The 288,358-nt window shown below is 41.6% G+C and overlaps 1 protein-coding gene and 1 pseudogene across 1 annotated transcript; one reads left to right on the plus strand and one right to left on the minus strand.

Annotated features, from left to right (window-relative positions):
• Positions 1-1,426: 1,426 nt before the first annotated feature.
• Positions 1,427-199,901, minus strand: Pappa2 (pappalysin 2). Its single transcript, XM_051148331.1, has 22 exons — positions 198,989-199,901; positions 176,883-177,954; positions 119,182-119,327; positions 107,562-107,855; positions 105,593-105,785; positions 101,926-102,047; positions 99,024-99,513; positions 96,013-96,141; positions 90,325-90,416; positions 86,282-86,475; positions 84,098-84,244; positions 64,301-64,436; positions 63,908-64,115; positions 42,836-43,007; positions 39,182-39,359; positions 37,812-38,025; positions 20,425-20,593; positions 18,818-18,953; positions 17,437-17,546; positions 6,182-6,253; positions 2,085-2,222; positions 1,427-1,432 (listed from the first exon to the last, which is right to left on the minus strand). Exons 1-22 carry the CDS (start codon positions 199,899-199,901, stop codon positions 1,427-1,429), a joined length of 5,331 nt encoding a protein of 1,776 aa, XP_051004288.1.
• Positions 199,902-248,676: 48,775 nt separating this feature from the next.
• LOC127191011 (migration and invasion enhancer 1-like) lies at positions 248,677-249,029 on the plus strand (annotated as a pseudogene).
• The last annotated feature ends 39,329 nt before the right edge of the window (positions 249,030-288,358 follow it).

A 288,358-nucleotide genomic window follows, 5' to 3' on the forward strand; every position in this document is an offset into this window, starting at 1 on the left:
CTCTTCTTGTTTTGTTGTTTTCTGCTGCTTTAAGGAATGTGGGCATCACTGCAGCCCTGGGCACTCACACCTTTTAAACAAACTATCTTTATATTTACAGCTCCACTGAGAGTGAGGCTTTAGCTACCCGCAGTGGAGCCTCACATGATCAAACAGGAAGAACTGAAACACACACACACACTCACATGCACACATATACACATGTGTATGTACACATGCACACGCCTCATCAGATCCTAGAAAACAGGAAAAGAGCAGTCTAACTAGGCATGCAACATTTCTAGCAAAGGAGCTGGCATGACTCCTCTCAGACAGGCTAACCTGTCTCTCCCTCCTCTGAGGGTCTCTTTTTTGTGTCTGTACGAAGGCATTTTGTTCTCTCAAGTAAAACACAGCCCTCTAACTTGTGCTTGCTAGTCAGATTTCAGCTACTTTCTACCCCTTCACAGTAGCATGATATACTTTTATGCTTCATTCCTTAGCAAGGAGAAAAATAGTGAATAAAAATTCAATTTTTAATGCCACTATTTTCTACCTCATGAACTACATATTGGCCCATGCGTCCCTTGGAGTTAAAGCACTAGGCAGCGCCTGCGACTGATCAAGAAGTACAGAATAACAAGCACGGTTAACAGGAGGACCATCTGGAATATAAATAATAAAGGAGAAGAAGAGCAAAGTCCAAGACAACAGAGGAGAAGGAATCCAAGGAACGGAGTGGCAGATGGAATGAATTAGTGATGGACACATACTTGGTCTTCGCTATTGAAGGTGTAAAAGCAGCCTCACTGCCCACCTGTGTTTTAGTCATGCAGCCACTGTGGTGAGGCTACATTTGTCCCCAGGGTCTTGTTTTTCCACTCCCAATTCCCTCTTATATAAATTCCTATAGAGAGTACATTTAGGGTAGTGACAGATAAAAGCATCTCACCAGCTACTTTACTTTTTAAAATCACAAATATATTTACATTCAGACACAGAGTGCTAGGTTTACAGAGAAATGGAATATCATGACATCTTTGCTGTTTGAGACAGGAGAAAATATTTCACCCTGTCAGAAAGAGAGAAATATGGGCCTTTAAAACTCTGGAAAGACTAACATGCCTTTTAAACACTTCTCTTTATAACCTTGTATAAAGGTTAATACTTCCAGGTTATTCTTGGACAGATTTGCTTTAAATAGCTCACTTAGAATTTATGTTTATTATTTCTGGTCTGTTGGGCTGTCACGGGGAGTGACTATTAACTTTCTATATATAAAATCTTTAATGAATTAAATTATTTATTACATTAATTGTTTTCCTTCTTACCTTAAGCTTAAAGATAACCCAGATGTTTGGATTTTCCCTTAAAGGTCTGACTACCTAGATTTTGTGCTATTTTTGTTACCCTTGACATGTCCTGTATTTTCCAATCATTCTGAGGGCTATACCTAAAGAGAAAATAGAATCAGATCAATAGTGAGAAAAATGATAAAATAAGAAGAGCCTCACATTTTCTGCTTTTGCTTGCACTTGCTTGAGTGGTTGTTTTAAAAATAGAGGCATCCTGCCTTCTACCCCAACATGAACGAACCAAAGTTTTGGGGTGTTTTTGTTTTTGTTTTAAGACAACTATTATTTTAAAGCAATCCAGCCCTTGCTGGCTTATAAGCATTGTAGTCAACATTTTCTGCCAGAAAAAAAAATTTTTTTTGAGTGATTTCTTCATTTGCTTTGGAACTCCTGGGACATCTTTTTACCCTGAGACATGTGCTAAATAGGAGGTCTACAATCACCTGCCCATAAATGAACTAGCCTTACCCCGTGCTTCCTACATGTAGCTGAAGACCACCTGAAGGAAAATTATCTGGGGGTACTTTGTCAAAAGCAAACTCTTGGATTTCATGCCAAGTATGACATAAGATAAAGAGAAACGGAACCCTGAGTGTCCGTTTTAAAGCAGTCACCCTGTGTAAACCTAAACATGCTTTCAAAACAAACTCCTACATGAGCCCACTGCCTAGGAAGTGTCTGAAGATGAGGCATGGCCATACATCCTGCCTGTTGCTCAGCCGATGAGGCAGGACTGTACATCCTGCCTACTGCACAGCGTAGGCCTCCTCTTTCAGTGCAATTAGCTGTGGTGATGCTGGGGCACACCGCTTGGACTAAAACAGCAGCAGCAGCAGCAACAGCAGCAGCAGCAAAAATGAAGTCAAGAAGGCCAAATGCAAGAAGTAACTAGAAAAAGTAGAATTTGAAAATGAGAAAACGTGGACTACAGATCTTCTGCAGTGCCCGTGTGTTCTAAGGAAGACAGCAGGAATACAAGTCATAAGAAGATGGAGTCACTTTGACAGTTTTTGCTTCATAGTTGGCTGGTTGGTTTAGAGAAATTTCTGAAGGGTGCCCCTTATATGAGAGCACCGGATGGTAGAGAATGGATGGCAGGAGTGTTGTGGTCCAGGGGAGAGGATGTGAATGAGATGTCGATAAGTTACATTGTTGCCATACTCAAACGCGGATAAGTTACATTGTTGCCATACTCCTCAGGCTTGAGGCAGGGAGGCTATGGGATGAGGTCATTAGGAGCAATAATGCATGGCGCACATGTATACAAGGCAGCTTCGCTTCAGGAGACATTTCAGACTAATACTCAGTACTGGGTTGGAGAACAGAGTCCTGTCTAGATTACGGGGTCACAGAGTATTTAATTTCAGTACAGATTATACAGCGTACTTTGCAAAAATTTCTCACCTAGCAGGCCCTCAGTTTCTTCCCTCTGGGACTGTTTACCCTCCATCTGCCTTTGATACTAACAATGTTTAGCTTCTTCCAGTAAAGCATTAAAAATGGGCCAAGTTGCGACAGGAACTTGCCAGTTTCACCATCTCTTTTTCCCCTTGTTCCCATCTCCCTCTCTGCATCTCTCACTCCGTGTGTCTCCAGGGCCATTCTCCATCCTCATCTGTGCCTTTCACTTTCCCTTCCTAAGGGGATGGATCACTCTACCATTCTCTACTTTCACCCCTCCCTATAAATGTACTTTCTTCTCCCTTGCCTTTGTTGAAAGATCAGAAGCAAATAGCCAGCTGTTCAAGCCTCCCTTAAGCCAGAGAACCTAGAAGGAACAGCAAAGATTATTTGTAGTAGTATAGGATAATCCAAGTATAAATAATGTTGTGTAGAACTACTTCTGAGGCTGAGATGGCTTCATCAGTGAATCACTGTGTACACATAAGCACATGAGCTCAGATCTCTAGCATCCAAAAGAGCCATGTGTGGCAGCATGCACCTGTAATCCCAGCACCTAGGAGGCAGAGCGAGTGAGGAGGACACCAGAAGATGGTTAGCCAGACAGTCTAATCAATTAACATGAGGTGTACTGATTCTGTCTCCAAATGAAAGATGGAAAGTTATTGAGGAGGACATTCAATATTAATCTCTGTCCTACACATCTGCATGTGTACCCTGATGCACATGAGTACAATATAACACACACACACACACACACACACACACACACACACACACACACACACGGAGGGTGGAGGGAGGGAGGGAGGAAAGTGGAATTATCTCTGGGCAAAGAAAGCTTCATCTTGGGGAAGGCCAGACTATTAACCTTCTCATCTCCTTCCGGGAATTGGGATGGTACTTCTTAGGCTTACACAGTGGTCTCTAGAATCCCCTGTTGGTTAAGATACAGATCACTGCCCCTGTGCAGTTTCTGAAGCACTGGGTGTACAGTGGACTTAAAAAGATGCATTCTGCAGAGCCTCCAGGTGATGACACTAGTCAAGGGCCACACAGAAACACTGGCATGTCAGAGGGTCTGTGGCCCATGACAGCAGTGGGTGAGGGGAAGCAGCAAGAGAGAAGAGAGTTTTGCTTCTCATCACGTCCTCAGAGAGAATGTAGCTACCTAGGAGACTCTGGATAACAGTGCATCCCAGAGGCTATGCTGAGGTCCAGGTCAGGGGAAAGGACAGGCATGGAAAGCGCTGTAGTGCAACCTTCTAGAAAGCACTGAAGCCAGCCCCCAGCCCTGACATCCACACTCATCCATGCGATGATGCATAGAAACAGCAGAAGGGAGCTCTCAGGATCTGTTTGATCCCCGTCCAGATCCCTCAGCCCTCTGTCTGTTTATCTCCCTCTTTCCCTGGCCTCCTCTCTCCCCATCACCCCCTGCCCAGTGGATGATTCACTGCCTCCCCTTGCTTCCCCACCCCACCCCACCACCATCTGTTTTTCTAATGATGGCAGAAGATGAGCTGTTCTGTTGGCCTTGCACCATAATACAGCACACTGCACACTAGCATTAGCCCTCGTGGATCCTCAGAATGCTGTTTTATGGGTGTCTTTTCCCCACCACATTTTCTCTTTTCTCTTAAACCCCACCCTTTGCCTTTCTCTGGTCTCATGTGGATCCCAATTTCCCAGAACTAGATCAAGAGGCTCTGAGATACAAGACAGAGGATTAACATGCATGCCTGCATGCAGGTTGGCTGTGTTTGAAGGGACTGTTGGAAACCAATGGCAGTTAAAGGCGCTCTCTTTAGCACACTCCAAGGAGCCAAAAATATCTGGGCAGTGCTGCAAAGTGCCTTATTGACTTCCAAAGAGAGGCTTGGATGAATAAGTCTGCAGTGACTTATGGGGAGTGGAGAAAGCCCTAAGTGAGTGAAGTCCTGAGCATATGTGTGCTGTTGACATGGGTATGGGCACTGAGAGGGTGGCAAAGCCTTCCGGGAGGACCAAGTATGAGTGTTGACTGTGTAAAGAAAATGGGAACCCTAGCTGTCTCCTCCCTGATATCCTTGACCTGCTGACTGCTAGCCTACAGAGACTGTTTGCCACTGAGATTAGCTAAACCTGCCCCCTTGATCCAGCCATGTAGCATAAACCCAGCCTCCTTGCTCAGCCGCAATAGCCCTACCTCTCTGCTGAACTCTATATGAAAAACACACAGAGCTTCTCTAGATGTTGCAGTTCTCCATAAGAGATCCTAGCCCATCTGATTCCAATTTTTCTGTGCATCCATGTGTCTGTCTGTCTGTCTGTCTGTCTGTCTGTCTGTCTGTCTTTTCTTCACTCTTTCTCCATCTCAGCCAGGACCATCCCATGAGCCATGCGGGGACAGGGCAGTGCCTGAACTAGACTATTTGCATTTGCTCCTGGCTGGTCCCAGGATTGGAGGGCTTACATAAATAAGCCATGTGTGCATCGCCCTTCTCAGTGTCATTCTCTCTAGGCGATGCTCTGACTCATTTTAGACTCTCTTTTTTTTTTAGGTTAAAGAAGTCACTGTACCAGAAATGACAGAGGAAGCCACTGTGGAGGGAGGAAGACAGAATTTTTTCTTTACATAGTAAGGGTTTAGGTCAGGCCACTCAATAGTGTAATATAGATCTACTTATAAGTTTGCATAGAAATCTGAATGACTTCTCAGTGGATACAAAGGAGGGAAAACCACAGAGCAGTGGCCACAGAGTCACGTGAGCAGCACGATGACCAGAGAATGTCTGCTCGGGGATTATACCTGTTATTCAAGTCCAACCAATCATGGCCAGAACATCCAGATATTCTCATTTTGTGAAAAAACAGCTTCATATAGAGACCTTTTAGATTTATTTTAATTTGAAGTATATATATGTATGGCATTATACATATGAATTTCAATTAAGCCAAGGCGCCTACCTACTATATCCCTGGAGGGATACTATATCAGGAGGTTGAGGCAGAAGGATTATCACAAGGGCTCACCTAGGCTATAGTGGCTGCAGTGTAATACCCTGTCTGCATAAGCACACGTGCATGTGTGTACGCACACACACACACACACACACACACACACACACACACACACACACATACACTCACACTCATGCCAAAGTTGGTTTTAGGCACTTTGCTGGCTGAACAAAATCGTCTATAGTAAAATTCTCATTTAATTACTTCCAGCCAAGGCATAGTTACAGAATCCTGAAGCCATAAATAATTCTGGCTTACCTTTTAAGTGACTGAAGATTTTTACTAAAATAAAACTGAATTCAGAAGTCCTGTAAATTTTGGGGTAATTACAGTTAAGAAGCTAAATGAAGGAAAGAGGGATCAGAAGAATTAGGGCCTTGAATTGGAGGGACTCATATTATTCAAGGCTCTTTACATGACCAGAGGGAATCAAGCCCACGTACCTCACATGACGGGATGCAGTGGATCAGGGAGGGTTCTGGGTGCCACTGACGCCTGCCAGTACACACGATGCTCTGAAGAGGAAATAAAGGAAACAGAGACCTTAGGTCTATGGTAGCAAGTGTTAGTCCCATCCTTGCCCCACCAGCCAGCCCCAGTACTGTGAAGGCAAGAGCCTCACTGTGTGCCTGGCAAGCACCTGGCTTTTTCTATAGAAACAGCTAACCTTCTGGGTAGTGAGTGTGAAGGCTCAACCTCTCAAAGTAGAAACCTTGTAACATTTTCATCTTCCGTCTCCAGAGTACCACAATTTTCACAGTGCTGTAAGCATCCTAACACTGACCACAGAACAAAGAATCGCCTCATGCCTTGCCTGTCACCAGGGCCTTGCTCAAACTGTGGATACTGTTGCATTTACTTTCCCACTCTGCCTTGCTGAACTGCCTAGGCCAGTCTCCCAAATTGCTCCTCCACAGAAAAATCTCTTTGATCTTCTGAGTCCTGCTATGCTGTGTGGTAGCTCACCACAATGGCCTCTGTCTCCAACAAAGCCATTGAGATCACCATGGATGATTCCAGGCTGGCTGGCCAGATAGCAGGTAAGCCTCTGTCTTTTTAACTGACATTGGGGCCACTTGGTTTATATCTCCTACTCAATTTTAGTCTTTTTAGATTTCTGTGAAGGCTAGGAGGTCTGCTGTCATGTTCCAAACAGTCTGCCTTCATAGTATCTTTGGGTGCAAAAGATGAACACATTGCTTGCTGATTATACAAATTTATAAGCTTTTTTTTTTAAGTTTAAATTGCCTAAGTCGAATCTCTTAAATAAAATGGCCCTGAGGCTGAGATACAATTGCCTGTCAGCTTGAATTGGTTTCATAGGTGAGACCCAGACCTTGCTTTTCCTAGAGCTACTAGGTCCCTTGCTGAGATGTGTAAACTCACAGACAAGTTTATCTTGCTGGCCTGACTGCTGCCAAGATAGTAAACATACAATCAGACTTCACTTTTTTCCCCCTACAGACAGTAGGCTTCCTGTCAGAGAAGACAATCTCGCAGACAAGTTTCTATAAAAGCCAACAACAACCTCACACTATCATGTGGCTATCACTGACCAAAACCTCACTTTTTACTATTCCTCTATTTAAAAAAAAATTGGTTTTCAACGGCTTCTCTCAGTAATCAACCATCATGGTAAATCAATGGATGTTTCCAGATGAAAGAGAAATAGAAAGTTAGGTTATATATGTTGCAAAAGTCTAAGGAGGTGATTTAAGATGTGTAAATACAAGTTGTGAAGATCTGAGGGAGTGATTTAAGGTATGTGAAAAATGAGAGTTAAAGATGAGACATATGATGCCAAGATATCAAAAATTCAAGGCTTAACATTAATAAATGGAGTTCTGATAAGCTATTAATCTAGCCTTGGTAAAGCAATGGCTACTATTATTGTCACAGGCTCAAAATTGCAAATTTTTTGGTGGTTTTCTAAATATAGACTTTAAAGTGCTTCCTCGTTGTGCTGAAAAACAGTCTCTAGCCAATCTGTATCTGTCCACACCTCTGGACAGAGGAAAGCGCATGCTTGCTTTTACGCCAGAACCATCTTTTGCCTTCTCAAGCTCTTCTTGACTTTTATTCTCTTTTCTGCCATGAAATTTCTGTCCTATTACAAAGGAACATTTATGCTTCTATTACAATGATAACTTCTCAGGCTTCATTTTGTTGCAGCTCAAAGGCATAAGTCTATTCCAGCTGATTGCTGACACTTGTTAACTACTTTTGTACGATGATTTCAGTGCAGACTACAGGCAGTGACCAAGCTAATACTTTCTGTCTCTAATCTAAATCTATCCCAGCAGATTTACTCATCTGACAGATACCATCCAGGAATCAACGGTGGCCCTGCAAATGTGCCAATCCCAAACCCCAGGTGGTCCTGCAAAACCAGCAAGCCCTGGACTTGCTGAAAGCTGATGTAAACCAGTCCCTGGTGTTAACCAGATCAGCCAGTGTGGTCAATCCCTGTCTCTTCAGGTTGGGTCAGCAAACCAATTGCTTCTGAGGAACTTTCCACAAGTCTCCTGTCTTTGCCTGGTGCCCCTCCCACTCCCTGCCTTCCTGGGCCACCATGATATCCCTCTCCACCCTCAACTGCAGCTACAGAAGAGAGAAGTCCCAGTTTATCACCAAAAAAAGGCTGGCATCTTAGATCTCAGGCAGTACAGATACCCAGAATAGCTCAAGCTGGACTCTAGAAGGACTTCTGGAGGTTAGATAAAGCCAGGGTAACTCAGTGATTTGTAAAATGAAATCCTAGCTGCCAAAAGATGTCATTCCCTTTCCTCTGGAAAAGGAGGCCATATGGTTCTCCTAGCAGCCTATCAGAGTTTGTGTTAGCCTCCAGGTGCCTCCAGTCCCTATCCACAAATGCTTCTTATACATTCCAAAGCTCCTGTGTTAGTCACCTGGCCCTTGTCACCTCTCACAGTCCTCCTTCACTATGCTATCTCCAAAGCTGTTCCAGACCTCTGCTCTTTACAGAAGCAAAGTTTTGTCACCCTGCCCCAACGATGGATCTGTCTATCCTTTCTTCCCTTGCAGATGGTCTTGGCAAATCCAGTCTGCTTCTCACTCTATCTGTTCTGAACCCTTCCAGAGGACTCTGGCTATTCTCTTTCTCTCATCCACAATAAAAGCTCCCTGCTCAACCACGGTATGGCCATTTTGGTAGGTTCTTTACTGCACCCCTCACATAAACCTTTCGCTTTTACAACTTCCCTAAAAGAGAAATAAACCAAACAAAGCTTCACACATGTTTGATATTTACAGATCAATATTGTAGTATGTACTATGAGATGGAGGCGTGGCTTCAGTTATCATTATAATAAAATTGAATTATTGGACAAATGTAAGATACAGACAGAAGTGTTCAATTCAGCCTGAGTTACTTTTCCCACCTGCAGGTGGCATAAGCTGACCCATTTATGTATAAACAGTAAGCAGCCTTCATTCGTTCTTAGTAGAGGTTGTGAGTTTTGTTATTTGAAGTATCATATTTGCTTATTGCCTCCAGATAGCAGTGATACAAAAATACTAACACACACTCTTGTAAAGTGCATGGTTCCATCTTATTCCTTCTTTTGGCATCTGGCCAGTCACTCCAATCAGACAAAAATTAAAAAAAAAAAACAGAAACAAAAACAAAAAGCTCACTTACTACAAGCCATATTCCCCTGAGAGCAAGAGGATTTGCTGCTAAACAGACCTAGTGCTGCCCTTGAAATGGTCAACATCTTTCAGGGAATGACAATTTCCCTGCCTAAGGGATGCGCAGCCTTGACTACTCTTACAGTCCAGAAAACCTGAACTTGTAGGAATATTCGGAACAGACTGGATCATATTCCCTTATACTCTTCCTCAGCTGTTATAAATGCAGGGAATTTGTTCTTCTAACATTCCCAAATTTCTGCAATATATTATATTTAAAAAGATAAAGAAATAAAATCTCTCTCTACTTCCAAGTCTGTTCTTCTTACATTCATTTCTCCTATTATTCTCAATCTATTTTTATAGTTTTGTATTTTCATATAATTTAAATTTACTATAAGGTGCTCTCATGATGGAAGATATAGAAGGATATATAAATATATAAAAGGATGCAGAACTCCTCCCTCTCTCCCCCTAATTGACTGGCTTCTTCCTTCCTATTTCTAGCTTTTTGTTTTCACCAGATATATCCTGTACACGTACACGTACAGTCATATGGTGTGTTATTTCCTCATACTGTTTATAAAATGCTATAATCCCTTTTAAATTTTGGATTATAATTGTGTTTAGCATTCTTTTGCAAATGGTGTTAACTGTACTCTGTTTATTTTATAGTTTCTAGGATGCTGCACTCTCTTGAATGCATAGTACTCCATTGCTTGGGTGTACCTTTAAATTAGTTAACTCACCCCATATGTGTAGTCAGTTCTGTTATTCTCATTCCTTTTGCTATAACTAAGTATATGTAAAATCCTTTCATATATGCAAATGTAAGACAAATTCATCGTAGCAAGATTGACAATATTCCCTGATTTTTAAATGTTAATTCAGTTTTCAGAGTAGTTCAGACTGGCATACTTCCTTAATCTGTATAAGTTGCTAAAAGTGAGTAGTACGTCTGTTGTACCCATCCCAGGTGCCAAATCCTTGAGGAAATGGCCTGGTCTTCCTGTTCCAGTCACTGCATAAGCACTGACCAGCTGCTAAATGAAATAGTGGGCCCCTGATCTTCTGAATCTTCTGGCCTGCAAAAGTCATCCATCCCCTTATCTATAAAGATATGCTTATGTTATATGAACAGAGCTACTGGTCATTGATTAAAAATGGTAATTGCAGATGTTTTTCAAAACTATGCATATTTGAAATGCAAGCAGGAGAAAAACAATGAGTCAAACAGGTAAGTAATAGCTGCTGGGTGAAGCAAATTTGATTTTCTTATTTTCTGGAATACTTTTGGAAAATTTCAAATGTGCATTTTATATAGATGGATAATCTATGCAGAGTAATATAGAAATTTTATTTCTTCTGCCCAGTTTTACTAATCTTTTAAAATCTTGTTTTCAGAATACAAATTAATACAGACCACCCCTCCCAAACACAACTATCCGTTCTTTCTCTCTATTGGCAACATCTGTTCAGAATTTACTATTATTTCTATGCATTATCATGCATTACAATTTTTGCTCTTAACTCTTATTCTCTTAACAGCCTATGCTATCTACTTCTCAGATGAACTGATGGTTAACGATGATGCGCTAAGGATTTGGCTCTAGCTTCCCAAAAGGAGAAAGCTCTAAGGTTTAAGTTAAAAAAAAAAAAAAAAGTTGATAATTTTCCTCTGGCTTGGGACATCTTAAAACTAAGGAAATAAAAGAAGAGGAAAAAAGAAAGCAGGAAAAGAAAAGGGAAGGAGACAGGGAGACAGGGAGATCTGCATGGAACCATAAAGGCATCTTACAGTGTTCATAAAGCTGTATGAATGCCATCGCCTGGTGGCTTCTTCTTAAACATTACAAGATGAACACTTTACCAACATTAGGCTACAACAGAAAATTGCCCGTTTTTTCTTCTTGTGTTTTATTTTTAAATCAAACAGTTAACTGACAACATGTACTACTAATCATATCAGGCCGAAGATTCTGCCACTGCCCAGGTTTGTGACAATTTCTCATTGCTACATATGTACATGGCCCTGGACACAGCTAACGCTGTTCTGCGCATTGCTTCTATGACACATCATTGTACCATCAAGAGACAATCCAGAGGCAGTGAGTGATTCAAGCAGACCGTTACAGATGCGGCTTGAGACTGTGGTATGAAGTGCCAGGGGCCTGGCATTGCACTTAGCAGTTGTCCAATGCTTATAAAGTGTCACCTATTTGGAAGCCAACATATAAGAATGGGACAGGAAGACCAGGCCATTTTCTCACGGATTTAGCATCTAGGATGGGTACGGCAGACGTACTGCCCACTTTTAGCAATTTACACAGATTAAGGAGCTAGCTATGCCAGTTTAAACTACTCTGAAAACTGAATTGACATTTAAAAATCAATGAGCAAAGCCAATCACGCGATCATAAATTTGTTTTGCATTTACATACATGGAAGGACTTTGCATGTACTTAGTTATAGCAAAACGGAGGAGAGTAGCAGAGTTGCCTGTTCATCTGGGCTAGGTTAAGTAATGAGCAGCAGAGAGCGCAGGATGGGAGGGTATGACTATAGGCTCTGCACATTAAGACTTCCGGCCCCCCACCCCCACCTCTCATTTGCTCTAAACTATTTTGTTTACTAAAAGAACTACTAGTCCTTTCAGGATTAATTTGGGAAAGCAAGTCAAAATGAGAATGATAGTCTTTGAGGTCACAGGGCTATTGAAAAGCTGGGGATCTGACAAGGGTTGCCTGGGATCTTATGGGTCCCATGTGGTTTGGGGAAAGTCTCACTCATTTGCTCCTGACTAACTCATAATTATGGTAGTACTTTAAAAAATAGAAGGGGAAGCGTTCTTTGGTCTCTGAAGTAGGAATTTGTGAGACAAAATAATGCGGGATTGAGAGGCGATGATAGACGTCCTGGGCATTGGAAGCAATCACTTTGCTTTCCTGCAGCCACCATGTTCATTCTACAGTCATAGAGAAAGTGACAGTTGGATGATGGGTGAGATGTCTACCTGCTTTGATAACCTTTTGTGTTTGGTATGAAGTTAGGATTAGAATGAAAAATGAAACAAAAAGAAAAACCAAGAAAAGAAAACATGGAGACTTGAAAATAGCAAAGTACTTGTAGTCGGATGAGTTTGTCCCACACTCTCAAGCAGCTTGGAGACTCTGGACTATTGGGAAGTAAAGGCAGCTGTAAGGAAACAGCAGGCAGAAGGTCATGTCTGGGTGCTGGGCATGAACTATGGCATTAATACTGACTCAGCACCATGCCTCTCTTGTTAGATATCACTGCTTGGTTACCATGTCAAAGATCCAGAATGCCCATCTGGGAATTTAAACTCTGATCTGCTGCCTTCTGTAGGAAATATGTTCTTGTAAAAGTTAAATGTAATTGTGTGTGATTGTGTGCTTATGTACACGTGCATGCGATTATTCCATCCTTATATGGAGGCAAAGCATGTGGAACTCTGATTTCGAGGCCAGCATGGTCTACAGAGTGAGTTCCAGGTCAGCCAAAGCTATACAGTGAAACTCTGTCTTGAAAATTCAAACAAAAAGAACAAAAAAAGAAAAGAAATTGTTTCCTTAGTCAAAAGTGGTGCAACGGGAAATCTTGAGGAGACACTCTCTAGTTATCCAATGATATCCAAACATTTATCTACACACACACACACACACACACACACACACACACACACCATGGAACAATATTATTTTGTTCCATGGAACTAGGTGGTGCAAGCTGTACAGACATGGAGGGTATTTTAAAAGGGTAATATTTATCTAAATAAATTAAAATAGCATTTAAATGTAACAAACATGTACTGGAAACTGTGCTGGGTGTTTCATATGTGTTTTTCTTTAACTTTTATAAAAGCACTGCAAGATAGATAGTATTTCCTTCCCTTTGAAGGGGAATATACAGAGGCTTCTGAGAGCCAACCACCTTATTCTTTCTCTTTGGATGTCAGATGTTCTTGGAGGTATTTTTCATCAAAACCTCAGACAACCTAAGTCTTAAGAAATAATTCTTTTAATAAAGTATATAGCATTCTAAAACCCAGGCATCATTTGCAAGAATAAAATGCAATCTGCCCTCTAGAGAAGGGAAAATAAATGACAGACATCTGAAAGCATATTTCACTGCTCTGTAAAAAGCAAAACAAAACACCAAATTCTGTCACAAAGAAATAAAAGTATTGTTATAGGGAAATATCTCTCTTTAAATGATCTTTTTAGACGTCATGATAAGGGAAGGAAATATCCAATGGGTGTTTCCCATGGTTGACAAGAATGACTTATTTTCTGTTTGGTAGGAAAACTATCCCAAGCAGAGACGTAGAAGGAAGACACTGCTGTGAGTGTGGTAATATGGGGGGGCTGTCATACAACTTGGAGTCAAGATCATTGCTTAAACATTTTACACACTTCTTCACAAATGTGAAATTTTGGAGAGATTAGCTAACAATGTATATGTAAAATAAGGATAATAGAATCTCTCTGAGCTCATTCATTTGTAATGTGATTCAATATATATAATATATAATGTGTTTACACATATAATTACATTATATGTAATGATATATGCTTTGACTCATGTATATGAATAGCAATGGATATACATGAGCATTTGGAGACAATAAAATATGACTTAAATAGAAGTGATCACTCTTGTTACAAAGAATGAAGTCATTTGAAGCAGAATTGGAAAAGAATACAATTTAGCTCTTTTCTCTGTAGTCTTGTTAGATGCAAAATGATTTGTTATATGATAAACAGAAGTGAGTTCCATGAAAGAGGCAAGAATTATTTACTAAACAAATGAACTCTACTCAAAGTAGGTGTTCTTAAACTCTAAATATTTATGATGCAATTATCTTATTTGTAAGTGCAATGATTTATTACACTTGAGGTGTTTGGTGGAATTGCTAGGATATATGTGATAAATATTCTTATGCATTCTAAGGCATCCCAGCCTTTAGGAGAATACAATATTTGCATTTTAAAAAATATACTGCCCAAGTGACTTAAAAGGACACCCAAACTAAAGACTGGGTACAGCACAGAACAACCCCAAGACATTCAATTTGGGTTACAGGGTTTTATTCAGAATATAGAGTTTTTATCTAAGTAATTGTTTAGATTTATGAGGTATTTCTTCTTATTTATGAAGACAAGGTTAGATTTTGTACCCCTAGTGAACCTCTGAGTGCCAGAAAATGACAGAATCCATGAGCTTATCAGTGGCTGGAACATAGTCTCGTCATAGATGTCTCCAGGGATGATATACCAATCACCTCATCCTTCTCATTAGATCCATTGACCTTTATAATTTATATTTTACAATACAGCTTGAGTTTCCTAAATGCATAGCACTCTTAACTGCTTTGTAAGCAATGCTGCCTAATGTAGCATTAATAGAAGAATTGATAATCAATAAAGACCCTTGGTAATACCTTGTTTTGCCTCGTGGTGATATTTTACTATTCACTATTGGATTGCTGTTTCATTTGATTTTATTTTGGTGTGAAGAATACTGATTTGGAATACAGAAACACATAAAATATTGTTATGTTTTCAACTTGTCAAATTCTGACTACTGTGTTATTTTTCAAGAATAAATTAGTCTTATAAGTTAAAAATAAATTAGTCTTATAATACACACTTTTAAAATTATCTCATTTTCCCCCTTAAGTTGTTAGAAGGAGCTAATTTACTTTATTTTGTTTTCCATAGCAATATACACTCATGGCAAGAGCTCCCCTAACTGCAACTTGGCCTCCTGCTGCCCCTCCCCCAACACTATGACTGGCCACATATCTGCTCATCCTAAAGAGGAAGGAAGTGTCACTAAGGATGATAAGAGGTGGGCATAAGTAAGGTAAGTTTCCTTGCTTGAAAACTGATTGAGAAAGATTCCTAGGGACTGGTTGATTTACAGTCTTCCCATAGGGTTCACCTTTGGTTCTGAGATAATCCATGGAAATGCATGATTCCCACGCAGTTACATGAAGAATTAGAGAGCCAGAACAATGAACATGTGGCCTGAGACTATACAGCTGGTGACTAGCAGAATTCAGGTGTGTATAAAAAAAAATTTCAGGATGGATAACTCAGTGGATAAAAATGTTTTTTGCTCTTATAGAGGACCAGAATTCAGTTCCCAGCACCCACATCAGACAGCTCACAACCACCTGTATGTCTAGTTCCAGGGCATCCAATGCTGCCCTCTGGACCCTCTGGGCACTCTTACACAGGTAGCACATATACACACATATTCACATGAATGCAAATCAAATCTTTAAAATGGAACGTGTTTTAAACACCGAGACTATATAGTGCTTTCCCGATGCCTCAATATCACATCTGGACAATTTGTGTCAAAAACTACAAATTTACAAGTAATTGTGTAACACATTGTTTTTGAATGTCAAATTAGTACATTTTACATAAAAATAAAAACGGACCCAAATAGCAGCCCTGTAGTTAACAGTAAATATCACCTCAGGGCCCAAGCTAGTGAGGTAAAGGAAAAAATAGAGAATTATTTATGAACAAGATGTGTAGATCTAGAGGTCCATGCATTAGTGAATTTATAGAAAGAGGCTAGCAAGGATGTAATTGAACAGTCTAATAAAGGGGTCCTGTCTCATCTCACCCCCATTCTAAGAAGCCACAACTCACACACACAAAAAATAATGCCCATTTTAGTTCTTGAGTTTTCTTTGCTTTGCTTTTATTCACTTTGCAAATATCTATTGTACACTCAGCATTTCCTAGGCACTGCTCTGGGGACTGAAGTATGTATCAATGTAGCATAAAGAGACATTATCCCTCATTTCATTATAGTTATAGAAATAGTAAGTAAATATATATAATGTCTGCTAGTAAGGCCCAAGGAGGAAAAAAAAAAAAAAAGGAATGTACCAGTAAAATAAGCTAAAATTTTAGCCAGAAGAGACAAAGATAGGACTTTATAACAATTGAGTCCAACTGTGAAAGAAGTAGAGGTACAAAGGGTGCAGATATCGGGAGAACATTGTGGCCAGAAGGAACCAGCAAGGCAGCTGTCCTGAGATGCAGGTCAGTATGTCCTCAGAAGCTAGGCAAGAGGAGGCCACAGTCAAAAAATTAGTCATCTAAGAAAAGTGAGAGAGAGAGAGCCAGGAAAGTGAAGGAAAGAAGGTGTCAATCGGCCTGTACAGGTCTTAGAAGGATCAGACGATGGATGTGGAAATGGATGAACATTCTAATGGGGTGTTATCTGGAGCATCTGCACCCTGAGAGCTAGAGTGCTCCAGAACTGGGAAGGGCCTGCAACGTGAGCCTCAGGGGACAGTCTTTGAAGATGGCGAAGGTTTTGTACAGTTGGTATTAGTCTCACGTGTTGTGGATTCTAGAGACAAAACCTGGTTTGGAAGAGGCTCTGAGGAGAGAGAGGGAGGAGAGCTTTCCTCACACGGAGACTGAGATAGAAAGACTAGTGACAGAAAGAGAGTCTGTTGAGCCTTCTGGAGGGCGGAGATGTCAAGGGAGGCCTAGAGAAGAGACCAGAGACAGAACAGAGTTTGCTTATGGATTTAAAGAGCAGAGTACCTGGGGTGGGGTTTGAGGGTTCAGAAAGAGGGGGAAACATGGCAAAGTAAATCCTGTTCTCACCTGTTTGCTTCCCTCCTTCTCTCCTTGTGCGGTTTACTTGGACCTTTTCTAATCTAGCTTTTCTCTTTCCTCCTTCTATCTTTACATATTCCATCAGTTTACCTTATTGTCTCCTGTCTTGTTCTCATTATTTTCTTCCCTGCTGTTTATGTCTCTGGGCTTTCTTTCTATCTTACCCTTTAAATGGCCTTTTTAAAAATTTCCTCAGCCACTTTTCTCCTTTTCTTACTTGATAGTTTGTCTTTGACCATGGGAGTCCTCCACGTGGCTGTCTGATACCAGGATATTTGGAGAGCCTCTAAGCTCTCCCAGCGAATGTCCTACAGTTGGGTATTGGTCAGCAGCCTTACGTCCACAACACACAAAACTGACTCTTTCCTCACCTGGACTTTGACAGGTACCATCCAGTGCTCCAGAGTGTCAGTAGTCACATTCTCTGGTAGTATCACAGGGTCACTAGGAGGGGTTACACACAGTGGGGAACACACTGCACCTAAAGGAACAGAAATGTGTAGCAGAGACATGAATTTTCCAGTCTTTTTCAGTGCTTGCATTCTACATTATAGTCCATAGCGTCATGGTAGTTATAGACAGGGCTGACATCTACCTCCTTTGCACCTGTAGGAATACTGTTATGTGAGCTGAGCAAGAGCCAGTGTGGCAAGTTAACTCTTTGCCTTTGGAAAGTGCCACCTCCTCTGCCTGGTAGTACATCCTTTCCTTAGGAATTGATGTTACACTGAGTCATTCAACAATGAAAAGATCGATTCCTTGCTTAGCAGACCCCCACATCCTCAAATCATGATTCCAGCTAATCCTTTAAATATATTTAATATTATTCTGATTTCCCAATAATATATTTATTGCACCTGTTACCTTGGAGCTTAAAGAGCTGGGGCAGGAGCAGGGGGAGGGGTGCTGAGATTACTAAGTTTCCACTGGGCCTATCCTATCCTCTCAGTTGGCACACTGAAGATTGTTACATGAAGAACCAAGAAACTTATTTAAGTAAATTCTTAGGGTTCTCTATTCCTTCATCTACAAGTTATACAATCTCTGACTTTCTTTTAAATTTTCATTGTCCATATTTTTAGATAAATAATGTTTTTAAGCTCCATCACTTGTAAGAGCCAAAATATATGTATAATATTTTATGTAGAAATCAGCAGTTTTGAGGTGAGAATGTCTATGAAATACCACTGAAGAGACATCTGAGCTTGCTGATCATCCCAGCCTGAGCATAAGACATCATAGCACAGATACTTGGAACACAGTGAAGAATCAATTCAAAAATGATTGAGTTTTGCAATTAACTCGTACTGTTCACATTTACATCATGTGGGTTAGACTGCCCTAAGAAATTTTCAGGTCTGTGTAACTCAGAGTTTCGACACAATGTCATACGGTTTCCCACAAGTTACAACTCTTTTCTTCGATGCGTAGGGTCAGTTTGGGTAAAGTTGAATTAACCTTACTCTAAGTCAGCTCGGATCGCAAACAACTTTAACTGCAATTATTTGAGTAAGCGCTTGCCCACAGGTTCTAGAACGAGCTTCTCTGTACAGAAAGACTGAAAACTGACAGGAGTGAGTGCTGTCTCAGGCCATCCTTTCTGCAACAACAAAGGTAATACAGGAGCCCAGCATCACTGGGGCATGGCTGTTCATTATTTTCTCTCCTTTCAGAGCTACACACCCAGCCACAGAAGAATGCACTCTCAGTCCCAAAGCTAAGCGGCTGACACAAGCAGAGGCCCATTCTTACCGATCCCGTATCCCTGTTTACATTGGTACTCCACAGAATTGAGCTCCGAAGCGAGTGGCGGGCATTCCCCTTGCAGGTTTTCACACAACTTGAACTCCTGGGACCACAGCCCCTCCTCAGTGCAAAGGATGGGAACCTAGGACATTGCAGACAGAGAGCACCGCTCTTGTTATTGTGTTAACTTCGTTGTGAAAGGGAGAAAGTGCTCTGACTAAATGACTCTCCTTTCACTTCTGGAACATGGGCTAAACAATGATTAGAACAATAAGCAGTGTTAGAAAAGACAAAAGAAGTAAGAGAAAGAAGAAAAGAAAAGGAAGGAAGGAATACAGGAAGAAAGGAAGGAGGAAGAAACAAATGGGAATCTGAAGACAACTTCTTGCTGCTTCCATGTGAAGGAATCATAAACAATATTTTCCATTCACGAAACTAACCACCATCATCTTCTCCTTCAGCTACTAGGATATAATAAACTACTGACCAGAGCTGTGTGCTTGATGCTACTTGGGAAATTTCCTCCCATATGATGTTGTTTTGCCCTGGTATATGCATATAATCACACAAATGTTGCTTGTAGAAAACTCTGAGTTTTTTTTCAAGGTGGGTTCTGTGTGGTGAAAGTAATTAATAATTTTCCTAAAGGGATGTTTTTGTCTTTCTACTAAAATGCACACATTATTGCTGCTTTTAATCCTATTTTAAGTCTATTCCCTTTCTCCTCATGTCTGCTGCCTGGTATAACTCTTGACTCATCCTACGCCCCTCCCCCAAACAATCAAAGTATACTCTACCTGGATGGAACACAGAGGACAGTAAAAACCATAAACCGCAGAGAGGAAGTACAGACCCACCAATAACTCTGCCTTTGCCTAATGAACTCCATCCTATCCTAGCCAGTTGGTTCACACCGGCATGTCTGATGATATTGGATCTGATTTTGTGGTCCATTCATTTCACATCTGTTCTGCAGTGTGTATCTTGAAGTACTTGACACTAAGTTAAAGACATATCAAGGGAAGGCCATTGATCTTTGCCTCCAAGGTCTACTTGACTTCCTGTCTCATGTATGTGTGTGTGGTACTTGAAAAGCATCTAAAACAAAACTGAGCTTTAGTCATACAATCATGATAAGGCTGTGGATTTAAGTTCAGACTTGGGCCAGCATCCTAAGGAGGGTAATAGTTAAACAGCACTTCAATATGCCTTGCTCAACAATCCATGTTTTTGTTTGGAACTTTGTTCTACTACAAAAAAATCACAACTCCTGCATTCCTACCCATGTTAGGTCAGTACATGCTTGAGTGTTGACTGCTTTACCAAATCAGGATCCTAGAATAGTTTGAAATGAACCCTGGTGCCCTACTCATTGGTTTCTTCTCCTTATCTCAAAGAAAACTCTGAATTTGGAAGGGAATGCTCTAAAACACTAACACTATTAGCAACTCTCTATGGAATGACATAAATGAATCTCATTAGAGCCTAGCCGCATGAGGACCTGCCTGCTGGGTTTTTCAACTCACTTCTTCTTAGTAGTCATGTCCTGGCCATGGTCATATAGAGGAGAGAACACAGTCTCATGTAAATGAAATTCATAGGGTCTGCCTTACCCTTTCCTTTTCCTGGTTACAGTTGAGTACACACCGGCTGCCCAGCTTGAAGCCATCAGTACATTCGTACATGCCTTCAAAAACAGGAGGAGGAGGCTTACAAACCACCGGGACGCAGCTCCCTTGTTCCCAGGTTCCATCATCCAGGCATTGTATCTTTAGGAATTTGCTAATAAGATATGAAAACAAACAGTCCATTAAGAAAAGACTGAGCCCTTAGAGATAAGTGACAATAATTAGCAAAGGCCAGTGACATGGCTCAGTGGGCCAAGGTACCAAACTTGATGACCTCAGTTGAACACTGGAACCTATATGCTCAAAAGAGAGAGCTGATTATCAACATTGTTCTTTGACCCCCATACATGTCATGTCATATGTATGAGACAACACACACACACACACACAAATGAAATAAGAAGAGTAGGGCAATTGGTTCTATATAGCCAAATGTCCCGTTGTGGGTCGTGAAGTTGAACCTAGTGGTGTTTGTGGATTAGCAGTGGTAGGAGGTGCTGTATATTTGACTGGCTACTCCTAAGAGCATTGATGAATAGCACAGTAACTAGACTGTTTATGGGCAAAGTTTAATGTCTATGCACACTGGGAGATGCCATATACTTCATAGTACAGCAGAGTTGTCACACACTCAGGGGACAGGTCAGATATAATCTGAAGATCTCCCATTCTGTAGTGATGTGTTTGATGAAATTGTTAGCAGTCATTGCTTCTTTGAGGAGAAAGAGTTTGGCAATGTATTATTCTGAAACAGAGGCTTTCCTGACCATCAAGAGACAATTTCTTCACTCTTCACTATCTCTGCTTTGTTTGTTTACATGTTCATTTTTCCCTGGAATAGGCTCATGCCTTTTCCCAGATCCTTGAGCAGGCACGACTCAATGCTCTCCTGGAAGATCTGCCCCTCCACCTCAGGCCCAGACATGGCCCCTGACCAGAGACTGTGTTTCAGATGGATGGGAATCAAAAGCACTGGGGTTCCTGTTGCTGCAAATTCCATTCCACTCCCCTCTGACTCACAGCAATGGGAAGGTGCTTTCCAGTTTGGCTATTTTAACATATCTACTTCTGATTCACAAAACTTGTGGTTACAGATAAGCTTGTAATTCAAAATAGAAATAATCTTTTGGTCACTGGCTCTCTCCGTCACATAGATGGTGGCTTTAAATTGGCATCTGCTTTCTTTGTGTGTGTGTGTGTGGGTGAGAGAGAGAGAGAGAGAGAGAGAGAGAGAGAGAGAGAGAGACAGACAGACAGACAGACAGACAGACAGACAGACAGACAGACAGAGACAGAGAGACACAGAGAGAGAGACAGACAGACACACACACACACACACACACACAGAGAGAGAGAGAGAGAGAGAGAGAGAGAGAGAGAGAGAGAGAGAGACATGCATGTGCATACATGCATTTTTGTGTTTTGAGACAGGGTCTTTTGTAATCCAAGCTGGCCTCTGAGTAGATAAAGGTGACACTGAACTCCTGAGTCCGCTTACTAACACTTACTAGGATTACATCCTTGTGCCACATACCGAGAACATGAAAATGACATTTTCTAGTGTCATAAGCTCATTTTGACATTAAGATATGTACACATTCCATATTTTTTTTTAACTAACAATTGTGCAGTGCCTTCTGTGTGCTCACAATATTCTTTCATTTTTATCAGAGAAACAAGGATAGTTCTGATACATGAATGTAAAAATCAGTTTCCCCCCACTCGGTTGGAAACTCACAGAAGGTAGCAGCTGTGTCATTTTCCTGTTGTCAATTTTTAGGAATCCTACTCTAGGAACTAAATAAATGCTTGGTTTTTAAATCACTGAATTGCAATGAAGACCATCAGATACACTGCAAGACATGATAAACAAATCTACCAACTCGGCGTAACTCTCAGAAAAAAACTCTCATTTTAGGCCCACTTTACAGATAAAGAAATGCACTGTGATGCTAACTTCCTTTCCCAAGACCTTACACTGCAAATGCATTTGCTTTTAAACAATTTGAACAATGTATTTTAGTGATATCTCCTTAGAAGGTGGTGTGCTACACACGGATCTTAGGAGCATACATTAGCTGTGTTCATGGTGGAACTCTGCAAATGAGAGAGTGTGCTATGGTAGTAGTTAGTATGTGAATTCTTTCCCACAACAATGGTGATACTTAAAAATGGCTACCAAAATTGTTTTCTAGCAAAAGATTTGCAGCTCACTTTACTGTAATGAGACTCCTATTTATACCCTCTTAAAGTCAAGTTGGGTGTCTTTTTTTAAACTTTTTCGTTGCCCTGTAGAGTTTGAATCCTCCAGGGGAGTCCCTTCTTTCTCCCACCTCCCACAGTTGAGACCCTTCCCACATCTCTGGCGAACTGACATTTCTCAAATGCAAAGAGCCAGCAACACCACTGACACCAAGAGGGAAGTAAGGTTGGACAATCAATCCTTGTATGTCAGCGTGGTTACAAAGGAAAACCCGGACTTGGCCAGAATGATATTTTTACTTCATGTGGTATTTTTCTCTGAATTGGTTGAAATAGTTCAACCTCCCTCTCCTTGCCCAGAGTGAGGAATGAGTCAAGAATGTCGAGTTCATGTGTTTCCTTGCCAGTTTAATAACCTCAGAGGTGAGACTAGACAGAATAAACTTGGATTGGCCGGAGGGAGTTTGGGTGTTTGGGGTAGTACCCACACAGTGAGACAGGACCTGTGCTGCAAACCAGGATCAACACGAAGAGGGGGACTAATGTGTGGTAGAAAGAGAAGCAGCACAGTTGAGACTGAGGTCCCCAGGCTGGGCATGTATTAGGGGAGGCACTCCTATTTCTTAGGCAATTTGGTTCTTTTGTAAGAATCCCTACACTTCTCCCAGCATCATGGAGTCTCCTCTGTCGTGGTTTCTGTTCCTTTGGAGAATAGATGGTTTTACATGACTGCATTAGTTCCTTTCTCTCCAAGCACCTGACAAAAAGTAATGTCAAAAAAGGAGGAGGAGTCTGCCTGGCAGTTGAGAGAAATTCAGTCTGTGGTGGCAGAAAAGGCAAGGACATATGACAAACACTGTCCATGGCAGCAGGAGGATATTTGATCACATTGCCCAAGATCAGGAAGTAGAGAAAGGAAAATGCTGGCGTTCAGCTGGCTTTCTCCTTTTCTTCTTTTTATTCAGTCCCGACCCGACTCCATACCATGGGATGGTGTCAATCACATTTGGGGAGTGTCTTTCCCTCAGTACTTTTTTCCTCAACTAAACTTCTCTAGAAACACTTGCAGATGTGTGCAAAGCTGCGCCTCACTAATGTGCTATGTAGTTTTTCGTGTAATAACGTCAAGCACAGAGATTAACCATTACAATAGCCCTCTCCTGGGTCTTTGCTTATTTTTCAGCAGCTGTACCTTGCCATCAGATGACAATGTTTAGGCCTCACCCCCAGACTGCTTTCAAAGCATCCAGCCATTTCCTCATGGCCTGGTAGTTGGGGGATGCTTGAATCTGCTGACCACGCCTCGTGTAGAGTAACAGTTAATGGCCCTGGTCTTCAGAGTCCTGGTATGGATCCTGTGGGCCATGGGACCTTTCTGGCTATTTTCTTGCATTCCAAAGACACCACGATTATATTAGAAAATCAGAGTGCCTTGGATTATTTCTAGCTCAAAGAAACTTGGTTTCTTTTTCAGGCCTATCTGAGAGGAACTGGAGCCTAAAACATCTTACCTACTTTGCTTTATTCAGTTACTATTATAGACAAGATGATTGTCCCTTCTGCAACTCCCCAGTTTGTGGCAAAACCTTAATCCTCAGTGTGATTCCATTAGGCACTGGAGGGATAATCCAGTCTTAAGATGGCACCCTCATCATGGCACTAGAGTCCTGAAATGAAGTGGGCACAAAAGCTTGCCTACCTTGTCTACTCTCTTACATATGAGAACATGGCAAAAAGAACATTTGCAAACAAGAAAGAGTGTTCTCAGAGAAGAGATCGACCTATGCTGTCATTGAGAACTGTGAGGAATGAGTGCCAGTCAGTTGTTTAAGCCATTCAGGCTACTGTTACTCTTACCGCAACTCTTAAGACCAAGACACATTGGTGGCATGATCTTGACCTCCCACTTGTGATAGCTGCCTTTTCATTTCTGCTGATTTGGCAGTGTTACTATTATAGGACAATTCATGAAAAAATGGGTTTATTCCTATTTACACATATTCAGACAGTATGTGTAAATCAGGAGCCAAGAGACTCTTTGAAGCCACGCTGTGAAGGGATCCACATTTCAAGGCATGATGGCAGTGAGCAGTGAACCAATCCATACAGATCCTCCCCAAGACAGAGTACAAAACTTCTTCCAAATTCCATTCCACTGCCTTTTGTGTAACACATTCTACTCAAATCTACCCACTCTCTGTATTTTCTTCATCCATTGGGGTAAGGGAAGTTAAAAGTGTTGCCTTTTATAGGAAACCAATACTAGTGACCAAGTAGGTGACTTTTCCAAGTCACCAGCTACAGCCAGAGTAGAGTCTGAAGTATTCAACACCCCAACCATTAGACAAATGGGTTTCCGGTGAAATCTGTAACCTTACCTGAGTCAAGGAGGAGTTATTTAAAAAAAAAACCTAGATTGTCGGGCATACTGAACCAAATCTCCCGGGATTGGCCTAAGACTCTATCGTCCTTCTATCCCTACTTTCCCTCTCTGCCTCCACCCCTTTGATTCCTGCAGTGTTTGGGATCAAACCCAAACCTTCTGTATGTTAAGCAATTATTCTATTATAGACCTAGATCTCAGCATCTGGATGGTATATGTTTTTAAATCTGTCCATAGTTTTTGTAAGCAATGAGGTTGGCAAACTCCTACAATTTATCCTCCTTCCTATACTAAAAGTAAGTCATAATTACAAGAAAAAGAAAGTAAGAGCATTCACCTAACAAGCCTTCAGCCATTCCTTCTGGGCTCTGCTGAGCATCCAGCTTTTTGGCAAGGGTTGTGAGCCGGGTGAGCTTGCTCTCTAATTCCCTACTTTGTAAATGGCATCATGAGGATCTGGGGTTAGGCTAAGGTTTGTATTTATTTTCTTTCTAACTCCTCCAGACAAATCACCACAATTTCCAAGTTGAAAGGTGCCTTTTTCCAATTTCCAGAGCTCGTGGTACCCACCTACTGTTGAAAACCCAGCTGTGCCTTTTCTCCTCCTTACAGTCCTGCCAGAAAGAAAGATCTTGTAATCAAAACTTGGCTTCATGTTTGATTGATGGTGCTCAAGGCAAGCATGAGTCTACCCCATTTTTCTATCACTGCTGAAGACTTTTCAAAAGTCATATTTATGTTCCCTCGGAGAAAAATAAGAGTATGGTTTCTGGGTCCAAGAGAACTATCATGTCTTTGCCAATCAAGGGCATCTGGTGTCTACAGTGGGGAGTCTCTCAGGAATAATAACATTTATGGATAAAGACGCTGAAGAACGAAGAGCTAGTCTTGGTGTAGAAGAATACTTATCAATATAAGGTTACCTTCAAATCTCACCTACGTGGCGTGGACTATTAGTCCTTAGTGGGTTCTACCTCTCTGCATGTACTCCGCCTCAGACATCCTCAGCACAGTGAATGACATCACCATCTACCTCATGGCTCCAACTCGAAACACAGGAGACACTGCTGATTACACTCTCTCAATCTTACATTTCCCCCAACCCCATCTGGTCTCACATAATCCATCAGTATGCCCTGTGAGTTCCTCCTTGCAGGTATCCCTGGAATTCATCCCAGGGTCTCAGCATCTCTGGAGCCACAGATTTACTTTGACAAAGCCATTCTCTTGCTTTCCAGCTAAATGTCTACTCTTCTGTACCCTTTTTCATATTCAGCCAGCAAGTACCGACTAGAAGAAATTTTCAAAAAAAAAAAAAAAAGTAAATAAATCACATGGTAACATTTCCTTTGTAGAGCATTTCATTTGTTTCTGGTCACAAAACAAAATATTTAATTAATTAAAGCCCAAATTCTTTATATTAGCCCAGAAAATCCTACATTACACAACTCCATTTTCTTCTATACCATTCACCACCATAGTCATGTTCTTTAAGTGGTCTTCACCTACTCTGGGATGAGAATTGCAAGTGCAGCACAAGATCTTTCTTGCCACAGAGACTCCGGTGCCATCTTCCTGATTGAAGTGCTATTCTCTTAATTGGGCCCTTCTCTCTCTTCCTATGCAAGAATACTTTCTTATCACCAAGAGAGCCCTCTGTCACCACTATATATTCTTAACAGACAGCATCCTTGTCACCTCCACAGGTTACATGCTCTTTAATTATCTTGCTATTTGTTTTCTATTTGCTTATTATTATACTTGCTTCTGTTATGCATGTTTACTCCTGCCTGGGCCTTAATACCATATTTTCAGTAACCAGCATTATGTCTGGTTCATATTACGCATCAATAGTTTTTTGTTCAGTGGACGTGTGAATGTTTACATTATAGCTGAGATACTATTCGACAGTCTAATAAGTTGCTTGGTGTCATCACAATGTATGTGATGTGAATGTAGTGTGATACCCTGACACTAATGCCCGTATCACAGTATGGAAGTACCTATAGTCCCGCAAAGGAGCAGAAAAGGAACTAACTCCTTACTTGCACATTTGCTGCTGTCATCCTATGCTAAATATGAAATGTAAGGGGGAGCGGGAGGGGGAGGCAATCACATTGTTGCTTTTATACAGAGAAATAATCTGATGTATTAATTCCTTAAGTTTTTTATGACACATGTTCAGTTTCTGAGCTGAATTACATGCGTCCTTACTTCCCACAGTATGGTACCTAGAATAGCGCTATTAGGATTAGAGTCTGAGAGCTAGTTAGTAATGAATCCAAGAATACACCTCAGGCTGACTCAGGAACAATCTAATTTGAAGTTCTCCACGTTGTCTCCATGTAGCTTAAAGCTGAAGAAGGGAAGATCTGGGCTACCTCAAAAGACACAGCTTTCCTCCACCCCACCCAAAAGACAACCATCAACACTTCCAACCTCCACGCCAGTTTTCACTTTAACAAACTGCAGACGTGGCTTCTCAAGCCAATATCAAAAAACGGCAGACTTCAGTGTGACTAGCCATCAGCCAATCATGGCTGCTTCACACTGTGTAATATCAGACCTCCAGATGTCCTGTCCCAGACAAGAAATAGAATCAGCAGTATAACCCTCTTAGATATATTGGCTTTGGTAAGCGTGTTTTCTCTGAGGAAGAAACAAACAAAAGTGTCCCTTATATAAAACACTCGTAGGTAAAGTGGAGCCTCTGTCAACATGAAGAGGCCTGCTTACGCCTAGATGCGTGTGGACTGTTTATTCTGGGTCAATGCCGGGCTCCATGCCTCTATCTTTGCACTCTCTGTAATAGCTTAGGTACCCAGGCTGGCAGGTACAGAAATGCCCTCTCCCTAGCCCTGACCTTCTCAGGCTTGTAGCTCCTTCTTCATCCCTTTCACTCCATCACCTACAGCATTTCTAACTTTTAAGTTCAACAGGACTTACTTAATCTCTTTTCTTATGTTTCTGGCTCATCCTTTGCTACATCTGATGGAATTTTTCATGTAGAATACACGTGAGTTACTTCCCAAAACCTGAGATGTTTCATGCGACTTAAACCTAAATGCACAGAATTATTACAGTTATTCAGATTCTTAATACCCACTCCCATTGGTGCAATGTTTGAAGACTGGAAACCACACTGAAAGGCAAGGAGGAACTAGACCTGAAACACATTTAGTGCTAACCTCTGGCCTTTACCATTTTGCAGCATCTAACTACATTTCTGCTTTCACATCCACTGGACAGTTTTCACACACACACACACACACACACACACACACACACACGCACGCACATACACACACAGATATGCACATACACATGCACACATGTACATATTTGCTACATTATGTCCCACGGCTTGGAAATAAGTATGGTAATAATGCCAGTATACTAAATTACAGGAGCCCTAACTTATTCAGTGTTCTATTGCTGTGAAGAGACACAATGACCAAGGCAACTCTTATAAATGGAAGCCTTTAATTAGGAACTTTCTTACAGTTTCAGAGGCTTAGTCCATTATTATCATGGTAGAGAACATGTTAGCATGTAGACTGGCATCGAACCATTGTCTGAGACCTTTATATTCTGGTCTGCAGGAAGAGAGACAGGAAGGAGGGAGAGAAGGGGAGAGGGAGAGAGAGAGAGGAGGGAGAGAACTGTAGAGCCCATTGTCCCACACTTAAGCCTTGGGAAACATGGCAGAAAAGGGGATGAGAAGATTGTAGGAACTAGATCAGAGGATTTTCCATGAGAACATGTCTCCCAGTAACATCAGAAGCTATACCCACAAAATCTCACCAATGTGACTGCTAAAACATGGGTGGGAAAAAAACCCCGAGATCAATGAAAATGCCAATCTGGATGGAGAAGACCCATCAGGTCTCGACCCTACACAAAGACCTGTGGGAAATGGAGGAAGACTGGGAATGCTAAAGGTTCTTTCCCAGGGAAGAACACATCAGTTAGGTGCCCAGTGCCAAATGGTCAATCCTGAAACATATATAAGTAGCATTATAGGTCTGAACAGTTTCCATTCAGAGGTGTGGTGTGGTGTGGTGTGGTGTGGGGTGTGTGTGTGTGTGTGTGTGTGTGTGTGTGTGTGTGTGTACACATAGATATAGATAAACATCTTTCTCTTTCCTCCTGTAGTAGGAAGAGGTCAACTAATGAGGAGAGCCTGAAGTGAGTCCAAAAGGACAAAATTTCTTTCAGAAAAGATATAAAAACTGTATCTACTCATTTTAGAGGACATTTTACCTCATTTGTTATACATTATTTTTCCTCCCTGCTCCCCCCCCCTATGTCTTTTTAGCTCTGCTTCCCACAGGTCTATCAGTCCCACTATAGATAGGCTAACAGTAATGACCCACAGGTGCTTTCAGTCTATGTCACACCATTGTCTGGGGCTAAACCTAATGAGCCACTTTCTGCCACTGTTGCTCCTGCAGAGAGCAAAGGGCTTTCTACAATCCCTTGTCTAGAAGCCATAGCAACAATTAAATCTCAGTCCACTCATGTGTGATAAAAGCATCTGGGAAGCCATAGGCATCTGTGGATTGGAAAGTGCACAGACAAGCCTACACATACCATTCTGCTGGTGTATCATGCCTTGATATGGGTAAGAAGAGAGATGCTAGTCAACCCTTTCCATGTCAGACTTTCCCATGTAGAAAGCAAGTGGTGGACATTACAGTCACAGTGACCTTCAGGACATAGTTAGTGCCTACACTGGATGATCATTACCAGTGAGTACAACATATTGGCTCAAAACAGAGGCTATGGAATCAGATGACTATTGTTAAAATTGCATCTTTGGCTCCGAATAAGCCTCCGACTTGAAACAAATTACTTTACTGCTCTTGTTCTTGGTTTTGCTATTTGAAAAAAAAAATGGAGATGATCAAACATTGCTCATATTATTATAAGAAACCATGTAACATGATGAATAGTATCTGCTCACTAAGTGGCTGACTAGATTAGCAAGTACTGATGACCTAAGTGTGTGCATATGTGTGGGATGTTAACACTGCTTTCAGTATTCTAGCCATACTTAATTCTTCATATTACTGTCCCACCCAGAATCCCCTGGGGACCATTCATGAATCAGTCTGGCCTGCCCTGACCCCATTGTTAAAGAACAAGGCAAGGTCACTACCAGAACGATCATCCACCCAGCTAAAGTAAGAATCAAGAGAGGCCAGAACACAGTGAGGACAAGCCAAAGGCAGACGAGAAACAACGCTGGGGTAAGAGGTTGTGTGTTGCCGAAAGTCTGATGGCTTTATCTGTTAAAAGTAAGCATTGTTTATACTTAATTTTTACAGTAAGATGCTCCACTGTTTAGGACTTAAGGTCACAGGGACATTTATGAGACGAGCAAGTGTTGTTCTAAGTAAAAGCCCGTGCGCCAACTGCCAGGCCCATGAAGCCTGAAGCAGAAGTTGGCCTGTGCCCAGGTGTGTATTTGAGAGGCCAAAGCTTGCAGCAGAGGCTCAGTCACTTTGAAGCCAAAAGAAGCTGTAATAAATTAGTTTAAGGCTCACATGATACTACAATGGCAAGAGAATTGAGAATTCCAAGGATAAACTTTGAATGTATTTACTATAAACACTAATTATAAAGCCAGACAGAGTCTTAATGGAAAGAAAACAAATTTCTATTTCTTACAGATGCATGAGTGAACATAGAGATTACACTGTTGTTCTTACTTTGGCAAGTTACAGATAAAACACACACACACACACACACATACATACACACACATACTTGGTTATAACCTATTCATGTGTGTTTACAATGTTTGTGTCATAGGACTTATACACCAGTTATATTACTGTTTAAAAATTATAAATCCAATGTATTTAAATAATTTTAATGTTGTTTCACTTCACATGGCAATTTATTAGTCAAGCCTTCCTATCCCATCCCATAGTAGAGTAAAATTCATTGAAATCCAAGCTATTGTTCAGAAAGGTGTGGAGAGTCAGATAAAAATCAAGGTGGGCTCTCCATGACAGGCCCTGGCCCTTCTTCCAAGCCAGACTGACATTACATGTCTATGCTAATTTTGATGTCAGACCAGCATTCTAATTGCTATTTTATTTCTCCTTACTTTATCCCATGTTTAATTTTATTGGTTCATGGTCTACTTTCATGTCACCTCGGTGAAGTGGGACAGTATGAAGCATAAAAAGAAGGTTCTGGTTAAAGAAAGGAAGTGTATATTTTGTAGTTCAACAAACTTTGTTTTGGTGTGTGTTTCTTTCATAGATAGGGAAATGAACCTTTCCCCATCTGGCTACTGAAGAACTGTCTCTTGAATGACAATTCCAATATTTTTTGTTTCTAAGCTGTTATTCTGGGATATAGAAACTAGAAGGAAGAGATTAGCCAGTGATTTTAAAAAAAAAACTGTATTTGAGAATATTCCTTTTTAAAATAGTATTCCTATTTAACACACCAGCAGGGTATCTTACTCAGAAATAGTTACTGTGTTAGGAGAAACTAGTATGTAGGTGGTTGGAGCAATGACAATGATGATGATAAGTTATAGAAATAATGGTGCTAGTGAAGAAGACTGTCATGGTGGCATCAGTAATGACAGCAGTGATGATGGTGGTGACGGTGCTGATAATGGCGGAGTCAGTGGTAGCAGTGGTGATAGTGATGGCAGTGAAGCTGGTGGTAGTAATGATGACAATAGATGGCATTGCCAAGCTGAGGAAATATAACTAGCAGCTGTGTTCAGCTGTGTGTGTGTGTGTGTGTGTGTGTGTGTGTGTGTGTGTGTGTGTAATCATTTAATCTTTACAATACTTGCCAATGCTCCTATTATCTCTATCTTTTGAATTACACCAGTGACAGTCTACTCTAATAATGGCAGAGTAGGAACTTGTCTAAGTGAAAAGGCTAATAAGCAGGCAGAGTTGCCATTTGAGTTTAAATCTCACCAGCCCCACACTCTTTGTAATTAACTACTGAGCCGTGAGATAAAACTTGACTACAGAAACATCTTTTAGTAGTTTTGAGCCAATCTTTAGCACTTTTAGGCTTCTCTCAAACCTATATAAACCTATATAGATTTATATAAATCTAAAAAGGAAAAAATCCTAGAATTCTGCTTTCAAATACAATCTAGATCCAGTACTGTGAGTTGTAAATGAAAAAAAAAATGATTGACCAAACCCAGCTAACAATGAGTATAAACTTTAACAGTTCATTCCAACTAATTCACTCAGACTCTGGGAATTACTGTGAGAAGACTACCTCAAGTATGCCCTACTAAATTAATGAGGTATGGTATTTTGTTTATAATAATCACTGCATCTTTGTATTAACAAATTATCCATTATTTTTCTCAATGATAGTATAGCAAAGTCTTATCACTTCTTATTCTATCAACACAGGAAATAAAATGTGAACTTTTAGCACTAGAAATTATCTAAGGTTTATTATACAAATGTGCAAAAAGAGGGTGAAAAAATGATACTTTTTGCTCATATACAAAAGTGTTATTAGCCTAGAGCTTTTGATGCTAGGATGGCTTCAATGTCATGAGGCTTCAATGTCATGAGGCCATTTATTAGCAGAATGACCACAAGTAACACTATATCTATATCTATATCTATATATATCTTTGAGTTATATATTATAATATATATTCATAGACTTCTATGTATATACATACATATACACATATATATCAATTTATATACTACTGTAACAAAAGTTGTTGTACTAGTATTTCATTAATAATAAATTATTGCCATGAGAAATATATGGAGAGATAAAGCCAGAACTTTTAGCACTCATAGCACATAGCAAGGCATCACTATCTCATCCAAACAATAGAAAAATACCCTGGACTTGGGCTGCCTAATTCTCTGCTATATCAAGCAGTCATCCTTTGTATGTAGAGATAGGTCAGTACATAGAGAGTTTCCACCTCTCTCAGGCTGTTCCCACAAGTCAGTCTGGACCAAGCCCCATTGAAGGTATTCATTACTCAGTAGTAAGCAATTCCAGTGTGAAGCCTACAGACTCGATCTTCAATTGTGTCTACAACAGTTTGTGTGGGCCTTGGAAAGGTTGATGCCATGAGAAGAACTCACACAGGATGGCTATTTACAACTCCTTTGAGAAGATCTGACTTTTATACTACCTTGTGGATGGCATGGTGATGAGCAGATTATAGGAAAGACTATCAAGTAAAGTTAGAAGGCCAGAGTAATTTAGAATCAAATTAATTAGGGCCCCTAATGAGGTTAAGCTAACCTTTACACATAAAAATAACATGTAATGAGATAAAAAGCATTAGAGTAAAAGATAATAGAGAATATAACATGGTCTTTCGATAAAATATAAGTCAAACACATTTATCTTAGCTTCATTGGATGTCAGGTTAATGAAGTAGCAGGGTGGTGATTAATGGTGGTATATATGCAGAAGAAATGGCAGATGAAGATGAAAAGAGCTTAAAGTTCTGTGGATTATCCACTGTGAAGGGGTCATAAGTCCTAAAACTTTGTAATCTTTACTGGTTTAGGGGGGGTTAATATTCTATATTTTCTCTATTATCTTTCAAATTAATAACAGACAAAATAATATGTTAAAAATCTTCCACATAAAAGGATAATAAAAGACTGTTTTAAAAGATAGGTTGCTTTCTACTCATTTATTGCCAAAATTCCATGGCGGATGTTGTCCTTACAGGGACAAAGTTTCTCCTGAACTAGTTAGTACATGATGGACATCAAATAAACACAGGGAACTTTTTAAAATGCTAGTGCCTGGATCACAGCCCCAGAAGTTCTGGTATGTAGATATGCTTTGACTTAGAGTGGAGGCAAATCTTAATAAACCCATTGTCAACACTATAGGGCAAAAATTCTATAACACGCTTGGTAAGAGCTGTTGGTTGTCTGACTAGAACACAAAGGCCACTGTACACTTCTGAGTACTTGGCATGCTTCAGAGTCTGCCAGCAACACAAGGCGGAGAGATGGGCAGATCTGGAATGAATTGTTACAGACTCTCCATTGCATAGTTAGGAATATTGGATATAGATGGAATATTCCAATGGCTGCGTTCCTAGGTATTTGGCTTGCAAAACCCTTGTAACTATTAAGGGAACATTTTATAGTGGAAGGTATGGGTATGGGACTCATCAATGCATGATCATAATCAAGGCTATGGGCTGCAAAAGCTTCAACCCTGGCTAGTGTGTAGATCAAACAAGGAAAGACAGGACTGGGGAGACAGCTAAGTGGTTAAGAGCACTTACTGCTCTTACGGAAGACCCTGGTTTGGTTCCCTGCACCCACAGTGGGTGATTCACAGTCTACTGTAACTCCAGTTCTAGAGGATCTGAGTCTTTTATGACATCTATATCTGTGGACAACTGCATAAAACTCATGTAGCCTCTCATACATACACATACGTAAAATAAATAAATCACACTGAGAGAGAAAGAGGGGGGAAGAGAAGAGAGAGTAAAGAGAGAAAAAATGGCTGCTGGAGAATCAGACAGAGGGAAGGAACCCAGGGGAAAGTGAGAAGATACAGAGAGGAAGAAGAAGTATTGCGGCAGGGGGTCAATATAGCTAATGACAAGGGGTTTCAGGAAACACGGTGTGGGCGCCCTAATAAGTAGCCTGCTAATCTTTCTGAAGTGTTTAACTTTGTTTGTTTGTTGTAATTTGTGGTTCTTAAAAATTGTTTGGCTTTCTGTTTTACTTTGCTTCCCCTGTTGTAGAATTAACGTAATGTAGCTCAGGCTGCCCTTGCACTTGCTATGTAGCTAAGGATAGCTTTGAACTCCTGATCACCCAGCATCCACCTCCCAACTGCTGAGACTTTCAGGGGTGTGCCGCTACATAGGGCTTTTGGCTCTGTCTGTGAGGGGTGGTTGCCTGGGTCTGTCTTTATTGTTAGCCTAGAGTGTGGCCCAGTGCAGACTGAATGAGATGAAGCTACAGCTGGGAGTTCAGAAGCCAGACCCAGCACTCAGGGTTCCTTTCTCCTGCACCAACAAATGTCAGGAAATTGAGAAGGGAATACAGCTGCAATGTTTTATAGTTGCTCCCTTCTCTTACATAAACAGGGGGAGGAAGTCCCCCTCAGGAACAGTCGCAGGGGAGGGGAGTAAGGGGAAAATGGGAGGGAGGGAAGAATGGGGGGATACAAGGGATGGGATAACCATTGAGATGTAACAAGAATAAATTAATAAAAAATTAAAAAAAAAAAGAGAGAGAGATTAGCCCTCAGTCAGGGTAGCTAACACCTATTCGCTCCATGCTTGGGAGATGGTGGCAGGAGGGAGGATTGCTCTGAATTCAAAACTAGCCTGGGCTACAGAGTAAGACTCTGGCTCAGAAACTCTAAGTAAGATAAATACATAATAAATAAGAAGAATCACCCAGCATAGCACACATACTGATCATCGTAACTTATAGAATACTTTCAGCATGTTGTCCAACTTGCATAACGCAAACAGTTAAGTAGAGGTGATTACGCCCTTTGCCATTGTGACTACAGAAGCAAAGCCACGTGCATTTACTGGATCCCTTATTGCCATGCAAATAAGTTGCCGCCCTAGCCCTCAGGCAGCTGTGCCCCCTACAGCCAGATGTGCCCCCTACAGCCAGATACATGTACACACTGCCTCATAGCACTACCTAACATCACCTTGCACTTGTTTTCTTGGGATTGCCTTCCCAGCCTGCTTTTCTGTTTCTTCTCTTCTGAAGTGTATGTCCTAAGAAAAAAAATTTAAAGCCCCATCTGTCCAGCTCTGGGCTTTTTCCACACAAGTAAAACCAAGAGGACGTAGTTCACTGCGTAAACACAAGTGGCAAGCGACAGTGATTTACAGTCAACTTGCAAACTTCTGATTACCGATCCGTCGCCTGCTATATAAACAGGTGTAAACTAAGATTTAATCAGTTTACACAGCACGGTAAATAATTTAATCTCTTCTTAGCATGGTGCTTGCAAATGTAAAAGTTTAAGACCAAACTGATGGTGACATTCTGATGCAAGCGTCCAGATTCTCAGCCAGAAGAGTTGCGTCCACAAATGGCTCTCAAGTGCCGCTGCCCAGGGACAGGAATGTGGGGAGGAGGCAGACAATCCAGAATCTCCCATGGAAGCTTGATTTTTCCCAACATAAAGCTTAGCTGTGAGCTCAGAGAACTGGCTGTCACCTTTCTATCCTTAACCCTTCCATGCTAAAATGTTCTGTTCTCTCTTCTCCACCCGACATTGTCAGTCAGCTCTCCGCCCTGACCTCATGACCAAGTACTTTGCCCTGCCACTCTCCTACCACCCTGCCACATAAAGTTTGTGAAAGAAAAAGCAAAAGGACAAAGACGGACATGGAGATAGATAAAGATGTCGCATTCTGCTTAAAAATAGCTATTAAGTCTTGTTTAATACCTATTCATTCAAAAAACCCTTTCATCAGCTCTGTCACGTGGTTGTTATTAGCACCTCATTTTCTGGCTAAGAAAACTAATTCCTTAGGAAACCCATAGTGTTACAAAAAGGAAATGTCATAACTAGCCCCAAAGTTGGATAAAGACATCCCCTCCTAAATGTGCATTAAGCATCCACTGGAGATATTTCATGATCAAAACACAGCACATGAAAAAAACTTAATTAAAAAATAAATACTGTCTTCAAATTTTTTTAAAGTTAATTAAATTCCACATTTGATAGTCTTCTGCTCCCATTATGAAATGTTTGTGTGTATCTCTTTGTTCAGTGGCCAAGGAAGAGTATTGTTATGATTATTGTTGTATAGAACTGTGCCATTCTAGTTCTAATGCATGTAGTCACACTGTATTGTGTTACTTGTGGGAAATGCTCTCTTACCTTATGATATGTCTACTGTTCCTTTGACTGAATAATCTAATAGATATACTGTAAAAGTAATTGATATTGTATTTATATTTTAAACATATTGGCAAAACCAGAATTCTATGAAATTAGACCTAGCCAACAGCAAATAAAAACTGTCAACAACAACAAAAAAAGAAAACTGAGGCAGAGTGTGGGCATTCCTGTCGAATGGCCTGTGGCTCACAGCCTGGGGCAGCTTCCTCAGAACTGAGGAAGTGGTAGGGCAGAAGGGTGCCCAGAGATGAGCATCCATTGGCCGGCTCAGGGAGTTCATGATGGAACCTGATTGGTCGCCCAAACCTTTATAACCTGCTGTCTTTTCCGGAATAAATGAGCTGTTTTCCCTAGGTTTATTTTCACTCCCGGTATTCATGTGGTGACTCCGCACCACTCGCCCCCTCGGCCTAAACCCCCTTCCTTTTCCCATGGGCTGGACCCTCAGGAGGAGGAGCAACAGCAGAGAAAGAAATATTCCACACACTACACATGTAATTAAACACCCTTGGGTTCAGCCAGGATCATCTCTGAGAACCTCAGATTTGAGATACGCTAAGAAGATTTTGCTGGCTAAATGCTATTCAGAAGGCTCAGCATTTTAACTCTAAGGAAAAAAACAACAATTAAATCAGTCCCTCCCTGCGAAGCCCTTGCACAAAACTATGGAATCTCTCATGGGAGACAATGCCTTTATAGGAAACACATGGACTCCTGTCTGTCATAACCAGAGCATCTGTATGTATAGGTATCATGAAGTTATACAGAAAAACAAGCATAATAAACAAAGATCATCCCAGAAAGACATGATCTGCAGTTTGCCAAGAGGGAGCAGGATTACCATGTGAGGCCAGGAAACCATGGGACCAAACACATGAACACTTACTTCCGGCCTTGACTTCCTGTACTCTCCTTCACGTAGTAGCCCGGTTTGCACTCATATCTGCAAGTGGTGCCCACATCATGGTTGGCTTCCAGGCAGTGTGGCCGGAGTAAGTTAGCGTTGGGAATAACTGGAGGGGCTTTACATTCCAATTTGCAGTAGGCTTCAGGGAGAGACCAGAGTCCATCTTCAAGACAGGTCAGCCACGGGTTCAGTCCTGACTCCAGGAAAGACAAGCACATGGTGCTCAGAACAGAGAGCACATGGACAGAATGATGGCATGAGGAACAAAGGCTCTATGAGCATACTGGCTCTCTGTAAGTCCCATTATTCTGTGTTGAGCAGCGTCTGTAAAATCTCCCATCAAATGCCGGTCCTATATGTTCTTATTCTACAGCTTTCATTGAGGCCTCGCACACCATAGAATCACAAAAAGATCCCCTCGTCTCAATGGAAGAAGAGCCAGCAATCAAACCATTGCCTCCTTCCCACCTATAATAATAGTAATATGGATGGTATTAAAATAATGACAGTTGGCATATAATGGTGATTATACACCAGGCACTATTCTAAATGTTCTACATATGTGAACGTGTGTAAGTCCCAAACAGCAAACAACCCTATCAAATAGATTGTGGTTATGCTCTACTCAATAGATGAGGAAATGGGGTTTGCCCATGCTTATAAAAGCAGGCTCAGGGTCTAAGCTAGGTGGTTTGGATATAGAGTTTTGAACTCCAATACTATACTATGTGGTTCTCTGTAATTTGGTTTTTCCCAGTATAAACCAGGGCATTAGCATCGCTAGCCTGCCAACCTACTAAACCACATCTCTGAATAAGGCTAAGGGAGCCGCATATGCAATGAATCATTGTGTGGACACACTGAAGGCTGAGAAGTGTATCTACAGAGCAAAGTGTGGTAGATGGGTAGAGCCTGGTCCAAGCACCTCTTCATCTCAAGTAGTCACAAACTTAGGGATATGTTGTGCAACTGTGTTCTCCTTATCTACAAAATAAAGCAAAACAAACCTAATGCAGAATGTCCATGGGTATTAAAACCTAATAACATGTGCCTCACATGTTAATATTATCAGGAAAATTGTGCTGACCAGTTTTATTCTAAGAATACATATAAAAACAAAAAAGACTAAGGTTCATTCATAATTAACCTAATAATACTATATAATAATCCAGGATACCACTACACATGTTCAGGAACAAAGAATGGTGATATCTGAGAGGATTTAGTATTATCAGAAAACAGCAAGTTGGAAGCATATACTGGTGGGGAGAAAGTACAAAGGCACTCCCCTCAAGAGTGAGGGAAAGAGGGGGCATTCACAGTCAGGTCCCTGGGTGGCAAGACAGTACCTTGGAGCGTGGCTGGTGGGACACATGAGATGGAACAGCGTTTCAGATAGCTGGTGCCCTCCAAACATGAGAAGTTTGTATAATTCGCCAAAGACGAGTCTGGGATGCCACAGTCAAGGGGCTTGCAGTTCACATCCTTGTCCCAGCGGCCAGAGGAACAAGTGAGGAAAACCGCTTTCTAGAAACAGAGAATTTACTTCTGTCAGAGTCACGTAGAATGGCTATCAGAATCACTTCTGGCTTTGGAAGAGTCCCAGGGGTCAAGTGTGCCTTAGTCCTTTCCTGTGACTCCCTGTTTGGCTCCACCTTTGGGGGAATACTGACGGAGGAAGCCAGTTTGTACTAGGAGATCTAGGCCACTGCTCTTCCAAGCCACGTCTTCAGGCTGTCCTTTCCTGGCTCTGACCTCTCTATTTTCAGCCTCTGTCCTACTTGTTCCAGGCCCAGGATCTCACACCTCCTATTGGTACGTGAAGTTCTGCTCTGGGACCCAGGGGCAGACTGGAGAAGACAGGAGAAAAGGTCATGCTGGGATCTTATTCTCCCGGTTCTCTCCTGAAGTAATGGCTGCAGGCTGACTAGCCTGTGACTATCTATTTTCTCTGCTCTGTCCTCTTTTCACATCCCATGCGATCTGCTGCTCCACAGAGCCAACCTTCCAGGATTAAAAGTGAGCGCAGAGCCCTATTACCCTGGCCTATTGCACATTGCTCAGCACTTCTTTATATCTGGCCCACATTGTTTTGCCAAGTCTGTTTATAAACTTTTCTCAAATAACCTACCTTGGAAGAAGGTGCTATGAATTCAACTAGACTGGGCTAGAGAGTGAGATCCTCTCTCAAAAGCCCAAAGTAAAATAAATAAGAAATAAAAAGTAACACCTACCGTAGCATATGTACTGAACTTCATAACTGATAAAAAAAAATATGTTCAGTATATTTTCTAGCTTCCACACTCAAAACAATCCTTTCCGCTGTGGACACAAACACTAAGACACGTGGATGTTGACTACATTGCTCACTATCATGCAAATAAGTTACATGTCGTCTACTTCTTGCTGATACCATTATTAATAAGCACATTGATAATGCTACTAAAATTATGACCTCTGTCAAGAACAATAAATAGTATTTAAGAGAATTAATACCTACATGGTATTGCTAGCCAACCAATGGTAAGTGGTAAGTGGGAGTGAGTCTAGCCATGTTCCCAAACTTGCTATTTCAGTAGGTAGGCCTAAAGCACACTGCCATTATGTAAATGAGATTATATGCTTGGAGTACCCAGAAGGCCCTGGTCCTGCACTAAACAGGATGCCTTCCAGGGGCTAAAAGTCTATCAGTGGAGGAAATCACTGAAGCAGAGGCTGAGAAAGCAAAAGGAAAAAGGCAAGGAAGCAAAAAGGAAGCTGGCAGATGCTAACAATATATTTTAATTTGATCTAAAATAGTCCTTACAGCCTTCTATAATGAGTAGAGAGAATACACCATAAAGAATGTGTTAGAAATAAGAAAAGTGAGAAACATTCTAGAAGAAAGCCATAACTCTAGGAAGGTCAAGGCCTATCATATGATATTATGTGAGAGTGGAAGGAAGCACCCAAGGAGGCTGGAAGAAGAATGGCCACTCTCAGGAAGGAGGGCCTCAACATGGGGACTGAACTTGAAAGATCATCAGGACTTCTGAGGAGCTCAGGGAGGTGGGAGAAAAAGGCATCTGGCTAGATATGAAATGCTCAGGCGTAGTGACTATGAAACTCATGGCTTATTTGGAAAAACAAGTATCTGGCAATGGGGCTAAAGATCAAAGGCAGACAGAAGAGTCTCTGTGGTAAAATTACAGTCATCCCATCAGGAGACCACATTGGCACATGAGCCAGAGGTCCACCGACTGCTGAAGGCACCTATCACCCCTGACACTACATGTTGGCTCTGTGCTTTTCTTCTGCTTCCCAGTGTGTCCCTGTTGCCAGCCAGAAGGATCCAAGTCAAAGCCAGACACATTTTTCTATTTAGCTTCAGTTCTCATGTCAACAGAAAGCAAATATCCCCACTGTCTTGTGATCACGAGGCGGGATTGTACAATTTCCTGCATGGGGCCAGCGTCGGGTGACAGTGGCTGGTCAGCTGCAGGGCGCCATTGCTTACTCTATCATGTGTTTGGCAAATGTGAACCCCCATGCTCCTTCCAACCAGGCTTCTCTCACACTTAGCACAGTTAGGAGGCCTGGTTCAAACTGCAGCAAGCCGCTAATCATTTAAAGACTGTCTCTAAACTCCTTGTGTTAATGCCTGGCTTGTCAGGGAATTGTCCACTTTGTTTTAAATTTGTCCCACTTTAAAGCCTGACAAACATAGACTTTCTTTTCTGATCTTCTCAACCTACGACACACATGTATTTATGACACACATGTATTTAGCCCCTGACTAGTTGAATTATTTCTACATTGTTTGCAGCATGAAGTACCTTTGCCTAAGTCAGGAAGAGGAGATAAAAGATCTTTCTAGATCTAGATTAAAGCTAATGCTGTCATGAAACCTTCTCAAATTCATCTTGCCTTTAAATTCTGACCCTATCTAAGCAAGTGAAACCCTTCCACAGGTTCACAAACTGTTAAGTCAAAATGGAAACATTTTCATTTCTCAAACCATTAATGTCTGAATAGCAATCTCCTAGCAGGATCACGCATATTTCTGACTCCTCAAGCGTAACTGCAGTGTACCTCGTATATACTTCCACTTCCTCATAATGTGGTCCTGCCTCCCAGTGGTTCATTTGTGCTTAAAACTCCCCTGCTGAGTATTGTAAGCTTTGGCAAGGGGAGCAGGGAAACCAGGCATTTAGTTAGGACTAGTTTTCATGTTATTAATATAAGACTTACTAATGAGGGTGCCCAATGCCTATCATTCTACTAGAAGCTTTTAAATAATGTTCATCAACCATTGTAATAACTCAACAAGCTCAATATTTCTCTTTGGAATATTTACAAATGTGAAAACAAGCTTCATGGAATTGTTTTATTTTGTTTGTCCTTCACTGTTGTATACCTAAAAGAAAACAGAGACAACAATTTTGCCTAGATCTGCCTCTTTAATTCTCTTCTTCACTAATATATTCTACCCCAGGCCACCCCAAATCCCGAAAAATCGTGCAGTAAAATTTGGGATGGGACATATAAAAATGGTGAAAATTTAGTGCCACAATACAACCCCTGTCTTGGCTGAAGATTTAATGTTTTAAAGTACAACTTGGTTATGTTCCTCCAACAGTTTTGAAAGGGGATCAGGAGAGCACAAGGCTTACAGTGAACCTCAGGCAAGTTGACAGCAATATATTTTTTCTGTGACTTATGAGCAAGTCTGCTTCGAGAGAATCTTGTGTGTGAAGAAGACAAGTTGAGGGAACACCAAATAAGAATTCATCTCTCCTGAACATACAGTGAATAAACTAACACCCAAGGGAATCAGAGTTTCATATGTTTGAACACCTTGGATTGCTGTTCTGCCATGGTTTCCCGTTGCTTTCATGGAGATCTCGGTTTTTGCTCTCAGTGATTTAAGAACACCCACTCTTCCCAGTCTAACCAGAGAGAAGAGGATAAATTGCTTCCTGCCCCAGGATCTTGTTCCTTCTGATCACCAGCTTCTGACTCACCTGCAAGGTCCTGAAGAACTTTCCACTGCTGCTCTGAAGCACAAACCCTCTCTGACAAGTGACAGCACACTTCATGTGACTTGGGCCACTCGAGGTACAATTTACCATGTCTGTGTGATCAAGTAGCAATGGCGTACATCTTTCCTCTTCTCCACATGGTTGTTGGGCACAGCTGGGAGTGACAGAAACAGAAGCATCACAAGACAAGCTTAAACAACAGCAATATATGTCTCTGGACACTACCCCTAAACCTTAGAAAGTTTTTCTTCATGGTTGAAAGGGCATTTATCACTTGTTCTGTCTCTCAGAACTATGAGCCATGGTAAAAGCAAACCATGGCAGCTAGCTGCTGGCCTTCCAGGAGAGTCAATGTTGATGTGATGAAGTAGGAAATGGGTTCTCAATGTTCTAGATAATCTCAGAAACAACGACATTGAGAAATGATGCTCAAACATTAAACAACAGTATTTCTAGGTCCCAACAATTGGTATAGCCCCAGGACAAGCTGCCAGGAGAACCTAGAGGTCCTTGGATTCATCAGGCATTGGCCTTTTAGATAACTGATCATAAGGATGTCCTGGTGTGTCTGTATGAAGTTGGTGAATGGCTGAGATCATAGACTTGTTGACATGAACATATCTCAGCTCCCGGTACATACCACTGAAAGGAGCACAGGCTAAGGGAACCGGACAGTATGAGTTGAACCCCTATCACATGCCCGACATTGTGCCAGGGATTTCCAGAGATATTTCCTTAGCAGAGGATTATTTCTTGGACCGGTAGGATTATAAGCAGCCTGAGAGATACATAAACTCCTCCAAGGTTCAAGGAGATTCAGCCTGGGCTATAATAGCAGCAGCGATGCCATGGAGAGCGAGGCAAGAAGAGTGTAGCACCCACCACAGTGGAAGCACAGAGATTAGCTAAGGCATTTCCACCAGACTTCAGTCCTGGATCCACCATTTAATACCTGCATGATATGGCGTGAGTTATTCACACCCTAGTGTTTCAGATCCTCCCCTCAGAGGAGAGCATTTATAGGTTGCACACTTACAAAACTGATACCGTTCCCAGGTTAGCCCCTTTGCTGTCCTGCTGTCAAAGGTCCAATCTCATCTCAATATCTGTTTCTTATTAGACTCCATTCTTTTTTTTTTTTAATTATTTTTCTCACTTCGACACTTTTCTTGAGTTTAACGAGATTTCTAAAAGGCCTTCTCTCTCCAAGAAGCAACTCTCCACCCACTTATTTTTTTCCTTCAAATCTCAAAAAGTGGAAATATAAAAATAACTCCCTTCAAATAATTAATTCATTTGATCTTGGTATATATGAATTTTCTTGTTCTTAAATCACTTGATTAATTTACTCATCCATTTACCCACAAGACAATTATTACCCAATTGTGTCCTTAATCTCACAACTGTAGTATGAAGTTCTTGAAGAGAAATACTTCTTCCATCACAATTTTAAATCACCATATACTTGGCTATAGTGAACATGATAAAAGCTTGCTTAATTAAATTTGTTCCTATTTCAGATAGCAAAGCTACCCAGTGTTATTAACATGGAAAATATGTTCACTAACATGAGAAAATCACCTAACAATGATTCAACCATCCTGTGCCAATCATTCATTCACTGATAAACACAGAGCACAATAGGCCCAGAGATCTTAGCGGAACTGATGCCATGTTATAGGAATGGCCTAGCCAGTATGTAGACCCCAATTGCTTTGCTTCTCACTAGCTGAGATTGCTAACAACAGAGTTTCAACCAGGACATGGGTTTTAAGCCTAAAACTCAAAGAACAGTGAGGCTCAGGGCTGCATGATTTAAGCAAGTTCTCCATGGAGCCACAAGCAGGCAATACATTTCTATTTGACTTGGAGAGTCTCCATGTGTGTTGTGTGGTGACATTGTCTTACAACAAAAGGACATAGTCTTTGCAAGACATTGAGCTGAGCACTGGTGGTATAGCAAAGACTGTGCCCTTAAAGAACCCAGTCTAGTGAGAGAGAATTGTACCACCTCTTCTTCCTCTTGATGTCCTTGTCAGTGATGGTAATCACTAGAGAAAGTAGATATCACTCATCATCAGTGATGCATTCTGCTTGCCCTTGGTTTGTATTAGTTGTCAATGACTTTATCAGACAATTGGAGAACAATTTAAGAATGTAGAAAATGAAATGCCATCAAAATGTGCATCGGTCCTATAATGATTGAGAGTTGGTCTAGAAAGCAGTAGCCTCTAAATAGTGGGTTTGACTTGACTTGGATAAATGGCTGTCCCTGATGCATGGGGCTTAAACACTATTCCAGGGACAGTCTCCTTTCTTCTGTGCATGCCTGAGAGGTAGAGAGTGGAAAAGGTGGAGATACATGATGGAGTTGGATCTTTTTGCTGTCTTATACCACCATGGTTATTCCCTATGACGATATCACATCCATGCAGCCCAATGAGAAGAGGAGAAATGTAACCCGAGGAAAGCAGGATCATTAATGAATAAATGTGAATTTCCCAAATCCAATGCTGATCAGAAGGTCTGCAATATAAGAAATGAGTCTGTCTCTGACTCTTTACTCTTTACATCTGGATAAGGGAATCAAAACTTGACTGTCCTTTGGGTGAGATCAGTATACTTCCTTCATAATGCCAAAGAACTACAAATTCATAAATGCTGCATATTATCCATCACCAAGCCACTGCATCTCCTTTAGTGTGTTCTGAGCAGGAAGGCCTAGTAAAAGGTCATTAAATCTGGTTTACATGTCAACTGATTGCCAAGGGGCTTGCATGAAGGAGCACATGCTGCTTTTGGTGACTTTATCCAATCAATCCACATCACTATGAAGGATCAGCACATGCTGAGACAGGACAGAGAGTGAGCACTGTGCATGAGCCTCCTTCCATTGATATGTCTAGAACCACATGTATTGCTGGTGTTGTGAGCATCTTTCTAGCACCAGGAGTGTAGCCAGCATTGGTAACGGAGCAGAACTCAAGACAGGGAGTGCACAAGAGGGAAAGGTGTCATGAAGTAAGACCATGACTAGAGAGGAGAGAGAGAGAGACAGAGACAGAGACAGACAGACAGACAGACAGAGAGACACACAGACAGACAGACAGAGACAGACAGAAAAAGAAGAGACAAACACAGACATAGACAAAGAGAGACACAGAGAGACAGAGAGAGAGAGACAGAGTCAGAGACAGAGGCAGACAGAGAGACAGAGACAGACAAAGACAGACAGACACAGACACAGACAGAGACAGACCGACAGAGACAGACAGACAGACAGACAGACAGACAGACAGAGACAGAGACAGAGAGAACACAAAACTAAACCTGTTTATGGAGTGAGAAATGGTTTTGTGGCAGCTGCTGCAAATTCTTTCACTAGCTTATATTTCCATTTACTTCCTTTTAGAGGAATTTGTTTTATGAGGACGGTGTTTGTCAGGTCGTTAGCTTCTGATGGCATCTGGTACCAATTGTGGGCTTCTCTCCCTTGCACCCTAATCCCAAATCCTCTTTGGCATCTCTCTTCCACTACAAACATTGCCTCCTGAGTGACTGTGTTGTGTACCGCTATCATTGCACCTTGTGATGTTCTCCTTTCTCCTAATGTGACCTCAGTTCTTGTAGCATGAAGACAGGGCTAATAACACAAATAGTTCGTCTCAAAAGCTTTTTTCTGTTGACTGCTGGAAAAGGTTAATGAAGGTGGCAAAAGTGATGCTTTGCAATGTAGTGAGGGTGAGAGGGGAAGAAAAGATATTTATCTTGGGTTGGAATACAAGGAAACTAAAGTTGTTTGGAGACTGGCTAGAGGCCACACATGGAGTCAGGGAAATCCTCATCTCCTAGGCCTCCCTGCTGGGCCAGCTTAGACCATGAGGCCTAGGCATGAGGTGGCTTTCCTGCTGTGTTCTCCTCAAGTCAGCAAAGAGCAGTGTTGGCTGCCTGAACTAGAGTTCCTTACCAGAGGAAAGACATGCAGAATACTATTAGATCATTTAAACTGGCAACTCAAGGGGGCAGTGTTTGTCCAGATGCTGTCAGCAAAACGCCATGTGTTTCCCCTTTGGTAACGTCTCCTTTTTCTCCTACCTGCTTTTTCCGATATCTCTCTATACCTCATCAGAGTGTCTTCTGAGATCCATCCAATGTAGCTTACAGAATTGTAAGCCAAAGGATTGAATTGTTCATGATTGACTTTCAGGTCCTTAGAAATCACAGCACGGATGTGTTCGCCTGCTCATATTCTAGCTTTATTATATTTTCTGTCTCTCTGTTTTCTGAGAAGTCTCTGCCCTCTTTCTTTTGGTTCTGATTCTAAAAACTACATGCTGAAGGAACTTAAACTGTGCCATTAAAGTCAGGAATCCCTGCTAAAAAGCAGTTTAAGCCCAAGCTCTCCTTTTCATATATGGAATTAACTCCCAATTCCTCCATATTCGGTCCTAACAGTCTCCTGCTGTATGGTTTCTCCTCAGGTGAGACAGAACATGCAGATGGTGCCCAGAAGTGAGAAGCTCCACTACATGATTCTGTGGAAGATTGGTCCTCTGCTCTATGAGGAAGGCTCTCAACAGTAGCTGTGTCGCAGACTCACTTAAATACCCTTTAAGGCATGCATCTTTCCAGATCTTATCACCTGAGGGATTTTTATACTATCAGTGGTGGGATGACAGAATTGGTGATACCTTTAAGTTTCAAACACTTGTTTGGCTTCTGAGCCAGTGTCTTACTCTGTTCCCCAGGTTGGACTTGACTTCGTCTTTATTACCCTCCTGCCTCCTCAGATCCAGCTGGAATTACAAGCATGCACCAGCATGAGCAGTTGGTTTCAGAGATTTTACTACTCACCAGGAATGAATCCTAGCCCACTAAAGGTCTGGATACATATAGCCTGACAGAAATATCAGTTCCAGAGTCCAAGACTACATGAGAGCAAAACTCCTTCCAGAAGGAGAAATATATTTCATTGCTGAATCATTATATTTTAATATATTAAATCTAAATTATCACATGGAACTCACGGGCTAGGCCAAAAGCATATTCTCCAGTTCTGACAAAAATTTAAATACATTTAAAGAAGGAAAATAAATCATGTGCTACTTATGAATTGACGGCTCCTTCAGAGACAATTTTATCATTACATTGATTTGACCTTCACGATTGAATAAGATTTGAAAGGGCTAAATAAATGTGCTGGGAAGTTATTTCTAAGGCTTTATAGATAGAACACAGGGAAATGGAGCAACGTTAATGCATGTGGGAAATCATGATTTTTCCTGTCACTATCAACTGGGAACACCACTCACTATGTCTGAATCTCTTCCACTCTTCCACCAGCAGATTTAGAGAAATGTGATCAACACCTGTCTCTGACAATGACATTAGAAAGAAGCTCTTCAATGGTTAAGTGACAAACAGCTCGAGGGTGAGACCAGATGACAGACATCATTTTCGGCAGATAGAGTAGCCAGACCCACTGACAAGCTGGCTATGAGCTGTCCCCATAGGATGCCAAAGCAGATACCTCTTGTTAATTTTTCTGTTCTTGACACTGCAGGCATGTTGGCCTTATTTCCAGGCTGATCCACACTGTAAAAGTGAGGCAGTCTCTGATAAATGAGGAACTTGTGACAATCTACGGTTGCCACACACCATTGGTCTGATGTCCTACTGAGGCTCTGGCTCACCTTGGAAGAGTCACTGAGAATTAGTTCTGAGACTCTGGTTCTCTAATATTGGGTTAAGGAATGTTTGTGTGCTAACTGTGCGAAGACATAATATACTATAGAAGAACTAGACTTTGCTAAAAGTGAAATACGGCTGAAAGATAAATCAACCCAAATCCTTCACTGTAGATGGGGAAATAGAACTCAAAAGAAATGGGTTGATATTCCTCCAGAGCACCCCGCAGCCTTAATATCATGCTGAGAGAACAAAGAAGCATTTAGTTAATATTTGTCCAAACTCAAATTTAGGGTGATATCAGCTCATGTATTTTCCTAAAGCCAATATTCTACCGTCACTGAAGCATCCAGAAGATTCGGAGCACAACGTCTCTATCTTCCTAGAATCAATGTTGGGAGAAACTGTCTGGCATCTGCTTCCCACTCTTGAAGAAAGAGCCTCAAATGGTAGAAAACTCAGAGAACTCAGTAGACACTACTACTTTCTGGGCTGCAGGCTTGGTTTGCCCTGCTGACACCTATGACCTTGGATAAATCTCTTAACTATTCTGGCTTTTTGTCTGCAAGTTTGTAAAATAACAGGGTTGAAATAGGTCCTACCAAAGGCACTGCCAGCTTTAGCATGGTATTTAATTTCACAGATGAGGTGATGGTGGTATTGGGGTGGGAGTCCAGAAAACTCAAAAACAGACAGGATGTGGTGGGGAATGCAAGAAAGGGTTTGTCATGATCGTTCTTGCCCAAAAGAAATCCTGTGCATTAGTCCTACTTTTTAAGTTCTTTAGTTAAGTAACCTGTTGCAATGCCTTTATCCAAGATGTGTTGCTATTGCCTAAACAGTAATCCCAATGCACTCTCTACAGAAGCTCACGTAAGGTCGAATACTAATAGAGTATAGTGTACTAATACTGATAGGGGATCAGATGCCCCTCCACTCTGCTTTATTGATTCTTATTGAAATAAGAGGGCGTGGGCTAAGAAGGGATATATGCATGGGATTTGGCATCAGTCAGCAGTGGGGTGTATAGAAAGGATTGGTGGGGATAGAGTCTTCATTAATCTTCCCACTACCAACCAGCCAAAGGGAACAAAAGCAGCCATCCTCAGAAAGCATGTGAGTTCACAACCTATGTCTTTCTCACCTGTAGCTTCATTCGTTTGCATGAATAGGAACCAGGTTAAAATGCAGAGCATATTTCTAACAGCCTTCGCCAGTCAACTTCTGCTAGTCTGAAGTGTTCTCCAGAAAGGGTCGTACCAAATGAAAAGAGGAAATTGCTTAAAATTCTTGGTTCCTGAGTAAAATAGCAATCCTGGTACTAGTCCTAGTTATTCCCTCATAATACAGGGCGGGGGGGATGACTAATTACTACACCCAGTAGGCCTCTCCCATCCTTGCATTCTGAGAAAGTGAAGTTTGTCTGTGATCCTTTCTTTAAGTCTCCACACTAACTTTGGATCGCCATTTACTCCACTGGTCCCGCCAGGCCGAGTCATCGCTTCCTAGAATGTGACCTATTTGTAAGATTAGAAGTAGACTCCGGTGGCCCCAACACTTGGTAATTCATTTTATTCATTTCTAATTCTGGGCACAGATTTTACCATGTCTGGCTGTAACACCAGAAGTCCCATCCAAATGCCCCTGTCCTTCTAAAAAGAAACAGATTTGCCTCACACAGCCAAAAGCACTCCCTTTCAAAAGCCCTGTCTCACCAAGTTTCAAACTTCATGATTTTTATGTAGATTATAAAATATGTAGAATACCAAAGAAAGAGTCAAAATAATCTAATTACTGACTAACAAGCAGAGACTGCTTGCCAGCACCTGCCCAGAGAGGCAGAAGCACCCATCTGAAGTGGCCATGGGGTTTCCAACTATGTGCCCTAACAATTTCCAAAGGCTGCAGCTCTCTCCACATGGGGCATTTCCCAATGAGGAATGATTTACTGGAGTTCTGAAAGAGGCTGTTTTGTTGGTGCCTTCCCTGCCCACAAGTTGCCCTTGGATTGCAATTAAACTATAAACCGAGGAGTGACAATCATCCAGCTGTATTCACAGGCTGATGAGCCTTGGGAATTGTGACACATGTGAAACTAAGTGAGGAACGGCTACTGACCATGTCACTACTAAAAATGAAGCTACAGACAAGAAGCTCCAAGCAGCTTAGCTTGGCTGTGACCCTTGTACAAGCTAGGGGCAAATGGAGGCCTACCACCCTGAATAGGTCCTCAGCTCACAAGACACACAGTAGGAAACACATGCTGAACCCTTCGGGACTCTTGCTTTCCCACTTTCACACTTTCTAGCTTCTACAAGAGAAGCTTCCGATGTAACAATCCCAGAACCTGATGCTCTTTTATTGACGTCTTGTTTGTATTATTAATTTCTGTGGTTTCCGTTTTCTCGTTAGAACTATTGGGCCTTGCAATGTTAATAACTCACTTGCCTGTGGAGGAAAGAAAGAATGGCATGCCCTGAAATCATGTCGTGACGCTAGACAATGCAGCCCTTCTAAAACTCTACACTTTAGACTTGCTGCTACGTCAGTGTTCAGACGTCCTATACCTCTGTGGCTATGCTGAGCACACAACCACACAGGGCCACGGGATCATTCCAACCAGAGCTTATGCACAAATGTGTCAACAGTGTCTGCCTACTTGGCAGGCTGGGAAGTTAAATTCTGGAAATATTGCCTTGCTTTTATTCTCTGTGCTTTTCACAGCTGCCATGAAAATAAACCACGTTAACAAGACTAGTGCGAAGTAATGTGCTGGGGACATTTTCAAGTCATCCCCCTTTTTTCACACTTTTTAAATTCTTTCTCCTGCTGTAAATTGTATGGATGCCTACACTGAATGCTATTTCAGCAGGGTGCTGGTCAATATTTTGCATTAGCAAGGTCCACAGGAGAATCCATGTTATATAAAACATACTCTCTTCTGATATATTGTTGTTTTCCATTTTAAAGAGACCTTTGCAGATTGTCAGAACTTCATGAAAATACTTCCTATTGGCAGATGCTCAGACGCCATGATAAGCCACTACAGACATTGTTGCAAGGCCACTGCTTTGAAATTGGGCTTTTCTTGGTGTTTGGCTCCAGCCTTGGCCTCCCTGTCCTACAAGATACTTGTTACTCAGATCCTAGATTTCCATTGAAAATTGCCTCCTAAATTATCCTTAGAACATACCCCACTAAGAATAATCTCCTATTTTAATAAAAGATATTAAAAATAGTTCTATATAAATGCATGCTAAGAAGCTCCCAAGTGAGAATCATGCATATGGCTTGTTACTTTTTTCTATATAGTTCCATTAGAAAATAAAGCCCCAAAAAGACTCAAGTACCTCCCTGTGGCTCCCAGTGCAGACTGTTGCCCACCCCGCCACTTTTCATTGTCCAGGGGACTCAGACTCTTCTCTTGTGGGTTCTCATCCTTCCCTCTTACTTTATGGGCAAATCATTCTGGGAAAAGAAAGTTGGGCAAGAAATCTAGGGAACAATTGAGCGGATATAATTCTTTCCTTGCTCAAAAGAAACTGGGCAGGAAGAAAAACAAATTCAACGTTAATTTGCTAAACTGCTTTGGGGAAGAAGATAATCAAATGAGTAGAAATGTAATACATATTTTATTTCTATAGTGCCTTTCCCAGCAGTAAAGGAGATCATTTCCCATCACCCGCGAGCACTAAAAGGGAAGCCTCTGCTAAAACTAAAAGATGAAGAGCCAAGGAATAAGCAAACAATTTAGCTTTAGCCCCCAAGCAAGGGGAGGGGCGGGGGAAGGGAAGCCTCCGTGCCATGCAGCTGTCACCAGGAAGGGAATCTGCAGTTTCTGTGTCGATGAGCAAAGAAATGGCAGGCAGAGTGAAGTATTGGGCTCTGATCTGTGTTGAGTGGGAAGGGCATTTCAAATCTTGGCTCTAAGTGTTTGAGAGACTATAGGATCTGAGAGAGAGAGAGAGAGAGCAGCAAATATTGTCCCAGGGAACAATGAAGCACGCAGCGGGATGACAGGGAATGAGTTAGGATGATCCTGTTAAGACCAGAACCTGACTAGAGTGGGAACAGAATGTGAAGGTATTGAGCTCAGCTTTGGCTGGCCGGCCATGGATTAGGACTCTGAGGCCTTATGACTAAGGCACTGTTCTACCAGGAACTATTACTTAGCCAAGAAGAAATATTTCTACACCTGAGTCCCTACATCTCCTAAGTAGAAAACACAATCACTTCCTCTAACAATTCTCTGGGTATCATTGAAGTCATAGAAGCAAGGTCTTTGAGAAAACTCCTTCAGCTTCTTCTGTGTCCTTTTCTTCCCATCCCATGTCTGGGATGCTTTCTCCATAAAAAGGGGACAATGACATGTAGATAATTCTTATGTGGCTTACATTATTGCAATCAGTAATACCTCCATGGCTGTGCTGAGCACAAAAATGGTCTACCTTTTGTGTCACAATCACAGGGATGCACCCAAAAAGATCCTAAAAGGCTGGGCAACTGGTGAGTGAACTTGAGAGAGTGGTACCTGTGTGTCCAGAGTCCGAGAGTACAAACAGGACACTGCGTTATTTAACAGTAGGTTGTCTCCTTATCTCCTTGATTATTTATTTATTTTACAGACCTCATGAGATGATAGCCCAAAGGTACAAGACTACACAAAGATAAAGAAAAGGGCTCATGTAGTATATGTGTACGTAGACTAGGAAGTCTCTAGTGGGCTCCTGAGGCAATAAACCCAAATCAAATATATATTATTCCCTCATTAGTCTTTTCTCAAGAAACTGTAGAATGTTCAGCCTTAAATAGGATTTACATACCACACAGGACTACAGTGGAGAAGCTATCCAATGCTCTTCTCTGGCCTCCCATCATGCACACAGGCACACGCAACCACCCATACACATTGACAAATACTGCACACCCAGAGGTACCATACTCACACATGTATACCCACCCACACATATACATTCACACACAATCAATTAATTGCAAAATTTTAAAAGAATAAGCATAAACTACAGCAGTGAGTGATGGTCTGTGGCAATGTGGGTTCATCAGTTGGAAAAAAACGGACTGTTCTGAAGATGGCAGTGGATAAAGGTGACCATTGTGACTGCGTGAAGGGTAGGGATATACTGGAGATCTTCGTACATTCCTTTCAACTTTGTTGTGAACCAAAAGCTAATCTAAAATAATATCCTTTAATATTAACAATGCTCTTCTAGAAGGCACAATTATTTAAATGGTTAAATCATTTTGAAATTAGTTTTCTAGTTCAATGCACATTACATTAACCTTTTCAGAAAGATTGCTTTGCATAAGTGTGAAACACTCTCATTCATCATAATGAAAAGAGTAAAAACAATGATATAATTTAGACAATAACAAAAAACTTTTCTATGTTGGGATTTTTATATAACTTCATTATTTTCCAGGAAAAAAATATGCCCTATACCATTAATTCAATTTCACTTTGATGAATATGTTAACACTTTCTTTTGAGCCATAGAGAAGGTGGCTTTGGAGCAGGTAGAAAGATATGGAGAAATGAGCTTGTAAATAAATTCTGAACAGGGGCCATTAATAAACTTATGAGACAACAGAGAGAAACACACCAATGAGTGGGATGCTTAAACCATGCACCTACCTACCAGCAACTAGGGAATTTGTCCAGCAGGCGCTTTTCCCTGCATCACTCTTCCAAAATGATTACTTTTTTCTTCCTGCATGCTAATTCCTCACATAGCCCTCTGGCCTAGACAGTCCCACAAGCTAAAAGAGCATGGCTATCACATGTGGCTCTGTCAGGATGCTCAACACTTAACATACTTGTAATTCTGGCACCTATGAGTACACTTGCCTAGCTCAGGTTAACTGCGTGTTGCTCCCGCCTTCTGGATCCATACATGTGTAGGCATCTCAGCATGAGGACTCTTGGGACTAGTGACTTTCTTCTAAACCACCTAACAAGAAGCCACTTCTGTTATTATGGCAGTATGGTTGGAATTCTTCTGACCCCGTGTGTGTGTGTGTGTGTGTGTGTGTGTGTGTGTGTGTGTGTGTGTGTGTGTGTGTGAGTGATGTTCAGGTGTGCACACCTGTGTGTGCACATGGTCAAGGAAGAGGTAACTTTAGTTGTCTTCCTTTATCTCTTTTGCCAACTGCCTTAAGACAGATTCTTTCAGTGAACCAGAAGCTCTCCGTGTTGTCTACCCTGGCTGTCCAAGAAGCTCTCGAGGGCCTCCTCCAGTGTTTCTACCCACAGTGCTGAAGTTGCGGGCACACGAATTCAGACCAGACTTTTTACATAGGTGATGGAAATTCAAACTCAGGCCCTCATGATGACAAGGTAAGCTCTCTCACACACTGAACCATTCCCCAAAACCTTTACCAAAACACTTACTGACAGATTGTCTCACTAGGTATGAGATGCCCTGTGTGGAAGTGGAAGCAGCCAGAAGCCAAGGAGGCCCCTTTCCGAGAGTGTGTTTTAGAACCAACTGCCAACTATATGAAACTTTGCTATCACTTACCTCTGTTAAGTGTTCTGATGTGAACCTAGTTCTGGCTGAGACCTCATCCTAGCCTCAAAGACAAATGAGCTAGGCATAGTCTAGACATCTATCTTGGAAAGAGGGTGGCAGCTTTCTTGAAAATTAGTAGAAAGAACTGGTCATTCTTTCCAGTAAAGCTTTCCACATTAAAAATGACTTACATAGATGTTAGTCTCAGCTTTGCTGATCTGAAGTAAGTGGTCTTTGTATCACATATACTTCAGTTTCTTAATGGAAAAATGATGTTTGGCACATTGTGACACCTGAAATATTTTGGAAGATGAGTACTCTATTTCTTTATATGCACGCACATGTATACACATGAATATCACCAGAGTGCTCACCATAAAAATATTTCAGTTTACAGACTGATTCACATTAAGCTTTTCAGGGAGTTTCTGAAATGAAGCAACAGTATTCTTCTAATTGGAATATGGCAATAGACATACACACATATATGTATTCATCATGGCAGGCCAAACTATTACACAAAACAATATTTCATTTAATAAAATAATAAAAAGAATTAAAAAAAATCTATCCATCACTGATCTGTCTATCATACACACACACACACACACACACACACACACACACACACACACACACACACAATTTATATTATATTCTGGGTAGACATGAAATAGAAGAAATAACTCAGGTTGCACATGCATAGTCATTAGAAAAATAAATACCTGATTCAATTTTACATTAAAATACTTGGTCTTGACAGGTGATGATATAAAGGAAATTTCATTTTGGTAGTATCTATTATTTGTTTTCCATTTCATCCAGAATGTGTAGTTTAAATACTGAATAAGATAATGAAGTTTTAATGTTTTATACATGCCTTGGACTTACATTGAAAACATTAAAAGACTAAAATATACATTTTTACTTAGTGCAAGCTACTTAGAGGTTGCATTGAAAATGGTCATCATAGTCAAGCAACGAACTTACAGGAAATTTTATCCTATTTGAAAGGTAGAATGATTTTGTATGTGTGTGTGCATGTGGTGTGTATGTGTGTGTGTTTGATGAGACTTTCTTTCCCAACTATTACTGTGTCAACACCCAGTTGTGAACCCTGGCTTCATTGCCCTACTTTGTGGTACCAGACCTGGGCTGTGAATAGTCTCTTTTGATAGAAAGAATAGCATGGCATCTCAACCATGTTCATAGCGGCCTTGTTCATAATAGCCAGAACATGAAAATAGCATAAGTGTCCCTCAGTAGAAGAATGGATAAAGAAATGGTGGTACATTTACACTATGGAATACTACTCAGCTATTAAAAACAAGGAACTCCTGAAATTTGTGGACAAATAGATTGAACTAGAAATGATCATAATGAGTGAGTTAAGCCAGAAGCAGAAGGACTCAAATGGTTTATACTCACTTATATCTGGACACTAGCCCAAGGAACATGTCCCATGAAAGTCTTCACTTACTAGGAAAGTGGGACAGAGGGGAAGACATCCTATTGGGACTCTAGGTGAGAGAATCATGGGAGAATGAGGAAATAGAAGGATCCAGAGGGTCCTAGAAACCTACAAGAAGAACATTATGACAGGCGCATCTGGGACCAGGGGTTCTGCTCAAACTATGGCACCAGCCAAGGACAATATATACAGTAAACTTCGAACCCCTATCCAGATCTAGCCAATGGACAAGATATTCTCCACTGTTGAGTGGAGAATGGGGACTGACTTACACACGAACTCTGGTGCCCCATATTTGATCATGTCCCCTGGATGGAGAAGCCTGATGACACTCAGAGGAAGGATAGCAGGCTACCAAGAAGAGACTTGATACCCTATGAGCAGATACAGGGGGAAGGCGTCCCCCTCAGTCACAGACATAGGGGAGGGGAGTAGGGGGAAAGTGGGGGGGAGGGAGGAATGGGAGATACAAGGGATGGGATAATAATTGAGACGTAATATTAATAAATTAATAAAATATTATATATATAACAAAAAAGAATAGCATGGCGTTTTCTTCATCAGAGAACACAGAAACATATTGCAGGATCAAAGGACTTACCTCTTCTCTACTCTATGACACCCTCACTCTAATCCCACTTCACTCAGTGGTTAGCAATGTGTGGGACAGCAGCGAGTGCTCATCACACAGTAAGTTATAGCAGTACTTTTCACACCTCAGCTAGCTTCCCTACAGCAGTCCACAGACCCAATTAAGTTTTCACACTTTAGAGGGGTGACCTTCCAGAATTTCAAAAGGATCTTGATGGTATCTTTCCAACAAGTCTTAATATGTCCTCAGGTTGCCGTTTGGTAACAAGCTACCCTCCCCAACACTCACATGCAATGTAGGGGAGTTCCTGGTGGCCAGACCCATCCTGTAGAATTTTAGCCAGCTTCTCTAAAGCCATTGTACTCAGGCTCTATCTTCTGCCATGAGAAGCAAATCTCAGCTTTGAGTGAGGACCTTTTTCCATACTTGTTCCTTCCTTGGATACTCTGGCACCAGTCACAAAATAATCATTGTTCCATTTATCCAGAGTTCTCTTTATCCCTCAGGAGTTAGTTACTATGTTAAACTCCCTGTTTTAATTACTGCATCCTCACTTGACCTTAACTGACACAGAATGACACCAGTAATGTCACAGGAAGACAGATTCACAGAGACTCCACTTAGGAATCAGTTTGGTTGTTCTTCTAGGCTCCAGTGCCATGCTGAGCACCTTGTTAGTGGGAATACAATGTAGCTTGAATGATAATGTCCCACATAGGTTCATATATTTGAACACTTGGTTCCATTATGGTGACACTGCTTGGGGAGATTAAGGAGGTATGGCTTTGTTGGAGGAAATATGCCACTTGGGATAGGCTTTAAGAGTTTTAAAACTCAGACCACTTGCAGACCATTCTTTTATTTCATGCTTATGGTTCAAGATGTGAGATTCAAGCATCCTGCTCTTGTTACCATAACTACCACTTGCTGCTATACTCCCAATACACTGTCACAGACTCTTAGCCCCTGGAACTATAAGCCAAAGTAAACCCCTCCTTTGTTAAGTTGTCTTGCCCATGGTGTTTTGTCATGCAAAAACCAAGTAACTAATATATATTCTATGGCATGAAATGGCATCATAGTAAGCCAAGCCTTCACTATGATAAAACACCAACTCAAACCAGTGTTTTGAGAACCTAAATGGATGCTGTATGTAGGAATCCTAGGCACCTGTGACCAGGCACATCACAACAACCAAAGAAAAGAGGGCACGGTGAACTCAGAAGGAGAACCCTCTTCCCTGTGTGCTCAGAAAATATGGTGCTAGCTGAAAAAGGATAAATATTAACAAAATCCAGATGTGATTTTACAATTCATGTGTTGAGAATAGATATATCAAGAAGAGTCAACAGATTTGGTACCCATTCTAAGAGGACAATGGCAGAAAATAAAGGTAAGAAATGGTGAAGCAAACTTTATGTACACTGCTCCAACTTGGTGTCATCATGTCCTCCTACAAAACCTATCTACATTGCCTTCAGATATGTGCCAAGATAACATACTGTCCCGGATTCCTGCTGAAATATAACAATACAGAAAAATGTGAACCTCTGATTGATATCACAAACCAAAACTAGAATCATCTGAAGTTACCACCTGATTACAGAATAAGCTAGAACTAAATTTACAACCCTCATTAGTAGTCAAAGCATATGCTTCTTGGTTGTCGGTGGTTGTTTTTTCCCCTTAGAGTAGACCTGTATTAAAAACTATACTAAAGGAAAGTAACAGACCCTTCATCTTTCCTTTGTGTTTTCCTCCTTGCTGAAAGATATGAAGAGGGCTAAGTATACAGCTGAGCAGCAGATCCCTGGCCTAAAGACCAGATGACTGATCACTACTTTCTGTAGATCAGATTTCTATTCTCTGCCCATCATCCTCATCAACACTGTCCTCTATTTTCTAAGCTCAAAACTCCAGGTAGAGAAGTTCAAAAGCATCAGAGCAAGTAGAAGTGCTGAGCCACTGGCTGAAGCTTTTGCATGCTGGGGATAAATGGTCTAAAGGCAAAAATTCTATAGCATCCTGAAGGCTGCTAGAAACTTAAGTTCAGTAGATGATTTTTTCAGAATAAAATCTTGGCATGCTTTGACATGGTACTACTGTCTTTGTAAACAGTACAATGAAGCAATGAGCCCTGGGCTTATTGGCAGTGAAGATAAAGAAAGGTTGAAAATGAAAGAGAGACAAATATTTATCAAACAAATGCAAACAAAATGAAAACAGGATGGAAATTTTAATTCCAGACAAAGTAGGCTTCAAAGCCAAAAGCAGAAGAAGCAAAAGGTCTGGCAGGAGGTAGGAGCTTAACAAAGACCAAACACTCATCATAAGCCACACACCTAATTGTGAAACATCAAATTAGAGAGTGCTAACATTGCTGGAAAGTCAAGGAAGAACAGAAAGAACCACAGTTGTTTGGAAGATTTGTACTAACTTCTCACCTAATGTCGGACATGCACAGAGAAACCTAGGCAAGTTGAAGGGAGAGTACAGGGATGAAGTAAGAGAAACTGTCAGGACCTTCAATGCTGTCATCGGCACTGGACGTATGTTTTACCCTTAGAAGTTTATCACTGGGGAGCCTATGGATATGCCATCATATGTGGTCAAAGGGGTTGCAGTAAATTTCTCTACTGTATCCATGTTACTGAAAGAACAAAAACCACACTATAGAAGTAGCATGCTCAACAGCAATTTCTGTCTATTGATAAATTCTAGCTATGTTCACCTTGTGACTTTCCAAAGTCCTGGTCTTCAGCATTTGACTCCATTCACATAGACAGCAAATTGGTGATAAATTGCCCGTATATGAACAAAAAGATGGGTTTGTTTCACAGTCATTGACACAGTCCTAAGACTGTTGGCGTCCATCTGATTTCCATGAATGTGACAGGTTAACTGTGACTTTTCTCTAAAGTATATAGAGCTGGAAATAGTGTGCGGACAAGAATGGTCTGAGTACTTATTTGCTGTTTATGGCCCATACAAAGATGGTTATAGCTGAGCTTCAAGACTTATGATCTCCTGATAGGTAGAGTAAGCAGGAATCATCAGAAACTGTGCAGCCAGCCATCCTAAGGTGAATGAGACTAGGTGACATCAAAGCCAACAAATTCTCCATCTCCACTCCTTTGCATTTTCCTTTCTTCTCTCTTTCCTTTCTTTCTTCTTTTCCTTCTAAAGCTTTGCACTATCTAAACCATTCCCAATACTTTAATTCTTCATTGTACTCACAGAAGATTTTACTTCAAGCCAGAATCATGTAAACAACTTTATAGTGAAGTCTTTTTGTTTTTATAACTTGGATGACTAGAAGACATGACAGACTTACATGGCCCAATCCTAATATCTTGATGTCTTCTCCCAGCTTTGTCTATGACCTTGACCTCTACTCTAAATAAACAAAACTATTCACCCAGAAGAAAATCCAAAGTGGTCCATATGCCTTAATTTCAAATATTAATTCTTAATTCATATGCATATAGGTTTATATATGCATATACATCATATATGCATAGATAGATACATAGATGATAAATAGATAGATAGGTAGATAGATAGATAGATTGATAGGTATGAGAAAGAGTGTGTGTGTCTCATGTAGCCCAGGTTGGCCTTGAACTTAGTGAGCATCTGACAGAATTATTAATGGCCCTTCTGCCTCTACTTTCCCACTGATGGGATTCCAGGCCTGATGCCAGTTATGTACAGTGCTAGGGATAAAACTTGGACGAAATGGTGCTAGACCAGGAAAACTCCAATCTCTCCTGTTGATCCTTTAAGAATGTAACAAGCACACACTTTGCTTTCCAATGATGTTTCTTAATTTAACTCCACTACATCTTTTGAAATCAGATTCTCAGGGCTAAACTTGGGTTATTTTTTTTGGATGAATTCAATTTTTTCCTGTATTGTTGGTATTTCAATAGATGCAAGGGGGGATTTTACTTTGTACAAAGAAATAAATACTTAATGTCACTATTGAGCCAGACTTAGGATTTTTGGCTTTCAACTGAGATTCTATGCATCAATCAAACTAAAAGAAGTTATAATGCTTTAGGAGAGACAAGTTAAGGGTCATTAATAGTTAAATATAAAATGGATAACATATCTTATATTACCAGACATCTGTCAGCTCTCCCTTATCCATGTAAGTATTAATGGAATTTGGGTCATAAGGCATAAAAAGGAAGCAGCAAAAACTCCCTTTCACAATACCTAGAATTTGAGCATTTCAGGTTATAAGGTATCTACACATGCAATAATGATTGATGTAATATGGCCACCAAAGACTTCTGTCTTATAAGTGAATGAGTGTTCACATTTAAAATATTTTCATGATAAAAATACATGAGGTATCCTGTGTATAAAAATGTACTATATTGTACTGATCTGCTGGCTGCGAAGGAAAAGCCAATTTTCATGGCTCCTGTCAGTCACATGTGGTTTGGAAATGTTTATGCATTCCAGATGTACTCAGTGTAAACTGGAGAATCATATCCTATTTCCACTGGCTTGCATGCACGCATATAAAACTTGTTTTTCTCACAGTGCCACATGAAAATACATGAGGAACTAGCAGCAGTGGTCATAATTAATTAACTTCCTTCTTGAACTTTCATGGCTATGATGCTGAGGGCAGCTCTGATCCTTCATGTTTACAGAGCCTGTGACTTCTGCTTTGTTGCCTTTCTTGTTCAATTCTGCTCCATGGACCATTGAAAACAACCACCATGCAACATAAGTTTCTTATACCTACTATGTGTCGGGCCCTCTGCTAGACCTAACAAATACAGAGCAGGGCTTCCATTGCTGGGAGCCCAGAATTCAACATGAACAAACACTACACAGTGTGCTGGCCACTTGGGTACAATTGACCTATAGAAACAACGAAGAAGTGTGACAGAGCCCACAGGAGAGGCGCCCTAAGGATGAAGTTTGAAATGACAAGAACTGAGCAGCATTCATAACAGTAGGATAATTATGTGCACAGACTCATTGAGAACACATGATTCAAGGACCTGAAAGAAATGCTGTGTGGCTTAAGGCCAGACATAGAGACAATATAGAAAATAACTTGAAAATCCATGAAGAAGAGGTGATTATTATGGAAGACCATAATATTTTACTACTATACATTTTGTGTTAAGATTTGAAGATATCTTCTAAGAAGTATAGAAGCCATGTATAAACTGGCTAATGATACAATGTCCAATATCCAGACTGTGTCTGGCTATGATGTTCTCCTTCCTGACACGGCACAATTCCTGGCATCTAGTTAATTCTCAATTAACACAAGCTGCAAACAAGACATTTTGTAGATGTCCCCAGGGATCTGTGTTTTTATAAAAACCCTCTCTTTGATCACTGGTTTGACTTGTTGACTCATTTCTGGTGTATCAAATATGTCAGAAGTAGTGGGCTGCCACTCCCACCGTCGTTATAAAATGATTGCGATTGTGACTTCCCTCTGGGGAAATTCCTCAAGTTACTCATCATCTTTGGGCCTCTTTTTCTGTTGGATCATTAGCTACCATGTCTAAGACACCCAGTTTATGGAGAGTCTTACATGTAGCAAACTGAGTTGCATTTATGTTTGCCCACTGTTTACTCCTATTGGGTATAGTCCACTTATGTGAGATTGCCCATTGTTCACTCCTACTGGGTGTAATCATACTTATGTGAGATTGCCCACTGTTCACTCTTTCTGGGTGTAGCCCTTCTATGACTACCAGACACCACAGTGACAGACTTAAAATTGAATACCCCAATTTCCTTTGAACCTCCATGTAACCGCTGCCTTGGCCAACAGCTCAGTCACACCTTCCTAAGGGACCTCTCTTAGATGTATCTAGATTTATCAACCATAGGATTCATGCTATGTCAAAATGTTGGATCATTACATTTTAGTATGGCTTGTTATTCATCAGTAGAAAGGCAATATATCCTACTAGTATTTCTACTCTTGCATCTGTCTCAAGGAAGGTTTCTAGTATACCTGGCATGGGTGTGGGGTAGGGTTCCTGTACTAGATAATGAAGCATTGCTTGGAACCCCAGCTTTTGTGATTAAGTTCTGGATAACCTAGCATGTGGTCTTGCCTCCCTCTCTGAGGAAATGCATCTGCTTTCCTTTGGTTCCACTAATCTAGTAGACTACTGATAGACTTGTTCATCCCAATTGCTCATCCCTACCTTCAAAAGTAGGTACAGGGGTGCTCTGATGTATAACCCTTCTTCTAGCTGCTGCTAAGAATCCAGGGACTGTCATCTGTTTAGATGATGACAATCATGAATGTCCACAGAAAGGCACTTGTAGCTAATATATTCCCAATGTCCATATGTGGCCCTATTATTGTATGACATGCCTTAGCAAGTAATTCTTAAATTTCCTCTATACACTGTCCAGGTGGGAACAAGTAGATAAATATAGATTGCTTAGGGAACATTGAGTTTTTGGCTCAAATTTTTGGCAGTTTATATAACAGCGTTTGTTTGAAGTCAGTAACTTTATATGTAAAAAAGATGTTAAGATCTTGTAAAGATGTGAAATATTTACAAAAATACTATACGCAACTAAGGAAAGAAAAAATATCTTAAAAACCTAATTTTGACATCTATGAGTTATTCTTTGATTCTCAGGACTTTTTGGTAGTTCTTAAATCCAGTTAATGTGTAAGTAACCACTGTGTATCCCCCAAGAGCCCAAAGAATAGCAGTATGTTATAGTCACAAGGATAGTGGGAGAAAGGCGGAACATGAGCTCTGTACCTCTGTCCCTGATTATTCTGCTCTGAGATACAATTACTGGAAGCTGAAGAACTGGTGTGGGAGGACGTCCTTAGAGCCACTGCTGAGATGCCCACCAGCGGGGATGAAAATTTCAGCAGCGCAGAGGAGGTATGGTGGGGGCAGACATCCGCCTGATGGTTCACATTGATAACCAGTGGATTATGTTGACACGACAGTTCATAGGTTCCTGAGGAGAAATAAGGTAATTACTACTACTCACAGTCATTTAGTTAGAGCCTTGCAGTGTCTGTCCTCTATATCACTTTGTGACACACAAAAGACCACAAACACTTTCAGAGGTCCACATCAAATTGACCCCTGTGTCTACTGGAATAGCTGCTAGTGACTCTAAAGAAACAATTCTCAACTCACCAAGAGAGTGGTTACTTCCTCTGACATCAACCAGGTAGAGAGTCACTGTTGACTGCTGCTGCTTCCCAGGGACCAGGCCATCAGATGCCAAGAAAAGGAAAATTGCCACAGCAACTCCGGGCTTATCGAAACCCGCCTAGGTATAAGCACATACAGTATGAGCCATTGTTTCTGTAGACAACCAAGGTATGTGTCCATCTTCTCTCTGCCATTCTAGAGTCACTCTTTAAAAGAACTTTGTTCTTCTTTGCAATGGGAAACACCCCATGGTAAACAAAGCAGGACCTAAGGTGACAGCCCACATCAAAATGAGATGAATAGATGGCCGATGGTAGATGCTAAGCACCCGTTCTCAAAACTGCTTAGTGCCACTGTGTATTAAAGGTTGAGGGATAAAAGGACACCCAGTAGCCGCTGCTAAGGATTCGGATTCAATGCCTGTTTTCGACACTGGACTTATTTAATATAGCAATTGGACTATTGTTTTACTTCCAATACTTTAGCATGACTTCTAATTTATATTGAAAATAGCCGCAAGATTTCCCTGCTGCTCATAGATGTTACATTCTTATTATCAGGACCTTACAAAGTTTGATGTCCATTAAAAAAAAAAATAATTTGTTTTAATTTTTCAGATTATAGTATAATTATATCAATTCCAATCCCCCCATCTTTGTTTGCCCTCTAAACATTCTCACCTACTCTCCCTTGCTGCTTTTCAAATTCATGGCCTCTTTTTTTCATTAACTGATGGCACATATGCTCACGCATACTACAGATTCTATAATAGTCACTGGTGTGTGTGTGCGTGTGTGCGTGTGTGTGTGTGTGTGTGTGTGTGTGTGTAACCATCTCAGTCTGTATAAGGTGACTTGTATGTGTATCTGCAGGGATGAACGCTGTGGCTTTTCTTGGGTTCTGAACACGATGTGGTTCCAGTATAGAGCATAGCACGTCTGTTTGGTAGGGACCTCCTCTGAAGTGGGGAGAAGAGTAAAACGTGTTTTCCATTTTTAACAAGAATTCTTTCTTGTCCACAGACTGGGATTTCCTGAGTCCTGGCAGCATGCTTACAGGGTTCATTTACACTACTGGCTTAATTAACGCGATTTTACGATTTTCAGTGGTCAAAGCAACACAGCTCTCCTTTCCACCTTTGCGGGGAAGTCCAGCCATACTCTCTTTACACAATGTCTCCCCTACTCTCTTTTCATTTCCCTTCTTTGAAGTAATAAACATTCCTTCATAACTTCAAAAAACATCCAGGCCCATAGGTTACAGATTCTAAAATGAAGTCCTCTATGCCTCGATGGCCAGGGGCTAGAAATAAAAGGCATCCCAAGTCTAGCTCAAAGCTATTGACTCTAGCAGCAAATGCCTTCAAAGCTTCCTGGGAACTCCCCATAGCTCCTTCCTTTCCATGTACCACAACAGAGACCTGAGAATGGAAGACGGCTCTTTTCCTAAGCCAGAAATAAGAGTCCAAAGAGAAGGCCTCAGAACTGAAGAGTGTGGTGGCTTGAGCAAAACACAAGGCCTCTCAGTCTTCCACTCATCCCAGAGTAGGTAGCAGAGGTAGGATTTATAGTAGGTGTGAGGTCGTCTGTCCTGAGGGTCCATACCCGAACCTCCTAATGCAGTTTGCACCTCCTAACAACACAGACTGTCTGTGGCAGTGTGAATACCAAATCACTCTGAACCCTCCAGCCTCTCCTGTGGCAGTGCCTGGGTCGTGCTTTATAGGGAGAGGTTACCACAGGCCTTCCAGGCCATAAGAGAAGCAGGAAAACCACCAGTGACACTTATAAAGGGCACACTGTTGGTTTACACAAAGCAGAGAGAGCAGATTCCATCAGGTTATCCTGACACTTGGGCATTTCCTCTCACAGGAAAGATAGGGAAAATTTGATTCTCAAGTGAAACCTGAGTACATATCCCACAGCAGCAACTATAAGCACAAAAGGAAGCCATGTTATCTCACAACTCTTTGCCCTCTATAGCAGAAACCAGGCCATCTCCACAGATGTCAGTTATCAACCTGAGTTCAGGTAAAGAGAAACCGAGATTCACTGTTTGAGGAGAGAAGAGAGAGGGGACCAGGAGAGACAGAGACAGAGAAACCATCTACTTCTGCCTGACGCTGGACTTCATCTTTCCCATAGCTGAATAATAGAGATATCACTTACATCACGGGCATGCCAGGTAGACAGAATGAAGTCAAAGAAAAGCAGACAAGATAGTATCTATGAACATTAAGGGCTCCATGTTCATCCATTCTTACTTCCCCAAATACATACACCTTATCCAGTTTGTACAACAGGAACAAAAGCAGAAAGAATACAATTTAAAATTAGACACATGTATTTAGCACTTTAATATACAAAGAATTATGTTCTTCTGAAATTTACAGGCCAAAATTCGTCTACGTAATTTTATAAATTGCCTTGTGGAAATTTGCATTGGTTCTCCATGTTTGCGTTCCATAGAAGCTGTTGATATTTGAGTTATTGACAGAGTATGCATAGATTGAATGCCATGCATGAGCTCCATAAAACTAACTGAACTTGGCTCCTATAAGGAGGAAAAGCTACAGCTAAATTTCAGAACGAAGCCAAGATCTGTCAGGAATACAAACAATTTTAAAATCTAAAGAACACCTTAAAGAGAGAGAGATAGCGAAAGAATTTGTCGCAAAGAATATTGAACCAAAGAGAAAACAAATAAGATAGAGCATACAGCAGCTATATAGAAGATATGATAATGACAGATAGGTAAGTAGATAAATTATAGACAGATAGATGGATGGACAGTAATGACGAGAGAGAGAGAGAGAGAGAGAGAGAGAGAGAGAGAGAGAGAGAGAGAGAGAGAGAGAGAGAGAAGGTGAGTGGGAAAAGCAAGGCAGAGAGAAGGCTGAGTCTGGTTTATGACAGACAAGATATAGGCAGATGTTGACGAGAAAAAATGACTGACAGACAGACAGAAAGAAACAGATGAGACAATATAGCTGCTTTTTATTCACTAACTGTATTTGTACTCCAAAACTTAACCTCAATTGCTGCCTGCTGACAGAGAGTAAGGTTGAGATAGAACATCTCTAATGCTGAGCCATTTGAGCCGTAGAGCCTGTCTCCAGTCGGCCTGCTACAACATACACTCAAGCCAAGAGTTTCAAGGTATAGGTCAGCCTTTGTGGTGGTCACTGGATAGTAGGCCCTGAAACTATATTACGAACTGAAGAAGAATTATATTTAAAATGCTTTTCATTAACTCCTGTTTTCCCCCCACTTCTCATCCTCACTTATCTCTGGTACTTCCCCAGATGGAAAATAGAAGCTATGGGTGTAGGAGAGAGCAGGAGGTGATGCTTGCTCTTAGGACAGAGTGGGCACATGCCTTGTTGGAATCCTCACCAAAGTCAGCAGGCTTTTCTTCCTACTGGAGATTTTTTAATATGATCTCCTCAGCCCATAAAGATTTGATTGTGGAATTGAAACAAAGGTTTGGCCCAGATAAATGGTACACAGGAAGATAGTGGCTTTCCCAATTTCCCATTCTATATTACTTTAAAGGCTGAGATATTTCTAGTTTTAGACAAGCACAAAAATCGTAGACTCTCCCTGCAAAGTACTGACCTTTGTTACTCCCTCTCAACCTATGAAGTCAAGTGAGCACCAAAACACAAAAGCTTCATGCAATTTTAGAGACCAGAGAGGCATCTTTAAAAGCCACTTGTAGTTTAACGAGGACCACCGAAACTCAGGGTGCAATCACGTTTACTATTGGCTAAACCACGTAAGCATTTGTAGGAGAAAAATTACTAAATGTTCATGATTTCAGGTGAGTCAGTCTACTAATCTTGTCGTCAGAAGGTTTGTCGAGGGAGAGATTAACTCCAAGTTACAAAAGATCTTCCCCTGGAGTTTACAGCTAATAGAGGAAGGGAGTTTGTTCGGCAACTAAACTCAAGCCAGCCGGCTGCCCAGACTGCCTCCAGATTCCAAAGGTGACGAAAAGTGAAGGTAGGACTTTTGAGGCTGTTGCTCTTTCTTCTCATGTCTAGGCTCCTGCTCATCTTGGTGTCCATCAGACTCTAGATGAGGCCCTGCTCTGTTCCCATAGGGCCCCATAATGACTACAGCCATTGCAAATGTATATGCTGCCTTTTCTGTAAGAGTCAGACCGGCTGATCACTACATGCAATTGCTCTCATGGCTTCCACAATTCCTGGTTAGACTTTGCAGAATGTAAGCATCGGCAAGTCAGCGGGAAAGGCTAGGATCTACTCAGACGACCAGATCAATTCCTCCTAGATCATTTCCCTAAGTCCACTATAGACAAGGCCATGTCTTCGACCACTCTGCTGGAAGAGTTTATGAGACTTCCAAAGAGGAGCAGGAAGGGACAGGACCACACCTGCAGTGAGTGCTGCTGTGGTGTGTCTCTCATTACCCCTTTCATGAGTGTGGCACGCAGTACAAAGTCAAGCCTTTTCCCTTTTGGTGACCTCCACGTACAGGGCCATGCCACTTACTTGGCATGGGAGGGGATGGGGGCAGGAAGCCCATGCCAAGTGACTTTTTTCATAAGATCTAGTGAGACTACTCTGCAGGGCCATTCCAGCTTGCACAGGGTTCTGACACTATTTAAATACCACCCCTCCTGGCTAATCCTAGTTCTCTCACTCTCCTACACACTGATATCAACTGTAGTTCTCAGCAAACTGTCTGCGTGTAAATTTTTATCTCAAAGTCTGAATCCCAGGGAAAATTCGACGAGAGACGAAGCCTGCAGATGAGGAAAGGTGTTATGGAATACAGATAGCAACAGTCCTTACGGGATGTAGATACAGATGGAGAGCAAATGCAAATACGAGGTGAAGAATGAGAGCACTGCCCAGCATGACTAGTGTCCCTTCTGCATTAAAAACAACAGATGCCTCCTCCGATGTTTGTGGGGCTGAGAGTTGGTGTCGTTGCCCTGCTTGGGACAAGAAACTATTAACAAATAAAAATCAATTGCATTCTGGAGTAGTAACAATCAAATAGGAAAGCGGAAATAAAGTTGTGCCCTCTAGGGATAAACTGGTGCAGGAGGTTAGCTTTTTAAGGAAATGGCAATTATAAACACATAGTCATCTTGTTCTTGCTTGATCCCTAAGGAGTGCAGGTTTCCGCACATGCTAATGTCCCTAGCAACTGAACACGTTTTCTGAAGACAATTACTTTGTATACATTTCCATTACGCCTAGAGAAGGAATCCCTATGCTCTTCAGAAACCTGTCTGTCCTATTAAGCAGAAAATCCTGTCAGCAGCTTTCCACTTGATGAACTGGAAGTAGATTTGAATCATTTTGAGCATCAACTGCTTTGCTCCATATTGAGATAACCATCCTCTATAGCAGTGATTTTCAAACTGCAACATACATGCAAACTTCCCAGGACCTAGCTAAAGTACAAGTCCTCGGTTAGTAGAACCGAGATTGCGCAATTTTAACCAGGTTCCTGGGAATAAGAGTACTTCATGGGACGGGAAGAGATTTGAACATGCCGTTGATGGCTCTCTCCTCATCCTTAACAATTTGTAGCTCAAGACAGTATTATCATTCCTCTGGCTTGCTTTTCTCCTCTTAACAATTCACTATCAATTTTGAATGGAAATTCCAATTTTGACTTGGTTTCTTATTTCTCATGTTTATGTCGGGCAGCTCCCAGCTCCTCAGGTTCTCCTTCCTTGCCAAGACCGCTTCCTTTCTCAGAACCCTTGTCATGAAACTGCTCTGAACAGGCATGGTAGAATGGCCGTTGTTTGGTAGCACAGATAGGAGTCTACTGATGCTCGTGGATATAGACAGCAGTGGGGATGGGTGGAAGAAGAGCCAAGCCTCCTGCCTGTGGACAGGCCTGTGAAAGCTTGTGTGGTTTGGCTTTTTAAGTGTGTGTGTGTGTGTGTGTGTGTGTGTGTAGACATGCACATGTCACAGAGCTCTTATAGAGGTCAGAAGCCAGCTCCTGGGAGCCATTTCTTTCTTTCCACCTATGGGATTCGTGGACTGAACTCGGCTTCTTAGGCCTGCACTCAAACACCTCACCTATCCAAGAGCTTATGTTTTGATGCAGATTTATAACCTTTATACGGACACATGAGGACAGTAATCCTGTGGTGCTTGTGGAATTGCATGCCCATATGTATGCATGTGCATACACATAGCACACATGCATGCATGTATGTGTGTATAATACACATATCTATGTAGAATATGTGTGTGTGTGTGTGTGTGTGTGTGTACATATGTATGTATCCAAGTTCTCTGGGTGATTATGTGCATGTGTATTCATTGCTGAAAACCACTGTTTCAGGTAATCACAGGTGATTTGCCCAAGAGGTACTGTCACAGAATCACTTTATAAATTCTTTAACAGGTCCCTTTTTATTTTAATGAAAAAAATTTTAAAGATTTTATTTATTATGTATACAGTGCTCAAAGGCCAGAAGAGGGCATTAGAGCACATTATAGATGGTTGTGAGCCACCATGTGGTTGCTGGGACTTGAACTCAGGACCTTTGGAAGAACAGCAGAATAGTCAGTGCTCTTAACCTCTGGGCCATCTCTCCAGCCCCCCTTTAATGAAAATTTAACTGAATTATTTTTATCACTCCTTATTTGGCACTTACTTATTAAAACCTAAGTATGTCAAAAAATTCGCTGTAAAGTTTACATGTAAGTGCAAAGTTGGAAGGAATTCTGTAAATACTTCATTTAAAAGAAATTTTAAGAGAAAACTAATGCGCAGAGAGATGGCATGTTTATATAAAGTTACTCGATGGGTTCATAGGAGTAACAGAATCAACAATAACATTCTTTGGAGTGCTTGCGTTCTTCCAATTTCTAAAACACCTTCTAATCTGTTGCTCTTTTTCGAGGCTAGAGTAAAAAGCCAGCTCATTTGTGTGCATCCCCACCCTCTCATGTAGGATCCCATGAGCTTTACTCTAACCAAATAGTCAAAGCAGTGACCAGACTCAGTACCTCCTATACAAGAACTTTTCCCTTTTGGTCGAATTATAAAATGTGGACAGCTCCTGGGATAGTTGGAATCATTTCCAAATAAGCGATTAGCATTTGACTGATCAAAAAATAACAATAACTGAAAAGTTATCAGATTTAGTAAAAAACAAACAAACAAACAAACAAACAAAAACCAACCAAGATACAAGATGTCTGCTCAATTTTGAAAATCTGACATGAAATAAATTTTGCTTTAGAATACCCAAACAACAAGTGAAAATGAAAATATTGATGTTGAAAGATCAGCTGTTATTTATCAAAAACCTAAATTTAATTGGAGAGTACTTTTTTTTTTCCTGCAGCTCAGTGTTGAAAACATAGATACCCATGACAAGGTTTGTCTGTGGCAACCATTTCACAATTTATCAAAAGACTGTAGGGTGTTCTGTGAATATATGCAAATTTTGTTAGTTATTTAAAAATAAGAATTTTCCAAATGAAATTAAAGAATGTGCTATAAGCAAAATAAAAAAATAAGGAGAAAAAGAACAAATCATTGGAAACACAAACAAAAAGGGAGAAGTATGAAAGAATTTTGTAGATATTTGTGTGCCCAGAGAAAGAAAACTAAGAATAATTGACACTTTTGACACACTAATACAGAATATGAATTCTTATTATGGACCAGCACTTATTCCTAAATGAATGAAAATTTGCCATTTAAAGGCTTACTAATAAAATATAGGGCCAAAGGGAGGAGAAAAAACACCCTCTATTAATATCTCAACTGGCACAATAAAAAGTTGTTATGTTCTGAAAAAAATCAATGGTATAAGCAAACACAATTATATTTAAAAACTGCTAAGGTTATAAAACAAATCATAAAGTATTGCAAAACACTTAAAATCAAATGATATCAAGAGGTCTATATAATCAGGATTTATGGGACACAATTAAAGTAGTAATTGTAATAGAAAAAGTACCCACCACCAAAAATAAACTATCCAAGCATTTAGTTAGGAATTGGGAGGCTAAAGACAGAAATCAGATTCTGCTATGCTCATGGAGCAGTGTTTTGCCCAGTCATCATCTAAGAGACTTCTGCTGGCAGCTAATGCAAACAGATGCATAGATCCACAGCTGAACATTAGGCAGAAAGCCCAAATTGGAGGTCTCCATCGGGTCTTTCCAATTGGAGCTCAGGAAGAGCTCCTCAGAAGATGGGGAAGAAGAATTGTAGGAGCCAGAGGTGTCAAACACACCAGGAACACATGACACACAGAGTCAATGAAGCAGGGCTCAGGGGCTCAGAGAGACTGGAGGTAGCAATCACAGAGCCTACATGGGTCTGCGCTAGGTCCTCCAAATATATTTTATGGTGTGTATCTTGGTATTTTGAGGGGCTCCTAACGGTGGGGATGGGTGGGGCTGTCTCTGACTCTTTAACTTGCTCTTGGAACCCTTTTCCTCCTACTGGGTTACTTCATCCAACTTCAATATGAGGATTTGTGCCTTGTCTTATTACAGGTTGCTATGTTGTGTGCTTAGATTCTATTCCTGAGAGGTCTGATCTTTTCTGAAGGGAAATGGAGGAGTAATGGATCTGGGGAAGAGAGGATGAGGGAGGGAAAAGGAGTGCAAGAAAGAGAAACTGTGATCAGAATGTATGGGGGCAGGGAGGAAAGAAAGACACTGTAAATTCAGAGAAATCAAGACACAAAACATGACAATAAAGGAATAATCAATAAAATAGAGGGAAAGTACCAAAAAAATAAGGTTAATGAGACTGAGTACTGTTCCTGAAGACACCGGTAGGGTAGACAAGTTTCACATGTAATCCAGGAAATGTTAGAAAACCTGTATCCCTAAAGGTATGATAAGTATGGCTAGGAGTGGAAAAGCAACGAAAAGTACATTATGAGCACTAACCCACACTATATTTGACCATGTAGAATAAATCAGTAATTTCCCAGATACCCAACAACCAATAGAAAAGAAATAGAAGCATGGAGTATATTCTTAAAACTCAAAGAAATTGAAATGGCAACTAAAACCTTTCCTCAAATAAGCCCAGAACTGAGTGGTTAAAAAAAAAAGATAAATTTAGTTGAATTTTGAAGGAAGTGATAATCCTCCTCACACAAGAGGTTTCAAAAAAGGGGATAAAACCATACTGACACTTTTATGGGGAGTTAGTAAACTATTCAAAGGGAAATATATAAAACGTCAATAAAAACCCAATAGTACACACAAAATTCATACATAATCCACATCTAAGATCCCTCTACAAGGAAAACTGGTTTTGTGTCTCAAACCTTGTCTCCTTGATTCAACACGGTGATAACTCAAAAGAACAGAATCACAAAGGTACATTTTAGAATCTATATGGAAAAGAAATGTTCATGAATAGTGAACTTCAATTTTTAAAACAAATGCACAAAAATGGGGAAGGGAACCATGTACAGCCAACTTATTTACACAGTAAAATGCATACCAATACAAGCAGAGAGCTGGTGAAACAAACAGGAAGCTAGACCAGCTAAATGCGGTACAGAGTTCAAAACAGACTCACACTTTACCTAGCAGTTGGTATGTAATCATTGTCATACCATAAAACAAAGCAAAAATGAACACTTCAGTGGATACTATTAAAGAAATTACTGTGTCATGTTTCATGTATTATGAATATATATTCAAGAATTCTAGTGCGTGAAAGACAAAAGTCTGAAAGGCAAAACTGAAATTCTAACATAAGAAAATTATATATATATATATATCAGTTCAACCACAGTGAGCAGGGTGAAATGAATGGATTCACCTATACCATGAAATTAAGAGAAAGAATACTAACTGATTAGCAATTGTTGCCTAAAGGGATGTTATACCACACTATAGTAAGGAGAAATTAAAAGCATGGCAAAAATAAGAATTTATCTTATTCTCACTGACTGACCAAGCATAGGTGAATGGTAAGCCAGGCCCCAGTAAGGGTGTGAGGAACAGACCCATCCATACTGTCTGGCAATTGAGACTGAAACATGTGTTTGCTTGTTTGCTTACACCCTTCCATTCATGCTCCAATTTTAAATCACTATAAGTAAGCGTTATGCTTTGCTATTTGATAGACCCATGAAATTCAGCATTGTCATTCTTTACTGAACATATTGGTGGTGTTTTTAGAGAGGATCGTATGACCTTTCAACACATTTAGAGTGAGAAAGACTCAACTTCATGTGGAAAAAACAAAAAACCCAGAATAGCTAAGCAATCCTATACAATTAAAAAAAAAAAAACTTCTGGAAGTATCTTCATCTCTTACTTCAAGATATACTACAGAGCAACCATAATATAGAAACAGACTGGTTGATCAGTGAAATTGAACCAAAGACCAGAAATAAATCCACTATGGACACTTGATCTTTGACAAAGAAGCCAAAACCATACAATGGAAAAAAGAAAGCATCTACAACAAATGATACTGGTCTAACTGGATGTCTACATATAGAAAAACTAAAATAGGTCCATATTTATCACCCTTCACAAAACTCAAGTCCAAGTGGATCAAAGACCTCAGCATAAAACCAGACACACCAAATCTATTAGAAGAGAAACCTGGAACCAGCCTTGAACTCATTGGCACAGGAGACAACTTCTTGAACAAAACACCAACAGCTCAGGCTATAAGATCAACAATTAATAAATGGGACCTCATGAAACTGAAAAGCTTCTGTAAGGCAAAGGACACTGTTAACAGAACAAAATGGCAGCCTACATATTAGAGAAAGATTTTCACCAACCCTACATCTGACAAAGAGCTAATATATAAAACATATAAAGACCTCAAGAAATCAAACACACACACACACAAAAAAAAAAAAAAAAACTCAAATAATCCAATTTAAAAATTAGGTCACAGATCTAAAGAGAGAATTCTCAACAGAGGAATCTAGAATGGCAGAGAAGCACTTAAAGAAATGTTCAATGTCATTAGTCATCAGGGAAATGCAAATCAAACTGACTCGGGGATTCCATCTTATACCTGTCAGAATTGCTAAGATGAAAAACTCAAGTGATGCTTCATACAGAGACCAATGGAGCTAACAAATCCAGGTGGAGGACGGGGTGCTGCAGAGACTGATGCATCAACCAAGGACCATGCATAGTGGGGACCTAGACCCCTTGCTCAGATGAACTCGATAGGCAGCACAGTCTCCTTGTGGCTTCCAAAATATGGGCAGTAGGAACTACTTCTGACATAAACTCTGGCCCCCACATGTTGATCACTTTCCCCTGGTGAGGTGGCCTTGCCAGGCCACAGAGGAAGAGGATATAGGCAATCCAGATGAGACTTGATAGGCTGAGGTTAGATACTAGGGGAGGAGGGCTCCCCTTTCTGAGGATTAGAAGAGGAAGTGTGAGGTTATGAGAGAGGTAGGGTGAGACCAGGAGGCGATGAGAGAGAGGGAAACAATCAGGATGTAAAGCCAACAAATTAAAAATTTAAATAAAACTTCTCAAGTGAGAGCACATGCTAGTGAGGATGGGGGAGAAGGGGAACATTCATTCTCTGTTAGCTCAAATGTAAATTTGTGCAACCACTCTGACAACCAATCTGGTGCTTTCTTGGGAAGTTGGAACTAGTACTACCTCAAGACCCAGCTATACCATCTTCCAGTCACATACCCAAAAGATGCTCTGCAATACCACAAGGACATTTTCTCATCTGTGTTCATGGCAGCTTCATTCACAATAACCAGAATCTGGAAACAACCTAGATGCCCCTCAACTGAAGAATAAATTAGGAAAACTTGGTGCATTTACACAATGCAATACTACTCAGCTATTAAAAAAACAAGGAAATGATGAAAATCTCAGGCAAATGGATGGAACTAGGAAGGATCATCCTGAGTGAGGCAGCCCTGACCAGAAAGATACATGGTATATACTCACGTATAAGTGGATATTAGCCATATAGTACAGGACAACCATACTACAATTCACAGACCCAAAGGTGCTAAGTAACAAGGAGGGCCCAGGGGAGGTTCTCCTTCAACCTCACTCAGATGGTGAAATAGAATAGACAACAGTAGTAAAAGTAGAGAGGGAACTGGGTTGTAGAGGGTGTGGGGAGGGTAATGAGTGGGGAAATCAGATGTGGGGAGAGTAGGGATGGGAGGTTAGAGGGCTTGGAGAGAAAACGGAAACCGAGAGCAGAGGCATCATTGAGATAAGCTGGTGACCTAGGACAGGATGGGCTACAGGGAAGATATGAAGATGTCTCTACAGGAGCCCCCTAGAAGTGGGGGACACAGAGACTGAGGAGGCCACTTTCTAGCCAGGCAGGACTTATAGTGGTGGGAGATGAACACCAGTCCACCTATGAAACCTTTGGCCCAAAATTTGCCCTACCTACAAGATGTACAGAGGTAAAGATAGAGACTGAGGGAATGGCCAAGCAGTGACTGACCCAACCTAAGACCGACCCCACGGGAGAGAGCCAACCCAATACCATTAATGATACTCTGCTATGTTGAGCTTGGATCCCAGCACTCATATGAAAGTTGAGGTGTGTTAGTTCACATCTGTAATTCAAGCACTGGGGAGAATGAGAAAGGAGCTCATTGGCCAGCCAAAAGCCTGTCTGATCTGGTGAGCTCAGACTTAGTTAATGGCATCAAAAAAAGAAGGTGAAGAGTGACTGAGGAGGATATATGGTCTCCACATACATAAGCATGCACGTGCACTTACATAAATGAGCATATACTATATATACATATACAAACATACATGCTTTTTGTCATGGAGTGTAAGACTTTTAACCCTGATTTTCCACTTGCTTTGGTTGTGATACACTTAGATTAAAGCAGACCCTTACATGTGGCTGTGAGGCTCTTTCTACCAGGGACTGACTGAGAAGAGAAGACTTGCCCCCATGTTTGGATAGCGTCATCCCATGCGCTGGGGTAGTGAAGGTATAAAAGACAAGACAGGATGAAGCCAGTATCATAGGTATTCTTTCTCTGTTTCCCATCTGCGTGTGAACTGCCCTGTTCTACCACACCATTCCTTGGCTCAAGATGGACCAAAACCTCTGAATCTAGAAACAAAATTAGCCCTTCTTCCATTAAGCTGTTTACATCAGGCATTTTGTCACAGTTACACAAACTGAACAACATAGTGCTGAAATAAGATAAGTAGTTATGGTTCTCTTTCATAACAATCAGAAACAGGATGCAGAGCAGGAGTTAGCACATTGCAGCCTGTGGGCCAATCCTGATCCAATGTTTATTTCCATAAGGCTGTGATCTAAGATATATATTTTCAAATAGCTGAAAATAAAAACAAATATAACATGAAAAGTAAATAAATTCAAAGTTCTGTCTTTGAAAATTCAAAAATACAATTTGTATGTAACCCAGGCCGTGGTGGCTCATGCCTTTCATCCCAGCACTCAGGGGGCAGAGGCAGGTGGAGTTCTGTGAGTTTGAGGACAGCCTGGTCTACAGAATGAGTTCCAGGACAGCCAGGGTACACAGAGAAACTCTGTCCTAAAAACACAAAAACCAAACCAAAACAACAACAAAAAACCCAACCTACAATTTGTATACATACACTTACATACTTTCAACTTTTGTGATAATAGCTATGGTAAACATTTATGATATGGATTGTATAAGCTATAAACTTAAAATATTTTTAACTGGTTCTTCATAGAAAACTTCTTCCAACTCTGGATTTGAATTTTAATCTGATCTACACACACACACAGCTTTTACTAGTTATATCATGTAAATGCTTAGCATCTCAAAATTTTAAAATAGTCATTTTTGAAGTGTGTAAAATAAATACTATGTGGAATAGAACACATTTCAACACATGTGTTTTTCCCTGTTCACATGGTGTTAGGGATGCTCATTGGAAGCCTAATCAATTAAATGCACATTCATGTTCTGTTAGAGACTTACATTCAGTGTTTAGCTGGTTGATAGCAAACAAAGAATAGAAGAAAATTATGGCTAACAGGCTTTAGGCTTGTGCGGAACAGATTTCCAGGCAGTGGTCCATGATTCATAACTGATGTGGAGAACCTGGTACTTAAAATACTGTGAACATGTGGTGGTTTCTGTTAGGACTGCTAGCTGGTCCAGCCTAAGTGAGATCATTTCAAACTGGAGGCAGTTAGAACCATAGAAACAAACATGAGTATATGATTTTGCCTATAGTGACTGACTCCTTAGGAACCAAACAGTTGCTGAGTGTCTGTATCCCAAATGGTTTCATTTTTTCCTACATTACTTACATTCAAAGTACCTTCTCAAGGAAACCACATTTTCTGTGCCTTCTCCTATTAGTGCATGTAGAGCTTACAGAAAGCACAGAGCTAAATCTCTCAATCAGATTCATCAATACATTGACTTTCAAAAACATAGAAGAAAAGCAATAAAACAAAGGTAGGGCACCTTTCCTTTCATATGCTCTTGTATTCTTGCTTTCTTCCTTTTGCTCTGCCCTGTGTACTCTCAGTGATAAGCTCTAGGTTTGGCATACTGCAGGTGCTTAATAAATGCTGACAGAATAAGCAAAGGAGTTTAGAGAGATGGAAAAATAAAGGCTCATGAGATCACTGTTATGACATGGGAATCTGACCTTCCAGATTACCGTTTTGTTCCTTAGTGCTGTAGAAGAAGCAGTTCAAACCTTGGGTGCTTTCTTTATCTGTGAAATGGAAAAACCATCTCTCCTGTCACTCACAGTGATTTGGAAGGGTACCAGGAAAATGCATAGAAATATGCATTTTGTAAACCATAGATGACTTTAAATGTAATTTCTTGTAAATGGTAAAAAGACATGTATTATATACTCCTTTAAAAATTTCTTCCATTCTTGCTCCATTGGCTGAAGATTAGAATAGAAAAGGAGCAAGAGGATGTTACTTCAGTAAAGTTGGCTAGAATGACTGAGCTTTTATTTTGGCAAGTAGCTTGTGAGTGAATGAAAGATTTTGGAAATATGTTTTCAAAACTAATGTTTTCCAGTACTGTTGTTTTTCATTGTGCAATAAATTTGTCTCTGATTCACTGCATACAAATCATATCTGTGTATCAAATCAAGATTAAATTATACTAAAATGAAGAGTAAAGAAAGGGCCAGAAATTCTGCAGTGCTTGGGAAATGTTTTGCTTGATGGAGCTTATTTCAAAAGCCACTTCCTAATTTATTTGGTACCAGACAGGTTCATGAAGTCAATGTTTTACTAGCCACCTTTTACACCCTAGTGTAACTTGTGATGAGATTCGTGATTTTGCTCTAAAGCAGAAACTATTCTCCTAGATTACCTGTGGAGCAGTACCAGGATACAAACCTAAAATACAAGAGGTAGTTAACTTATGGGTGTTAATAGAGTTTCAGATTGAGACATTTCTGCTTCTGGATACAACTGAGTTGCTTACAATGAAAAGAGAAGCTCGTTCCAGCGGGAGTATTTCAAAATTACAAATAAAGTAAGATGATGATGGGGATATGTTTGAAAACAAGCAAATCCATCAGGACTAAAGAGCTTAATATATCAAAAGGGAAGAAATCACATTAAAAGGAACAGAATATTTGATGTCTTAGAAATATTTTTAATAACCAAAACAGTCCAGAGTAAAAGCATAAGTGAAGCAAAGACTAGCCAGAGAGCGGCTCAGACCTGGAGGACAAGGAAGCTGTTGACTTTCAAGGTAGAGGGCCCAGTTCAAGCTTTGCATGGGGAATTTCTTAGAAAAGGTGAAAAAACTGAAAAATGGATCAGGACTCATAGATAAAAGAGCAGAGATTCTAGTCTTCTAAATTGCTCATTTAATTAAGGTGACATTTCTCAAATATTAATGTATAACCCAATAAAGTCATCCTGAAAATAAGATAATGTCATCCAATATCTGTACAAGATGTTCACTGTCTAATGTTCAGTTAAGACTTCATTATGATAGAGGAGAGCGAACAGTAGGACAAAGGAGAAAAGACCATCGACATAAGACAGTTTAGGTCACTAAGAGATTGATGTTATCATGTCCACATTACAGTGATCCTGATTAGTGTGTTTTATAGTGCACTGTAAGACAGAGAACTTCAAAAAAATGGGAATATATAGGTATTAAATAGGTATTCCTAAGGATAAAAAAGACACGTTTTAGTTAAGAAGATGACTTATAAGAAAGATGAAGGGATTCAAAGATATACCCTGGCAATTTCCAATGTCCATAGTTCACATACCTACAAATAATGGCCATAAAATCAGCTTAACTAAAACCAGTGACTCACCAACATGACTCAGATCAATCTGATACAATGTACTAATACAACTGAATAAACAAACAGTTCACTGCCAATCCTGCAACAACAACAATTCTCCATGCAAGTAATGGGTGTGAATTCTGACCAGTAAACGAATCCCATCCTTGCTAAAGACAAAATGACTTTAATGTGAATTTGAAAAGAGCAAGCTCTTAGTGAGCAGAACTGTTTTATGTTGATAGTCTTTTCTCCTTCCACTCACCACCTTCTCTCTTCTATCACACTGAATGAAGTTTTGATTTGACTTAGACAAACAACACACATTGCTCCCCAATGATAAATACTCATGAAAATCTGCCAAAATGGACAATCAAAATAGTAAAGTAAAATAAAAATACAGCAAAAAAAAAATTATGATGCTAGGAGTAATGCCTGGTCAACAACAATGGGGTTGTGGAAGTAACCGGCTCTGAGAATGGTGATTCAAGGGACCAGACGTGCAGGTAGAGGATGTCAGTGAAAGGGAAGCTGACACCAGAAATAGGGAATGTACTTTTGACAAAAAGATCGAGACTTCTTAGGGCAGTGGTTCTCAACCTTCCTACTGCTGTATCCCTTTAACATAGGTCCTCATGTTGTGGTAACCCCAGGCATAAAATTATTTTTGTTGCTACTTTATAACTGTGATTTTGCTGCTGTTATGGATTATAATGTAAGTATTTTGGAGATAAAGCTTGCCAAAGGGGCACCGGCCCACAGGCTGAGAAATGCTGTCCTAGAGACACCAATTTAAAGGGAAAAATTCATACTAAAGGAACTCTTGTGGAGATTTTATAACGCCAAAGGAATGATGAATAAATGCCAGAAGCTGATACATGACTACCAGTATAAGCGAGGCGTGGAAAATTCACCATCATAAGAAAATGCTAGTTTTCTCACATAAACCACGTAAGAAAAAGGAGTCAGATAAGGCAAAGGCAAGCAAAGGTAAAGCCACTCGGTGTCTTTTGACCTTGGCAAACAAATCTAACACATTGATTCCATATCTTGCCAGTGTTTTAAGTCCAAGGGAACTAATGAGTCAAAAAGCAGCCCTTTTTTTTTTTTTTTTAACAATCCCACATTTGCATAGCTAAAATATAAGAGCATTTGGAGTGAAAATGTTTTAGGGGTTATGAAAATATTATAATCATCTAATTTGTTATTGTTAATTTTGCATAGTCATTTTGTGATCTTACAGGTACCATGTGAAGCAAGGACTGTCCCCTGCCCTGTGTGTGTGTGTGTGTGTGTGTGTGTGTGTGTGTCTGTGTGTGTCTGTGTGTGTCTGTGTGTGTGTGTGTGTGTATAAGAACATATACATAGGGGGACCAAAAGACAATTATCAAGGTATTATTTTAGGTTGTCATAAAAAAACCCCACAAATTTAAACCATAATTGTAGTTCAATGGTTGAAAGCTTGTGTAGAGTGTGCATAGCCCTGAAAACAAATGAAAAATAAAGAAAATGGTTAAAAATTAAAGTGTACATTTCTTTGATTGGTTGTGCAAAAAGTTAGGAAAAAATAATAAAAAACTAGCCAGACTGGAAAAAAAACAGTCAATTATAAAATTTAAAGGATAATAATCAAGATAGCTAATACATTATGATAGAAAATGGAGAACCTGTATGACATACACCATGGTACTCTAAGACTGAGTAAAAATGTTTAATATTAATAAGTGTACTAATATCCCAAAAGTATATGAACTAATGGAGCAAAGTGTAGGACCAATATATAAAACATAGTGTCAATAAACTCGCTAGCATATGCATACTGCTGCTGGTTTCTGGCAAAGGTGACATGCATCACAGTGGGTCTGAGTTGATTGGATAGATTCTGGATCTAATGAACATGCCCAGGGCAGAGACTGTGCATCTACCTCCCTCTGTCACAAAAGTCCAGAGGAATTCTAGATGTAAACACGAAACAGCAAAGCAGTAACATTTCTAGAAGTTAATACAGGAAGGCAGATCTTTATAGAAAGTGAGTATTTATTACACTGTGCGGCATATACCAGGCCTAAGGGAAGCAAACAGGTTAGACCCCAGTAAGATTCTGAGCTTAGTCCCTTTAAAGGGACCCTTAGGAGGATGGAACAGCTACTGAGTTTTGCAAGACATTGAAAAACTGGTACTTGAAAAAGAATTTGTATTCAGAAAAGTACGAACATGTTATATGTTAAGAAAATGCCATGTAACCCAGTGAAAAACTAAATAAAGTATTGACTATATGTATTAAAGACAAAAAATAACAAAAGGGATATACAAATAGGCACTGTCCATAGAAAACACGACCCAACACATTGATTATGTAGTGCATCTTTGAAGGCACAGGAAGAGACTTTCATATACTCAAAAGAAGAGGTAAGAATTAAAACCTAAAATGCCAAGTATTGAGAAAAATGTAAGGCAGTTAACAAAGTAATAAATCTCTTGTGGCATATGTATTAGCATAAGCACTTGGAAAATCATTTGCAATTTCCTACCAAATCTAGACTATCAATAATCTATCATTTTTAAAGATACCCATCAGTTTACACGTATGCGCTAAAAGAAATGCACAGAAATACTTATAGCAGAATGGGAAGTATGGAATCATGTAAATAATCCACACATGGGATATGTCAACATAAGTAATTGAGCGCTCTTGTATTGGAAGGAAGATGAAAATTTTGGCTAAGGACAGTAGCAGGAATGAATCTTGTGACTATAAAGATGCATAAAAAAAAAGTTAGACACTAGACGAACACAGTATAATTTTTTTCAAGACAGGGTCTCTCTTCATAGGCCTGCCTGTCCCAGAGCTCTCTCTATAGACCAGGCTGGCCGTGGACTCAGAGAACTACCTGCCTCTGCCTCCTAAGTGCTGAGGCTAAAGGCGTGTGCCACCACACCCAGTAAGAACACATTATAATGTTTTTCAAATAAGGCCAAAACTGGGTGGTCCAAGTACGCACAGTACATGCCTATCACATGCGAAACCTTTGTTTCTCTTTCCAGTGCTGCATAATCTGGATGTGGTGATGCACACTTGTCACCCCAGCACTCAACAGGGTGGGACCAGGAGGATCAGAAGCTCAGAGTCATCCCCAGTGGCACAGAGTTCGAGAACAGCCTGAGCTGCCTGAAACCCTATCTCAAGTAACATCAAAAACAGTCAAAAACCATGCAAAGGAAAGAAATGCTGGATATGTTTGTGACGCAACAGACAAGGGGAATAGGAGAGCCTTGCCACAGTGATCTCAAACCTCCTGCTCCCTGGTTTCTATGGTAATTAGGGTGGTTGCGCTGTCCATTTCTAGTTTCGCGTGTTTGGGGGTACATATTACTTTCCTAGGGTGATCATCATATGCAAGCCCAAACTTCAGAGAGAGACAGAAATCGTTTAAGATGTAAATACTTTGAGATAGGAAAAGGGAAATCCCTAACGTATCAGTCACATGCCCAGTTTTACCCATGTGATCACTTACTTCCAGCCAAACTTCATTGTCCTTCTGCAGGCTATTTTTAGACTGCTCGTTGTCTTCATCCTGGCCACTCTTCAGACTGAAGACACAAGGGGACCAGCCAGTAAAGAGATGGTGTGAGGACGAATCTGGATGGTGTGGAGCGCAACTCTGAAATGCAATTTCAATCCCAAATTAAGTGTGGCATTCAGGGGCTATGTACAGTCAAGAAAGCTCTCCAGCACAAAGCTGACCTTTCTCTCTACTAAATGCCTAATGGCCACACTAGTAGATGCAGAATGCAGAAAAACTACCATTCATGCAGAAGACATTCTCAATGCTGTAACCATCAAGATGTATCTTGCTAGGGCAAAGAACCACACAGGACAACTCTCTGTCCATCATCAGCATGGGACCTTGGCCAAGAGTCATTCTAGCATGCTTTAGGCTAATTCAAGGATTCACTTTGCAAGTCTTTCAATTCAACATCAACTGACCCTAGGGGGAGGATACTGAGTCACGCAGGTAGGGAGTACTTGGCTAGGTAGAGAACCCAAGAAACAGAACTCCAGGAAATGTCTCCTACTTCACTTAGAGAAGACATTCAGGCTAGATGAAAAGCCACTTCAGAGAGCTACCATGAGCTCAGAATTGCCAGCTTTCCTGGCTTTTTCTTGCTGACCACCAGACTCTAAGGAGAAGAATGCCAAGACTTCTCAAAGAGGATGTGGCAGAAAAGGCTAGTTGTCCCATTGCATTTTCTTGCCCATCACCTTTTCATTTATGAACACCAAATTTGTTCAAATTTGTTATGTAAATGCTCATTTCCTCAAGGTTTCCCACCAAAAGGAGGGTGACTAAATAAACCAATAAGATATGGGTGAAAATCTAGTGTTGAGCCTCCAGGGGGGGAAAGTGCCTTTTTTTTTTTCTCAATAAACATGGAGAAGCACTCACCTGACATGTGCTCCCCTTTGACTTGCTTCCTTATTTGTGCCTGAAAAACTGATTGCTAAATCCCTTCCCCAACAGGCAGAGCCCAAAGATAGTTTATAATACCTACATTATTAAACTTCAAGGTGCTCGCATATGCATCGGGTTACTGGATAAAAGTTGTTGAGGTTGAGTAGTATGCATATGCAGGTTCTGGGAGCATAACTCAGAGATGGAGAGTTGGTGATTGAATTCAAACTTAAGTCTCTCATCTCTCTCTCTCTCTCTCTCTCTCTCTCTCTCTCTCTCTCTCTCTCTCTCTCTCTCTGTCTTACACACACACACACACACACACACACACACACACACACGTGTTGGAATCTAAACACTGGCATCCTTGATGAGACATGTGAGACACCCACCTTGAATAGCTTCCTCTGTCTACTCAGAAATTTTTCCTCCGAGTGAGGAGTTTACGATACAGTTATTTCATCCTAGCCTACAATACCCGAAGGGATAGCTTTTATGTCTGTAGACATCTTGCACATTGTTACAATGGATAGAAGAGTTTATTTAGTGATGAAAGCATCTGGGATGATATCCAAGAGTCAACTGCCCTTTTTCCTGTCTTTAGTATTCACTCTCAGTTCACCAAAGTCATTTGTACAACCTCTGAGTGTCTTCCCAAGATCTCTCAATATGTAGGAAGACAGAGGAAAGGATTCACCTGGTTTACTTTAGCTACTAACTCTAGCATTTCTTCAGCAATAATTTAATTTTTTCAATAAAAATTTAAAATAATAAATTAAAAACTATATATATTTACTCTATACTGGCCTATTATATGCAAAAGATATAAAAATACAAAAATGTGGGCCCAGAGGGGTTAAGTGAGTTGTTCACAGTCAAGTAGTAACAGTAATACTAGTGGATCCAGGTGTCATATTCAGACTTCCTGATTTCTTATTGTTGCTTTTTTACATTTATACTATCCCCCCAATGCATAGAGATCAAATGGTTTATAATAGCTGCATGTCTTATGCTAAACTTCAAGATGTTTGCCTATGGCTTGAGTCATCTGATAAAAGTTGTTGAGGTCAAGTAGTGTGCATGGGAGGTACAGGGATTTTATGGTTACTGTAGAAGGTTTTCAGCTAATATTATCTTGTTCTGGTCTCAGTGAGGGGAAAAATCAAATGATAACATCTTAAATAAAGTGCAAATTCTGTAAGGATCTAGGGACAGCCGTGACTCCATTCTTTTGGCTTAACTTACCATTGAATGAGGTTCTCCTGTTACCAAGGAAACGGGGCACTTCTTCTTGTCTTCATGGTGGGAATAAGCCTGAGTAGCCCACTGGTCCAAGTGTCCTTCAGGAGTATGGAGGCCACAGTCTATGATGCTGGTTTTCTTCTCAAAAGGTTCACAAATACCATCTCCCTCATACCTGTAGCAAAGGCTTGGCTCCCCTGCAGAGAAACATGTATCACATTTAAGAGATATTTTCCATATGTTTTAGGTGGAATATAACATGGTAATGTTCCTAGAAATGCTTCTCCAATGCAGAAAAGGGATTCCTGTGAAGATCATGGAGCCTGGTACCCATCAAAGCACCAATCCCAACACTCTCGGAAAAGAGGGATCACTCTTTGTGAGGAAAGAAGCAGAATCTAATAAAGTTAGAGGAAAGATTGGACTTGGGAGGGAAAGAGAAAAGACAAAAAAGCACTATAAACTGTGTGTAGGAAGAACATTGATTTCACTTGACTTATATTGTTCTGGTTTAATGAGACAGAGTCTTAGGTAGCCCAGGCGGGCTCTGAACTCCTGATCCTCTTGCCTCTAGAGTGTTCAAAGTACAAACATGTACTACTGTGCCCAGCCAAGGTGTTTTCAGTAAAGTTGAACAATATACAGACCATGTTAGGAATATGTGGGACACAGGAAAGGCAGAAATAGAATTTAAATAAACAGCATGATGTAGAGACACTTGAATCTCCTTTATTGTTTTTAAATATTCAATTATTCAAAGGAGTTCTTCACCAAATTGTGATTCTTTTTCAATTACTCTTGCCACTGAGATGCTTTTCTCTGAGCACATAACTTCTCAGAAACTATGTAAAACTGTGTTGCTTAGATTCCAGGTCATACAGGCATCAGTTCTCTCAGCTTAGAACAACTATGAGGTGTGTGGTTTTCTTTTTACTACTTTTTTGTTTGTTTGCTTGTTTTATAAATGAGAAATACAAGTCTGAATGAGTTTGTGTGCCTTGAAAAGTGACATTGATACTCTATGGGGCTTGGTTTGAGTGAGGCTTACACAGTATGGGCCCATGCCTGCCTCAGCCTTGGACCCTGCACCACCTCATACTGACGCAGAACAGACAACCAAGACAGGGATATTTGCAAAAAGTGATTGGAGTCGTAAGATGGGCTTGACTGCATTGAGCAAGTTCCATCTCTCCACACAGGGCGGTTCTTACTGGGTGGACAGTAGTGCCCATTTGTGGACTGGCTCCTTCAGTGTGGGAGTTATCTACCAAATATAAGGCAATGAATGTTAATAGCACAACTCAATTTCCCATATCTACTTAAAGTATCAGGACACTGAAATAGAATTAATATTCAAAACAAATCCACATGATCTGGCACCAACTCAGTAAAAACATTGCTATGATTTATTATTGCTTATAGCATGCCTTTTTTTCCTCTTCACAGAAATTTCAGAAGGATATTATGGTAGGTTTTCAGCTGCTCACCAACATACAGTTATTATTTTCCTTAACAATAGCCTCATGTATAAGACCCTTCCATTTCAAATGTACTTCTGCATGCTAGTGTAAGTCACCCTTTACAGGACATGGTTCTAAGCTCATTTAAGGCTTCATCCACAGTCTATCAAATTTATGGCACCCCCAGCCTCTCATCCAGTACGTGTACATTTGAAATAGCACTCCTGGTGGAGCAAGCTGACTGCCTCTCTCTACTTTTGTTATTATTTATGACAATTGTATACATAAATAACATATTTTCTATCCATAGCTCAGGGACTGTTCTTTCTTATTTTTTTGTTTTTTTCTTTTAACCACAAAAGAAAAACTTTTTTTTTTTGGTCTGTTGTTTTTCTTTTGCAATTCTATAAGAAAATAATAGACCACTTTAAAATCACATTTAAGATGGTTCCTTCCAATCTAATTTGTTTGAAAAATGACAGAGTAAAATCATATGCTTAGCATATGATAAATTTATTCATCAAAAAGATGTCTAATAGTAGAATATGCCACAGCAATTTAACTCAGTCAATAACTTCAATATAAGCTTAAATATTGTATTTAAGTATAGTTAAAATAATTGACGTATAGTCTTACTGGAATTAGAGGATGAGAAAATGTGAGTCCAAAGATCAAATATGATAGAAATAACATGGATACTGTGCTTGAGTTAAATGAGACTTGAGCCGCAGTGGAGACGGCAAAGTGTGCAGAGAATGTGTGTTTATTTTCAGTATGTGACCACTATGAGGCTACCAAGAAGAAATGATACAAACAGAGGTGGCATTAACAAATACTTGTGCACAGAAGGGGGGTAATTGGTTCATATACTCTGCACAGCCAGACCACATCTGGGGTATTGGATCCCTTTCTGGGCATTGACCATACAAAGCGTGCCAGGTTGGGGTAAATAGGAAAGGGTCTGGAAACCTAATCACATGAGGGGATGTTTGGATTGGAAAGGGCAATAGTGAAGAGGCATTTCAAATATCTGAATGGTAGTCAAATAAAACAGGAAAAAAATGTATCCTCTGAAGCTTCGTAGTAAGAAAATCTCACTTGATTGAATATAAAGGAAGTTAAGTCCCAGGGCCAGCTTGGCAGGGCCCATGTATGCTCTTTGATGAGTCACTGAGACACTCTGAGCCTCAGTTTACAAAATGAAAGCTGGGAGACCAAAATTTACAAAAGATGAGGACATTGTGAAGCAGAACTGTCTGTTTCAAGTACATTTTTTTCATTGCCAGGACTACATAAGTGGAAGCTGTGTGCCCATATCTCAGGACTAGATAGAAGTGGTTTCTCTAAATGCAAAGCCAGACTCCAAGCTATGACTGGTCCATCTATCTGGAAGGGAATGGTCTCCTTCAGATATTGGAACACTACAGGCACTAAGCACAACATGTGATGCTATTTAACACATGCTACACAGCATTGTGTGGATGGGTGGAGAACTAGACTGACAGATGGGTGATGCTAAGATTCTACGACTCATCTCTGGCTCTCAGTGTGTTTCCTGTAGTAGTTGACACCTTAATGAGCTCTACATATTGGAATATGCTACGTTGTCTTAAGAGTTATGGACACTGAAGTGGTTTCAAATGCTCTGATGTTCAAAACAGCTTTGATGCAGAGGTCTACTGCAGACAATCATTGCAATGTATGCGAATAGGAAATAGTCTGCCTCTGAGGAACCTGTCCATGGATGGGTTCATCATTACTAGGGGGGATGTGTGCTACCTCTAATGCCAAGGATTGAGATATGACGTCATCTAGCTATAACTTTTACACCAGGACCCTCTGCTGGCCTTTCTCATCTCGTGTATTAAACATAGGTATCCAGAGATAGCTTGCATCTCATCCAGCTTAGAATATTTCCTGACCCTAATTGATATGTAGAACCCACATGGTTGTTCTGCTGATCTGTGTTTTGATGTTTGCATGAGGACTCAAGAAAAGGCCTTTCTAAGGTCAATCTGGGAACCGGTACAATCTCTTTAGCATGAAATTCTAGATCTATTCTCCTTTGGCTCAAGTCCTAACTAGCACAAATTAAGCCTTTTGTGACTCCATTTAGTTTTTCCATGGTTAAAGAGATCATGTGAAGTTTTTGGTGTTATTGCTTTTTTTAAAAAACTTTTTTTATTAATTTATTCTTGTTACATCTCAATGTCTATCCCATGCCTTGTATCCTCCCATTCTTCCCTCCCTCCCATTTTCCCATTATTCCCCTCCCCTATAACTGTTCCTGAGGCAGATTACCTCCCCCTGTATATGATCATAGGGTATCAAGTCTCTTCTTGGTAACCTGCTGTCCTTCCTCTGAGTGCCACCAGGTCTCCCCCTCCAGGGGACATGGTCAAATGTGAGACACCAGAGTACGTGAAAAAGTCATATCCCACTCTCCACTCAACTGTGGAGAATGTTCTGACAATTGGCTAGATCTGGGTAGGGGTTTAATCATCATTGAGCTATAGGATATGAAGAATTCACAAAATAATGCACAGGTATAGCTCTAAAGGTAAGACGTAACCCCCCTAGACTCACCTACACAATTGAAGCCTTCCTCTAGTTTGCATGCTTTTGAGCACCCATCTCCATTCCACAGGTCTCCATCATCGCACATTTCTCCTATGCTCCTAGAAATATGCATTAAGACACACATAAAACAACTTTCCTCACTCAGCTACCATCAATTCATTTAAACGCCTCATTGTGCTTTAAAAATTAAAAGATGTGTAAAAACAGATACTTAATAATTTACAGAAGATTTAAAACAAAAAAATGTTTAGAGTAGATATGAGTTCAGCAAAATGATAGATTGGCATGGTCGACAGTTGTAGGGATTCCTAGAAATTAAGTGGATTATGGTTCAAAAGCATGCAGGAGAACCTCCCGTGCCTCAAAAGCATGCCTGGCAGGCTCTCCACCAGGCCAGTGATAAATGGAGCCTTGGAAATATCTGGCTTGTATTTTTCAATTTTTCTGTATTTATTTATTAGCTCCAATGATTTAGAAAAACATATATAGTGGCACTATATATTAATACTCAGTTGCAGGAAATAGAAATCAAGAAAGCAATCCCATTTAGCATGCAAATTATAAAACATGGATGAAGGGAATTGAGTAGGACAACACACATACACCACACACACACACGCACGATTTACATGTAATCTGGAAATCCCATTCTTGGGTATATGCAAAGAAAATGGAGTTAGTATGTAACAGAGATGTCTGTACTGCCATGTTTACTGCAGCATTGTTCAAATTAGCTAAGTGATGGAAGTTGCCTAAGTGAGGAAGAAAGAAACTGTGATACACAGCCACTAGAACACTATCTAGCCTCAAAGGAAAAATGAAATTCAGCCATTTGGGGCAGCATGGATGGAGATCATTATGTTGAGTAAAGCAGGCACACAAAGACAAGTAACCTGTGACCTTGCTCATATTTGGAATGTAAGAATTCGAGCTCATGCACATTGACGGGAGAACAGTGGCTAACAGAGACTAAGAAGGCCAGAGAAATGGGAGTGATGGGGAAATGTTTGGTGCATGCTGAGCTACAATGACGTGGGAGAATGTGAACTGACTGAAACAAATATGTATAGCATGCTCAAGAAGCTAGAGCAAATTGACTTGTTTTTACTGGAAGAAAGTAACATATAAAATATGATGTGTGAGTATGTTTAACCTATTTGAATATTATACAATGTTTCAAAACATTACATGGAACCGTATATGTTTTTAGTGTTTTATATAAAAATATTTAGTATATTTAATTTAAAAACCTTGGCCATTTTAAAAAGCAGTTGATTTTCCAGGGCACACTACTCCAGAGACACATAGAGCATTCCAAGTTAGCCTTGGATACACAGAAAGGCCCTCTCTCACAAAACAGCAAAGCCAACAAAACAGAAATAGCTAATTGATGAGAGGGCCTTCCCATCTGTGCCATTTTATTTACTACTTAATTTGTCTGATTTTAAAATCATTTTTCATTTAATCATTTTCCTCTATGAAGGTGAAGTTGTAAAATTCAGAATTGTAGCACCAATTGTGGCTGTCTTAGCCCATCAGTGGCATAACCAGAATCCAAGTCACTGTTTTTAGTGACTTGACCAGTGCCAGACACCATATACTACAAGTGGAAAGAAGATATTATCTTTGAACCTTAGTTGATGACTAAATGTAGTTTGAAGTATGTTACTCTATAATAAGACTTCTTTCATAAAGTATGCTATGAGAACAATATAGAAAATAAATAAGTTGAGATGTGCATGAAAAAGTAAAATTTGACAATTCCAAAAATGATTATGACTTAACATTTTTTTCCTTTACATTTCAATATGTGCAAAATGAGTATATCCTTTAGGTCTCTATATAAAGAAAATTGAAATTCTAAAATGTTCTCAGAACCAAGATATGACAAATAGCTCCAGTCACTATTCAAAGTATACTAAGGGGATGGGTTAAAGATGAATTAGACATGAGACTGCTTATAAATAAATAAAAACTATAGTTTTGATACAAAACACAGCAATAATATTTTAAGTTATAAGATGGAACTAGAGACAGGAATAAAAACATAGGAAAAGCATAGTTGAAGAAATGTCGGTGGGGGTGGGGTGGGGGTACTGTGGCTAGGAGTAGAACCACAGCCCAGTTTATAGAAATCCTGGGTTTCATGCCAACAACAACAACAAACAAACAAAAACAAAATTTTTCTCCCTAAAACTACTTTATATATACATCTTATGTCATATATTTTTAAACAATATGATAGGCAGATTTGGGCCCAGGGGTCCCGCTCAAACTAAGGCACCAGCCAAGGACAATACAGGAGGTAAACTTTAAACCCCTTCCCAGATCTAGCCAATGGTCAGAATATTCTCCACAGTTGAGTGGAGAGTGTGATACGACTTTCTCACATACTCTGGTGCCTCACATTTGACCATGTCCCCTGGAGGGGGAGACCTGGTGGCACTCAGAGGAAGGACAGCAAGTAGCCAAGAAGAGACTTGATACCCTATGAGAATATATAGGGGGACGTAATCCCCCTCAGGAACAGTCATAGGGGAGGGGAATAATGGGAAAATGGGGGGGGGGAGGAATGGGAGGATACAAGGGATGGGATAAACATTGAGATGTAACAAGAATAAATTAATAAAAAAAAAAAAGATGTAAGGCAAAAAAAAAAAAAATTAAATAATCTTTTAAAGATTTATTTATTTATAGTTTTTGTGTATGTTTTTGCCAGCATGTGTGTCTGTGCACCTGGTGCCTGAGGAAGCCAGAAGAGAGTATCAGATCCCTTGTAATAAGAGGCACAGACAGTTGTGAGCCAGTTTGTGGGTTCTGGGATTTGAACCCAGGTCCTCTGGAAGAGCATCCCATGCTCTTAACTGCCAAGCCATCTCTCCAACTGCTTCACATTTTCATATGAAGGTAATATGTTTCACTAGAGAGAGACTTTCCTAGCTTCCTGGTCTAGTACGTGACATTCAGGAAACATCCCAAAGCTCCATTCCATGATTACTGGTGTATGGAGGGAGGCTCAATCTGGAGACTCTACACTAATGTTTCCTTGCTGGGATGTAATCTTGGAAAGAGCAATTTACAACTTTATTTTCAAAATGGTAAACAATTAAGATGAGCATATTGCATATCATGTTGTACAGTGCTGCCCAATAGCAATCTAATGAGAATCATACATGTAATTTCGAAACTTCTAGTAGTCACTTTAAAAGTAAAAGCTAGTATACTGTAGTCCATCCACCTGGGGATACTTAAAACACTACCATTTGAATTTCTAATCAATATAAAATGTTTGACGAAACATGTAGCATTCTTTTTGTATCCCAAACACTTAAATCTACTGCATTTAAAATGCGTTTTGCCTTAAATCTCACTTTAAATCCTTGACTTTTACTTCAATTTTATATTCGTAGTTAAAAAGGTTGATTCATCTATCCAAGTTGTCTCAAACTTTCAAGTTATACTTACAGATTTTTCCAACAACTAAATTGAGTTTCAGCTTGAAAACTAAATTACCTTAGATTAAATTAAAATAAATATTGCACCTCTTAGTTGCAGTCACCATATTTTGAAGTCTTGGCTGCCACATGTGTCAGACATCAGGTGAACAGAATGTACAAAGAAAATCAACTTCGGAATAAGTGCTGCTCAACATTCCGGGGCCCTCAATAGTCCCTCATTTGATAGCATTCTATCTGGAACCAAGTGGGTTAAGCAATTTGCATGGCCCCTTTTGCCTTTTGTATTGGGATGCCCCCAGGTGAGCCATAGCTGGGATTCACAAATGACTCTCTTGGACAGTAGTACTGATTATACAGCCAAAGACTGCAAACAGAGGCTAAAGAGTTAATTTTGAGTCTTTCTGCTTCTGGGTTAACTCACTCATTATGATCATTTCTAGTTCAATCCATTTGTCCACAAATTTCAGGAATTTCTAGTTTTTAATAGCTGAGTAGTATTCCATAGTATAGATGTATCACAGTTTCAAAAAGTATATATACACTTATATCTGGACACTAGCCCAAGGGACATGTCCCATGAAAGTCTTCACTTACCAGGAAAATGGGACAGAGGGGAAGACTTCCTATTTGGACTATAGGTGAGAAAAGCATGGGAGAATGGAGAAATAGAAGGACCCAGATGGTCCTAGAAACCTACAAGAAGAACATTATGATGGGCAGATCTGGGCCCAGAGGTCCTGCTCAAACTATGGCACCAGCCAAGGACAATATGTGCAGTAAACTTTGAACCCCTACCTAGAGCTAGCTGATGGACAGGACATTCTCCACAGTTGAGTGGAGAGTGGGGTCTGACTTTTACACATACTCTGGAGCCCCATTTTTTTATCATGTCCCCTTGATGGGGAGGCCTGGTGGTACTCAGAGGAAGGAGAGCAGGCTACCAAGAAGAGACTTGATACCCTATGAGCATATACAGGGGGAGGAGGTCCCCCTCAGTCACAGTCATAAGGGAGGGGAGTAGAGTGAATGCAGGAAGGAGGGAGGAATGGGAAGATACAAGAGATGGGATAACAATTGAGATGTAATATGAATAAATTAATATATATATATGTATATATATATATATATATACACATAAAGAGTTAATTTTGACATAGAACACTGTGAGATCCACTAGCAGAGAATTGCTAGCTCTAGTTAAGCTGCTTCAAGGGATGGGAGTAGATACGGCTGCCAAATTAAGAAGATGGCCCTGCATCACTTTCTTCTACATATGCCCAATGGTCACAATTGAAGAGCAGCACAAGAAGAGAGCTAGCACAGTGAGGATGAACTAGGGAGGTACAAGGACAAACAACTGAAGTTTACATACGTAAGCGATTTCTATTGTGTCTCTATGGGAAACAAGGAAACAGTGGGTGTTTAGGATGGGATAGGATTATACCATGACTTTAGGATCTCAGAAGACCAAGGAGATAAATAACGCTCAGTGATCGATAGTTGGAAGGACTCCCACAAAAGACTAGAGAACTGAATATATATTTTTCAGGTCTGAGAAACTAAAACACGGGCTGTCTTACTAGGGGACAGAATTTGGTGATGCATCATAGTTTGCCTCACAGATTTCCACTCCCAGGGTAACTTAGATGATAGTTGACCAACTGCCCTGTGTCTCCTAAGACTGGACATATGTCAGTGCTAAACTTGGACAAGTTCCAGGCAAACAGTAGACAATGGATCACGGAACGTTAAGGAACCAAAGGATTAATTATACTTAATTAATGGTGATGCTTACAGAAGATCTGGCAATTGCACAGTAAGTGGATCGAATGACTAACCCCTTTTTCTCTAATCGCATCCACTTAGTAAAACTGAACAAGCAGATCCTTGGTCCAAATTATATCCTCCTTCAATATTGTTTAAGCTTTATCTGCATAAATTCTGTACCTACCTCACTGCCCTGCAGTGACACAGGAAGGCCTTAAGGGGCCCCCAGAGAGTCAGCCCCAATACCTCAGCAGTCTGGGGAGCAGAGTGGAATAAATGCCTTCAGCTCTATGCAGAGGTGCCAGTGCCCTCTCAAGACCTCAGATTTTGTTACTTCTATATGAGACTCACATAGTCCCTTGCTTCTGTTCATTTTTTAAAGTTTAGTCTAGCTCAAACCGAGGTTGAGCCCCTTTGAGCTGTTGGGTACGACCTAACTCACTCACGCTGTCTCTCGCACATGACTCACCTTTCCACCTTCCCGTCTCCACAGTAAGGGCCTCCATGAACATGGCTCAGAGGTGGGGAAGCTTCTCCGAGTTCCCCGCCAGCTTCAGCTTGAACCTGATACTGATACGTCTGCCCCGGGACGACCTCCCTGTGGAAATCAATGAGTCTGTGACCATCACATCTGCAAAGTGGTGCCGCACTAAGCGTCCTCTGTAGTTGGTTCACATGAGTGTCTTAAGGGAGCTATTATGTGAAAGCTGCCAACTGTCTGAAACAAAGATCAATGCTCAGTCCTACGAGCAGCTCCGTGCTTGAGTAAATATTGATTTCTGTTGGCCCTAGATGTTTTCCACTAGTAAATGTGTTTGTTAGTATGCGCTTGGTGAGTTAACAATGTAATAGTCCCTGAGAAGATATGAGGGTAGCATGTAGCATTTTTAACCAAGGTTATAGAAGAATTATTGAAAAACCAGTCATGTGCATTTTTAAAGTAGTCAAACTAAGTGAAGATTAGAGCTTCTTTCTTGGATTTGTCGACCACGGTTTTCTTAAAAGACAATTCTTGCCATGGAAAGACTGTGACACATATTTCATAGAAGGTAGAACACAACTCATCATTACTTGGAAGAGGTTTAAAAATTTTCCAGTTAGAAACATGGTGACCCACGCCTGTAACCCTAGCACTCAGGAGGCAGAGGCAGGTGGATCTCTATGAGTTTGAAGGCAGTCTGCTCTACAAAGCAAGTCCGGGACAGCCTTGTCTCCAAAAGCCAAGAAAGAAAAAAGAAAACAAAACAAAACAAAAAGAAAAAGAAAAAGAAAAAATGAAACACATTAAATTGGTCTCTATCTCTGAATACCAAGAATGGAGTTGGTACAGTTGACCTGAGAGATGGAGGGGATTTATCAGACTCTGGTCCATGGTGTTTTGAATAAATCAGGAGTGTGTGACATGAGACCTTTATTTAGTAGGAAAAGGGTTAATGAATTATTAGGCTGCCAGGATGGCCCAGTGTGAATCTCCTCCCAAAACTCTGTTTTCCTTAACAGACTCTTTAAGCAACCAGAGCACCACCACTCAACAATCTGATGCAGCAACCAGCAAACAGGAAATGTCCTGGGATTTCCCAAGTACCTTTAAAATCTTCTATACTGGTTTTTAGGCATTTTAATTGGACAGACATCTAAATATTAAAAACTTTTTATATATCCAAATTAGCTTTCCCTTTTGAGAAAGAAATCCTCTCCCAAGAGTGCCAGATGTTTCTAAAGTAAGCCCATTTTTATCCCCATCGATGTTGATGGTTGATTTCCTCTATTCTTGTCCAACCATGCTTACAAGTCTTATACTGCTCTGTGGCTGGGAGCAAGATTGGATAGAAATGCCATTGTGTGTTTATTCTTCTTATGGGAAAACAAAGCAGTAGGTAGCTGGGTCTCCCGTGAGCAGAGTCTGGGAGAGGCGGTGTCCTACTGAGGAAAGAGGATAGAATGAGTTGGAAATGGGGTTTGAATCCTAGTATGTCCATCTACTAGCTCAGCCACCCAGTTTAAGGCAAGTCTTAGTTTTCTATCTATAAAACAGGATATTATTGACCTTAAATATTCATATGCAGATATCATCAGATAACAAACATCCTATCAACTGCCTGACTACAGAATCGAAATCATTCTAATTTTTCTTTCTAAATGTACCTCATGGCCTGAATTCCGCTTTTATATTTTTTAACCACTTTTTCAGTCTTCTGAGACTAAAGAAGAGAGCAACCATTGAAAGAGGAATGTACTGGGCCTCAAACTGGGTGTTTTCTTGTAGGCTGTGTCTACCTCACCCAGGATGACATCTCTACTTTGTGGGACTGCTGTCTCTCCTTTTTAAGACAGGTGGTTCATTATTTGAATCTGGAATTTTCCATGTAACATTATCAAGAGTAATTTCCAGCAGAGATTTGGAAGTTACCAGTTCCGGGGAGTTTATTCTCCCTGCTTCTAGACACTCTCTTGGAAACGGCCATTCACCTGTGAGAAGCAGCCTAAGACAGTGGTTGAATGGTCTTCAGGAAAAGGGTCCTCACATTCCCAGCCATGTCAGCTGTCTCATCTGAGGGCCCCAATGTGCTTATGATGTCATCTTGGGATCAAACAATCAGTCTAGAGGATATCACCCAGTCGATGCATAGAATAATGAAATAAAGTTTGCTACTGTAATCTGATCATTTCTAATGTGGCAGAATTTAACCAATGTGTACCCTCTGATCAAACTATTGTAACCTGGTATGCCCTCCACTGTCTCTAAGCAGAGTCAGAAGTGGAAGGGCTTGCCTTTGACTATCCCAGCATCTAAGGTAAGTGATAAATTTGTATCCTGGTCTTTCTCTAAGATTGAGTACACTGTGCCAGGAACATAGCCAAACTCACTAAATGTAGGGGGAAAAAGACACTAAATAAAATAATTGAAAACTAGAAACAAAAGACAGAAGAAAAGGAGAAGAGGAAATTGGAAAAGGAAGAAAAATATATGCATTATAGGAGAATCATGAAGCCGTGTTTAACATATGAAAGACCTGTGACCTTTCAGCATAACTGTGGACTAATTGACTATAACTTGAAAATTATGGAAGCCATGATGATTATTGGAAAGCTACAAGAAGGAATCCAAAATAAAATCACTGCAAGATACAAAAAAAAAAAAAAAAAAAAAAAAAAAAAAAAAAAAAAAACCAAAAAAAAAAACCCTGCTTCTGATCAACTTTAATATTGATTTCACTCCTTCAACTGAAAGACCTCATCTAATAACTTCCTCGTTATCATAACGACAACATTAGCAGTCAAAGCCCTTAATTTTCCTTTTCTGTGAAGTATTTTTCTTCATTTCATATTTGTCACTTAAGACAAACTTTCTCCTGAAATTCTGAACTCTTCTCCAACCAGAAGCATACCAGCATATTAAAAACTGGAAGCAAAGATAACCAAATTGAAACAAAGTACCCACAAGTCCCACAGTTTAGAAGATTCTGCTACCCAACTTACATGTCCGTGAACTTCCTGTGTGGGTGTGTCATCACCACGGGCAAGCCACTGGAAAAAGGAGGCTCTCGGAGAACCTGGTAACTCACGGGCCTGCACTCAGAACACAAGGAACTATTGGGCCGAGAAGTCAGGAGAGCAGCATCGATTTCTATTCGTTCATCAAAGGTGTAGACTTTTACTCCGGAGACCTTTCCATCCATGTAGAGCTTGATGGTGAGCGGCAGGTCACAAAAAGTGTTATAGGGCCCAAGGTGCACAGATGCCTTGTGTTCCAGCAAGATCTCTATGTCAAAGAGCGCCTTGGAAGAGTTCACAGAGAGGTAAGTAACCCAGAGTGTGAGGGTATCAGCTTCGACGGGGTGTTGGAAAAGCATCTTTAAGCTGCAGCCTTCATCTGGGCAGGGCACAGTCATATTCATGTGGTACAGGTGGACCTCAGGACTCCAGGCCTGCAAGCTAGGCTCACAGGGATGATCCACATCAGGAGGCCCTGGGGAGATGAGAGAAAAGATGCATTGGGCACCATCATTAAAATTATGAGAGAGAGCAGCCCACATTAGCAGACAAACGGATGAAGGAGACATCAGAATTCTCATAGAAAGCCCATCATTTCGTGGATTGTCTAAGTGCTCCTCAGGGCAAAAGTGTAGCAGCAAATGTCTTCCCCCACTATTCTGTCATTTCTACATGGTGACTTTTATCAAGAAAATCTACAGGGAGTGGAATTAGAATGGGATAATGAAATCATAGGAGGAACCAGGAGGCTAATACAGAAAAATTAAACTCTGTCTTATTTTTAAAAAGTTGAGCAGATAACTTTCTACAATTAGTTTATTAATAACTATGATATACTAAAATTTCTAAAGGCCAGTGATAATTTCAACTTATTGTTATCCTCTTTCTGGTCCTCTTCATGGAAGTTTTATTTCCCAAGGTCCCACCTTGGCACTGTGTCTGTTAGCCAAAATTTAAAGTCATGTGTTGCAGTTTCCATTTCAGCTCAAGTACTTCTATGCAGGTAGGTAACCATGTGTAGGAAACCAGGAAATGGAAACACATGTGATGGGGCAGGAAAATTCAGAATTCATCAGCCAAGTGAAAATATAAGGAAGAAAAAAATCAAATAGTATAAACATATTGTTGACAGCTCAGGAAAAATAATCCTTATAAATGTCATTTTCTTTCATATCACATAGGGGAATTGAACTACAAATATTGAACAGGAAATTGGCATAATGAGGCTCTACTAGACACTCTGCCAGATGCTGTGAGTCTTTATTTTCTTATTTATAAATAAGTGCTAATATTTAACCCCTACCATATAAGCTGCTTATATGTGTGTGTTTAAAATATGTCCTGGTCATTTTCCCTTCTAAAGAAAAAGTAGGCCAATTTTTTTCCTAGCAGGATTTTTTTTCAGTTGTTATCTCTTAACACTAGCAAATCAAATGTTCCTACAGTCCAATCATGTGAAATATGGAATAGAAGACCTGAGAGTTGACTTAGTTTGTTTCAAGATACGAGTTAGCACCCATAAATTGAAATTCCCATCTCTGTCAGATAGCTTTGAATTTTCCCTCAAATTAAAACGAGTGCAGTGCTGGGTCAAGGAGTCAGAGCAGCATTAAAGTCCCGCCACTCAACAGTTTGCCGTGGACAGTCCTTTGTGCAGCTGTCAGTCTCCTGAAAAGTCTACTTCTGTGAGTTCCACATTCACTTTTTATTCTTCCCCCCAAATCTCTCTTTTGAGCAGATTCATGTATGATCAGTGCTGTCAATCATCTCCACCCAGCTTTCTCCTTGAGGCTCTATCACTTGAGAGACTATGGGCCCAGACACATTGCTCATTGTTATTGTTTATCTTGTCACAATCAAGGCTGAAAATGAATCCAAATAGACTGTTTCTAACACACCTTTCTCCGTAGTTTTGTGGCTCTTAGTACCTACAGAGGGGAGGATGTCCAGAAGTTAATGATTAGGTGGATATCAAAAATAATAGTGAAGAGCCAGCATACATAATGGCTTTCTCCTTGGATCCCAGCACTTGGAGGCAGAGGCAGGTGGGTCTCTTATTTTGAGGCCAGCCTGGTCTACAGAGTCAGTCATAGGACATCCAGGGCTACACAGAGAAACCCTGTCTTAAGAAAGAAATTATGACAAAAAACAAAAACAAAAACTACAACCAAACAAAAGATGATGGTGGCAGGAAGCCAAGGCCTTTATCATGGGGGCTAGAAGCCATGCCAACAGCGTTTTCTGCCCTGACAATGAAAAGACTCATGCTGAAATTTGCCTTCTAGATCCTGATATGCATTTGTGAGTGAGTATGTGACTGTTAGATAACTTGGGGGAGAGACAGGAAATGAAATAACGAAAAACATCTTCTCCCTTCTAGAGCCTAGCTTAGATCACATTCAGAGCACAACCAGTACCAGTGATTAATAGACTCATAAAACAGTGTAGATGAGAACGATCCGTGTGGAACACCTAGTCCACCCTGCCCCCACCCAGGCTTTCTCAGCCAGTGCAGGAGTGTCCTCGGCAATGTGTTCTCCATTACTATCCCGATAGAACTTAACTTACACCATCCTGCACCAAAGATGCTTCAGGGACAAATAGACATAGACAACAGTTCTGGCCCTAGCTCACCCTGAGGTTACACTTGTGATAGGCTGAGTTCTCAGAGCCCCTGCATCTTGACAGCCTTGACACTGTCACATTATATCAATACAGGACACTCAGCATGCAGAAGTAGCAGCAATATTTCCAAGACCCTGGGACTATTCTGCAGACCCTCCCACACCCACTCACAAAACCACACGAACATACACCGCTGCTTCATCCATGACCCATGCTCGATGGCCACTAAAATATTAGTTTTAAAAAATCCATGATACTTTACCCACAGCCTCCTCTGGAGTCCAGAAACCTGAAGCGTCACACACCCGCCCAGAGGATGCCTTGTGTACGTACTGACGGAATGCCCCATCTTGAGTGCAGGAACCACACATACTGCCGGGGGCCCTGGGAAGAGGAAGTGTGAAGAAAGGAATGTTCTTATGTTGAACTGGGGAAAAGAAACTAGGCCGACTTTGAGGAAGGATAGTGTCACTACAGAGTCGGGCCCAGAGAGACAAGTGGGCACACTTATTGTTGCAAGTCGGGTCCTCCTGTAGACCTCATCACTGCAAAATTACAGAACCTCAAGGTCAAGAAACAGAAAAGATTTTAACAAAGTCACAAAGGGACCCATGAGATGAAAGTGAGCTTTTGTTCTAGAATCATTAAACAAGACACAAGCGTATTTTTCTGAACCAGCACAAAACCCCTTTGTGTAGTTAGTAAGTATCAGGAAGGCATAGAAAACCCATCCCTGGCCACTAAAACAATGGTTTTTAGAGTGAAATCACTAGCCATATGTGTTATGATTTTTTTGACCTTTTAATCCCCTACCTTTACTCACATGCACAGAATAAAGTGTGAAGTGCAATGCCTCTTGATTCTTCATTTCTCGTAGCAATGGATCATACTTCCTTATCGCAAGCCAGCTCCAGCCTTATGTCCTGCAGTTTCTTCATAAACTTTATATTTCTAACAGACGTTTCACCATACCATGCTCCAAACGTTCCCTGCCCGTCACATCGCTCCACTAAACACGTGTTCTTACAATGATCAAATGGGCTTTTCCAGCACCCTTGCTCAGGAAGCTCTTACTTTACTTATGAAGTTGTGCTCATGCCCCTCTGTGAGTCTGGCACCTGCCCTTTTGTACACACCTTATAGCTAGGCCCTTGCTCTGGACACTGCTATGTGGCGCTTCAAATTCACGGCCATCCTCTTTTGACTCTTGGGCTTGTATGTCTGGGTCTGTTCAGCTCTCATTGTGTCCCTAAGAATCAGCACACACCTAGATTCAGCAGACCCTTTGTAAATGTCTATGCTGTAGATGTCTATGAGATAACTCAGTCTATGAAGAGGCTTTGCAAGCATTGCATTTGGGGTAACCAGAATATATAGAGATGACTGCTCAGAGATATACTAAGTAACAAGGGCCAATGACTTACTTGAAATGTCCTTAAAAGCACTATTATGAACAATACATCTGAAATGCTAGCTTCAAATCAAGTATCATATCAAGAAAACATATGACTAGCAGATTAGTATCTTAGAATATACTAGTAAAACCTTATTGTTTAACAAGGGTGATAATTATGACAAGAGCCCCCATCTATTAAACACCTTACATACCTGACCTTGTGTTTTTCACAACTTTCTAATCCTTGCAATGATACTATGCTTACAAATGAGAAAACTGGGGCTCAGAAAACTTTAAGTCATTTGCCCAAAGTCACAAGTTCCTTAATTGCTCTGAGCAAGCTCCCAATCACCACCTAGTGTTCCATAGTTTTGGCAGCTAAAAGGTATAGTTAAGACCCACCCTCTTATTTCCCCAGTACTCATGCTAACATGGACACAGTTCCAAACCACGTTTCCCTGATGCACTTGCCCTTCCGGAGCTGCCGCAGTGTGCGTAGCTAGGGCTCCACTCTGACCCAAGGATTCCAAATACCTACAATGGCGGAGTAAACATGACTCCAGGCATGACACAAATTGCTGGGCATATGACGTGAGTCTCCTCAACACACGTGCTAAGAGGCCTCAACACTGTAACCCACCTAGCCGAGAAAAAGAAGCAAACTGCAGTCTCTTCTGCCAACAGACTCTCAGCAAGCCAGTTCTGATGTCTGCTTTATCGTAACATTTGTACCAAAGAGAGAATTGAAAGATTAAATTGTTTATACGTGTTACATAAACTGATGTAAAACTCGGGTTTGCATGTACCCACACAGGACTTACTGTTCAGCTGGTCCTGCCAGATCTGTACAAGGTCACTCTTGCAGGAAGATGATTCTTATACACATGGAATAGATGTATGCTGAATCACCAAAGGCACCCATGAAAATCTGGGTGCTGATGGCAATGTAAATGACAGTGTGGTGCTGTGAGTGATAAGTGACGTCATGGCTAAGTGTGAGTCAGGGAAGGAGGATTTTAAGATACTGTGAACATCACTTTGAACAAAGAATCCACTGCCTTTATTATATCTTTATGTCTCCTTCTCTGGCACAAAGCCCACATTTTGACTGAATCCAGAGAGCATAAGGACATGCTGTAGGGACATCTGCCCCATAACTAGACCTAGATCCCCACAAAAAAGTATTGTAAAAAGAAGAGTCACTGTCCAGTGGTCCTACACTCATGAGTATCCGGGAAGCACAAATTAGACCTAATGGGTTACTTTTTAAAATTGTATATTTGGGGACGTGGAAAGGTGAGGGTGGATGTTGGAGGAGTCAGAGGGAGGAGTTGGGGTGAATGTGGTCAAATTTCATTATATGAAATTCTCAAAGAATTAATAAAATATTATATTAAGAAAATTATTTTAAAAACAGATGTCTACCTTCTAAATGGGGAAACTCAAAATTCAAAGTATTTATCTACTCGGTATTCATCATTTCTGAATTTCCCCCCGAGTCACCTGTTGTGGGGTCTTGAGCTAGTCCCATGTTTCTCACTCACAGGCACGAGTGGTGCTCACTGGAAGGACTACAGTAAACAAGGGAAGCCAGCTATCCCACACAGAAGAAATAAAGAGAAAACAGCCTCCTTGTTATTTAGCATCATGCTGTAGGCTTCCAGAGAGCCACCTCTGCATGGCCAAAGGAACCTTTCCAGTGAACCCATGATCCCTGTTGCCACATTAGACCTTTCCTCTCTTGTCCCTGCTCCCATCTCTATCTTGAGATTTTTATAGACTTCTCTGAGACTCAGTTCTACAAGTAGCTGCCTTCAAGTACCCTGGCTTTCTTCAGTATGTACTAAGTGAGTGTCAGCTATGGCAGTCCCAAAGACAAAAACACTAGCTGCCAGTACAAGAGGCAAATAATAACAATTTCAGATAGTGGCCACCAGGCAGAGCACAGATTTCAACTAAAGACAGAAAGGGTAGTAGAAATGCTGAGCTCAAGCCTGGCATGGAGGATCACGCCTTTAATCTCAGCAATCAGGGTGGTAGAGGCAGGCAGATCTCTGTGAGTTCAAGGCTAGCCTTGTCTACATGTAGAGCCATTCCAGGACAGCCAGGGCTACACAGAGAAACTCTTTCTCAGAAAAAAATAAAAAACAAAAACAAATGCTGAGTTCAGTTTATATGCCACAACACTTTCTCTTTTCACCCTATAACTGACTAAAAGAATATGATCTGCTTTCCTTACCCCAATCACCACTGTTGACAAAGCAAACCTTACCCTACAGAGGAACAGCTGGCTAAAACAGATGGGCAATGCCTTGCCAGTCCTGCCATGTTACTCTTTTGTAGAATAAGCACATATGATGTACCTCTGGCTCTCATGAGAGACCCTCAACCTTGCCAAGGAGCTGAGCCCATAACAGATTCACAGAGTCACCCTGGGCAGCCATGTACACATTCACAACACAATAGGGGTTCCCCTCAGATTATATTGTCCCTACTCTGAAATGGTTCATAGATAGTGGAATACCTCTCTCACCTGTCATACAAAACTCCACTAATAGGAGGCAGCCAGTGAATAGTGAGGGACTTGTGGGTTTGCCCAATAACCATTGGTGGGATGGGTATGGGAGTGGGCTTTTGGCTTTCACTCCATTGCTGGTATACGAGGTCCAAATAGCAATGCATCCGGGCCACCTGGTTTGGGGTGAAGTTGTCAGTGCAGTCATCATCTGTGGAGATAAAAATGGACGTGAAGGCTTTAACCTGTACCAGTGCACAAAGGCGCAGCAAATCTCACTCTGCGTGCTATTCCTGGCGGCACCTTGCATCTTGCATTTATTAGACACAGAAAACATTAGACTCTGTAAAGAAATGTATTTTTCTCTAGAAAGAAAGCCAGATGTGGGGAAGGTAAAGCAGAGACACTGAACTTGCTTTTCTCAGAATTAAGGCCATCACTATATTCCTGGGTTGTCCCAGGATGAGACTCTGGTCATGAAGTCGCAGCATTGTCATAAGCCAGTGTTTCTCAACCTTCCTAAGACTGCAAACCCTTAACATAGCTCCCTATGCTGTGGTGACCCCCAACCATAAAATTATTTTGTTGCTACTTCATAACTGTAATTTCCCTGCTGTTATGAATCGTAAATATCTAAGATGCAGGATATCTGACATGGAATCCCAAAGAGGGGGTGGCCCAACATGTTGAGAACTGCTGTCCTAAACGGATGGCTGCCTTCTGAGCACACCACAAGGTGGCAGTGTTTCGACAGAGGCTCTCCTTACTTCTCTTTGGAATTACCTGCATCTGCTATACAGCCCTGTGGCCTGGCCCAAGGAAAGTGACTCTTTACTGGCGATGCTCAGTGGAGAAGAAGCTGAAATGTCAAGAAAGCTTCCGGGATGGGAATGGTGGCCCTGATCCTACTTTCAGAGCCAGCCAGATCCCAGTACTCGTTATACATTTCCTAAGTTTGAAGAGGAGTGATCTTCGTTTCAAGCACTTTTTGATTTATAATAGAACAAAAAACTCCCAGTTCTGCTTCTCAGCATTGCCTCTGCCACTCTTAAAGGGGGCAATTTAAGGAGTCTCTTCTCCTAGACTCTGCATCTCCAAGGCCACCTATTCCTGGCTGAGGAAGGCAGAGGTGTTGATGTTTATGAATTCATTCTCCTTTTTTACAATCAAAACGATGAGCGGGGGCTGGTAGCTCGTCTTTTATTAAAATGTGGATCTAAAAACATTGCTTTCTGTCACCACTGGATTGGGTGATCAAATCAAATTGTTTTTTATTTTAATTATGACTATGCCAATCATTAGAAGAGTACTTGATGTTACTTTTTGCAAGAAATAAGGAAAGCATAAGACACAGGTAAGAAGGATGGTCCAGGAGATGACCCAAAAGAGCACAAGGCCACACAATAGAGGTTTTCCCAGAACCAAGAAGGCACCATTACAAATAAATAAACTAGTATCCTTTGGACACAGTACATGGGAGGTAAGCTAAGAATCAATGATGTGCTAGAAAATAATCCGATTTTTGCGTAGTATAAGATAAGAGGGTTTTAGTGTTTCAATTAATCAAGTCAATTTGTTAACTATATGTAAAAGTAATAAAGAGACATCTCTACCCAGAGACCTGTCACTTATCACTATAGGACTAAAGATCCTTCAGAGTAAATGCCCGAATGAGAATCAAGATGCTGTAAACGCCAAACAGATCTCAAGAGGGTTTCTGATTTTCTCCCATTTATTTAAGACAGGAATAAGTTTGACTTTTAAGCTCTCATGGAAGAGAATCCAGTCAACAAGGCCCCGTAACAGCTCAGCATTTTGTCAACTATTTGAAACACATAGAAAATAAAGGAAAGCCCACCACCCAACACAAAATATACTTCTACTCTGTGATACGAACTTCCCTGGCTCCCTTAACCATGCCCTGCCAATTCACAAAGACACTTCGTGATCTTAACAGGTACCAAACACGTCACATCTGTGGTGATACCTGTGTAGCTCATGTAGTTACTGAATGGAGACCCAGGGAAGTGGGTGAAGCCGCAGGTGTCATTAGCTGGGTCAGGGTCCCGACACAGTTTGCTCTTGCGTGTGGGAGCAGTGTCAGCACACAGGTCCCCTGTCTCCATGGATGGTACTGTCTCTCTGCAGGGGTCATCACAGGATTCTTTCTCACTGACTCCTTTGAATACATGGTAGAGTCCCAGGACATGTCCCACTTCATGGATCATGACATTGGTATGGCCTGGTATGCCATAATAGACTGAGTTGAGGGTGATACCACCTGCAATGGAAGGTTTGGGAAACATCTTAGAGTTGAACAGCAGTCATCCTTAATCACATCTTTGACAAACAGCAAACAGTCCAACACAGCCTCTATGACAATAGTTTATAACTAACTTAGTGGCATCTAATCATGTTCTTCCTTCCTTCTACAGAACCCTCAGAACTAAGCCACAGCCATTTCTCTAATCTCTGTCATGGGCTGTTATAGCGACCAAACATATCTGTATGAGACAGGCAAGATCCTCAGCCCTAGATGTAAATTAAATCATTCAGGGTCATGAAAAACTGAAACTATAAATGCTAACCTCAACAAGTAAATATAAATATTTCAGAGTAGAGTTCATGCATCAGTATTTTAAAAGCTTGGGTAGAGAGCCATTCTAATGGGCAGACGCACATGAAACTGGAATGCAGGGAGAGGCAGTCAAAGAGATCTACACTGTAGCTGTCATTAGCCATCTGGTCTCCTGGAAGCTTCACTGCATGTGAAGGTGGGGATGATAACACCAACACCCACGCACTTTAGGAGTATTGGGGAGCTGTGGCTATGGCTCAGTCAGAAGATGTTTAACTCGTTAGCATGACCCCTACATTCAGACCCCTGCCCCATATGAAACAATAGACTGATGAAACAGCACAGTCTTGGAGTGTCCGTTAAGGAGGTGGACATGGGAAATCCTTGAGACTTGCTGGCCAACTAGTCTAGCAGAATAGGTGAGTTTCAGATTATATACGATATTCTTCCTCAAACGAGTGAGGAAGACATAGACATCGATCTCTGGCTTCCACATATGAAAGTGGACACACACACAACAAGTAAACAAGGGTTTGGCACATGTTAGCAGTATTCAAATGAGATAAGAGAATTACTCAACCAAAATTGGTCAAAATGTAGACTACAGATGACCATGAAGTGCTGGGTCCCAATTGGTACATCTGTAGTGACACCTACAGCTCAGGGAACATCTTAGAAGAGAGAGTAGAGAAACTCTACAAGCCAGAACCCAAACATCTGCTGCGAGATTGTGCCTTCTGTATAAGCCAGGAAAGCTGCACACAGGGAATCTCAATGCTATGGTTACCTAAGCAAGCCCTGCAAAATGATAGCACCGGCTGAGATGCCAACCGGAGTGGGGAAAATTTCGTGGAGTTTTACCCCTATATGGAAAGGTAACATGCAATTAATGACTTCTCAGAGAAGGAGAAGCCATCCTCCCCAGGGATAAGTCTTCTAATTGGTAGTTCAATACTAACTATTAAACCCTGATAACATATGACAAAGAACAAATGATCTTACAAGGTTGTATTTGTACGCTATATGTGTGTGTACATATAACAATAGTAAATAAAGACAAAAAGAGATGTGGGAGACAAGGAGTGGATCTGGGAGGCATTAGGAAGAGTGGGTTAAGGATTAATTATGACAAAGATGATAGTGTATGAGAGTCTCAAATGATTATTAAAATATTAAATTATTTCCTGAAGAACGTTGCTTCTTTTTTAGTAGATTCACCTAAAGTGAGTTCATCGCTCCTACTCTCGAGAAGCTAGCAATACACCATGCCCAGTATGGCCACAGGACTCCAAGACAGGTGTCCAGAGAATTAGAAATCACGTGGAATGGGTTTAGGTGACTGATAAGTGACCTAACTTCTCTCTGCCCTCCTTACTAAAACCCACCCCCTGCTTCCTTCCTTCTCCCATCGCTGAACCCCTTGACTTGACTCTACGGTTCTAGGCCTCAAAGCTGTCAGAAGAGTCCAGGCATACTCGCCAGTTCCTGGGAAAGAAGATCAAGAGACCTGGGTCAGCTCTTAAGGGTTGAGAGTGACCCTGTGCCTCAGTCTCAAACTGGCCCTTGCATCATGTGTTAGTATAACCTCAATATTTGTTTCATTTCTAATAGCCAAGTTCTCCCTGTAATGATGGTCTCCTCAGGATGGCCAGTGCAATAGAAAAGCATCACTGCCTTTCTTTTATTGTACTCTGTAAAGGTAAGTATTGGCACTATGGAGATGGCAGTCGGTCCAATAAATGACAGGACTCAGAAGAAACTGAAATGACAGCGTAAACTGACAAGGAACGTTTTTTAAATGTTAATACTTTTGCTTAAGTCTTCATTAAGCTATCACTTAAGAATGTTAGTCTCTTGCATAACTTACTTCAATAGGAGGTAAGCAACAGGGTTTTAAAAGTAAGGAGTAGCATCAGAGTTTGTGTGAAAGTCAGTCCCTACTCTCCACTAAACTGTGGACAATGTCCTGTCCATCGGCTAGATCTGGTTAGGGGTTCAAAGTTTACTGCATGTATTGTCCTTGGCTGGTGTCATAGTTTGAGCAGGACCCCTGGGCCCATATCTTCCCATCATAATGTTCTTTTTGTAGGTTTCTAGGACCCTCTGGATCCTTCTATTTCCCCATTCTCCCTTGCTTCTCTCACCTAGAGTCCCAGTAGGATGTCCTCCTCTCTGGTGCCCCATATTTGACCATGTCCCCTGGATGGGGAGGCCTGGTGGCACTCAAGTAAGGATAGCAGGCTACCAAGAAGATACTTGATACCCTATGAGCATTTACAGAGGAAGAACGCCCCCTCAGTCACAATCATAGGGGAGGGGAGTAGGGGGAAAATGGGAGGGATGGAGGAATGGAAGGATACAAAGGATGGGATAACAATTGAGATGTAATATGAATAAATTAATAAAATATATTTTAAAAAGAAAAGTAAGGAGTAGGCGATCCTTCCATGAGTGTGGGTTTCCTGTACCATCTGGATCATGAGGGGACTGTGCTTTGGCCAGTATGATGGGTTAGCGGAACATTATCATCTTAACCTTCACACTACCGACATAGCCACCACCACACTAGCTGAGTTAGTTTCTACTATTCATTAGCATGAGCTAATGAATTTCAAAACAGAAATCAAAGCCAATCACGGGTTACATCCTTGCATGTGTACATTGAGAACAGAACTCCATACAAGGCTGCTGCAATCAACTTTCAAATGGGGCACAGAATCAATGGAAATCTCTGCAGTTAGCAACTGGGGACCATGTGTGGAACAGCTGTTCCTTAGTGGACTTGCAGGGGGCATGCAGATGTGCCTACTTAGAAGGCCTTTCAGCTCTGGTTATGAGGAACAAGCTAAAACAAGAGGGCAGAGCTGCTGTGTGGTCTTGGGGATGTTGCTGGGGAAGAAAAGGGAGAAGTTGTTGATGAAAAGACAATTCTCTGCTGTGGACAGTCAAGTCTCCAGAGTGCTGTTACATCCTCAAGTTCTCACAGACCCAACAGTAGGCCCTCAAGGTGGTTCATGGTAAAGAGAATGATTCTCAAAGCTATTTCTACTTTAAAAGGAATGAGCAATTCAACTAAAGGGCAGTGGTGGCAATTATTTTTAAATGGTTCTGTAAAACTTTTAGGGCTGGATGTTTTCTGCCTATACATCAGGGGGATCAGGGCTGGTCTGTAGGTGTCTATATAATTATTTCCAGTTACTGGCTACTGTATACTTCCCCCAAAAACATATTCTCCACAGCGAAGGAACAAATCTGTAAAAACGTGCCTTAGTGTCCAAGGAAGGAGTGCTCTGGGGAAACACAGAGGAAGAAAATGGCAAGAGTGGGTGGAGAGAAAAAAGGGAGAGAAACAAATAAAGCCTGCAAGAACAAAGAAGAAGGGTGTAAGGAGTTCTGGAAAGAGATGCGGACCTCTAAGAACCAGACTAGAAACTCCACATCGCTAAGACCTCCGTTGCCTCCTTGGTTCCGCAGTCAGCATTCTCACTGGATGGAAGTCTCTGCTCCAGACAAGACTGAGTAAACACTGTATGTTCAAGATGAAGATGAAGAACTACAGAATCTGCTGCCAGTTTTATTTCCCTGTGTGCCGTTTCAACTACGCCTGTCCTCAGCTGTCATGCAGGCAATTGCCAGGGTGTGTTTTAAAAGAGAAGACCTTTTAAGATTTTACATTTAGCATGATTATGTTTTTGTTTTTTGTTTGGTTTGGTTTGGTTTGTTGTTGTTGTTGTTGTGGTGGTGGTGGTGGTGGGGGTGGGGGTGGTGCTGGTGGTGGTGCTGGTGGTTGTGAGCCTAGCCTTTAACTCTGTCTTACTTCTAAGTGGAAGCAGATTTAGAGAAACCCCAAACTCAACACATTCTAAAGAGTTATGGCTTCCTATTTGCTCCAGCTTTTGCTATAGTTTCTGCCTTAGCACAACAATTCATTAAATAAAACAGAACTCTCTTTTCCTTATCTATCTATCTATCTATCTATCTATCTATCTACCTATCTATCTATCTACCTATCTATCTACCTACCTATCTATCTATCTATCTATCTATATTATAACATTATTACAACATCTCTCCCTTCCCCCCTCCAAACTCCCGTATACCACTCCCTGTTCTCCTTTAAATTCACGGCCTCTCTTTTCACTAATTGTTACTGAACACATACACATATGCAATTCTAAATACATTTAGAATTAAAATAAATACATATATATATTATATAATAATATAATTAAAAATAAAATATATTTAAATTAAAAACAATATAAATGTTTGGTTTGTATAATGTTATTAGTATATAATGTATGTTCTCAGTGCTGGCCATTTTAGCACTGGACGACCAGTTAGTGTGCTCTTCCCTGGGGAGTGACACCTTTCCCACTCCCAGCTTTCCTTAGTTGCTATAGTTCTCTGTGTAGGGCTGAGGCCTCATGGGCTTCCCTCATGCAGTTTGGTATGTCCATTGGTGTTCTCCTTGGTCAGCTCATGTTTTGGCTGTCATGTCAGTGAGACTTTGTAGGAAACTTCTCAGCACTTCAAGGTAAAGAAAAGAAGCAAAACAATTGATAATTCGACATACTAAATTATAGCAACAACTATTACCCATCTGAGTGCAAAATCATTTTGTTGTGTGGAACCACACTTACCTCACTGAAAAATATTTTTCCATATATTATTTGTTCACTAATTATTAAGCATTTTTTGTCTAATTGTAGAAAGTAATCCTTTGAAATGATGGCTAGAAAGAAATATTCATTGCTTCATAATTTAGGTATGCTATCAGTGCTGTGTTACTTGCTACTAATTAAATTTATGGATTAAACGTTTTCATTTTACTCTAAGAGCATGTGAAGAATAATGGAGATTTTTGTAAATCTTTGTGGGGACACAGAAGGAAAAGATAAGTTTGGGGGCACTGTTGGAGCCATGCTGAATTCACCCCACTTCTAAGTATGGCCAGTCTTTACTAGCAGTCAATCAAGGCGACTCATAGTTTTTCACTATGGGGTATCCTCCCATTGTCTACCAAGCAAACCCTAGACTCATCTGTCCTTCAGGGCTCACTTCAAGGGTCAGCTGTCTGGGAATACCTCCCATGATGCTTTTGAAGAGTTTGGCACTTTCTCTCCATGGGCTTGCCTAGCCCTTTATGATGCTCTATGATAAAATAGCATAAATATGTGTTACATGTCTGTCTCCCATTAGTGCTCTGCACTCTTCTGTTCTTGCACTGTTCTATTTCTGTATTGCCACAAAACAGATGCACTAATCATTTTTTGAATGAATGCATGCATGCACGCATGAATGAATGAAAGGCTTGATTGTAGTATTACTGACTTACATAGAAGTACTGTTTACCATTTAGTCAAGCATTCTGTCTTTGGAGCTTTAATTATGTTATATATTAAAAAATTCTTCCTTCTGTTAGCATAGAATTAGAAAGACAAAAATAAACGAGATGGTAGAAATAGTGTTGATGGCAAAGCAGGATGAACCTTAGGGTTCCCACAGAGTGGAAGTCATTGGAAACTGCATTTGGTTTTCCAAACTTTGGGGATGATATGTTTATGTGTAGGTCTCTTGGATCACCTTAAATGTGATGAGCTGTTGCACACTGAAATGAACATATTTTCCAGCATGTAAGATGACTTTTTAAGCATGAAAATTTTGTGCCAAAGTTGGGGGTCATCTTGTATGCCAGAGAGTTACCTACAGCTTGCTTCCCCTTGCTTCAGTTGTCTGGCACATATAGTGGGAGTTTCTGCATGCTGATTCCCTGCACAAGGGAGTATGAAGCAGGGAGGAGCAAGCTTCCTGTAACTTAGGGAGGAGAAAGTGAGCACGGATTGGCTTTCCACCAGAACCCAACCATTCGACTCTGAGGGTTGAGTGTGGAGCACACATTAAAAGGGCACTGTAGGCTGCAACCGGCTGTCTGCTAGCATTTAATAAAGTGCCTGGCTGTCTGTGCCCTGCCTGCAAATAGACACATGCCCAAGTCTTCTGCATAGGGTGTGTATTGAAAGAGGGGTAGTCTTATGTGGCGAGTATATTCCAAACTCTATATTATAACTGGAAAAGTTGAAGGTCATTTTATATGTTCACTCATCTTATACACCAACTTTTTAGAAAAAGTCTCCAATGTCTTCCTCTACTGTGTCATGTCAGCTGTCTGCACTGGTACTCTTTTTTAAAATTACAATTATAATTGAATAGAAAACAATAAATATATGTGCAAGCAATTTCATACTGAATCAGAGTTGTGAGATAGTCAGCCAACTTCTAAAAAGCACATTAAAAGCCATGTCACAGAAGAGCATTTTTGTACTTCAAAGTTTTAAGAACAAAATATAAATATCTACGGCTGCTTTTGTAATGCATTGTGAGTCGATTTTCAAGAGATAAATTATAAACATATCATGTATTCTTACTTTGAAATGTAATTCCTCCATTAACTTATTTACCTGTCCCTCTATCCATAAGTACTCACAGCACACCTACTGTATGCAGTTTTCTCCTTATGTGTAGAGGTCACAGACTTGTTCTTATACCTGTGTGTGTACACGCATGTGTGCAGTTCTCTGTTAGTTTGTCACATGTATACAGTTATATAACTATTCCCACACACATTAAAACCTTCCTCCTTTCTGAGCATGGTGCCCTTAATCCCAGCACTTGGAGCCAGGAGGATCTGTGTGAGTTCAAAGACAGTCTGCTCTATCTAAGGAGGTTTGGGTCAGCTAGGGTTACATAGTAAGACTCTGTCCCAAAACACAACTAGAAAGGAAAAACAATAAAAGTTCTCTCCTATTATATTTTATGTCACATGCATACATACACAAATCTGTTTCTTTCCACTACCCAGTCCTTGCCTAATTCCCTAACTATTGTCAACCGTTAATTTGTTATTTATAATTTTATCATTTTGAGATACTTCACATATGGAATGAGAGAACACATAACTTTTGAGTCTGGCTTATTTGTCATTGTTTTTAATTGGTGAGTTCATCTTTCTAGGAATCTAACAATCTACTTCTGGCCTTGACTTGTTTTTTCTCTCTTTAAAACCTTTTTGTCCATTATTTTTTTTCTAATGAAAGTTATTTTCAACAAATTTATTTCTTGTCTTGATTTTAATATGCTTTTTCTTTTTTTTTTTTTTTTTTTTTTTTGCTGGCTTGATGTGCAGACTTTCCTATTTTCTAATAAACAAAGCTGTAAGATATCCCTGCTTGTCTCCATATGCACAAAAGTTTTTGTATAACATGTTGCTATAATCATTTGATTTAAAATAGTTTCCTGCTTCCATTATAATTTGGCCTATGGTTAGTTAGAAGTATATTGGTTAATTTCTAAATACTCAAAAGTTTCCTCCTTTTTATTGTCTTATTATTTGATTTCTAGCTTATTTACAATGAGACAAGAGAAAAAATTTATGACTTCAATCCTCTGAAGTTACTCTGTGGTCAAGAACTCCTTCGATAAGTTTTCCATGCATATGAAAAGAACATGTGTTCTTTCTGTTCTTACAGTTCAGGCTGTAAATATTCAGTCTGATTCTGTTAATCGAGTTAAAATTTTAACCATATCTCTCAAATATCTGTATATATACTGAATATTTATTTGTCCTATAGTTTTCTGAGAAAACAGTTAGGACTATAGTTTTTCTATGTTTCTACAGATGGATATATTTTTCAGGGCATGTTAATAGTCACATCCAAAGTTATCACAATTGCATTTTCTAATTGAATTTACTCTCTTATTTAAAAAATGCCTTATTTATTTCTGATGATAGTACTTTAAAGTGTACTTAATCTGTACTAGAAAGATGCTTTTCTTTGATTGGTATTTGCATTGTATTTATTGTATATACATATTAAATAAATGAAAGTATTACATATACTTTTACTTTAACCATTTGTGTTCTTATATTTAACACTGGTCTTGTTCAACATCAGGTAACAGGGTTTTGTTGTGACTTTGATGACCTTTTAGTCTGAGCTGAGGCACAAAGTAATCAGGATATTAGCTTTTCTTTTTGAGGGTTTCTTCTTTTAAATTTTTAAAAACGTGTGTGTGTGTGTGTGTGTGTGTGTGTGTGTGTGTGTGTGTGTGTTATTTGCACATGAATGTGGGTACCCACAGAGTCCAGAAGAGGATGTCAGAATGCCTGTTGCTGGAGTTACAGGTTGTGGAGACCATTTGAAGTGGGTGCTAAGAACTGAACCTAAATCCTCTGTGTGAGCAGTATGCACTCTGACTCACTGAGCCATCCCTTCAGGTTCACTTTGCTCATTAGCACTTACTAACCAATGAATCTTTGGATAGAAAAAAAAATCTAAAGGCTACAACGTAAATTTTAATGTTATGCCTGAAATGATATGAAGTTGGTGCTTTTTCTGAACAAAGGAATAAGGGAAACCTTCAATGTTTTAATATCCTGTTCCCATTTTTGTCTTTTGTGATGTTTTTATATTTTAATTCTACATATATAAAGTTAAAGGCATTGTTGTATGCTTTTGATATCTTTATTCTCTCTGGCAACATCAGCTACTTTATATGTCTCAGTCTCTACCCAAGATTGTTTTTCCTGCTTCCTAAATTTTTCCATGATGTCTTTTAGCACTCATATAAAATGTACCTGAGTTGATTTATCTGAAAATATTTTATACATTTTCTTCTTTTCAAAATATAACTTTGCCATATTTAGAATTCTAAGTTAACAATTATTATTTTAACATTTAAAAAAATCAGCCCAATATTTCATGCCATGTAACTTTTATTGATGAGATAGCATATTTATCATATGATCATACTTTTAAGATAGTGAATGTTTCCCATTGTCTAACTTTAAATTTTTTCTCTTTGTCTTTGATTTTCCTCATTTTGTTGCATAAACTTAAACTTCTTTGAACCTATTTTGTTTGGAGTTTATAAAACATCTCTAACATGCAAATGGATAACTTTTGTTGGTTTGAAAGCCCACCCAGAGGTGCATAGTGTATCTTCAATATACCTCCTTGACAGGGTCTCAATTTCATTTTCTTTCTGTGCTGTGAGTTATGTGACTTTTTCAATAGCTGTTCCACTTTTTAATCTCTTAGAAGTCATTTTGGAATTGGTTCTAGGGTTTCTAGGCTCCAGCTCTCAGAATGCATCCTTAAATAATAGCAAATATTCTGAGCTGAAAGCCATGAGTAGCACATCAGGTCCACTTTTGTGGTTTCCATTTCGCTGGGGTGTTGAGCTTCAACTCTCTATCACCCTGGTGATTCTGAGGCAAACTCTAGGGTGCTGTTTCTGCTCTCACTATGTTCCTTTCACTGGGACTTTGGCCATTTCCTTGAAAGGAAAAATTATGGGTTACATTATAGCATTCATCTCTCTATATTTTTTCCTCTGGGATTGGACCCCTTGAGTCCTTATTGCTGTGGTCTCTGTCTGATGTCATCAAACTGCCAAGACTGAATTAATCTTGACCAAGCTTTCATACCTAATAAAATTACAAGACATTTAATAATCTACTCCATCCCATCAACTAAATTTATTTCCATGAAGATGAGAAACATCACTTTTTAAGGTTTGAGATTGAGAACCCAACAGCTGCTCAGTAGACTTTGCTCTCAGAGCTCCTCACACATCCACCAGAAAGGTGACACCTGGTGACTAGAAAGCTGCTCCTTCACAGTGCTCTGTGTCTTCTGTGCTACTGTTGTCATGATGAAGCAATTCAAATCACCCAAACTCATTACTGATTGCATTGTTTGAATAGGACCCTCCAGTACACTCACTGTCACCAGGAAGGCTACAGTAATTCACATTGGCCTTCATGGAGAACACAGGGAGGATACATCCATTTCGCCCAGTCATCCTGGAAATGCATGGCTGAAGCGTGTCTGAGTTTCCTAGAGGCTCCTTGAGTGTCTGAGCTAAGCAATGGGCCCACTGGCTTTCTGATAACATGCTACTAAACCAGGCTTTACACAATGGCAACCTTAGTGATATTTTCTAAGACATGAGATGGATCCAATGAATAGGACCTCACCCCGCCAATTTATTTGCATGCAGGGTTATATGTGGCTATTGCTGTTTAGGTTTTTGATTTTTATTTATTTTTGTTTATTTATTTATTTTTATTGAATAGGGATCTCACACTGAAGCCCAAGGTGACCTTAAAGTAGTGATATTTCTTGTCTCAATTATCCGTGCCTGGTATTATACATACTATGATGCAGTTTTTAAAAATTGCAATTCTGTGCAATTATATGCTATATTTGAGCTACTTTTCTCCCCATACCCTCTCTTAAATTTCTTAGATCCCTATTAGTCTCATCAACTACCTGTTCCTCTCCCAGATTTATGATCATTTCACGATCCATTTATCTTAATCATGGTTACCTATGTGACCATTGAATTGTGACTACCTGATTGAGCTTGTTTGTTTCACCAGTGTGTTTACAACTGAAGGCAATAACTTCACTCTTTCTGAAACTACCTAACAGTGAGAGATAGGGTCCCCTAACTCTAGCACTTAGACTTGTCTGGCTGTTTATGAGCCTGCTCTTATTCAGGCCCAGTGCAGTTGTCAGTGGTTGCTGAAAGTTTATGAATTCAATGTGATTTTTTTTTTTTTTTTTTTTTTTTTGCTTTTCATTTGGTAATACAATTGCCAAATCACTACTCAGCAAGTAGCCCAGGCTTGTCTTAAATTTACTCTGTAGCCCAGGCAGGCCTTGAAATATGATCTTTTAGCACCAGCATCCTTAATAGGTAGAATTAAAAGTCTTTGTCACCAAGACTGGCCCATCTCTAGATTATAGAATTAGTTTAAGAATATTCTTGGCGTTTGATCTATGACCTCTTAATTTTTACTTTGAAACATTTTTCAAGACTTACCCAACAGCCATTCTCAAGCTAAAGCACTTAATTCATTGACTTCATATTTCATGCTTTTCTTTTGTCACCAGACTTTTTCACAAACACTCTTCAGACACCCTTGTTTTTCTACACCGCGTTTCTTCATTTCACTTACCCCGGTGACTGACAGCTTCCTTGTCCCAAGGCCACGTGGCAGAACCTGCAAAGTCATCCCGAACAGAACTGGCCAAGTAGACATTGAGGAAGTGACTGCTGTTGAGCTGCAAGATATCCTTTAGCTCCTTCACGCTCATGTATGCCCTGGGGAGCAAGAACAGAGGGGGAGCATCACACCATGGGGCACCAAACTGCAAGGCCAAATCTGATTACTGTCATGGCATTTCCGGTCCCCAATGCCATTTGGAAGAGTAGAGAGGCAGAGAAATGCCAATCATGGAGTCTAGGAAAGGATACATTTGAGACATTTATTCCATTAAGTAAAATCCTACTGCTTTGAAATACCATGATATCTGCATGAAGCCTCCGTGTTGACACTATTTGCGTTTCTTCCTTTTCACTGGAATTATTTCTTCAGGATAGACCCACTGGTGTTGATAATTCTCTGCTTTGAGGATTATCCCTGAGATGGTGAAGAAAGCCTTCAGCCTCTCAGCTTCTCATAGGTGTCTCATACTGCCTAATCCTTATCATGACAGGAAGTTCAGTTCTATGTCTGTTTCATCCTTTGTCTATAGCAACCACTGTTTTTTAAAAGACAAGGTGAAAAAGTGGCTAGGAAATAAGTTGTAAGAAGGAAAGTTTAGAAGAGTTTGGGGAGTAGAAGACATTGTAAATCTCCTGTAAATGACTCTGTGTTAATTTCCTTTTGTATCCCTTACTTCCTAGCGTCCTCCTGTCTACTTCTATCTCTGTGATAATTAGGGGTTATCTGACTGATGGCTGTACTGGCCAGTTTTCTGTCAACCTGAAAGAAGCTAGAGCCATCTGAGAGGAAGGAACCTCAATTGGGGAAATAATTCCAAAAGATAAAGTTGTAGGCAAGCCTGTAGAGTATTTCCTTAATCAGTGATTGATGTTAGAGGGACCAGCCCATTGTACATGGTGCAACTCCTGGGCTAATGGTTCCAGGTCTTGTAAGATGCTCCAGGCTGAGCAAGCCACGAGGATCAGGGCAGTAAGCAGCACCCCTCCAACCGATCTCTGCATCAGCTCCTGCCTCCAACTTCCTGTTTCCAGTTCCTGGCCTGACTGCACTTGATGATGAACTGTGAAATGGGAGTGTAAACCAACTAAATCCTTTCCTCCTCGAGTTGCTTTGGTCATGGTGTTTTATTAACATGAAATATCAAATCAGCAATAGAAAACCTAAATTTAAAAGTGCCTTCAAACCACTAAACAATATTATATATGTACTTACACACACAGACTAGAAGGCCTATTAAAACATAACTTCCAAACATTATAGATTATTGATGTAGCCTTTAATTGAGGATGGGCCCCTATTGCTGAAGGCACGACATACTTAGAACACACAACTCAGAAGATTCCATATAAATCTGCCCTGAAAGCTTCTCTCCTGTGGTCTAGCTTTCATGGTTCCAAAATTACTATGCAAGCTGCCAAGGAAGTGAAGCAATTAAACAGTCCTGGCCAGCTGCAACATCTATGAACCGTGACAATTACCAACATGGTAAGATATTCATAAAGGTGCAAGAAGTGGCACTTAAATATCAGTGGCAACCAACAGCTGTGTAATTGGAATTAAAGGGGAAAATCATGCCTGGTACTGGAAGCTTAACTACAGTCCTGAGGCTAATATGTTCATGGACCTTAGAGAAGACTCTACTGCCACTGCTTTCTAGATAATTAAAATTCTTCACAGCATTCTATGTCTTACCCTTAGACCCATACAAGCTACCACCTCTCATCAAAGAAGCTCCTTTTTTATAGCAAATAGAGACCATCACAAAAAAACTCACAACTTGTCATGATGCAGAAAGTAGTGAATGGGGTAGGGCAGCTCCAAGGTATACATCACATTTCCTGCATCTATAGATCGGGGACATTACAGAAGAGAGGGATGGGAGGACCAGAAGAATCAGAGTAAAAGACAGTTTGTTATGATAGTGTGTGTCCTAAAAATGTCAGAGAAACCACACACACACAAAGTCTTACCAATATGGCTGCCTAAACATGACCATGACCTGAACAAGGATGACAACAATGGACATGTCAAGAAGGACAGGGGTCAGGGGTGAGGGGCAGGGGTGAGCAGAGGCTCCCAAGGCCTCAGCAATACATAGAGAACTGAATGCAACTTGGCAAGGCTAAAGGCTGGAGAAATAGCATTCCCCGGGGAAGAACACACCAACCCAATACCAAATGGTCAGCTCTGAAAACATATACACGTGTAACATTACACAGAATGAGCACGCTGTATCTATGTGATTCAAGAAAGAGCAACTAAACCACCACTCAGTAGTCCTTAAACTTACTAAGTACTTCCAACAGTGGTCATGTTGTGCCATCCCCCAAAAGAGGAAAAGCTAAAAGCTAGCTTTTCACAGCAAAAGCCAGACAGACATAGGTTCTGAATTTCCTTTTGGATTAGGTTTCATGACTGTTATTTTACTAGACAAGCATTAGGTGCTGAAAACTCCCAATTCCCATGAGGACAGCATGACCCTTCTCGTACCGCTTCTCACCCATGATGTTCATGCCATATACTTAACCCATGCATAGAGTGTGCTGGTAGTCTACATCCAGGAAATGGAAATCCCCAAAGAGATCATTTTTGTGTTACTCGAAACAGAACAAAAATGAGAAATGAAAGCAAAGAAATAAAGACTGGACATGCTGTAGACCTTAAGATGCTTTGGAGAAAGGAGTTTTAAAATAGTACTTTTATTCATTTGTGATGTCTTGGAAAAAATAGTTCTGGGCCACAAGAAATCATCCAAGCTCCATGAGGTGGCATTGGATGCGATCAGAGGGATAGTCCTTCAACTGCTTTCCTGGAGACGCAATGTGTGTTGGGCTCTTGTCTGGTTTTCCCTGAACTTAGTCACATTCCCTTTGCTTTTCCTTATTTATTAAAATAATTGCATTATGTTTTTACTGATGGTTGGGGTGATGCTGACATCAAGAAAATCTTTCATGTGGAAATGTTTCAATAAATAGGGGTGTGGGAGAAGAGATGAAACCAGAGAAGGAGTGGGATGAATTAGGATTAAGTGGAGTGCGGAGGAAAGCCAGGCTGTAAGAACAGGGAACCCAGGATGAAGTTTAGAACTCTATCTCTGTCCCTCTTGTAGGTTTGCAATTAAAATTGGGATGTGGTACTTTAACAATTTGTGCTCTCTCTCTCTCTCTCTCTCTCTCTCTCTCTCTCTCTCTCTCTCTCTCTCTCTCTCTTTATTTACTCGCTTTGCCTAAATTCCCCTGTTCCTGGCATGATTTCCTTGGGCTATCTGTGTGTTACTGGTTTCTCTGTTCCATTTGCCAGTCTTGGCCACAACCCATCTGTCCTCTCTCAACCCAGCAGTTCTGTTCATTTCTTCTGAGCATCCTCCAAAGGCTTCGTCCTTTTCCAGCAGCAGCAGCAGCAGCAGCAGCAGGGGCTGGTTGTACTCATCTCCCTTTCTTCCTTGCCCAATTCTTTCCCCAGTCATAAATTACTCTTCCAGATGAGAATGTTGATGTCATGGTAGCGGCAAACTGGGTGTGGTTTCTCATATTTCTGTGCTCCACCGAAATATAGATACAGGTCAGTAAGTCTTAAGAAGAATAACTTTTAAAAATTTAGAGACAGGTGGAAATAGCCCCTAATCAAATTGGTAAGGGAAACATTTATATTGCTGAAAAAGATTGTTGTCCACTCTCTGTCTAAACCAAAGAGGGTTAAAGTGTAGAAGTCAGTGTGCCTACTCCCTATGTATGACAGCTTGTCTTTCATAACATGTGCAGCATTTCAAAAGCTACTCAGAGCTAATGAAGATAAATGGCTCAGCTTCTGGACTAACTAATGTACCCAGGACTTGGCTCAGACTTGAGGATTCATCCATCGATGTAGTTCCTAAATTAAAAGCTGGGCACTTTAGTACAAAAATGATTTATTAAGATGTAAATGATGCTGGGTCAGGGTTGTCCAAGAGACTCCAAAAAGTATGATAGGCTCTTTCCACTCTCTCTGGTAACTTCCCAGTGTTTGAAGGTAAAACACCATGTACTACAAACACAGGACCCAGAAGATCCAAGCTGGTCTGAATTAAAAGTCTTCTCCTTAAGGACTAGCTTTCACAGTATTAGAAGGTACCATGAAAACTTCAAAGAAAAGAAAAAAACCAGTTATATACTTATGAATTATGACAATGACCAGCACATCACAATATCCATAAGAGTGCAATAGTGGCATGAGTACCTTGGTGGTAACCAACAGCCCTCTAATTGGACTTAAGGCTTACTCAACAAGAGAAAAGTCATGCCTAGTACAGGAAACGTTTCCAACACCCTGAGGCTAGTGAAGTCATGGATCTTGGAGGAAAATCCACAACCACCACTTCACTAAAGCAGCACAATTCCTAACTACATTTTAAATATTTATCCTTACACCCACAGATAAATATAGGTTTCACCCCTCATCAAAGAATCTTCTTTTCGCAACAGATGGAGACCATTACAGAAAACCACAAAAAACTAAAATGGAGAGAGAAAGTGATTATGTGGTACATAGTCCACAACTCCTGTTCTTAAGGCTCAGAGATCACAGCAGAAGAGGAGGCTAAAAGATTCTACCATCCAGAGGAACAGAAAGTTCATCCTGAGATTGAAACTTCTAGAAATGTCAAGAGAAGAAACACCCATGAAGTGATGTCTACATGGCTGCCCTCAACAAAACCTAAACAAGGAAGACACCAATAGACATGCTGACAAGGAAAAGGCAACTCCTATGGGGCACTAAACCTAGACAAAGAAATACAGGCAACAACAGAGTGCTGAAAGCAGGACAGTTCCCTCCACGTTCCCACTGGTTACCCAATACCGAATGGTCAGCCCTGAAATTATATACCTACAGAATGAGCATATTTTATTTATGTACTTATGAATATATAATATAGGAATATATATATGAAATACACACTCACACATACACACATAATTAAGTAACAAAAGAAAAGGAGGCCATAAATTTGAGAGCGAGAGAAAAAGGGATACATGGGAGGGATATGAACACAGTAAAATTATATTCATAATTGCAAGAAAATACACCAGGTTCATCAGCCGTCTGCACTGTGTATTAAAAAGGATGAACTCCATTTACTTTCTCAGTTTCTGCAACATCTGCCTTTGCTCACTTTCTCCACCCTCTCCAGATATCTCACAGGCGATACAACATCTGCTGGTAGTCCCAGCACTAGAGAGGCAGGAGCAAGAGAGTCACAAGACTGAGGCTTGTCTGGGATGCACACCAGGTCAGACACTGGCATGTGGAGATGCACGATGATAAGCTATGACAGACAACTGTTCACCCTAGAACTTACAGCCAGTCTTCCCACAGTCACCTGAATCTCTCGGGAGGAGAGGTTCTGAATACAATTAGGAAGGTAGTCCCCATCCCCGAATAAAATACAAAAGACCTCAAGGATTCTCAACTGATTTGGGAATGGAGATAAGTCCAAACCTTCCCATCATCCACTCTGATCCTCATGTAGATACTCAAAGAATCAATTTTAGGATTTACCCAGCAAGCCACCGCAACTGCATGAGTTTTCTCGCCCATGAAGTCCCTCTTCTTCTTAGGTTCCCATCATGTCAGCCACATGACTTTCTTCTTCTTTCATGACCCCAGCTCCTGCTACCCCGCAGTCATCCAGCTCAGTCTTCTTCATCCTGGGTCCTCTTTGTGTGAGGAAATGTCACTACATATGGCAATATCCACTAAAACAAGGTGTAATTCTTGACTGCCTCACTTCTCAAAGAATTTACTCCATTGTCTTTTGGCTATCCATTCTCATTACCTCCTTTTCTTAGACTAACTTTTTAAAATTAATGTTCTCATATAGATTATTCACTTGATATTTTCATTTCTTCATAAATATCCCCTCTCTAGGGCTATTTGTAACCTTCAATACTCCACTTTGTCTCAATCTTTTCTTCTTTAGACTCTTGGTAACTGGTCATGCAGCTTTCTTTGATAATGGAATGGAGGCCAGTCATCATGGATTCCATCACACTCACATGCACCCACATTTAAACTTATTTCCTTCTTCACTTATTCTATTCATCCCTTTGGTCATACAAGATGAGGTTTTCTGGTTCTTATTTTCCAATTCAAATTCCCTAAGAAAATTATTCATCTTCCACTCAACTATGCACCCATAAGTCCAATTATAACCTGGCTCTCATATATATCACAGTATCAGAATTGCTTTTTATTAAAGTTGTCAATGATATCTTCATTTCCTCCCCACAACATTGAGAACAAATCCAGGCACTGTGGTATTGGAACCCTGTGTCACATTTTATATTATTAGCTACTTCCTTCTGCTTCAAGCTCCCTGCTTTCTTTACTTTGTAGCAGTGTATTTTCTTATACCTTCTCTTGTTTTCAGAAACCCGTTCTTTACCTCCACACTGGGTTCCATTTCCTGCTTTGCGTCTGTCTCGGTTATTCTGCCCATACTTTATTTACTCTCCATATTATCCCTGGAAATCTTTACTCATAGGCTTTCAAGTATCTGGATAATTCTCTCATTATCTGTTTATCTACTCATACATTTCTCTCCAAGGCTAAAGCAATATATTCCTCTAGCAAATGGCTTCCTAGATTTAGTTTGCCCACAGACATCTTAGAAGCAACAGATCAGTGTGGAAAGTAGCGCTTTATGAGTGTAAAAGACATTAAGTGTGGCTGAAATAGGGGTGCATTTAGCAAATCTAAGGAGATTTTTTTCTGTGTGTAGATTTGCCAGAAGATTTAATTTGGGTTATATACAGAAGACACAGGAATTCTTGCTGAAAAGGGCCTCAAAATTCTCACTCTTCTCTCAGTATCAGATAACTCACAGAAGGGAGGGCACAGTGAGAGCAGTGTGTCAGGCACTGCTACAAGGACAGGCAGAGACCAGAGAAAAAAAAGAAAAAACAAAAACAGACTTGAAAACAATCACAACCACCATTGGGTGGGTCACTAGGAGGATTTGCCATTCCGCAAGGCATGTAGGTGCTGGGGAAAAATCTTCTTTCCTCTGACATCAGCAGCCATGACAAGCCATTTTGAAAAGATCACTGCCCTCTCAGCTTCTAGGCAGCTCTAGAGACTAAGATTCATCCCTGCAGGCACCAATCTGCGAAGCTGGGGCAAGAGTTGGGGGACTTTTCCCTGAGTCCATGAGGAATACCTCCAACTAGAAGTGGAAAACTTAGTCAGAACAACACATTCCACACAGTGGAAACCTTTGACCCATAAACCACCCAAGTAAATTTCATGGCAAGTGCTTCAACACTCAATGGGAGTTACTGACATCCCTTTCCAGGACCTAGAGAGGAAAGTCATTTCTAATTGTAATACTCACTCCTCAACCCATGAACCGTACCCTGTGCCTGTCAAGCAAGCCCCACAAAAATCAACACCAAGTTCCTGCTTTCCTTGGAAGACCATCTAAACCCACACACAGGCAAGTGACCACACAGGTAGCATGCACCTGTGCACATGCGAATGACTAGATATGTAGTCTGCACCTGCTCATACATGCAAGATTGCCATGGGGAGATGGTCTGAATTTTCACAGACACAAGTGACCAAAAGGAGACAGCTGTGTGTATATGCACAAATGATGCGCTTTGGATGTTAAACGCCCCCATAGGTTCTTGTGTTTGATGACTTGGTCCCCAGATGCTCGCTCTGATTTGGAAAATTGTAGAACCTTTAGGATGCGGAGTCTTGTAAGAACCAGATCACCAGGGGCATGAATTCAAGTTTTATAGCTCAGCCCCACTTCCTTTTTTCTTTTCTTCTTTTTAAATTTTATTTTATTAATTTATTCTTGTTACTTCTCAATGGTTATCCCATCCCTTATATCCTCCTATTTCCCCCTTACTCCCCTCCTCTATGACTGTGACTGAGGGGGACCCCTTCCCCCTGTATATGCTCATAGGGTATCAAGTCTCTTCTTGTTCACTCTCTGCTTCCAAATTACTAACACACTATGACTGCCAGATTGCTGCTCTTGCTACCATACCTTTCCGTTGGAACCATAAGTAAAAGTAACTCTTCCTTTCTTAAATTGATTCTTCTTGAGTGTCTGGATACATCAAAGAAAAAAATTAAGTAATACAACACACAAAAAACCGCATGGAAACATTCTGGTCCTGTGCACACGGAAGAGACTGCCGCACAGTTTCCCCTTACACGCACACAGTAATCACATAGAGATAGCTACACTTGTGCACTCCTGAGTGAACTCAAGGAGACACCTTGAACTTGTGAACATGCAAGGGTCCACAAGGCTATTACTTCGCATTTGAATAACATTCGAGACAATCAGAACTTGTGTATACATGGGTGACTACACAAAGACAGTCTGTGCAAATGCACAAGTAAGTGATGACAAAGTCTTTAAACACAAAAGAACTTGCATTAAAAACAGCAATCTTTACATACACACAAATGAGATACTGCCCAATAGAAACAGTCTGTACATACACACACATAAGTGACAGCACAAAGATGGTCTATGCCTGTGAACACTGGAGTAACTTCATTGAAATAGTCTATCACTGTGCACATGTCAATGACCTCATTAATGTCTAGGTACACACTAATGACAACTTAGAGGCAGTCTGTCCCTGTACATGTGCTAGTAACCTCATAGAGATAGTCTGTGCGTGTGCGCATAGACGATCTGCACTCACACACTTGCTAGTGACCTCATCGATATAGTCTGAGCCAGCAAACTGAACAGGCAGCTCTCAAAGGATAAAGCAAAAACAGCCAATAAACCTAACAATACTCAATGTATTTACCCAGAAAGGGAAAAATTAAAACAATAATGATGGCTGGGAGGTTGCTCAAACATAAAGTGCTTACCTCAAAAATCACGGGGACCCGAGTTCAACCTCCAGAACTCATGCAACATAAAGCTGTTAAAGTAGAGTATGTTTACTGAGTGCAGAGAGAGAGAGGTGGATTTCTGGCCTTCCAGTCACGCCCACACATGGAAATGCTCTTCCCAGAAACCAGACGTGCCAAATAAGAAGTCCAATACCAAATGGGACAGCCTCCCTTCCCCTCCAGTTGTTGGCCAGGGTGTCCTAGAGACCCTCAAAGCAATACTGGCCATTACCACTGCTCTTGGTCGACACACTAACTTGATGATAACACCTATTATGAAGACAGCATATTATAGTCATAGTCACACTCCGCTCTCAACCCCCAAAGATGCAGAGAACAGCAAAGAGGTTTGGCACAAATCTTGTAAGCTTCTGAGGTCAGGAAGGACCAGGGTAAATCCTTGTCTTCTGACAAGAGCAATGCAATTAAGAGCTCACAGCAGCTCTGGTTGCCTGCATGAGACCTGTGCAAGAACAATCAACACTCCAGCATGAAGGAAAGGAGACTCCCAGAGCCCTACTCTTAGGTGAGAAGCCATTTATTGTCATCTGATGGCGAGCTGGGTTTCTTTAGAAACATGTTCCCTGGCAGGTCTCCATGCTCTGGTTAGTGTCCCCACACCCATGCCTATGGGCAGCATGAACTGGACTCAGTATTTTAGGAAGGAAAAAAGTTAGGGGTTAGGAGGTTGGAGGGTTGCAGTGGATCTAGGAGGAGTTGGAGGGAAGAATGAGAGAGAAGTTAATATGACCAAAATCCATTGTGTGCATGTATAAAATTCTCAAATAAATAATAAAAAATTATTTAAGATTTTAGAAAACAATACAGTGGTATGATAAATTGATTGTGTTTTTCTCCCTAAATAAACATAACTGTCTAGTAACATGGAGTGATAGCATTTTGTGATGGAAGAAACTGTCAATATTAAAATAGCCAAAGCTTGTAGCAATAGACTTGATTCTTAGTACAATACACTTCCAACGAGGAGGAATGACTCCAGGACCTAGGAGTCTCCAGGAAAAAGTACATCCTTGCAGGAGGAAGGGTAAATCTTCAAAATCAATTTAATATTAGATCATCCAAACAAAGCCAGAAAGGAGATTAAAATATCAAAAGAAAAAATAAAAGAGCCAAGTGTTACAAGGAAACTCCTGGGCTACATTTTATAGAAGTACATGTAGACTCTGGAAAGAAAGATTCTATAAAACTATAAAATAAATAAAAATAAAAATAAAAATAAAGCCAGTAACTAGTAAAACATAAAGAAATGCAAAGTGGTAATTTTCAAAATCTACATTCTTTATAATATTAATTAAAATTCAAAAATATAATGAGAAATAAAAAAGGGAAAAATCCTGAACTCTTGGAAGTATGCTTTATTACCAACATGAATAATTGTTAAGGTAAACTCAACAATCCACTGATCATCATAACCATCATAACCATCATCACAACTAATTAGGTCGTGACTATATGCAAGATGCTTTCTACATATTTTCTCATGTAAAGCCTATAATTTACCTTTTGAGATTAGCATAGTCATTTCACTTTAGAGATAAGAAACATATTCAGATAAGGCTTATGGCAATTTAATGTTACTACAAAGTTACATATTTGGAAGAAAAGTCAATGAGAATGTCTCTTATTATTCTGAAATAGCTTTTCTTGTTGTCTGTGAGTCACTATTACAGGTTCTGGTGATTAAATATATATATTACAATATATAAAATATATCATATATTTTCAAGAAGCTTAATGTAATAAGACAATTACGTAAACAAATCACTAAAAAGCCCAGTAATTGGCGCATACTACGTGTGCACACACAGTTACATGGAGGAATGAATGACAAAGTAAACTGCTGCAAGAGTGGGACATTGGTGAGGTATAGTAGAAGGTGGTGCATGTAACAAATGAGCTTGTGCTTGCCTCCTCCAATATCCTAGTGTGTCCTACCGTTCTCTAGAACATAAGCAATGGGTTTTGTGCTTTTCTACTTTGCTTTTATGTAGGCTCAGCATTGCTGTTGTTAGAGCTGGAAGGGAAGCAGGAGATGAAGACCTTACTTTGACTGTTTTCACCCTTTCTGCTGCAAATACTCATGACAGCAGCGTTCCGGCATCGTCTACCAATAGTGTGGTGCCTGAAATGCAAGCTTTAAGACATACACCCTTTATTGTCTAAATCTAGCAGACATGGCATAACTTACTGATGTCAAGAGTGCCTTCCTGAGCTCTTGACAGCAGCTGAAGACTATGTCCCTGAAACAAGTGGCTAAAGCAGTTGTCTAGGATGCCCCTCATCCCTGTCTGTGTCATGAGCAGCAGCTTTGTACATAGACCAGCTCCCAGTGATACAATCCACTGAGATTCCCAATGGCCAGCCTTAAGTCCAGCACCCCACGCCTTTCAATAATGTCCCAAGTGACTCAATTTTTTTAATTCTTTGTTGTTGTTGTTGCTGCTGCTGCTGCTGCTGCTATTGAAACTCCAACAATGGTCTCTGGTTTCTGTAATCCTGACTAGTTCAGAAACAATATTCCAGCTAATCTGCCCTCAAGGCAGAAAAGACAGAGGAGAGACAGTCATGTGACTATGGCACATGACTGAAGGAATCTAGAGGTTCTATCTAGTTCAAGGAATAGTTCAAGACCTATATTTTAGTGAATTGGTTTCCGGAATTTAAAAAAAAAAAAGATCCAAAAAGACACAATTTGATACTATGCAATCAACATTAATCTTTGTAGCTGATGGAGTGGATGATAGCCAAATATTTCAGTTTCCAGTAGCAAGAGAAGGAAAGGTTTATATGTTACCAATCAGGGAAGAAACTGTCACTTTGGGAAATGTTTTATAATAGTGTTAAATATGTGGTTTACTCACATAGGAGAAAAGTGGTTCCTGGGACCAAATGCACATGTGTGTCTCCTTCACCTCTTTGGTTATTTTGTTAAGATTTTCTGAAGCAAACAGATTCTTTGGGGGTATATTAGGATCTTAGTTTGGGAGGGCATTGTGCTGACTAGTTTAATGTCAATTTGATACAAATAAGAGTCCTTACAGAAGGGGGAGTCTGAATTGAGAAAATACCCCCACTGTACTGGCCTGTGAGAAAGTTTGCATTACATCTTCTTAGTTGATTATTAATATGTGAGGGCCCAGTTCCCTGTGGCCCTGGGAGCCCTGGGTGCTACAAGAGAGCAGGCTGAGTGAGTCATGGGGAGGAAGCTGGTGAGCAGCTCACCAGCTTGGCTCCTGCTTCAGCTCCTGCCTCGAGGTGCCCTCTGCCCTGACCTCCTGGCCTGCAGTGTGGAGGTGTAAGCAAAATAAGTATCTTCTGTCCCAAGTTGTTTTTGGTTACCATATTTTAAAACAGCAATAGAAACCCTAACTGAGACAGCATTTGATAAATGTCTCATGAGATCTGTATAAAAATAGAGGAGACTGTGGATAAGCATAGATTTATATCCACTGGTACCAGATAATGGAGCTACTCTGTGAAGAAGCAGTTTTCTTTCCTCCATATAATGAAGCAGCCACTAGGTGCCCTCTTAGAAGCTGAGAATAGTCCCCACTGGACAGTAAATATGATGTCATGATTTGGGAGTAGACTTGGCATACCAGAACTGTGAAAAATAATTTTCCCTATAGTCTTGTCATAAACTACCCAGTCCTGGGCATTTTGTTATAGCACTACAAACAGACTAAGATTATCTGTACAAGTGTTATCACACTTAAATAAAACTACACATACATGATAATGTAGATAATGTATTTCTAGAAGGAAATGAAATAAATAGCTAGTAGGATTTGAAGTAACATTCTTTGCACTTTGTGGGGGTTTTTTGTATTTTTTAATTTTGGGCTGTTTTCTAAAACAATGTTTCTCCAAAACAAATGACATGAGGTAATAAAAACAAATAAAATATCATATATTTGTGCATGTGTGGTGTGGGGGGTGTGTGTGTGTGTGTGTGTGTGTGTGTGTGTGTGTGTGTGTGTGTGTACGTTCACACACATTTATGTGTATATGTGCACAAATGCCAGTTCATGTATTTGTTGTATGTGTGGGCATTCCTTCTTTTATTACCTGGACAGAGCTCTCAGAAGGCAAGCACCATGACATTTTCATTGAAACAATTTAGAAAATTATTTCCAATATAAGTCAATGGTTATCAGTACTAGTTGACTGCACTAATAGTATGGATGACCTTAAAACAGAAAATAAAGCAGAGAATGCTCCTTCTACCCTGAACCCCAAATCACAGACATTGTCTGGCTGTGAAATATTCTCAGCATCACAGGGTTCAGTTAAATTTCAAAAAGTTTGAAATTTCAGAGTATCGGGCAGGACCTGCTCCCTCTGGTAGATAGCAAGACCTAAGTAAATGCATGCAAAGACACCTCCCACCTCTGTCTCGGACAACTGTGTGCCAACTAAAGGCAAAAGCACACTACACTGATAAACTCTTTGGGTATGAACAGGAACGGGCAGTGTAATTCTAAAAGACTTATGCTGGGTTTAAAAATAGGAAGTTTTCCCCAGGAAGAGCAGTGCCTGTGGGTAGCTGGAGCGGACACAATGCATTCCAGCTAATGATAAACATCCATGCAGTCACTCAGTACTTTACTCGTTCTCTGTGTTATCTTTTTCTCCTCCTGAAGCTCTTTCCTCCATGTATAGCATCTTAAAAGTGTTTTGTCAAATCCTATTATTTAATAGAGCATGCTTCTGTAAATATATCACACACACCCTTGCACGCACACACATACAGGCTTCCAAAGTCAGATTTTTTTTTTTTACAATTGACATATGTCAAATTACACTGCTAGCTTCCGATTTTACCGAAACAGCAGAAACAAAAGGGTGTCATAAGAACACCAATGACCAAAACTCGTTTACACACTAGCGTTAGGACTCAGGCAACACGCCTATTAATTCAGGAGTTCATTGAACAGCTACTAGACGTGAGGCCTTCTGCTCACCAGCCAGAATCCACTGCTGAACAAGCTCAGCCATCATATCTAACTTCATAGAACCCGGACCCTGAGAGTAGAGCCATCAAGGAAGAGAGATCAGCAGGTGTTCCCGAGGGGAAAGTAACCAATGCTGTAGGGTGCCGAGAGCAGGCTCACCTAACCAGGATTTGGGGAGTTAGCAGTGTTTTCCCAGAACTGACATCTACATGGAGGCCTAGCAGATGGGAAGGAGTATCTCCAAGTAGGGAGTGCCCAGGGGAGAAGAGGTGGCCATTGTACGAACTCCTGGGAAGTGGAGAGGAGTTAGCTGATAAAAGTTGTGGGGAACTGCAAACACTGATGCTGACGTGACTAACAGCACTCGGGCCCTGGAGGACTTGCACACCATGTTCAAGTGTTTATTGCTTTTTAAAAGAGGAAGGAACAGAGTTGCATTTGCCTTTTACAGGGACCCCCCTTTGAGAGAAATGGGGGAGAAGGAGCTCAAAGATGTAAAACACGAAGCAATGCAGATGACTGAAAGGTCATGGTTGGCTTTGAGATGTATTCATAAACAGCTGATAGAAGCTGGTAATTGATTAGATGAGGCCGAGTAAGAAAATGAGGTCCAGATTGACCCCCTGAGTTGGATGTGATGGTGCCACATGCCAGTGCTCAGGAAGCTCTATGGCCGGCCCAACTACATAGTGAGACTTATTTTGAAAAAAATAGTTGCTTCACAAGTTTATATTTGAATAAGCTCAGTTTAGTGACAGTTTGAGGATCCCATGATGGTCACATTAGAAATCTGTGTTAGAGAAGTAGATCTGTGGTCCTGAGTGTCCAGAACATTCATAAAGTTAAAGAACATTAAAAATTAAATTATAATGAAAGGTATGAAATGAATGAAGTGGTCATTATCTCCTTCCTAATGGATAGATATTTGGTATAGGACATGTTTAGAGAAATAGGAGAGACAGATATAGAGAAAGAGAGCGACAGAGGAAAGAGAGGTCAGTATCAAAACAATTCTCTGAATCATGCAATCTGAAACTCTATAAAGAAGCAATGTTAATTTTTCTTGTAAAATAAATCATGTTTAGCTTTGAATTTCACATGGTGGTATACGGAGGAAGAAATCTTTTCAAAAACATAAAAAGTCCCCAGTCCGGCTGAAAGAAAGATATACAGAGTGAGTAGAGAAGACATAGGATAATTGCTGTAGAATAGTGAATTCTCGGGACTAGAGAGAAGGAACGAAGTTGGCAGAGAGGCCTGAGGCTGAGACGAGGGGACCGGAAGACATCCAGCAGTGCTGGCTTCTTTGGCAAGGAGGGAGAAGATCACTCCAAATGTTCCTGGCAGTTGAAATAAAAGAAGAACAGCAAAGTGTCTATCAGGAGCAGAAATAAAGAGAATGTTCGTAACTTTGACAAAAGTAATTTCAGAACAAGAGTTGAGACAAAAACCAGACTACAGTTGGTTGGAAGGCAGTGCGGGGGGGGGGGGGGGGGGGGAGGGAGGTGGGGATCCTGAAAGAAATAGCCTGGCACAGGGGGGTAGGAAGAGATAAACCAGGATGGAGAGGAAAACGGAAAGTTACTATCATAGACTAAGGCATTACGACATTGCTTAGAGAGAAAGAAGCCAGAGAGCCTACGGATGAAGAATGACAAAAGAGCAGACTGAGGAGCTGTGACACAGACACCAACAGGTGAGATTCACCTTACCCATTCGGGTCATGTAGGTACACAACACACCTAGAGCCCCCCCCCCCCCCCCCAGCCCCTGCTGCTTGGAGTGCCCATTGCTAACAGTTCCACTTTCTTTGGCGAAATCCCTGAGCCAGCTAGCAGCTGGATCATAGGAGATGTTTGCCTCTGCCCAGAAGCCGCTTGTAGCCAAGGACTCACTAACAGATGGGTACAAAAAGCCAATCCCTTTGCCCCAAACTTAGGCTAAATCCGTAGTGCAATTCATGCTTCTGAGCTCCCTAAGATTGGCGAGGTTAGACCCCAAGTGAAATTGCATCCTTGCTTGGGCCCTTGCCATGACTTATCCTGTTGCCTTCACTGCTATGTGGTAAAAAAAAGAACCCTCCAGTAAATCATACTGAGCCCAAAGCCCTGACTCAGGGTCCACATGTTGAACACAGAAGAACACGTGGCAAGCCCATGCACTAGAGGAGGAGGGGGGAAGGGAGGGAGGACAGAGATGGTTCTGAGAGAGAAGAAATGCTCCTCTGGTTTGTGCTGCACCAGTTATGGCGTAGGTGAGAGATCTCCTATGAACCAGGAGTGAGGTAAGAGGTAGAGAGACCTCAGGTTTAAAGAGCATAGAACAGGGTTACAAGAGAACAAACAGGAAATAGCACGCAGGGGATAAAGGGGGATTAGCTGGCTAAGATCAGAGGGGATTTGTGAGCGAATAGCCCCATGCTCATATTTCCTTTCATGACTTCTGCTTGGAAGTCGCTGAGAACACATGTGATGACTTGCTGTGCCACTTAGCAACACTGAGCCCCGTCACAACATACATCTGAAACATGCCCAATAGGTTCGGGTGCTGAACACTCGCCTCTCAGTTCGGGGAACTCTTTAGAATTTTTAGGAGATGGGGGCCTGTCTGGCAAATACAGGACCCTAAGAGAAGTCCTTTGAAGGTTATGCCAGCCTTTGGTTCTGGCCTGCTCTCTGTCTTCTTCCTAGGCCCAACCATGTGAACAGATGCTGCCTCGTGTTCCTAACTATTCATTTGTCAAACCAAGTAGAGAATGGCAGGACAAATTACTAGATAAAGGTGCTTGCTGCCAACCTTGAGGATATGAGTTCAATCCCCAGAACCAACATGACAGAAGAAGAGAATCAATTCACACAAGTTGTACTTTGATGTCAACATGTACACCATGGCATATGCACATCTACCACACAACACACACACACACACATTAAAACATTCATTATTGATGTTTTTAAAGTCTTTTCAGGAAGGTTTCTTTGACATTAGCTCCAACCTCTGCATCTACATTGGGCCACAGTCCTTAGTAGTGCCTTACACATTCTGTCCCTCCAGCACACCACTTACCATACTAAATGGGTGACTCGAGATATCTTTCTCTATACACGCTCTGTATTGCCTGATTGTAGCTATATATTTCTTAATAATGCATCCTAAAAAGGGACTTTGCAATATGCATAGACTATAATTCAGAAAGTAGTCATTTTACCTCTATATTTGACTCCCTTTGCTGGAACAATTAGTGCAAATGACATGTGAGAAAATGGATATACAAGAAAATCCCTGTCACTCTGATACGCAGGCACAAGTCTGGAGATGAAAACACAGAGGTGTGATACTCAAAATGTGCTGGGACTTTCTGATAGATCTTACAACTTCCCTAGACATTTCTTGAACCAGAATCAAATATTGATTTGTCACCATGTCTCAAGGGACAGGAAGCTCTTCACTGTATTTTCCACTGCTGAGTTCTTATACGTTCATGGAGACATTTAGTAGCCATCGTCCCCGGTGGATGGGGACGTTTTTATCTGCCTTTCGCATTATCATTTGTAAACTCTAACTCTGCCAGAACCTTTCTACAGTCTGGTGGCCACTAGAAGAACTCCATCCATCTGAAAGTTGTAAGTGCTATGGTGGCTGGGGAGAAAGGACTCTACAGTCACACACAGAGTCACACACACACACACCATGCCCTGTCTGCTCAGTCCCCTCTCCCTGTCTTGTCTTTCCTTTTTTTCCTCTTCTCTGAGAGTTGGTACCCAGAAAGGCATACCTTCTTGCCACTCTCTTCCATTTCCTTTTCCAGAAGGGCAGGCTCCACACTCTAGCTAAAGAGAGCATTTCCTTTCTTCAGCCCTTTACTTTCTACTGCACCCTCCCTCCCCCCCCCCCACTTGAATGCTGTGAAGCCATTTGAGGCGCTTTTGCTGGCTGAGGGATAGTACACAGACTATGGCTTTGGGATGACTCATGCTTTTGTGGTCTCCCTGTGTTTACCAGGGGTATTCAATTCCAGCTGGATTTCCCTTTCCCTGGAAACCTAGGGCTAAGCTATTTCTCCATTTTTCTCTTTCCACCCCACATACCCTTTCACCACCAGTGTACTCTAAAAGAGGGGTGTGTGTGTGTGTGTGTGTGTGTGTGTGTGTGTGTGTGTGTGTGTGTGTGTACACAAGAAGACTGAAAACTATGGTCCCGATGCGGCCTGTGGCTACATTTTGCATAGCCTGTAAACCAAAACTGATTTTTATAGTCTTAAGAATTGTAAAGGGAAAAAATGAAAATAAGAAAAATGCAAGAGAAAATGTGGCCAACAAATTTGTAAATCCTAAGTATTTTTATCAGCCCATTTATTAAAAAATTACCAAATTGTGCTCTATACTGAGGTGTGTGTCTGAGCATGGATCTAGCCTCAGCCAGATAGGGTGCACAGTTCACTTCTGCTACTTGGAGCTCTGTGACCTCCATACATCTGTCCCACAGAATAATAATTAACTCCTGAATGATATGAGCCAAATGTCATGTTACATAAAGCACTTGGTGTGAGCCTAAGAAACAGAGAGTAAATAGCAGTGCTCTTTGTAAATTTTTAATTGAGTGAGGTCTAACACACTTTTTATGTTCTTATGAGAAAAAATAATACCCCCTAAAGGCAAGGTGAACCAAGTATCTTAAGCACCCTGTGACTGTATTTCTTGCCAAAAAACAAATGGTAATGCCATAGCCACGGTTCTTTCTGTAGTAGAGGTAAGAAAATGTTCTTGTATGTCATTGCAGAAGGTCAGTGGTGAGGAGAGCAGTTAGAGCTAAGTTTTTTATTGTTTTGGAATTTGGGAAAGGGTCTCATTCTCCAACCCAGACTGGTCTAAAACTGAAAGCACTCCTCTGCCTCAGCTCCAAGTTCTAGGATTAGAGGCATGAGCCGCCATGTCTGACAAAGCTTTCTCTTCAACATAGGGGCCATCCTTTCCCTTCCATATTCATGGTCAGCACTGATATAGACTCTACCGCCAAAACTCATCCATTTGGCCTATTCATTGATTTCATCTCCAGCCCTGCCTCTCCAGGGACACCTATTCCTTATCCACTCTATAGCAGTGGTCTACTGTCCACCAACCCATAGCCTACTCTCCCACAGGCTGTTACCTTGTAGCTGCAGGAATGATCAAGCTAAGCCTAGAATCTGACTAGGTAAGGTCTGGCTTACAACCATATCACCTGTCCCTCTGTCACTTGTGCTTCTGCTTCCAGAGACACCAAGTGGTTCATAGTTGTCCTCCCAAACACAACTCTGCTGGTTCATTATCGTAGCCTCTGCCTTCTGATGTCCTCCCTATATAGCTCTTTCTCTTTTAACTACAAAAGTTCTACATGCTCATCATCAACAACTTAGAATACACAAGAGAATGTTTGAAATGTCTGTACCCACATCCTAATGCCTTGGAGATTATCATTACTGATACTTGATTTATTTATTTCTACTATTTACTCTCTATACTGTAAAAAAGAATTTACATGGTTAGATGTTATTTCTTTGAATCTAGGTCTATAGACCAGGCTGGCCTTGAACTCAGAGATCCTCCTGCCTCTGCCTCCTAAGTGCTGAGTTTAAAGGCATGTGCAGCCACCACCCGGTTCATGTGAGCTGTTTTAACTCAACCAAATATGCAATCAGATATCTATGGCAGTTGTTATCTTTTAATGAGCCAAATGGCATAGAATTATAACAATCCTACCTTCTTCAGACTTATCTTTTCTGGGACAGGCTCTCATTATGTTGCCATGGCTGATCTGTGAAGGAGAGATAAACCTGTTTTTTATGATCCCAAGTGTGGGATCGGAACAGTCATGTGAGAGAACAGGCAAGGTTAATCCACTAGAAGACCAGCCACCTCATGCGGGAGCTTGATTGTTGCCAGCTGAAAAGATCACGTGAACAGACTTGGGGAGGAGATATATAAATGAGCCCAGAACTGGAGGTGTTGGCTGTTCATCGCTCCATTTCGAGACGCTCCTAGAGAGAACTACTCAAGGGAAGGCTTCGGGGCTCCAGCTCCTGCTGAGGTTCCGGGTTCTGGTTACTCCACATTCCAGGAGAAGAAATCCTGCTGATTACACCAGGAGAATAGTTCCTCGGAACTGATATCCTTACAGTTTTGTTATTGTGTTCTTTAATCCTCTTTTCCTATTGTTTTGGTTAGTTGGGTTATAATTGACATATGCTCAATCAATAAGTTTTAATAAAATATATTGGTCAAGAAAGTTGAGCCTACAGATCTGGAACTCACTATTAGACTAAGCTGGCCTCAAATTCAGAGATCTGTCTGCCTCTGCCTCCTGAGTTCCATGACCAGCAGTATATATTTTTTAAGGCAAAGCTTTGTCTCCTCAACTCATTCAGAGCCATTCCTGTGGGATAAAGGATGGCTTAGGGTCTTCCCAGGAAAATGGAGCGTTCATGGATGAAAAGGAAATTGTGAGAGTAGAAAATCTGTCTGCTTCACAATTTTGTCTGTATTTACTTATGGAAAACGCCATCGATTTTGTTACAGATTCGAGGCAGTTCTGGAAGTCCTGAGGGTGTTTGAGCTGGTTCTGGTGTAAGATTGTTCCTCCATCCTGGCCCTCCTACACCTCTCCAGGTTCTCCTCCGTGTGCTCAGGGGAGTCTATTTCCCATCACCTAGAGGCCTAAACAGCAGCACAGTGATGTGATTCCTGAGTTTTATGAAAAATAACAGTTTCTTAAGACTCATCTCCTGAAACAGATGAAAATTGCCCTCATATCAAATGCAGATTGTTGCAAATTCTGGGACCTGCTGTCTAATAAAACCCTAAAATATGTTTACATTTCTGAATTCAAATGGCCTTGATTTATATGGGCTTTGCCATTTTCTCCTTTAATGACTTGGAGGCATTATATAATAGCTAATAATCAGTTTTATGGTTAAATGATTGTGATTCTTTTCTAAAAAATTAGCATAAAATAATCTTAATAGTAACATGATCAGGTGCCAGTGAGATGGTTCAGTGGTAAAGGCACCTGCTGCCAAGCCTGTTGACCCAAGTTTGATCCGCAGGACTGACATAGTAAAAGAAAAGAAGCAACTTCTATAAGTTGTCCTATAACCTCCACATGCTCCCCACCACACACCCTCACACAATAAATAAAACAAAATGAAAGCCTATAAAGCAAGCATGTTCTTAGTGCCAACATCCTACAATTGGCAAACAAAGGAAAGTAGATCAAGTGCATTAAGCAGGTGACAAAACACAACATACATAGAAGAAAAAAACCCAACTGTTTGGTCCAGTCTTAACAAACACATCTGAAAATGCCACTCCCCACTGATTTAAAATCCAGTGAAACATGTTTTCACAATCCCAGCCACACTTCTGATTAGGCTTCTACAAATACCATGGAAGGATGGAGTAAAGCCGGCAAGGAAAACCAAACAGAAGATAGAACATATTACAATTTTCTTATTGTGTGCAAAAGCACAAGGAAAATGACTTTTTGGATCACTTCCTCTACCTGGGCTGCCTCGTCTGGCCTCAGTGGAAGAGGATGTGCGTAGCCCTGATGTGCCTGGGTGGGGTGGTACAGGGCAGAGGTTCCCCTTTTCTGAGGAGAAGAAGGGGGAAGAGGGTGGGAGGAGAGTGGAGAGAGGGCTGTGACTGGACTGGGATGTACAGTGAATAAATAAATAAATAAACTTAATTTTTTTAGAAAAGTGTATAATGTTGAGGAACTGAACTAGCAGCCACTGAGGGAGGAGACTGACAACAATTTGAACCCAACCTCAGCTACACAGTGAGCACTTGTTTCAAAAGAAAAAAAAATCACATAATAGTCAAAGAACAATTTAAGGCTGGAGGGAGCAGGGCTCAATAGTAGAGTGGCTTGCCTACAATCTATCCGGCCCTGAGTTGGATGCTCGCCACCTGACGGTGAGGACCACAGAACCTGGACTGTAATTCCAACTGCTACCTAAGAACAATTTCATTTACACTAACCTTTATAAAAATTGTCACGTAAAGCAGGCTGTACTGGTCTGGTAAATGGAAGGGTTTCATTATCATGTTCTTATAATATAAGGAAAAGAAAAAAATAATCATTTAACTTGTTTTGTAAGAAGAAAGGAAGGAAGGAAGCAAACAGGCAAGAAAAAATGCTTTATTTTAGGAGAAAATGTCTTTGTTTTTCATGCATAAAATGAGAAAATATTATTTAGGTTAGAATAATTACCCTGTGCTGTATAGCTTCATGTGCAAAGGGTTAGTCTGTGCAGGCTTGGGCAATGGGCCTGCAGTGAAGTTCTGGGGCCATGCTTTTTGATTAAGGAGTGTACTGAGGCTGAATCTAGATTTTGTTGTCTTCTGTTCTAACTCTATCTGCATTTGGAATGAAATGTGAGGTCAAGCAATAATAACTAACAGAAAATAGAAACATACAGGAGAAAGGACCTGTGAGTTCATCTTAGCTTTGTAACCTGGCTCTTCTCCCAAACACACTCTTAACAAAGTAAACCCAAGGATGGATGAGGGATGAGTCCTCTGTTTAGCCTCACTCTTCATTTAAAAACAAAGACATAGCATTTCCAACTCTAGGATCTATTAGCTAAGTGTATTTGACATTCAGAATTTTCTATTTGCCTTCCTACACACACACACACACACACACACACACACACACTTTCTTAGAACCCAGGTTTATTTTTAGGCTAAAGAGATTGGATATCTCAAATCAATGGCCTGTGCTTCTGAAAAGACAGTCTAAACAGCTTCCTTGCCAAATATAAAAATGCGGTTGTATGATTTATTAGAGAAACTTTGAGAAAGCTCTGATTTTTTTTAGCCAGAAAAAGGAAAAAAATTAAGAAAAGAAAAGAATCTTGATCAAATCCAATACTTCACTAGGCACCTGGGGACATTCAGGTCCTCGGTTTCTGAGGTCCTCAGCCTGTTTGTCTACCATGTGCCATCGATGAGGGTTCAAGTTCACTGGCATGGAATGTCTCTTCCCTGCGAAAGTGCAGTTCTTTCCCCTTAAATAATGGGGAAGATTGAGCTATATATAAAAAAAAAAAACACTCAACAATACATTCATTTAATATGTCTAATGTTCTACTGGGGTCTGCTAATGAAAATGCTGGCTACATTGTTCCAGAGAGCATTAGCAGAGCTACTAAAACTCGCCAAATTACCCATTACCTTCTGTTCCATGATTTTGTGTGTGTGTGTGTGTGTGTGTGTGTGCCTTTTCCAAAAGCACTGTGTAAATATCCAAGGAATATCATCTCTTCAATATGTATTACCTATAGAGTACAGATATAAATTTAGCTTTCATGAGTATGGTGAATATATTTTTAATCCAAACACCAGAACATGCATTTGCAGTATTATTGTACTTTATAAAAAAGAAAAAAGGATCGCTTATTTGAAAACATGGGTATTCTGAAAAGTTGAGTCGATCTCTATTACTGAGGATCCAGGAATGCTTAAAATTGTGCTTCAGCTTCTCTTAAAATAATAGTCTTAGGGGTAGTTTACTATTTCCTAGCGGTGGACCAGGCACTTGCGAAGCCACTGAGATTTCTGAGCTACTTTTACTAAAAAAAGAAAAGTTATCCACTCCAAACAATAATTAATGAGTTACCTCAGCCTCTCTTTTCCCAAGAACAAAGGGTCATGGTGACCTTGTGAGCAGACCTAGAGGAGAGGTTGAAGACTCAGGAAAAAAAAAAGAGAAAATGAGAAAGACAAAAGTGGGAAGATAACCAGAAGAGAATCAAAGTATGCTAAAAGAACAGAAATTAAAATGTTCCCAGGAAGACAAGGTTATCAATTACTGACTCAAGAGACAATGTTGTCTATGAAGAGCATTCTCATTAACCTTTGTCTCACTAAGAAACACAGCTAAAAGCAGAAGTAGAGTCCATTCTTACTCAAATTCCCTCAAAAAATTTTCAATGTTCTCACTGTGGTTTTCTATTGCAATATAAAATTTTGATGTCAACTTAGATAGCCTGTTTCTCCATGTTGACCACGCTTGCCTCAAACTCATAGAGACCCGGAATACTAGGATTACTGTTGGATGGCACTACGCTGTGCCCTGAGTAAATTTTGATAACAATATAAGAGTTGTCTGTTTCTACTACAATGCATGTGCCATTGAAAGCACTTACATTAGCGCTCTCCTCTGGCTCAGTGCCACCTTCATAGCAATCGCTGTGGCCCCATAGAAACTGTCCTACTGGTTCAATGACCGTCAAGGCAGGGAAGGTACAGTTTTGTTTTGTTTCATTTTTTTTTTTAAAGATTTATTTATTTATTTTATGTATATGTGTGCTCTTTTTGCATGTACACCTATATGCCAGAAGAGGGCATCGGATCACACTATAGATGGTTGTGAGCCACCATATGGGTGCTGGGAATTGAACTCAGGACCTCCGAAAGAGCAGCCAGTGCTCTTAACCACTGAGCCATCACTCCAGCCCCTTGTTTCATTTTTTAAGTGTTAGTTTCTATTTTGTTGAAGACAAGAGACCTCAAGCATGTCAAAAGTTTGGCCCTGAATCACGAGACTGAAGCTTCTAACCCAGCAGCCCATAACCAGGTTGACTCTCTACTCTGTCATGCATCTTACTGCAAATTATTTTAAGAATTAATTTCTGGTCCCGTCAGTCTCTTCTTAAAATTCAAACATGTCTCTTAATTGAATGAAAACTAGACTTTGTATATTTTTTTCTTCAGTCTTCAGCTGGTGCTCTAACCTAATGGGTTAACTTCTTGCGGAGATGTTCAGCAAGGTTCGTGCATGCATTTCTCACCACTGTCATCCCATGCCTCCACTTTTACCAAATCCAGTTGATTAATGAATTTCTATCTCCTTCATAGATATAGCTTAATCCCTACTTCCTCACTCCAGTTGCACTATTCCTGTAGTGAAGTCACTTACCTCATCTTAAACATATGACTATACTTACTTTATTCAGTGTTTGCATTTGTGAATAGCTCTTCGACTATACTGTGAGTTGCTTGCATACATGTCCTAATGACTTTCGTCTCCCACAAAGAAGCTAAGTGCTGAAAGACTGCAATCCAAAATTTTATTATTTTATAAATGAATGAACCAAGGTCTCTATGTGCCAGAAATATGTCACTTATTAAGCCAGACATCTCTAATTTTCATCACTTGCATCTCTGAGACAGTTAAAAATATATTTGAGTAGAGTTCAGAGACTAGAATTTCTCAAGCTGATGTGCTTGCTAACTGTTCTGATGGACAATGAAACCTATGAGGGAACAATCCACAAAACTATGCTGGAAACAACTTGACTTGGTTATCTTAAATGATCCGAACTTGGCTCAAGCATTAAGTGAGAACTCAGTCCATCAACCCAAAAGAATTTCCCATCATCAAACTATGTTAACAAAATCAAAGTTGTTTTCCCAAAGTACCCCAACCCCAGACGTTCTATCCAATTGGTTACTTTTAAGTGACTGACAGATATAGCCAACCTTTTTGAAAACACATTAGCTCAGAGAGACTTGACAGATGTTTCAATTTAGAGGTTATCCAAGTCCAGCACTTAAATCTAATCCTGGCTCTCTGCACCAGTTGCTGGGCAACCTTAATCTAAGCCACTTTCACTCACAAACCTCAGTTTCTCTAATTTGGAAGCAAATCCAAACCCAAAGTCAATACTTCTTAGAATCCTCAGATAATAACTATAAAAGGAAAATGTTCTCTGCTAATTTACAACTGTCATTTCACTAGTTTGCCTGTTGATAGAGTCCATTTCAAAGCATTAACAGTGCAATGTATTCACAGGAGCCACAGGCTGTACATGTCACTGGGGGATGAAAGAGCATTAAGCTATAGATGTCTTGTGCTGTTTAATCTGATTCTCTGGTTTCAGAATTGATGATGAACTTCATCTGGCATTCCAGGATCCATGGATTCTGGGACTCCAGGATTCATTCCTGGTAGTGTTAGGTTAACTCAGGGCATTTGGCAGGACCACGAGAGGTGCTATGAGTAACATCAGTTTTGCAACCTCATTTGTCATATAATTAAATTATTATATAATGAAAACTATGTACCACACAATAAAATGTTCATTCTCATACTGCGGTACAATATACTTAGGCATAAAACAACCACAAGGGAAGATTGGAAATGACATGGAAAGGTCAACCTTAAAATTATTTTTAATTCATTTAGAAAAAAACAATAAAAAGAAGAACAAACCCAGGAAGAATTAATTTCCAAACCAAAGGGACTAAGGAAAGTTGAGTGAAAAACAGGAAATTAAGGGAGAAGAAAACAAACATTTGGTCAGGGAAACAGAGCGAGGGTGAACCTTAAAGACGGGGCTGTTGATACAGTTTCTCTCTATGAAGTATAGAAAGTGGTTGACTGAGAGTCATTAACACCTGCTACTATTCTAAGCCAACTGCTCAAAACTGACAGCTCACAGCATCACTTTCACACCCTGGATCTTTGAGGCTAACTGTAGGGAAATGTTTTAAAATACTGCATCTGACCCAGAGTTAAGTTATGAAATAAATTTAGTGGGTTGCTAAGCAACATCTATTTTTGAAAGAACACATAAAATACAAGTGTACATCATGCGGTTATGTATTGTCTTCAGAGACATCTGGGTTACTCATATCCTTAAGTATACACACACATACTGAGTTCACATTTTTTTTAAAAAAAAATGTTTTTAACTGACATTTTTTTTTATTGAAAGCTTTTGTGTCCAAGAACAAGTTTTCCTCTTAAATTGCCCTATCTTCTTAGAGTACTCCTTGTCTTCTGACTGGCTTCTAACACATGATGTTGTTCCAAGCTTGGTCCTTTAGTAGAAATAATAGAAAACTTCTACCTCTGAACTGCATATATTTCTGGGTTAAACGCATGATGTCATCTATATACAGGACAATGGCTCATTGTCGTACCCAAAATCAATGATTCTGGAGAAAAAAAATCACCTTGGCTGAATTCCTATACAATGCTTTAGACTAATTAATCTCCAAGATCTACAATTTCTTCATTTCTCACATGTGGGTAGCAGTGTTACCTTACAAGAACTATGGTAATGTGCATTTACTATAACAGCTCCTGGTATTTGTAAGTTATTTAAGGACAGCTAACAGTTCCCTAGCCTCTCAAACTGAATTCTCCATCAAAGTCACAAATTCTTACAAGACGTGATGCTTCCCCAGGACCCAAATTCTTGTAACAATTCTGTAATACTCGGTCCTTCCTTATCCCTGTGCCCTTTTGTCTTATCATATCTAGTGCCTTCCAAAACCTCTTCGCCCTTCATCCTCTCCTAAGCTGGCATAATTTCCTTCCAAGTCTCAGGTACCACTGCAGCTTCCCTTTGTGAAGCAAGGCTAGGAAAGTGCCAGTAGCTCATTCACCTCAAATGTCACTGCTGCCCTCCAAGAGTACTCTGTGGCTAGCCAGGCACCTGGGGCAGCTGACTCAACTCCCGATGCAGCAATGTCCTTGCTTGTAAAAATAGAAATCACGTATGTTCTTAATGCACCCTAAACATCAAATGTAAAGCACTTAGGCCAATGCCTAGTACAACATGCCCTCCTTGTTTCCTTTCCCTGTCGTCTCTGTCGTCTTCTTGTATCCTCTCTTTCTTGTCTTCTTTTTATCCTCATCTTCTTATTCCATGCCTTCATCTTGTTGGTGGTTATCAGCCAAATGGTTTTTAATTATATCCTTTTTATGTGCATGGGTGTTTTGCCAGCATGTATGTGTACCATGTGTGTACCATGACCACTTGGGAGGCCAGAAGAGGGCGTTGGAACACCAAAACTGGAATTACAGACTGTTGTGAGTTAACCATGCCAGTCCTTGGAATTAAACTCAGGTTCTCTGTGGCGAGCAACCAGTGCACTTAACCACTGAGCCCTCTCTCCAGCCCCTCTCCCTCCACAGATTGCTTTTATACCACCTTGTTATCTTCTACAGACCAGTTACTTTTAAACTTTAGGCTAATATCCCTCAGACTTTGTGAAGTAGCTTAGGACTTCCCAGGAGGTAAAGTCAGGCTAAGAGGTATGTCTTCAGACCACATGCCTTGTCTCCACCACAGAAGCCTTGCTTGTTCCCTTTGGGAGTTGGGAGTTGTGTATTGAATTGATTCAATAAGCAAAACAGCTCCATTGGTATGATAAGGTCTAAACTAACATTTCTTTACCCATTTTGGCACCACATGTAATGTTGGTCAGTCATACAGCTTTGTATGTGACTCTCTACTTCTCATTGCATGCTGAGTCCTACAAAACTTTAAGGGTGAATCAATCTCAGCAATCAGTCTTCTTCCTAATTCCTGAGAATTGCTCCAGCACACACATGTGCATGTACATACATATGCAGAGGAGGGGGCGGTGGGGGGAGGGAGAGATGGAAACATGGACAAACATATTTCAAAAATCCATGCTCACACAGAGAGTGTCATTATTAATTTTCAGCCTTCAGTCTCAATTGAAATCTCCTTGATTCCTAGTTGTCCCACAGTCCAGCGTGTCTCTAGGAATCTCTTTCTTCCACTTCCTTCTCATTAAAAGTTCTCCCTCCCCTCCCAAAACCATCTACCAAGTCAAATCCCACTCAACCATGGCTTATTTACCTCCCAACTTGATGAGAATATTGGTGCTCCGTGGCACTTCCTGAAGCATAGGCCTTCCCAAGTACAGGCATGCCAGCTCTGTCCCTCTCCCATTGCTTGCATATCCCTCCCTTCCTTCCCCTGTGCCATGAGTCTCGTCACCTCCCGTTCATCACTATTTCTTCTGGAGTCTCACTCATCCTCATTCTCCCACTTTAACACTTCCACATCTTCTTGGTTCCCTTCCCTTCCCAGATTGGTACAAATATGGGGCGGCTTTCCTCGTTGTGAAACACTACCTCCTCAGGCCTTCACTTAACCCCTTCTCTCAGCCCCTTCTCAACCAGGGCTTTGAAAGATTTTATCACTTTTTCTCTCCTCAAACAACTGTCATCTGTAGTTCACCTTCTTATCATCACAAAAATTTCTACTGTCTTTTAAATAATTTTTCCATGTTGCCCAATTATGAGAGAGATGGTCCTGCTTTTGTTTTAAGCAGACATCTCTACTGTACTAAGGGATTTGCCCATGCCCCCTTATCCTTCAGCTTTCTGAGATACATGCCATATAATGAACATTTCCATTTAGAGCACACAAATCAGTGTTTTTAACATATTCAGGACCTGTTCAGTCATCCCCCAACAACAGGGAACATTTTGCTATCAGCTATTACCCAGTTCCCCTCATCTATAGAAGAATTATTAATCCCTTTCTATTTTTATCTGTCCATTCTGTGTAATGTGGATTTGGTGTAAGTTTTTCAACTTCCATCCATGTTGAGGGATATGTGAGTACTGCATGCCTTTTTAATACAACATTTTATTTGTTTTTTGAAAACTTCATAGATGTAATGTATTCAATGTATTTTGATAATATTCACCCACCTCTATCTTCAACACCTTTAGAATCTCCCTACCTCTCCCTCCCAACTTCATACATATGTATATTTCTCCTACAGAGTCCAGTTGGTGCTACCCATATAAGCATGGGTGTGTGATCTATTTTCTTAAGCAGGGTCAATCTGGCAAGCATCATCCCCTAAAGAAATATGACTCTCCCTTCCCTAGCAGCCATCAACTGTCAATAGGTACTCAGTTAGGAGAGGTTTCTCTGCTCCTCCCCCATCTGTTGCATGCATGGTTGTTTACATTTGAATAATGGATCATTGTACAGATACCATACTTTGTTTTGTGTCCCTTTACTCCTTTGAGGGATTCTTAGCTTCAGGTACTGGAACAATGGAAGCTATGAATTGTTTTCAAAGCATCTTTCTTCTGACTCATTTAACTGATTGATGTTAATGTTCATTAGGATTTACATTGATCACTGATGTTAATGCTCATCCAGATTTACAATAGCAACTCTTACAAATTTCTTCATGACCCCCAAATCCACATATTGCTCTTCAAGTTTGAAACCACATATTCAACTTACTCCTGGCCCATTGAAACTGAATTTATTTCTGATTATTTAAAATTCAGTTAGTTCAAAGTTGATTAGTCTCTTATGCCAACTGTCCACCTCCATAGTCCTACCAATCTGTGAGAAGATGTAGTTAGCATACACACCAGACATCTCCTCCTTCACTTCTTACCCCCTTTCTATCAGTCCCCAAAGCCCCGACAGTTCTCAAGACTCTTCAAATACCAGACTCCTTTTTCTCTACTTCTGTTGCTACTGCTTTCTGTTGATTGAAACATTTGTCATTTCTTCCATTAACTACCAAAATAATCTCTACAATGAATTCCTCCAACCTACTCTTCTTATTTCTACAGAGTGCTAATCTTACCATATCATCTATTTAAATAATCTCTGTTGCCCATCCCCCTATGTGCTTAACACAAAACATTCTTAATCATACTTGGTTAAGTCTCTAGAATTGTCAGTAACTTTTCCCCAAATACACTTTGTGCTCCAGCTTCACATTTTGACTGACACTTATCTCCTGTAAGCCTCTCATTCTGCCTAATATATATGATATTGTTAAACAACTCCTCATTGCTCAACACTTGCTACCTGTTGAAGACTGTTCTCACTTTGCTGTCTAACTATGTAGCTCTCATTCACAAAACCTAGCTATGACTCAGTGACACTGACAGAAGCTACCTCCCAAAGAATCTTGTGTCCATGACCGCCTAGCACATTAGTTAGCATCCTTTTGATCTTTGAAGATGTTTTAATAATCCTATATCTTTCATTGTTCACAAAGCCTTCTCTTCTTCCTAGTGTGCTCTTGATACCCATCCTGGCACTTTCCCAATATAATCTAAGTATTATTTTGTGATGCTGGTCATGCTGAATAATAATTAGTGTTAGCCTCCGTGTTTATCCTCATGCCTGAGAAAAGATAGACACTTGCTTGATTAAAGAATAAGTTAATGAAAGACCAACATATGCCACAGACTTGATCATTGCCCTTATACCTACATCATTATCTATATATGTTCCTTTCTTAGTCACTACTAAATACCCTGAGCCTACATAGAATTATAACCCAGCCTAGTTCACATACAGACTCCTTTCAGGCTTGAAATTCTAAACCCATCTTGATGTCTGAGGCTCTGACAGAACCATCTGTTGCCTTTGCCACCCACCAACTTGTGTATCGGTATCTATATACCTCCAATTTTTTCATCAACACTCTGGTCACCCAGATGAATGTTCCACTAATTTAAATATCTCAATCTGTCACTAAATGACAAAAGGTTACATTTTCTTTTAGTGGGGCAAAAATTATGACTTGCTGAAATTAGAAGAATGAAGTTCTAATTATGAAATTTCAGATGTTCTATGTCTGGCAGCAGGGAGCCACTTTTTCACATACTAAGTTTTTCTTGACAAATCTGAAACCATCCCACCTGTGTGAATGTCTATCCCCACCTACTCTAAAGGAAGCTGGCTGTGATTCTGTGAATAGCCTCCTGGCAACCTCAAAGGGGATTACTGAAGACCTCACTTCTCTCTGGGAAAAATACTAAACCCCTCCTCCAGCAGATAGGGGTCAGGTTGGTCTGTTTACACCAGTTCTTGATTGATTTTTTTGCCCTTGCTGGTGAAGGCATTAAGTTTTACGGCCAGCATAAATCACAGCTTCATCCTGGGCTTCCATATTCAGCTCTTAACATAAAAGGCCTGTCAGATGTAATACATTTCAAGCCAGAAGAGAAAATCAAATTTTATCTGTAAGCAAAGCCCTTTAAAAATAGGAGATTGTGAATCTTTATTCAACACAAGGAGATAATTTCAATTCACGATGATAAACCAAATGAAAAGGCAAATGCAGTAATGTATTTTTAAAGGAAAATTTAAAACCCAGCCTACATAAGCTCATCATATCTATTTCTATTTCGCTTGGGTTTATCAACCAAGAGATATGCATATGGTTAAGAGATAGCAATATTCTATAGTCATAAAACAGTGGCATAATAAAACATCTAAAACAAAAGAATTTAGTTTCCTATTTCACCATATTTGTCCATGATGTTTGATTAGTCAGTTGCATCAATTAGAGCAGAATCCATATCATACACCTGAAGGAGGAGTCCCTTCCTCCTCCTAGAATAAAAGAGCCAAAGCAAGGGCAATAATGGCTTATCAATCAAAAGTCATCTATTCAAAGTGTCTATAGACAGTTTACCATCTGTCCGCCAAACTTCCGCACTGGAAAACCTCTAGGACATGAATAGTTCTAAGACATGGAACTTTTCATGACTAGATTACTCTCTTTCCATACGCTCACATTTTTCCTTGTTCTTATTTCCTTATACTCACTTTGCAAAACCCCAAATCTAGTTAAATCAAGTTGTTTGTTTGTTTGTTTAAGATTGTCTGCCTCACTTAGCTTATGCTAACTAGAGAAAAGTACTCATATTCTGTCTGGACTCAATTTAAAACAGAGTTCTACTCTCTAGTAGCTCCCTTAGCCATCCACATCCTCCTCTTTTTCCCTGGCCATTTCTCATCTCCCTTTGTGACCTTTTCACATTTAATTTTGCTCTTCAACCTCCCCATGTGACCATGTGAGTCTCTTTCAGAAGGAAGTGAAGCTGAGAGGAGCATTAGGGCAAGCCCTCCCAGCTAGACTTAACCTTCCCATCCCAGAGAGCCACATGGGCCTCAATTCTGTTTCTCTCGCTATGTGAGTGAACTGGAGAGCCTCGAAAACCAGACTGTTCCGTGCTATCATGGAGCTTAGCACATCTCTCAGCAGTTCCTCCCAAGGCAGGTTACACTTTAAAATGACAGGTTCCAATTTCAAAAGGAAGCTTGAGAATTCCTTCATAAGAAAAGGCTTATTATTTAACAATTGACTCTTAACCGACCGGAAAAATGGCTCAGGCAGTAAACTGTCTGATGCTCAAACATGAAGACGTGTGTGTAGATCCCCATAAAAAAAAAAAGTCATGTGGCATGATGCATCCCTATAAAGGAAAGCACTGGGGATGGGGCAGAGACAGGCAGGTTCTGGAAGCTCACTAGCCAGTTCTACTAAATGGATAAGATTCAGCTTCAGTGAGAGACTTTGATTTTTTTTTTTAACTGTTGTTTTTTTCTATTTAGTTTTGGTTTCTTATGCCTCTTCCTCCCTTCCAACCCTCCCACCTCGAGCCTTTGGTAGGAATAAAGGAAGGTCAATAGGGAGAGGGGACGGAGTTCTTCTTTGCTACTTCTGGCTGGTTAGGGCCATACATTAGGGCCATAAGTTCTTTGGGGGCAATACCAGTCTCAGGTACCTGGATATCTAGCAGTCCAGCAAGACAGCAACAGCATGTGGAGCAGCAGCCTTTTTCTTTCTCAGAGTTCTCCTCCCCCACCCCCTTATCACCACCACTCCCAGCTCAGAGTCCTCAGAATTAAACTCTCTGCAGCTGGCAAAGACCATGCCCTCACTGAGCCTGTATGAGACACTTATCAGCTGTGGGCAAACTAAAAGCAGTCCTATATCCCACACGTGGAATTAAAACAAAGATATATTTACTTAACATAACTGAGTTTTTCACGAAACCATACCTTCTACTACTCTCTGTTTCAAGAGATAAAAATATGATCATATGCACTCATGCATGTGCACATAAACACACACACAAGATTATTGCATATATATTTTAAGTACAATTATAAAATTATGTTTCATTATAGATTTTCCAATCATCCTTACCATTACTTATCATTTCTTGTTCCTCCTCTGCATTGCTTTCTCTCCCTGCCCCAGTTAAAAGTCCTCTCATTTTTTTTTTTTTTTTTCATTTCCTGCTTTGGAGCATCTGTGTCCTACTATGGCTCTCCAGGGAAGGCAGAGGTATAATATTTTCCAATTAGCCACAGATTTTAGTATTTCATTATAAATTTTATTTTTTCTTATAGCTGAATAGAATTCCATCACTTATCTGTATCACATTTCATTATCCAGTTGAAGGCCATTTTAGGTTGTCTCCATTTTCTGGCTATTGTTAATACAGCAGCAATAGGCATGGCTGAGCAAGTATCTCTGCAGTATTCAGTTATGCCCTATGAAGTATCTGTGTCTGGAGTGGTCATGACTAGTAGAAGAGAACTTAATACTGTCATTTTCCTAAACCAATATAAATTTTAGCTGCATTCAAAATATTTATCCTTATATGCACTGACAAGTGTAGCTCCCATCCCTAATCAAAGAAGCTTCTTTTTGCAGTAGATGGAAAATGTCACAGAGGTTCACAAGTACTTAAAGTGCACAAAATAACTTGACCATTGATTTCTGATATCACAGAAGAGAGGGAATGAAGGACAATGTGAGCCAGAAACGTAGGGCACATGCTGTGAGATCGTGTTCTTCACATATACCCTGGAAGCTGAACCCATGAAACCTCAAAAATATGATCATCTAAACTTGACTTACACAATTCCAAGACCAAGAGCCTATAGGTATAGGTGTAACCTCACAAGTCCTTCTTCTAAACAAAGAGCTACAGGTTGTGATAAGCCACTCTTCTCATGAATGAACCCTCTGTTAAGGTTATTCAATACCAAGTGACTAGCCCTACACACACACACACACACACACACACACACACACACACACACACACACACACACAGATAATACTGAATGGATTCAGTAGGTCGCATATGTGTACATATGTTCATTTGTATGTAATTATGATTTTATTTATTTTCTGATATTTTAATATTTTTATTGATAGATTAAAATTTATGTTTTTTCAATTTTTTATTAATTTATTCATATTACATCTCAATTGTTAGCCCTTCCCTTGTATCCTCCTATTCCTCCCTCCCTCCCTCCTGCTTCCCCCCTTCTCCCCTCCCCTGTGTCTGTGATTGAGGGAGACCTCCTCCCCCTATATATGCTCTTAGAGTATGTAACGATGATTTTAAAAGGAGAGGTCATGGATTTGAGGTGAAGTTGAGGGAGCACATGAAGAACTGGGAGCAGAAGGAAGGATAGAAATAATGGAAATATAGTACTAATTTTCCTAAATAAATAAATAAAACTTCAAATTAAAAAAAAGAAGTTATAGTGGAAAGTTTTGGTATCTTTAATAACAGAGTTATCTGATGTAAGCATGATTTCATTTTAACCCAAAATGTGGGTTTTGGGGCTGATTCAGATTGTCCACAGCAGCGACTATTGACCTTGTGTGGGCTCTGGGAGGGGCTCTTTGCCACCTTAGCTCAACTCTAAGAACTCTGGAGAGGAAATCAATGCCAGAGCCCACAGAGAAAAGGGGGCTCTGATGAAGAAGAAGGCAGCTGCTGCTCCTGGTTGCTGTTGCTGCAGTTTGATGAGAAGTCTGAGATCTCCTGAAACAAAGATTGGCCTTGCCCCAAGGAACCCTAAGACCCTAACTTGCAAGAAGTAGCTAAAGAGACCTACACTCCTTCTCCCCACTAACCTTTCTCTCCTATCTGATGTTGGGGAATTAGAAGGTATACACACATCCAGAAACTCACTGTAACAAGCACCACATACACTCACAACAACAACAACAATAACAAACACACACAACACACACACACACACACACACACACACACACACACTCTCTCACTTTAAAATTAAAAAGAAAGGAAAATAAAACTAACTTATTTTAAAATAATGGAAGTAGCATCTGCATCTTGGTTGACTTTTAAAAATAACATCTAAAAAAATTTAATTTCTAGACACTTTAAATCAGAACCTGAATTCAGCGCTAAGCTCTTTGGGAACAGAGACTAATCTCTACCATCCCATCTATTTCTCAGATTCTTATTTAAAAGACCAGGCTCTTGGTCTACTTTGTAAGGTATGATAAGAAGTTGATAGGTTAATGCAACTAATTATTTTCAGAACTGGTCCACTCAAAGCTTTTTCAATTCAATTCCGAGTGAGAGGGCACATTCGAACATGGTCAGGGATGGAATCTATAGCTGAAGACCGATGAGTAGCTAAGAAAAACTGCACCATCTTGAAATGCAAGAGCTTAAAAAGAATTCCGACAATCTTTGTTTTGATGCCTGTGTCCTAAGTCTAAATACGCAGGACTGACCAGTAAAGAGATAAAAATAATGGCAGGTCATGGGAGAAGCAGGTATAGCCAGCCAGCTAGGCACACCTCACACCTAATGTTACTGCCAAGAAAGAAAACAAAAAGAAGAGGAGGAGGAAGAGGAGGAGATGAAGGAGGGGGAGGAGGAGGAAGAAGAAGAGGAGGAGGAAGAAGAGGTGGAAGAGGAGGAGGAGAAGGAGGAAGAGGAGGAGATGAAGGAGGGGGAGGAGGAGGGAGGAGGAGGAAGAAGATGAGGAGGAGGAAGAGGTGGAAGAGGAGGAGGAGAAGAAGGAGGAAGAGGAGGAGGAAGAAGAGGTGGAGGAGGAGGAATAAGAAGAGGAACAGAAGAAGGAGGAAGAGGAGGAGGAGAAAGAGGAGGAGGAGGAAGGGGAGGAAGAAGGGGAGGAGGAGGAGGAAGAGAGAAAAGAAATTTCCTTCCCTGGGAACCTGGCCAGGAAATGAGATTTCTTCTCATTCTCCTGAGCCCAGACTATGTGGACGTGAAGTTCTGGATGTCTTCCCTTGTCCTCATTCTCATGACACAGTCGATTCTCTTCGTTTCTCTAAAGTAAAGTCACCTCAGGTATAAATTGCCAATACAAATTTTTAAAGTGCGAAGCTTAAATTGTAAATTAATTACATTTTAAATGATTGCTATGATAAATCCTGCTGTAAAATAAATAATCATAGTTAACACTTGCTTTATTAGTTTAACTTTCCTGAAAGAGAAACACAGAAATCAGAAATACCCTCCCTGCAAATAGAAGGCAGGCATACTCTCCAGTCATCTGGGAGATGAAATGAAGAAAAAAATCTCAAAGAATAGTAACAGAAGCTCATAAATCAAAATTTAGATGAAGAAGTTACTGACATAAAGACGTACAGATATGTTTTGTTCAAAATGAGGTGCAAAGTCAGGCAAAGTAAGTATAAAGGGGTCAGAAATAATTGCAAAGGGTGTGAAACTAGAAAGCAAGGATGTGATTAGTGAAAAATTATAGCCACTGGGAAAGGAAGCACAACTCAGAGAAATGACCTATTTGGCTTTCCTGGGCTCAGATGATGCTCTAGGTTGTAGTGTGAGATACTCTTCACCACGTATAGCATTTGTAATAAGAAAAATGGAAATTAATATCAGCTCTGGTTTAAAATAAATTCAATGTACTTTTCAAGTTGGGAAGCCAATGAGATAAAAAATGGAATGAAGAATTATACCAACTATGGATTGCATTCTTCTCAACTAGTGTGCTGTATTCTCATACAGGTCATAGCAGGGTTCTCATGTAGGTGTTCTCATGCAGGTGATAGCAGGATATGGGAGAAAGGGCTAGGATCTTCAGGCTGATGATCGTTCGTGTATTTAACCATCTTTTATTTCGGTCTGCATTTATTGAATGTTTAGTACATGTCAGACAAAGTAGTTGGCAAGAGTCTAGAGTGTACAGTCTCATGGTAGAAAGTGAACACCTCTCCAATTTGACAAAATGCTGAGTGTTTCTTGCCTTTCTCACTCCTAAGGGGTAGATTCTGCATCTGCCTCCTGCTGTCTCTCATCTTTACATTGCAAGCCAGCTATCTCTCTACAGGAGTTAATTCGGTAGGTTTCAGACATTTCCTTAGGAAAATGTGGAAGGGGCAGTGCTCCAGACTCTGCAGCAGGCAATGGTGAAGTCCTGGCAGTGTACCCCCATGTCATATTGACTGAATCTAGTCCACATTGTGTGGCGCTTGTGCTGGCCTTGAGTTCTTCCTGCAGTTCAATTGCCCATACATCATGGCCCGACTCTGATTGGAGCAATCTCAGTCACACTTGACTGCAGTGCCCTGTGCTGGACTAGCAGCCAGATGCTGGCATCCACTCACCCACTTACACCTCCTGAACACCGGCTGCCTGTTTTCACAGGTGCTTATCCTGAAGTCTGGGTAAGCAGTTTAACCCCTAACCCTGCAGAAGTCTCATCGTTTTCACTTTTCTCCTGAACAGTGCCCATAGACTTGTCCCTCTAATCTCCAAAAAACCATGGCAATATAATAAATATAAACAATAGAGATAGTTACAGAATAATACAAACACACACCCAGGCCTGATGGTGCAATCTTGGCTATTTGGTAGGCTAAAACAGGCGGCTACCTCCAGCTTAGGCTACTGAATAATATCCTGGCTCAAACTTTTGTTTAAAAAGACAAACAAAGTTTGTACTCAGTGGTAGAGGGCCTGCCTAGAGCCCTGGGTTCGATCCCTAATACCGAGAAAAGATGAAACAGAAAAAGAAGTGCTAGAGAGGAGAGTTGAAGGGATCATTACTGTGGGTTTTTTTTAATTTACCAAGAAGGAAAGGGACCCAGCAAGAAGAAACAACTTCTTGGAAAGCATAAATATAAAAAGAAGCCCAAGACATTTGGAAAACATTGAGTTGTGTTTGTACTCAGTGAATGATGAAAGAAGAGACTAGAGCCGTAGATAAGAAGCAAATAGAGACTTTAAATCCTTTGCTAATAAAAATGTGTGAAAGTTGGCATGCTTTTAAAGTATTCCGGATATAATAGTGATGAAGCAACCAGCAGGAAACAGAGCAACACATCCCACCATTTGGGAATTAGTGTGGGCTCATTCACCCCCAGAATTTACAAGGCTTGGGTTTTCAAGAAATCCTGAGGTCCTTTGCTGCTACCACGATCAGCAGCCACCACCATAGCCTTGGCTGGGGGCCAGAGCAGGTGAAGCACCAGGCCAGAAGCTCAGAGATTAGATGGGCTAAGGTGACAAAGAAAAGAGGCACTATAGGAGCAACCATTCAGCAACTCCTGCTAAATATATTTAATTTGCATTAAAAAACAAACAGATCCTTGGGGAAGTCTCCACAGACCTACTCAGGCTTATTTCTATTTCTCTGAGCTCGGGACAGCTGTCCCTCCTGTCCTCTGCAGAAAAGGCAGCTGGTCAGTGAGGGAGGTCTTCAAAACAGGCTGTCCCAGGTGAAATAAGGACTGGAGGATTTTTTTGGCCCAACCATTATAAAGTTTGCCTGGAGCCCTTCCTGGCACTGCTAGAGTTTACAATGTTCACTCCAATGGCTTCCTGACTGCCAAGCCTCTTTACTGCCCAGCAAGCCCTGTGGCCAACAGTGAATCATCAAAGACACGCAGAGACCTGGTCACCTCTCTGAATTACAGGCACGCTGACTCAACCAGCTGAAATAACTGTTCAAAATAGAATGAAAAGGGGAAACATATTGAAAGAGAGAGTAGGAATAAAAAAATGGTAATTCTTGGGATAAAAGTAGAGCTGTTATAATTATAGTCCAAAGAAGAAAATATTTAGAGCTATTAATTTAGTCAATGACTTCCCTTACCATTTACTCTGATCTCAATGTTTTGGTTCCTTCAGATCTCCTGTGCTGAAATGTCATCGCAGTGTAACAGCAGGAAGACTTGGGGGTCCTTGGATAGTGAGTCATGAGGTCTCTCTCTTCCTGAGTGCTCCACCATGAATGCAACAGATACCCTTCTAACGAAGAGGGCAATAATCTGCACACTCTTCTGCCACACAGGGCACAGAAGGTGCCATCTATGAGAAATGGGCTATCACCAGACACTGGACATGCCAGCATCTTGATCTGACACACTCTGATCTGTAGAATTGTGAGCAATAAATACCTCGTGGTAATTAATGTTTCAAGTCTATTGTATTACTTTATAACACTCTAAAGGGACTAAGATACCACTTTCTCTAATTTATATTTCTCTTAATCTTAAGTTGGCATATCTGGAGTTCATAAAAATAGCAGGATTCTCTATATTATACCAAACATAACAATGTGCTTGACCAGCTCTTCATACTTCAGCTGTGTTCAAGTCAACATCCCAACCACTAATGAAAGCTTTTCTATGCCTTGCCATCATCATTATGACAATGGCATTTGCTTCAAAAACCTAAACAAAAGTAGCTGGTAAGCGAGCTCTGGAAGTAACTGTTAGCCTAGATCCATAGACACATTAGAAACCATTCCTGGCCTCCTTCAACCACTGTATTTACATATGTACTTTTGAACACGTTATTTAGTAAAGTTAGCCTGGAGAATCAGAGTATACTCTGATTAAAATCACCTAGTGTCCCAGAAGTAGTAGGAATCGGAGGTGAACCATAACTACTCCAGCTTGATGGCTCCTGTAGGCAGTCTTTCCTCAACTTAAGTGCAAGCTTAATTCTCTGTGCCATCAGTGAGAACACTGCAAGGGGCTTTCTCCTGTTTGCTTGCTCCATCCTGACTCTATCACCTCCTTCAGCAATAAAAGCAAATGACTGTGGGGTGCCTTAAGTGCAAGCACAGCTGCGTAACAAGAGCACCATGAAGGTGATGTCGTGGTGATAAACATGAGTAAAAGCCCTAGCCAAGCAAAGGGTGCTCTTAATTATTGTCTTTTGTAAGAACTGCAAAGAGAGTAGTTTCCTGGCATGAAGAGGTGGTGTGTTTACTAGAGGCAGTTACTACAACAGACAGGCCATTGACCTGGCTCAACTCCTTAGTAATAGAGCAGGTGTCTCATAAGAATTGACTGAGCCAGAGGAGGAAAAATATTGGCATCAGCTGGTATTCTGCAGCCCTTTGAATGGTATTTTATCCTTACTTAGAAGAAATTCACTTTGTCAAGAACAAGAAATACTGGGGTTTGTCTTTTTTTTTTTTCCTTCAGTTTGTTTTTAATACAAGACTCGGAGTGCTAAATTACTTGCAAGATTGATGTTTGGTTGTGGAGTATCTGTTACAGCTAAAAGAAGTGTCAGTCATTTCTAGTCATCAAGTTAGGGAGCCAGAGGAAGAATGGAAATGCCTCCGAACATCAGCCATTAATGTGCCCAAGGCTTCATCTTGGCTCCTTAATGAACCTACCATCCTTCTTGATGTCTGGCTTGCCTCCATCCATTGTGACACAGGCTTGCTAGGTTTTTTTAAACTGATAAAACAACTACTCACTCAGGATATTTTGCAAGACCTCGTAGCTTTCAATCAAAAATTACCAGATGTACTTAACGTCAGAGAACATATTTTGTTGCAAACATTTCCACAAAGCAACATTTCTCCCTGTTGTGAAAAGACTCTCAATGCATTCATCCTTCAGGAGCTCCTTTCTCAAATACTTAGGAGTTCCTGTCACCTACCTGCTCTGTTCCAGCTAGACCTTTCCTGAGGACTATTTCTACCTTATCATCTCTAGTGTTTCTATACCTTGAGGCAGATTGTGTCTTTGCTATAGAATGCATAAAGATGTAGAGCTTACTAGGAAAATACGGAGAATAAATTATATAATGATTATTGTAGACAATAGATGTAAATTCTGTTTGTAGTCAGTCTTCGCTAAGAATGGTTGATTATAGAGTGAATGTCTGTGGATTGAGCCTTCCTTCCAATGTCTTCTGTTGGACTTCTGTTGCCTAAAGAAACTTAACAAGGTTGACACTAGCCAGACATCTCAAATTTTAATTGGGTAAGTCTTTTCTCAAGAGCAACTATCAAAAGCAGCATTAATATAAACATGTCAATAAAAGTCTTCTAAGAAGATATGCTAAACAGAACCCCTTGTTGAGGGTTAGCAGGAATCATCCTTTTGAGTGAACTGGCCCCTCCATATAACCCGATAGACAATATGGCTCCTCTTGGAGGATGCTCAGGAAGTCTCAGTATCCACTGCCTGTGTTGGGAAGCAACAGACGCTACTAGTTTGAAAAATACTTTGCCAATCCATCTTTTTGTCCTGATTTACCTATCATATTGGCCATAGTGGGCTCAAGGAGGGAGGAGTGTATACGTTCCCTGCCCGCTGCAAAGACAAGCCAGCTGCCTCTTCACAGGCCACATCCATGGCCACCAGAGTCACACATTGTGCTTTTCCTAGGAGTCTTGTTACCCAGGTTGACAGGCAGTTCCGGGATTTATTCTTATTCTGAACCAGTCTTAATATGTTCTTCTAATAGTCCTGCTTATATATTTTCCTTCTCAAGAATCATGTACTCCATTAAAAACTATAGTATGTAAAACTAGTACACCAGAGAAAACAGAAAGGTACGTGGGGAAACGTTATGGTAAGGAATCCATTATTTACTAGTTTTCTGGATCTCACAAATGGCTCTGAGATGACAGAGGTAAGCAGAGGCACATCATGAAATTAAGACATTAAGGCCAAGAGTTATATCTCAGGATTTGGCCTGAGTTGTTAGGTACTGTGAGAAACCAACAAAAATCATCTGATCTAGGTCTGAGTCTTGAGATAGCTTCATGATTCCTAAAGTGAAATGGGTAAAGTAGATGGGCTCCAAGGTCCATCAGTGAGAGCTTATTGTCTCAGTCCAAGTAGGCTATCTATCTCCCAGGCTTCACCTAGAATTTTTAGAATTCAGATCTCAGGGACTTTGAGCATCTGTTTTCAGAACTGCTCTCTTTTACAACAGTCATTTATACACAAGAAAACTAACTAGAAAGAGGATACTGTGAGTAATTGCTACTTCCAAGTTTCTATCTTGTCAGTCAGTAACTGCACCCCTAGCAGCACACACTCAAAACAATTACTTATTTTATCAGAAACATCCAGGTGGAGTCTTGGCCAGCATTTCGCACCTCCGCATCCACCCTCCAGTCTTTCTGTCCAATGTTGCAGAATGATGCACACGTTCCTCAGCTCATGTCTGCCACTCCTGCTTGAAACCGGACTGCCTCCCAGCTTTCTCCACAGAAGGCCTAGTCTCCTGATTATCAGTTCTTCCTGAAAACTGTCCCAGCATAAAAATATGCAAGCTGTTCTCTAAGAAGCTAAGGACATAAAGTAGCCTTTTACCTGTGCTTACAGAAAGACTACAAACTGTGTTGTTGTTGTTGATATTATTATTATTATTATTATTATTATTATTATTATTATTATTATTATTATTATTATCATTTGAAAATGCTTTGCAATGCACTAGGCTGCTTTCTCTCTGGGTATCCCAGGGTAAATTTCTGTCTAAGGTAGTTCTCTGTGCCAACTGTTCTCTAGAGCAATTCTGTGTTTTCATCTTTTAGGCGAAGCAAACTGTGACTTTTTTCCTACCTCCCACTCTTTGTGAGCTTTGAGAGATTCAGAGCTAACCTGTGGTCTAACTCTGGCACCCTAGTGTGTGTGAATCATTTAACATCCTTTCCTTACCACTGGGTTGGTCCTCTTTAGTCTCTTTGTTTCCCCTAGTTCCCTTCTTCCTGCCCATGTGATACTTGAGTGCAAACTTAGGGCTTCAGCCATGCCAGCCAAGCACTCCACCACTGAGCTACATCCCCAGCCTTTAGGATTCTTATTATAAATTGTAGGATCACATAAAAATATATTTTAAAGACTGCTTTAACTTTCTCCCTGAAATAAGATGTGATATAAGCAATATTTGATGAATTAAAAAAAAGTTTTCCAGAGAATCCCTTTGTTTAGAAATATGCATGCAAGATCCATAATCTTGAAACCATAGAAATGAAATCCAAATATATAAGGTAAAACTAAGATCGGAACCAGAATGTGTCTTAGAGTAGTCTTTCTATATTAGTTTAAGTTTCAGGACTACTGACTGAAACAATATCATTCACTATAATTGCGTGGAAGTGCCGTGATGGCTTCCCAAGAAGATCACTAGCCACGTGCCACCTTTAGTCTGCCTACCTATCAAAACTACCCGTGATTTCCTAGGTGCCCAAAAGAAGAATGGGTGACATTATTTATTTTCTGACTAATGATCTAATGTAGAAAGTAGCAGAATAATAGAATTAGGGATAATGTTGTCTTTTCATTGTATCTATGAAAAAAAGTAGATCAAACTACTGAACAGAATACTTAGATATGACTACAAAACACATTTAACTAAATGTCCTGGGCTCCACATGGAATTGTCAGTTTGTTCCACTACAAATGCCCGGTAATGTTGCCCTGATTTCATAGTTGATTGTTAGGTCACTGGATATACAGCAGTTATTATGATTCTATCGTCTGGTTACACTGTACACCTTTGATAACTTTGGCTCTCCCTCGAGCCCCTGAATAAACTCTCCTTTCTGATTTCTACTCATCACTCAAGAACAGCACAAATCTCATCAAGGTGGGTCTTTGCAGTGGGAAGCACTGAACATACAAATGATTCTTAGAATGAGGTTTGGGATGGTTGCATGTAGACTTAAATTGGGATGGAGGTGAAGAGAGATGAGAAGCAAAACAAACAAACAAAAAAAATCACTGATTATCATAGAAATTCAGGCTTCAGAACCCATTGGTGATCAGAGACAGACCTTGACCTGGTTCTGCTTAGATGTGCAATTATATGCATTTACGTCTGCCCAATACAGAAAAGGGTTCACTCTGTAGTGTCTGCTCTAATGTCTAAATCATAGGCATTCAGTAATGTGTGTCATAAACCGAATGAATTAATGGGAGAATAGATGGAACTAAAGAAATGAAAATGAGGCCGTTGCAACTCCTTTTAAAGCTCCTTTTATACTAGCTCCCCAACCAAGAAGGAAGGACACTAAGATCCATAGTTGAAGGAGATCGGGGTCATTTCACCATCTCGATTATCACCACTCTCCCTCAAGCCCTGGATATGGTTCAAGTTGTTGATGTTCCTCGTAAAACCTCCTGCCCAGAACTGGGTAAAGACTCCAGACAGACTCTGACTAGGGCTTGCCTAGAGAGAGTGTCTCTTCCAGCAATGAGGATGCTTTCATCTTAATAGAGCCTAGGCCTGTTGGCATATTTTTAGAGCCACATCATGCTTTTGCACACCCACGGTTATATTCCTATCCATTGTTATCTAGATCTCTGCTGGCTTGACTTAGACATTTTTATAGCCTAAACTCTTAAGTTCATCATGTACACCTATCTCCATGATGGCGTGCTGAGCCCATCTGATTGATTTAGGTTAATTCTGAATCCCTCTCTTTCTTCATTCTCAGGGCTCTGACCTCCATCCCATGCCACACTTGGCAACATTCATGTGGAAATTCTTACTTCCACCAAGTACACCACAGGCACAGGCTTTTCTGAACAGGAACAACATTTTTACAACCACAATGGAAAGGAGACACTCGTTGTACTTGGCTTTGCACTTTCACACTCATCCTTTGAGGGGAGAAGTAGGGCATGGCCACTTCACGGATTGGGGTAAGTAATGTCTCCAGACTTCTGCTTCATAATGAATACCTATTAACTTATAGGACCTGATCCTAGGTAAATTCCACACTGTGATGAATATCTTCTTCATCTTTACTTTTCAGTTACCTTGTTGATGTGCTTTTAGGGGAAATCTACTTCCCTCCAACCTCACTATTCAATATTTCATGAAACATTTTTCATACCTGAAACAATTATAATTTTCAGGACATCCTTAATAAGAATTTTCTTACTTGAATCTCACACTATTACTTTGCATTAGGCAAGACAGTTAGGTACAGCCTTGCACATCCTCCACTAATACTCTGCTGCTGTATGGGCCTACCACTCAAACCCTATTAATGATCCCCAGCTACTGGAGAAGTCAACTACAATCTGCCCTCTGTTCACATCAGCACTGCATGGCCTCTCCCTACGAACTAATTCCTGCTCAGTTCATTCCAGTGCAGTTCTATCGCTTCCTTACTTCTCCCTTTGTCTGGAATAAATCTTAGGGACTCCAGGTGTGTTGCAGCCTGGCTTGCTTCACACATTCACTAAAACATTGTCTTTTCAGTGTGGGAGGGTACCCCATGGTATACCCTCCGCACACTTCCACAAAAAGCATTCTCTACCTGATTCTCCTGAGTTTCTTGCCTCAGATCTTATCATGTACACACAGTATATATGCAATTGTTTCTTTTCTGTCTTCCCTCACACTAGACTAGAGGCCCCAAGACTAAAGAGGATTCACTCTCCACCATGTTTATGAATCCTACAACAATTCATGATTCAGAGGAGGCAGACAATTAAATTGTGTGTCCAGACCAGAGAGAGGTGGGAGCCAATTCTTTTTGTGTCTGATTTCCTAGTTCTTTCTGTTGTGACAATAGTTTTTCTAGCCATTTTCAACTTGTCACACTTCCTGCCCAGGAGTTAATGAATGCATGTTGAGGCCTTCAGCCCCTCTGGTCTACCACAATCAGTCCATATGCGGCATCTGGATAAATTTTCAAAAGATTTGCTCGAATAATTAGTACTTAAGACATACCCTTTTGCTTTAAAAATGGGGTGGGGGTTGAAAAACCAAAGTCTTAGAAATAACTCCTTGAAAAGAGCCACCACTAATGAATAATACAAAAAAAAGTCACATTTAAATGTATTTCCAAGATAGAAGGAAATTAAATGTCCAGAGACTATAGAAAGTAAAGGCAAGACAGAAGAAGAAGAAGAAGAAGAAGAAGAAGAAGAAGAAGAAAGAAGAAGAAGAAGAAGAAGAAGAAGAAGAAGAAGAAGAAGAAGAAGAAGAAGGAGAAGAAGGAGAAGAGGAGGAGGAGGAGAAAGAAACGGAGGAGGAAGAGGAGGAGAAGGAAGAGGAAGAGGAGGACAACGAGGAGGAGGACAGGGAGGAAAAGTCTGATTTTTGTAGCAAGTTCAAGGACAACTGTAGAGGAAAACTGTTTTCAAAATAAAATACTTTTTAAAAAAAGAAAGGAAGAAAGGAAGGAAGGACAGATCTGGAATTCCTAGTGCCCACAAAGTTAAACTCGATAACATTGTAGGTCTTTTAAATTCAACACAAAATAAAATGCAGGGTTTATCAAAGTAAGATGTTTGATAAGGGAGACGCACATAAAAGCCAGAACTCACAAAGACTACATTTTCAATAAAATAAGAGTCCCTAAAAGTGAAAAAGTCCTACTTTTAAGAGGGACAGAACAGACTTTGTGTTCCTTGGTTGTGAGCCAATAAACAAGGGTAAAATACTCCCTGAAAACTGTGTCTACAAACTAACTCTCTGAAATTTCCATCCTTATCCTAATACCCTGTAGTCTTTCCAAAATATAAAGTATTTGTGTTAACAATACATTTTGAAATGGTTCTGTATTGCCAGGTCCATAACATAGCTGCCAAGAGAAAACGAATGTATCTCCAGTGTAAAAAGATGGGTTTACAATAAAAAGTAATCATGGAGCAACACTAAGAATCAAAATCCATAAAGAAGAGTAAGCAAAAATAACAAGAACCTATAAGATGTGTAAAATGGGGGGGGGGGAGATGTAATGTTTTAATTGGCCCTTTTGAAATATGTTATAAATTCATATATTAGCTATATTACAAAGCAACCCTGCATGTACTTTACCTACTTTCCATTGATTATAGCATCTTGAAAAACAATAATGCAATATCTCGACCAAAGGGCCTGAGTTCCATTTCTAGAACCCAGCATGTAAAGGTAAAATGGAGAGAGCCAACCACTTCCACAAAGATGTTCTCTAACCTCCACATGTGCATGTGCACATACATAGCACACAGTCACACACACAAATAGCGATGTTTGAACATGTTTTCTCAAGAAAAAATACATAACTCAATATAGATAGTAACTGCAAAAGACACAGAATAAAAAGAGGTTTCTGCCTCTAAACATTTTTGATGGCTCCTAATTGATTCTTGTGCAACTGCTTAAGCCAAACCTTTTTTTTTTTTTTTTTTTTTTTTTTTTTTGCAAGGGGGAGGATAAGAGGGAAGAAATTTTGAGTCAGTGTTTCTTTGTGTGTCCTGAAACTCACTCTGTAGAACAGGGTGGCCTTGAACTCAAGATCCTCCTGCCTCTGCCTCCTGAATGCTGGGATTAAAGGCATGCTCCACTACTCCCTATCTCTAAGCCAAACTTATAACCACTACATTGGCTATACCTTTTCCAACTTCTACCTTTCTTACTCTTGTCCATGAAACTGCCCTTTCCAACATCTCTTTTCACAGTGACCTGCATCCGTGCCACCTTGAGTCACATCTTGACTCTTGCATGACATCTCCTACATCCTACTCTTTATGTCTTAAAGAACTCACTTATTCTATGGTGGTTTCCATTCCCTTCCCTACATCTCCTCAAGTGTGCATTCTCTGTAAAAAAATTATATAATTTAATTTAATTTATAGTCATTATTTCCTTCTATTAGGGACATGACTCACCATTATAGCATTGTCTCTGAAGTCCATTCGATTCCTGTTCTACATCGGCATAGTATAAATTTCATTCTTATATAGAAAAACATGGGGAATTTAAATATTCTTAAAAGCTATCACCATCATTAAATAAAATAATCAATATAGTATTTACTTCTATTCTTACAATAAAACTAATGATTTTATTCTAAATCCTGATGGCATGAGAACTCAACTGGTATGAATGCTCTACGGTTACCACAGACAACCAGGAAAATCTAAGCTAAAACAACAACAACAACAACAAAAAAAAACCCACAAGAAAACAAAAGTGACTATACTCATCCAAAGTAAAAGACAGTAAAAAACCAGTTCACTCTACATAGAATATTGAATCAGGTGACAGAAAACTAGAATCCTAGAGCCCTAAACTGCCATCCTAGTTAATTGGTCTTTTGGTCACAGTTGCTACAAACCAGGCTGACAAGAAATTCATGATTTCTTCCTCACACGTGATGATATGCTGGGTCAATTCTCTTTAATGGTCTGCAGAATTTGAACCAAAATATTTCAAAAACACTGGATCAAATAGTAGTAAGAAATGGACGTGAAAGAAAAGGCCCAATTCAGTAAACTAGGAACCACAGCAAACAGGAGAAAAGATGTTTATAATGCTATAAAGGAGCAGACTGATAAGAAGACACAAGTGTGCAGAGTGGTGAGGTGTCCGGGATATCATGAGCTTTCAGTGCCTGTGTCAGTCACCAGACCTTGATGGCCCCTGTGCAATTGGGCAATATGTCCAATGTCTTTGGTTCAGGAAATAACTGGTTCTTAATCACAAAAGCCTAAGACTTTTGCAAAGACTCTTGGATCATCTATGACATCACTTCAAAGAGGTTCTCTTCAGAACGGCTATGACTATTCTGAATACCCTGAATCTGCCATTGGAATCTACTCTCACCCATCGTCCCCTTCAATGAGAATTTCTCCCCCTTCCTGATGCTGTAGTTGACTGTTATTTCTCTGTTCACTAAAATTTAGATCCCCTGCCTCAGAGTATACTGGGACTCCAGTTAACCATATAATGAGCTGGCAATCAAAATGGCTTAAGCCATCCTCTTCATAGGAATCTTTAATTTATTTTGTTTTCCTTTGAATGTGGCAATTCTACCAGTGATGAGATGAATAGAAAGGGTTAATAATAGATTTCCGATACCCTTCTCTCATCAACACAGTAGTATTCTCTGACTTTGAATCTCGATGCTGTCATTTACTCTACATCAGTTTTTCGTGTGTGTGTGTGTGTGTGTGTGTGTGTGTGTGTGTGTGTGTGTGAGAGAGAGAGAGAGAGAGAGAGAGAGAGAGAGAGAGAGAGAGATGCTGGTTATACACATTAACACACACATATTCACTTTATTTTTACTATACTAACCAAGTACATCTTATGTTCCAAGAACTATCAACAAAGAATCAAAATTCTTGTGTAAGAGACAGGCAACAAGGGATAATTACAGTATTCTATGATGAATATATAGTAAGACAAACATTTATAGTAAATATTTTAGACACTGTGGGCCATCTGGTCTCTGTTGTAACTATACAACCCTGCCACATGAAAGCAGCTCATAGACAGTATGCAAACAAGTGGGTATGGCTGTGTTCCAATAAAGCTTTATTTATGTAAACAGAGTTGGCCAAATTTAGCTCACTGATCATAGTTTGCCAACCACTGTACTAGAGTAAGAACATGCCTTTTCAACAATTATTTATTGAATATGTAGCTTATTCTTTTTCTGTTCTAGGTGCTAGGGCACAATAGTAACCCAGTCATGTAAAAATCCCTTTGTTTGTGGAATTTACATTCTCCTGGAGAAGGATCAACATTAAGGAAAATGAATCAGATAACTCAAACAGGAGCAAAACCATGAAAACTCAGAGGAGTATGTGAAGTTTTAAATGAGACACCAAAGAAGACCTCACGTGAAGTTGGCTTTCAAAAATTACCAGAAGAAAATGTATAACAGTGCATATGGGCAGCCCAGTCCTCATATGGGTCCCCTTATAAGAGGAATGGGGGCTGACTCTGACATGGACTCTGTTGCCTACTTTTCAATCACTTTCCCCTGACAGGGCTATCTAGCCAGGCCGCAGGGGAAAAGGATGTACTCAGTCCTGATGAGACTTGATATGCTGGGATGGGTGGGGATGGGGGTTCCCCTTCTTTGAGGAGTGGGGATAGGGATATGGGGGAAGGAGAAGGGAGGGTAGGAGGAGAGGAGGAAGAGGACGATAACCAGGTTGTAAAGTGAATTAATAATAATGATGATGATGATGATGATGATGATGATGATGATGATGATAAAGATAAGAATGCACAAATCTGGAGGAGGGAATTTCAGAGGAGTGAAAGCCACCAGAAAGATCCTGCAGAAGGGTGTCATCAGCAGGGTCCAAGGACAGGGAGACAGGCCTAGGAAATAATTGTGTGGTGGGACATAACAAGAAGTAAGTTCACTAAAGTGACAGTGTGAGATAAGAGTGACTTTATTCCTTTACCTTGACTCCTCCCGAGCTGCCGGGCCGGTACCCCTGTGGCAGGATGACAAAATCTCATGGTTACTCTGCTGTGTTAAGAGTAGACCCAGGGTTGAGGGAAGAGCAAGAATGCAGAACACCAGACCGGTTTGGGTGTCTTTCCAACAACTGAGGTAAAGGGTGACATGGCCAGGAGCACAGAAACAGCACTGAGTGGCTGAGAAGTCACACAGATGCAATTAAAAGATCATAGTCTAAGGACAAAGAAACTTCCCAGGAAAGGAAGTGGTGCTCTAAAAATCAAGGGTAGCAGGCATTAGGTAGTCATTTGCTGAGCTTAAGAAATCAAATTCACAATCATTAGACAAAGTCCTAGAAAAAGACGGGAAAGAAAGTTATGCAGTTCAGAAAGCCAATTGCTCAGTAGCTTTGTCCCTAGGGCGATGTCCCTTAGAGAGAATCCTGGAGCAAAAGCAACCCTGTTCCACCACCACCCAATCTGTATCTCTGACACCAAGAAAACTAGAGTCTGGGTTAGGGAAAAACAAGACTGAATATTTCTTTGGTCACTAAAGTAAGGTGAAGACAAGGTTTCTAGGGAGAAAACACAAAGAAAAAAAACATAACTATGCGGCTGTCTTTCAGATTTCTGTGATAAAATTTTAGGAAGAGATCTTGAAATGACATCAGATCAGCTGAGACAGAGTGTCAGCTGGCCAAGGGACCAGAGCTACAACCCCAACTCCTAGGAAAATACCCAAGTCCCTTGAACGGCTGGATGCGGTTGGAGACTGGGGTCTCTCAATGTTTTTCCTAAGAGGAAATATTTGTAGCCCAGACAGACCACATGGCTCTTTCACAAGTCTGTGTACTGGGCCAAGAAATAACCACAAAGGGAGAAAAACAGTCTCTCTCTCCACACACCTGGAGAGAAAAATGTACTTAGCCAGGTGAACAGAAAAACTGGTTTTTATTGCCTCTAAGACAATATTTATTGCAACTGTGGAAAACTGGTCTGTAAGAAAGTAAACAGGAGAGGCTTCTGTTTCTAGGTAAACTGCATAAGTTTATCTTTGTTTTCTCTGATTCTCCTCCTCAGGTGACACAAGTAGGAGAAAGTGCGACACCCCTTTAGCTTGCACAGTTCGTGGTGAGGTGGGAAGATTGAGGGGGGTTTCTGCTCAGTTTTAAAGCCTCCAGTCATTTCTTCTCTCACTGGCCTCTTCCACCCCCTTACACTTATTTTCCCCTGCTTTTTTTTTTTCTTTTTGGCTTCAGGGAACTTTGAGTCTTGACTTCAAAAGAAACCTATAATGACGCCTGGCTGATGCTTAACAGACCCACCACTGCAGGAGCCCAGCTCCACCATTCCTTTGGCTCAAAAGCCACAGTGTGTGGGTGAGCAAATCCCAATGAAGTCCCAGCATACTGCCTAGTGCAGCACCATTCCCTCTGATACCATATGCACTAGCTCTACCTGACCCAGGGTGTACCACTCCCAGGGTACGATGCACTTTGACATGACTCTGTAGGGCACCTCTTCAACAAAACTCAGGGAATGGAGCAAGAAGTAGAGTTGTGCACACAAGAGATATTTGCCTCCTACAAGCTGCAGAAAGCAACTGGCCAGTTTCTGGCTGCTCTGCTTCCTAGCAAGGTCTGAGCCTATGTGATCGCTGCAGCAGTGTTCAGCCATGTGTTTGTGTTTGGTGATTCTTCTTCTCACCAACAGTATTACAGAAGATGAAACAGAATCAAGGAAGGAAGCAAGCTCACAGTTCTACACTGGGCTGAAAGCTCAGTCCAACTCTTGTGGAAAGGAGGAATCAGATAGAAACTGGGGACAGAAGCAGAGAAGTCGTGTTAGAATGGAAAATAATGAAAACAATGACCAAAGGAAACTGAAGAATTAAAAGAGGTCAGGGAAGCTAGGTTTACCTTCAGGCACAGAGATGGCCTTGGCCTAGCTCCCTAAGTAAATGGTCAGGGATGTCTGTGACTGCACTGATGTAGACACTCAACGCCCTTCCCTCCTGCACCTCTTTTGAGGACTCTCTAAAGACAACCAGCAAATGCAAGTGGACATCAAGCTCTTGCAGCCTTCCCTAGCCACAAGCTAAGCTCCTCAACCGCAGTAACTGTGGTCCACTGGCTGGGTGATGCATCTATAACTCATATCTCCGTCCAGGCCCAAGTCTTATAAATGCCTCTCCTTTGATAGCGCCATCTGGGCTACAGATGTTTGATGCTGGATTCCTTGAGTTCTCACCCCCTCCCAGCCTTTGAGAAAGGAACTGCTTTGGCATACATTTCTGATTTCTCAATGGGAGTGGTGGGAAAGTTGAACAGGATTTGGAAAGCAAGGCCAATCATCAAACATCAATCATCAATGACTAAGGAATTGCTCTGTAATCTATCTGTAGGTCTGAGACCATTATCCTACTACCTCCCCCTGAACTGTGAGCTCCCAAATCAGTGGACACTGTGTCTGACATACTCACTTGTTCAATAAGTATCCCTCCCCCTGAACTGTGAGCTCCCAAATCGGTGGACACTGTGTCTGACATACTCACTTGTTCAATAAGTATCTGGAAAGAGCAATTGTTGAAGTTGAATCCTTTAAGAGTCACAAAGTAATGGGACTGTGAGATTGAGCTTTGTGATTTAATTGTAACAAGAAGAGTGTAGCATGTAGCTAATTTAGTTCAGAAGTGGCTGCTCACTTCAACAACTCCAGGCACCTCATAGAAACCCAGAGACCTGGGTCTCTTATGAACCCAGAGTTCTTTCAAATAATTCAAGCCATGGCACAGAAAAGCACTTAACGGCCCATGTTCTGTTTTTTCATACTTCAGCCTGTATTTAAATCCAGAGAATTTAAATTAAAAAAATTTTTTAAGCCCTCCAGTAAGTTGTTATCACTCTCCTCTGCTTGGTTTAATGTTTCTGACACACCGTAAGAACTTGATAACTAGTAGTGTCTCCATTTTTGCTCACCAATAAGAGTTACAAAAATAATTCAGTTTTGATAATAAAAATTCGGCACAAAGAACATAATGTAAATGATAAAAATCTTCATGCATAGATAAGCATGATGAAATTGAAAGAAAGAAAATCCTTACCTCTTACTATGTATTTTGGGTTTCGTCTTCCAAAAAAGGATATTTGGGAACAATTAAATATAAGTAGAGATTTTAAAGTGTGTTCCCTACTGTGTTAAGAAGCACTAGACACTTGAAATAAATCACCAGCATGGGGGAATAAACAGACAAAAATTATTTTGAATCTTATTTTCATCAAAGGGGAAAAAAAAAAGCCTTACAACTTTAAATGACTGGCTAAAGCAATGGTACAGAGTTTAACAGAACATACTACTACTTCAGGGGACCCAGGTTTGGTTCCTTGCCCCAGTATTGGGCAGTTCACAGCTGCCACTAACTCCAGCTCCAGGAGATCCAATGCTTCTAGCCTTCACAGATGTCAGCACACACATGCACATATCCATACAAACACACACACACACTTTAAAATAAAAAAACAAAATATTTAAAAACTAAAATCTTTGGCTGTAGGAGAACTGCCTCAGCGGTTAAGAGCACTGTCTGCCCTTCCAGAGGTCCTGAGTTCAATTCCCAGCCTCCACGTGTTGGCTCACAGCCATTTCATATACATTAAATAAATAAATCTTATTAAAAAGCTAACAAAAATATTAAAACCTTAAATAAAATAGACTAATATTAAAAATTAGATTTAAAATTGTATTTGTTAAAACTTTTAAGTTAACAAAAGCATTAGAAGATAATTGCTTTTCACTCTTTGGGCTGAAATAAAGTGTAATATATGTTCTTAACATGTTAGTATCTGGTGGGTCCTATAGTGTAAGACAGTATAGAAAGTAGACTAGAAGCTAGGAAATGGAATAGGGGCACACTGCATCCAGTCTACCCATCAACATGGTTCCCCCCAACAAATTCCACCCCTTGGGGTGCACTAAAGAATTAAAAGAGAAAATTAAAGAAATATACCCAAGTATTGCTAGGTGTAGTGGCGCACACCTTTAATCCCAGTACTCAGGAGGCAGAGGCAGGTGGATCTCTGTGAGTTCTAGGCCAGCCTGGTCTACAAAGCCAGTCCAGGAGAGCCAGACAGGACTGCAAGAGAAACCCTGTTTCGAAAAACAAAACAAAACAAACAAAACAAACAAACAAACAAACAAACAAAAAAAAAAAACAAGAAATATACCCAAGGGAAAAAAACAAATCACAAAAAGAATATATAGGAAACTGAAAGTTAAGGAATCCATATCCAAGTGTCTGAGGAGAAAAAAATAGAACTGAAAAATAGCAAAGTAATCACTTTAAGAAAAAAAAATGTCATTATTAAGGAGAATAAATGTTCAAATTCAGAGAACCATCTAGGTGATCAAAAAATAAAATGAAAACAATAAGACCCCGACTATGGTGGTGATTGCTAGAAGAGAGGTAAATTAAATATGGTTGCCTGTGTGGTCTAATGCTGAAACATAAAGACTGGAGAAGAGGTAGGAGTTGCTCCTCCTTGTTTAATACAATCTCAGGTTTTGAATATAAAGACTTAGTGCTACGTAGATAGCTCAGTCAATGAAGTGTTCTTATTGTAAGCACAAGAATTTGAGTGTGATAGCCAGAGCCCATGTTTATAAAACAACCCAACCAACCTAGTGGTACATGCATGTAACCTGAAAGCTTCGAGTGTGGAAACAGATGTTCCCACCCTGTGGGGGCTCACTGGACAGACACCCAAATCCACTCAGCACACTCCAGGCCAGTGAGAGCCTATGTGTCAAGAAAAGGTTGACAGTCCCTGAGGCTAACTCATGGTTGTCCTGTGCCCTCCATGCGCATGCACATATGGATACACATGCACCCGCATGTATGTACATGCACACAAACACCCACAAATATATGCACATGCACACACACCGTAATTTAAATATTTTAAACAAAATGTTCAAATATTTGGGGATAGGAGTTTTTCTTAGTGGTAGTGCTTGCATATGACCAAGGCACTGGACTTAATGCCAATACTCCTAAAAGTATAACTGTCTTTTTCAGTTATACAATGAAAATATCATATGTAGGCATCATAGGTCTGCATAATAAATGGAATGAGATGTGTTACCATAGCAACTCTGAGAGAGTGAGGAAAATACATTAAAAAGACTTGGATATGAGTAATGCAGCCAAAATCCAAAGAGATAAAGGGCCATTCTGAAGATTATGGTGCCCAGGCACCTTGGAAGGCTGTTACTGTGACTGACAGGAGGGTGGTTGGCATGGTTGCAGTCTGACAGGTCGACTTCCCACTGTCTCACATGTCAAACGTGCTAGTTACCACTGATAGAACTTTTGGAGTGATGGATCATGAAAGCAAGCTCTGACTTCATCAATGGTTTAAGCTATTGGTGGAATCATCATTGGATGCCATTATTGGGAGCTAGTAAGACTCACTAAAGGGGGGGTGAGTCATCCAGACATGCTGTTCAAGAGCCTAGCACCTCTCAGCCTTCCTCCACTTCCTAGCTATCATGAAGTAACAGCTCTCTTCCATTGTGTTCTCCCAATGTGCTGGCCCATCACAGGTTCTGATACTTACACATCATAAGCCAAAATAGACATTTCCTCTTTTAAATCATTCCCCTCGAGTATCTGTCGCAGCATGAAAAGTTTGACAAGTATATCTTTAGGGCTTATTTTTTTCTTTCTCTCTTTGCCACTTTGTGTGGGTTCTTCCTGAGTTCTTTTCCGTCTCTTCTCTGGTTCAGCTCAGCTTCTCCCTGCTGAACTGTCACCAACCATCTTCTCTTCTCACTGTGCTAGCCCAATTCACTTTCAGCTACCTCTTATTTTTTACTCTAACCAATACCTTTTCTTCTCTCTAGCCCTACTCTCTTCTTTTTTTTTTTTTCTTCCTGCACCAACTGTCTTCTCAGATCCCATTCTTCTCCTAGCTTGACCCTACCTCCTGCTTACTCCTCAATCCTATTCTCTCTCTCTCTCTCTCAGTCCCCACTGGCTTTTTATATCGTCTCCTGTTCCCAGAAGGGGCAGCTGACACTGAAGGCCATGGGGTCTTGTAAAGGGCCAGACACACAAAATAAGTCATGCTACAAACAAGTCCTTCATAGGCCAGGGAGGCACTCTAGAAAGTGATTTAACATTTAGGAACTCAAATCTAGTGAGAGATTTTTTTAATCATCACGTGCTCTCAGAGGGGGCTGCAGGAGGACCATGGCCTCTTCCTCCCCTTCTCTTGCTTGAAGCTTGACTATCCTGATCCTGACAGCTACTTTCGATCCACTGAAGGAACAGTGGGTCCTCTTTAGAGATGAGACATATCCCAGGCTGGGGGATGCAAGTTGCTCTTGCATGAAGCGAACAGTTTGCTCCTGCCTCAACAGCCTGCCTTATCCAGCAGGCCTATCTGGAGTTGGACCAGTACATCCCAAAAAGGAGCCAAAATAAGCTCACTTAAGGTGTGTCATTTTACTGACAGAAGTTCGACTAGCTCACCGATTCCCTCACTCAGGACAGTAGCTTTTCCAGAGAGCTAAGAGACAGAGAAATCGTTCCCTTTCTCTCCAAGGACCCCTGTTCTTCTTGAGGACTCCTTGGCCTCCTCTAAGTAGAAGCCCTTGAGCCCTCCTGGGCCTCCACTGCTCTGTGCATCTGTGCATGTCCTAGGATGTTTTCGGTAAGCTCCACAGACCCTTTTGAGAGCTGTACCTTATTTAAAGCATTGCCAGGTCCTTGATTACCTCACACACCCAGTACTTCCTAAAAGCCCAGTAAATCCTGTGGGGGAAAACCTTTACTTTTCCGACTGTGTGAACCCCCTTTGTCTCCTGGAATCAAAAGAATAACACAAAAGAAATGGACCCTGTAACAACGATACTCCAGACCCCCAAGTTCCTTACCTCCTGGGTGAGTCAGGGTCAAAGCAAGTCTTGCGCACATCAGTCACTTCGGGATCGCAGCAGTCGCCGTCATCAAAATCATTCAGCACATTGTTGCAGTCCATGTCACAGCGGCCATCCCTGCGATTCCAGGAGTAGCAGCGGATCTGCACGAGGCAATCGCCCCCATCGTAGCCAGTGAGTGGATGCTCACACCCAGGGTCACAGTGGTCATTGCCAATATCGTTGGGCTCACAGTGAACAAGCACAAGCCGCTCGCGCAGGGTGGAGTTGTGGACTCGGTGGACACTCAGTTGCCAGCTGATGTTGTAGCGGCTGAAGGCCTCGTTCAATGCCTCGTGCTGGTGGCGGATCTGCTGGTCACTCACAGTGGGATGCAGCCCCTCATCATCACAGATGTTTACCAACTGGTAGCGGATGACTTTCTCTTCCCGAAGGGGCCCATGCTTATTGTACTGGGAGATCAGTTCCACGTTGTCACAAGCTGTTTGCCCACAAGGCGGGGGATGTAAAGGTGACAGACTCTCAGGTTGTGACTCAGAGTCCTGGAGAATCTCCAGCCGGGGATAGGTCTCATCTCTAAAGGGGACCCACTGTTCCTTCAGAGGATTGAAAGTAGCTGTCAGGATCAGGGTAGTCAACTCGTCTGCTCTGCTTTGATACTGGGGACTGTTCTGGAAGTTGATTTGTGAGAGGGCAGTCGCCCTGATGACCAGCATGCCCAGGTATCCACGGAAATAATGCCCATCTTCTGAGTTGTCCCCCCCCAGGAGCAGAGAGCGACAGGATGCCATGAAAGGGCTATTCAATGGGCCAGTCTGGTCAGGACTACTAGCCACTCGAGTGCCATCCACATACAGAGCTACATGCCGTCCATCATAAGTGGCTGCTACATGAGTCCACGTGCCGAGCTGGTAGCGGCTGTGGCCAGTCACAATAGTAGCTTTCTTCGCCCGGTCAGTGCGGAGGGAAAAGAAGAAGGTAGCATCTCTCCTTCCCTTGTCCTTCCCTGAGCGGATGCCCAGGGCCCAGCCCTTGTCACTGACTGTGTGGGAGCAGTTGTCAAACACACCTGGGAAAGAAGGAAGAGTTGAAGGGAGAAAGACCAGATACAAAAGGAGTAGAGACAGGGAGAGGAAAGTTCGTGTGAATAGCAAGAATGCAGGTTTTCAGTTCCCCACATTGGCTGCCTGTCCATACTCCCGTACCAGATACTCTGACAGTGTCTAGCCACACAAATATAAATAAATAAAAGAAGCTGATTGAAGATTTCATTCAATTTAATTGATTCTGGTATTTTTAAACAACCAAGGTAGAAGCCAGGAAGTAGACATCCAACACAAATGATGACCACCCTTTGCTGAAAATATTTGTCACTCTCATGGATTTTGAGGGCATGCCTTCCCTTGCTGACACTAGCACCTTTGCCTTTCCTCAGAAGCCATGAGTGAAGCCATATAGTCCCATGGACCTATCCACAGAAATGAGGAAATCAGCTATGAGAACAGCGTTTTCTACTCAGTGACTCCTCTCACGGAACACAAGCAGGACTTCCCAAGTAAATGAGATCCCTGCAAGCACTGACCCACGACCAGGCTCAGAGCAGGCACTAGACCAATAGACCCATTTGAATAAACAACGGCAGGAATACCTGTGGATATTAATTCTGAAAATGGAGGAAGCAAGAAGCATGTTAGAGACATAAGGGTAGGACCACAGATGGACGGGAACCCTCAGGCAGGTGGAGTCCTTGAAATGCCCAGCACTCCTTTTTGATTGATCCACCATCTCTTGGTGACTAAGTTCTTCTCACATATTTTCTATGGCAGCACTTCTCAACCTGTGTGTTGTGGCCATGTTGGCAAAACTCTATCTCCAAAAATATTTACAATTCATAACAGTAGCAAAATTACAGTTATGAAGTAGCGATGAAAATAATTTATGGTTGGGGTCATCACTGTTTGGCTTCAAGCATCCCTAGGTCCCTAGCTGCTGCAGGGTGTGGCTGGCATACCCTACCCTCTACCCTACATTCCCTAGCCCAGGGGTGGGGCTTCCCCTCTCCCCGAGGTCCTTCACTATATAATCCAGACATTTTGGTTTCCTCCCTCTCTCCTATGCTCTCCTCTCTCTTTCTATATCTCTCCTCCTCCTCCTCCTCTTCTTCTTCCCTCTCTCTCTCTCTCTCTCTCTCTCTCTCTCTCTCTCTCTCTCTCTCATTCTCTCTTCTCTCTCAATGTGCACTTTTCTCAAGAGCTGCTTCCAATAAGCCTGCATTTAATCATATATAACTCTGTCTTGCCATTAACTCATTCCATTATTTCAATCACAACGAACTGTATTAAAGGGTCTCAGCGTTAGGAAGGTTGAGAACCTCGGCCCTAAGGAGCAGTTTTATTAGTAAACTACATGAAAGCATCACATTTGTTATGGAAACACTCAGTGTGATATGTATTTCTTGCATTGATGAATGGATGGTTGGTAGAGAGTCTGAAGAGCTTGTGCCTGAGAATAAAATGAGTTGTCTGGGACTATTAGACACTAATTTTATCTGTTCCCTGAATTCCTGAGTAGCCTAAGCCAATAATATTTGTTATGGGTGGTATGGATGTATGAACAAAGGGCTTATCATTCTTTTTCTTTTTGATTAATTCCTTGATAAGTTTATACAGTGTCTTCTTTTTATCTTACTCATCTCCTCCTCCAACTCCTCCCAAAAGACTTTTCCAATTTGGCAAAGTATGTTTACTTTATGCCTTCACATTCTCACGGCAAGCAAATAGCTATATTCTCATGAAAGACACACTATCTTCTCTTGTCCATGACACAAACTAATAACTTGAAATTTAAGAGATAAAAGTTATCTTAAACAATATAGTGCCCTGTCAACTGAATAAACAAAATTTGAAGAGTAATAAGTAAATATTAGTAATATAATAAAGAATAATAATTAAACTAGCAATTAAACCTTGAAGAACAGGCAATGTCTTCCCACAGTGCAACTCTAGCTTGACAGTATTGATTTGTTGTTGTTTGCATTTTTATTTATTTAATCAGTTTTATTTGTTTCTGCTCTTTTGCTGTTGTTTTTCTATTAAGAGAGTTTAAGAACTAATTCTATAGAAATCCTTGTGGCGGGTAGATTTTCACAAAGAAGACAAATGTACTATGATCAATACTAAGTTCCCTGCTTCATATTTTCTTCTAGCTCCACAGGTTTAAAAAACTATAGTACTATCCAACTATGGCCAACCATTGACTTTTTCAAAAAAGGGCCACAACATCTATTATGAGTACCATATATACTGATAGCTTGGTTATATGCTGATTTAAAAAAAAAAAAGATTTTGAAAGTCTACTGTAAATGGCTGCACAAACAGATATGTGTATAGAAGAGTTCCTCACAGGTTGACACCATCTCACCACAGGTAAGGAAGGCTCTTTTCACTCAAGGGATGGTTAACATTTAGTGTGCCTATTAGGGAGTGCCCTGAGATCCAAGCCCATAGAAACTCCAGCACAATATGGGTGGGACAGCCTTGGGCCACTCCCTGGCAGCCTGTTGAAGCTCTGCACTGGGCGCCTCTGTGATCTGTGTCTTTAGATAAGGGTCATCATGCAGAACAGGTTTTCACAGCTGAGACCAATTCCTGAGCAAGGCCCACAAGGGAGGCAGCTAGTCTTTGAAATGGGACAGCGTGGGATAACCATGTCTCTCTTGATGGCATCTTCCTCTTCGGTCTTCCAGAGTTTGCTTAGATGAACTAGGATAATTCATACAACAGAATCCTACACAACAGTTAAAAACAAACCCACATAAAAACAGTTACCAAAACACTATGAATGTAACATTAATAAATTCCTGATTGTTTCATGATTCTTCTTGCTGTGTGTAGTTTATAGTATTATATAAATGCATATGTAAAAAAGAAAAAAGTAATAATAATAAAAAAGAAGTATACAAAAAAAGAATTGGAGAACAAATGATTTTATCTAGTCCTTAATAAATAACTTATTTAAAAAATAACTAAAAATAAGTAAATCTGGTTGTAGTTTCAAAGACTTTAATTCACTGTCCTTAGAAATCCTATTTGATTAAAAGTAACTCTACTTAGTTGCCTCACAGGAAGCTATAAAATTTTCACGTTAGTAATTTTCAGGATCTGCTAATTTCTGTGGTGTAAATTACACCCACGGCACTAATTTTAGGTTGCTCATATGATGTCACCGCACATGATATTGGGAAGAGAGGTGTATGTTTGGTTCAACTGAACCAGTAGGAGCCAGTTCCAGGAGCTCCAGACTAAAAAGGAAAGCAGATCTGAACAGCCAAATGTCTCCCTCTCCCTCTGACTGAAGTAGATGCAGCTGTGTTGCAGATGGTGCAGCTGTCTGTGATTTGAAAGGGGTAAACTTTGCCTCCCATCCAGGTCTTGAGCTTTTGCATGCCTACCTGTGCACCAGTTATACCTGTGAATAACATCTGTCCATTCAAAGTGTACTCTTTATCACCCTTTACTTGTAGGCTGAAACCACAGGGCAGTCCAGCACAGTTCTCTGTGTGCCCTTGGAAAGAACCTCAACCCTGCTCACTTGACCTCACTGAACAGAAACAAGATCAATTTTGTGTTTTGCAGGGGGGAAAATGACAGAATCACCATATTGAGGGCACATCACTTTCTTCCCAGTCTAGCACAGAGGCTGACAGAACCAATGCAATCAAAGCCAACACAGTATACATGGTGAAACTCAGAGTTTGGGCAAGAGTGGGATTTTATGACTTTGGATGTACATGTGATAGAAACAAACACATTATAACTGGTGCTTATTCATCAAAGCCGCATTCTTGGGAAGATCAGAGGGATCAGATCGTGAATATGATTTATTAAATCACTCAGCAATGAACTGAACTCTGATAGCCCATGGTTAGAAAAATCATATCAAGTGATGTAAACTCAAAAGATGGCCATGAGATTAAAGCCAAACATTCAAATCACATCCTCTTAAAACTTAGAGAATAATTTCTCAGCACTTTCTATTGCTTTCCAGTGTGTATCAATGTATAGTAAATTTACATTTGGTTAGACACCTCACATTATATTAAAACCTAGTTGTTCAAAGTGGAGGTAAGGGGATCTCTCTTATTCATTGTATTTGTGCTCTGAGCTCCCAAAACTAAATGGTGATCTTAACAGAGAACTATACTTAAGTATGTCTTCAAGAAAAAAAAGAAACATTTGTATGTAATTCTCTACTGTTATTAATTACTAGCATTTGGAGTTAATAAAGGCATTACCCTCAGGGAAAAGGTCCTTCTCCTAGCATATTCAGAGCAGTATGAAAAGTCGAATACAGTGTGAGCCTTGATGCTAGTGTGTCCTGTTAGCAGGGAGAGTTGAAGCATAGGACCTGAACAGACATCACCCTACTTCTCTCGGTTTTGTGAGTTCTGTCTTTTTGCTTAGGAAATCTGTTTCCTGGGTCAGGATGAAATAAATGAAGCTTAGCTGTCTTTTGCTAAGGCTTTGCTGGGCTCCAGCCATGGCTCATGTACCATCCCTCTTAGTGTACCACAAATGCATGAGCTGAATTGGAATATCCTTCCCTGAGGACCAACAGCTGAGCATCGAAAGACGGGGAAATTGATTTACAGGCTCACATCTAGCAAGTGCCAGAAGCAGAGATCAAAACCAAGTCTATTCAACCAAAAAGCCCATGTCCTTTCTACTACAGTAAAATACTTCAAATGATTTTTTTTAGTTTTATTGCTTGGGAACAAAACGAATGACATGGGCTAGTGAGTGTGGCATTAATAGATTTACTGATTGCTTTTCTTTTCTTTCTTTCTTTTTCTTTTCTTTTCTTTTTTTCTTTTTAGTGTGACTCATGGGAAAATGCACAGGCTCACAGCCACACCTGGAAATAGTTCTGAGGAGAAAGCAAGTGACTAGCAAGGTCACCGCCAGAGCCTGCACTGCCCCGCAGCCTTGCTGAATGTCTGACTACATCTCTAGGCAGCCCGCAGGCTCCTTTTGTGACAAAGAGCAATCAGTTACAGGGCCTTAAGGATCCCAAAGCCAAGGAGGCTTGTTATACTGAATCCAGAACTGTGGCCACATAGAAGAGGGTTGAGGAAAGGGAGTTCGAAGAACAGGAAGCTGGAAACTGGCTTTATGACAGTGGCTTCCATTATGTCATGATTACATATGTAATAGATAAGAGAGGAGCTCACCCAGACTTGAAGAAACTGGTGAAAGTGGGAGTTCCTTCTGAGGCTGTCTCCGCCTTTCTACTGCCAGTTGCTGGCTTCCTTCTCTACGGATCCCCTTTCTCCCTCTGGAACCTTCTGTCAGTTGGCTTTGACTACATAGGCCCAACGCTGAGAAGAAGCCCTGTTCCTCCATTCTCCTGTATCTCCCCAGCTCCCATAGTCATGCTATTTTCCTAACAATAGTCCCAGCAAGACACATGGTGTCATATCCATCATATTATCTAAAATATCTCCCATCAATGGGGATGCCCTTCCAAAATTATCTTAAGTTTTGTCTTGTCTGGAAAGGCCTTGACCTTGACCACCCTCACTGAAGTGGGCAGGTAGCCTGCTGAGCCCTGCTGGAATGCTATTGTCTTTTAACCTAGCATCTAGGCCATGCCAGACTTTGCCAATAAAAGGGGGTTTTAGTTTAGACATCTGAATTCCCCACAGGATCAAGAAATGATGGTTTTTTTTTGTTCCTTTGCTGTGTCTACTCTGTTACTGAAATCTGAGCTGTGAGAGTCCTGGACTGGCAGATAGAGTACTCCCACCAGGCCTGGTGGACCCCAATAACCCTGAAGTTGCCTTGTGATACCTAGGAATAGAGAGAACCAAAGGAGCTCAGGTGTGCCCCCTTGCTGTGCAATTACAGTTGTTGACTTTTCCCAGTATGTAATATGCTTCCCCCCCACCCACCCACCCCCCATGGCCATTCTATAATATGCTTCTTTCTTCTGGATCCTACACAACTAGATGACAGCACATGTGATGAAAACCGTTGAGCACTTTTCTTGAGCAAAGCCTCCCCTGGAAGCTTCAGTCATGAATGGCTCTGATAGAGTTCACTTAACTACAAGCCAGGGTGACGGGGGAGGGGAAGGTAAGGTCTGGGCAGAAATGATGCTCTTGGCAAGGACACAGCTGTCGAACCTAACTTCCAAGAAATCCCCGTGGCAAGAATTTTGCTCTGCACCTCTGGGGGATTAAAATCAGGAGCAAGAGTCCTGCTTCTCGGAGAAGCTTCATCAGCTTCCAGGAAGGTAAAGGCTTCAATCAACAAAACAGCAGAGTCACACACAGTGTCATCAGCTCTGGTAACTGCAAAAACATGCTGTATGGTGCAAGTTTGTTTTTAGGAGGAAAATGGGCAAAGAAAGGGGAGGCAGGTTAGGTCATGATCATAAATCAGCCTGATAGAAGGCAAGGCTCTTTCTCAGGATGTTATGCCTGGGTCTACCCTGTATGTGTATATGATGTCTTCTGCAGACACCCAGCACCCACCCCTCCACACACACAGTAGAGAGATCGTGGAAGCAGCATAAGAAGGACAAGGAAGACAGAAAAAGGCCTGTCCATCAAAAGGCAGTAAATCTGGCAGATACCGGGCTGTGCGAACAGGAAAGGGGTAGAAAGCAAAAAGGAGCAAGCCCGTGGAGGTGTTTTCAGCTGGTCCAGATAACTTCCTTTCAAATCCGGATCAGGCGCAACTTTTCATCCCTGAGCCCGTCTTTTTACAAATCACAGCGCAGAATTGGGGAACGTCTCATGGGGACCATCTCACTCGCATCTCTCCAGCATAAAATGTCAACCTCCTCCTTACAGAACGCTTTTCGTTTTAGTCATGCTCTCATCACAGGCGTGGATGATAGAAGCCAGGAGGGGGGATATCCCTGGCCCTCCACAGGCCACCCAGGCATACAGAGGCACTTCACCAGGCACAGAGGGGAGAGGCCTGCTTTGAAATTGCCTAAGGAATTGGGAAACCATGGTGGCATGGAATGTAAGAACCCAAAGAAGGGCATGGCCTCAAAAAAAAAAAGTGGCTTAAGTGTGATCCTAAAGAAAATAGTTAGCATAGCTCCAAGAACTATATTGACACACCTTAGCTACTCTTGGGGCTCAGCTTGTGACTTCTTCATGGACATGGGACAGCACAGGGAGCTGAATTAAAACCACACTCTCTGTCTACAACCTACCATCTGCAGGCTGAAACCAGATCTGAATACATACAGGTTCTGATTCGGGGGCGTGGGGGGCGCTCACGCAGTAACTGCATCTTTGCCTTCTAACAGACTTTCTGGTGAAGCTGAGGTGCTGAACTCACTACACTGTTAGTAGCCGGACCCCAGAGGTAACAATGGCAGTAGTGTGCCTGCTATTATCACACTAGATGGGGGAATCCTGACGTCACGTGCTAAATAAGAGCTCTACCACTGAGCTATCCTTCTAGCTTCATCTGTTCTGTTTTGTTTTGTTTCTAATATTACTAGAGACCAAATATGCAGTGCGTATAGTGAGAGCACAGTCTACTACCGAGCAACACCCCAGTCCTTGAGTAGCAGGACTCCAAGTCAGAATAAACTGTTTCTTTGGCGGATAAGCGTTGATCAATGGTGTACAGGGATGAAAATTTAGCTAGTGACTACAATACAACTATGTACATAAGTAGGTAAGTGGTGAGCAAGTTAGTCCACAGAAGCCAAAGGAGCTGCCAGGGAAGTCAAATTACAGTTGTAACGTGCCTTGCAGAAGAGTGGCCAGAGCCTTCAGAATTCCCAGAGCATCTCTAGCACATCCCTGCCGCATCCCAAGACCCTTGCATCTCCCCAGTAAGGCCTTGGAAACTCACAAGTGGACCCAGCCCAGAAATCAGCTGAAAAACAGAAGGTTGCTTAACGTTTCTTTTTGAAGGAGCAGGCTGTGAAATAGAGCAACTGGATCAGGAAAACAGTAACTCCATGACCCTGAGCAGCATGCCTTAGTTTCCAGATCGTAAAATGGAGATAACACAGTAGCACCAGCTTATAGTACAATAAGATGGAACACACTAGCACATGCAAAATGATCAGCACCCACTAAGCAGTCAGTGGTAGTATTGGTTGCTAAGGTTACCATTTTAGCATATGGAGGTCCATCTCATCAACAAAACCACAAGCTCCTTGAGAGCTGACAATCCTACCTTATGGTTCCCTTGATTCCTATTGTATCAAGGCAAACATCTTGCCCATGGTGGGAACAATTAAGTCATTACTGGCTTGGGTCCACAAGAGGTTTTTAGCAGAGTTGTCAAGAGCATCCTCCCAACTGAAAACACATCACGGAACAACTCTGTTTTCTCTAATGAAAAAAATCTGCCTAGATTTTCTCCTTCTACAACTCCGTGCCACAGAAGGCACAGCCACTAATCTGACCTAGCAGATCTCTGCCCCTAAAGCCTGTGCCTATAAAAAGGCATACTGACTCTCAGCTCCTTTTATATTAACAATGGGGGACAACAAAGAATACAGAACCCTCCTCACCCCTGTCCCCTCTAAGTAACCTGGGCAACTTCCTCCAGACCTGGGACTTTGCCAGTATGTCACCTGCCATCTCAGTATATTTGAGCAATACATGAGGAAATAACATAAGTTTAATACATATTGTGATGTTCCTTGGTAGCCTTTGGTACCAAGAAAAGGTTGAGGAAAAAGAGAAGGCAGAGTCTCCTGGGTAATTGAAACTATCAGAAATTCTATTTGCTTATTTCTTTACTTATTTATCTATCTATTTACTCGCATGTTATTTCTAATTGCCTTCCAGAACAAACAGTATGAAAGCTCCCGAGCCTCTGAGAGCCTTGCTGATCCTGTAGCTATGGAATTCCCTTAAGAGCTAAAGTGGCCTGAGGTTGTCTGCCTAGGATTCACACAGTGAGCCTCTGGAGTGTGAAGAGCAGTGGAACAGCCTGCTGTTTCTCACCAAAAGTCGAAAGCTGTCTCCAGCATGTGTTCACATCGACTGTAATCTCACCTTAAGAAAAATGGGAAGGGCATTCATACAACAGAGTGTAAATCCACAAAGGCAGGAGACGCGAACTCTGAGACAGGGAAAGCCATAGATCGGAGAGAACCTGGAGTAGGACAAATATGACATGACACCATGGCCTCCACAGCCCATTAGTCCTCAGTGGGACATAGACATGCAGTGTCAGCCTTACCAACAGGTATTCCTCCTTCTCCCTCCTGCACCAAGGTCTCCCCTCAGACTCTCTGTTCTAATTCCTCTGAAGCAGCAGCAAAGCCATTTTCCTATTGTGCTATTCCTCCATCGAACAAATGATGGTGAGAAGCCCCTCAGAAGTGTGTTTAGCATTTCCTTTTAGTTGGGTCAGTTTACAGAATCAATGCCATCCTGGGACGTGTTTACACAGTGGTTCACACACATACTCAATAGTCCTGCCGGACTCACAAGTCATGGGTTAAAGCAAACTTGGAGGAGAGACTTAAGCAATTGAAAATAACATACCACTTCTTGATTGGATGGCAAGAGAGTGCATAGCAGATTTTCTTAAAGCCATACATTGCTTTGCTCTTGTAGTACAAATCATTTGCCCACTAGCTACAAGAGTCGCTCAGATACACACAATGCCTGTGCTCATTTGAGAACATTTAAATGTTCATGCCTCTGCCGTGCAGGCACAAGTCACCTAGGAGGCTCTGCTGTCCAGGAGGAAAACACCGTGAGACAGCGCACTTAGGAACCACACACATGAAGGCTATGCCAGTCACAGTGGCTTTGTTCAGCTGCATGACAGTGACAGAGCCATAGCTTGTGTTCTCAAACTGAACTCAGATGAGCTGGCAGCGCTGTGTGCTTACAGAGCATTCTCTTAGTTCTGACCTCTGGGTTAATAAATCCCTGCCTGAAACTATTCTGGCTACTTGGTCTCCGAGAAGAAGAAAGGACAAATGAAAAAAAAAAAAAAAAAAAAAAAAACTGTGATCTAAAGAGTTCATAGTTAGGGTTACATAAGGACTGAAATAATTTTTTTCAATCCCATCTTACTGAAAATCTTCATAAAATCTTTTCTTCTACTTTCCAATGAGAAATTTAAACAGAAGCAGCCAGAAAGAACTGAAATAAATTCAAATTAGAAGCTAAGAAACTTAGGAGTGCATCCCCAGGCTGCCCCCGTTTGACTCTAGGAAAAATGTCTTTCCCCATGTGTGTGCCTCACTAGGCTGCTGTCTGCACAGACAATGTCTGGAGTCTTGCTCTCTCTCTCATTATCCCAGCTGATTCTCACAGTCCACACCTGAGACTATGGACATAGAAAGAGGAAAGACTTAAGTTGTTCCAAGTGTTAATGGTGGGTTTTAGCTACCGGATCCCTTTTTCAGTCTCATTTTGTAGTTGTGTCCTTCTGTTGCCTAAAAGGCAGAATAAGCAAATTATTAGTAAGGACACCAGTTACCTAGGATTCAGGTAATTAAGGTTTCACCACAAATAACTCCATGAATGTATGTGCAACACGTGCCCAAGCGTGAGGAGTTTTTAGGCACTGTCATGGTTGTAAGGCATGTCACAAGGAAGGGAAGCATAAGGCAGGAAGGCAGAGAGCCTAGCTGGGGGAGTCCTGTGTGACACCAATGATGAAAATAACCACCAGCACTGATCAAGGACTTACAACCTAGTTGGCAGAACTCCAAACTTGTGATTCCTTTAATATGATCACTATCCTTGAGGCAAAATTACTATTGTTCCAATTTTATATATGAGGAACTTCCCAGTTCTGGTGAAGGGCTTGAAGCCAGAAGTCTGGACTCCAGATCTGGCTTTACTTCCCAACAGCTAGAGATACTGAACTCTAGTAGAGAAGAAGTTGTAGGCAGGACATTTAGCAGGATAAATTGTCTACACAGAGGCAAGGAAGAGGGAGAGGAGAGGAGAGAACTCCCTAATACCCCATACCTCTCAGCTATGGTCCCTATTGAGTAATCAGAAGAAGCCAAGCTCTGTGTGTACAAGGGACAGAATATTCCTCATCTATTCATTCAAACAAGGTGTTCTGTTCCAAGAGTTGTCATGGTGCTGGGTGACCCAGGAATGATTGAGATCCAGAGCTATCTGGAGATGCTAATGAAAGATCCGAAGGCCTCCCCTGCTAAGCGGACCTGCTGGGACTATGATGTGGAACACTGAAGAATGCTGCAGGCTAGTAGAAGGCAGGGTCAGGAGGGAGCGTGTCGAAAGAACTGCCAGGAGCGGAGGGGAATAACTGCCTCCCTGCTTACGACATGGCTTTCAGTAGCACACTGCCATACAGCACTGTTCATTTCATTAATGCTGAGAGGACAGAGTCAAAGAGGGTGAGGCCACCCATTCATGCCTCTCCTGTGATGGGCTGGTTGAGTTCAAGCCAATGATAGTCCATGCTCTTTCCAAGGGGCCAGCAAGACCATCGCACCCATGAAGGGAATCTTGCCCCAAATTACCACTGTCCTCAGGATCTATGGCCATGGCCAGATTATAAGGATTAGAGCGATAGCCAATTATACAATTATTTCAAATTATTAATGTTCATTAAAACAAAGAATGTCTAAGATAGGCCGCGGCTACAGCTCTTGTGTGTAATTATTCTATGTAAAGTAGGAGGTTTAAAAAAACATTTACTGAATGCATACTTCAAGTTCAATAAACATCTGTTGAATGAATGAGCTATAAGTTCATGAATGGAGAAAAAAATAAATTGAGCTAGGAACTATCTGTAAGTCTACATTATGTTAAATTAAAAAGATTTCAAAACCAGACATGGTAGCTCAGCTTGTATAGATGGCCCCTTCACAAACAGAAAACAGAAGAGTGGACCTCTGAGGCTCAAACTTCAGCTCTGTCCACAGCAGCTCTGTGACCTTGCTTCTGTAAAGGCTGCCTGCAGATCCTCAGCTCTGTGCACTAGCTCTAGGGCTCCCGGGCAACATCCTGTTTCTTTCTGAATTCTCCTCTTTCCATTTCCCTCTACAAGTTGTCCTGAGGAATACTTGGAGTTGAAATGTCTAAACTGACTGTGGGAGTGTGTGACACAAAGTCAGCGTTGCAGAAGTTGCCAAGGAAACACCACTATGAAAAATCCCTTATAATAATGGAGCCCACATTTGCACGCTTGACATTTCTGATATATTTGTCTTCCATTATTTCCCTGTGTTTTTCCTAGCACTGGCTTTAGATTACTAGTTCGTTAACACTGTGCCCTGAGTCTTGGCTCTCTGTTAACACAAATAAAATCTCTCTGAATTTGTGTTTACCCCTGAAAGCCTCTTGCCTTAAACATCCTACTATGTGCCTCAAGCACCCCAGTAACTACTACCAGAACGTCTCTTTTTCTACCCAACTGGAGTGAAATGGATTCTCCTAAACTAGTCTGTAACTCCCAAGGGCAGAGTCCAAAGTCCCCACCTCAGACCTGGTGGCTTCCTTGGCACTGCTGTGCCATCTGACACTATTCTTCTCCTTCACCCCAGTTCTCTCATCCACACAGAGCTGCTCACTCCCATGAGGAAGGTGTGTAAAAGGCCACCAGACTGTGAGCATCCTGTAGCTATAGCTCTTAGTTAGTCTTAATTCCCAAGCATGGGGCATGATATCTGACACTTTACCACCTAATAGAAGCTCAATGACTGTTGAACAAATGAACGAATGAGCGAATGAATGAATGAGCATGTATAATACCAAAATACTTTCATAACCTGCCCCAAATGTACAAAAAGTACCTGAATGAAAGACATAAAATGTTGGTGGCTAAGGATAGAACGTCCGATTAATGCTTTTGCTCCATGGCTTCACCTCTGATCAGGTACCTGGACTTCCAATCTAGACATAAGCCACAACTACTGACCTTGCTGTCCCACCTGGTTGTCATGGCAATGCTTCCACTTCAACATGCTTGGAAGCCTTGGCATCCAGTTGTTGTGCTGTATATTTGAGAAGAACCACTTTTCTCTGCCACTCACTTCTGAGTCATAGAGAAAACTGTTTTGGTTTGCCCTGAGTTTTATTTCCTGGCTTTCCTTTTTTTCCCTTCTTTTTAAAGTAAGATTGTCTTAGAACAGGTAGTAAACACAGGAAAGGAAGTGTGTTGTTATTTTGGGGGGCACATACTTGGCAAAGAAATATGCTCTCTGGAAGGTACAAGAGTGAGGGTGTGTGATGTGAACAGAAACCAATCTGATGAGGCCTTGGGGCTACCTGACTCCATGCCCTCAAGGGCTCAGTCATGAGATTTATGTACTTATTTGTGACATCAGGGACTCAAGCTCCTGAGCATTCAGGATGGATGGGCTCAGGATACATGTGAAGGTGTTGTCGCTGCCTCCTCCTCCTCCTCCTCCTCCTCCTCCTCCTCCTCCTCCTCCTCCTCTTCCTCCTCAGTAAATGCCAAATAAGGCATTCATTTGGCCTTTACAAGACCTGAACTGAAACAGGAAAGAGAGAGAGCCAGACCTCCTGGCATGCACATTCTGAATGAATCAGATGGCCTGCCCCAGAGGAATGAGAAAAAGTGCATAAGGACAAGGACGGAAGTGGAAGCGGGAGGTGAGAAAGGACAAAGCACTGCTGGCTACAGACAAACAGTTAGCTTTGCTCATCTGCCAAAGGTGATTACTATTTTACAGCTCTGTCTCTCACTCTTACCAACCTTTGCACTATGCTAGAAATGGCATCCAAAGGTGTCTGAGGTTTTCATTCTCATCCTTGAGGACTGAGAGAGAACATAACTCATAGAGGCCAGGCACTGAGGGCCTACCATGTCACTGGAATTTGGAAGTCTTGCCCACTGCGTTGTCTGTCTGAGATCAAACAGAGCTTTTAGGAGCCTTTTACCTCAACAAGTTTGCAGGGGGGAGGGGGGCGGAGAGAAAAGGCAACAGAATGTGTCAGGCACTGAGGCAGCAGTGTGGTGAGTAGGGCATCACCTTGTCGTTCAAAGAGGAAATCCATCTGCCTCAAGCGCCACATTAGACAACTAGATGATTCCAAAGGCTCAGGTCTAAAGCTGCAAGGCAGATGGCGAGCCTTCACCAGGCTGGTTTCAAGCACCCAGCTAGCACAAAACCCAGAGAACGCTGGGGTATTGTAAGGGAACCCTGTCAAGTGTAACTTTCTGCTTCCTGTCCATTGTGCAGTTTCAGAATCTAACGCCTTGTGATTCCTAAGTGGCTTAGTATTCCCCATAAGCTTGCTGCTTAAAGCTTATGAGGGGGAACCCAATAGACAGTGATGGGCTATTGCCCTGTGAAATAACGAAACAAGGCCAGAAGAACTACAGAAGAAGCATGGCCTTTAGGAAGAACCTTCTACACCAAAGCTCTGCACACAATTACAGAGGAGCAAAGCACAGTGTGACCCTTGCTTTGATAAAGTTTTATTGGAACACAGCCTACCAATGTGGCTGTGGATGAACTGTGATGATGTGCACATATTAGCAACAGAATTTAGGAGTTGCATTACAAACTCTATATGGCCTACGAAGCCTTAACTATTTAGCGTCTGTTCTTTTTCAGAAAAAGTTTGTCATCCACTGCCCTATGCTCACTGGTAAACCTGAAGTTTCTGAGCAGCAGCATCTAAGTTAAGGAGCTGGTTAGACATGCAGAGTCCCAGGCCTCCCCAGAAACACAGAATCCACATCCGTATCTCGGTAACGGAGTGGTACAAGAGGCGATGCCAAAAGAAGGTTAAATATGCAAAGATTTTGTTAGGTTAAAAACAACTCTGAGAGAAAAGATGGAAGGAGTTAGAAAAGGCTGGAAGAGCTACCAGCCCATGATGGTAGCCTGACCCTAGGGGAAGGAGAGAAGAAAGAAGTGGTGCAAACATGTTCTGGGAGGCCATTGATGGCACCTGAACAAGAAGCAACTGCGTTAGGTTTTCTTTTTCCCTTGTCACTTCAGGGAGGGGTGCTCTCCATACAAACATAGTTCTTGAAAATGAACCCCCTGGGCTAGATCCCTGTAAAATGCACTCTCTTCAAATCTGCATCCAGGTGCACGCCCCAGGCTGACCACCTCTGTGCACACTGAAGCTCAGGAAGCAGTGATGCGCTAAGAGAGCTCTCAGCACACTCCCCACTTCAGTGACGAAGGGCCAGACCATACATATTTTAGGCTTCTAAGGCTATACAGTCTCTGTCACAACCACTAATCTCTGTCATTTGCCACAGAGGCAGCCACAGAGAACACGTAATCAAATGAGTGTGGTGTGTCTGATCAAACTTCATCTACGAAGGCAGTGTCACCGTTGGGAATAATGTGGCTCGTAGGCCATAATATGCCAGCCTTTGATCTACCACTGTGGGACTAAACTTCCTTAAAGTAATTCAAACTTCTGCTCATGTGAGACATGTCAGAGAAGGGGTGTGCTGTGGAAGGCAGCGGGGAGCAATCTTGTGCTCAGCAGTTTCCCTCGGAGGTTCTTGAGACACTTCATAGGTAACAAAGCACAACTTGCAAGCCGTTACCCTGCATCCCCACAATAAAAGCCTCCAGTTCCAGAAAGTTCTTCTCACCCCAATTGGAATCCAGCAGTCTAAACTTCAAGTTTATTCTACAAACATGATTTATAGAATATGACCTTCTAACATTGCAGTAGGTATTTGGGTATTACAAATATAAGTTGGAGCTGTAGATAGCTTCTCGGGGATGTTCAGTTGATAGAAGTAAGAGCCATGCCTACCTGAGAAGGTAAGAAGCAATGCACTGTCCAGAAAAGCACGCGGGAAGGTCTATAGAAGCAGACTGCAGAGAGAGAGGGGAAAAAACCAAACAAAACAAAAAACAAGAGCTAACTCCACACAGATAACCAGGGAGGCTCTAGAGACCAAGGCGCCACAATGGGTTGTCAAAAAGTGGTGTTGATGGGTCAGAAACCCATCATGGCCTCTCAGACCAGACCACCTTCTCAGCACTTCTCCTCTGGAGAGTTATCGAGACTCACTGTGAAAACTCCAAAGCAAGGAGGCTAAGTCACAACCATCAGGCATGTGTTCCCGTCCCATGAACAATTCATACTTCTCCCTGTCACCAGAAAGAGCAGGGACACCCCCAGGAAACAATCATGTGCCCTCATACAAACAGCTCTGTATCAGCAGAGTCACTACAATGTCACTGAAAATGTCAGCCCTAATCCAGGAGGGGAGTGTGAGAGGGACAGGTGATTTCTCAGGGTCTGATGAGGACAAGCCCTCTGACTTGACCATTACTGTGTGTAGGGAAGCAAACAAAGGCCAGGACAGAGATCCCTGCCTTCTGGAAAAGATGCGGACACAGCTTGTTGCCTGACTGGATCTGGGGGATTAAGAGGGCCCCCTTGTTGTCTCTTTATATCTATGCCATGTGTCTTCTGTAAAACCCTGTGCTGCTGTGGTCAGAGCTCTTTACCCTAAAGCCTCACTCCGCAGATGTCACTCAACACAGAAACGCCAGCTACAGGCTCTGAACAATGACCCGGTGTCAGCAGAGTCTGGCTATCAGGAAGTCCGGAAGCCAAGTAACTGTGTACACTTTTCTATTAAGTAAGCCCAGATTTCATGAGATATCTAATAGGGTCTATGGTTCAGGAAAATAAAATAAAAGTTTTAACACCATTGCCCAATTAATTCAAAATAGTGTCACTCAAATAAAAAGAGACGAAACTTTTTAATTAAAACAAATGGATCTTTGGGGATTTTTAATCTACCATTCTTATCTTGAGACCATATTGTGAAAATAATAGCTACTTAACAGCCATTCCCATTTTATAGATTATCTAATTATATTCCTAAGGGATAAAAGCTGCACAGGCCAAATTTTGTGTTAGGCATTGTATCTATGTGACTTAGGTGAGACACTTAAAAGTAGGGCCCCTCCTTATTTGTCTTTTGTTTGGGATTTTTTTCCAACTTTATTTCAAATAGAATCAGATACATACATATATGTGTAATCAGACTTATATACATACAAATTCCCTTTAATTTTCAATTTGAGAAAAGTATAGCTCAGAAAAAAAGCTGGATAGATCACCAGGGACAATTGTCCTGTTAAGTGTCGAGAAAGATTCTATTCCAACTCTGTCTGTCCCCCAGGCTCTACACTGAGCACTCAGAGGACCCAAACATGCCTTCACGTCAAGGACAGTTCCTCAGCCATCTTTGTGTTCCTCTCAATGACTTGCCGCACTTTGCGTGGTAAGGCACTCAATAATTATTTGTTGGATGAAGAGTCCTAGGCTTGGGCTCCAAACTACCATGGACTTAATGACTCAGTGTCCTGCAGCTCAGACCTGCAGGTGGTTGGTTACTCAGCTGGGCTACTTCAGGGAACATTTGAAATCAATTATGAGTGCAGAGGAACCTGTTAAAATGTCCTCTTTTGTGTATGCTGGGATTGAGGGAAGGGAACGGAAGTTGGAATGGTAGGTAAGGCACAGATGGTTTCAGGCACTGGACCTTAAAGAGTCCACACCAGAATAGGACAGGAGACAGCTTATTTAAACACTAAATTCTAACGGCCCAACTTAATGGACTTCTGACCCCAAACTCCTAGCTTGCCACATATTCTCAAAGTGCCAGACTTTTGACTGGTTGGCTATCTTTGTGAAGAAACCCACCAACAAGCAGTCCTCTCTCTGCTGCCCTCTGCTCCCATTGTGGGAAACAGGCACCTTTGGAAGTCTACCTTTCAAAAAGCACAAAGGATGGCCAGAAGAGGCTCCCAGCACCTGAAGTTTGCAAGCCCTGCATTGCCCTCAGTCCTCAAGAAAAGCATTCTTGCAACTCATTCTGGAGTCTGACTTGTTACAGAAGAATGCAGGAACTTAGAGTGCAGGGAGAGGGTAATTCTAGCTGATTTTGTTTTCTTCACTGTTTGCTAGAACTACAAGTTAGTCACAACTCTCAAAAAAAAAAAAAAAAAAAAGCCACTTTAGCTATTACAGACAGGCCTTTCAAAAGAAAAAGAAAACTAAAAAGAGAAAAAAAAAACTTATATGAAGTGGACCCTGAGGGATGCTTACCAACAACATTTTGCAGAAGGTGATTAAATTACAGCCCAGAGGCCAGAACAGGACAGCCCTCAAGGAAATGACAGACAGTCCCCACTTCATGGTTTCCTCTTCTGTGCATGAGACAACACTGCCACCTAGTGCCCTATGTCGGAACTAGTCCCTAAGGCCCCATAGCTGTGGGTAGGGGCTTCTGCAGCCCCATTGGTGGTGACTAAATTGAGGCCTCTGCTGAGGAGAAAATCCCCTTAGCATGGTAGGTAGAGGACTAGGGAGCTGGCTTGAGTTAAGTAGGCGGAACCTGAGGTTTGAAATCTGTTGGCAGAGTGAGAGCCAAGTCTTGCAGCATGTTGGCCTACCCTCAGAGGAACAACCCAAGTGCGGCTTCTTGCTGCTGGTGTGTTCACTCCCAGCAACTTGATTCCATATGGTCACTCTGTAACTGAAGTCCCATCAGGCAAGGGAACACATACTGACCAGCTTGAGGACCCAGGCCAGTGGAAGAAAGGAAGATGGATTGTTGAGAGATGTAAAGTCACTGGAAAGAGGGTCAAGTCATGCAAAGCAGAGGCTCTTATGGCAGAGAACTTGATTTGGTAACCTCCGGATCTTTAGCCATGCCATTCACAGGTGAAATAATAAGGGCATAGACAATGAACAGCATGCTGAGCCCAAAGAATAGAGGCCTTGTAGTCAACCCCCGCCTCCTACAGGCTTTTACCCTCAATCCTGCCTGGGATAATTTGGGCCAGCACAAGTCTGAGGAAAGAGTGAATGGACCACCGCCCAGGGAGATAGGCCCTCTGCCCCCCAAACCTCATAGAAACAGACTTAAGAGAGAAGTCCCAGAATACCCCAGGAGCTACTTTGATTTGAGGAAAAAGAAACATTTAGAAACTAAACTGCTAAGAAAAGCTTTTTCTGCCCAATTGTATATACTTAGAGAGGCTGGAAGGGTTTGAGTGCGCTCTGGAAGATCTGAATGTGTGCTGTGGCAGTATGGAGACAGTTGCTGGTGATAGACAAGGCAGAAAGACATGTGGAAATGAGGGTAAGCATGCCAGAGGTGAGGCAAAGAGCGCTGGGTCTGTAGTCAAACCCTGGCATCACTGGCCTTGACCAGTGTGAGACTGAAGGACTGGAGGATAAAAGCCAGAAGTCAGGTACCGAGGTCCTGTTTTCCAGAACTGAACTGTAATGACCCCAGGCAATAGTCCTCCAGGGCCTCCCACATATATTCCTTTTGGATTTTCCTCTCAGTCTTCACAGCCAGGGAACTGATCCCAGGTCTGTGTTGCTACTGCAGGAGGAAGCAAAGTCGGATCTGCCGGCCTTAATCTAGACTGCAAGCACGCAGTCTCCCTGGCAGATGGGCACTAGGAAGCCAGACTAGGCAGCAAGAAGATGTCATCTGGGGAAACTCTGAGGCTGCCAACTCCAAGCAGATAATCGTCTCATTATTTCTTCCATTTTGGCCCTAGAAGAAGGATTTCCTTCTCCTCGTTCTCTGCCCCCACCTAGCTTACAGCCTGGCCCCTTCTCTCATCCCCTCTCCCACCCAAAACTAAAATAAAGCAAAGCCACATGACTGGAGAGTGCTCAGTGTCTGGGAATCCCAGATTCCAAATAAGAAATAGCAGCCAAAGAGGGGAGACACAGTGTCCACAAGGATGATCCAGCGACACCCACTGGAGGAGGCTCCATCCCTCCAGATTTGTCTGCCTAGTCTGCAACTTATTTGGATGCACTCAGAAACCTGAGTGGTTTTTGTTTTTTTGTTTTATTTTGTTTTGTTTTGTTTGTTTTTGTTGTTGTTGTTGGTTGGTTGGTTGGTTTGGTTTGGGCTTTGTTGTTGTTGTTTTGCTTTGTTTTGTTTGAGGAACTATCAAGTGATTCATGAACTCTGGCATTTTTTTTTTCCTAGCATGTCTCTGACATGCTCCTCCTTGCCTCAGTTTCTCCATCAATGTAATGGAACTGACAAACATGAATGGGTGTTTGGCTAATCCAACTTGGTGCTGTTTTTTGTTTGTTTGTTTGGTTTTTTGGTTTTTGTTTTTGTTTGTTTTTTTTTTTTTTTTTTTGCTTTGCTTTTTTGTTGTTTTGTTTTGTTTTGGGACAGTATTTTGTTTGGGGGAGTCATTAGTGTATAAAGTAACTCGTCTCATTGTGACATTCTCCTGCATACATACCATTACACTCTATATTTCTCACAATTCTCCCTTGGTGGAGTGTCTAAGAGAATAATGAGACACCAAAGGATAAAATATACAGCCAAATCCTGCTGGTATCAACCTCTCCAGATAGAAAAAGACAAGTAAGGACTCAAAATTCAGCTCTTTTCTTTGTCTTCCTGGGTATCCCTCTTTAATCAAAATAAACACAGGTAGCACGCCCAAACAAATGCCTTTGACTAACAGTGCAGAGGCAGACGTGTTAAACAAGCTTTCATATTTAGGGCTAGAAGCCAGGACCCTGGCCTGTAAGTGCCCATGTCTTCCAGGAGACCTGTTGGGGTAAAGCGAAGGGGACCCATGCTATGACACAGGTGATACCTTTCTTCCTAGTTCCAGGGTGGCAGTCTCACTTCCTTGCTGTTTAGACCTAACTGGACACTGCTCACTAGTACCATCCTTGGACTGTCATCTGCTTTCAGAGGTGCCTAGCTAGTCCATGTTAGACTATGAGAAGCTATGTGGCTCTCCTTCCTCCTTGTCAAAAAAATCCAAGTCCGCTCCCTTTAAAAAGGGAGAAGAGTTAAGCTGAGGTCTCCTAAGGTGTAAGCACAATGTATAGAACACCAAGAGATGGATAGTGGCAATGCCCTGGGTAGGTGGTAATGTCATCTTGATGGTGTCTAGGGTACTTCTGCTCTGATAAATAACCCCACACCCACACACCCCCTCTGGCCAAGCTTTCCTAGCCTTAGCCTGTTCCTCATTTTTTTCCCCTCTGTTCTACTCATGACAGAAATGGAGGCAGCCACACACCACTACCACCACCACCACCACCACCACCCCGGGACCTGAGAAAGCCCAGTAGTAGAGGACATTACCTGCAATGGTGGCTGGGTTGTTCTGTCCTCCCTCTGGTCTCACCCAGACTTCCACTGTGAACGCCTCCCGGGGAATCTCAGCCAGCACTTCTGGACGGAGCAGCAGCCGCTCCCTCTTCCCAGAGAAGTACAGTACAGGCAATCCTCCTTGAGGGTTAAAGGTCTCTGCTCTCCAGCCAGAGACCCCTCCACCATTTTGGATGGTGGCCGCCAACGAACTGTCACTATCTCGGTGCTTACGGGATTTCTTAGGCCAAAGCTGGGAATCTTGAGGGGTATCCCGGGAGTCTCTGGTCACTTCTGCCTGCCTCTTCTGCATTTGGTGAGGAAGCCTAGAACTGGCCTCACCATTCCTCTGGGTCTCGGCTGTGGGTCCATTCTGGTACGCAAAGGTGGCAAGGGTGGAGGCAGCAGTTTCTGAGCTTCCCCGAGTAGCAGGCTCACCTAGAGCCTGCTTGCATCCTCCCTTGCCAAGATAAGTGTCATCATCTCTAGGCAGCTCCGATTGCCCAATAGGACCATCCCCTACCCACGGGGCAGCTGGCTGCTCAGACGCCCTCCTCACTCCTGCTGGGTTTTCAGTCAGGTCTTGGGAAACACCACTCGGAGCCTCTGTCACTGTGCTTTGTTGGCTCCATGCTACATTCTGGGTTTGCTGCTTCCACACAAGGTAGGAGTTCAGGTAGCTTTTGGCTCCGCTTGGGTAGACCCCAAAGAGATGATGTTGGGGAGCAGTTCTCGGTCTTCGAACCTTGTTCCCCAGCCAACACTGTTCTCTTTCCAACCGCACCCGATTCAGATGTTTCTTCTGGGCCAGGAATTTCTTACGTGTCGAGCCCAGCTCTGAGTCGGTGGCACTGATTGCCCACCCAGCCAGGACCACCAGGCTTATTCTCAGGATCTTCCAAAACATCCTATCTCCCTCAGCTCTAGTTCCTTAGAACTAGAAATCAGTTTCTGGGTACCACACAAGAATGATGGGAAGGTGAGGAAAAGGCAACCACCAACAATGGATTTGAAGTCACCAGCGAAACTGATTCACAAACTAAACTTTCTCGAGTAGCCTCAAAGGAATGCCTCTCCTGACTATCTGTCCTGGGGATTCAGTCAGCCCCTGTGGCTTCTGTCACTCCTGCAGCCTGGTCCTTCTCACCTTGGCCTCCCTTCTTGCTTGCTTAATTTCTTCTTACTTTAAACTCCCTCCCCCCACAGGTAACTCCTCTCCTCACTGATACTAGAACAGTGTGTATAATGTAAGGCAAATTCCCTCAGATACACACCACCCTAGCTGGTCATTCGAAACAGTCTTATTCTCTGATGTTCACTTTCACCTCCCCTTCTTTCTATAGGAGTTAGATTCTCTCTTTAGAGCCTATCACCCACAGTATATTCAACTTAAATCAAATTAGAAAAAAAAAAAAACCACCTTTGGACTGAGACAGAGTTTTATGCGTAGTCTCTAAAAATGCAGAAATAATCTGGGGCAGAAAACTCGAAGCTGGTACTTAACTTTCTCTCTTCAGATGTCCTCAGCCAGATGTCCACACAGCTTCCAGCCTGCCTGGGTAGGTGAGCGTTCCCTCAGCCTGACGCTCAGTTGTTGATTATTGAAGAGTTTTCTTTCTTTCTTTCTTTCTTTTTTAATATTCCTGTCCAACTTGTTGGTATGCTGCAAGTCTCTGTAAAGTTCTCTGGCTGGCAGTCTGCTGGTCTTCTGATCAAATGAGTCTGGGAGCCCTTGCTTTCACCTTCTGGGAGCCTGGTGGGTCTCTGGAAAGATGGATAGAAAGAGCAACATGAGCCGCATATACGTCAAGGGACCTGTTCCCTCCCGTTTCTCCTGCTCCCCGTCTCTCCATCTCTTTCTTCCTGTAATTATCTTCTTGGGTGTTTTTTTTTTTTTCATTTAAAAACAATGATGATGTCAAAGCTAATAAGTTTGGTGCATCACTCCACCTACTCTCTGTCCCCTCCTTCCTCCTGAGCCCCCCTTCCCCCCACCTCTCTGAGGCACAAGGGACAGATGCTCCTCTTGGTTTTCCCAGTAAACATCTCAGGCTTTCTCTCTCAGCAGCCACAGCCTACACAATCAATAGAAAACAATCAATACTGTTTTGGAGCGTGACTTTCTGTGTGTAGCCTCTCTCTCTCTCTCTCTCTCTCTCTCTCTCTCTCTCACACACACACACACACACACACACACACACACACACAGACACACACACACAGACACACACTCACACGTTGAATGAATATGGTCAATAAACACACACTAGCCTTTTGTAGATCATTCACATCTCTTTCTTTTGATTTATCACAAGCCTTCTACATTTTTTTCTTATTTTACTCTATCATTTCAGATTTAAAAGGACAATGCCAAATTCACTTCCTATTGGACACTGGAGGAAAGGAGAAATCAATTACCCTGCCTGCCGTGAGAAGCATTAAATGGTAGTGCCATGTACTTCTAGCACATAGACGTTCTTTTTCTCTCAGAAGTTTCTCAGTCTAAAGTTAGTAAAAGTCACCATATGCTGAGTGAACAAATAAATACACAAGGTGCTCAAAATAAGTAACTTACACAAATGAACAGCTAGATTGCAGCAGATATTTTTTAATTGATTTGAAATGAATGGGTAAGATGGGGGAGGCGAATACTGTGAGTTTAACCTCTGCTTTGTTTTCCTAGGTGCTCAATGTCAGCCTTCTCAAAGGATTCGTATCCCTTACAGGAACATGCTTGTATATAGACCGCATGGACACATGCAGAGAATGCAGGCATGCTTGTCTACAGGTAGCATAAAACAGGTGCAAATATGTATGGAATCCTTTCAAGAAAAAAAAAATCACTTACACTTTTAAAATCACTCTGTTTCTGCTACTTATAACTAATTCACACAGCCCACATGTTCTGGAGTAAGATCATGGTCCTTCCTCCAGCCTGTGTCTCCTCATCTTTCTCCCAGCTGATAACTGACTTAACTCCTATAAAAATGCTGAGTCCTGCGTGCCCCATCCCACAAGCACCCTGTTTCCCCACGTAGCATAGAATAGAGCCTCAAAGCAAACCCCCCACAGAAGCCCTCGATTCAGGCACGTGGATGTTGCTGAGCAGATACCCCTAGGTCTTCGTCTCTCTGTTTTCTTTTATCACTTCCCTAAGCTCCCTTCACTTTTCTGACTCAGTTTTGGCCCCCTGAAGCAGATCAAGAATAGAATTTGAGACTGGGGACAGGGATAGAGAAAGCCAGAACAGCAGAGGAGAAGAGGGGCGAGGGAGGAAGCCAGGGAGGAAAGAGGGAGAAAGGGAGGAAGGGAGGGAGAGAGAGAGAGAGAGAGAGAGAGAGAGAGAGAGAGAGAGAGAGAATGAGGAAGAGATGGCTCAGCTTCAGAAAAAAGAAGATACTCAGATATGAGAAGTCAACCCCTCCCCTTGCCCCTTGCCCCTTGCCCCCTTGCCACCCCAAAGACCCTCAGAAAAACATCTCCTACCATTCATTTGAGGAAGGGGGGATAGCACGTCAGGGAAGGGTTCCGCCTGTTTTTCTCCCCCTGTATGTGTGGGTGATCTTGCATCCCCTATAGGTCTCTCCTGGCTCTCAGCTGCTAGTAATCCATTCATAAGGTTTCAAGAAGCAACACAAAACTCAGGCTTCCAGTTTAGTTTCTCTCTCTCTCCCCCCCTTCATTCCTTTGCTCACCACTCTCCTTCAGCTCTTGGCAGTCCAAAGTTTAAAAAAAAAATGTTGAACCATTTCTGTGTTTTCCTCCTGTTGTAACTTGGGCTGTGACATCATAACCCTGCCCACCCACACCCCACCTCTCTCTCTTTCCACCCCCCTCTTCAGCCCCATGCCCCCAAACACTCCCCCTCAACCCACAGAGAAGAAGGTCTCCTGTCAGTTCCAATGTGTGAAAACACAAAGCTCCTGGAAGGTGCCCCCTCCTTCCCCTCGGTGCCCCTCCTGCCTCCCTCTCCTTCCCTGCCTTACCCACCGCTCAGCCCGGCTCTCCAGGCTTTTAACAATGATCCCATCTGTTTGACATGTGCGGAAAGGTGGGCTGGATTCAAATAATCTGTCAAGTGAATCGGATCAAAAACACAGCAACCCCCCTCCTCAATTCCATCACACACACACACACACACACACACACACACACACACACACACACACACATGCCCCAAGCCGGAGCAAAAGTGTGAGAGAAGTCAGACTTACATAGCACCCACCCTTGATGCCAGGGAGACAGACACCAAACATGCCAAGGGAAAGACCAAATTTATACATATATAAATTCTGTTGCTTATTTGTTTATGAGAGACACCCACACCCCAGTTCCTCAACCACTCTCCCTCAAACCCTGCCACTCCGCAAAGTGCACAGATTTGAAAGCTGGTAGAATCTGTTTTGAAATCTCCAACGAGAGGGTTTTCCCCCCTTTTTTTTTTCACTCCAAAGCACTATCTGTGGCGATCAGACTCAAGCAGGGTTGCCAGCAAATGCAGGAGGCCCCTTCTAGGGTACAGGCTTTCAAACCAGCGAGGCTAGAGGGAATGAATTTAAGGACACACAGCAGGAGCTGGCTGAATTCATTTTATTTTGACGGGGTAGTTGGGGGAGGAATATCATTTCTGAAATGCCCAAGGAGTGAAGGGAGAGGATATGGATTTCTTAAACAGCTTCTAGCAAGAGGAGCGGTGTCTTGGTCTGCAGGTAAATCCAGAGGGCAAGGAACTGGAGCTGTATGAAGGAGGACCAGAGCAGAGAAGGAGAGCAGGGAAGGCGGGAGAAAGGGAAGAGAGAGGAACAGAGGAAGAGTGGATGAAGAGAGGAAGGAGAGGGGGTGAAAGGCTGACAGAGGGCCAGGGGACAGAGGGAAGGAGGGAGAGAGGAAAGCAAGGGGAAAGGGGAAGGGAGGAAGGTGAGGAGGAGGAGGCATAGAAGGAGAAAGGAGTGACATGGAAGAGGGAGGGCAGGAGGGTTGGAAAAGGAGGAAACTGGGAGAATGAAGTGCTGAGGGAGAGAAGTGGGGAAGACAAGAGGGGGGTGGATGAAGCAAGGAAGGAGCAGGGAAGGAGGGGTGGGAGTACGTGAACTCTGGAGAGCAGAAAGGCAGCTAGATCTATGCTGGGTAAACACAGCAGGATCACAGAGGCAGGTGGAAAGGCCACTGGGAGCCGGGGCTGAGAAAACAAAGGACATACAGTGGAGGGACTGTCTCGGGGACAGGGCACGGTTTTAAAAACCAGAGTCCAGCACTGTCTCTGTATAGCCTCCCTCTTTCCCTGCCCCTGCTGCTAGTAATCTCCTCTTTTACCACCTGCCTCACCTTCTGCCCTTCACCTTCGTAGTCCTAGCCTGCCATCTCCCTAGAAAATTCATGAAGAAAATTCTAACACCCACCCTCAAAAAAGAAAAGAAAAGAAAAAGAAAAAAGAAAAGAGAAGAAACACAATCAAGGAAACAAAACACCTTTAAAACTCCCTCTCTTTGTTCGAGCCACTAACGGTTCTGGATTCTCTTATCTAGACTGGGCTGTGTGTGGCCATCTATACTTCATTTTGACACAAATTGTTTCCTTCAGATGGCAGGGGAGCTTTGCCTGTATTCACCACCACGGTGGGGCTGGTCTGTTCCCGTCAGCGGTGTCATCATTAATATTAGGAGGCTCTGAGCATCGAGAAGAGCCAGTTTGTGCTGGCACCTGGGGCTTTACCAGAGAGAGAGAGAGAGAGAGAGAGAGAGAGAGAGAGAGAGAGAGAGAGAAAGAGAGAGAGAGAGAGAGGACGGACTGGAGACCCTTAACATGGCCAGTGATCCTCTTTGACTTCCTAATTCCAAAATCTGAGGGAAAGGCTCAGCTGGTAGCCTGCCAAGGAGCACAGTAATAAAGGCCTCCCAGAGCACACAACCAAATGCAGCGTCTATATATAGGAGCTGGGTCTGTTTTAGCTACTTGCAGTCGAAAATGACACCCAGAAACAAACATTTCGGCAATATGTTTATTGGAGTCCTATTCAGCTAGACCTGGAAAGAGTGAGCGTCTCTGAAAGATGTCACTAGAAGGTTCAAAATTGTTGCTTTCTCTTCCTCCTGGTTCAAATCTCAGAACTGGGAATCAGTGTCACCTCACAGGGCAGTGTAAGCTTCCTTTAGGGTGACTTACTGCAGCCCCTCTTTTTCACATGTGAAGTAAAGCCGCACACTTAGTAGCAGGCTCCTGTGTAGCACCTAGCTCTCTCAAGCCCCTACCCACCTTTGATGTTATTTTTCCCTGTCTGTACCTGTCTTCTAGTTTACTGGTCTGCCAGGGGAGTTTCATGAGACCAGGAAAGAAAAGTGAAGTTGGGCCTCTCCCTCTCATGAGGCATAGGGAATGTCTGTCGGTGATACCTGTTCTGTAGTTCAGAATCACACAGCACTCAGGAAGAAATGCAGACCTAGCTCTCACTCCCCTGCCTGTGCATCCTGAGCCAAGAGAAGCCTCATCTTCTTCTAAAACTGTGTGATGCCTCTTTGCTAAATAATCCCAATTCTCCCCCATACACAATGGCTTGTAAATTACTTGTAATGTCAATGATTTTGTTTTGAAATTTATGTTCATGCAAATAGATCAAGGAACTTCACTCATGGGTTAGGTTTCCCAGCATCCTCAGGAAGAAGTATGACAGAAGCAGCATGCCAGAGGGCTGCATCCTCTGGTGACAGTTTCTGGGACAAATATTCCTGCTTAGGTTTGAGTCTTGGAACCAGGTAATAGGGTCTGCTAGGTGATGGAGAGTCCAAACGTAATACGGGACCCTTCTCACTCACCAAACAAAGGCTTTCCAGGCTGCCTTTTTCATCCCCAACAGGTGACGGCCTAATAAGAGTGATAGCACTTGAAGACTGGCTCTTCTTTCCACCTACCACATTTGTGCATATTCTTTCTTCCTACCCACTTCCTGCCCATTTTACATGTTAGGACCCTGGATATGAAAGAGACTAGGCCACAAACCTGCAGACCGGAAGGGTACATCCAGGACAAATGGCAACTAGGGTATGCCAAGTGAAAGAAGCCAGGCTCGATGGGCTATATACACTGTGTGATTCTGGAAGGCAGAACTCAGGAGACAGAGGTGAGTGGTTTGCTTGGCGTTGAGGGGTGGGGAGGAATTAACTACAAAGGCTTCAGGGCAGTTGGAGGTCCTGGGCCTAGTCTGTATTTTAAAGGTGGTGATCAACCTTGAGTGTATATATTTATTAAAACTCATGTGTACTGAAAAGGCTAATGTATCCAAATTATACCTCAATATTAAGAGGGAAAATAGGGCAGGTGGTCAACATGTGTTCTCTTTACATGCTACAGGTGGCAAAGACCAAAAGAAGTGGGTCTGGAGGCGGGAGGTGTCAATCTTTAGTCATGCTCAGGGGTCCTACTTTTCCCCCAGCTTCCCCTGATATTCTGACCTAGACTCTGCAAAGACCCTGTCGAAGAAGACTGGGTGGGACAAATATCTGGCTTACAGTCAGTCACAGCTTCATCGCCCCGGAGGTTCAACAAACCAAATAACCAAATCCCAAATGAGCACTGCCCAATGACTGTGGCCCTGCTCATTGGAGCGAAACCCAGCAAGTTCCCTTCTCGATCACACCTAAGATCCTAGAGCTTTTTTAACCCCCTTTTTTTTTTCCTAACCAATATTTTCCTAAGGTTCTCTCTCCCCAGATATGTGTATATGGCTCTGTGTGTGTATGTGTGTGTGTATGTGTGTGTGTGTGTGTGTGTGTGTGTGTGTGTGTGTGTGTGTGTGTGTGTGTGTGCGTGCATGTGTGTGAGTCAGTGCCCAGTTCCTGTAAAGATTCCAAAGACTTGAGGGTACATTGGCAGTGGGCACCCACAGCAGTTATTTTGGTCCTTAAAAAGAAAGATATATATTCAAATGTAATGGCATTAAAACACTAATATGCATAAACAGGGATAATGTGTGGGAGTTTCGGTGCTTAGTTATTTAAGACATTCCATGCATGCACGCCTTCGTCCTCTATTTAACAAATCAAATATTAAAATGAGAGTATTTGATATTAAAATATTTAAATAGGAGAGGTTTTTTAATCTTGGTACTGTGCCTCAATTTAAAATCTTGATAATTTCACAAATATGGTCCTAGTATTAACAATAATAAAAGCTAATATTCATTATTAAAGTATATCAGTCACTATTTGGATTGGTGTGTAGTGGTCATGGTGGTAGTGTATCTGTGTGTGTGTGTGTGTGTGTGTGTGTGTGTGTGTGTGTAAATTAATTCAATCTTCACAACACTTCTAGAAGTGCTGCTATCTCCATATTCGAATGAAGGCTAACGACGTTTTCTGTGCGTATACTACTTGCTCAATGTAGCGTCATTGTAGATCTGCTATCCAACATACATACATTATCTCATTCAATTCATTAACTAGCTACTGAGATGGTTCTTTGGTAGCTTTTCCTGGAGATATATAAACAAATATCTGCTCACTCCATATCATCAACAGAACAAAGTACCAACCCCAGCCAGGTCCACCATGCTGATCTAGTGAGTTTATTGAGTTTAGTAGCTGTAGCAGGGGTGACTCTAGGCAGTTACATCCAAGCCACCCTTCTATCCCGCCCTCATAAACTCTCACACCCACTCAGACCTGTACAGCTAGGGGCTGGAGAGAGTAATGGCTAGAATCTCAGGGGACGTTCTGGTGACCCTGTCCCTCATATACATTTCCACTGAAGGAATGTTTAATTTGGTTCTGTACTTAAATTCTAAATTTTGCTACTTTCAACAAGATAAAAGTTCCCTTGCTGTTATTATAGACCTCACTGTCACTGTGTTGTTTTACTTATTTGTTGCCATGACTTCAGGAAGACCACAGAAATCTCTGCCCCATGATAGCAATTGTCATGTTGTGCCTGGAGAAAACAGATTTACCACAACAGTTCCTCTATGCTCCCTGTTTCTAGATGGACAAGCCCAGGCCCAGGAATTAAAGCAACTGAGCTATCTACCTGGAAGAGCATGCCCTATCGGAGAACCTTCACTCTTAACCCGCGCTCCGCATTGCCTTTCCAGGATGGATGTAATTGCACATGAACACCCAATTCACTCCTTAACAGGACAAAACAAGGGTGTGACTCACAAGAGCCTCTCAGGAATTCCTCTAGAGTAATGGAAAGATTATTCTTAGGCCCTTTTCTGGTGCCTCCCCTGAATGATCTTCTGATACCTCTGAGAAGTGTGGGCTTAGCTGAGATCCACAGCTACATGCAAGGTTCACATCTGCCAACCAAATGATACCTCCAGAGGCTCCCCCCAAGAGCTCTTACTTTCACTTCCCTTGTCCCCCAAAACCATTGTGTTCCCATTACAACAAAGAGCAAATAACCAAGACTTCAGAAATGAAGAATCAGACTCATTAATGACATAAGGATAAAAATCAAACACGATGGATAAGTATAACATTGTTTGGTTAACTAATCCTGACCTGTAATACTAAAGACAGCTACTAGTTGATAATCTACTGACCACCATAAAATCTATGCTTTTTTTTTTTCTGGAAAAAAATAGAATGACTTAATTTTTTTTAACTTTTTATTGATTCGTTGTGAGTTTCACATCATGTACCTCAGTTCCACTCATTTCCCCAAAACCTGATATCCACCCTTGCAACCTCCACCCAAAAAATAAAAATAAAAATAGAAATATACAAACAGAAAAAAAGCATAGAAAACCTCTCATCATGGAACCTTTAGTGTGTCATAGCTGTCCTACAATATACCTCTCTGTCTACACATCTTCACTTGAAAATGTTCATTGAAATGAGTCATTGGTCTGATTTGAGGTCTCTGCCTTCTATAAAGACATCATCAATTTTGGATTTTCACTGGCACTCCTCCCAGTTATCCTGTTGTTGCCCTGCATCGTGGAGATCTTGTGGCTTTGAATCTAGCAGGCCTGTCCCTTTCATGTGCCCCCAGCAATTCATAGATAATGTAGATTTGGGGGGTGGGACAACTCAAAGCCCTTGTTCTAAGCCTAGGTGGTAGCTGAGTTGGCCAGCCCACTGACTATCCCTAATCTGCCCCACCAGGGTGAACTCTCCAGCACTGTTCTAGCTAGGCTACCCAATGCTACAATCAGCAGGAGGCAGGGACAGCTCTCCTGCTCTTGTGCCCTCAGGGGCAGTTCACCCACACCCATGCCTCCAGAGCCAACTTCACTGTGCTTCCCAGTCAAAGTGCAGGGTCTACTTTCCCAAGTGCTGCGTCCTGTAAGGGGCTGGACCAGCTCTCCCTCTCCCACACCTTCAGGTGCAGCTCACCCATGCCTTCACCATCAGGGCCAGCTCCACTGTGTTGCCTAACTGAGGGGCAGGGCTAGCTCTCCCACTCTCATGACCTCAGAGCCAGCTCCTCTGGTTACTGCAGATGACAAGGGGAGGGGGAGGGCATCACCCCTGTGACCACTCTACCTCATTACAGGTAAGTGGCAGGGGCACCTCTCCCACTTTCACACCTGCACTCCTCCACTAGGGCCAGCTCTATTGTGCTGCCCATGAGGAGATTCAGGGCCTGCTCTCCTGAGGGCCACAGTTGGTGAGGGCCAGTACCAGCTTACCCACTCAGTCTCATGACCCAGGTCAGCTCTTCCAACTGCTTTAAGTGGCAAGGGGCAAGGGAGGTGGCAGAAGGCATCACACCCATGCCCAGGCTACCTCATGGAAAACAAGCGGCAGGGCCAGCTCTCCCACACTCATATCCTTGGAGCTGGTTCATCTGCACCCCTGCCACTAAGGCCAGCTCTATTGTGCTGCCCAAGGAAGGTGCAGGGCTCACTCTCCTGAGTACTCCAGACAGTGAGGGGCAGGGACAGTTTTCATGACCCTTTGGCCAGTTCTCTCAACTACCCAAAAGTGGAGAAGGGCAAGGGGAGGACCTCATCCCCGTGCCCAGGCCACCTCACAGCAGACTAGTGGAGGGGTCAGCTCTCTGGACGGCTACTGGACTGTAGCCGTCAAGGAGTAGGGTCAGCTGTCTTGCTTCCATGACCCCGAGGCCAGCTTTCATGACTGCTGGAGGTGATGAGGGACAAAGAGGACAGGAGGGCATCACCTCTGTACCCACCCCACCCCACAATAGACAAGTGGCGGGGCCAGCGCTCTCATGCTCACACCCATGGGGCTCAGCTCACCCACACCCCTGCCACCACACAGCCAGCTCCACTGTGCTGCCTAGGCCAGACATAGGGCTGGCTCTCAAGTGCTACCACTGGTGAGTAGTGGGGCCAGCCCTCTAGAGTGCCACAGCCAGTGAAGGACTGGGCCAGGCCTGCATAGGCCCTGGACATTCACATAGACCCCAGCTGCTGCCCAGACCAGGAGCGTTCCCACGTTCTCTAGTGGTAATATGAGCCACAGGCATCAGGGATCATGGACCCCTGCTGCGACCCAGACATGGCTGTCAGCAGCAGCCCAGGGTGGGACTTTACCATGGCCTCAGGTGGTGGGGCTAGCTACTCACAACAGGCTATTCCTTTCCTCCCTCCAATCTCCAGTTCTGTCTCCCTTCACAAGGCTCAAACTGTTCCACTTCTGTTTCTCTCCGTCTGTCCACCACATACTTACTTGCACTCTGTAGTGGCTCCTGCTGCTGGGCAGGCCACACAGCTAGCGGGCCTCCGAGTGTCCTCCTCTGTCCACGCTGGCAGTGGTGCGGTGGCAAGCAGGCCTCTAGGATTCCCTATGGCTCACCTGAGCCATGTGGTGGCAGGCCGGTCTCTGGTGTCTCTCCCAGCACCTAAAATATGGTATGGAAGTGGGCGGGTCTCTGGATGTCTTCCTCCGCCCAAGCTGTACTACGTGCTGGCAGGCAAGGCAAGGCTCTGTGTGTCTATAGCCTGCGGCCCATGTGGATCTCTGGACAACGTTTCCCACCTAGGTTGCAGGGCATGATAGTCATCAGGTCTCTGGCTATTTCCTTCCTCCTGCACTATGCTCTGTGACTCTGCTCACCTCTTCTCTGAGGCTATTGCTGCAGGCCATGAAGGTCAACAGGTCTATGGCTATTTTTCCTTCTCCGGTGCTGGGCAACGTGACAGTATGCTGTGCTCTGTGAGTCTACAGCCACTCGTGCTGATGTGGTGGGGAGCAGGCCTGTGTGCATCTTTCCCTGCTAGCACAGAATCCCATGGTGGTCCCCAGGTCCTGTGCTTTATTTTTAACTTATTTTTCAAAAGATGTGACCACTTCTAACCTACCTTAATTTTTCTTCTACGTTTCTTTATGGGTCAGTTTTCATTAGGTTACATTGGGCTGGTAAGCAATCTGCAAATCTCAAAGACTTAGTAGATGTTGCCGTCTTACACATGTTACGTGTAGTTACAGGTCAGCTACATATTCAGGGATGTTGATGAGAAGTAGATTTCTCACACAAGGAGATGCAAGAGGGAGTTGTATAACAGTAGGCGTGTATATTTCAGGGTTCTCTAAACGACCAGGGCTGCTAGAATGACTGTATAGGTTAAGAGGAGATTTATTAGACCAGCTTACAGAATGTGGTTCCAGTAGGCCGGCAATGGCTACCCCACTGCTTCACAACAGACAGGCTAAGAATGTGGTAGCTGTTCAGTCCACAAGTCTCCAAACTCTCTAAATGTAGGCGAGTAGAAATGTGTGATGAGGATGAATGAAGTACCAGGAGCATTTTCATCAATGGTCAGACTCTCCAAAATGGAAAATTACTTGATAAAAATTTAGGAACAAATCAAAAGAGAGTTTTGTTTAAGGACAGGGTAGCTGAATTTTTCAAGAAATTTGAAAAATACAAAAACAGTTTGCATGAAATTTCTGTTTCAAATAAAATTGGTGTCTAGGCATAGCCATTTAAAAGTTTTATACCTGCACACACCTCTGGAAGGCTACTCATGATATCGGAGTATTAGCCAGAGTGCAGGAAAATTCATTTGATGGAACAACCTATGAACTGCAAGGATTACAGCCTCTCAGAGGCTACCAATGACTATAAGACCAAAACAACCCTTACTACTTTCTGAAAACCCCTTGGGGCGCGGGCAGTGCTTCCTCTATGGAGAACCATCCTCCTAAATGAAGGCAAAAATGTGGTGCGTGTCTTTCTGCTTGGACCCTCATCCTTGTACAATAGTCCTTAGAACAGTGCGAGTGGGTGTAAAAGCTACTGTGCAGTGTTTCAGTAGCACTTTCGCCCAATATTGTAGATTCTGATCTTTGCCCAAACTAGTTACAGGTAGGAGGGAGCTTGCTCTTGATATTGGGCAGTGACAGTGAAAACACAATCACAAAGATAAACACCCAGCATTGTACAGAGGGCTATATAGCTAAAAAGACGGTACAGGGTTACAATTTGGCTATATTCTTATTGTTGGTTTTAGATCATTTGTTATATGTTTTAAATGCTGTGCCTTTGTTGGATTTGCAATTTATGTGCACTTTTTCCCAGTATGCAGCCTCTGAGTTTATCTTATGATCTTCAACAATAGAAACAATTTTAAATTGGTAACTTAAAATATTTCCTTTTATTGGGTCATCATGTGTTGTTTGTTTGCAGACAGGTGTCCCTATGAAACCCACATGGCCTTTAAACTTCCAATCCTCCTGCCTCAGCCTCCCAAGTAATGAGATTACAGGCATGTGCCACCACATGAGTTTTAGGTAGGTTATATTTAATGCATTTTTACTTGTAGAGAAGAATCTGTATCTGTTCTTGAGGTGCTGCCCAGATCCACACACAGAAAATAGTGAGGGTTCTAGAAATGTATTTAATGGTTTATGGCCAAAAGGCTTAACGACATAAGCTCCAACAATGTTTGGACAGTATGTGTCTGGTGTTCTCATGAGGATATACAGAGCACTTTTCTACCAAATGGTCATCTTTCTAAGTGTTGTCTGGAAAGCTCATTCTTATTAAGTGGCATTTTACTCCATTCTTTTCAATTTCCTCTGGATATTGTTCTGGTTAGATTTATGTCAACTTGACACAAGCTATAGACAACTGAGAGTAGGGAACTTTGAGTGAGAAAATGCCTCCAGAAGATTGGGCTATAGGCAAGCCTGTGGAGCATTTCATTTTTTAAGATTTATTTTATTATGTATAAAAAATGTTCTGCCTGCCTGCCAGTAGAGGGCACCCGATCTCATTATAGATGGTTATGAACCACTAGTTGGTTGCTAGGAATTGAACTCAGGACCTCTTGAAGAAGAGATAGCACTCTTAACCTCCAGCTATCTCTCCACCTCATGTAGAGCATTTTTTGAAAAATTAGTAATTGATGGGGGAGGGTCTAGCCCATTGTGGGTGGTGCCATCCTTGGACTGAAGATTCTAGGTTCCATAAGAAAGCAGGCTGAGCAAGCCATGAGGAGTAAGCCAGTAAGCAGCAACCCTCCATGGTCTCTGCATCAGCTCCTGCATTCAGGCCCCTGCCCTGTTTGAGTTCCTGTCTTGACTTCCTTAGATCATGTATAGTGATGTGAAAGTGTAAATAAAACAAACCCTTTTCCACTCCTTGGAATATACCCAGAAGATGCTGCAGGACACAACAAGAACATTTGCTCAACCATGTTCATAGTAGCCTTATGCATAATAGCCAGAACATGGAAAAAGCCTAAGTGTCCATCAATAGAAGAATGGATAAAGAAAATGTGGCACATTTACACTATGGAATACTACTCAGCTATTAAAAACAAGGAATTCCTGAAATTTGTGGACAAATGGATTGAACTAGAAATGATCATAATGAGTGAGTTAACCCAGAAGCAGAAAGACTCAAATGGTATATACTCACTCATATCTGGACACTAGCCCAAGGGCCATGTCCCATGAATGTCTTCACTTACCAGGAAAGTGGATCAGAGGAGAGGACATCCTGTTGGGACTCTAGGTGAGAGAAGCATAGGAGAATGGGGAAATAGAAGGATCCAGAGGGTCATAGAAACCTACAAGAAGAACATTATGATGGGCAGATCTGGGCCCAGGGGTCCTGCTCAAACTATGGCACCAGCCAAGGACAATAGAGACAGTAAACTTCGAACTCTTACACAGATCTACCCAATGGACAGGACATTCTCCACAATTGAGTGGAAAGTAGGGTCTGACTTTCACACAAACTCTGGTGCCCCATATTTGACTACATCCCCTGGATGTGGAGGTTTGGTGGCACTCAGAGGAAGGATAGCAGGCTACCAAGAAGAGACTTGATACCCTATGAGCATATACAGGGGAGGAGGTCACCCTCAGTCACAGTCATGGGGAGGGGAAAATAAGGGGAAAATGGGAAGGAGGGAAGAATGGGAGGATACAAGGGATGGGATAACAATTGAGATGTAATATGAATAAATTAATAAAATATATTTAAAAAACAAACCCTTTCTTCCCCAACTTGCTTTTGACCACAGTGCTTTATCATTTTGCAATAGTAACCCTAACTAGGACAGAAATAAATTATAGCTGACAAAACTCAAGTCATGTTAGCCCCTATGCCAAGGAAGTGATTTCATATTATCACTGGAAAGTGTCAATTAAAAGAGCTATGGCTGACATAGGGCCTGAGCAGTCCTTAAGCTATGCAGAAAGACCTTAGAAGCCATGGTGGTTGCCATGATTGCTGCTGGATACAGGTGTTTTCTACATAATCCCGGAGGTGCTCTGCTAAGAGTGTTTGGGTTCACACTTCCCTTGGTCTAAGCTGAGTGAGTCACTACTGTGTCCACGTGGCTCAGAATTGCAAGTGTGTGCTGATATTATCCTAACTACTATTTCAGCAACATCTTGGCCTCTCAACTAGGTCTTTGGTGGAGTCTTACCTGACCTTCTTTGTCTTCCAGGAAATAAAGGGACACAACCTAAGACAGTCTTGGTACTTCCACCGCGGAAGAGTACGACATACAAAATCTCCCCAAGTCTGCTTCATGCACATGTTATGGAGAAACGTGTGGACATGAATGAACTGTAAGATGCTGTTACTGCCCTGTTAAAGGTCTGAATGAAATACAGCAAACATTCCACATAGTGACTGAGATTTTCCAGATAGGCAGATGGCTTTTGAATGGGACGTTGTTGTTGTTTTTTCAACATTTCCTCTTTGTAATTTTTTTAAAATTAAAATATAATTGCATATTTTTCTTGCTTCCTTTCTTTCTCCCAACCTCTTCCAGGCCCACACCCATTTCCTCACAAACCGTGACCTTTTTGTGTTGTTTGTTTGTTTTACTACTATTGTGACATATATGTATAAACACACAATATTTAAGTACAACCTGCTGGTTCTATTTAGTGTTGCTTATCTATATATGATTTCATGGCTGGCCACTCAACATTAGACAACCAATTAGGGACTCGTTTCTGGAAAAGACCAATTCTCTCTTTCTCGGTTATTACTTTTCTATAGTTTTTTTGTCTAGGGCTGAGTTCCTCCTTCTGTGCTAATATATCAACTACTATTTTCCTGTTGAGGTTTCATGGGTGTAGCTTTTCTGTCATTTCTAGGAGACTCGATATGGTAGCAGATCCTTGTCCTCTGACTCTTTGAAGCTTTCCACCTCCTTCCCATGATGCTCCATGAGCCTTCCATGTTATAGTTGTAGCCAGTGGAAATGAACACCCATACTCAGGTGTTCTCTCCATTTTGAGTAGCTGTGGCTTTCTGTAATGCTCTTCACCTGCTGCAGAGAGAGGCTTTTTGGATGAGGGTGATATTTACACTTAACCTGTTGGTATAAGAATAAGTATTGGGAATGCAGTTAGGGATTATACTGGTTTAGGAAAGTATCTGTAGTGGGTGGTCTTACACAATGCATGGGCTCACTAGCCACTGGTAGTTAGCAGGCAAGAGATTAGATATCAGACTCTCTCACTGTTTAAATGGGAAACAGCAGCATTCACTTCGTCATACACAAACTTACACATAAACCCAAAGTGTGCCAACCATCCATAAGCATTAAGAAAAAGCCACTGGACTCAGTTGCCTGTTTTTTGATCCCTTCCCCCTAGCAGGGCTGCCCTGCCAGGCCACAGTGGCAAAGGATACACTCAGTCCTGATGAAACTTGATGTGCTAGGATCAGTTGGTAGGAGGGGCTCCACTTTTCTGAGGAGTAGGGGTACATCAGAAGAGGGGGGAGGGTAGTACTAGGAGGAGAGGAGGGAGGAGACTACAATCAAAATAAAATGTGAATAAATAATTATTAAAGATGCACTGGATATTCAACTAGAGTCCTAACTTGCATTATGGAGTCCTCTATGGAGGGTCTCCCTAGAGATCATTCTTGTTTATGAATACAAGCTGTTGAGTGCATGGAGGTTTCTCATTTTTCTTTGTGTCCCTAAAGCCTAGTACAATAGAGCTTCGGCAGCAAGTGGATGCTACATCAACATTTACAGAACTACAGTCCATGTGTAGGAGATCTGCTCTGCTGTAGACCAGACCACCATGATCTGAGATTCACTGTGCTTCATTTTGCTTGTCTTAGGCTCACTCTCAGCAGTCTCGTTGATACTTGGCTGCCCCATCATGCACTGAGCCCACTCATGCTCAACACTCTATACAGCCCATGGCGGACTCTGAAGACAACTGAAGTAACACAAGCCCTGTAAATTCCAAGATCCAATGGTCTTCGCCTGTCTAGAAAAACCAGCACCCCAGCATAGGACCTGGAAGGATTTGGTGATTAGCTTTTCCAGAAGAACAAGATAGACCGTTTCTGGCCATCTGGTAAACCTGAATCCCAGTTGCATTCATCAGTGCATGAGCCTGGGGCCCAGCCAAAGCATTAGCATGGAGGTGAAAGAAAAGCGACTCAGAGATGACTGAAGTGGCCTCAAGAATCTGAGGGATAATCCGTAAAGGTTATGTCCACAGTCATAATTTTACCAAAGTTTTTAAACCTGTGAGGCCAAGCAAAAAAACAGACTGAGACTCTTAGAACCAGAATCTCAGCTGGCCTCTCTTATGAGTCTGCCTTTCAAAGACCCATGAATGAAGAGCTGGCAACAAGGTTTATAGGTGGCTGGAAAAGTTAGTGAAAAGTTGTCCGGTGATGTGGTTAAAGGACTTTGGAAAGAGATTCTCTGAGTGTGTGCTCTGCAGAGGGAATTTGGGCCACCATGTGTGGCAAAGCACAAGGGATGATCCTCAGAAAAGCAAAGTGATCCACAAAAGAGAAGGAAAGAGGCTGTACGTTTTCCTTTTGCCTCTCATCTCCAGGAGAAATCACTGGTGTTTGTTCGGAAGGAACTATACCTGGCTTTGGTTTCAGAAAGAAGTGTATGTTAGAACATAAGCCTCAGTGTGGGAGTGACATCTAAAGCCTGGTATTGTCACTATCATTGTGCCCTAACCTTGGACATATGTCTTCATCTTCCTAAGGTGACATCTTACTTGGCCTTACAGGCTGCAGAGAAGAAATGTCCTGTGTTCACTCTGGACACTTATTCACCATCTGATGCCTGTGAATAGGAGGCTCTAGGGTTCTTCCCACTCTAAAGAATAGGTGGGGAAGATCAAGGAGGGGTGGGGGATGCGGTCCTGACACTCTGGCATGTGTGGCTGCAAAGAGGGGAAGGCAGAAATAAAGGGAAAAGAGCAAGGCAGGCAGGCATCAGGCTCAGCACAAGTGTTAATGTTGACATGGAATTCAAGAAGGACTCAGAGCACTTGAGGCTATACAGGATTATACAGGTTTGGGAAGAAGTCAAAGAGTCCGAGGGATCCAGCAGGAGGTTAAAAGGCAGGAAGAGTCAAGTCACACTATGGGTTACTATAAGATTAAAGTGTCATCCATGGAAGCATTAGTGACCAAAGATACCTCATCTAACACGAGGCTGCTGGTTGCACCATGTCCTCAGACATATGAGGGAAGAAAGAGGCAAAGAGACTCTTGGTTAAAGCCATCTCAGGATATACTTTTGCTAGGAAGTTGGAGAGCAGTTTCTTCTACACTTAAAGGAAACGAAGTGCTTATATCACTCCCAGATTAATTTTGTTAATTGATATATTGGTGTCCAAGAAGCTGCACATACATACATGTGTGTGAATATGAATACACACACACACACACACACACACACACACACTCACACACAATCTAGTGAAATGCCAACAGATGATTGCATTAAACACTAAACAAATAACTTGAACATGGATAAAATGAGAGGCATTATCCGTCAGCATACCAATATCTGCTGTATCTAATAGACACATAGGACTCCTGTAGTCAAGTAGCTCACTTAAAATGTATGTCAGATGAAGCAGCTAAACTCAGGTCAGGTCCCAAGGGAACCACTGACAGAAGATGCAGAGATACCGTGCTGATAGCAACAACACGTAAGTGCACTTGTCCATCACCTTGGAGAGGAAACAAATGAGAGAATTAGCCTGTGGGAACCCAGTGAGTCAGTACTGGATATCAGAAATGAGTCTATACCAAACACTCAGAGTAAAGGACAAGTTCAATTAAACAGTTATTTCTACAGTGTGCTTACTACCATTATTGCCAACACCAAGAAACCTGTAAAGAAATATCTTTTTAGGACAAAACCTCTAATGAAAATATCCACTCCACTTCAGTGGAACTGGCAAACAGCGGTTCATGGAAGCTAAACATATGGGCACAAGCAAGACCATGTCAGAACTGATTCTCAGGGTGGTGGTGAAGCAACTGGCTGTACTCTCCTGTGTCTCCATGAACCTGAGGAAAAGAAATGACCTATAGAGGAAAAGATCCAGAAGAAAACATTGAAATACCAAAGTTTGCGACAGATCTGCCTACCCTTTGAAGCAGACACTGGAGAATAGGGCCCAGTTAAGGCTGCAGGACTTCACCTGTTAAGCAGGGAATCAATATTGAGAGAAACACTTCAACCAAACAGCTTCCCTGAGAAGAGCCAGACATGTGGGCAGTATTATATCTACAAACACCAAAGAGTCTTCCCACTTTGACTGAGCAGGCAACAACCCTGAGAACCATACAAACACCCCCACAGGAGTCGACTGGGCAGAACACAAACATGCGCAGGCACAGAAGCAGATTGCTGGCTGAAAAGCATCCCAAACTCTGGTGAGATGTCAATATGTGACTTTGATACTAAATGCAAGCAAGGAGGTAGTCCCTTTAGACCCTTAGACATTGAAATCCCTGGGCATAAATCTTGACTCCCTGGCCCATTCAGGACACAGGAGCTGGCAGATGAGTACTATGTGATAGAGCATCACTGTGTTGAGCTGAGAGGAAGCTCATTACTGTTCAGGAGATTCATTACGGATGGGAGATGGATTATATGAAACTTACTCTGGACTGGATGGATTGAACTCTAGAGAGATGAGAAGCTTGTCCATCTGCAGAGTTTGCTGCCAAAACCAACTCTGATAAGAGAACTTGTTTTCATTTCAGAAAAGCAAGAATGAAATACTGGCAGAAGTTGTAGTAGTTTTCATTTTTACTTTATTTACTATTTTATGTTACTAATTTTTATTATTTGTTAGTTCTTATCATGAATGATTATAATTTTTCTACCACTTTTGCTATTTCAAGCTCTCTCCGTTCATTTTTCTTACATTCAGCAATGCACTTTCACCCTCGTCCCAGCTTTCTTCTTTTCCCTTTTTTCATTCCTCTTTTTTTACTCCTTAATCATAGTAATCTTTATCTTTAACAATCATTAAACTTCATTCATCATAACAGTAGTCTATATCTTTTGGTTCCTAGTGTTATTTGGAGTTGTAATTGAAACGGGCGTGTTCTTGTTTTACTGAATCTTAGAACTTTGCTGAGTTTGCTTCCAGCCAGTATTCACATTCCTGCTGCTTTCCTCTCCCTTCTCACTAATAGTGGGAAACACAGGCCACAGTGAGAACCACCCACTACAGGGCTGACATAAAAGGATACAAAAGGAAACCAAAGTATAAAACTTAAGGATACATTTATCCTAACACACATAAAACCATAACATAGAAACAGAGAAAAAGTGAGAACAAGCCACTGTAGCACACCCTAAACCTCACAATTCCCTAATAACTGAGAACAAAGATACTGAAATAACTGAAATCTCAGGAGTTCAAAACTCTGCTTTAAAAATGTTCAATAACTTTAAAGATGACTAAAATAAGTATATGAATGTAAAAACAGAAGTGTATGAAGTAAGAAAATTAATTCAGAACTTAGATTATTTAAAATATTGACAGAAAAAAAGGAGAAACTGAGCAACACGTAGGAAGGATTCTGGAAGAAAATTGAGATTCTGACAAAAAGCCAATGAGAAACCTTGGAAACAAAAGCCAATCAACCAAGTAAAAGACACAGTGGGAAGCATCACCAACAGATAGGATCAAGTGAAAAAAAGGGTACCAATGATGGAAGACAAGGCTGAGGAACTATTGAATTTAGAAAAAAAGATAAAGAATAATAAAAGGTGACCCTGACAATCAATAATTCTGTAACACAATGAAGAGACAAACCCAAATAATTCATGGAAGAAATAAAGGGATAAGGAACAAAATGAATAAACAAACAACTAAATGAAAAGAAAAAGCATCAATGAATTAAAGGAGAAAAATCTCATAGGTCTCTATTAAAATAAGGACATAAAGATACAAGAGTCAAATAGAACCTCAAAAAGATGCTGTAAAGAGAACCTCATACCACTGTTAAATAATATTTACATATACATGAATATAGATAGATAGATAGATGACAGACAGACATAGATATATTAAAGTGACAGGAGATATCTCACAGTTAGAGATGAAATTATATATTTAAATCTTGGATACAAACAAACTGTCAAACAAAACTACTATGTCTAAGAAAGAATTTTTTAAGTTGATGGATAATTAAAGACCTGATTATCCATGGATGACCACAGACTAAACTAATCCATGACAACCACTAGCCAGTGTTTCAGAAGAGACTTTAAAGAACTCTACTCAGAGAAAAAAAGATAATCAGAACAAAAAAGCAGAAGAAAGAATAAATCTCAAGAGCTGAACAGATTAGTAAATGAGAACTAGGAAAGAATCAACCATGTCTGACCCAGTAAGTAAGGAAGCTCATGGGTGAATGGGGAATAAAGCAAAAGCAAAGTATGAAAGCAGACAAGAAAAACAACCAATGGAACTATGAGAACCAGAAAATATCACTAAAATATAGCCTTAAATGTTAAGGGTCTAAACTCCCCAAATAAAAGGAGTCCTACCCAAATGGATTGAATTAGAAATGATCATAATGAGTGAGTTAACCCAGAAGCAGAAAGACTCAAATGGTATATACTCACTTATATCTGGACACTAGCCCAAGGGCCATGTCCCATGAATGTCTTCACTTACCAGGAAAGTAGGACAGAGGGGAGGACATCCTGTTGGGACTCTAGGTGAAAGAAGCATGGGAGAATGGGGAAATAGATGGATCCAGAGGGTCCTAGAAACCTACAAGAACATTATGACGGGCAGATCTGGGCCCAGGGGTCCTGCTCAAACTATGGCACTAGCCAAGGACAGTATGGGCAGTAAACTTCGAACCCCTACCCAGATCTAGCCAATGGACAGGACATTCTTCACAGTTGAGTGGGGACTGACTTTCACACAAACTCTGGTGTCCCATATTTGACCATGTCCCCTTGATGAGGAGACCTGGTGGCACTCAGGGGAAGGATAGCAGGCTACCAAGAAGAGACTTGATACCCTATGAGCATATGCAGGGGGAAGAGGTCCCCCTCATAGACAGTCATAGGGGAGGGGAATAAGGGGAAAATGGAAGGGAGGGAGGAATGGAAGGATACAAGGGATGGGCTAATAATTGAGATGTAATATGAATAAATTAATAAAATATATTTTTTTAAAAAGGAGTCCTACCCTAGCCAGAGAACTACACAAGGCAACTAACAAATGATGGGAGGAGGAGAATAATCTTCTCCAAGGAAGAATCCCTCATATACATATAAGTAGCATTAAGACTGAGCAAGTTGTATTTATATATTTCAATATGTGTGTATAACAATAATTTAAGAAAAAGAGACCATAAACTTGAGAGAGAGCAAGGAAGGGACTTGAGAGGCATTGAAGGAAAAAAAAGGAAAGAAAGAAGAAAGGAAGGGGAAATTGTATAATTACACTTTAATTTAATAATATAAAATTTAATAATATTTTAAAGAGGTGGGCTAGTTGATTGGATTAAAACACAATATCCTGGCATTTATTCCTTGAAAAAGATATGTATATTGCACTGAAAAAAAAAAACATACAAACAAAAAGTCAAAGAATGGAATACTATGTGCCAAAAAGTTGAAACAGAAAAAAAGAAGCAGTAGCCATTTTTATATCTGACAGAGAAACTTAAGCCAAAATTAGTCAACAAGGCAAAGAGGAATATTTCACAATACTAAAGAAAACAGTACACCAAAATATAATATTTATGAATATATATTCACCAAATGTTATACATCTAGTCTCATAAACGTAACACTACTGGAGATAAAGGGGCATACCGATCCAGATTCAACAACAGTGGACCAATTCAATATCCCTCTTCTATCAGCCTACAGATCATTCAGATAAAAAAAATCAACAAAAAACTTCAGGCTTAAACTATCTCACTAATAAAATAAATTTAGCAGGCATGAACAAAAGTTCTACTTAGTAGCTACAGAATACTACACATTATTCTCAATATCTTGTGTAACTCTCTCCAAAATAAGCTACATTCTGGGTCATAAGTTCTGTCTGAACAAATAGAAAAAGAATATAAGTAATACTTATGGTATCATAATGGAATAAAACTAGAAGCCAATGACAAGAGAAACCACAGAAACTATATAAACACAGAAGATTAAGTAATACACTGTTGAACAGGGGTTCTCAACCGTGGATCACTCCCAATTGCGGGGGGGGGGGTCTAATGACCTTTCACAGATGTCATCTAAGACTATCAGAAAACACAGATGTTTACGCTATGATTCAAAACAGTAGCAAAGATTACAGTTATGAAGTAGCAGCAAAAATAATTTTATGGTGGGGGGTGGTCGCTGGAACATCAGGAACCGTGTTAAAGGGTCTCAGCATTAGGAAGGTTGAGGACCACTGCTCTTGAGGAATTAGTGGTTCACCGGAGAAAACATTTTAAAAAACGAAAATAAAAATAACTTCTAGAATTAAGTAAAAATAACAACACAGTTCACCAAGACCTTTGAGAGATACCAAAACAAGTCTAAGGGGGAACATGTTAGCTTGGAATGCCTGTATCTAAAAATCATAGAAAGCTCATATAAACACTCAAATGGTGCACTTCAAGATCTTAGAAGTATGAGAAAACTGGGAACCAGTAGACCTGAATGCCGCAGCATGGTTCAGGCAAGCCATAGACACACACAGACCCTCCTGCTGTTCAGCCAAGCAGTGAACAGAGGGGAAGATGCCCTCAGACCCACCTGCTGTCATGCCACACAGGTGGCCAGTAGACACCTAGAGGCCTGCTTGCCACCAAACCATGTAGTCCAAAAGAGGAGGTCACCCTGAATCTAGCCACCATGTGCCCTGCCTGCAGTGGGAGCCACTACAATGTGTCAGTATGTGGTGGACAGATGAGAGTGAAAGAGAAATAGAACAATTGGAGTACTGTAAAGAGAGATAGAGCTGAAGATGAGAGGGTGGAGAGGACTAGCCTGTTGTGAGTAGCCAGCACTCTCACCTGAGGCCATGGTGACGTGCCAACCCACTGAGGGTCATATCTGGGACCATGGCTAGGCAGTGGCTGGGGTCCATGTCAGTGTATATGTCCATGGCTCATATTACCACGAGAGAACATGGGGACATCCCTGGTCTGGGCAGCCGCCAGGGACTATGTGGATGTCCAGGGGCTGTGCAGAGCTGGCCCTGCCCCTCAGTGCCTGCAATGCTCTGGAAAGCTGGTCCCACCTCTCACCTGTGGCAGCACTCTAGTGAGCAGGCCCTGTGCCTCGACCATACAATACAGTGGAGCCTGCCCTGGTGGCAGGGACACAGGTGAGCCAGTCCAGAAGGAGTGAGTATGGGAGAGCTGACCCCGCTACTCATTTGCTATGGGGTGGTGCAGACATGGAGGTGATGCTTTCTCCCACTCCTAGCCTGTGGACACCTCAGGCAATCAGAAAAGCTGGCCCTGGGGTCATGAAAGCTGGAAAGTTGGCCGTGCCCCTCGCCAGCTGCAGCACTCAGGAGAATGAGCCCTGCACCTCACCTGGACAGCACAGCAGAACTGGCGCTGTTGTTGGGAAGTACAGGTGAGCTGGCCTCTAGGGTTAGAGCACAGAAGTGCTGGCCCCACCACTCCTCTACTGTGAGGTGGTGCAGTTTGGTAGTGAACACACACACACACACACACACACACACACACACACACACACACACACACAAACACACCTTCAGCAATTGGGATAGATGACCCCAGGGTCATGAGAGCAGGTGATCTCTTCCAGTCCCTCAACAGCTGCAGCACAGTTCACCAGGACAGCACAGTACAGCTGGCCCGAGTGGGGAAGGAGAAGGTGAGCTGGCCCATGAGCATGAACATGGTTGAGTTGGCCCCATCACTTGTCTGCCCTCACGTGGAGTGGTAATAGAGGTGATGCCACCCTCACCGCTTGCCACCTGTGGTAGTTGAGAGACCTAGCCCCAAGGTCATGAGAGCTGGGGGGATCTATCCCTACCCCTCACTGACTATAGCACACTGGAAGGCAGGTCCTACACCTTGCCTGGGCAACACAGTAGAACTAGCCCCCTGATGTCGAAGGCACAGGTGATCTAGCCCTGAGAGTGTAATAGCAGGAGAGCCATCCCAGCCCCTCACCAGCCGCAGCACTTGAATGAATAGGCCATGTGCCTTGAGTAGAAAGCATAGTGGAGCTGGCTATGGAAGCATGGGTGCAGGTGATTGGACCCTGAGGACATGAGAGCAGGAGAGCGGCCCTCACCTCCTGCTGAGGCAGCATTGGGTAGCCTAGTCAGAGCAGTGCTGGAGAGCGCCCCCTGGTGGTGTGCATAAAGAAGAGTTGGCAGGCTGACCAGCTCAAGTACCTTGAGTTGGCCTACCCCCAAATATAAACCATCTGTGAACTGCTGGGGCTCATGAAAGGGCTGATCCTACTGCTCCAAAGCTACAGGATCGCCATGACACAGGGCAACAACAGGATAGTCACGAGGGGTCCCTGTGAGAATCCAATATTGATTGTGTCACAGAAGCCAGAGACCTCGAACCAGACCAATGACTCATTTCAATGAATATTTGCAACTGAAGGTCCATGGACAGAGGGGTATACTGTGGGACACGCTGTGACACACTGCAGCTTCCACGATGAGAGGCTTTTTATGCTTTGTTTTGTTTACTGTTTGTTTGTTTGTGTGACTTTTATATTTTGGAAAGGAGGTTGCAAAGGCGGATACAAGGGAGTGGAGAGATGAGTGGCACTAAGAATCAACAACAAAAAAATGTTTTCAATAGTACATCACCATTGATGCTAATGAAAGTCAGGTGATCATTTGAGACTAACTTAAAGGCCATATTCCAATAAACTTGGAAATATAGAAGAAATGGATATGTTTTTCAGAAGATAAGACTTACTCGCATGAAAACAGGAGTATATAGACAGCTTAAATAGGCTAATGAGCAATGAAGTTGAACCAGCAATGAAGAGTCTGCCAAATTGAATAAGCCCAGGACCAGATAAACTTACTGCATAATTCTACTAGATACTTAATATCAGTATTCCTCAAATTATTTCATAAAATATAAAGAAAAGGATAGCTAGGAAACTCATTATGGAGTCAGTATTCCACTGATACCAAAACTAGATAAGCACACAACAATAACATAAACTTATTATCTTATCTTCTTTCTATTTGCTGTAATACATATAATAACTAAAGCAATTGGGGAGGAAATGGTTTCTATCACTTACAGTTCATCACCAATGGAAGACAAGGCAAGAACTGAAGCATAGACCATGGAGGAATACTGCTTCCTGGCTTCTCCTCTATAGTTTGTTCAGCCCACTTTTACACAGCACCCAAGACCGCGTGCCCAGAAGTTACAACACCCACAATGGGATGGGTCCTGCAACGTCAATCATTAATCAAGGAATGTCCCCCATAGGTTTGTCTATCACTAATGTAGTCATTTCCTCAATTGAAATTCTCTCTTCCCAAATGACCCTGGCTTGTCTTCATTTGGAAAAAAAAATACAAACAAAAAAACAGAACAAAAAAATAACAGGCAGGAGGATGACTAGAAGCTCAAGACCAGACTGTTCTAAATATTAAGTTCCAAGCTATCTAAGGATGCATAACAAGACCCTGTCTCAAAAAGTAAACAAACAAAAGCTAAGTATGAATAAAAGGAGCATGGATAAACATAATGAGGGCCATATATAACAATCCGTAGCCAATACTATACTAAACGGGAAGAAATGAAAACATTTTCTCAAAAATAAGGAAGGAGTGAGGCATGGTTGCCCACTCTTAGCACTTTTGTTCAATGTGATGCTTCAAGTTTCAGCCAGAGCAATAAAGCAAGAGAAAGAGAAAATAAGTGATACACATAGAATAGGAAGACATAAAAACATTACTATTCACAAGTGATATGTTCCTATGTTTAATGGACCCCAAAGAGCCTACCAGAAAATTGTTAGTTATGAAAAATACTTTCAGAATAGTAGCAAGAGACAAAATTAATATATAAAATGAGTGATTTTTATAAGTAACAATCAAAATTTTAAAAAAAGAATCAGAGAAGCAATCCCATTCACACATATCCTGAGGGCAGAGGAGTACATAATTGAAATTAATTAATTAAAAAAACGTTTACAATGAAAACTTAAACCCATAGAAGAAAGAATTAAAAAAAAAATAGTAGGCGATATAAAGACTTCTTATGGTCATGGATTGGCAAAATTAATATTGTGACAATGGTTATACTAACATACTCTCGGGGTAAGTACAATCTTCATTAAAATTCTTATCTTAAATTTCTTATAGAATACAAAAGACCCCCAAGTAGCCAAAGCCACTCTAAACAAGGACAATGTTGGAGGTATTGTAACATCTGATTTCAAGTAATAGTACAGAACATAGAATCAAAAACAGTGTTGTACAAGCACAAAAACAGACATGTAGATCAATGGAATAGAGTAGAAAACTCAGAAGTAAGCCCACAAATCTATAGCTAGCCCATTAATTTGTGATAGAGGTGTGAGGAAAAAAACTATAGAAGAGGCACTCTGCAGCAAGGTGATCGGAAAACCGGATATCCATGTGTCTAAGAATGAAAGTAGGCTCGGCAGTGGTGGGGCATGCCTTTTTTAATGCCAGCACTTGGGAGGCAAAGGAAGGCAGATCTCTGTGAGTCTGAGGCCAGACTGGTCTACAGAGTGAATTTCAGGACAGCCATAGTTACACAGAGAAACCCTGTGTTGAAACAAAACAAAACAAAACAAAAAAGGTTGAAAGTAGGCACATTTAATTCAAGATGGCTCAAAGCCCTTAATGTAAAACTCCATAGTGTGAAAGGAAAACAGAAAGAAAATAGGCCAAGGAGTAGCCATAGGCCTTTTTCTACTGAAAAGCACTCCAAAGGCTCAGAAAATAAAAGCAAGAACTAAAAAATAGGACTGTGTGAAATTTAAAAGCTTCTATGTAGCAAAGGACATCATCAGCCTACAATGGGCCAAAACCTTTGCCAACTATGCATCTTCAGAGGACCAATATCTATAACGTATTGGCTTTTAACTCAACAAACTAAACATCCAAACCCCAAAGAGCCCAATCAACAAGTAGTCAAATTAAGTGATCAGACATTTCTCAAATATAAAGCAGAAATGAGCAATAAGTATATGAAAATTTTATTCAACATCCTTAGCAATCAAGGACTTGGAGGCTTCCACTCACCCTTGTCAGGCCAGGTATTAGATTTACACATGCTACAATAGGACAGAACCTTTCTGTACACGGATGGGGAATCACTATACTGTTCTGAGAATGGAATTTCCTCAAAAAATTAAAAATGCAAACAGAACTATGATATGACCTAGCTCTATCACCCCTAGGAATATGCCCAAATGAATCTAAGCCAGCCTATCACAAAGCCACTTGCACATTAAAACTTTTACACTGCTCAGGATAGGCAAGTTACAGGCAAGTTTGATGTGTCCACAGGAACATAATGGGATAAAGATAATATATGCACAGTCATAAAAAGAACAAAGTTATTTTCAATTATTTTTTAGATTAGTTAGTAATTGGTTTCCTTGTGGTATTTTCATCCATGTTTCATTTTGGTCTGGTCTCCCTCTCTTCTCATTCTGTCCTGTTTGCCTGACTGCTTTGCCAGCGATACTCTTTGGCCCCCAATATCCCCTCTTTGTTTTAATATCTCATGATTTTATCATCTTCCCATATGCCTGTTCTTTAAAGGTGTTTTTTTTTCTTTTCCAGTATCATGAGACTCTTTCTGAATATTGGCATTTATCTACAAAGTATGTCTATCCAGATACATGCATTTAGGAACTAGGAGCTAGAACCTGCTAGTCAAAGAAAACATGTGATATGGGCCCTCCTTGAACATAGAATTCCTTACTCAACATGTTCTTCAATTCTACCCATCTTCCTTCAAATGTCATAATTTAATTTTTCTTTATTGATGAATAAATTCCGTTGTTACATATTGAGCTGTCAGTATCCATTCATCTATTGATGAACATCTAGGTCATTTCGTTTCCTTGCTCTCGTACATAGAACAGCCATGAACACGGCTGTGCAACTCTCTCTCTAGTAGTTAGAGTCCTTTGAGCATATGCCAGGAGATAGTTAGCCTGGTCATATAATAGTTGTATTTTTAGTTTGGTTTTGGGATGCCTCCACCATGATTTCCATAGTTGCTGCACTAATTTGACTCCTACAACAGTGGGTAAGTGTTCCTCTGTCCCCACATGCTCATCAGCACTTGCTGTCACTAGTTTTCTTTATGGTAACCATTTTTACTTTTGTGGAAGAGAGGCTTGCAAGCTTTGGTTTGTTTGTTTGTTTGAAGTTTTGTATCTGTGTTCCCCCAATGAAATAGGTCTAGTTTTCTTTCTTGTTGTGTCTTTATCTTGTTTATGTATCAATCTTATTCTGCCTTAGTGAATGCATTTACTTGTGTTCCTTTTCTTAAGAATATGAAATGATGTCATGTGCAGGAAAATGAATGCAATGGGGTAGTCACCATACTAGTCAGCTAAACAAACTCTCAAAGACTAATACTCATATGTGGCACCTAGGTTTGTACATGTTGCTATAATTTGGGTGGTCCCTTCATCATCAACAGGTGATACAGGGGGAATCAAGGTCCCTTAGTAGGGTTCTTAGTCTCATTAACATCTTTACTTTTAATTTAAGAAGTGGCTCAAAACGAAGTTTAAGCACAATTTTATTAGAATTTAAAAAGAAAACAGCCCACGTTAGGCATGCTGTATAGAAGCACAGAGCTGCCTGAAGGATGAGAATGGGATGAAGAAGGGGAAAGCTATGCCATTTAAGATATCATGAAGGCCAGACTCATGACTAACTAGCAGCCACATGGATGTAGAGGAGCTTAAGGCAATAAGTAAGGAAGCCCAAAATATTAGAGATACATGCTGCCCTGTTTGCTTGTTTGCTGTCTGTTGCCTGAAAGCATTGGGTTCATGTTTTCTTTTTCTTGGTCCTGTGCCCTAGCCGTGAAAACATGCCTGGGTTAACCTGCTGTAGGAACAGAACTAGGAGTAGATGTGTGAGACCAGTCAGCACAGATGAGGGCATTCTGGATTAGCCAATACTAACCAAATCACCAATAAGTTAGCAAATCTTATCCAGATCATCAGAGTTGCTGGGCCAACTTACAGCTAACCTCAGCAACATGAACTGGTCCAGCTAAGACCAGCCAGGTCAGATATTTCATAAATGAACGAGCTTCGCACATCTATACCATGGTGCACTATTAAGGCTTTGCTCGATGTGAAATCCTTGTGTAGCATTAGTTGCATTACTGTATCAGTTGAGAGCGAACAGCACTATTATGGATGTCATGGTTGTCACTATGAGGAGTGTAACCATCATTTCATAAAAAACACAGAAAGGCTCACTCAGGCCTCACCTAGCTACCATGCTGACGCATCTTCTCCCAGAGAAAGAAAAGAAAGCAAGAGACAAATTGTGCAAACTCTTCAGAAAGTTTTGCTTTGTTTTTCTGACAGATTGCTGTTAATGATGCTTTTATTTTTCTTGTGGGTAGTGACACTGTGACAGTGTAACCTCACAGGCAGTCACAGTGAATTGTTAATTAGTTTAATTAGCGAAGAACCCTCCCATCAACTTTGAATCTAGCCTTCCGTGTTCTCACAGGGATTTTAGGGACAAGCCCTGAACAAATCATGTATGGGAGACCCTGTCAAAATCAAAGGTGTGAGAAGGAATGTGTCCCCAGGGCTTCCTGCCTTTGCTTTCAAATATTAACAGGATCCATTTACTCCTTGCAAGGTACTGTGACAATTACTGTATTACAGCAGCATTGCATTGCACAAATCCAAAAGGCATAAACTAGCTTTCAACAACATATAAGAGAACTCTGAGAAATACTATAAACTCTGCTCAAGTCATTGGGGTAGTACCATGAAAGCTGGGATTAAAACCAAAGCCAGTGTGATACATTTCCATAACTGCTACAGATTCTGTATCCTCAACCTCCCTGTAAAAGCTTGCTCTGAAAGAAACCCAATACTTATTTTAAAAAGAAAGGGAGGAAAGAAGGAAGGAAGGAAGGAAGGAAGGAAGGAAGGAAGGAAGGAAGGAATGAGGAAGGAAAGAAACCCAATACAATCTCCTGCACCTCTTTAGGTCACTAGGCTTCTTTCCTTGGGTTGCTTGTTTGCTGTGTCTATACCCTAGAAGTGGTATAACTGTAAACAGAGACAAAATCAAGAAGAATAAATAAAGCAAGGTTGAAAATTTTAGTTTACCCCTTATGAAAACTGAATAAAATAATCAGAAGAATTGGACAGAAAAAATAGCTTCCTGGTTATCGTGTGTGTGTGTGTGTGTGTGTGTGTGTGTGTGTGTGTGTGTGTGTGTGTGTGTGTGTGTACATGCATGGGGATGCCAGAGGAAATCCTCAGCTGTCATCTTCAGAAGCCATTAGCATCCTTTGAAACAGCCTCATGTTGACCTGGACCCTACCAACTAGGTTAGCCTGGCTAGCCAGACAGCCCCAGGAACCAGCTGTCTGTACCACATCAGTACTGGGAGTGGAAGCATGCCACCACACCATGCACTTCTATGTGGGATCTGGGCATTGCTCTCATGTCTTCATCTTTGCAAAACTAACACTTTACTGAGTGAGTAATCGCCCCAGACTTTAGGATCTTGTTCCTTCTCTCTTGTTGATCTACAACCTCAGATCATACTCATAGCTCCAGGTGGCTGCTTGAGCCACAACTGTCACATCCATGTTTTAGCCAGTAGTGTGGATAGAAATGGAAGAAGCCATGCTTCTTTCACTTGTGGACACTTCCGTCATGTGTTTTACTCATCATTTCATTCCGTTCGTCACATATCTCTCTATCTGTGGCTAGCTGATTAATTTCTCTCCACACTCTAGTCTTTCTTTCCAGTTCTCACTGGAGACTGGAGGTTGAGGGACATGATAAATGCCAATTGGAATCTTTTTGCATCCAATTTACCAAGATATTTAACAACTGTCAGAGTACAATTTTTATTTAATCCGAAGGGGTGGAGTACATCATCCCAATCCTAATTACTTGAGAAGCATCCCTGCTCTTCTTTGCCAGCTCACCTGCTCATCGTATAGCCATGTGTCTGTAGTTCCATCACCTACCTATAACAAATCGCCACAAGTCTGTTTACTGGTTCAGCATTGCTACCTATGAGGTGGGAGTCTGATCCTCCCAGGTACATGCCTCTTGTGCACTCAAATTCAGATGAGTCAGGGCTGACATTAGAATGGACTTGCCTGAACCTAATATTCCCCAGTAAAAAGATGCGCTTCTCAAGGCAAGCTTAGTCTCTGTTTAAATCACTGACCATCTCATATATGTGAGGTTTCGCTCCTAAGCTTTTTGTCTTATCCAGAAGACGTGATCATCTCATTACATCCCTTCCCGGTTCTAAGCAGCACCCCCATGTTTCTTCCAACCTTGGTAGCTCTGAGCTGCTGCACACATGAGGGACTGTGAGAGGCCAAGGCTCATAGGGCTTGTGAGAGATGTCAACAGTAGAAGTGAGTGAGTACACTGGCCTCAGCAGTCAGCCTAGATTCTGACATTACAGTCCAAAAACAGGCAGGGAGCCCATGAGCATCAAAGCCTGGGCCTTCAGGCCAGCATGGCAAGGTGGTCCTAGAGCTCAGGATAATCCTGGCAAATGCTATTCTTCTCTGATGCTTCTGAAAACAGAGCCTTTTAGATCAAAGTTAACCAACAGAAATGTAATGTTAGCTGTGCCCTTCGAGAAACTTAAAATTTTCAGATTTCATGTTAAAAATAAAAGCAAAAAGAAGCAGGTAAAATAAATCTTAATACTAAATTTAATGTGTTAAAACATATGACTGGAATATTATAACTCAATTTTTATCTTACGATTTCACCATTTCAAAATATAAATTAGTATTATTTAATTGTTCGTGAGATAGTTTGTATATTCATTTTTATCTACTAGTTCTATAGACTCTGGTATGTGTTTTAGGAAGCACATACTGGTTCTAACTGTATTTCCAAGCTCAGTAGCCACATGTAAACAGTATGCGCTATGTTAGGTAGCACAAGAATGAGTGCTCTTGGGACCAGCACTATCAGCATCTCCTGGCATCTTGTTAGACTTGTCAAACCTCAAGCAGTTCCTCTGAATTACACTTCATTTTTAACAAGATGTTTAAACAACGGACACAATCAAGTTTGAGGCAGGCTCTGGTAGGTAAAGGCAGAGGACCCTTAGGAGAAATTTTTAAGTGGCAAATACTGATGAAATTGATAAACTCGGCTGCAGAAGTGGCACCAGAAGATACAAAATAGCCTCACTTTTCTCTGGTTGTTGGCTCAAAAAAAAAAAGACAAAAAAGGTAATGGCGTCACAGCTGAATACCAAACTACTCTAAGTGGAATAGTTTAAAGAAACACAGTGCTTATCTCAGAACCACGTTCGTAGCTAACTCAGATGCCTCGGGCTCAGCTTTGTTAAGATGCTGGTTGCTATGACCTAATCCTTTGCCAAGCAGAGGCTCTGGACAAAGTCACAAGGAATATTTCAAGAAGAACCACTACCCATCATAGCAGTCTGCCAAGGGACATCAAGTCCTCACCACCTGACTCATATCTTTGGGCCTAAGCAATATTTCCTGAAAAAAATTCCCTGATAACATGCAAAACTGATCCTTGGGGAGGGGTGACTAATGGAGGTTACCTGCACCATACTGAAATTTTACTTTTAGGACATGCACAAAAAAGAATGGAGTGGAAAACAAGAGTTTTAATAGTGAAAGCAAAAGGCTGTCTGTCCGAAGAAAGCAAATGTAGACCTAAGGGTAGGCAGGGGGAGAAGCATATGAAGGAATAACAGTAAGAAGTGAAGCATGTCTAATATCCAAAATATATAAAAAACTCAAGAAGCTAAACACCACCAAACCAAATAACCCAATTGAGAAATGGCGCTCAGAACTAAACAGAGAATTCTCAACAGAGGAATATCAAGTGGCTGAGAAACACTTAAAGAAATGCTCAACATTGTTAGTCATCAGAGAAATGCAAATCAAAACGACACTGAGATTCCATCTTACACCCATCAGAATGGCTAAGATCAAAAATTCAAGTGACACCACATTCTGGCGACGATGTGGAAAAAGAGGAACATTCCTTCATTGCTGGTGGGACTGCAAACTGGTACAACCACTTTGGAAATTTATCTAGCACTTTCTCAGAAAACTGGGAATAGGGCTTCCTCAAGACCCAGCTATTCCACTCCTCGGAATATACCCAGAAAATGCTCCACCACACAACAGGGACATATGCTCAACCATGTTCATAGCAGCCTTATTTATAATAGCCAGAACATGGAAACAGCCTAAGTGTCCCTCAGTAGAAGAATGGATAAAGAAACTGTGGTACATTTACACTATGGAATACTACTCAGCTATTAAAAACAAGGAATTCCCAAAATGTGTGGACAAAAGGATTAGACTAGAAATGATCATAATGAGTGAGTTAACTCAGAAGCCGGAAGAGTCAAATGGTATATACTCACTTATATCTGGACACTAGCCCAAGGGCCATGTCCCATGAATGTCTTTACTTACCAGGAAAGTGGGACAGAGGGGAGGACATCCTGTTGGGACTCTAGGTGAGAGAAGCATGAGAGAATGTGGAAATAGAAGGATCCAGAGGGTCCTAGAAACCTACAAGAACATTATGATGGGCAGGTCTGGGCCCAGGGGTCCTGCTCAAACTATGGCACCAGCCAAGGACAATACAGGCAGTAGACTTCAAACGCCTACTCAGATCTAGCCAATAAACAGGACATTCTCCCTAGTCGAGTGGAGAGTAGGGATGGACTTTCACAACTCTGGTGCCCCATATTTGACCGTGTCCCCTGGATGGGAAGGCCTGGTGGCACTCAGAGGAAGGTTAGCAGGCTACCAAGAAGAGACTTGATACCCTATGAGCATATACAGGGGTAGGAGGTTCCCCTCAGTCACAGACATAGGGAAGGGGAATAGGGTGAAAGTGGGAGGTAGGGAGGAATGGGAGGATACAAGAGATGGGCTAACAATTGAGATGTAATATTAATAAATTAGTAAAATACTTTTATAAATGAAAAAAGAAGTGAAGCGTGAACCTCGCATCATCCTCAACTATCCATAGGATTGTCAAAACACACACATACATGTGAGTGTGTGTGTGCGTATGATACATATATATACACACATCCTTTTTTTGTATTCTTTTCTTGGGGGTGCTAGCATGGCAGAGAAGCTTCTAGTCCAATTGGGATGTTCATAGGCATGGAACTGAATGACGACACCAGGACATTCTGTGTCTGAAATGAGGTGGGTGATGCTGTGTGGCTCTATTGCCATGTGGGTGGAGGAAGCTGGATGGCCTTTTCAGATGCTGCCCTGATTAGAGGTGAGCAGCCAGGCTATGCACATAAGACTTCCTCCAGTACACATTTGTCACCCGTGAACAGAAGGAGAATCAAACAAACACTGTTTGAGCAGGTGCCCTTTCCCGAATGAAATTGCGTGTGTTGTTTTTAATATCTCTTGTCCATCTGCTTTGGTTGTTTCCTCTGGCCCAGATTGGAAAACTCTGTCACATTACCTAGGCACAGATTTGACCATGCAGTCACCTTCGCAGACATGCAGGGACGTGCTTGGCTTCCCTAATACACAAACCCCAGGAAGTATAAATAGAAATGTTGCTTTTATTTGTAGACTTAATGCTTATGGGGAAGCTGGCTCAGAGGCATAAAAGCTTACCTCTTCCAATTCACTGAACTTTGGGGCCATAATTCTTGCAGTTCAGAAAATTAAATAGAGGTCAGCAATTTATGCCTAAGGTACCGGAGGTAGGGAGAAGGAGCAGGGCTATTAAACCCAGCAAATGTGCTTATGTGTTTTCAATTTTCTCTTGTTGTTTCTGCCGGGGTCTTCCACAACCAAATTGCTGCTGCTTTATGGACTGAAAAACCTCAGAGTGAGAGACAGCTTTTCTTTAGCTTTGCTGCCAAAATGTCAGGCCAGATCTGGAGCTCCAGGCAGCCTTTACAACAGGCCTCCTTTAGAAAGCCCATTTCCCAAGATATACATTGCTACTATCAAGAGCAGCCATCAGCCATGGCCCAAATGTACCAGGGCCAACTCATGCCTGATATGAGTTCCATCAAAGGTAGTAAGGACTGTTCAGTTTGTATTTATGCATCCTTATGTTTGCGCATCTTAACTGATCTGTGTGCAGGCCTACTTAACTGAGAGAAGGAGCCTGGGGATTAAAGAGAAACCCTGACAGCTTGATTCTCTCACCACACGGACAGCCAGGGCTCTCCCCAAGAGTCATATACTGATGACTACTCATCACAGGCCTTAGCACATCATTGTAAGGGATCCCACAGATGCCAGCAACCGCTCAGTTACTCTCTCTTCCAAAGATTAAGCAATGGCCAGTTTTGTTTTGTTTGGTTTTGAGAAAGTTAATTAAAAATCTAGACATTGTGGTAAACCTTGAATGTGCAAATACTACTCCCAGAAACCATTGGTACTGTACTTGCGATAGGTTTTCAATAAATATTGATTGACTCTCAGGATAATTCCAGGATTGTAGCCCTCTGTGTGACAGAAAGATATTCTAAACATCCTCATGCCCACACAGCCTTTCTCAGACCTCACTTCTGTAGAGGGCATCATGCGTCTGGCAGCCTTAGCCTTTGCTACAACACACTGAAAGCCACTGGACATCCCACAAGAGACAGCTGGGCTTCCTTACATGAAGATTAATGCACAGTTACTGGATGTAGGCAGAATCCAAGTTGGAACTACTTACCTGCCTGCTGTTAAGAACTGTGTTGGTGTCAATATTCCTGTTTATATCAAAAGAACTTCATATTCGCTTGGCAAATGATTCAATACAAATTAGAACATTTAGTTCCAGTTTGGTCTGAAGGCTTCATGTAGACAGAGCTAAATTTTTGGTTGTTCTTTATGAACCACTCTAGTAGCCTAAGATATTAGGCCTAATGGGATTTGCATGTGGTCAGAAAACTGAGTCTCCCAGTTGGAATCCAGTGTAAATGTATGAAAGTGGCAAGAAAAAAATGAAAAAGGGGGAATGTGAAGGCTTCCTTTACCAACTGTGACTTTGAGTCCTTGCTCGTAATCCATTGTCTATACCAACGCGATGCCAGTCTATAAGAAGCCTATGAAGTGCATGCTTCTAACATAGAATAGGGTGATTTTTCAGCTCATACAATTTACAATGAAATGAGGATCCAGACACTTTAAATGGTTGTTTTAAGACCACAAAGCAGTTTCCTGGAACTCTAGTTCTCAGTCCCAGCCTCTTTCTACCACACAACCCTGGAGGAAATGGGCATCCTCAGCATTTTTTTTCAAGAGGTAGATATGCGTTCACTAATTTAGAGAAGGTGTCATATTTTATTGTCAACTTGCCAAAATGTTAAAGTGCATACTCAAGGCTTCTCTAGGCATCCCACATCTAGATTGTTTTTGTTTTGTTTTGTTTTTTTCTTTTGGTGCTGGAGATCAAACCCAGGCATTCTACCACTGAGCTTTATACCAAGCATCCATTAGATTTTAAAATCCTGATGCCAGTCTCTTGATCCAGGTCAGTAAACCAGGATCTGTAGATGCTGTGATGGTGGGCTTTTGTGGTCCTTTTTATTCTCACTATTTTCTTATTTTTGTGGCTCTTGATGTATTTCTTATGGGCCTTGCCATATTGATTACCATGATTTACTATGTCTGTCTTAAGATGCAGAACAGCCCCTAACTCCTGAATTCAGGCAGAGTCTAAGATTCCAAGGAAAAAAATGAAAATTTAACTTTTCTTACTGAAGACTGAGATTGGCAGCCCTAGCCCTTCCAAGTCCCTGGGGGTCTTGTGCCTCCCAAGACAAGAGGTGACATCAGCAGTAGCAGGGGCCCTAGGGCACCTGATTCATGTCTTAGAATCTGGAAGTCTTTGAGTAGGTATGAACTTAAATCTTATCATTTTTTTTTACCTGTATCGCATGTCCTCTTGCAGAATAAGGAAAAGAGAGAAGTTTCTAGAATATGTATGGGGTAATATTGTTGATATTATTTATCCAGACCCAGTGCATCTAGCTTTGGAATTGTTCCAGGCCATTGGTATTACTTTTCCTCACATCAAAGGAAGCATTAGAGAAGAAAGTAAATAAACATGGCACAGAAGGCAAAAATCTGGAAAAATACCTTGGGGGTAGAGAAGCAAGGGGTACGGGGGCAGGGAGAAGCAACATAGATGAAGCAGGCAGATTTAAATAGGTAAGGAGCCATCTTGAAGGATTTGGGAAAGAAAAACAATAAAATAAAATAAAATAAAAAACAACAACAGAAAAGAAAAAACAAACTAGCAATGGATCTCCATGCCAACAAATGACCCATAGTCCTGCGTCATTTGAAAACAGAGCTAGCCACAAAACCACAGTTTCTTCAGGTATTTTATTAGGGCTGGAGAATGCCACATCAGGGCATATTTGGAAGGGATATGAGTAGTAGAGAGGCCGAGCTGGCCTCAAGTAATTGCTTCACAGCCACCCATGGGACCAGTAGTGTTCCTCTCCTCCATCCCCCACTCTCACCTCCAGCCCAAGACAGAAAGTGCTGTGCAACTTTATGTAACTGGCATCCCAAGCAACCAAGAGGTCAGATCCAGACGTGTTCTCTGGTTGTCTCCTTCCATTACCAGGAGGCTGGAAGGAGAGAGCCATGAGTGAGCCACTAAGCCACAGGCATATGTGTTCTAACACCTGGCTACAAGTCAGAGAGATTGTCTGGAAGATTGAGCTTCCATGGAGTCCTCCATCCCCTCTGGCTCTTACAAGCTTTCTGCTTCTTCTTCCATGCAGTTCCATGAGCCTTAAAGGGAGAAATTTGATCAGTTCTCCAAAGTCACTGTCCACACACTGTCCAGCTGGGTGTCTCTGTGTTAATTCTTATCTACTGTAAGAGGATGTTTGCCTGCAGATGCTTGAGCAGTATTCTGGCGTATGGGGATAGGTGTGACATAAGTCATTGTCCTGCTGTGTTCCTTTAGCAAAATTAGAGTAGAAGGGGTCCCCCCTAGGCCCATGACCTATCTACCTTCAGGTTCTTGGTCACTCTAACAGTGTCACGTACCACCATCTCATGAGCTGGCCCTTAAACCCAATCAAAAAGTACTTGGTTAACCGCACAACAAGTCATTTTCCTTTTAATTCAGTGTGCCTCCTAAGAGACAATAAAAATTAACACTTAGACTAAAGCCATCTATGTTACAGAGCCCTACATTTGTTTACATGTCGACCTATGGACTAGTCCTCGGTAGTATATAGACAGTTGATTACCTCTTTGGGTATAAGAACTGTTCCACTATACTCTTTTAATGAAATAGATCAGCTCTGGCTCTAATCTTCATCAAAGGCAAGACACATGTACTTGTTGTTTGGAATTGAAAGGGGCTAGTGGTGAGCTACTCTTCAAAAAGAAAAATCAAATTCATCAGGATTTTTGCAGTCCAGAGACTATGGGAAGATTATCTGCTTTAGCTTGCTATCCCCTTGCTATAATAAGCATCATGACCCAAAGCAGCTTGGGAGAAGAAAGGACTAATTCAGTTATGTCACCTCATAAGCATCATTGAGGGAAGTCACGCAGGAACTCAAGACAAGTGGGAGTGGAAGCAAAGACCACATAGGAACACGGCCTTGTTTTCCTGTTCATACTCAGCTGGCTTTGTTCCCTTTCTAAGTTACCTTTCTTTTTTATGTGTATGGTTAGTTTGCCTAAATGTATGTCTGTGCACCCCATAGAGTCCAGAGGAGTGTGTCAGATCCTCTGGAACTGTAGTTACAGACAGAGAGCTACTATATAGACTCTGGGAATTGAGCCTGAATCCTCTGGAAGAGCCACCAATTCTCTTAACAGTGGAGCCATCTCTCCAGCCCTCAGTCCTAGCTTTCTTATTCAACTCAGAACCTCCTGCTCAGGGCAGCATCCCCCACAGTGGACCAGGCCCTTCCACCTCAACGTTAATCAATGCAGTGCCCCAGAGATGTGCCCAGAGTCTGGCTGAAGCAATTTTTCATTTAATGTCTCCTCTCTCTAAGTAACTCTAGTGTGTCTCACTTTAACAAAGGTTAACAAGTACAGGCTCTGTTTCTTAAGTCGCCTCAAGTAACCTAGTTCATTACCATTTTAGTCCTCACGACTCATTCAAATGTGAAAGTCTTTGTTTCCTCCATGCCAGGCACAAAATTATGATATTTCACAGTGAATCTTCAGATATGGGCATAGAGAGGCCCAAGAATTAACTGAATGAGTCGGCTACCTAAGTTGAAAGAGGCAACAAGAAATAACTTAAAAATTACCCTGCTGAAAAATATCTTGATGAGATACAATTTTCTCATGTCCAGTGTGTGGATAATAGTGGAAGCCATACAAAGTCTTGGTGTCTAATGAGTATGTTGATGCTCTTACCTACATCCTACTTCACAGTTCATGATTCAGTGTAACCAGAGTAGCATCATCTGGCTTTTTGGACTTAATAATTAAAGCTACAAACTGTTCCTCTTTGATACGTCCTTAAACTTCTGCTTAATTCTAGCTGCACTTCTGAAAAACATTTAGATTGAAACTGTTCTATTGAGTGCCACAACCAAATTCTTTTATACATACCATCTCATGTTTTCCCATTTAACAGTGGAAGAATTTCTAGAAACATAAGCAATTCGTTTAAGTCACACAGTTAGATGGAGAGAAATAAGTTCATTGCTTCCCTCCATAAACCCTTTGGTACTGAGTATCCTGTATTTTCACTCCCAACCGTTACTTTGAAAGATGAGTGGGGACTGAATCTGACATGAACTCTAGTGCCCCATATTTGACCACCTCCCCTTGGTGGGGAGGCCTGGTGGCACTCAAAGAAAGAATAAGCAGGCTACCAAGATGAGACTTGATAGCCTATGACCATATAGCGGAGGAGGAGGTCCCCCTCAGTCATAGACCTAGGGGAGGGGGAATAGGGTGAAAGTGGGAGGGATGAAGGAACGGGAGAATACAAGTGATGGGATAACAATTGAGTTGTAATCTGAATAAATTAATTAAATAAATAAAAATTTAAAAAACAAAAAACACACAAACAAAAAAAGAAAGACCTCTTTCCTTTATCCAGTGCTCTGTGGCTTTCAAATCTAAAGCAGGCACTACAGATGCTGAAGCTGTGAGAGAAAGAGATGGCAACTACACCAGTCAGAAAAAGATCCCTGTTACAGAAGACCACCTGGCAATTTCAGCTTCTTAATCAGTAAAACTCCTGTACATAAGATTGTCTAGCAAGGATACATACAGTCTTCGGAAACCATCTCTCCCCGTTGAAACTCTCACTCCACATTGCTCTTCCATCTTGCGCATGTCTTTCATCTACTGAATTCAGTCTGCAGATGAGAAAAGAGAAAGCTGCATACAAAACATTACACTGGAACTTCTTAAGGAACTAAGGTAGTAAGGACAAGCTGGGACTATTTTAATCCCATGATCTTCTCCAGTCACATGGCCGTGCCTAGCTACAAACGTGCTGGCAAATGCAATGCGACTGTGCCTATGAGGACCCACCAATGGAGTTTTGAGAATATATAGACAATAGATTTGACTCGTGTTGAATGTTTAACTGGTAAGAATAGCTTAAGATTTCATGTGGCGAAGGCCATAGGTGACGGAGTGGAGGGTAAACGTAAGCAGAGTAATAGAAATCCTCCCAGACAGTAAGAGGTTGAGAGGCCACCTGGAGCATTACCATCAGGAAGATATAATTATTTTCTTGCTCTTGCTGAACTGTAGCCCCTTTAACAAGAGATTCCACGTCTTGTTCATATTTTACTATCTTAGGTTTAAACTAGAGTTGTCCCTCTAAAAATTTAAAGGGGATAGATGAATTTACTCAGAGGAAGGATAATAGGTCATCAAGAAGAGACTCGATACCCTATGAGCATATACAGGGGGAGGAGGTCTCCCTCAGTCACAAACATAGGGGAGGGGAATGGGGGGGAAGTGGGCAGGAGGGAGGAATGGGAGAATACAAGGGATGGGCTAACAACTGAGATGTAATTTGAATAAATTAATAATAAATTCAAAAAATAAAATGGAAATAAAAGAAATGTAGCAATAAAATGAAGGTTATTGTTACTTGGAAAAAAAAAGAATTTATAAATGAAATACAACTCACCTACTCTTGCTGGCCACCTAGAAAAAAAAAGAAAGAAAGAAAGAAATGAAAGAAAAACCAGCCATTTTGAGCTGAGATCATTTTGTTAATTGTTGCTGCTGTTGCTGCTGTTGCTGCTGCTGGTGCTACAAATTTCCCAAGTATCAGGGTCTTGTCAAAGAAGATAAATAAGGTTCAACTGGGTGTTGATGTCTAAAGAGGCTCAAGCCTGTTGGTCAGTCTCAAGTTTGTCATATTTTATTAAGCGCAGAGATAACCTAATTGTCTCTAGACTCCCAGATGGGTCCAATTTTCAGTGTGACAAATAATTAAGAGAAATGTAGCAACAACCAAAGAGTGTGGTTCTGTCTGGACTGGAGAGTAGAAGCCTGTTGATGGATGAGGAAGTGGGGATGGGGAAGTGGAGAAAGGCTGTTATCATTAATTAAGATAACAGCGGCAGTTACACTCCACTATGCTTAGATTTCAGAAGACAATGCCAGGACCACTGGCCAGCTCAGTAGCTCCCTAATAACAGGTTCATCCGATTATGCCTTGAACAAGGTGTCCTAGAAGAGGGGAATCACTGAGAGCTACTCCTGGAGAAACAGCTACACATCTGGACAGCCATAGGAACAGGCAGTTCACATATGGGAGAAGCCTTGCCAAATGGGCTGGGCACAGTGAAAGGGCAGAACTTCATTCATGTCAAGACAAGATGTTGTTGCATTTGAGGCCCTGAAGCTGCCCACCTATACCACAGGTCTGCCAAAGCTTCCAAGGAATCCCTGTCCCCATGCCCAATATGGGATGAAGGGGGCCTGTGCTGGGAAATTCAGATGCTCCTCCTTCCTTGTGGGAGCAAGGTAGAAAAGTTAGTGTGAAATTACTCGCAAAGCCACCTAGCAGGGTTATCTATATCCATACCCTCTACATAAAACAGGTCTGATATTGAGGTGGGTCAGGCCCAGCTTCGTTGTGTGTGATTTTGATTTTGCTGTCCACTCGCTCAAAACACACACACACACACACACACACACACACACACATACATAAACACACACACACACACACACCATGGCGTGAGGGTTGGGGGGAGTGCCATACTAGGCACCTCTTCAAGAAACTTTAATGATCTGAGTAGGGTAGAAATTATGACGCTACCAGCCAGCAGTTTAATTGTTCTTGGACAGGAACTGTCCTGAGTAACATGCCTCATAAGCTGCTTAAGATGGAATAAAAGACACTAAGCATAATAAATAGACTGCTGCTCTTTGGAGGAAATGAGAGGAATTTATTTATTATTTAATACTAAAAGAGCAGAGCCATGACACAGGATAAGGCACAGTAGAAAGCTGGTAAGTTATTGCTTACGAAAATGCCTCAGCAGCAGAGCAATTAAAAACATTTTGAAAATTAGAGTAATTTGAGGTTCAACTTGAAGTTCATCTTTGCTATAATTTCAAATCTTGGCTAAATGTCCTCATGGAATCCCCTAACCATGCAGATTGCTGGTTTTAGACCCAGAATTTGTGGAAAGTCAAGGAAGATCTCAGATTTGCATAGTTTGAAACAAGGAGATGATCTGCTAAGGCAGAAGGCAAGTCTTTGGATCTAGGGCTAATAAAGAGAATATAGTTCCTGTAGACATGGAGTTGTGGCATATATATATATATATATATATATATATATATATGCCATGCAACAGATCTGCTACTAAGAATTTTATCGTATTAAAGGGGAGAAATAGAGGGACAGTGGGAGAGCAACTGGGAGAGACCCAAGAAAGAGCAGGAGAGAGAGGAGAGGGCAAGGGGGTGCCCCCCGACACATAGAGAGAGAGAGAAGGCAGAGTAATAGCACAGTGATGGGCCAGTCCTTTATATCTGATGTGCAACTGAAGTGCCTGTGGCGTATACCTGGCAGTGGCAGGTGATGACGTCAGAGGTTGCTATGCAACCTAGAAGCGGATGAGTGGGAGCACATAACATTACACATGGAAATCTTGGGGAGTCTTTCACAGGATGTGAACTGGAGGTTCAAAACAGTCTCATCTTGATCTCATGGAGAATTGAAGATGCCTCTATTAATAGCAATACAATACTGGTGGGATCAACGGGATGGCCGGACTTCTGTAGTCACACTTGCTCATTTGTGTGGCATCTCAGGACCTCACTCTCACACCCATTAACATGTCTGAAAGTACTTTCTGACATTTTCCAGGAGCCTTCTTGTATCCCAGAATATAAACTACCACCTCCTGGTGGCCCTCTCTCCTTCCTTCCATACTTGCCCTGTGTAATGGACCTTGCTACTGCCACCTGCACTATCTCTTGCTACAAGTATAGTTTCCAGAGGATGTCTTCCCTCTCCTGACCAAAGCTGCAATTCAGTTAAATTATGTCTTCCAAAGTGTGAAGACTTTAGGCATTTTGATTATCTATTACTCTTATCACAAAACACCTCAAACATAATGATTTAAAGTGACAACTATTTCTCGTGGTCTTTTTGTGTTAACTGTTTCTTTACCTCATTTGGTATTGTCAGGCTCAAAGGAAACTCCAAAGCAGTCCAAATATCCAGAAATGATCTCAGCCTGGACTCTAACAGGAGGATTTGTGACAGATGAAATCTAACATTCCTTGGGAACGTGCCATAGAAAGCCTTTCCCCCTCTACCAAAAGGAGTCATTTCCCTACCCTGGCAGAAGGTATACATGGCTACCTGTGGCACCTGTCAGCACATCAAAGCTCATGGTGGTATCACAAGTACCTGTTATACATTTCAAAGTCAACACAAGCCCTTCTCACCTCTTCCCCTACCCTACCCTCCCTCCAGATCACAGGATTCCCTTACCGCAACTACTCATTTTCTTTATAACCTCTGATAGTCTTGCTATGTTTCTCTCGCCTCTCACTCTCTTGCTCTTGCTCTCCTACTCTGCTCTGCTCTGTTTCTGACCCTCTTGCTATATTCTCTCTATTCTCTAGAGCCTTGTATTCTCCCCTCTCTCAGAGAGAGCCCCTGTCATGGCCAATCTGCTGCTCGGGGTTCGATCTACCTCTTTCTCTCTCTGCTCTGGACTCTTCTGTATTAATAATACCATGGAGTTTTCATGTCATCAATGTATACAGGTGTCAAATATGGCACTCAAAGAATCAGCATGTCCTTGGTCACAGTGGCTGACAGTAGTGGCTGGCTAGCTGGGAGCATAGGCCTGTTGCCTTGGGTTTTACTATGTGGCTCCTTGTGCTTACTCACAGTACGGTGACCAAGTTTCAAGATGAAAGATTGCAAGGAAGGTAAAAAGAAAAGGTGAGGATTTTTTTAAGCCATGCCCCTGGAGGTTCATTACATTATTTGTTGCAGACTGTTGGTGAAATCCCAGAGGAAAGAAAGCAAATTCTACTTCTTGAGGAAAGAAAATGCAAAAAGAATAAACAAAGGATATGAAAATGAAGGGGAAGGAAAGAACACATGTGAGTGCATGCATGCATGCTTTCTTACACTGAACTCTAGGGCCAGTCGCTTGCAAAGAGAAGGTCTTATGAGAACCACTTGGTCTGTTTCCATTGGCAACTCCCTAAACCTTGAAAACAAGTCCAGGAGAGTCTGGTTATGGGACCAGCCCGCCAAATCAATCTTCCCGGCCAAGCAGTCTCCTTCCCAAATTCTCTTGCTTTTCAGTTACCCACATTTCCTGTGACTACCACATTTATCACTCATGTGTCTCTTTGAAACTCTGACTTCATTGGTTTACTCTGAAAGGCATAAGTTCACCCTAAGCAGAAAGGTAAGCATGCGCCATCTTTGACACATCTCTGCTACTTATCCAACAGTGAGGCAAAAGTGATGAGATCTTTAGTATCCCTTAACTGAGTGAACTTGGAATATGCTAGATATATTTCAGAGAGTTTAGTTTTCCAGCAGAACATAGTTAAAGCAAGTCTAGAATTTTCTGGCAATTTGGAGATATAAGAGAGTAAAATCTTTTCCCCAGATGTAATCTCTTACCTAAAAAGTCTTATGTGCATCTAAGACTAGCAAGAGTCTAGAGGTGTGGCAATTAGGAGACAGAACTGGATGAAGAAGACTGAAACATTTCCAATTTCTACCTTGCCCTAGTCTAGAGTAAATCAGACACTGCTTAGGCTGCAAAGAAGTGGATTTCTTCCTGACCCCTCTCCTGGTGACCATATTCTAACCTTGGCTAGCAGCTGAGACTCGCCTAAGAGCAGTCATTGATTGAGCAAGTTGAATGAAAGATACTGCTGTGTGCTGCCAAGCTTCATTTCCACTCTTTATAGAAGAGCCAAAGAGGATAAGAAAAGAGTCTCTCCCTGCCATAGCTCCCAGCCAACTATTGACCATCAGCTTGGCTATCTGATTATGGCCATCACAGAAGAAAAGATACAGTCAACAAGTGAGAGTGGCTTGTGATAAATCACCACCTTGGCTTATGTTGATTCATTGCAATTCATTATTCAGACAGGTGGTGAGCATCCATGTTGCTCCCACTCTCCAGAGATCAGCATGGAAATCCTACCATCACCTACAAACACTAAGAAGAAAAACTCAAGACACTGAATGCTATGCTGCTAAATATTATTTTATTAGGGTTTCCTAGAATCTCATGAACAAGCAAGTTTCTAATTCAACCTACCCTGGCCCTTCATCTCAAAAGTCCATGTCCTCCTATGTCCTGTCTTTTATCCCTCCCCTTGTCCCTATCTTTTTGTCCAATTCGTCCTCAGGTTCTGTCGTCTCCAGAAGTCTGCACAGATACCACAGCTCATCTGTGCCCATTTGTTCCCTGTGTACTTGGAGGACGGCACTTCCTCCATGCAGTTGCAGTTGCTTGTGTATGTGTCTCTCGGGATGAGAGGGCTGAATGGACAGACGCCTCTTTTTCTGTTTTGCATCGTGTCTGGCACATGGGAAGCATTGCGTCTACATTGAATTGAACTGAATGGAATTAATATACTGTTATGTTATTTAGTGCTTTCTTTATTCTTCTCCAGGTTCCCCACAGTGGTGGAATTGTAGCTCAGTTTGCCACTGGGGACCTTATAAGGCAGTATAGTCTTTGCTTACATCTGCAAATCTAAGCCATCCACATTGTCTACTGAGACATATTTCTGTGAACTGAGTCTCCATTCTGGGACCCAGTCTCATCGCTTGAAGGAAACAACCAATGCTTAACCCTTTCTAATTCTTTCCATGCGTAGTTAGTTCTACACTGTGTATGCAAGCAGTGTGCCAGATTATAGATGATTTCTGAGAGTATTAGTACTGAAAACCACATCATAGTGCTTTTCTAAACCATAAACACCCTGGACGGCGGTGAGGAAGGGGACTGCAATGTGAATGTAAAGCAAGCAAATTAAAAATAGTAATAATAAATGCAGTACTTGTACTTGAATAGGTGCGTAGCCCGGAAGCTGGTCGGAACAGGAGCACTCCCCTCCACTGCCAGGAGTCTAAGGTGAGACCTGCTGGGCTAGTCATTAAGTTCTGTTTTGTTCTTTGAACGTAGTAATGCACAGCCCAGCTTTCTCCTTTCGCACACTCCCAGGCATCCCCATGAGTGGTCATCTCAAGGTGACTCCAGCCCTACTGAGGTCTGGTCTCATACATTTTATTTTATTTTGTTCTTCACCCTGGAATTCTCAGCTCTTCTCGGTTTATTGATTCTTCCACCATGGTGACCAGTCACCCTTCAACTTTTGAATGTTTTCTTCATGTTAACAAGTACCAAAGAAAGGCACCTGACTTCCTTTGTTTCCTGTGGTGGGTGATTGTGAAGTGACCTGAAAAGTCAATGCAGTTTCCTCACTCACCAACCTGGATCAGGAGCCTCTGGCTCTGCCTGGCTCAGTCATCTGTTTGTAATTGAATCAGGCCTCAAGTTAGCCACAGGCTTTAGTTTCACATCCTGGGATGCATTGTGTCAGCCATCCTCAAACACCTCTGGCCTAAGAAAAGCTGTCATGGATGGCTCATCCTTTGATAGTTTTCTTTTAATATTTATAAACACAGAAGTATTTTTCTCTCCTCCACTTGCAATGTATATATTCATTCATTAAAAGGCATTGCTGATGCTGAGGTAATGGCCTGTCGACAGATTGATAGTAGGAACTATCTCACTGCCTGCAGGCCTGTGCATTTTAATATAATTAAAAGGCTTCTGTTTGGGATCTTAGCTAATTAATATTCATGCTTTGCTCCTTCCACCTGCCTCTCCCTATTTGCTGTCTTGTAGCAGATTGATCGTGGCCCAATTAATGCCACAACCAGTCAAAGCAAGGCAGAAAGGGGGGAAAAGTAGAAATGCCACCACAACATGTCTTTTTAAAATGAAAGAACATTTTAACTAATGGAAATCTTTCCCTAGGTTTCGAGGAACAGTTGAAGAAGAGAATCTGTGCATATGGGGATTTGGTAAACTTGGAGAAACTGAACAAAGCATACAGTTTAAGTCAGTCACAGTGAAGTTATGCTAACCTTAACGAGGTTTCTCAAGTTGTACTTAGGCTGGAAATCACAGCACAAAACTCAAGACGACAGGTAATAGGTACGTCACTGAAAGTGGCAGTGATGGGTGTCAGTATTCAGTGGCTAAGGAAATCATTCACGATCCGGAAGCAGCCCTGCAGTGGAGCGGGCAGCAATGAGTGGGGAGCCAGGGTAAGTGTCTGTAGTGCCCCCTCCCACAGAGGTTGAACCAGGCAGTGCATTCCACGTTGTGATGGAGTACTATGAACCCTGCGGCTTTGAGGAGACCTCCCTGGAGCTGGCGAGCAAGCGGCGAGAAGGAGGAGTATCTGGGCATTGAAATGGAGTCAGGACAAAGGGTCCACAGGGGCCTTTGAGGTTGAGATCAATGGACAGTTGCTGTTCTCCAAACTGGAGAACTGGGGTTTTCCTTATGAGAAAGACCTCATTGAAGTCATCCAAGGAGCCGGTGATGGAGAACCCTTAGAAAAGATCACCAATAGCTGGCCTCCCTGTGTCATCCTGTGACTGCACTTGACTCTTAGAAGCTTGGTTCTGGGGTTCAAACCTTTTGTTTCCTTGTGGTTCAGCTAGGAGCTCCTTCTGCCTTTTGACCGTCACTTAGCTCCAGATAGCTCAGACCCTGACCTCCAAGCTGCCTCTCTGGGCACAAGAAGGGAGGGACAAGACATTTCTATGGTCTTGAAGGCAGAAAAGAAATGCTCTCCGTGGACGTTTCCACTACCACCTCTCACCCCTTTCCCAGGATTTGTGCCCTCTGCAGTTTGGTCTTCTCCCCAGCTTGGCAATAGCAGCCAAATGCAGCCACGGTTACAGTAAGTTATTTTCCCTGAGTCTGGGAGTGTCAGTTCTTGGCAATAAAGAGTAACTACAAACAAACAAACAAACAAAAAGAAAAGAAAAGAGAATCATTCACACAAGTGAATGTAAAAGGTACCTCTATGGCACCTCTGAAAACCAATCAGATTTCTAAAGGTAGGTCACATGGTCACTGTTATTTAGTCCTACTATTCTAATAAAATATTAAAGACTGAACAATTGATAAAAAACAAAAATATATTTATCCCTGTTCTGCGGGCTAGAAAATCCAAGATCGGGGTATTCCTTATACTTGGGGCCTGGTGAGGTTGCACTCTCTGCTTCAGTAATGGCGCCTTTCTGCTATATGCCCAAGAGGAGCCAAATGTCCTCAGATGCTCAAAAACACAGTAAATTCCAGCTGGCTCCCTCAAGTCCTTTCTAATTCCATTTATGAGATCAGAGTCTTGGGGCTTCCTCACCTGGAGACACCCCACTGCTTTGTTTGTTGTATGTTTCCTTGTTTGAGACAGGAACTCACTCTGCAGCCCAGCCTAACGTTGAACTCCCTGTGTAACCCAGGCTGGCTTGGAACTCAAGGCAATCCTGCAGTCTCAGCTTCCTTAATGCTGAGATGACAGACATGGGCCATCACCTGGCTAAGGGTTCATGCCTAAGACTAATGTGGAAGATTGGATTTCAATATGAATTTTGGAGAGAAACAAACATTGAAACCATATTGAGCATTGATTGATTCTCTGCCTCCATGTGGAAGATGTTTTCCCTTGAGAAGAAAACACTAAGGAGAGAGGGGGCAGAGTGATGAGTGCATCTTCAGTTAAACTATCTTAATGTATGTGACAACTTGCTATAAAGGAGAGAACTGAGTTCTCTTTGAGTTTCGGGGACAAAGTGGGAGTCTGGGAAACATTTTAATGACAATTATTGCCACTCAATAGCTTGTTTGGGGCTGGGGTCTACACTGAGAAAAGGAGGAAAAGCCATTAGGGCTCTGCCTTCCACATAAAGTATTCTTTCTAGGCACAAGTGTCTTAAGAACACAGAACCATGAGAACTGAAACCATTGGAGAAAGTCACCAAAATCCCTCACATCTAGGCTAGTTCACATTGGTCTCTTTATACCACAACTTTGGTCTCATCCTTGGAATGAATCACTAGACCTTCTTTAGAGAACTCAAATCCTTGAAGAGCTCAGTAAACACCAAGTACATCCACCATGGAACAAAGCACAGAAGGCACAGCTATTCTGACTCTCAATACAGAGTAATATTTTTCAGAAAGAAAGGAAGAAAGGGCGATGTAGAATTCACCTTTTCTACTGCAAAAATCAGTAACAAGTGTGAGCACCACACTCACACACGCAAAGCCTAAATGGATTTTATTACATCTCTAATCCTGTCTCAGCTAGCGCAATGAGTATTAATAATGGAACAAAAAGAGTTTACAGAAGCAAGATAAAAATAAATCAGCCAGCACCAGATTTAAGTGCCAGGTGCGTACTTTGTCCTGGCGATGAGTCACTGGCTTAGGGTCTGCTCAGGTTCATCAGGAAGTAAGTAGACAGGTCTCAGCTAACAGCCCTCTTACTAGCTCTACCGCCACTCCATTGTGAGCTTCAGGCTTGTTATTTTTGAATAATCCAGCTCCTCTTGGGTGAGATCATGTAGAAATTGCATGGCTGACCCATCCAAGCAGAATGCTCTTTTAATTTTCCAAATTCGCACACATCTTTGAGGCCAGCTCAAGTGCCTGTCTTCTGAGAATCCATCCCCATCCCCCTAGTCAGAAATGGTGGCTCCTTATTTGGAGACGGTGTTATTACTATTCCCAAGTCCTTGCCTCTCGGTGATAATGACGATGACGCTTGCTAGCATGCCATTGAATAAATGGAAATGGTGGGAGAATTTTAACCCTTTCGTTTTATTTATATTTTTAAATACATGATAGTAGGTTTTACAAGACTATTTTCACACAGTTCTATAAAAGAGCCCTCCCACTTCACAAGTGAGGAAAATGGGATAAGATTAAAGAAGAGAGTGCAAGGGTTCGAAATTTACTACCCGTATTGTCCTTGGCTGGTGCCATAGTTTGAGCAGGACCCCTGGGCCCAGATCTGTCCATCATAATGTTCTTCTTGTAGATTTCTATGGCCCTCTGGATCCTTCTATTTCCTCATTCTCTCATGCTTCTCTCACCTAGAGTCCCAACAGGATGTCCTCCCATCTGTCCCACTTTCCTGGTAAGTGAAGACTTTTATGGGACATATCCCTTGGGCTAGTGTCTAAATATAAGTGAGTATATACCATTTGATTCTTCCTGCTTCTGGGTTAACTCACTCATTATGATCATTTCTAGTTCAATCCATTTGCCACAAATTTCAGAAATTCCTTGTTTTAACAGATCTAGCCAATGGACAGGACATTCTCCACAATTGAGTGGAGAGTGGGGTCTGACTTTCACACAAACTCTGGTGCCCCATATTTGACCACATCCCCTGCATGGGGAGGCCTGGTGGCACTCAGAGGAAGGATAGCAGGCTACCAAGAAGAGACTTGATACCCTATGAGCATATACAGGGGGAGGAGGTCCCCCTCAGTCACAGTCATAGGAGAGAGGAGTAAGGGGAATGGGAGGCAGGGAGGAATGGGAGGATACAAGGGATGGGATAACAATTGAGATGTAATATGAATAAATTAATAAAATATATTAAAAAAATAAAGTGTGAAGAATCAGTAACTAGATTGGGTGATAGAAGAAGCTGAGATGAGAGCTCAGATCTTCCAGATGTATTAGATTGTGATTTCCTGTCTCAACACTGAAAACTGTACTTTCTATTTTGATATACATCTCATTAAGTGGGAAAGAGAATGGGTAAGACAGAAGAAAGAACTAGATAGGAGCTTTAAAGTTGAAACATAAAAGATGAAATTATTAAAAAATTTAGGAAAACATAGCCAATAAGCTTACTCAACAGGGTATAGAAGATATGTGAAGAAAACAAGTGAAAAGAAAGTCTGTTTTGGTCAGGGTTCTCTATGTGGGGGTGGAAGCAGAATCAGCTCATACAGGCAAACCACACCCATGAGCCAATTATACAAATTCAGTCTGCATTTTTAAAATATATTTTATTTATTCATATTACATCTCAATTGTTATCCTATCCCTTGTATTCTCCCATTCTTCCCTCTTTCCCATTTTCCCCTTACTCTCCTCCCCTATGACTGTTCCTGAGGGGGACCTCCTCCCCCTGTATGCTCATAGGGTATCAAGTCTTCTTCTCGATAGGCTGCTATCCTTCCTCTGAGTGCCACCAGGCCTCCCCATCCAGGGGACGTGGTCAAATATGGGGCACCAGAGTTCGTGTGAAAGTCACCAGAGTTCATGTGAAAGTCACCAGAGTTCGTGTGAAAGTCACAGTCTGCATTTAAAGACCTGAGGAGCAAGAGAGATGATGCTATAAAGTTCTGTTCCTCAGAAAATGTGTCATTATTGGAGAAAGATTGGGCCTTCTTGTCAAAATTCATCAGTCTCTTGAAAAAAATCTAGTGAGACCAGATCACAGCCTAAAACCCAAAGCACTGTTTTAGGACCCGGTATTATACCTAGTACATCTCTTTTGTTAATATACACAGAGCTTGGAATATGAATAGCCAAATATATGCTGCAAATATTCTTAGACAATTTAATCAATTGTACTGCATCTCAATTGGAGTACATATTAACATCTCCAAAGCCTTGGTTTGGACTCTAGGCAGGCACACACACACACACACACACACACACACACACACACACACACACACACACACGAAATATTACTATATTACTTGAGTTAACTTTATTGAGTTCTCACACACTAAAATGCCCATAAGGATGCTTTGAATAGGACTCGATTTTCCCAGGAATAAAGGCCAAGTACTGTCAGATGGAGCCTCTTAAGCCTGAAAAGTTTCTTTACATCTTATAAGCCGCTCAGCGAAGTGAAGAGGATGTGCACAGAGTGGGAGAGACTCTGACTCTTTGAGTGCTGGAGGGTCGACATCTAGAGTACAAGAACTCAAAAACAAACAAACAAAAATAAATGACTCGTTTCTAAAGGAGAGGTGAGGGCTATAGTCTGAATAGAGAATTACCAAGCGAAGAAATCAAAGTAGCTAAGAAATGTCTCAAAAATGTCCATAACGCTTAGTAATTAGAAAAGTACAAAACGAAAAGGTTGAGATTTCATTTTATCCCAGTCAGAATAGCAAAGATCAACAAAATAACCAACAATAAAGGCCAGTAAGGGTAAGGCAAAAGGGGACCTTCTTTCACTGTGACATTGCAAGCTAGTTCAACTACTCTAAAAATCAATGGGAAGAATTTCAAAAAAGGTAAAAATAAATCTACTATATGACCCAGCTAGCCACTGCTTGGGACTGCCCAAAGGATTCAACATCCTTCTCTGCAGATATTTGCTTTATCCACAATATCTAGAGAGTAAAAACAACAAAAATCTCCTTCAAAGGAAGAGTGGATAATGAAAATGTGCCAGATGCATGGACAGTGGGAGAGAGAGAGAGACACAGAGACAGAAGCAGAGACAGAGGCAGGGACAGAGAGATATCATTCAACAGTAAAGAAAAATTAAATTGTAAAAAATATAGTTAAGTAGATGGAATATAGATAATAGATAGATAGATAGATAGATAGATAGATAGATAGATAGATAGAGTGAATAACCTTGACCCAGATGTTCTCTTACGTCTGTGGTTCCTAGTTCCCAATCTTCAGATCTGAGTATATAACCTGGAGTAAACATAGAAACCATAAAAGCAAAAGGGACTACAGGGGTAGAACAAGTGCAAGGAAAATAGCCTGGTACAGGTGACATGAAAGGGGAAAGTGATGTTATAAGAAAAGAGTGAAGCTGGGCGTGGTGGCACACGCCTTTAATCCCAGCACTCGGGAGGCAGAGGCAGGTGGATCTCTGTGAGTTCAAGGCCAGCCTGGTCTACAAAGTGAGTCCAGGACAGTCAAGGCTACACAGAGAAACCCTGTCTTGGAAAAAAAATCAGACAGGCCTTGCACTCCTTATCTGCAACTTCTTGAAGCATTAACAAGTGCTGAGAAGTATAGGCCTGAGCCAGGCATTGGCCATGCTATCAGAAAGGAGATGAGCAAGATGAAGGTTATCTTCAATAGGTTCTCTCTGCTCAGAAGACAATACAGAGCTCAGAAAGCACTGTTTCAATTTAGAGTCCAATGTGAGCTTCTTGGTATGACAAGACAGAAGTTTTAAGATTGAGTAGGCCAAAAGCAGAACCACTTTTAGTGATGGCCCCCCATGAGGCAGAGAAGACTAGGACTGGCTTGCCTCCTGTAAAGGGCCAGAGCAAATGGGTTGCATGTGGGTGGGGCTAGTGTGAGCAAGGCAGTCCCTTTGTAAACAAAATTCATAAGGACACAAAAAACATCCAGAGAGATAAGCAATACTTTACTTCATTAAAATATTTAATTCAACAAGTCATTGATAATGAGCAAATGTCAGTAAATTAAATAAAACGTCATACCCTGAGTTTGCATGATCTATTTAGCTCTAATTCTTTTTTTTTTTCCATAATAAAAATGATAGTTTATTTCTCCAAAGAGTTTAGCTTGGGGCATTTGTACATCCCTGGTGACTTACGATGCCCTAAGTATGCAGATAGATGATCTGGGTCACGGGCAACCGCAAAACAGTCCCCAGCTCCTAGGCACTGAACCCTCCACCAGCTTCTGCCTAAACTTACTCTTTGTGGAGTCATTGCCATCAACTGACCCCATCAAAGAGAATGCCTTAATAAAGAGTACATGGACCAGTAGCCTCTTAGACCTCAAAGCCACTGGAGGTCACCTAATACATGGCTTCTCAAATGTTCAAAGGCATAATAGTCATCAAGGGGTCTTGAAGGAACACGGGGAAGAAGGCGACTGTCCATTTTGCATTTCCAATAGGTCTCAGTTAGTAAGAACACCGCAGAGCCTGGGACCACACCTTAGGGTCAAGCTCAGGCCCACCAAGGTACATAGAGGTTAAACTACTCAGAGCATGCTTCTTGGCTAGATTTCAGATCCTAGCTTTTATCCCAGCACTCTTTCCCCCACACTATCTGTGTGCCATGTACAGCACCACTGGTAACCCTTAAGCCACTATTTTTTATTAATTTTTTCACTTTACATCCCGATTGTAGCCCACTCCCTTGTCTCTTGCTGGTCCTATCCTCCCTTCTCTTCTCCACAGCCCCATCCCCTAGTCTTCAGAAAAGGGGAGCTCTCCTCCTTACCAACTGACCCCAGACTATCAAGTCTCTTCAGGACTGCCTGCATCCTCTTTCTCTGTGGCCTGGCAAGGCTGTTCTGCCTGGGGGAAGTGATGTCCCTCAACAGAAGAATGGGTTCAGCCACTTCTGAACAGCGAGCTCAGATCCAATCAAATCAGCCTGAGATAATCAAACTCAGGGCTGAAATCAATAAACTAGAAACAAAGAGAACAATCCAAAGAATCAACAAAACCAAGAGCTGGTTCTTTGAGAAAATTAACAAGATAGACAAACCATTAGCCAATCTAACTAAAAGACAGAGAAACACTATCCAAATAAGCAAAATCAGAAAGGAAAAGGGAGACGTAACAACAGACACCAAAGAAATACAAAGAATTATAAGAACCTACTTTAAAGGCATTTATGCCACAAAATTTGAAAATCTAAGGAAAATGGACAATTTTCTCGAACGATTCCATTTGCCAAAATTGAATCAAGATCAAATAAACAAATTAAATAGCCCTATTTTGCCTATAGAAATAGAAGCAACCATTGATAGTCTCCCAACCAAAAAAAAAGCCCAGGGCCAGATGGCTTCACTGCAGAATTCTACCAGTCCTTCAAAGAGGAGCTAATACCGATACTATTCAAGCTATTCCAAAAGATAGAAATGGACCGAACATTATCAAATTCCTTCTATGAGGCCATAGTCACGTTGATACCTAAACCCCACAACGACTCAATAGCTCTAATTCTTATCCAGGTATCAATAAAACTTTGCAAAAACATAAAAAAACAAACAAAATCCCTGCACCTGGCCTCACAGAACAGTCAAAGTTCAAATGTGGACCACTAAACATATTCTATAAAATTACCTTCTGGCTAAGTGCGTATGATATACAAGAAACATACAAGAATGACATGATTTGGCTTGCGTTGCAACCTCAAGATATCTCATCATATACAGTCAAATGTACCAAAATCTTAATTTAAAAAAATTCAGAGATACCTGTGGGCCCAACCATTTGAGTTAAAGGATTCTTACATCTACATATGTGCACAGATACTAGTGTGCTCAAAACTATAGCACAATTTCTAGCTCCCTGGAAATTCCTCCTGGTCATTTGTGTCAACTACCTCTCATCCAAGATGGCCAGTAACCCATATCTTTTGTTATAGATGTGTTTCATCTGGTCTTGAAGTTCTTATAAATAAAATAGCAATGCATGAATTTCTTTGTGCCTTGTTCCTTCCACTTCAATGCCTTTAGTTGTGTATTTGTTAGGATTTCTGATGTTATGACAAAACACCATGGCCTAAAGGAACCTGGAGAAGAAAGGTTTATAACAACTTACAATCCATCATGGAGGGAAGTGAGGACAGAAGCCTGGCGGGAGGAACTGAAGCAGAAGCCATGGAGGCGTGCTGCTTACTGGCTTGCTCCTTCTGGCCTGCTCAGCCTGCCTTCTTACAGCACCCAAGAAAGACCACCAGCCCACGAATGGCATTGCCCACAGCAAGCTGGGCTCTCCTATGCCAATCATCAATCAAGTAAATGAACTAAAGGCTTCATCTAATAAGTTGGGGGAAAGAAGTAAGGTGATTGGAAACCCAGTTTATGATGGCAAGAGCCTCTTTGTTAAATACATTTAGACCCTGACTTTTCTCTAGGTTGCTTCCTTGAAGAATTTCATTATCTGTCAACATTTCACCAGCAGTGTGGAAGTATGTCACAGAGAGGTAACAAGGGGCTTCACAGCATACCAGAGATCTAGAGTTCATCAATAGTATGCACTTTAAAGGCAATCAAGAAGTCCTTCAAAGTTTCCAGGGGTCAGCCTAACAGCAGAGCAATTCTTGAAATGAAACTTACAATTCATCTGTTCTCACCTCGCAGAGAAATGTTTAGATGTGCTGTTCCGGCTCTGTTTTGTGTCAGTTCCCTACCTCTACTCCTCAGAAAACAAAACAAAACTTCCTCAAAGGGACTAGCCCATCTCCTAATCTGAAGAGGCCTTTGAGAACACCTACCCCTACATAAAAGCACAGAGAACTTCCTGGAATGGCAACAGCCAATTTCTTGTTCAAACCTTACAAAAATGAAACAAATATTACTTTCTGCCAAACTTCTACATCACGCTACCGGAGTTGCAGCCTTGTCACTGGAGAATAAGTTGAATAACAACCTGTAGTACTGAGCACACTATCTAAGGGTTCTTGTTTTCTGGGCATCAGAAAGTTTGACAGCTGTGCTTGTATATGTTTTAAACCTTTGACTGACACTGAGCATATCTTAAAACTCTTGGTAATAAGGGAGACAAAAGATTGGCCACCCAAAGATAACCACATCCTTCTCCTGAAACCTGCCAGTGTGTTGTATTATAGGACAAATTAGAAAAGCAAATTAGGGTATGTGGGAATTAAAGTTACAATGGAATTAGCGCTGATGATTAGCTGACCTCAAAAAGGAGAGATTCCTCTAGAATAGCCAAGTCGGCCCATTGTCATCAAAGTGTTCTCTAAAGTGGAAATGGAAGGCTGAAGTGGAGTCACTGTCAGGGTGGTGAAATATGAGACAGACTTGAGTAGCTACTGCTGGCTGTGAAACTGGACAAGGAACACCAGCCAAGGAATGTGTTCAGCCTCTAAAAGCTGAAAGAGCTAAAACAATTAGTTCTTCACTAAGGCCTCCAGAAGTAACACTGTCACTCCAAGTCTTAATTTTAACCCAGGTTAGACCAGTGAGAACTGTGTCAGACCTCTGTCATACAAAATAATAATGTAATAACTTTCTGTTCCTTTAACTCACTAACTTTAAAGTAACCAACCTCAGCACCAATAAGAAGGTATATGGTAAGTTCATCCCCCATGTTTAACTGCATAGAACACTGACGTCTGGTGCTCAGGACATAAATTGCTTTATTAGGAAGCCTGGGAGAGAAACTTGTGACATAGTCTTTATAGGAAGCTTTTATTGGTTACTTTTCCCACTGCTGTGATAAAATATCTAAGAACAGTAATTTAAAGGAAGAAGTTTCCTTTGGTTCATGGTTGGAGGGCCCGTCGTGGTGGGGAAAGCTTAGCAGAAAAAGTCATAATAGCTGTCCCAGCAAGAGTGGGAAGGAGTGTGAGGGAACTGGTCACTATGCATCTCATCACAAAACAGAAAGCAACCATCTGCTGCTTAACTTGGTTTCTCTTGATTTCCTTTTGTTGCAGTGTCAGAATCCAGCCACGGATGACCCACCTACATTCAAGAGAAGTCTCCCTTCCTCAGTTAAGCTCCTCTGGAATTTCCCTCACAGACATGCCCAGATGGGTGTCTTCTAGGTGATTCTAAAGCCAATCACATTGACAGTGAGGATGAACCATCACATCCCTGGGGTGAGCCTGATCATTCCTTCAAAATAGGCAGTTACTGGAAACCATTCAACAGTCAAGCCATACAACTAGCTCCAGGAGATTCACCAGTAGGTAATGTTTTGAGTCAATATGCAGCAATTGGTTTTTAAAAATCAGTTTAGTCTTCAATGCCATGCACAAGAATTCTACATCACTAGCCCACCTTTACCTGACAAGGTGGGAATATTGCCTTGACACTTCCCTGACACCACCTGATATATAGGTCAGTGGTGTCTTTCACTTGAATATTTGACCAAAGACATTATTCATTTTGCAGAAGTAAAGACACTATTAAGGAAAATGCACATAAACTTAGTTGGCACCATCCAACAATACAAATCTTTAGAAAAACCATTCCATAATTTACCATTCCAATTTCATTAACTATTTCTGGGAAGGGAGTTCCACATAGACGGTCTATCATAATGGCTAAGAATAAACTAATCCATCTCCATTGTCATGGCTACATAAGAGTTAGCTGCATTGCATCAAATGCTATATCTAGACTCCCCCAATGCTACTTGAGTTTAAAGACACATGGGCTAAGTTATCTCCACTGTGATCCAATGGCCTGGAATGCATTGTTTGAGTCCTGAAAGGACAGTAGAGATGGGTAACATATTTTGAAATCAAAAGCTTGAGGAATACTGAAAAACAAAACCTCCAAGGTTTTTTATCTTAATAGTTCATCCTTATCATCAACAATAAGTACCTGTTGTATTTTTAAAGAAAGCTACACCAACTTTTTTCTTTTCTTGCTTTGTGTAGCTCTGGCTGTCTTGGAACTCACTCTGTAGACCAAGCTGGCCTTGAACTTATAGCGATTCACCTGCCTCAACCTCCCTAATGCTGGCATTTAAGGTGTGTGCCACCACGCCCAGCCCGAACCAACATTTAACAGAAAATGTATCCTAGAAGTTTCATTTTTATGTAAGGTTGTGTTGACCATTTCTTCCGTGCTGATTCCACAGGAGATTCTTTATTAGCAACTTTAAAGCTAAGCCACAATGCATTAATTTTATAATGAGATGTTGGCGTCACTATCAAAAAAGGTTCAGAGAAAGGTTGAAGAGTATGGCATCACCGTGGCAACCTGCTGTGATGGGAGCACCCAAGGGCAATGGAGCACAGGAAACCCATTAGAAAGCTCTCCTCTGGAGACTCTCATTGTCCGTTTTTTACTCAACCACTTAAGGAATGATCAGAGCCACAAAGACAAGGAAGCAATCACTCTTCTCAACTGTTACAAAGAGTGACATGCAGTCTCCTGGCTCCTCTACAGCCAGTCTTACTGACATAACCTTGAAACGGGCTCTCCCATTTTTGACTGGAAAATTACAATAGCAAGATGTCAGTGTCATGCGATATAGCAGCTTATTGTTGGTTTGCTTCCATCTTCAGTTTCTGCAGATTTGTTTTGGGTTTTTCAGGTTGGTTGGTTGGTGTGGGTTTTGATGTATCAGTTTAAATGGAGAAAAGAGTTTGAATTTGGGGTGTGCAAGAAAGTAGTTTGAGGAATGGAGACAGGAAGTGATGTGAAATAAGACAACTTGCCTAGAGGAGTTTTATGGCAATAATAAATTTCTTTACTAAAACAGCCATTCCTTGTGTGTTTATATTTCACTTTCAAAACAGTAGGAATCGATTATTAAGAAGAAAAATGAAAAAAAGGAAGATATCTACTAGAAGCCACAGACAGTAAAAATTAAGAATAAATGTTCCCACCAACTCTGAGACCTTGCCTTCCTGTTGCTATTTCTGTGCTTTTAACTCAGGGTCTTGGGTTTGAGAGTGTGTCTGTGCTTCTTTTCATGTGTTTGCTTTGTAGTTTACAATTGGAAGCAAGAGAGGTTGCTGGAAGCTAGTTACGGCTACCCCGGCTGTATCCCAGGTACTAACATATTAATGGAAAACCAATTTGCTCAGATTATAAGCCAGGTAAAGAACATATTAGTACTAGAGCTGCTTTGGGATGACTTTTCTCAGGATGACTTTTCAAGGGCACACAAGGCAGACATGGTGGCTGTTTGCCTATTAGTATGGCTGACATCAACAGTAACCATGGTGTAGATTTACACTAGTACATACATAGGTTAGGGGAAATTGATATTGAGTCATTAAGAAAGACTAATTACGGTAAGAACCTGTTATGGTTAATTTATTAGATGGCAACACTGTGCCTTTAAACTTATTCAGAAATTTTCTTAATTTGTGTTGTTGGTCAAAAGAGATTTGTGATACATAAGCCTAATTGTACCTATACTGTGAAACAATGAAAAACATGAAAATCAGATGAGAAGTGTTAACTAGTTATGTATATTTGTATTAGAATCTGGATATTTAACTTTTAAAACTGTTATGTTGAAAAAGGTTATAAAATAATATTTTATCAGAAACTAAAGAAAAGTGTTCTATTTTTCCTTTGTTGAGGAACAAAAATTACTATTTTTATTGTTCTTAAATGTTATTTTCTTTTGAAATATAAATACCTAGACATGGAACATATATAGGAAATAATTCACATCACAGGAATGGAAAAAGAAACAAAAATTTTAAATAGTGTTTTATTTTTATTGAATTAATTAAAGTTAAAACTTCTACATATGCTTGTGAATTTCTAACTGAAGTTTTTTTCCAAAGTGTTGCCTCTACTTTGACTTAAATACGTTTATTTGTTCATGTGCGTCTAAACACAAATACTCACTTAGGAGTCTTGTTTCTTATTAAATTGCAAGGAGCTGTAAATATTTCAAGCCTAGAGCAGGGTGTTCTCATTTATTATTGAAAGAACATGGTGATCTCCAGATACATACATACATACACAGAGAAAGACATCAGAAAATCAGATCCAGGGAAATGTTGCAAGCAGTTGTTCAGTTACCGAAAGCTAGGAGAGGGACAGTGACCTGCTCACAAACCCAAAAGGTCACTGACCACACCATAAATTAAAACATGAGTTGACAATTGTCCAGAAAGGATGGGCTATGGTAAGGCCAGCCTTCAACAAGCCTTGCTCAGCCTCAGATCACTTTGTGTGACTAAAGAGGGAGGCAGTATGAACAGAGCTAAGGGCAGGTGCTAGCCACAGTTGCCTTCCTTCTCCAGTGCAAGGCAGATGTCGCATAAACACCAGGCTTGGGGATCACATGTACACCCCGTGGAAACAAAGATGGGAGCCATGAGACAGGCCTGCCCTATTAATCCACGAGAACACATTTAAATGTCCCCTGGCCCCAGGGCTCTAAACCACTTACTCATAATGTGTGTAATGAACTCCCACTCAGACTATTCGAGGTTCTTAGAATACATTTGAAACAGAACCCTGAACAGACAGAGGGAGACGCAATTATTATTTATTCTCAGACTAGTAACCTAGCTCAACATTCTAGTCAGTTAAATAAAACTGCCCTTTGTTGTTAACTTACTGTCCATTAAAAAGGAAGGTTAGAAAAACATAATTGAAGTCACTTTAGTATATAACTGTTTTTTTTTTCTACAAGTATGTAGCCCTGAGCTCATTGCTTGGACTAGACACCAAAGGAAGGTAATGACCCACCCTGGTGAGGGCAAGTTTCCTGTTCAGCTGTGTGACCATCTGTCTTGTCAGGCAGGCACATCAACTTAGAGTATCCCAATATGCTTACTAGGATTGTCTTGGTGCCACTAGATAAAGGCAATATATATATATTCCAGTTCATGGGATCCATGTGGTACCCTCTTCTGACATCCATAGCAATGCATGCATACATGCAGGCAAAGCAATTATATACATTAAGTCAAAGCAAGTTAATCCTTAAAGAGAAAGAAAGAAAGAAAAGTCAGAAATAAAGACTCTACTTGGTTTTGCTTGCGGCAGGTACTCACTCTGGGATGAATGTGGGAGAAAAGGTTCCAAAAGCAGCAAACTGCTTCCTGAGGAGAGCAAATCAGAAAGCAAGGGGTATGTTCAGAAAAGCGAAGGATGCTATACAGACAGAATTTAAAATGCCTACCATCTCCACTCAACATACATGGTTCGCCAGACTCAGAAGGCATCCATAGGACTTAAGAATTGCAAAGTGCTTGCTGAATAATCATGAGGACCAGAGATCAGACCCCAGCAGCCACGCAACAGGCTGACCATCCCACAAACACCTACAATTCCACCTTCTAGGGATCTGCTGTTCTCTTATGGTCTCCACAAATGTGTGTGCACACATGTGGACCAAGTAGTTAACTAATAATTATTTTCAAAGCAATCTAGACAAATTAACAATGCCCAGAAGAGAGAAAATAGTAGAAGGAATGAAACCTTCTCTTTAAAAGAATGACAGCTAAACACACAGTAGACTTTAAGTATTGAAAAGTAGTTTGTATCAAAGATAAAGCCTATTTGTTCTAGATTGTCTATTTCTAGCACACAAATGTAAATAAATACCTATAGGACTTAGGAAGTTAGGATAAGGGAATGAAGCTAGCCAGATGACAGTAAAACAACACTTTGTGCCTAATAGCCAATGGCCAGTGACATTCATGCACAGGATGTGGAAATCTCTGGGGAGTGCAGGGCTGTGGAGAACGGGAGAGCTCAAGCTCCCTGCAAAGGAAGCAACCCCACCCAGGCCTGGCTAAGGGCTGCCCTCTGGGAATCCCGGTGTGGCCTTTCAAGATCCCTCTTGTTCAGTGAGAGCCAGCAAGACTTATTTTTATGCAAAATTTTCTGAGTTTCTTCAATGTTGCCTTATTAGTTTTAAAAAAACACCACATGGGCCAAGCAAAACACAGATTTGGAAGGGCTCTCCACAGGGCTCCAGTTTGAAGTCTCATTCTAGAATAAAATCAAAGCTAGTGGCTCAAGTTCTTGATCACATATTTTTTCTTAGTGTGTGTGTACGTGTATGTGTGTACTTATGTGTGTGTGTGTGTGTGTGTGTGTGTGTGTGTGTGTGTGTGTGTGCATGTAACTATAACTCTTCAGCCATGAGCTCGTAGACCCTTTCAGAGACAGCAAGTGTGCTGCTGTTAGAAGTCAACGTGTGGAAGCTGATGATGATCATTATGGATGCTGTAGAGATGTGGCCCTGAATAAAGACGTACCAGGTGACTCTGAAATTTTTTTTGAAATAAGCTCAAAATATATTATGCTTTGAAAGAGCTTCTAATGCAACAGGAGATGATGTGTGGAAACAGTAAAACCTAATTGAAAAATTGACAGTAGTGAAAGTAACACAACACGTTAGTTCTGAGTCCAGACATGAGCACATTAATGGTGTATGTGTTGCCTGTTCTGCCAATGGAAGGAACTATCCACGGACATAAATCTCAATCTCTTCTGGGGATGGCGGGCTTCCTGGCCCTGTTTTACTCTATTGGGAATGAAGACAGCTTGGCTTAGAGGGCTAGACACCCTGATTCTGGTCTTTGCTGTTACTCACAAGCCATGTGACAGAAGGGCGGTTATATTCCTCAATCCCAAAACAACTTGAATGATTTATCTCCTTGGAAATTCAAAAATGCTAAAATAGAACTCACTGCTTTCCTTTCCTGTCATGCCTGCTTTCTTGATTTCTTCAGGTCATGGCAAGCAGTAAAGTCTGACTTTCTCTAAGGAAGGCACATTTGCCCACTTCCAGGAGGGTTCTGTGAGGTGACAAGAGGAGCAACGAGCTCTACAGAGAACATGTGGTTGCCCAAGCGTAGAAGGACAGAGTGAGGATTCCCACTGAACTCTAAGGCGGTGAGCTGCCTAGAATAAGACCAGATCTGTTACTAAGTCTCCTAACTGCCACCTCTCAGGGTAGCACAAAGACCAGACCCAAACAGAAATTTATCTACAGAGATTAGATAAAAAGACAGTCCTCTTTACATTGTTGCCTGTAAGACTCTGTACAATAGATAGGGTTTCAGCCAGGAGTGGTTGCACATCATGTCTTTAATCCCAGCATTCGGGAGGCAGACACAGTTGGATCTCTGTGAGTTCGAGGCCAGCCTGGTCTACAAAGACAGTCCAGGACAGCCAAGGCTACACAGAGAAACCCTGTCTCAAAAAAAGAAAGAAAGAAAGAAAAGAAAAGAAAAAAAGGAGATAGAGTTTCATCTTCTGGCTGCAGCTGTGTCCTTAAACTTCCAAGGAAAGTCAATAGTTCTAATCATCTGCATTTAGAAAAGGCTATGATAACTTCAGACATATTTCTATAAGGGGAAAGGCAAGGAAGGCCTATGATAAAAAAAAAAAGTGTTGAAGTAGATGTGGTTGATGGCTTGTGCTTGCATCCCAGCACTCAGGAGGCTGACACAGGGTTGCCACTAATTCTAAGCTAGCCTAGGCTTCAGAGTGACCCTGCCACAAAAACAAGCACTTGTGAAATCTTCCTAACCCTGCCAACGCATAGCCTGAATATATTTAATTTAAAAAGAAAATAAAAAGAACTGGATGGGAAAGAACAGTGACTGAAGGAAGATAAGTTCAATGCAGGGAACAATTAATGGTCAGTGTAAGAGTGTAACCCTCGTGAATTTGTTTAAATGAGGTATATATAAAATTGGTCTTCAAAAGTCACATCCCTCACTGCTGAAAAATATCAAGAGAAAAATGCTTGTTTTGTCTGGGAAATTAGAATATTGTTTCCCTGCATTAAAGAAAACTGTCTGGCTGGGGGAACGAGAGGCGAGGAGGCATCTTTTGCAGACAATGAGAATCATGCAAATAGCTCTCCATAGGATTTTATAACTAGGCTTTCCTTTCTCAGTGTAATTGCCCAGTTATCAGTAAACGTTATTTAACTGTGGGAGAGCATAGCCAGAGGCAGGGACTTCTGGGAGAGTCCACAATAGACATGACCACACTGAGCTGGGCCATGTGGGAGATGAGGGGGGGGGGTCTAGGGGGAGGAGAAGGGAACCAGGTGCAGCAGCCAGGAAGCCAAAGGTGCAAAAGGGTGGGTAATCAAAATGTCTGATCATATAGAGAAGTGCCTCTGGGGGAAGAGGCAGACCACCCCCTAGGCTGCAAAGTTTAGGGTACCAGCAAGTTAAGCCAGAGACACTCTGTAAACAGGTAGGGACTGAGAAATGCTGGAAGAACCTAGTGGTCAGGTCCCCTGTTTACCAGGCATTTTGTCCCAGGTTTGAAAGTTAACAATAACTAACTAATGATAACTAAATGTACATTTGAACCTAGAAGTTTTAGGAGAGTTGCTAGCCTTCCATTTTGAGCCAGCCGGCCTAAATTCAAACCCCAGACCCATAGCTTCCCACTGATAAGTGACTTCACTTTGCTGTAGTTTTATTAACAAAATAATAAGGAAGCTCAGGGTGAGGACTACCTAATTCAATAAGACAGTGCCTGCACATGATGAGTTCCAAGTCTGAGGTCTATTAATCTCTTGTCATCTAGAATTCCTTTTCCCTGTAGACATTACAGCTTCCTCTGTCCAGACAAGGGATACTTGAAGTAATTACCATAGCAGTAGCAGGAAACTGACTTCTGGGTAGCCAGTGCAAATTGAAAGGAAGTAATCAAGGCAGATCTCCTTCACCTGCCTAATTAAGTGTGCAAATTACAGAGTAGAGAGGCTATCCAGCAAGACACCCCATAATGTGAACATTGTTGTTGTCCTTTCAGGTGGCTTGGGCATATCTACTTTAAATTTGCTTCTGCTTTACATTTCTGTACTAGTGGCTGCCTCTAATTTGTGTTATGGGGTGAGGCTTAGTTCCCAAAGGAGAGAGAGAAAGTTACGAATGAGGAGGCCATGGTATCGGAAGGCTGGTGGGACAGAGAGCTCTGATGTGAGCACTGTGCCAGCTCTCCTGTGTCTATAGCCCAGGCCAAAGTCTGCCCTCAGCTATGCATGCACAGCTTCCATTGACGTCAGTAAGAGTTCTGCTCATGTAACAGAAGGCAGAAATTTGGCTCTTTGACTTTAATAGAATTAAATGCCAAACGTTTTGCTGATGCAGGTTGCAAATTTAAATCCCCAAGGGTTAGAAAAAAAGATGCAACAGAATACTGTTCTCCTGGCAGCCTCATCTGTTGCACAGGCCATGCAATTGAGTGAGAACCAAATTTCTCAAGCCTCACTTGGAATCCCTTAACACTATTGTGCCTGTGTGCTGTGTGTGGCCTTCCATTGCAGAAAGATCTTTAAATGTGATTCCAAGATTTATTCTGGAGCTTCAGCTACAATCCTAATGGCAACTCTGATGCCTTGTCATTTGTGGAATTCTGCTGCTAGCAAGGACATTCATTCACAAGGATGCTAAAATGAGCTCCTGGTGCCAAGGAGACTCCACACCCTGGCTTAGATGACTTGTGTATTGATGTAATGAAATCGAAGGGCTTAGCATTCTTAGAGTATTCAGCTTCAGTTTCTGTCCAGTTTATGCTCAGATATATCCATAGCTTTGTCTTAATATTTGTGTGGTTTCTAAAATCTAATTTAACTGTATGCAATGATGTTAACAATTGGGTCTATAGACCTGAGCATACAGCACTAACGTTCTGAGTCGTGCAACACAAGTCAACGGCAATAGTGAGTCAGGCCAATGACAAAAAGGCAAAAGCATTACCCCAATACAGTTTAAACAGTTTGTTTCTGGTTCCTTAATCAGCTCCTCAGACTTCTCTTCTCTGCTTTGAGTCTAGATTTCTCCTGATGTGTTTGGAGCTTAGACAGATGGATGGCTCATCATGACTTCATGAGACCAGCCTCCCTACAAGTGGCAATGCCCACTGGAGTCCTATGAGACATGTGTCATTTCTCACTCTTTTTCAAGGAAGAATTGGTTTGTATTACTGGTACATTTGGAAATAAGAACAAAACATACTCAATCTAGTCCGTCTCTCTTCCTCCTTGTTCTATGGGGATGGTCCTGACTTCAGAAAATATGGATTCTTCTCTGCTTCTACTCCACAGATTTTACCCAAAGAAGGGAAATAATACTGCCGGTAACTGGGAGTTGGAGAACTGATTTTATTCAGGAAATCAAAGTCCATGAATTCAACATATCTACACCAATAAAACTGATGTCTTGCTATCTATTGGCTCCAAAATTTAATGAATTGAGGTTGAACAAGAAGTCACCAGCTTACCTTTGAAATAAGATTTACAAAGAAAAGAAAGGCAGTGTGAGACCATCTAGAACTAGAGTGAGGCTAATATCAGATAGAAGAGTTTTTAAAAATTTGCCCTTGAAAATCAGGTCTGGAGGGCCACGAAGCAGGGCAGTGGGTCACTGTCCTTACTCTAGTTCAATATTTGGGCTTGCTTTGAAGTCACTGAACAATTCATGATTTCTCATTTCACTGTATTATAGAACTGTAGGCATAAGAAGGGAATGACTTCTTATCCAGTGTTTTCCAGTTGAGAGTAACAATTGGCTATTATGTCATAAGACCAATTTATTTAGTGTAGCCAACCTTTGTTAATGAAAGAAGTTGATAAATAGGTTAAAATAGATCAGAAGGCATAGATTCTGGCTTAAAATAGAAAATACTTTTTATTGTAGGTCATCATAAAAATGCTTGAAGTCTATATGGTTTTCAAATATGCTATGTAACCTTCAACCTGAACTTCAGTCCCTGTCAACATAATACCTACTCTGTCTACCCAGCCAAATAGTTATCAATAAAACCACGCAAAGGCTTTGAGAACCATAAAGTTTAACCCACTTTTATCTCATTGACATGATTAGCTTTATTAACTCTACTGTGACAACATGAGAAACATCCAAGCTATCAGATCTTCAGTTCTATACAATGTTCCAATTTCAAAGAAAGCCAGCTCCAAACACTCTCTACTCTTCTGAGAGGTCAGTCAGGCTTATAAATGAAGAAATTCTGAACTGGCCACACCTTAACATTTGTGGGAAGGTAACTATTATCTTACTGTCTCCCTCAACAAAATCAAAGGAATCAAAGCAGAAAATTATGCAATAGGTACAACTGGCTCTATTTTAGTCTCAAATGTGTAATGTCAAGAATAAAACAAAATGAATTGAGGTATTGAAAATCCTAGAGTCTGGGTAGACTATGAGGTCCTGCCAAAGATGTGATTATAAACCTTCAAAATCCATGGCCTGTTTCCTCCAAACTTGTCTCATAGTTCTGGGGCCATGGTAACAAACACTGAGCCATAGTGATACCAACTGATTCCTTGTCCATACAGGCTTCTCTGGGCTCTGGGAACTTCAAGAAACATGAATCCTAATGATTTATGAACTCTGCAGGAATAATAGAGATATTCTGCATCCCAGAACACAGAATATGAAGACATGCAAAATATTTGAAATGAAATACATAATAATAAATAAGTACCAAATTATGACACACAGACAATGGGTTGCCTTGATTATGACTCTATCTGTATCATACAAATATGATCTGGCATGGTTTCCAAATAAAAAGAGGTAAGGAAGACATTTTATAAAACTCCTCCACAGTCACAAGACCCTTTCCATTCCCCAACTGTATATCAAATACCTCAGTCATTAAGCTATCCAACTATTAAAGAACCAGCATTAAGCCTACCAGTCCTTTGAGTTGATGCTTCTCCATTTTGCTAGATGCTCTGTGAGAGCCAACACATTCATCATCAAATACATTCACTAATCAAACCCTTTGCATGATAAAAGTTGGAACCTGTCCCCTGAAATCTCAGCAGAGGAAAGACTATCATCAATGGAAGAAGGTGACTAAAGGAAAAGGACCAGACACTCAAAGGACATACCCTAAAAGTAATACAACCCAAGCAATGTCTGTTGTGACAATAGTGTCTGTTTTTTCTACAGTGTGACCCACCTACCATGATGCCAGACCAAGAAGAGTGAACTATCATCTGAAAGCATCCACATAAATCATTTAGTTAACTTGGAAAACATTTGTTGAATATATGTTACATGCTAGGCCCTTGGGTATGATCTTTAGGTAAATGCCTGAATGAAAATTCATTCTCTGCCTTTAAGGAATTAATAGTTAAGTGGAATAAAAATATACAAACTGATATGGGTCATTTAGTGTCATAGATGTTATGATCAGTACAAGGTTCAGGTTATAAACAGGGCACCAATGGGCTTGAGGCTTGACCAATTTTTTGACATTAAAAATATTTTAAATGGTGATATATATTTAAACCACAAATATGACTGATACAATCTGGCCTCAGTGGGAAAAAAAACATATAGAAATGATTATATATGTAGTAAGAGGCCTTTCCCAAACCTCAGTTTCTGATGTGGGACCCCAAAAGATGTAGCAGCACTGTCAATCTCAGGCATTACCTACCAAATGTGTCACCAGCCTTTCTGGAGATCCAAGGGGATCAATATGATAATGTCTCCAAAGTATGTTAATTCTGAGTAAAATCTATTTTCTATAAAGTATTCATAAAGGATATTTGGCTCAAGGCTCTGGGGACCACAGCCCTTGGGATGCATCAGTATACATTAGAATCCCATGTGTTCCAAAGGAATGGTGTTAATATCAGTGTTATTTGAACTCAAATCCCTTCCCATGGCTGATAATTAAATCAATTAACTTGGTTAGGATATGCTGTGTTTTTAATGATCAAGAATAAAATGGAACAAAATAGAAATATCAGAATACACCATACATGGTGATGGAGACTACTGTTTTGTGAAACTGATGTTTCTATCACATTGGTGAGTACGGATGGTTGTGTATCTGCGTGGGCATACATCACACAAATATATCTGGTCACAATGTAAAATGCGACTACCTTGTACAGAGAAAATTCTTAAGATATAGGGAAGTGAAAATACTTGTCCAGATATTTACAGTTTATTACTGTTGGAATTCAACTAGAACCTCACATTTTAGCTAAAACTAGAATCAAATCCCCACCTCAGTGTTTCCTCTAAATCCTAGCCCAGTTTACCAAAGATTCCCATGAGGAAGATGGGTGTGATAGAAGGTGGAAGCAAGATAGACAAGGATGGAAAGTGTGATGGTTTGAATAAGAATGACCCTCATAGGACAACATATTTCAATGCTTAGTCATCAGGGAGTGGTACTGCTTGAGGAGGATTAGGAGGTGTGGCCTTATTGAAGAAAGCATGTCACTGAGGGTGGGCTTGGAAGTTTCAAAAGCCCAAGGCAGGCCTGATACCTGTAGATCTGGATATAGAACTCTCAACTATTTCTCCAGCACCATGTCCACCTGCATGCAGCCATGGTACCCGCCAGGATGAGAATGGACTAAATCTCTGATCCTGTAAGCAAGCCACAATTAAATGCTTTCCTTTATAAGAGTTACCATGGTCATGGCATCTCTTCACAACAAAAGGACACTGACAAGACGGAGAGGATAGAGTAGACAAACCTTCGGAGTCTCCTTTTGCAGCCGTATTAGACCTCCCCTAACATAAAACAACCATGTTCCATTCACACAAGTAGAAATAATTGATACTATTTTTGAAGTACTTACCATGAACTTTATACCATTCTAGGAGCTTTACATCTCAGCCCTGTACAGAGTGGACAGTCTTATCATCCCAAGAGTCCAGTAAGAGGAAGCAACTTCAGAATGAGGTAATAATTCAAAGTCATAACACTATTCAAGGACTGAGTCAAATTTGAATTCAATTATAATTGTAAAATCACTCCTTTAATGTCTTCACCATAACTGTGTTTCTAGTGGGATCCCATATTTTGGCCGTGTTTCCTCTATATGTACTTCTGCTAATTTTATAAATCATATAAACTAATATGTATACAGGTACATATGCCTGTACCTATTACACATGTAGTATATGTATGGATAGCTGATAGATTAAAAAAAAAAAAAAACCTCTATCCTTCCTACCCTATACTTTATTTTTTTTCCTTTTTTTATTATTAATTTCTTCAAATTACATCTCAGTTGTTAGCCCATCCCTTGTATTCTCCCATTCCTCCCTCCCTCCCGCTCCCCCCCCTGACTCCCCTCCCCTATGTCTGTGACTGAGGAAGACCTCCTCCCCCTGTATATGCTCATAGGGTATCGAGTCTCTTCTTGATGACCTATTATCCTTCCTCTGAGTGCCACCAGGCATCTCCATCCAAGGGACATGGTCAAATATGGGGCCCCAGAGTTTGTGTGAAAGTCAGATCTCCTTCTCCACTGAACGGTGGAGAATGTCCTGTCCATTGGCTAGTCTGGGTAGGGGTTCGAAGTTTACTGCCTATATTTTCCTTGACTGGTGTCATAGTTTGAGGAGGACCCTAGGGCCCAGACCAGCCTGTAGTTTTCCAGGACCCTCTGGATCCTTCTATTTCCTCATTCTCCCAGGCTTCTCACACCTAAAGTCTCAATAGGACGTCCTCCCCTCTGACCCACTTTCCTGATAGGTAAAGTTTTCCATGGGGACGTACCCCTTGGACTAGTGTCTTGATATAAGTGAGTATATACCATTTGTCTCTTTTTGCTTCTGGGTGAACTCACTCATTATGATAATTTCTAGTTCAATCCATTTGTCCACAAATTTCGGGAATTCCTCGTTTTTAATAGCTGAGTAGTATTCCATAGTGTAAATGTACCACAGTTTCTTTATCCATTCTTCTACTGAGGGACACTTAGGCTGTTTCCATGTTCTGGCTATTATGTATAAAGCAGCTATGAACATGGTTGAGCATGTATCCCTGTTGTGTGGTAGGGCATGTTCTGGGTATATTCCAAGGAATGGAATAGCTGGGTCTTGAGGAAACCCTATTCCCATTTTTCTGAGAAAGCGCCAGATAGCTTTCCAAAGTGGTTGTACTAGTTTGCATTCCCACCAGCAATGAAGGAGTGTTCCTCTCTCTCCACATCCTCGCCAGCATGTGGTGTCATTTGAGCTACCCTATACTTTAATTCAATATGGTAGTATAAAACTATACATTTATGTTATCATAGATGTGGTCATTTTTGTCTGAATTTGCAGCCTCCTGTTTTTCTTTAAGTATCAGAGAAGATCCACAAAGCTTAGTGGCTCTGGGAAATGAGAATGACATATGATAATTGGAGAAAGAGCACTGTGGCATAACGCTGAAAAGACTGTAGGTAATGATGACCTAAGGAATTAGCACCTCCAAAGATACTTTTACTGACCATTCAGTGTGTGTGTGTGTGTGTGCGTGTGCGCGCATGCACGCGCATATGTGTGTGGGCTACTGCATGGGGATCAGAGGACAGCCTCAGATGTGGGATGGGTACAGATCTCTTTATGTTTTATCCGTGCATACAGCAGGGTAGCTGGCCAGCATCAGGCAGTTGTCCAGTCTCTTCTTTCCATCTCTCTGTAGAAGCATGGATTCTACCTGCACTGTCCTCCACCTGGCTGGACATGAGTTCCAGGCCTCCAGACTCGGGCCATCTGCTTATATGGCACACGCTTTACACACTGAGCCATCTCCCCAGCTCAAAAAGTAGAATCTTAACCTATTTCAATTTAGAATGTCAAGGCTGTACACCACCATTCTTTCCTTACTGGCATGTTTTTTACCACTTTCCTTTGTTATACATACATGTCTGACCCCTAATTGGATCTGAAACTCCTTAGGAAAAGGAATAATATTTTTTCCTTTACAACCTAATTTATACTAGGTCCTAGGAACTGCCCTTATGCATACATGCACCCCAGAAGTGCTAAATGGGGATGAACAATGAACTTCTGAGGAAAAAGCTAGCCTAATCATCGCACCAGACCTGACTACTGAAGTACAGAACAGGCAAGCTTACTCTGTGACTACTGGCCCCAGCCACAGCCACCCAGTGGATGGTTTCTTGCTTGTTTATTGATGTTTCTGTGTGCTTTGACAAAACTGGACTTACAGGACCTGAAAGCAGATAGTGAAATTTTGAAACGGTAATAAACAGTTCTCATTTATAGAATTTCTCATTATTAGATTACTAATGGTTGCTCATAATTTTTGCTTTAGAAACTCACCAACTTTCTTCTTGGTTAGATGCTGGCTGCCTATGGCTGTCAAGGAAAAAGGCAACTGCTGCATAGACATCAGCTTAGCCATCAGCCCACTCCAAAGTCAGGGCTATGTGGCAATGAAGCAGCCTGGGGATGGTAGTGGGTGATGTGGAGACTTGGAAGCTGCAGGCTTTCTACATACTACGAGTGTTGGTCAGAGCTCTCCCCAAAGGGAATGTGCTTCAAAGTTATCTACATAAATAATCCACACTAAAATAATAGTAATCTTCCATTGATTCCCCTCACATTTCCCAAAATGGATCACCCCTGTAATCCCCAAACTGCTTCCTTTAGCTCAATCGCCTCTCAAAATGTTTTCAGTCTTTGCATATAAGCTCCCAAGTCATCTTTGAATTTTAACCTTTCTCTGAAGTCACAAGAAAATACAATGTCATAAACAATGAGAATTATATACCTTTTCCAAGAGACAAAATAATAAAGGCTAGATCTCGAAAATTCTGTAACAGGAATGAAGAGCGCCTTTGGTGGGCTTCTGAGTAACAGAAAGAAAGACTGAAGGACATTAACAGAATATACAAGAAAGGTGGGACAGTGGTGAAATGTGCACATACTGGGAATATCAGAAGGAAAGGAGTGAGGGATAGGAAACACATTTGATCAAATAAGACAGAAAATGTCTCCAAATTGCTGTCAGATGCCAAACCACAGATCGAGGAAGGTCAGAAAATGCTAAGCAGAATAAAAAGCCAGAATACCTCGAGTATGTATATCATTTACAAACTAGAGAAAAACCAAAGGCATTTAAAAAAAATGAAAGAAGCGAGGGGAAGGGATGCATTCTGTACAGAGAATTGTGTCCCACATTTTCAAAGAAGCTGGGCACGTAAGAAGATGATGGAGATGAAACACTGAAAGTACTGAGAGCAAAGGGCCAAAGTGTTGCGTTCAGCAAGAAGGCAATACTGTAATCCCGGTGACAGGTGACAGTGGCTTAGACCAAGAAGGGAAGCATGGCAGCTACCCAATCCTGGACACATTCTGTAGACAGAGCTGTTATAATTGCTGCCAGGTGTAATGTAGAGTAGAAAGAGGGCTTAACTTCATGCTTCACCCTGACAGGCTACCAAGGTAGAGCCGCAGCTACTGACAAGTGCATTTGATTTGGCTGCGAACTGACAGGGTGGGAGGCCTTTGCCTCAGCAGCCCTCGTGGGCTGGCTGCAGCTCATACCCTCCGGTCTCTGCCCATGTCTGTCAAGTTTCTTCACCACGGACAGCCTTCCCTTTGCCTGGGGCAGCCTGGACTCTTTCAGAGAGATCTAAACCTCAGCTGGGGCTGGGGAAGGGTCCATTCCTTATTCGTTCCCCTCAGCCCCAGACATAGTAGCTGCTTGCTCATTTATTACTTCTCCATCCTTTAGACCTGTTTCACACACACACACACACACACACACACACACACACACACACACACCCTTAACCACTCATTACTATTGCACAAGTGTGCTAATAAAAACAATACATTGGCATAGACTCACTCTTTGTGTTGTATGTTTTCTGTTCAAATCACTGGCACAGTTTCTTATTGGATGCTTGTTGATCCAACCAAGGTGAGTAAAAAGAACCAGTGGAGCACAAAGGTAACAAGGTGTGGGAGAACTCAGTCCAAATGGCAAACATGTAGGGTGGCAGGAACGGTCCCTGTGACAAGTAGTGCTAACCCTCCTGAAAGAGGAGGAAGAAGAATTGAGTACCATATTTGGCAATATGAAGGACATTTGGTGATCTTAAAAGGTCACGTGTCAATATTAACAGCCCAGCGTCATAGTATGACTGCTTTAATTTGCTTAACATGACATTCATCCCCTTCTTTCGTCACATAGAAGTGGACTGATTTAGCCCAGAGCTTTATATGACATATGAGCTTTGTCAGAGCACCATACCAACTGCTCCTTGTGATGTCAAGGTTGAGCACATAAAGTGCACTGGTCCAATAAGGTTTGCACTTAAGATTTTTGCTGGAGCATCAGGAAATGGGGATCCTTTCCCACTGAACAGAAAGCTCGTAGCCTCCTAGCTACCACAGAATAGAGCTTTCCTGAAGAGAGCAGCGATGGGAGAAATCACAGCCTTATAACATCTGTGTAAGTCCTTGGAGCTAGTTGGGCTTGAAGCTGCCCCTAGGCCCTTTAGTAACCTGAGATGATCACTCCTTGTTCCTTTTTGTGGCACTCAGAGGAAGGATAGCAAGCTACCAAGAAGAGACTTGATACCCTATGAGCATATACAGGGGGAGGAGGTCCCCCTCAGTCACAGTCATAGGGGAGGGGAATAAGGGGAAAATGGGAGGGAGGGAGGAATGGGAGGATACAAGGGATGGGATGACCATTGAGGTTTAATATGAATAAATTAATAAAATATATTAAAAATTAGTGTTCTTCACTTACAACCATGGATCAGAATATAGCATTCGGTTAGTGACTATAAAGTATAAAACATGTGACAGGCTGCATGATTTGCAAGTCTCCGTGGCCAAGTTGACAGTTCCTTCTATGATTTGACCCTCCTCTGATAAATACAGCCACACTTTTATGACAGCATCTACACAGACCACTCTTAAAGGCTGTCTTACAGAACTTAGCAAAGAAAGGATTGGGGCTAGAAGACTTTCCCGGATTATGCTGAGTGGCTAGTCTCCTTCCCCATGACAGGGGCCACTAAGAGTGAAGAAACAACAAAGTTTCAGCCCTCAGGTAGTTAGCTGTACTATGGTGTAGTGAAAACTCCTGTTCTGATCTTAGGGAATGAGGAGAGACACACCCATCCTGGTTCAGGGTTTGAGTCACCTAAGTCATCATCGTAATTCCTCGTTTAGCCCCAAGTGCTATAATGAAAATTGATCTGACCTTCCTTAGTTCACTGCTGACACAAAACGGTAATTGGACAACCAGCCACTCCAGCACTGGGTAGCTGGGAAGGCAGCTTCCTCGGTGAGTCACAAATACATGTGAAAGCTTATTTGCCTTCTGGAAACCTTGCTCTGGCCACCCTGGATGTCCCTGGTTAGATATAAATTTAGATCCTTGTGAGAAGAACAGAGTCTCAGCCTCAAAACTACCACATGGCATCACCCCAGAGGCATGTGGGAGCCCCAGAATCAGGAGGATGGGATGACTGCTGTTGAAAATGTAAGGAGGGAGGGAGGGAAACAGGGAGAGGGACAGAGACAGGACAGAGAGAGACAAAGAGACACAGAGAGGTTTTTTTTTTTTTTTTAAATCTCAGTGCTTAAATCAACCAATGAAATATTTATGAGGTCTAAAGTAGTGGGCAAGCTAACGGCCTTCTTATGGGAATATCGATATTCTTGGAGCCAGTCTTAATCCAATATGCAGAAAGCTTCTCTTCCCCCTTCATCACACTGGGTTCAGCTTTATTTTCAGAAACCCTCTCCCCCTTCATAATCCTGCCCTATTAACAGGGAAGGTGGTGGCAGATGGACCAAGAGCAGAGTGGTGTGACAGAAAGAAGATAGTATGAGATGCAGTGGGGCACAGTGAGGGGTGCTCTCCTGGACAGTCACATGTACAGCAAAGAGAGCTGTGTGGTACAGCTGCTCCGGCGAATCTCAGAAAGTGTACCCTCATCGGGTGACTGTCTTGATGTTTCCGTCTGGTCTACAATTCCAGGTGTGTACATAGGATTTTCCTCCCTGGCAAGAGCCTGAGTGAGGGGTGGCAAGAGGTAGAAGCAGGGGATGGGTCCTAACCAGTAGCATGGAAGGAAATTACTACTTGAGAACAACAACAACAAAAATATTTCCCTTCATCTATTTTCTGTTAAATCTGGGTGTTCCTCGTCAGTGTGTGAAAACGGCAGGATGAGTGTCCTCAGAGGCAGACTCGTCTTTCAGACAGGTCCAATGCTATACAATGTCCCCTTGCCCACCAGGCCCCTCAAGCTTCCCCCACGTCGCCACCCACCATCCAGAGACCTGCCTGTAAGGTGGGCTGGAATTCTCCCTTTCTCCTTTCCTTCCGTGGCCTCTCAGTTCAGTCTGCCAAAAATGGGGCCAGTTCAGAGGGTGGTTTCCTGATGTGGGTACCAGTCCCTCAGGACTGGAATAAAGCCTGCCAACTCATTCCAGGTCTGCCCGCCCAGAAGTCCTGCAGCAGCCCTCTCCCCAAGGCTGGTCTGTGTTCCCAGAGCTTACCCAGTCTGCCCTTTTGGGTGCCCCAAGAGCCTGGGAGGCATAGAGACTTCTTGGAGACATGGTACAGGGCAACACTGCCAAGCTAAGCTGGAAACTAAGGAGGCCCAGTTACAGGTTGAGAGAGGTAGGTGTGGGCAGTAGGGCTGGAGAGACCGCTGCTCTCCTCACAGTCCTCCCTTGTCTGCTGGCATCTCTCCAGCAGGAGCTGGTGGGCACCAGCTTTAGAAACAAGGCCTCAGAGGTTGTCTGTCTGCTGGAAATCCTACCTTATGTGCAGAGGAAGATGATCAGGGGCCCTACCCACAGACACTTCCCCGGGGGTTTCTCTCTTCTACAAAGGAAAACTTAAGAAAATAATTTGTAACTTTCTGTGCTTTAAAATGGATGTTCTGCAAACGTAGGGACACAGTAATGACCCTTGGTCAGGCCATTGCACTTCATCTTGCATGATGAGCCTTCCTGACCACCATACTTGGAGAAGGAAGCACCTATCCCTGATAAAGAATGAGGTATCTAGACCTTTTCTACAGCATTCTCACCCATATTAGGTCCTGAACAACATAAGTTAACCAACAGTACAGGAAAAAGTACAAGGAATGGACAGGCCAGAAGAGGCCATTCATCCCATTTCTCTAAAATAGCCTACTCCATACTACTCAGTAGAGATGCTGCCAGCAGCCGGTACATTACTCTTCTCAGGTGACTCTAAAGGACTCCTGTTTTAGTCTGCTGTTCAGTTATCCCCACAACTGCAAAGGCCAACAAATAACTACCACTTCCCTTTGTCAGGAGTCTGGTCACTTTAGAAGATATGAACACCATTCATCCACCAACACCAGCTGGATCCGACCGATGCAGTGCTAACACTGCTGTCACAGAATCTGCATTGTGCTTTCATTAGTTTGCTATCTGTGTGAGCTGCAGAGAATTAAATATTCCTCTCAAGGTCTCAAATTCTTGATCCTCAAAATGATTAACACAATAGTATCTCTTCCATAGAATAGAATTCTCATCAGGTCTTCACAGAGGAAAATACCCTCATTAGTTGAGAGTGGGAAGAGAATTGGAGCATCCCATATAATCTGGAAGCCCCCTGTACTGTAGCTGTCTTCTCATCCCTACTTGATCCCACCCCATCAAAGAGTCAGCAAAACCCAACGCTAATGACATAAATAGGCAAGTTGTCACATAATGAACATGCTAATATACAATATGATATAAATATTTAATTTTTAAAAGGCCATGTTCCTGCTCTAAGACAAGATTTTTGGAGAGGGACTAATTCAACAAAGATTAAGAGCCAGGAGTTGGTTGCATGCCTTTAATCCCAGCACTAGGGAGGCAGAGATCACAGACGATCACTGTGAGTTCAAGGCCAGCCTGGTCTACCATGTTCAGGACAGCCAAGGCTACACAGAAAAACCCTGTCTCAAAAACAAACAAAAGGTTCAGCAAAAGGACTCTTTACTTTGAACCCAAATAACTATGTGAGCATGAAGACAAATGGTTCACACAAGGAACCCTGAAATACCCCTGAAGATTTTTCTCCATGTTTTGCCAACAAAGCAACTGAAATAGAAAAGTTAAGGCACTTGACCAAGAGCAAGCATTCGTCATTTTTCTCATCACTGTGACCAAATACCTGACAAGAAGCAACTTCAGACAGGAGGGATGTGTCCTGGCTTGTGATCTGAGAGGACAGTCCATCATGGAGAGGAATGTTCTGGAACAGGAATGCCTGGCTACTTCCTCACATAGACTAGAAGGCTAAGGTGGAGTAAGAAACTGGACTGGGTTATAAACCTTGGTTCTCAACCTGTGGGCCTCGACCCTTTTGGGAGCTAAATGACCTTTTCACAGGGGTCCCCTAAGACCATCGAAAACACAGAGATTTACATTACAGTTCATAACAGTAGCAAAATTAGTTATGAAGTAGCAACAAAATAATTTTATTGTTGTGGGTCACCACAACATGAAGAACTGTATTAGAAGGTCACAGCATTAGAAGGCTTGCAAACCATTGCTCAAAGATGACTATCACAGCCAAACTTTGGGCAGAGTGCAGGGAGTCCTATGGAAGAGTGGGAGATAGAAGGACCTGGAGGGGACAGGAGCTCCACAAGAAGACCAACAGAGCCAACAAATCTGGTCCTGGGGGGGGGGCGCCTTCAGAGATTGATACACCAACCAAGGACCATGCATGAGAAGACCCAGGCCCCCTCACTCAGATGTAGCTGATAGGCAGCTCAGTCTCCATATGAGTCCCCTATTAAAGGGAGCAGGGGCTGTCCCTGACATAGACTCTGTTGCCTTCACTTTGATCACTACCCCCCTCCCCTGCCCCCCACCGTCCCCCTGCCAGCAGGGTACTTTACCAGGCCACAGAGGAAGAGGATGCAGGCAGTCTTAATGAGACTTGGTAGGCTGGGGTCAGTTGGTAGGGGAGAAGGGCTCCCCCTCTCTGAGGACTAGGGGAGGGGTCTAGGGCAGAAGAAGGAGGAAGGGTGGGACCTGGAGGAGATGAGGGAGGTGGCTACAATTGGCATAGGTAGTGATTAAATTGTTTAAAAATAAATATAAATTAAAAAAAAAAAAAAAAAAAGAAAACCACTGCTCCAAAGGTTCCACAACATCCCAGAAGAGGACCACCAGATGAGGACTGTGCTTAAACACATCAGCCAGGGGCTGACATTTTATATCTGAACCATGATAAACCATGGCTCGTAAGTAGCAGAATCAGGCACCATAATGAGCTCTATCTGACTCCTGCCTGGAGCTTCTCAAGCATTCTCAGCTGGCGGGCCAGTGAGCCCCGAGGCTCGGCATTTCTTTACCTCCCACCACCAATGCAGGTATTGCAAAGGCCCTAAGCATGCCTGGCGTTCCCCACCATTCCTATGATATTTGTATTGATTCTTTGAGGATTTCATATCATACTCCCTTATCACATTTGATTCCCAGTCCTTCCCTGTCCTCCCCACATCCTTATTACCTGCTCCCCCCACCCCCAGCAAACGAACAAACAAGTGCAAGTTGTGTTATTGATGTACTCACTTGGGCACGGTCAGCAGCCAGGCCCCTAGATGGACCTGAGTCCTTCCCCTGCTTGAAGTCATCTACTGTAGAGGACCATCAACACAGACCCATCCACATTAAGGCCATGGACCTCTACATGGCCCTTGGCAGCAGGTTGGACCTGGTCTTCAGTATGGTGTCAGGTGGCAGCGCGGGCCACTCACATCAGTCCCTGGAGTCAGCACAGCCCACGGACATAAACACTGACTCAGGCCACGGTACAGGCTATGAATATCCATATGTCTTCAGGTGACAACACAGTTCTCAGACTTCAACCCTGACCACAGCCACCTCAGGGTCACTTTGGCAGGACACACTGGTCATTTAAGTCAATCGAATCTAGAAAGTGGACCGTTTCTCAGCTCAGGTCTTCTCTGTCATTGCCAAGATCTAGAATAACGCAGCGGCCAGGCAGCTTTTTCCAGGTGAGCATCTGCTTAAGGCCCTAGCGGAGGCACATCATCCCAACGGGACTCTATTGGGCAGCAACATGATCCCATCGACCTCAGCCCTCTCTCTCACCTGTGACCACTGTCACATCAGCAGTTCCACCTCTCCTCAAACACGTATGCTCTGCTCCTCCATCTCTCCCATCTCTCCGTCACCCACTCTTTTTTTGCAGTGGTGCCCAGCAGGGTGGGCTGTCTGGGTTTTCATACAGGTTTTAGAGGTCACACCTAGCTCTCCATGCCTACAAGGCTTTAACCCCTGAATTATTTTCCAAGCTGCCATGCTAGTATTTTTTTTTAAGCCACGTTTCATTTGATGTCACCAGGTGACTCAGATATTGGATTAATGAGAAGATCAAGATGAATGACATTTGGCGGATAAGGTTGTAATCCTGGGAACTGAGCTCAGAGTTCTACTTGTGCTGGACAAATGCCCTACAGCTGAGCTATACCCTCAGCAGTGCCGGCCTGTTCATCAGAAAAGATACTGTGCACGTGGCAAATGTTGTGGGCTTCCTAGGATAGCTTTTGTACCAAAACTTATAAATGCCTTTTAAAGTTATATCATCAAATAGCCACAGGGCCTCAGAAAATCAAATATTCCATGAACTTTGAAAAATTATATCTTCTTACTCTAGCCTGGCAATTACTCTTAGTTTCTCTATGTCATTTCTACTATGGGTTCCAATTTGGTATCTCATCTTTTTGCCTTTTAACTTTGCTTGGGTTCTGAGACAGGATCTCATGCAGCCCAGGCTAGCTTCACACTTCCTGTGTAGCTAAAGCAGGGCTTGAACTCCTCGTCTTCCTTACTCTACCTCCTGAGTGTTGGGATTACAAGCGTGCACCCCCACAGCCCACCCTTTAGCATTTCATTTCTCTAATTGTTCAGACTTTCCAAATTAACTGGCCAAGACTAGTTTCATCCTTCACAAGCCATTTCCTTCTCCCGTCCTCCAAAAGACAACATGAGAGAATAGACTAAAATCGTGGCTCGCTATTAAAAGAAAGGAAAGATGTTGGGCTATTTTCTTAGCCAAACAAAGATATTATTGGCTAGCCCTTTTCAACCATTTACCTTGTCTAGTGGGATTTTTAGAAAGTAAATATGGGTGACAAATTTGTTCCCTGTTCCTTTTCTGGAGAATGTCATAAAGACAGGAAATTCCCTAGCCAGGATTGTTTCTGGGTATCAGGAGGACCACAGGGCATGACAGCACCTGGGGTTCTTGCTGCTCACTTAAAGAAGCAACCATCTTTACACAGTGCAGACCTTTCTCCTGTAAGGATGCTCTGAGGCCAGTAACAACGGATGTTGGGCCAAGTGCCGAGAGTCTGGGCTTTTCATTTTCAGTAACACTCCATGAAAAACTCTTCACCTGCACTAGCCTTTTAGTTACTTTGGAGCCAAATCATACACACACGTATGTAATCATTCATTCGTTCAACAAATATTTATTGAACACCTATTTGATGCCAGCCCAGAGCTAATGACAGTGTGGCTTTCCCACCATGTGAAATCTCTTGTGCATGTTTTAAATGAGCCATGTGCTTCAGGAAAAATCTTATGATTGCTATTCATGCATTTTAATGTGATTTTATTCCATAATAGTTTTCTACATGAAAAATGAAGAAAAGGAAATTTCTTTTAATACCATCAAACAAACCCAACTCTTGTTTTCATTGGATCATATTTGTTTCCTCATTTCTCTATATTTAGAGTTATAGATATGTGTTCATATTGCATGTAGAAATTTGTCTCACTTGTTTTGCTGATTATCAACAGAAAACATATTGTTTTGCACTATAAAATCTTGAGTATTGACAGCAAAGTGGTTTTCATGACAATGGCAGGTCAGAGTGCTTCTTATAGAAGTAACATTCTATCAGTCTAATATTCATAAAAATATGCATTCTACAACTCTGAGAATATCCTGACAAGAATTTATTTCTAGGAAATACCCAAACAGCTTTCTAGCTACCTGTTCACCCATCAATCAAATATCACAAAGAGATAGTAGTCACAGCTTAGGGTCAAACTGGGTGGCTGATCATCTCTCCACATTAAACCCATTGAACATGGGACATAGTCAGAGATAGGGAGAACAAAATGAGATTCAAAAATGAGCAAAAGTCCTTTACCAACATTTCCAAAGTAGTTGTACATATAGCAAGGCTCATGAAAAGGAATCAGTAAGGAATCACAGGCTAAAACGTCAGTGAGATACCACTGCCTGCCTGTTAGAACAGGCAAGGCTCAAAACATGGCCAGCACCAAATGCTGGAGAAGATCATAGCAACAGAAACTCTCATTCATCACTAGTGAGGTCTCAGGATGGAAAACCTAGTTTGGCAGTTTCTTATAGAAGTAAATATGATTTCCATCCATTCTAACAACTGGTGTTTACTCAAAGGGCTTGAAAGCATGTCCAGATGAAAATCTGCACATAAATATATGACGTAATGCTGAAATTCAGAGAAAACCAAGATATATGTCAATAAGCAGATGGAAAAACAATCTGTAGTACATCCAGACAGTAGAACACTGCGTAGTTCTAAAAATATTCAGGAGAGAGTTAAATCCGTGTTATTAAATTTAAAAAAGCAATCTGGAAGAAACTATACTATATATTGTATTATTATAATCTGACATCCTTATATAGGTGAAACTATGGAGACAGTAAAATACCAGTGGTTGTCAGGACAAAGGGGATGAATTTGGGTGGCTACAGTCATTTAGAGAAGAGCAGGGAGCCTAGTCTGCATTGTACTGTAATGGTAGACACATACCAAACATCTGTCAATACTTGTGGGTTATGTAGCAGCTGTGGCCCTGACTGATAATGCCATGTCAGTGTAGGCTCTTACATTCTCTAAGAGTGAAGGAAGCATTGCTCAGAACCCCCTGCACCTTCTACTCAATATTGCTGTAAATCTAAAGCTATTCCAAAAATAAAGTCTACTTTAAAGCAGACACAAATCTGGAGCAGATTTTAAAAGTTTAAGGTAATTACTGCTGAGTGTAGCAGAGCATGTTTATAATGCCAGCAGTGGGGAAGCCGGGGTGGGGGTGGGCTGGAGTAGAAAGATGGCTAGTCCAAGGTCAAGGGTGGGCCATAGAGCAAGACTGTGAAAAGAAAAGTAACTGTTAGTAATCATACTAGTGATCCCAGCACTGGTATTTTCCTATGCCTGCTGTGCTTCTAAAAGTCTGTCCTGTAAGCTGTGTATTAGAAGAATGGAAGTCAGATCATGAGATATATCTTTAAATATTGAGAGATATTTCATAAGTCACTGGAAGCCTTAGAAACAATAATCAACAGAGTGGCTATGAATATACTTTGTATCTAGATAGTAGTTTTAGGAGAGTATTTTCCATTCAAAGAACCAAGGACTGATTCCTGAAGAAGAGATGGCAGATTCTAGGTGTGGAGCAAGAAATCTACAGGGTAACGCTCCAACGCTGCCATATCAGATAGTCAGAAAGCTACAAGAGCCTGCAAAGGTCATGTCAAAAGGATCCATGGGCCAGTTGAAGAGGCTATCAAACATGGAAACACAGGCTGAGGAGATGGCACAGTGAAGAGCCTCCCACCCAGGCATAAGACCTAAGTTTTTGATCTCCAGAACCCATGTAAAAAGTGGAGTGTGGCAGTGATTGAGTGCTTATAACCGCAGCCCTGGAAGAGTGGAGGCAAGAGGAGGCTTGGCCAGCCCAACACCCAACTGAACATGTGAGCTTCAAGTGCAGTGAGAGACTCTTGTCTAGGAAGAATGAAAGAATGAAAGAAAGAGAGGGGGCAGGAAGGAGGGAAGGAGGGAGGGACTGAGGAAAGACACCTGATGCCAACCTCTGATCTCAACACATGCATGCACATGCATTCACCTATACATGTATGTGCACAGAGTGATGTGAACAGTGATAGTACATCACAATACACACCCCACCATACACATACACAAGAGATGACACACATTCAGATGCATAGTGATGACCATAATGTCATGACACATATCAACCATGCTGAAAAGATATGCATATGCATAGATTCACAATAATTAAAATAATTTTTGGAGGATGATGCTAACTATGCATTACCTTCCAAACAAAAGGAAGTAATCTTGATTTACTGTGGCTTTTTTTTTTTCAAAATTAATAGAACAAGATATAAGAAGTGTCTTTTGACAGAAAGTCTCAATTTGTTTTTTGGTTTTTCGACATAGGGTTTTTCTGTGTAGCCTTGGCTGTCCTCTATAGACTAGGCTGGCCTCGAACTCAGAGATCTGCCTGCTTTTGCCTCCTTGAGTGCTAGGATTGCAGGCATGTGCCACAGAACCTGGCTAAGTCTCAACTTTCAAGATAAAAAAATAAATAATAGCATTATAATATTCCTGGAATTGATGAGATGTCTTGTCATCAAAGTATGAGGACGTGAGTTCAGATTCCAAACATCCACATGGTCATGTGTGTCTGTAATCCCAGCATTGGAGTGTGTCTGTAATTGGAGATTCACTGACAATGAGCCTAGCCAAATTCCGGGAGATACTCTGTCTCAAAAACAAAAACAAAAAAGGCATCCAACATTGACCTCTGATCTTTACATGTACATATACACATGTGTATACAAACACACACATATACAGACAATCATACATCCAAGAGAGATTTTACTTTTTTAAAAGAGTCGTAGCATTCTACAGCCCCCAGCAAATTAGTGGACCTAAATAAAGGTATCAACAACTGCCTAGACTACAGAGAAAGATGACACCATTGTCACCGAGTGCCTCCCGGTGCTCTATCCATAGTCTGGTGGGACGACTGACCCCTGAGTCTCCTCAAGCCCAGAATCCTGCCACCAGTTCACTAGCAGATGGAGGAGCATACCAAACCACATCAGAAGTTGTATTCAGCAACATCAGACTACAGACAATGCGACATCAAACCCATTCTTCAGCAAGTCAAGCTGTACAGAAGCTATAGGTTTACAGAGATCTTAAAAACAAGTCAAAGATTTAAGAACGAACAAAACCAAATTATGTTGTTTAAGGCTGCCTTTTGAGTGGTTAAAAACACAAAAAATAAATAGAGGTGAGTTCTACATGAATCAGTACAGTAGTTCAGAGGGAGGGAAGCCTCTGCAATGAAACCAGGTTCATAGGGAGCTTCCACCTTGCCGGATAAGTTCTGTCACATTCTGGGTGATGGAATCATGAGAGACACACAGGCAGAGGCAGAGACAGAGACAGAGGCAGAGGCAGAGGCAGAGGCAGAGGCAGAGGCAGAGGCAGAGGCAGAGGCAGAGGCAGAGGCAGAGGCAGAGGCAGAGGCAGGAGAACTGAAGGAGATTTAGGAAGCCAGGGCAGCCTGATCATGGTCGCAAAAGACAGGGCAAAGGAGACTTGGGAATGAAAAGCAAATTGGCTCCCAGGGAAGAGGAGCATCAAATTGGCTCCTGGGAAGATGGTGTCCAACAAAAGCCAGCTGGGGTACTCTGGTTGGGAGCACCTGAGATTCCTCTGGCTAAGCCAATCAATGTCCGTCATCACTTTCCTCCACCAGGCTTGTCTGACTTCCCACGGTTCACAGGGGTTCTTGCTGGGCCAAGTAACAGCCACTTCCTTTGCTATGTTCTTCCTGTTAAGCCCTAACCCCACCCCAAGAGGAATGCTGTATTCACAAGCTATCTGTCCGCAGAAGCTCAAGAAGACCTAGACCCTAGAGTCTAAGCCACCACCACCCCGATTTAACCAGAGAAGTCCCCGGGGACTTGGAATTAAACCACAGAGCCAGATCTTCCTCTTTTTCAATCCAAAGTCTAAAAAAGAAAATTTAACTGCCCCAAAGCAGTGGTCCCCAGATTAGAAACCAGATCCGGCCCCGATTAGGGAAGACGCCACTTGGAAAAGGCTGGCGCAAGGCTGATAAGTGCAAAGTATTCTTGGAATTGTTGTGTTGTTTTAAACATGACCATGTTTTCATTTCGCATTTTTGTTGCTTCTTGTCCATTTTCATCAGGGGTTGAATATTCCTCTGAGTTTCTTTTTTCGTTGTCTTTGGGGAGATGGAGTTTTTTATTCTTGGGCTGCTTTCTCAGTTCAGATCTATTTGCTCTCTCCACAGATGCTGCCTGGTGTAAGCCTCCCTTGTCCTCACAGGTCAGCCTCACATAAGCACTTACCTGGTCTGTGACCTGTAGACTTAAACCGTGAGTTGCAATGGCAACCGAACTTAGGTAATGGAAACTTTGGCAGGAGAAGATTTCCCAGTGTTCAACAACCAGAAGTTAATTGAAAATCAAATGCGTGTTTCTGGAAGCACTCTCCTCTCGTGTTGCATGCCACGACTTCCCTACAGCCTGGGTTCTGAATGTATCCTGCTCACTTCTGCCCTGCACATGCAGTCCCTACATACATGACCAAACCACCTGCCTGAAGCAGACACAGGACTGTTGCTTGTTATGAACTCAGAACCTTCACTACACAATTGCTTTAACTGTGCATACAAAGTTTCCTGATCTTAAACATATTATTTTAATTGTGAAACTGTTTTTTTAACATTTCAAAGTAAGTTTATTTACTCTGTAAATTAAATGATTATTTGATATGCAAGGTTCATATTTACTTTACATAATACATCTTTTTGTTTTCATTTTCATTATTTTTTTAAATTTTTATTAATTCATTCATATTATATCTC

Source organism: Acomys russatus, chromosome 6 (assembly GCF_903995435.1).
Source record: "Acomys russatus chromosome 6, mAcoRus1.1, whole genome shotgun sequence".
Classification (NCBI taxonomy): domain Eukaryota; kingdom Metazoa; phylum Chordata; class Mammalia; order Rodentia; family Muridae; genus Acomys; species Acomys russatus.

What these genes read in the sequence shown, in the direction of transcription:
- Pappa2 (XM_051148331.1), bottom strand. Translation starts at nt 199,901, where the DNA reads ATGTTTTGGAAGATCCTGAGAATAAGCCTGGTGGTCCTGGCTGGGTGG. An exon ending in AGTGGAGTTTTGTATGACAG is followed by an intron (nt 102,048 to 105,592) that starts GTGAGAGAGGTA and finishes TCCTCTTCCCAG; the next exon opens with GGCCCCCGGCAGTATGTGTG. An exon ending in GGAGACGGGAAGGTGGAAAG is followed by an intron (nt 90,417 to 96,012) that starts GTGAGTCATGTG and finishes GCATATTTCTAG; the next exon opens with GAGCATAGGAGAAATGTGCG.